General features: G+C 43.5%; 1 protein-coding gene across 1 annotated transcript; it reads left to right on the forward strand.

Moving 5' to 3' along the window:
• Positions 1 to 15,618: 15,618 nt before the first annotated feature.
• SRBD1 (S1 RNA binding domain 1) lies at positions 15,619 to 228,295 on the forward strand. The gene is made up of 22 exons (XM_066595552.1): positions 15,619 to 15,659; positions 24,442 to 24,515; positions 25,919 to 26,057; positions 27,050 to 27,154; positions 29,924 to 30,268; positions 32,482 to 32,648; positions 36,324 to 36,441; positions 36,527 to 36,665; positions 40,229 to 40,325; positions 43,783 to 43,924; positions 60,948 to 61,051; positions 63,287 to 63,394; positions 66,581 to 66,738; positions 69,462 to 69,558; positions 76,827 to 76,934; positions 105,771 to 105,862; positions 131,139 to 131,221; positions 191,142 to 191,248; positions 193,554 to 193,730; positions 197,027 to 197,182; positions 220,920 to 221,104; positions 227,559 to 228,295. The coding sequence occupies exons 2-22, from the start codon at positions 24,442 to 24,444 to the stop codon at positions 227,846 to 227,848; spliced, it is 2,991 nt and encodes a 996-aa protein (XP_066451649.1). The 5' UTR covers positions 15,619 to 15,659; the 3' UTR covers positions 227,849 to 228,295.
• The last annotated feature ends 60,063 nt before the right edge of the window (positions 228,296 to 288,358 follow it).

Here is a 288,358-nt window from a genome sequence, read left to right on the forward strand (position 1 = left end):
TGGACTTTCATGTTTCTAATAGCAGGACATGGACTTCCTCCAGCCCCACTAGGCATAATAACGGAACCTAGGGGCGACGTAGCGACCATCCACTATCACGCCCCTCAGTACCTCACAAGATATATATGTAAATAAAACCAGTGTTGGATAAGACTGTATTGCAAACGCCCTCTAGTGCAGGATTTGGACAGTTTTGCTCCACGGGACAGAACACATTGCTATCAACATGGCAAGAAAAAGGCAATTAAACAAAGAACACAGACAATGATAATCCTTAGAAGTTTAGGTCTGTCCGAGAGAGAAATCGTCAAGAAAGCCAAGGTGGCAGTCAGTACAGTTTCCTATACCATTAAAAAGCATTTAAAACTGGAGCAAATTCTGACAGGCAGAGATCTGGCAGACCAAAGGCCAGTACAAAAATCAGATGACAAGTTTTTGAGAGTCAGCAATTTGCCTGGGCCAAACAGCACCTTCAGTGGGCTATTGAAGAGTGGGAGAAGGTCTTATGGACTGATCAATCAAAATTTGCCATCTTTGGTACATAATGCAGGGTCTTTGTACACCATATAGTAGGTGACAGAATGGTTCCTGAGTGTGTGACACCAACTGTCAAACATGGGGAGGAATCCAGAGTTGGCAACTTGCACAGGGTGACTGGCACACTAGACAAAAAGGGGCTGCCACATCATTTTTATACGCCCTCTGGTATACGCCTAGTTGGTCAGGGGTTCAGATTACAGCAAGACAATGATCCAAAACATCCTTCTATGTTGTGTCAGAACTATTCAAGAGGATAAGAAGAAGCCGACCGGCTTCAAAGAATGGAATGGCCTGCATAGTGTACAGGCTTAAATCCCATTGAGCTTGTTTAGGATGAACTGGACAGAAGGGTGAAAGCAAAGCAACCTCCAAGTGCAGCACATTTGTGGGAGCTTCTGCAACAATGTTGACAAGAAATTTCTGAACAATATCTGAATGCAGTTGTAGAAAGAATGCCTCGTGTAAAGCTGTTATATCAGCTAGAAGGGGCTACTTTGAAGAGTCAAAAATCTAGACTTAATTTGGTGAAAAAAAAGTGAATCCATTATTTTTATTAATTTTAGAGCTCGTTCACATCAGCTTTAGGGAGTTCCATTTTCCTGCTCTGTTCAGGAAACAGGAAAACAGCACCCCTAGCCGAATTCTGCCAATTTATGATGGAATCTAATGGTGCCGAACAGACCCGTATTGACCATAACAGGCTCTGTTTAATTTCTGGCCAGCACTCCAAGATTTACAGGATAAAGTAGTGCTGCTTACTGCGCTATTTCGTCCTGTTTTCTAGTGGAGGTTCCGAACGGAGCCACTGAAGCTGACGTGAATGAACCTTTAACTTGTTTGTTGTTCTATGCTTTTAATTCAAAGTACATTTGGGACATTAAACTGTGTAAATATCAATAAAAACTGGAAAACTTGAGGTGTTCTAAAATTTTTGACCAGTAGTGTATGTCTACATATGCAAATTTCTGGAGGGAACTTATATGACTTGGGCCTTGTACCTCCGATCTTATAAAACCATAGCAATGCCCCTGGATTGGACGATGACCTTATTTGTATTGGGAGAGCTGACCATCCCTTGGCGAGCCTTCGTCCGGCAGCTATTTCATGTCTATGTCTAGCTCTAGCTTCCTATTTCTTCATGCTCTGTTGCTATAGTAAAAGTCTATATAAGAACCAAACAGAAGAATCAGACTTAAGAATACCTCCACTCCGGAAAGTAGATAAGTGGAAAATGTATATGTGACCTATATGCGACCTGCCGTGTCTGCCTGTGGCTACACGGACCTGCCCAGTTGGGTTGCATAGTTTCCTCGGGCCGGGCACCTGCTGTAATTGCTCATCTGTATGGTTCTTTAGCAGACACAGTTGCTCCAGTGTTTACCACTACCTTGTCTGTGTTGCTACTTGTTGCTTCCTTCAAAAAACCACAAGACCAGAGATTCTCGTGGGAAAAAGTGTATCTGCAATTGAATGTATCTAAGAACAAAGTGTGATTGCAGTGACAGCAGTAATGACTGAATACTCGGTAGTAATAAAGCTGCAGAGGAATCCTACAAGCTTCGGGTCTTTTTTTTTTTGTGGTTTAGTTATTTTTATCATCGAGAGGTCGATACGAGTTTTCTACAGAAACGTCCCGTAGTATTCCTATGGAAATTAGACCGGTGACCCCGGAGTGCAGCACAAATCAAGTGACAAGTTTTCCGTAGATCAGTGTGAATCCACATTAGATGGGAAGATCCAGCCCTCTGAGCGACTTCCAACGAGGTCTGGTCATTGGTGCTAGACTAGCCGGGCCACTGCCAACCTTGTGGGGTTTTCTTATGCGGAGAGTATGTCGAGTATGGTGTGATCAGGGAAAAACATCCAGCGAATGGGGATGTAAACAACTCATCGATAAAAGGGGTCAAGGATGTCAAGAATGGATGTGATGAACAGGAGGTGCACAATCAAGTATAATTGCAAATCGTAATTGATTGCTGCTCGCGTGTAGGAAGCAGCGGATCTCCATAGGAAGTAACGGGCGGTATTCGTGGTGCAGATGCCGACTGCAGATTCTGCAGCAAATATCCGCCCGTGTGCAGGAGGCCTAAAAATGGACAGAAAATACTCCCTTGTGAAGACCCTCAAGGAAACAGAAAGGTGAGACTCCAGGGGGCAAAGGAGCACAAAAATTGTATCACTGGGCAGCGGTAATAACATCTCCTGATTGTGGCATCCATATGGTGATAATAGTAATATTACAATCTCCGCATTTCTCCCACTCATGCAACTTGTTCCCTGGTTGCAAATAGATTTTACACAATGTTAATCCAGAGGAAAGCAACCCCCCCCCCCCCCCCCCCCCCCAATGTAGTAGAAGCCAATTTTCCTCATTTTAGGGAAAAAAATTACTACCTGACTTCAATCTGGCTACCGGAATAATCCCCGGATCACCAACTCTTCTGAAGTAATTAAAGGGGTTGTCTCACGAAAGCAAGTGGGGGTATACACTTCTGTATGGCCATATTAATGCACTTTGTAATATACATCGTGCATTAAATATTGGCCATACAGAAGTTATTCACTTACCAGCTCCGTTGCTGGCGTCCTCGTTCCATGGATCCGTCTAATTCTGATGTCTTCCGGCGTTTTTAGACGCGCTTGCGCTGTGCGGTCTTCTGCTTCTAGGCGGTCCGGGCACGAGCGGCGTTCTGGCTCCGCCCCCTTCTATGCGTCATCGCGTAGCTCCGCCCCCATCACGTGTGCCGAATCTAGCCCATCAGAAGGCTGGAATCGGCAATGGAATGCACAGAGCCCATGGTGCACCATGGGAGAAGACCCGCGGTGCACCATGGGAGAAAACCGCAGTGCATCCCTGGGAAAGGACCAGCGGCCATCTTGGGAGAAGATTTTATAAGTTTATCTTTCATCACATTGGTGAGTAGCAAGCGGTTTAAAAACCGCTTTAAAATGCTATTTTATGCCAGGGGGGTGACAGGGGGAATGGGCTAATGTAAAATTTTGATGTTTGCCGCGAGACAACCCCTTTAATGATTATAACATATAATATTGTATCACTCATGAAAGGTGTCCGGGCCCCTCTTGTTCTTCTATAGTGAGTTCTCCATCACCATGTCCTTCGGCAGAGAGTTCCATAGTCTCACTGCTCTTACAGTAAAGAACCCCTTTCTTTCCTCTAAACGTAGAGGGCGCTCCCTTGTTACAGTCACAGTCCTGGGTGTAACTAGATGATGGGAGAGATCTCTGTGGTATCCCCTGACATATTTATACGTGGCATGTCCTGTTTTGGTGCATATTACACACAATAATAGGCCATTGAAGCGAATGAGCTGTCGCAAATAAACAGGAAATCTGCGTATTTGCTTAGCAAATACATGGGCCCTTCTGTGTACTTCTTGTGTGAGCATATACACATTGTATTTGCCTGCACAAAAATCCTGCAGAAGCGGGCGCAATACATACGCAGCGTGTTTAGAGGGAGCCAGTTGGGTCAGATTTACAGCGGAATTTCCGTTCAGACCTCTGCACGGAAATTCCATGGCGTTTACGGTAGCAGCAAAGTGGATGCCATATTGAAAATCTCGTCCACATGCTGCGGAAATAACCCGCACAAGACCTGTATAGAAATTGACAAGCGATGCAGAATTCAGTTCCGCAGCATGTCCATCTTATTGCCCTTTCCGCTTCGGTATTCACCTCTTTAACCCTTTCCAATCCACTGTCTGACCTTTGAAGACATTATGATTTAAGGCTGTACAGCTCTGATGTTGGAAGACGTCCGTCGGGGTTCTCTTACTGTATGTTGCCAGCCTTTCTGCTGTCGGAGCCCATTCAGCGTGTCACCTCATGCAGTACTGGCTTTAGCCAGCATATAGCGCCGTTGTATAAGGGCAGAAAAAGAGTAAGCCCCCTAGGAAAACCAGGATACAAATTGGATTGGAAAGGGTTAAAATAAAGCAGTGCATTCCGCATAGAGATGCAAAATAAAAGCTGCTTCAAATCCGCACCACGGCAGGCTCTCCGCTGCTGATCTGCAGAGAAATGCGCACTGCGAACATTTCACTGCCAAACAGCTCCCATGTGGACCCAACCGTATGCGATCGAAATACGCCTATATCAGTGTGAATGAGCCCTAACCTATATGTGAAGGAAAACAGTAAGTCTTTGGTGCCACCTGCTGGTAAAGATACTGTATTGCACTACATCCAAATAAAAGGGACTCCAGGAAAGCAAAAAAAGCGTACCCGTGTAGTGTTGAAAGATTTTTTTTAAATGTAATATTTTTGCAAAATCAGGTATCCCTGGCCGCCAGATTGTGCGACTTTCTCGCTTCCTTACCTTTTGGAGTGAGGTGTGTTAATAATATTAGCAATACACGGAAAATGACATATTTACTGATGGGGCACGCGCAGCGGGAGCATTTCATTGGAAACAAAATCTAAACAATGAAAACCCCCACATGCAGTATTTGTGCGACCAAGTACGTGAAAATCCGAGCTATTAAAATCTTACACTATGCCGCAAGGTGAACAAAAAAAAAGTATAGAATGTCGTAATTGCTTTTCTTTACCCCATCTGTGAAAAAATGTACGGTATGTACCCCAAATTGGAACTAATAAGAACTACAGCTTGCCCCACAAAGACAAGCCCCCACAGAGCGCAGTCTAGACGTAACCGTACCGACCCACAGCCTAAAGCGCACCTCGATTTTAGTGCACATAAATGTTGAAGAACTGACCCACCCAAAAATGATAAAATTGTATTTTTAAAATTTCTTGGAAGATGGAGATGATAAAACAGAAGTAAAAAATGAAATATCTCTGGCCTTGAAGGGGTTGAAAGGGTTTTCCAACAATATTGATGGGTGAGGGTCTCGTGATCACTGCTAATCAGCTGAATGTAGTGGGTACCGCTGTCACTTCGGTCCATTCAAGGCACTGCGCCGTACATTGTTTAGTGGCTGCGCCTGGTACTGCAGCTTCAAGTGAAAGGGATGGAGCAGCTCATAGGCAACGTGACAAATGAACGTGAGGTCACTGGCCAGAAAAGAGGCGGCAGCGCTTGCTGGAGTGCCACAACCTAGTCAATCAGTTGATTGGCGGGGATCATGAACGACGGACCCCCTTGGTATAACTATTGATGACCCATTCTGAGAATGGGTCATCAACAGTTTAGTGCCAGAAAACCCCTGTAAAGCGATGTTCCCAAGATCACAATGGTAGTTCAGTGACAGCTACATTTGAAAACAATAATTTTAGCCAATAGAAGCATCTCCAAAAAAGTAAATTTTCTGAGAAATCTTTACGACCATTACGACCCCATTTCAAACCTCCACTTACCCGCCATCGCTAGTGAGGATGTTCTCCAGTAGTTCTTCGCTCAGCGGTTGAGCATGCGCAGTTGCGCACTTCCCTCGGCCATTCACCACTATAAAGTTGTAGTTGGCTACAATAAGCGTTTTTTTCTAAATCCTGCAAATTAACTGCACATTTTTCACTATAGAACCGGCCTTATGAAAACACTAAAATTCGCAGCTATTCTAGCGCCATTTTTGCCATGAATACATATGTGGAGTTAACCCTGTCAATGGGCAAAATCCACAAGCAGAATTGCCGACGGGTTTCAGCATGGGTCTGAGTGAAGAAGTAACGTGTCACGTCTTCACGTGGATCGGCACAGAAATGCAGTGGGAATTCTGCTTGTGGATTTTGCCCATTGACAGGGTTAATTCCGCATGTGTATTCATGGCAAAAATGGCGCTAGAATAGCTGGGAGTTTCAGTCACAGCTTTGCGGGCAGATTCCGCGTGAAAAATTCCTTGACGGGATCCAACGTGTGAACATTCCCTCAAAGGCAACAAGGAAATGTGAAATCATTACATTTGCATTTTTAGGGTGGATTCAGACGACCGTATATCGGCTCGGTTTTCACGCCGAGCCGATATACGGTGTCCTCATCTGTGGGGTGGGGGGAGATGGAAGAGCCAGGAGCAGGAACTGAGCTCCCGACCCTTCCCCGCCCCTCGCCACTATTTGCAATGTGAGGGGCGGTATGGGGGTGGAGCTAAGCGCCAGGACTTGGCTCCACCCCTGTCTCGCCCCCTCCTATTGCAAATGGTGGCAAGGGGTGGAGAGGAGGCGGGAGCTCAGTTCCTGCTCCTGGCTCTTTCATCTCCTCCCCCCTGCAGACAAGGACACCGTATATCGGCTTGGTGTGAAAACCGAGCCGATATACGGTGTCCTCATCTGCAGGGGGGGGGGGGAGCCAAGAGCAGGAACTTAGCTCCCGCCCCCTCTCTGCCTCCTCTCGGCCCCCTGCACTATTTGCAATGAAAGGAGGCAGGGTGGGGCTAAGTTCCGAAAATTAGCCCCGTCCCCTCTCCTCCATTGCAAATAGTGCAGAGGGGCGGAGAGGAGGCAGAGAGGGGGCGGGAGCTCAGTTCCCTACTTCTGGCTCTTCCATCCTCCCCCCTCTGCAGATGAGGACACCGTTTATCGGCTCGGCGTGAAAACCCAGCCGATATACGGTTGTCTGAATCCAGCCTAAGGGTGCATTCACACGACCGTATATCGGCTCGGTTTTCACGCCGAGCCGATATACGTTGTCTCTCTCTGCAGGGGGGGGGGGGAGGATGGAAGAGCCAGAAGCAGGAACTGAGCTCCCGCCCCCTCACTGCCTCCTCTCCGCCCCTCTGCACTATTTGCAATGAGAGGAGGCGGAACGGGGGCGCGACTAAGGTCCAAACATTAGCCCCCCCCCCCACCCCCGTCCCACCTCTCCCCATTGCAAATAGTGCAGAGGGGTGGAGAGGAGGCAGAGAGGGGGCGGGAGCTCAGTTCCTGCTCCTGGCTCTTCCATCCCCCCCCTGCATACGAGGACAACGTATATCGGCTCGGCGTGAAAACCGAGCCAATATACGTTCGTGTGAATGCAGCCTCAGGGTGTTTTTTTGGGTCAGTGGCTTTTTTCTTTGCCAAAAATTGGCATCTTGAAGTATGGAATATTTTTCAGGCATTTTTCCAAATGAAATGATAAAGAAATACCTGAAAAGACACACAATGAAAAATGTGTGAATAAGAATAAAAACACTCCTAAAAATACGCCTGTAAACAACACGAAATTCATAGCGTTTTTTTTTACAAGAAAAAAAAACCAATCCACAGCGGAGTGTTTGAGGACTGAAGTAACGGAATACTTTACTATTGTTTTTGTCTTAACCACTTGACGTTTCATTTCCATATTAAGTGAAAGACTAATGGCTCATTCACGCAAATGCATTCGCGCTGCGTATTACGTATGAAAAATTTGTGTGCATGTTAGTTGTGCAGAGAAAAAACCCCTCCGTGTCCTATTTTTGTGTGTATTGCGCATGAAAATTGCGCATATTAAACGAATTAAGCTTAATTGCCCATTGAAATCAATAAGAGCGTGCGTGGTTTAATGCCACACAAATACGCAGGATATGCGCACAAAATAAATACAGTAAGGGGGCGTGATTCTGCGCGTGCACAATTTGCACACAGTACGCAGAGAGTAGAACCTATTGATTTCAATCGGTTCATTCACAACTCCTTTTACATACGCATTTCGCGCGAGTGAAAAGGAACACAGCAATGTGCAAGTAGATGCGCAATTCTGTGGAAAAAGGAACCCATCTGAAATTCATTAACCCCTTTAGTGACGGCCCAATAGCGCCGCTATCTCCCTCCATACAGCGCGGGTGTCAGCTGTTTATTACAGCTGATACCCGCAGGCAATAGCTGCAATCAGCCATATGGCTGATTGTGGCTATTAACCTCTTTTAATGCCGCTGTCATTTAAATCCCCCTAAAGGCGTTCGGGGGTCCCGTACGGCCCCCCCCCCACGGTGAGATCGGGGGAGCCGTGCAGCTGTCAAGGCGGCTGGGGGCCTTTAGCAGACTGCCTATCAAGCCATCCCCGTGGAGTGGCTTGATAGACTGCCTGTCAAAAAACAGTATGATGTAATGCTATAGCATTACGTCATACTGCAGGAGCGATCAAAGCATCGCTGATTGTAGTCCTCTAGGGGGGGGGGCTAAGAGAAAGTGTAAAAATAATAGCAAAAAAGTTTTACTAATTATTAAAAAAAAATAAAAAGTTATAAAAGTTCAAACAAAAAAACCCTTTTGCTTCATTTGCAATAAAAAAAAATAAAAATTATAAACCAAAAATATGTGTTTGGTATCGCTGCATCTGTAAAAGTTCGATCTATCAAAGTAGTGTATCATTTTTCCCGCACGGTGAACGTCGTCCAGAAAAAAAATAAAGAACGCCAGAAATGCACTTTTTTGGTCACCCTATCTCCGAGAAAAAATGTAATAAAAAGCGATCAAAAAGTCAATTGTATGCGAAAATGGTACCAACGGAAACGTCAGGACATACCGCACAAAATGAGCCCTCACACAACTACGTCGCCAAAAAAATAAAAAAGTTATTGCGCGCAGAAAATGGACACAGAAAATAATTTACAAAAATTAAATATCTCAAAAAAAAAATAGAAGTACTACAGCAAAAAAAATACTAAACAAGTTTGGTATCGTAGTAATCGTACTGACCCATAGAATAAAGTTATCAGGTCGTTTTTGTTCCAGTTTGTGCGCCAAAGAAACAGGATGGCGGAATGTCGTTTTTTTTACATTTAACTCCACTTAGAATTTATTTTAAAGTTTTTCAGTACATTATATGGTACATTAAATAGCACCATTGAAAACTACAACTCGTCCCGCAAAAAACAAGCCCTCATACAGCGACGTCGATGGATAAATAAAGGAGCTACGATTTTTTAAAAGGGAGTAGGAAAAAACAAAAATGGGAAAAAGCAAAAATGCTCCGTCACTAAGGGGTTAAGTTAACTAGCCAATTAAAGGGGTTGTCCCGCGCCGAAACGGGTTTTTTTTTTTTTTTAACAGCCCCCCCGTTCGGCGCGAGACAAACCCGATGCAGGGACTTAAAAAAAAAACCGCACAGCACTTACCTGAATCCCCGCGCTCCGGTGACTTCTTACTTACCTTGTGAAGATGGCCGCCAGGATCTTCTCCCTCGGTGGACCGCAGGGCTTCTGTGCGGTCCATTGCCGATTCCAGCCTCCTGATTGGCTGGAATCGGCACGTGACGGGGCGGAGCTACACGGAGCCGCTCTCCGGCACGAGCGGCCCCATTGAGAAAAGAAGACCGGCCTGCGCAAGCGCGTCTAATCCGGCGATTAGACGCTGAAAATTAGACGGCACCATGGAGACGAGGACGCTAGCAACGGAACAGGTAAGTGAATAACTTCTGTATGGCTCATAATTAATGCACGATGTACATTACAAAGTGCATTAATATGGCCATACAGAAGTGTATACCCCCACTTGCTTTCGCGGGACAACCCCTTTAAATCGGGGCGTGTTCGTCTGCTGCGCAAAAGTGGGCACACCCTGCGGGAGCAAAAGGTACAGTAGGATACGCCGATATGAGCGCAAATGAGACTGTTTCACGGAGCAAATACGTTGCGTTAAGTCGTGTGCAATTGCGTATACGCTCGCGTGAAGGAGCCCTAAAATATATGTACGCGGGAAAAAACGGAACGCCTGTTGTGCAAAGAAACACTTTCACTTCTTAGTACATAGCGCTTAACCCCTTCACACCACAGGACGTTAATATACATCCTGGGCACTTAACGCAACAGGATACACACTTACATTCTGGGGATAGCGCGAGATCATAACAGATCCCGCTCTACCCAGCAGGGGGAGCCGGCTGTCACCGATAGCCGGCCTCCTGCTACAACAGCGGGGGTGCATTGGAGCAGCCACCCCCGCTGTTAAGCCCTTCCCTGCCACAATCTAGCATGTAAAGGGCGCACAGAGGGACCGCGCTCCCTCTGTGACGTCATCGGACTCTCACAATGAAATTACAGCCCGATGCGTTGCCATGTCAACAGGTTGCCAGTAGAGATGAGCGAGTATACTCGCTAAAGGCAATTGCTCGAGCGAGCATTGCCTTTAATGAGTATCTCCCTGCTCGAGACTGCAGGTTCGGGTGCCGGTGCGGGGGAGCGGTGAGTAGCGGCTGTCAGCAGGAGGGAGCGGGGGGGAGAGAGGGAGAGAGAGATCTCCCCTCCGTTCTGCTCCGCTCTCCCCCACAACTCCCTGCCCGCCGCCGGAACCCGAACCTTCAGTCTCAAGCGGGCAGGTACTCGCTAAAAGCAATGCTCGCCTTTAGCGAGTATACTCGCTCATCTCTAGTTGCCAGCCAGAGGCGCCCTGCATTGCCAGTGCCTGCTATCGCTAATACAAGCGGTAAGGCATTGCAGAACAGACAATCCTTATCATAGCGATCATAGGTGCCATGGTGGAAGTCCCCCACAGGGACAAAAAAAGTGTAAAAAGAGGATAAAACAATGTAATAAAAATAAAGATGTAAAAAAAAAAGTTAAAAAAACCCTTTTTTGTGCTTTTCCCATATTAGCGTAACATTTTTTTTCTAATTAAAATCCCACATATTTGGTATTGCCGTATCCGTAACGACGCGTACAATAAGCTGAACACGCTTTTTATCCTACACGGCAAAAGGCGTAAAGAAAACCCCTAAAAAACTGAGGCAAAATGCATATTTTTTTCATTTTGCCTCCCAAAAAATGCAATAAAAGTGATCAAAAAAGTCGTATGTACCTAAAAATGGTACCAATAAAAACTACAGCTCGTCTCGCAAAAAAATGAGCCCTCCCAGAGCGCCGTCCAAGGAAAAATAAAAAAGTTACAGGACTTTGAATGCAGCGATATAGAAAAAAATAATAATTTCCAAAAAAGGGATTTAATTAAAATTAAAAAAAAACAACTATAAATGCTAAAAAAAATCTCTTTCATTTTAGCCTTTCACCCCAATAAAATAAAACAAAAAAAAACTGTAAAAAAATATTTTTAAAAAATCGCCCTATATGTTAAAAAAATAATTTTGGTAGCTGAAGGAAAAAAAGTAGGGCAGTAAAACCGCCACTTGGGTAAAATCCCTAAAAAGTGTCAGGTCCTTAAGGGGTTAAGTCCGCGTGCCGCCTGTTTTTCACGTGTGTAAAAAAACAAAAACGCAGGAAGGCGCAGTGGATGTCGCTTTTTTTGTTTCCGTTCTCTAGGAAACATATGTAAAAAAAAAACCCTCAGCGCATGTCCTATCCGTGTTTGCTGCGTTTTTCTTTACGTTCCCGGACTTCCATGGGCGATTTTGCTCCGTAATCAGACATTCAGCCATTTTGTTTTATGCGTTATATCAGTCCGCATATAAGCGGCACGCCTGTACACACCGATTCGCTTTAACGGGTGAGTCTGTACGGCCTGTGTGAGCTGCCCCTTATTACTATAACCATGTAACGCCTGATTAATGTGTTTTATGATTTCCCCCTTAACATATTCCAGTCAGACTTTTCATGGAAAGGAAAATTAACCTTCGCGCCCATTTCCTTGCGCATGCGCACTTGAATAATACATTCGAGAATTGGTTGCGGTAATTTGAACCACTCGGCTCGCTGTAGCCGGGGCGGCAGGAGGAGGCGGAGCTACGAAGAGCGCTGGAATATTGAAGAGCTGCTGCTCAGCGTGCACGTGTCCAGTCTACACTAAGGTCAGCGCTTGTCCACCGGGAGGCTGAGTGTCCGTCGCTGCCTCCCCGGCTTGCAGCGGTCCCAGAGGCTGCTGACCCCAGTGCTACAGCAGGCACTTGGGACACGACTGCTTCTGCGGCTTTCCGGCTGTGCAGAGGCATGCCGGGAAATGTAGTTTTTTTTTTTACTGGCTGTAGCTCACATCTGTATGATCACAAGGCTGGGGTTAGGATGCACTTAGTGTCACGTGTGCTTTAGTGGTGGAAGTGGGCAGCCAGTAATGGGGACGTCTGTGTTTCTGGGTGGTTTTAGGCTATAATAAACTTTCTATAGTAATTCTATCCTTTCTTTGGGTATCCCTGTGTGATGATGAGGATGCGGCCATGTTTCTTCCGTAGTGATGTGTCGGCTATAAAGGACAGCACTGTCATGTGACCTTACCATAAAAGAGAAAATACAACTTAAACACTTAAAGGGATTGTCCTACTTTTTACTAGTGATGATCCATCCTCCGGATCGGTCATAAACAGCTGATTAGCGGTGATCTGCTGTGTAGGACTCCAACGGTTAGCTGTTCAGACCGCAACACAATACGGAGTTGAAGCGCATTGCGCCGACCTGTGTTGTGGCCGGCGCTGGTAAATGCAGGCACAAATCCCTTGAAATCAATGAGGGTTGCACCATGTTGGGGGGCGCCGTGGGTGTCCGCACAGCTGATTGGTGGACTCCAGCTGATCAACTATCCTGAGAATTGGCAATCCAAAAAAACTGCCTAGAAAACCCCTTTAACTTCTCGCCTATCCACAGGATAAGGGCTTAGTCACACGAGCGATATCTTCACACGTGTTTTATGCAATGGATGATATTGAGCCGATATCACACTTGCCCATGTAACTAAGCCCTAGGTGTCCGCTTGTTGGGGCTCAACCACTGGGACCCCATCGATCACGATTATAGGGTCCGCCCACCTATTCCCCCCCCCCCCCCATATAAATGGATCAGCGGTTTGTGCATGTGCGCCGCTGCTGCTCCATTTATGGGACTACAGCAACCCCATAGAGATAAAGGGGGGAGTGATGCACAGATTTCAACCACTCCTCCAGTCATACGGGGAGACAAGGGATCCTTATTACTGCACTTGGTGAGGGTTCCAGCGGTGAGACCCCCACCTATCAGATGCTTATCTCCTATCCTGTGTATATGGGTAACCTTAAAGGGGTATTCCAGGTTTTTAGAAGTGATGACTATCCTCAGGATAGGTAATCGCTGGCTGATCGGCGTCGATCTGCCGCTTAGAATCCCAGCTGATCATCTGGCCCGCTGTCACTCTGCAGCATGGCCAGACATCGTCACGGCTAGTCAGGCCTGGAAGTGTTAGAGAGGCTGTTGAAATCTGTAAGAGCACTGCTCTACTGCACTTCCTGTTACAGACAGGATGGGACGTTTGTCCCGGACCGTAATGAGGTGCAGGAAGTGCAGTCGGAGCGCATCCCACCCATTGATTTCACAATGATAACATTCAGCCTGCTGTACTGAGAGCGGGCTGGACAATCAGCTGATCGGCTGGGTTCCCAAGCGGTGGACCCCTGCCAGTTAACTATTGATGCCCTTTCCTGAAGGTAGGTCTTTACTTGAAAAAGTCTGGAATACCCCTTTAAAGTTTGGGGGGCAACTTTTTTTTAAAGGGATTCCCTGGGACTTTTACCTTTGATGACCTCTCCTACACTACCTGAGAAAAAAAAAACAATCCATACTCACCTAGCAGGCGCCGTTGGGTCCCTGCCGCTGCTCTCCGGAGATCTGTGCAGACTTCCCCTGAACTTGTCATGCCGAGAATGCATCTCTTTCTGGTAGTTGGGATTAAAGACCCCGCCTCCAGCAAGAGATTGCTCTCATTGGCTGAGGTGCTTGGCCAATCACAGCCATTCATTGGCTCAGCCAATCAGAGCAATCTCTTGCTGGAGGTGTGGTCTTCAACGCACATTACCAGCAAAAGATGGTCTTCGGGGATTACAAGTGCCAGGAAGCCTGCGCAGAGTTACGGAAAGCAGGGACAGGGACCCAGCGGCGTCTGCTAGGTGATTATTGCTTTTTTTTCCAGCTTTGTTGGAAAAACGCTGCATTTTTGCAAACGCCTGTGTGAGGAAGGCCTCTGTATATAAGTTATGAGCTTGGTTTTGGTATTATATCTACCCTGTTTCCCCCGAAAATAAGACTTATGTTAATTTTTGCTCCAGAATACTTATTTTTTTACATGTATAGTTGCTTACACACTATTTAACAATCATGCTAGGGCTTATTTTCAGAGAAGGTCTTATTTTCAGGGAAACACTATGTACCGAGGTTGATTGGTGCTGCATTTATGTTATGAGCTTGGTTCTGGTATTATATCTATGGACTGAGGTTGGTTTGTGCTGTATTTATGTTATGATCTTGGTCCTAGTATTACATCCATGTACTGAGTTTGGTTCTGATGCTGTATTTATATTATGAGCTTGGTTCCGGTATTATATCCATGTACTGAGTTTGATTTGTGCTGCATTTATGTTATGAGCTTGGTTCAGGTATTATATCTATGTACTGAGGTTGGTTTGTGCTGTATTTATGTTATACGCTTGGTTACGGTATTATATCCATGTACTGAGGTTCTTTTGTGCTGTATTTATGTTATGTGCTTGGTTCTAGTATCACATCCATGTACTGAGTTTGGTTCTGATGCTGCATTTATGTTATGAGCTTGGTTACGGTATTATATCTATGTACTGAGGTTGGTTTGTGCTGTATTTATGTTATGTGCTTGGTTCCGGTATTATATCCATGTACTGAGGTTGGTTTGTGCTGTATTTATGTTATGTGCTTGGTTCAGGTATTATATCTATGTACTGAGGTTGGTTTGTGCTGTATTTATGTTATACGCTTGGTTCCGGTATTATATCCATGTACTGAGGTTGGTTTGTGCTGTATTTATGTTATGTGCTTGGTTCTAGTATCACATCCATGTACTGAGTTTGGTTCTGATGCTGCATTTATGTTATGAGCTTGGTTACGGTATTATATCTATGTACTGAGGTTGGTTTTGTGATGTATTTATGTTAGGAAATTGGTTCTGGTACTGTATTTATGGTATGAGCTTGGTTCTGGTACAGTACTTATTCACTGAGCTGTTATGGTGTGGGTATGCTGCTGCTCTTCTAACCTTAACCTGAGTATGGGACCCCCCACTATCTTATTTTGGGGTATTTGAAAGTGGATTTTCTAAAGCAAACACAAAAGTCCGGTTCACAACAATAGTGATTTCTCTGACTGCTAATGTCTACAGCTCTGCTTGCTGTCCCTGAATTGCAACCTTCATTGTTAAAGGGATTGTCCAAGAATATACAGTAGAAATATTTCTGACAAACGTTTTATGTGTTATATTGTCACATTGATAAGGTTTCGTTTTACGTACGTCCCTCAATGTGTTTATATGTCCCCACAGGGCGGAGGCGCTGAACGAAGACACTCCCTGAAGAAAGGTGTAAAAGTAAGTGGTACGGAGATACATCTGATTCTATAAGTGGTACGGAGATACATCTGATTCTATAAGTGGTACGGAGATACATCTGATTCTATAAGTGGTACGGAGATACATCTGATTCTATAAGTGGTACGGAGGTGCATCTGATTCTATAAGTGGTACGGAGATGCATCTGATTCTATAAGTGGTACGGAGATGCATCTGATTCTATAAGTGGTACAGAGATACATCTGATTCTATAAGTGGTACAGAGATACATCTGATTCTATAAGTGGTACGGAGATACATCTGATTCTATAAGTGGTACGGAGGTGCATCTGATTCTATAAGTGGTACGGAGATGCATCTGATTCTATAAGTGGTACGGAGATGCATCTGATTCTATAAGTGGTACAGAGATACATCTGATTCTATAAGTGGTACAGAGATACATCTGATTCTATAAGTGGTACGGAGATACATCTGATTCTATAAGTGGTACGGAGGTACATCTGATTCTATAAGTGGTACGGAGGTACATCTGATTCTATAAGTGGTACGGAGGTACATCTGATTCTATAAGTGGTACGGAGGTACATCTGATTCTATAAGTGGTACGGAGATACATCTGATTCTATAAGTGGTACAGAGATACATCTGATTCTATAAGTGGTACAGAGGTACATCTGATTCTATAAGTGGTACGGAGGTACATCTGATTCTATAAGTGGTACGGAGATACATCTGATTCTATAAGTGGTACGGAGGTACATCTGATTCTATAAGTGGTACGGAGATGCATCTGATTCTATAAGTGGCACGGAGGTACATCTGATTCTATAAGTGGTACGGAGGTGCATCTGATTCTATAAGTGGTACGGAGATACATCTGATTCTATAAGTGGTACGGAGATGCATCTGATTCTATAAGTGGTACGGAGGTACATCTGATTCTATAAGTGGTACGGAGATGCATCTGATTCTATAAGTGGTACGGAGATGCATCTGATTCTATAAGTGGTACGGAGATGCATCTGATTCTATAAGTGGTACGGAGGTGCATCTGATTCTATAAGTGGTACGGAGGTGCATCTGATTCTATAAGTGGTACGGAGGTGCATCTGATTCTATAAGTGGTACGGAGGTGCATCTGATTCTATAAGTGGTACGGAGGTGCATCTGATTCTATAAGTGGTACGGAGGTGCATCTGATTCTATAAGTGGTACGGAGATGCATCTGATTCTATAAGTGGTACAGAGATACATCTGATTCTATAAGTGGTACGGAGATGCATCTGATTCTATAAGTGGTACGGAGGTGCATCTGATTCTATAAGTGGTACGGAGGTGCATCTGATTCTATAAGTGGTACGGAGATGCATCTGATTCTATAAGTGGTACAGAGATACATCTGATTCTATAAGTGGTACGGAGATGCATCTGATTCTATAAGTGGTACGGAGATGCATCTGATTCTATAAGTGGTACGGAGATACATCTGATTCTATAAGTGGTACGGAGATACATCTGATTCTATAAGTGGTACGGAGATACATCTGATTCTATAAGTGGTACGGAGGTACATCTGATTCTATAAGTGGTACGGAGATGCATCTGATTCTATAAGTGGTACGGAGATGCATCTGATTCTATAAGTGGTACGGAGATACATCTGATTCTATAAGTGGTACGGAGGTACATCTGATTCTATAAGTGGTACGGAGATGCATCTGATTCTATAAGTGGTACGGAGATGCATCTGATTCTATAAGTGGTACGGAGATACATCTGATTCTATAAGTGGTACGGAGATACATCTGATTCTATAAGTGGTACGGAGGTGCATCTGATTCTATAAGTGGTACGGAGGTGCATCTGATTCTATAAGTGGTACGGAGGTGCATCTGATTCTATAAGTGGTACGGAGGTGCATCTGATTCTATAAGTGGTACGGAGGTACATCTGATTCTATAAGTGGTACGGAGATACATCTGATTCCATAAGTGGTACGGAGATACATCTGATTCTATAAGTGGTACGGAGGTGCATCTGATTCTATAAGTGGTACGGAGGTACATCTGATTCTATTGCCACGCAACTTAGTGTGCAGAACGGAATGATGGCGGGCACCGAGGTGTCTCCTGCCAACGTGGCCCCATTGCCATTCGGGAGTGTAGGGAAGCTGAGAAACTACCTAATGACTTTCATACTGGCTGTCAGCCTTCTGAGAAACAAGTACAGCAGGGATGAGTTCACAATGTTCTGCTTTCAGTTTTTCTGTTTCGTCTTAAGAGCAAATCAACGGATCCTGTAAAATCCCCAGTAATTTCAGTGGGGCCCATTCACACCTGCGTTTAGGCTTTCCTGCACAATTCCGTTCTTCTGTTCCGTTGTCTAAGCAGGAAAGTGGATTAAAAGTCCCTTCCCCCCCATTGCTCTCAGTATTTGTTTTTTTTTTCAATTTTTGGCTGTGCGTTTCCTTCTGTTTCATTTGGTTTCCGTTTTTTTATGGGTACAAACAACGCTGTCTGCAGCACTATTTGGCCTATTTCATAGAAACCTAATGGGAAAGAAAGTTTCTTTTTTTACATCGCAGTCAGTGAGAGATAGAAGGGAATGGAAAGCCTTTTGTTAAGCCTTCTGTTTAAAGGACCACTCCAGCGAAAACATATTATTCCATCCTTGCCCCCTTCACCTGTTTGCCTATCACATTCTGGATTTCTTCTCCGGGCATTGCAACTACTTACATGCAGTGAAGCCTTCCGTCTGATACTTATCAAGCACCATCTTGATAGTGCAAGCTTTTGGTTTCAGTTTCACACCTATCCAATAATGCATCAACACAACGTTGGCTAGAGGCTGTCCCATTTCTGCCTGCTGGGGTAACGGTTTAATTATCATTAATTTAACTTTATCTAAATAAGCTACAGACCATAAGTATTCAGTCAGGAGGATGAGCTGTGATCTCTATTACAACTATGGGATTATTATCAGTAACTGTGATAGGATAGTAGGCAGTTTCTGTGCTAGGTCCATGTAATAGCATCACACAGACAGAGAAACTGACTAGAAACTAGAACCGAGATCACATGACCATCTGAGTTAAGAGGCTGGGAGTTTCAGAAGTAAAGAAATAACTACTGAAGGTAACACTATATATACTGGGGGGAGAGATACATAATGCATGCTCAGAAGGGGAGACCATGTGACTGATTTTTTCAGTCCATGTGCATGTAGGCTTTCTGGACACTCAATGGGGAATGGAAACTATTCCTTCTTTGGCAGGCATGTCTGACCTGAATCAAGTGTGTTATGCAGTTATACAAGCCAGGAGACAGGTAGCCCACATTTCTGGCCTAAACATCTGCCCTGATCCTTGCACCCCGGCTCAGAGATCCTTCCAACCGGCCTAAGCCCTGCGGCCACCTCCACCTGCTCACTGCAAGGGTCCACCTGATCAACAGGAGCTGAAACAACACTAGCTCCGCTGACTTGCCATCCCTTGAACGGCACTGCACTCTCCCCACAGACTCCACCATGACGAACCTCTACTGAGGCCGAATGTTAGGGCAAAAGCCGCCAAAGACTGCCCCATCTGCTCTATCCCACCCCACTCGCCTCATCGCCCAAAATGGCCACTTCATTCCTCTCGTCACTCATCACGCTCGTTTAAATAACCCGCAAAGACTACTTCTGCAAAGACTGCATCTACACTCCACTGCTCTTGGCTATGCCTGTACTTGCTCCATTTTGCACGTGTCTCATTATCATTGTAGTATAAAGAGTTAAATAAAGTGTCGTTTCCCCCCCCCAACTATCCAGTCAAATGAGCTGACGTTCAGGACACTAGAAAAGCTGATCCGACATCCTTTCCCCTTACTAGATAGATATTAGAAGGGTAGATAGATACCAGAGTGATAGATAAAGATATGAGATTAATAGATATGCATTGTGATGTGGAGGTTGTAGTCTGTCAGTCATTTTGTATAGTTTGTAGAAAGAAGGGTTAGATGCCTTTCCGCATATAGAAAAGCTGAGTGCTGTAGGAAGCTTTGAGCAGCAGGCTTCAAAGAGCCTGTCACATCCCCCCAGGGGGTCTCTGATGTCCTATATCCCCTCTGAAGCCAGAGCCAGCAAATGTTTATATTAGGGGACAAGGAAAGGAAACAGGCTTCACACCCCAGTAGCTCTTTCCCTCCCATACTGGTCCAAATGGTCGTAACTGACCTGATAACTTTTGGAGGCAAAGTTAACAAAAGAACGTGTCCTTAAGACAAGGAAAAATGTAATTTAGGAATTATGAAAGATCTGTACATCGCAGCCCGCTGACGGGGATATTTTGTGGAATGTCGCATCTCTGCAAATAAGATGCAGGGACTCCCATATCGGCACGACGCTCAGGAAACGAGAATTGCGTATCTCGGACCAGATGCGTCCAAAACTACTCATGCGTGGGCTCAAAACACACGTAAAATCACAACAGGAAACACTGTGTCATATTGTCATGGTGGGTCACACCCACACGGAGTTATGAAGGAAATATGTATGTCAGGGAATTATGTGTCCCAAGATAAGCCATCTCCCACGGGGGCTGGAAGGAACTAAATGGGAGTTACCACAGTGAGAGTTTAAAAACCGCACACAGACGTGTGATTGGGGTCAGCCCCTTGGAGGTTACTATACGTGGGGTCTGGTCCGATGTTCTGGCGCGACTCCACAACACAGAATGGTAACTCTCTTCTTTTAACCCTTGTTATTTTGCTGTCTGTGATATCACATGTATGTCTCTTCCCATTTATCTGGTAACATCATTTTTGTATTTTTCTGTAAATAAGCACTGCTCTTTTCTTTGAGAATTAAAAGTTAAATTAAATAGTGAGCCTCGTCCATGTTAACCCCAAGACCAGATTCTCCGAAGATTGTATACATAAATCATAGATCGGGTTCCAATTTACTGTAACGAAATTGGTGGTGGCAGCGCTTGTGTATGCATATTGTAGAGCTCTGGAGTGCGTTAGAACGGATCAGGTGGTGATTTGAGCTTCCGCTTCGCATACGTGCAGAAGTCTGAGAACGCTAGATACAACTCAGCCTGTATTCTAACGACTGCCAGCTTGCAATACTGCAGAGTGTTTGAGGACCAGAGGCGGGATCGATAGGCATCGTCCCTGCCCCTCTATCCCCCTGTCCAGTGAGGGACAAATTGTTAATAAGTGCAGGGCCAGGTGGATTGCTGTAGAGTTGTGGCTGTGGCTCATGGTCACTTTTCCGGTGTCTGGAAAGTTGGGTATTAGTCACTCCACAATCTAAGAGCCTTTCCTGCTTCCCCTCACCCTGCTACATGACCATCATCATCATCTGCAAAGACTGCATCTCAACTGCTTCGCTCAGGCTTACGTCTCTGCATTAACTGCTCCTCGCTTCCCTTGCCTCATCACCTGTAATAGCCTGCTCCACATACATCCTGCCTCACCTGTCCATCTGCTCAATCGAGCGAGCTGAGCATCTAGACATGGCCGCTGAACGGGGCAGGAGTCAGGTAGACTCCACCAGCACTAACACCCTGCACCTCAAAAACCTCATCTCTTTTATAGCCTCCATCGCCATCCCCGCTGTGAGCCTTAACGCTCTCTTCATACGTCCACCCCCAATACACTTCATCCACATTAGCCCCCCTCTCCTCGCCAATGCACAGCTCCCACGCACTCCTCACCTTCCTCAAATGCCTCCATTCACTTCACACCCCCAAGAAACACCATTGCCACCCTCACAAATCCCCCAAACACCTGCTCACCCTTTCTAGCCTATTACTTCCGGCTGTAGGGGACATCTCCCCAACCATGGCCCACCCCGTACTGCTTCTAACCAAAATCTCCCCCCTATCATATCAACTCCCACCCCCTGCCTTCTTTAAATGTGCCCTATGGAACCCCCAGTCCGTGTACAATAAACTCCCTACTATCCATGACCTCTTCACCTCCAAACGTGGATACAGCAGTTTAATTCTACCTCCCCCGCTGGATTGTCCTATGATGGCTTGCAGTTCTCCCACACCCCTGGATTGGACGACAGGCGTGGCGGAGGAGTAGGCTTTCTCCTTTCGCCGAAACTGCACCTTTCAAGTCATTCCCCCAATGCCCTTACTCACCTACCCTACGACTCTTCCGCCCACTGTCCCTGCGCGTCGCAACACTCTCGACCTAATTTTTCTCCACCTTTGCTCTGCCTCCTACTTTGCTAACTCCCCCTTCCACTCCCAGATTACAACCTCCTCTTTCTCCATCAGGCACCCTAGCATCTCCCCATACCCTCCCACCTCTAGGAACCTCCAGACTGTCCGCACCAAACAGTTCGCTGAGACCTTACAGTCCTCTCTGTCCCCCATCTCTCTCCTCTCATGCCCCAATCTGGCTGCTGAACACTACCCCACCACCCTCAGATGCGTCCTGGATGGAGCAGCAACCCCCGTGACCCGAACCGTCCACCGCAGACCACGGCAACCTTGGCTCACGCCCCAATCGTGCTTCATCCAGCGGTGCTCCAGGTGTGCTGAATGGCTGTTTATAAAGTCAAAGCAGCCTGCAAACTTCCTCCGCTTCAAATTTATGCTCAAAACTTACAACCTCGCCCTCTACCATGCCAAACAAACTTACTTCACCTCCCTCGTCTCCTCGCTATCCCACAACCCCAAACAACTCCTCATCCCCAAAAAACAGGCCCCCGTGACGGATCTCAGTGCTTGAGAGCTAGCCGTCCATTTCAAAGAAAAAATCGAAAACATCCGAAAAGACCTCTCCGAAAACTGCACAGCAAGCCCCGTTTCGGCACTGAATCCATCACTCACTCATTTTCTGTACTAGTCCCAACGACAGGACGAAGTCTCCAGACTGCTTTCCGCTGCCTGCCCCACCACCTGTGCTAGTGACCCTCTTCCCTCATACCTCCTCTGGTCACTTTTCTCGACCATCATTACTCACCTTACCACTATCTTCAACCTCTCTCTGATCTCTGGCATATTCCTCTCATCATTCAAACACTCCAGCACTTCCTGTCTGCTAAAAAAAAACGAACCTTGACCCGACCGACACAACCAACTACCGACCAATCTCGAACCTTCCCTTCATCTCCAAACTACTAAAACACCTGGTTTATTCCTGCCGCACACGCTTTCTCTCTGATAACTCTCTTTTTGACCCCCTTCAGTCCGTCTTCTGCCCCATACACTCCATCGAGACCGCCCTCACAAAAGTGTCAAACAGCCTGATGACGGCGAAGTCCAGGGGCGACTACTCCCTACTAATCCTCCTCGACCTCTCCGCTGTTTTTGACACTTGATCATGACCTCTTCCTTTCTATGCTTTGCTCTATCAACCTAAAGGACACTACTCTCTCCTGGTTTTCCTCCTACCTCTGTGACCGCTCTTTCAGCGTCTCCTTCACTAGCTCTATCTCCTCTCCACTTCCTCTTGCTGCTTGGGTCCTCCAGGGCTTGGTCCTCAGTCCCCTCCTCTTCTCTATCTGCACAACCCCAATCGGACAATCCATCCGCAAATTCGGCCTACAATACCACCTCTATGCTGACGACACCCAACTATACACCTCCTCTCGTGAGATCTCTGCACTCTTCCTCAAAAACATCACCGACTGTCTTTCTGCTGTCCCTAACACCATGTCCTCCCTTTTTCTCAAACTTAACCTCTCTAAAACTGACCTCCTTGTCTTTCTGCCTTTCAAACGACCTCCCCCCAACATCTCCATTCCAGTGTCTGGCATCCTTCATCCCCCACATCCAATCCCTGGCCAGAACATGCCAGCTGCATCTCAGAAATCTTACTAAAATCCGTCCATTTCTCACCGTGGACATGCTAAAGAAACTCGTTCTTGCCTTCATCCACTCCCGACTCAACTACTGTAACTCGTTGCTCATTGACCTTCCCTGCACCAGACTCTCCCCTCTCTAATCCATACTAAATGTGACAGCTAGACTCATCTTCCTATTCAGCCACTTCTCAGACGCCTGTGCACTATGCAAGTCGCTTCACTGCCTGCCCATTCACTACAGAACTCAATTCAAACTCATCACCCTCACCCACAAACCTCTCCATGGCGCCGCACCACCGTACATCGCTTCCCTCCTGTTCGTACACCACCCAGCCTGCACACTCTGATCAGCCAACACATTCAGATTAAACACCTCTCTAATTTGAACCTCACATGCTTGCCTCCAGGACCTCTCTAGAGCTGCACCAGTCCTCTTGAACGCACTTCCCCAAAACATCTGGACAATCCCTGACGCATGAAACTTCAGACGCGCCTTAAAAACGCACCTCTTCAGGGAGGCATAACAAATCTCCTTATCCAATCTCATATCTATCTATGTCATATCTATCCATCTATGGAAATAGAGCAGCTGTGACAGCATACATAGTGCAGTTAAAATATTATCTTTATTCCTCCAGAGTCCGCATACAACGTTTCAACTCGAAAGAGTCTTTTTCAATTGTATACTTGAAAAAGACTCCTTCAAGTCGAAATGTTGTATGTCATGTCTGTCTATCTATCTATGTCATGTCTGTCTATCTATCTATGTCTGTCTGTCTATCTATCTATGTCATGTCTGTCTATCTATCTATGTCATGTCTGTCTATCTATCTATGTCATGTCTGTCTATCTATCTATGTCTGTCTGTCTATCTATGTCATGTCTGTCTGTCTATCTATGTCATGTCTGTCTGTCTATCTATGTCATGTCTGTCTGTCTATATATGTCATATCTATCTCACACTTATTCTTTCTGATCTGTCTCTTAGATGTCTAGGTTACCCCGGAAGGCAAGGACAACCACCGTGGCCCCTAAGCAGGAGCTGTCCTTTCTGAGTGGGATGTGAGTATGGGATTGAGAAGACATTCATATGAAGCAGCCGCTCCCCCTGATAACTGTAATGTATACTGTACATGCTTATAGCCGGACTCCCAAGATTGACATTTCTCATGTATCCATAGCACAGGGGATAACAGTCTTCTCAGTGGTGTCTCACCGTGGCGGGTGGCGTCCCGGGTCCCCTTCTTCTACTTACTGTGGGTTCGCTGCACTCACCCGCAGTGATATGGATATTATATGGTGGTCGAGCACGCACGGTGCCATTCCATTTATTTCAATGGCGCTGATGGAAATGGCCGAGTACGAGCTCTCAACCAGCTCCAGCGAAGAGGAATGGAGCGGCATCGTTCATGTTTGACCTCCGCTCCATTCATTCTCCTCACTGAGACCACAGTGAGGAGCAGGGAGGGATCTGGGACACCCGCTCTCAGGATCGGTGGAGGTCTCAGAGGTGAAACTCTCCTCAATTAGACATTTATCACCAATCTGCAGAATAAATGATGAAAGTCATTCTTGGGAGTACCCCAATTGGCTTGCTATATAATCAGTAGCTGCTTGTTACGGGCAGTATATATGTAAAAAGGACTTTTTGGCCTCATTCACGCAACCTGTTTCGTGTGTTATGTCTTTTTAAGTACCGTATATTCCGGCGTATAAGGCGACTGGGCGTATAAGACGAACCCCCAACTGTTGCCTTATATGCCAGGAATACGGTTAAAAAAAAAAAAAGAGGCAGTACTCACCTCCCCCCGGCATGCTGCAGCTCTGCTGCAGGCTGTCGCTCCCTCCTCGTCCCCGACAGAGCATTGCTTTCTGGATGCGGGGCTTGAAATCCATTTATCTATTTTTTTTACCATTTATCCCCCCATGACGTCATATAAGACCTCTTATAGCTAGGACATCCATTGGAACCTCAGTTGCAAGGGAAAACATCCCCTCTATAGTGACAGTAGTCAGTAACAAAGCTGATCTGGGTCTGCTTGGACCCTGCAGCTCTGCCGTAGCAGGGGACACCCGGTGGTCTTGTGATCGCCAGGTCGAATAGCGGAAGCAACATTTCTGCTTTCTCTCAGCACTGCATAGTGCTCATTAAGCTCTGTGTAGCCTGTAAAGGAGAAGGCTGAAGTGGTTAGAAATCGCTTTTGCCTTCTCCTCTGGGTCCTTGACTGTGACTTACATTCGAGGAACCAACCGGCTCCTGCTAGATTGCAGGAGCTTTAATCCCACGTCGTATTTTTATCAGCGGCTGGGATTAAAGCCCAGGACCAGGGGCCATAAATTTACTGTGCTTGGTCCTTAAGGGTTTAGGTGTAGCAGAAATCATAATCAGCCTATTCTAACTGTGAAGATGTTTTTACTCCTTCTTTTATGAACGGCGCTGTAATAATCTGTACTGTTTTTATTAGGTCAGATTCAGAAGAAGAATCTAAAGATGAGGATGATTGGATGCCAGAGAAAAAAGCCTCTAAAATAAAATCCACCAAGGCAGCTGGAAGGAAAACCGTAGCAAAACCGAGATCTGTCGCTGTCCCCAAACCAAGAAAGGTGGGTGCTATAAGTGGTGGGTTTCCCCGCAGGTTGAAATAACTTTAAAGTGTATCACATTCCGTACTGATTAATGTTATAATTAGAGATGAGCGAGCGTACTTGGCCACGCCCCTTTTTCGCCCGAGCACCACGATTTTCGAGTACTTCTGTACTCGGGCGAAAAGATTCGGGGGGCGCCGTGGGTGAGTGGGGGGTTGCAGCGGGGAGTGGGGGGGAGAGGGAGAGAGAGAGGGCTCCCCCCTGTTCCCCGCTGCTACCCCCCGCGCCGCCACGCCTCCCCCCGCCCTCCGGCGCCCCCCGAATCTTTTCACCTGAGTACTGAAGTACTCGAAAATCGCAGTGCTCGATCAAGTAATTACTCGAAACGAGTATACTCGCTCATCTCTAGTTATAATACATCTTCATAGCGGCGTGAACTCCTTATACAGAGCCCAAATCTGCTTTACTTTACACAGCCATACTGCTAAATTATGACATTCTGGCTGCTTATAGCCGCCTTTATGGGGAGCTTACTGACATGGATTCATACTGCTCCCATTGAACTCAATAGTAGGTCTGACTGCAGTAAGCTCCACCTAGTGGTGGCTGCAGGCAAAATTTATAGAGAAGTCATGTATTGACATGTAATTAGGTTGTGGGTTGATATCGATGCGAGATCTGGCTGTGTGTGACCAATTCGGGGAAATTCTTGGTCAAAGATATTTATGGTATATCCATTTTGCAGTTCAGCTCTACTACTACGTTAAGAGGAGGGTCAGCCGGAAAGGAGCTGTTGTACATGTGCACGGCTCTCTTTGTTGTATGGGACTTATAGAAATGGCTTTTCCAGCTTCTCCTTCTCTTACTGTTTACTGCTGATGACGTCTTCTCTACCTATCTGACTTTTATGGAATTTTTGTTTGGAAGGTCCTTTAAATTATATCTTATCCGTGTAACAACTTTTAACAAATCTCTCTTTTATTTTATTTTTTTGTTTTAATTGCCTTTAGGTCGCAGCAAAAAAAGCAACGAAAGCATCCAAAGCTGTTCAAGATGCTGAACAAACCACTCAGGATGATGAAGTTGCCATGTCGCAGCCTTCAAGGAGCCAAGAGGTATATTTCTGCTATTTAAAAGGTTCTCCAGAAATAACTATTGATGATCAATCCTCAGGCGTAGGTCAACAATCATCGGGGTCCACTGCTTGGGATCCCCACCAATCAGCTGATTGAAAAGGCCGTTGTGCTGTGGTGAGTACCACATCCGCTTCTCAGTCATGTGATGTCCCGTTCATTGGTTACATGGCTTGAGAGCAGCTCAGTTCCTTTCACTTGAACTGCAGTACCAGGCACAGGCACTATACAATGTACGGTGCTGTGCCTGGTATGGACTAAAGTGACAGAGAGGTGCTTACCTGAGTGTTGCTGTGTCTTCAGTCAGCTGATTGGTGCGGATTCCAAATGGTGGACCTCCACTGATCAACTAGCGATACCTATCCTGAGGACAGGTCATCAATAGTGTAGTCCTAGAAAACCCTTTTAATGTTATTGGCCACAACGTTCATCTGTTGTTCAGGGGGACATCATCCTTCTGGTAATGTAGGGGGTGGGTCATTCCATGTCAACGGGCCTAATTTGGGAGAGGGTCCCTGCTTGACCACCTTCAATTTTGCTGAAATTCTTGATCTAAGCTAACTCACTGAAACTTGGTTCACTTGGTCAACTTTTTGTGTAGAATTTGAACATTTTCCAGGCAGGGCTCCCTAAGCGTTGGTTTGGGGCTAATAAGGCCCAAAGTGGCTGCTAAATCTAGTCGCGACAAAATTGTCCACAAGTTTTTAGGAACCTATAACTCATTAACAAATAGCTTAACCCCTTAAGGGCACGGCCTATTTTGTCGTTGCGGGCGCAACGATTTTTTGGGTATTTTTCAAAGTCAATAATTTTTTTATTTTTCTGTCGAATCGGCCATATGAGCGCTAGTTTCTTTCGCGGCAAACTGTAGTTTTTATTGGTGCCATTTTTGGGTGCATAAGACTATATTATAAAACGTTTATTCATTTTTTTATGATAGACAGGAGAGAAAAGACATAAATTCTGCCATTGTTTTTGGTGAGTTTTTTTTATCCAGTGTTAATTATGCTGCATAAATGAGACAATTCTTTTTTTTTTTTTTTTTTTTTTTTTTGTGGGTTGGTACGATTATAATGATACCAAAATTCATCTTTTTTTTTTTTTTTTTTTTTAAGGTTTTTTCAGGTTTATATTTTTCCATTGACGTAGCTCTGTGAGTGCTTGTTTTTTGCTTAACGAGCAGTAGTTTTTATGTGTACTAATTTGGGGTACATACAGCTTTTTTTATCACTTTTTTATAGCTTTTTTTGGGGAGGCAAAATAAAAAAATAAGCATTTTGCCTCAGTTATTTAGGTTTTATTTTACATACGCTTTTTGCCGTGCGGGTTAGCACAAAAAAGGCCTTTTTTTTTTTTTACACTATTTGTATCCCTATAGGGAACCTGATCCATGGCAATTATGATCGCTATTATAAAGCATTGCAGAACTTTTGTCTTGCAATGCCTTATCGTTGTTATAGTGACCATAGGCACTGGCAATGCAGGATGCCTGTTGCCATGGCAACCCGTTGGACTCTCCGTGATTACATCGCAAGAGTCTGATGGTGTCACAGAAGGAGTGCGCACAAAATCGTGCTCCCACGTAGGTGCACAAACACGTGTAAATGCAGGTCTGTGCAAGCAATGGGCTGCCGGCAACCCCTGCAGTGGTTATAAAAAGGTTATCTAGGACTTAGATATCAATAACCTATCCTTAGGATAGGTGAACAGTATCAGATCAGTGCAGGCCCAATTCCTAGTACACTAGCCCACCTGCTGTGTGATGGGACCATGGCATTCGGTGAAGGCTACAGACCTGCGATGGCGTCCTGTTCATCAGTCACATGGCCCGATTACAGTTTTAGTCCAGTTCAAGTGAAAGGCAATGAGTTGCAATACCAAGTATCGCTGCTATGTAATGTACAGCACTGTGCCCGGGTATACAGGGAATAGGATGTCATAGTTTGAGGAGGAGGCTGCATAACGGGCACAAAAAGTTAAAAAATTAATTATTTTTTTTTTAAATTATAGTTCCTTATTTTTTAAATTGGTATTTTTACACTTAAATAAAGTTCAGGACTGGGTTTCAGACATTTTCAGACATTTTGTATAGTCTCGGATTACAGGATGCATATGGTGACCGTTTAGGTTGGCGGTGGGTAATTTTCCTTTTTTATACATATATTTGTATTCCTTATTTTTCTTTCTTTTTTTTCCATTATTATTATAACTAATTTTTGTTTTAACATCTGTGTCCCCCATGACGTCATGTAAGACCTCTGGGGACATTCACACTGTCTTTTTAAATTTGCAGTTTTCCAATGTAATTGGGGCATCCGTAGGAGCAGCATCCATAGAAATGGGGTAAAACAAACAGTTGTCACTCGAAGGGCTGGTCTGGGTCTGTTGAAGCCCAGCAGCTCTGCCATGCCAGGGGGCACTGCCGTTTCCTCTATTCTCTGCATAGCACTCATTTAGCGCTATGTAGCCAACACAAGAGAAAGCAGAAGCAGTTATAAAACGCTTCTGTCTTCTCCTCCAGGTCCTCGGCTGCCTCTGACAGCTGAACACCCAACCTGCTCCTGCTAAATTGCAGGAGAAAGAGCTGTAATCCTGCGCCATATTTTTACTATGGCTCGAGATTAAAGCCCAGGACCAAGCGCCGTATATTTATAGCGTTCGGTCCTGAGATATACTTGGGATATGAGAGACAGCAGAAGTCTTGCACAAATTCTTAAAAAATAATTTTCGTATTTTTATTATTTCTTACAGACAATATCCTTTGATCCAGCCCTAAAAAAGGAAAAGACGCCAAAATTAAATCCAAAAAGCCCAACCAAGCAGAAGGCCAATCTGAAGCTGCTTCCAGTGAAGACGGAACGGAGGAGCGTTGGCATTGAAGATTTCCCCTCTACTAGCAGCCTGGACAAGGGAGTAAAAGTGAAAGATGAGTTTCCTACCAAGATGGAAGAAGAAGAGCCGGAGGACGACTTTACATTTGGTGGTCCACCGGTTAAGAAGATGAAAATATCTTCCGATCCGGCTGGGAAAGTAGTAAAGTATAAGGGCAAAAGTTCTGGCTCTGACGGCGATGACATGAACTGGAACGTGGTGGAGGTAAGAACAGGTCGGCTGCATGGGTTCTACTAGGGTGACCTTGTAGTTCTCCAGTTGTTGCGGAACTACAACTCCCAGCTTAATCATCTTGGTTGTCATGATGTTTATCATTTCACGGTGAAACAATGAGAGCGCTGCATGCTGCAATATTTTTTTCCGGCATTTATGACCGATTCTTTAACAGAGACTTCTAACAGTGCCTCCAGCACAGCTGTGAACCTTGCCTGGGCTAGGATTAGAAAAAACATAGTTACTTCCTTCCAAAGACATCGCTACCCGTGTGCATAGGCTGTTTCAGGTATTACAGCTGCGCTCCATTCCTATGAATGGAGCTGATCTGTAACTTGACAAACAGCCTTCTGACAGTTAGGCCTCATGTCCACGGAGAAAATCAGGCCCGCTACGGATTCTCCATGGAGAATCCGTAGCGGGTCCCTCCTGCCCGCCTACATGAGGGCTGAAAATAAGAATAAACTTACCCGCAGCGAACCGGGCAGATCTTCTCTTTTTCGCGGCCGGATCTTCTTTCCTTGGCCGACGGATGTGCTCGGCACGCCGGCAGCGTGCCGCGCGCATGCGCCGGGCCGAAGAAAGAAGATCCGGCCGGGAAGAAGAGACTATCTGCCCGGTTCGCTGCGGGTAAGTTTATTCTTATTTTAGGTCTCCCGCGGATCCGGACGGCTTCCATAGGCTTCAATAGAAGCCTGTGGGAGCCGTCCACGCGGGAGACCCGCACCTAAATAGAGCATGTCCATTTTTTTTCATGCTCCATATTTTTTTTTTATTCACTTTTATTGACCATCCGCGGGTATTTATCTACCCGCGGGTGGTCAATGCATCCCTATGGGGTGCGGATCCGCGGGCGGGAGAAGAGTTAAAATCTGCTGCGGATTTTTCCCCGTGGACATGAGGCCTTATAGCGCTGTTTTTTGCAGGAAGGAAGTCTTTTTTTTTTTTTTCTTCTAATCCTGGACAACCCCTTTAAGTGTTGCAAGTGGAGATAAGCAAGCATACTGGCTAGTGACAAATACTCGAGCGAGTATTTTCCTTTTCGAGTACCTGCCTGCTTGTGAGAAAAGATTCTGGTGCCGGCGGGGGCGAGCGCTGTGTTGCGGGAGTGAGCAGGAGGGAACGCGGAGGGGGAGAGATCGGCACCCGAATCTTTTCTCACAGGCGGGCAGGTACTCAAAAAGGACAATACTCGCTTGAGTATTTGTCCTTGGTGAGTATGCTCGTTCATCTCTAGTTGCAAGTATTTATTAAAAAATGGGCTTTAAAAAAACATGGATGCCTTTTCTGTAGTGTCCTATTGCCATAGACTTGCATTGTTAAAAAAATGGATCCATTGGGATCCTGATGGATAGAAGTTGGTCATCAATAGTTGATTGTCAGGCATCCACCACTCGGGATCAGCTGTTCACTGTGCCCGCTATCATTGCAGACGGCTCTGTCCATCGTCCTGCAGCCCATGTTGGTATTGAAGGTACGGCTTCTATTGAATTTAATGCATTATCACACTGGGATGCAGAGATGTCTGCTTTGAGCTCTATCCGCAACTACAACTGATCGTTGGGAATCGCTAGCGAAGAACCTCCACCAATCAACTATTGATGACCTTTCTTGAGGATAAGTCATTAGTTCACAAGGTTCTGGATAACCCCTTTAACCATGATCGAAGCCCCATTGGAAACCTATGGATCCATGAAAGGATCATTTTAAAAAGAATAGAAGCTTTCATCAGGATAGCCAAATGTGATGTGAACTGGCCCTTACAGCCTGCATTATAATTCAGAGCTGCACTCACAATTCTGCTGGTCTCAAAGCTGAAATGTCCCAGCATTCCATGTTTGTCCAGTCTTTGCACCAGGGCCTGTATAATAATCTGATGTAGTAACTGTCCTACTGTATTATGGAAGCGGTTGCACGTATTCCACAGCACTTTGTGGCATCTGCCTTAAAATTATTTCCATTTACAATCAGTAGAATTATGAATACAGCTCTGGGACCATTTTAATGATAGCTAATGCAGTATATTTACAGATGTACTCCTCGTTTTGCCTGGACCATATCTGTATGTAAAATGTTTTCATAGTTTATGAAAATCTTCATAACACTACAGAAGTCTCCATGATGGCGGCTCTGGATCACGTGTTACCTATCTAAGAGGAAGGCTGATTATAATATTTCTTCCTCCTGACTTCTTCTTCCATCAGGTGTTATCAGAGCGAACGAGCGTTGAGCCTTGGGTGTGCTCCAATCTCATCCAGCTCTTCCAGGATGAGAACACCATCCCCTTCATCGCGCGTTACCGGAAGGAACTGATTAACAATCTTGATGCCGATGCCTTGAGGGAAGTACAACAGAGCTTGGCAGAACTACGGTGAGAACATAGCATGTGGACTGTAAGGAGTTTTCACAGTTAAAGCAGATCTGTCACCATACTGTGCTCCTCTATTTACTGGCTGCATATTATACAGACAGACCGGCTGTAGTATAAAGCGAAATGACACACGACATATACCAGCATTTTGTTAAGATGGCCTAAGGCCTCCCTCACACAGGGCGTTTTATACAGCGTTTAGTACTGCCTTTTCAGCCCAGCGCTAAACGCTGTACAACACTCCCATTCATTTCAATGGGGCTGCTCACACAGGGCTGAAAACGCAGCGCCTTCCAACGCTGCACTTTGACAGCGATGCATGTTCTATTTTGGGGCATTTTCAGCCCTGCGTCGCCCATTAAAATGAATTGGCAGCGGTTTTAGCACTGCTGAAAACGCGGCAACACTTGGTGCGTTAACCGCTCGCCGATTTTCGGGGTGAGGGCTTGCAATAGAAGCCCTACCCCGAAAATCAGTCCCAGTTAGATAGAGGAAAAAAAAGAAAGTAATACTCACCTAGCCGCTGCAGTCCGGGCCGCGGCCGCTGGTCTCTGCCGCTGATCTGAGCTTCCCCTGCATTCACAAGTCTATTGCCATAGGCCAGGTTTGAGAACCCCGCCTCCGGCAATAGAGTGCTGTGATTGGTTATCGGCACGCTCGATGCCCAATCACAGCCCTTCATTGACTGTCTCAGCCAATCAGCGCCGGCAAGCTTTGATTGCACTGACAACCAATCACAGCACTCTATTGCTGGAGGCGGGGTTCTCAAACCTGGCCTCCGGCAATAGACTTGGGAGTGCCGAGGAAGCCCGGATCAGCGGCAGAGACCAGCGGCCGCGACCTGGACTGCAGCGGCTAGGTGAGTATTACTTTTTTTTTTCTTTTCAGCATTCTTGGCTGCGTTTTCAGCCAAGCTGAAAACGCAGCCAAAATGCTGGCATAAAGTATGCCAGCGCTGCTGAAAAACGCTGCGTTTCTGCAAACGCCCTGTGTGAGGGAGGCCTAACACGGAATACAGAAGAGTCATAGTCCATTACAGTCCCTCCTTCTCGTTCTCGCCTTACCATTAACTGATCGCAGCTCTGTGTATTCCTATGGACTTGGCGGCCAACAGTGACGAGCGGGGAGCACTCTCCTCGTTTAGTTTTTCTGTACTGTTTGGGCTAATGAAACAGTGAATCTGTCTATAATATACAGCTCTTAATATTCCAGTGCAAGATCTTTTTTAACCCCTTAAGGACCAGGCTATTTTGTACCTTAATGACCAGACACTTTTTAGGGGTTTTCCCCATAGGGCAGTAAAGCTACCACATCTTTTTTTCCTTCAGCTACCAAAATTATTCTTGCTGCATTTTTTTTTAGATCTTTTTCACTGACTTCTTTTACCATTAGCTTTTTTTACCCCCAATAGGGAAAAAAACCCAAAATTATTATTTTTTCTTTAACATTTATAGTTATTTTTTTAAAATTAGTATTTTTATGCTAAAATAAAGTATGGGAATGGGTTCCTCATTTTGTTTCGGACGTTTTGATATATAGTATGTATGGTTTTGAATACAGGGCGCATACAGTGACAGTTTTGGTTGGCGTCCGGTTTGGGTTATTTTCTTTTTTATGTATAGATTTTTATTTTATTCTGTAATTTTGTTTTACTTATTCATCTACTATTTTTTTTTACCTTCTATATTCCACATGAAGCCAATAAGACAATGTCGTTACAATAGTCACTGGCAGAGCTGATCAGGGTCTGCTAGGACCCTGCAGCTCTGCTGTAACAGGGGATTCTGGTGGTCACATGACCGTTGGCTTGCATAGTGGAATAAACACTTTCACTTTTTAGTATATTGGGCTTTTTCTTGTGGGACCTCCTAAAGGGCAAGTATACCGCAATAAACCACCAACTATCCAGGAATTGTAAAGGAACATCACACAGGAGATGTTACCGTGTTTCCCCGAAAATAAGACAGTGTCTTATATTCATTTTTGTTCAAAAAGGTTTAACTTTTTTACATGTATAGCTGCCTGGACAATATTTAAATTGACTTTTTTAATTAACTGTTAGCAGGGCTTAATTTTGGAGTAGGGCTTATATTTCAAGCATCCTCAAAAAGCCTGAAAAATCATTTTGCATCCTCAAAAATTCTGGAATTTCATGCTATGTCTTATTTTCAGGGTATGCCTTATTTTCAGGGAAATGGGGTATGTATGGAGCAGGGTTCAAGCGTGCTTGAGTGCAAATGGACATTATGAGGGGGTTCCTGATTCACAATGAGTAAGGTTTGACCAATTTTTATTAACCCCTTACATTTACGTCCTGCAGCATCGGGGTATGCATCAAGAGCGATCGCAGGCTGATCTCTCTTCATACAATGCGCCTGCTACCTGTTTCTTACAGCGGACACCCAGCGGCAACAACTTCGATAAGCCGCACGGCTCATCTGAGCTGTGTTAATAAGCGCTGCGGAATAAGTTGGCGCTATACAAATAAAGATTATTATTATTAATCCTTTAAATGCCACTGTCAATTATGACAACGGCATTTAAATCCCCCAATCGATGTTTGGGGGTCTGACAGGACCCCCCCCCCCCCCCCCCATTCCTTTGTGGGTTTTATGGCAGCCAGGGGCCTTCTGAAAGGCCCCAGAGCTGTTTTGGCAGAATACCTATCATGCCATGCCCGTGGGGTGGCTTGATAGAATGCCTGCCTGATTGCAGTATGATGTAATGCTGTGGCATTATATGATACTGCAGGAGCGATCAAAATCACACTAGTTGTTGTCCCCTCTGGGGTCAAAAAATAAAGTAAAAATAAGAACAATAAAGTTTTACTAATTATTAAAAAAAAAAAAGTAAAAAAGTTGGGAAAAAAACCTTTTTGCTGTATTTATAATAAAAGAATTTAAATAATAAAATAGAAATACATATTTGGTAAAAGTCTGATATCTCAAAGTAACTCATTTACCCCGCGTGATGAACGTCGTCAGAAATAAAGAACGGCAGAAATGGGCTTTTTTGATCACCCTGTCTCCAAGAAAAAATGCAATAAAAAGTCGTATGTGTTCCACAATGGTACCAACGGAAACTACAGGACGTCCCACAAAAAATGAGCCCTCGAACAACTACATCGACGGACAAATAAAAAAGTTATTGCGCTCAGAAAATGGCAGCAAAAAAATAATTAAAAATAATTAAATATCTTTGAAAAAAATAAAAGTAGTACTGCAAAAAAAAAAATATATATATATATATATGTTTCGTATCTTCGTAATCGCACCGAAAGATGGCGGAATTTTTTTTTTTTCTCCTTCATTTTACTCCACTTAGAATTTTTTAAACGTTTTTCAGTACATTATATGGCACCATTGAAAAATACAACTCATCCTGCAAACAACAAGCGCTCATACAGCGACGTCGATGGATAAATAAAGGGGTTAAAATGTGTTCTTGCTGATTCTTCCAGGCCTCCAGTAAGTGGGACACTCTGCGTAAACGAGAAAGCGGGGTCTGTAGAAACCGCACTTGTCCTGCCCAGCTTCTTCTCTAGCTTCTTCTTCCAGCATAGATAGGCAACAAAGGTTGAGTGCGGCGCTTCCAGCCAAGTGTCTTGTGTCTTTTATTATAAAGTAACTTTTACGTAAAACTAACTTCAGCGATTCTTTATGTCCCTTTAATCAGATCCGTTGCAAAAAAAGCTCATACTCTGGTCGAGAAACTGAAGAAAGAAGGCAAACTGAACTCCAGTTTACATACAGCCATGCTGAACTGCAGGTCCATGGATGAGATAGAGCATGTGGTGAGTATCCGCCCGTATACACACAGTATATAGATATGTGGACAGGACTGCAGATGGATGTAACTCTTCTTTCCTGTCTTCCTAGTACACGCCTTACAAAACTGGAAGCAAAGGCACCAAAGCACAGAGAGCCAGGCAGCTGGGACTGGAAGCTGCCGCCAGAGCCCTGATCGAGACCCCACAACAGCTAAACCTCTTTTCCTATATAAAGCATAAGACAGAAGGTATGCTGGAAGCGAGACCTCCCTTAAAGGGGTTGTGCCAAGGTTACAAGTTATCTCCTATCTATGGGATATGGCATAACTTGCTGATCGTGGGGGTCTCATTGCTCAGAGCCCCAAAGAACTTGAGAACAGGACTCCCGTGTACCTCTCTGCCCCCCGCAGTGATGTCAGAATGAATGGAGCCCTGGCTGAATGTGAGGGGTCAGCTCTCCATGCATTTCAATGGGGTTGAAGGAATTACCCGAGTGGGTGGCACTTGGTTATTTCCGCAGAAAGTGAAGGTGGGGATGCACTAGTGCCTTTGTGAGTCCAGCGCTCCATTCGGTCTCCTCACTGTGGGGGGTGCAGTAAGCCCACAGTGAGGAGGACGGAGGGCACAACCACCATTTGAGAGATCATAGTGGGTCTCAAAGGGATCGGTGATCCTACCAATCAATTTATAGAAGATAACTTGCGAATGTGGTACAACCCCCTTTAAATCACCGTTTTATCGGAATTTGCACTTCTAGATCATCATTATGAGTGGTGCAGACCATGCAGAAATAGGTTCTGATGACATCTGTGTCCATGTATAGTGGAAACCATGACAAAGTATCAAAATCCAACTGGCGCCTGACAGATCGCAGTGGGGTCTGTCAGGTTCTACTGAGGTGTCCATTATCCTACATAGTATGTTAGGTTGGAAAAAGACACGTTCAGCCTATTACCCCCAATGTTGATCCAGAAGAAGATTAAAAAACCCATTGAGGTAGAAGCCAATTTGCCTCATTTAAGGGGAAAAAAATTCCTTCCTGACTCCAATCTAGCAATCGGAATAATCCCCAGGTCACCGACCCTTCTGAAGGAATTCCGTCAAGTATAACCGAATCTGCGACCGCATTATAGGCCAATGGGGCCCATTTAGTGTTGATTGTTGACCTTCAATGAGGATAAGACAAGATGTTCCATCATGTGTTGTTGGTGTCCGTTGTCCAACAGAGTATGTCCCTGCGTCATGGTATCCTTTTATAACGAGCAGCGTAGGTTAGGAACATTTTGAGATAGAATATCCCAAAACCTGCAATTCCTCTGCTGCTGCGCGCCCCTGACAACTCTTCCTGCCTTTGCACATTCCTGGTAGAGCCCGATCATACAGACATAATGTGGATGTAAACCACCTTCCGTATCAATACTGGTAGCCTAAATGCTTTGTACAAGACCACTGCACAGACAGGTAGTGTTGTCATGGGGTACATATACGTGCAAGAAAAAGTAAGTGAACCCTTGGATTTCTGCATGGATTACTGGTATAGTATGGTCTGATGTTCTCTGAGTCACAATTATAGAAAAACACAATCTGACTAATAACACGCAAACAATTGTAGCGCCCATGTGTTTTATTAAGCACATTCAGTAACTCCACAGGGCAGGGAGAAAAAGTAAGTGAACCCTTAAATTTAATAGCCTGTAGATTCCCATTTAGTAGCAATCACCGTACCAAATATTCATGTTAAAGACAAGAACAAGTTATGAGCGCTATTATTTGTGGTAAATATTAAAACAACCACCAGGAAATATGGTACTTCCATTTAATGCAGTGTAATACCACTAGGGGGCAGTGTTATACCATTAAACTACTGAAGTCCTAAATCTTGTAGTTGCAAACGCTATCAGTCAGCTCTCTCAGATATAGCTTGGTTTTACACTATTATTTCTCCTCAATTATGCAGAATAGCTGGACTGTGCCCAGTGCTTGGGATCTGCCCCCCTCACGGCAGAGCCTTCCAGTGTTGAAGGTATTTCCTGATTGCAGTTTACCTTTTTTTTTTATTGGCATATGCAAAAAGACCGCTCTTTTGGTGTATGTCCTGTCAGTGGGGCGCTATTGATGTGTTTTCGTATGCATCAGGGCTTACCATGAATGTGTTCAAATGTACTATGAGCCCCGCCTAGGTTGTTCGGCTCCGCTCGATGTAAATGGGAAACTTTCAAAAAACTTTTGACACATTATAGTGACATGTAAAAAGTTTTGTTTAGCGGCGGTCCAAGTGCCGAGACCACTATCAATCACTGCAACCAAAAATACAGAAGCGGTCAGACGGAGCGCTGTGCCTCTTCAGCTGCGTTAAGGGTGCATACAACGTTTTGGTTGCTTTTTATTATTTTCTTGGAGACTAAATGGCCAAAAAAATGCAAATTCTGGCATTGCATATTTTTTTCTGTGATGGCGTACGCTGTGTGGAATAAATAATGCAATATTTTAATAGACTGGACTTTTATGGATACAGCAATACCAATTTTGGGGTTTAAAAAAATTTTTTTTTTTTTTTTTTAGTTTTTACTGCGACAAATGGGACAAGAGAGTTTCTAAGCTTTGAATGTTTTATATTTAGTAATAACTAAAACATCTTTATTAACCTTATCTTTACTACTTTTTTAGTCCCCAAAGGGAACTTGAACTTGCGATTGTCTGATTTCATGTACAATACAGATGGTCCCCGACTTGCGAACAGGTTCCGTTCCAGGAACCTGTTCGGAAGTCGATTTGTTCGCAAGTCGAACAAATGCTTCTATGGAGCTGGATCGCGGGTGGACCCCGCTCCATACAACGTCGGGTGCCGGCTGTTTCTTACAGCGGGCACCCGGCGGCAGCAGTTCCGACGAGCCGCGCCACTCGTCAGAACTGTTAACACTTTAAATACCGCTGTCAGCGGTATTTAAAGTGTTAACAGTTCTGACGAGTGGCGCGGCTCGTCGGAACTGCTGCCGCCGGGTGCCCGCTGTAAGAAACAGCCTGCACCCGACGTTCAGGGCGCCCGTACAGCGTCCCACGATGATATCGCGGGACGCTGTGTGGTTGCTAGGCAGCCGGGGACCTCCTGAAAGGCCCCAGGGCTGCCTATGCTTAGTGCCCGGCTTGATAGGCGCTCTGCATAGACAGCCCTAGGGCCTTTCAGAAGGCCCCCGGCTGCCTAGCAGCCGCGATCTGACCGGACAGGCTTGATAGAAGCCTGTCCAGTCCCTGCACAGTATGATGTAATGCCATAGCATTACATCATACTGTGCAAAACAGATAGTTCGTATCTAGCGAAATTCGTAACTCGAATGTTCGCAAGTCGGGGACTATCTGTATACTATTCTCATTTGCACAAGGAAAGACTAGAAGCAATGGGATGAAACTGAAAGGGAGGAGACATAGATTAGATTTTAGACAGTGAGGGTGATCAATGAGTGGAACAGATTGCCACAGGAGGTGGTGAGTTCTGCTTCAATGGAAGTGTTCAAACAAAGGCTGGACAAATATCTGTCTGAGATGATTTAGTGAATCTTGCACTGAGCAGGGGGTTGGACCCGATGACCCTGGAGGTCCCTTCCAACTCTACCATTCTATGATCTTTGATCCCCGACTGTGCAGCCCGGTGTCAGATGTGAAAGACATCCATCACCCACCGTGTATGCAGGGAGCTTGGCTTCTGAGCTCGCACCATACAGTATACCTAGATGTCGGCAAGGGGTTAAGAAATCTATATAAATCATGCGTCTTAATGAACATAACGTCATTGTATTCTTTTTTTACATTAAAGGCCTCTCAACACTTCAAGATATTGAGACGGGAGTGCAGCACATCTTGGCAGACATGATCGCCAAAGATAAGGACTCACTGGAACATATCAGAAATCTGTAAGTATTGCCTCGTTCTCGGCCCCCTTGTTTACTGTATATCTACTGCTTATCCTGAAAGAAGCGTTCTCTACTTGAATGTATTATCTTAGATACTGACCCCCGCAGGGACATTTCCATACATACATACATTGAGTCACACACTTCCATACATTGAGTCACATTATTATGGCCACCTCCTACTTCCGATGTCGGCAGTGCGTAGCCCATGACGGAAGTAACGTGTGGTGGGCATGTAAGGTGTGTGGTAGACCGTCTGCTCACTCGCTTTTGTTACGGGTGAAAGTGGTGATTTATCAGAGCCGCTAAAATGGATGATTAATAGGGGGGGGGGGGGGTATTTCTCAAACAGCGCGGTTCACATGCTGCTGTGGTGAAAGTGTATCGTGAGCGGACAAATGGCGAATAGCCGGCGTGAAAACTGCAAAGCACCATGTGCCATTGATATGAGAGGTGAATGTTGGCTATGACTGCGAGCGAGGGCCGACCGATACACTACAGTGGAGCAGCTCCCCATCAATATGAACCAGGGGGTTAACAGACGTATGTATAAAACAACAGTTCAGCAAACCCTACTGCGCATGGGGCTCCGGAGCGATGGTCACCGCACCTACAGTATGCTAACGAGTGCAGCGGGAAAAAAATAGGCTTCAATTTGCACAACAGTATCGTAATTGGACCACCAATGATTGTGGAAGGGTTGCCTTCTCCGATGAGTCAGGTTTTCTGTTTCATCGAACAGACGGACGTTGGTGAGTCAGAGAAACAATAGAGAATAAACAACCTGCAACCATTGTTGGAAGAGCACAAGGTGGTGGTGGTAGCTTTTTTGGTTCAGCGAATATCTTTGTGGCATTCCCTGGGCCCGTCCTCCATGTCGAAGACACTGATCTGGTTATGAATCCATCCTTGAAGATTGGCTATACCTATACATGCTGTTTGTCTTCCCTGGAACAGACTGGATCTTCCAGCAAGTCAATGCGCCATGTCACAAGACTAGAAATGTCCGACAGTGGTTGGAAGAACACAACCAAGACTTCCTCTCCGCCCCCTAATCCCCCAGACTTGAACCCAATTGAGCGTCTGTAGGACCACCTTGATTCTCATGTTCACTCTATGGATCCTCCCCCACGCACCTTACAGCAACTGTGGGATGCCCTGCAGTCGGCTCCAGATTCCTGAGACAACCTACCTGCACCTTACTGAGTGACCCCCAGCCTGTCTAGCTGCTTTCCGTGTGTGTGTGTGTGTATATGTGTATATGTATATATATATATATAATATAAATATCCCCTGTTTCCCCAAAAATAAGACCCTTTCTTATATCAATTTTTCTCCCCAAGAGAGGCACTAGGTCTCATTTTCAGGGGATGTCTTATTATACTTAGTAGGCTCGGTCCACATCCCTGAGCCGCAACATTGATTGGCCAATTCATAAATCCCGCCTCCACAACACGATGGCTGTGATTGATTCTCGAGTGCTGCTCAGCCAATGAAAGCCATTACATTGGTTCATTGAGTGCTGCATTGATTGGTTCTCGAGCGCTGCTTAGCCAATTGGAGCCATCGCTTCCTGGAGGCGGGATTTATAAATCCTGTAACCAGAAAGCGATCTTCTGTGGGCAGCAGGAGGCTGCTGGAGCTCCGGAGAACAGCAGGAGGGACCTGGGCCAAGCCTGCTAGGTAATATATTGCTTTTTTTTAATGTAATGCAGCTATGGCTTATCAGGGTAGGTCTTATTTTCGGGGACACGGGGTATATATAAACACACACACAAACAGGAAGTATTTCTCATATATCTTCGGGGCCGTCATGCTTTGTGGTTTGATACCATATTAGGACGAAGGTGGTAAGAGTAGTGACAAGCACTCTGCACCCAGCCCAGCTTATTGCAGGCTTCTACAGAGCAGTTGCCTCCACTATTATGTATAAAGACGGCCTATCCTCTAATGTTACCAACATGTTTTATTTTACATCTCAGTCGCTCTGTAAAATTTAAGTTTTTTTTTCTAAACACATAAAAAAATGCCCCAAACAATAGTTCGTCAATTGTTGATTGGCTGGGGTCCGCCACTTGGGACCCCGGCTGGTCAACTGACGAAGCGCCTGCTGTCAGCGCTGCTCCACACAGAGTTACAGAGTGGGAGCTCCTGCTCCAACCCCTGTGTAGTGTCCGGCACTTGTAACTGCAGGCTCAGCTGTCATTCACTGTAATGAATGCTGCTCCTGCAATTACAAGCTCTGACCACTACACATAGATCGGAGCCAAGTGCTTCTGCTTCGTTCCTCGTCAATTGGGGTGCTGACAGTCAACCCCTGATCAGCTGAGTGGTGGACCCCAGAAGGTCAACTATTGATAATAGGTCATCAATAATATAATCCTACAAATTCCCTTTGTTAAAGGGCTGCACCACAATTATAAATCAGCACTCCATTCATTTCAAAGGGACTCAGGGAAGTAGGTGAGCGGCTGCCACTTTGCTATCTCCGCAGTCGCGTTGAAAGTGAATGGAGCGCAAGGGCGCTAGTGTGACCTGCGCTCCATTCAGTCTCCTCCTCACTGTGGTAACCCTGCAGTGAGGAGGACCCCAGTTTTCAGGATCAGTGGGGGTTTCAGTGGCGAGACCCCCACTGAGCAGTAAAATATTTCCTATCCACATAGGTAATTGTGGTACAACCCCTTTTAGGCCGGGCTCATACGGCCTGTATACCTAAAGCGCTGCGTGAGTCACGAGCGATTTACCGCTGTGGAGCTGGCGTACTTCCGTGTATGACAGTGATATTGTACTGCGCATGACAATACATTTCACGCACCTTTGCGTAGTAACGCCACGTATACACGCCACCTATAGCCAATGTAATTGTGCATGGGTGGCGTTGATTACGCGCCCATAGAGTACAACGGGCTCTCCCATGCGTAGTATGCCGCAAAATAGAACATCCTGCGTTCTTTTTTTGCGCTCGCGTATTACACAAATGTGGCAACATATCTAATTGCCTGCGAATTACCGCGTATCACACGTGTGTACAGCGCAGGCGTAATACGCGGTGATCTTGGCGGCCTGGCGTAAGGCTAGGGAGAGACCCGATGGCTTCTTAATGTTCTGTTATTTCCAGCGTTCTATCTTATATGCATTGTATGCTGCAGCAGATTTCTTTCTGATCTCCTCCTTGTCCTCCTTCCTCGGATGAAGCCTGCGTCTGCTTCTTGGAGGAGCCCGAGGCCTAAACTTGGATTATTTTGCTTGGCTGGCAATGTTTTCTAGCCCTCCATCCCGCAGACCGGGGTCGGTAGGGCAGGATTCTATATGAAGTTTAGGATCTGACATGCCTGCTCTGATTTCCATCTAGCTACACCGTCCGGGACGCGAGCGCATTGCTGGCAGGACTGCGACCGCGACACTAAATGTATCCCTCCCAATTGTCTCATCCAGCTATTGTTTTATGTACTTCTAGCTGCAAACAAAACTACGTCACCCTCCATTCCACACTGGCTAAAGCAACAGGAAAGGAGAAGGAAGGAAACCCCAAAGACGTCGACAAATTCCATTTATATCACAACTTCACCTACAGTATAGATAGAGTTCAGCATCATCAGGTAAAGCCTTTGTCTGTATGTTCACACAGTCTCAGACCCGTCGCCTCTCCTGACTTGTCCCTTTTAGTAAATACTTGTATTCCCCATGAAAGAACAATTCTGCTCGATCTATTGTCAGGATGAGTGACCATTCCTCTGTTGTTCCTCCTGGAAATTTAGGAGTAAAATGATAACTGGGTGTTAGCAGGTGACGGCATATTCCTACAGCTTGTACAATCGGTGCTGGCATTGTTACTGTGTAGGGATACACCCCTTTGACAAAGGGAATGGTAATTCCCAATTGTCAGTTTATCTGACCATTTATAGGAGGAGGAATGGAGGAACGGCACAACGCAGAATTTTAAGGAAAGATGCGCCAGAAATGTTATTTTATGAGGACTGTAAGTATTTACTAAGACGGATGTGTTAGAAGAGCTGATGGATGTGCTTTAAACTAGCTGTGACACAATATACTTTCATTACATATCCACTACATATCATTGCTGAAGAGCCAATTGATTGCAAGAATGGAGTTCTTATAGCATTCTCTATTATAGTTGTTTAAATTCACAGCCGCCATCTTGTCTTCCCTCCTTCGGCTGGTAGTGGCCGCGGTATACGCTCTCTCCATGTCTAGAATAGCTGTCTGGTTCTGGCTTTCTGTCGGTCTCTGCCGCCTGAGGGGCGCATACACGCTTATGCTCGCACTCTTAAAGGGCCAGCATGCACACTGCTGTTCTGTCCTCTACCAATGGAGCACCTCTAGCTATATCAGGCACCTTTTCCTGGTTAGTGACCCTGGCTATACCCTGACCTCAGCCTATTATATTGATCATTCTGTTGTTTGCTGCTTTCTTCGACTCCTGACCTCTTTACACCGTGCTTATTCTACTCTGTGTTTCCTGACCTCTGGATTGGTCATTGTTCTGAAATTACGCTGATTGCTGAGATCCAAATCTCCCTGACTTCGCCTCTGTTCACACGCTCAGGTACAGCACCTTGGTCTACTTTAGCGTCAGATGCCACATAACTGGGACCACTTCCATTGTAATGGCCTAGGGACCCCACAGCGAAGTCCACATCCCGACAGGTGGGGTTAAAGGGTGAAGCCAGTGGTTCTTAAGGTGTCGCCTCCAGATTTGGTCCAACCTTAAACCAGTCTGTGTGCGCCACAGCAAGTCCACATCCACTCATCCTGACAAGAGTAAACCATGGAAACATTCAAGTGACTTTGTATTTGCTTCCAGCTAGTCAGTTCGGAAAGGTAAAGCCAACTGCTAGGCCCCCGCCGATCGTGAGAATGGGGATGTCGTGTTACCACACTCGACTTGAGGGGTGGTTGCTCATGTCCACTGCCACTCCATCCAGCTCTATTGGGCTGCCGAAAACAGCTATGTACAGAGCTTGACTTTCTCCGACAGTTCCTTAGAGTTGAATGGAGTCGCAGCAGGCATGTGACCACCGCTCCATTCAAATAGGGGGGGGGGGCATTCCGGTTTTTGGGGGTCCTAGCTGTCAGTTCCCCATCAATCAGATACTTCACCTCTATTCTATGCACCATACATAGGTTTTAACTTGGCACAACCCCTTTAAAGCAATTGTCTCATTTTGATAACCTATTTCCATGTGTAGGATTAGGGTTTATGAATGTTTTGGAGGGGAAGTCTCTGCTTCGGACTCCCCTCTATGAGCCAGAAAGGAAAGCTGTTGAGAAGCAGTGGCTCGTGTTCTGTTGGACCCAGTCTCTCCATGTATTGCATGGATAGTCTATTAAGAAGGTTTCAGATTAGGAGATTATTTATTTGAAAACCTACCTAATTTTTTTTTTAGATACCCTTTTCAGAAAAGGTTGCTGTGTGTACATGAGGAATAATACTCTCTATGACCATTCTATGACTTTTATCCTGCAATTTATACCAGTTACCTGTCTACAAGCTGCATCTCTAATTTTCAGTTGTCCCTGAGCTGGTGGGTGGAGACTCGTTGTTATGATGTGTCCTATAGCACACCCTCATAATTAACAGCATCATGGAGGACACTGTACAGCAGTACTGAGCAGTGTATATGGGATTCTAGTAGCTGTGGGAAGAAAATCACTTACTTTTAGCTTAGGTGGCCACGTCTGTGTGAGTCTCTTGTCTTCCCCCTTCTCCCTTTTCTATGGGCAGCATGAGTCATCAGCCTTCTCCACTTCCTGTTGTTTGTCTTATTACCACTGTTACTAGAGATGGACTTCATTTGATAACAAGCAGGGAAGAGCAAATTAAAAGAAAGGGAGACTCCTAGTGACCAAAACTTTAAAGGGATTTTTCAGCACAAAGAAAAGAAATGTCATTTTAGGTCAATAAAGGGGTTTGTACTTTTGCTCATTATCACACTGGCTATCATATTCAGCTTCTTGAAAGTCAGTGACCATTTATATGAAAGTAGATGAGGGGCAATATCCGAGACAGACAAGAGTGATGCAAGCAGCTCCTAGACAATCCCTTTAAGGAAGATCCGCTGGCATTAAAACTACTCTCAGATATCTAGTAATCACATTGCTAGTAAAAAGAGATATCTGGATCTACCTGGTGACCTCACAGCAGTCACAACTGTCACAGCGCTGTGACTTCTGGGTATTGTGCTGGTTTGAGGTGATGTCACCCGGATCACTTGATGCATCGGGCGGCGCATGCTTATTGTCATGCAGCGCTGGATACCAAGGAAGTGGCACCTCCCTTCAGTTCCAGCAGTGATTGGCTGGCTGGGTTGTCTTTCCACACAGTCAGCCTATCAATTCTTGCCTATGGGGTATTTAAATCGACTCTTTTGCGTAAAGGACACAGCCTATACATCCGGTGTGCTGACCATCTCGTTGTGCCAGTGTGTTCTGTGTCGTAGTGCTCATCGGACCTATGTTAAATAGTTTGGTTAGAATTCAGTTTAACACTTTGTTACCCTACATTCTTTGTGGATTAGTGTTTAGTTCTAGGGGTTGCCATTGTGCCTAGGACTGGTTCTTGGTTTCTCTCCAGTAGTTGGAGTCACCCACTTGGGAGGCTAGTCTGGTTCGGTAAGGTCTGTTTAACTAAGTAATCAACTTTACAGTGCATCTTAGCATTTTGCCAAAAGCCCTTTGTTAAGGTCTTTTTACACACAAAGATAATCTTTCAAACGGCCGAAAGATTGAAAGATTTAGCGATGTAATTGCATAAAGTGTTAATGGCTTTAAATATCTATATTTGCATGTAAAAGGACCCTTCATCACTATCGTCTCTCCAGCTGAAAGATGGGTTTTATGCTCACCTAAAAATCACCGTTCAGCCGAAGAGTGAAAGATGGGAGCATTTAGACACAACGATTATTGCTCAAACGATGGCTTTTAAGCGAATGCTGAGTGATAATTGTTGCATGTACATGAGCCTTTATTGTGCAGTCTTTTGAAAGATGAGCGAAATTCATTCAAATAATAGAGGCACTAAGGAAAACTGCAAAGAAACTCCACCATACCCTGCAGAAGGATGACCGTCTGAAAGCCATATTCCCGGACCCTCCCCTTCTGTGTTACAGGCAACCTCCTAACTTGAGGAACTTTATAATCAGCAGTGCATTACCCTCTGACACACAAAAAGGAACTTATCCCTGTAATGTAAGGAGCTGCAAGACCTGCTCACATGTACTGACTGCGGACAGGATACGGATCCCCAACACACAGCAGGACTATAAGATCCCAGGGACATTCACATGTTCCATGTCCAATGTTGTGTACCTGATCCTGTGCAGTAAATGCCCTGTTGGGGGTCTTTATGTTGGAGAAACAGGACAGAAACTGAAAGCCAGGATGAGATCTCATCGCCATACAATTGAACACAGAAAAAGAGAATTACCTGTGGCCGAGCACTTCTCTAACCATGGACATGACATAGGAGATATGAGAGTTTTGATATTGAAGGGTGGTTTCAAGTCACAAAACCACAGAAGAATTTGGGAATCTAAATTGATAACAACCTTTGACACGCTGAATACTGGGTTAAATTATTCCCCAGGATTTATGCGTGAATGGGAAGTGTGAGACTTGATTGCACAGATAAGACCCCCATCAACAGTAATTCAGGGACCATAAACTTTCACTCCCTTATCAGTGTTTAGCTAAAATGTCAGTGTACCTCTTGTAGCATTTCTAGCCTGCCTGACCTTTCCCTCCCCCCCAACAGTAATTTAGGGACCATAAAACTTTCACTCTGCTATCAGTGCCTAGACAAAAAAAAGTTTGTTTGCTGTTGGAGAATTCCTTTTAAGTGCGAACCAATCACATCCATATCTGTGCCTTGTCATAAGTATGTATGTTATAAGTGTGTATAAATATCCATGCCTCTTCAGATCCAATCCATAAGCCTGAAGAAGAACCCTGCGTTGGTTCGCAAGCTCGCTATTATTACATCATGTATTTTTGTTAGCCATTAAAAGGTATCCTACCTAAAAGATTATGTGGTTTCTCTTGCTGAGAACGATCACATTTTATCCATTCAAATGGAATGTATTTGCTCAGTCTTTCAGCAGCTGATGATGGATTTCGTGCAGGCTAAAATCCATCGTTCAAACGAAAAGCGCACGATCCCCGCGTTTACATGTAACGATTATCGCTCATTTTCGTCCGTTTGAACGAATTGTGAGTGATAATCGTTGCCTGCAATAAGGCCTTTCGACCATTTTGATCTGGATTAGCGGGCCCTTGGTTTGACCTCCAAAGTTGTCCTAACTAGTCGTATAAGATGTCGCAACGACTAGGTGGAAGCTATAACAACGCTCCCCAATGTATATAAATCTAGCTGTGTAGAATAATACAGCTTTCCCTGTATATAATGCACCGGCCTGGACTCCCTCCCCATCCTCAGGCCATTCATACTGCCCATTACACTATGGTGACTGCATAGCCACATGCTGTGCAGTAAAGGATCGCTGTGATACTTGATATTTTGGTTTTCTTGTTCTCCTACTACTCTAGACTATTGCTGATCCAGCCTTGCCCTTTTCAGACTTGTACGTGGATCAATATCCTAACCTTTAGAGTGTATTGAAGATTCCAGTACAGTCTGAGAGCACATTACTGCCCTCACGCCTGTCCCCGGGGCAATGACTAATAACACGAAATTTTAGCTTCTGGAATTCTCGTTGAGATCAAGGCGCGTTTATGAAGTCATTGATTTATAGCTGCCAAAAGACCTCTGTATGGGAACGCAGGACCGCTCACCTTTACCGCTATCGCATAAAGATATGTCACCGTCCCGATTCGGCTTGTCATTACTATAGAAAATAGTCCATATAAAAAAAAATGTCAACTTCAAAATCAGAAGCGAAAAATGAATTACGTGTTTTTTTTTTACCCAGCTCGCTTTAATGGAATTCTAGTCTCTTTTTCCACAGAGGGATTTAAAGGAATATTCCCATCTTAACCCTTTGCAATCCAATTTTGGATTCAGGGTTTCCTAGGGAGCTTTCTCTTTCTGCCATTATACAATGGCGCCACCTGCTGGCTAGAGCCAGTGCTGCGGTACGGGATATGCTTGAGAGGCCCCCGACAACAGAGCGGCCAGTAATGTGCAGTAAGAATACCCTGCCGGACGTCTTCCAACATCGGAGCTGTACAGCCTTCAATCAGAATGTCTTCAGACGTCAGACAGTGGATTGGAAAGGGTTAAAGGAAATGTATTACCAATTAAAACCAGATAGTGAAATATTTTCCATTTATCTAATTGTAGGTAGTGTTTTTTTGTATTTTCTGTACATGGCTATGGGGGTGGCCGCCTTTTCTGTGCTGCAGTTGACAGCATTCAGAAATTTGCTTGACAGACGCCACATGGACCACAGAGCCATTAGACTGTAGAGGACTCCTTGAATTCTTTGGGAGAGTGTTGTAGGCATGCTCTGCAACTTCTGCAGGGAGGGGGAGGTGGTGAGCCATGACCATTAGCTATTCTGAATTGTGGATCCTGTGTTATCAGTGAACTACTGTCAGAATGGTGGGCTAGAAGTATGCAGTCATAGACGGAGCATGTGATCTTTATAAGCGCTGGGCTATAATCAGAGGCAATGTACATGGGGTTTGGGGGCCAGAAATTGATGTTGGCTGGACGTGCTAGAAGTAAACAAATGGGCGTGCTCTAGGAGAACTGGGACTGGGTCCTAGAAGCAGAGAAAGCAAAAAAAGGAGTCCGGTATTCTTTTGGACAAAAATGTTTGTTTCATGGGGAGAACATTGAAGTCAATGGAAGCCGCCTGATCCGCGGCACACCTGCAGCTGTCACTGTGGACGTGCCGCGGGAGAGCGGGAGATTTAAATTGTACTGCGCATGCCTCCGGCGTGTCCGGACGCATCGGCCGTGCTGAAAAAACAAGATCCAGCTGGCACGGAGGAGACCCACGCTGGATCTGTCCACATCTGTGGGCACGGTTGGATACTGCTGCGAGGTTCATCAGATGGAATCCGTGCGTGCAAGTGGACATGATGCCTTAGGCCGCATGCACAGGTGCGGGTTGGATTCCGCATGCAGAATCCGGCCCTGGCAGCAGCGGCGTCTGTGCGTACCTGCTTTCGGTTCGCTTTACCGGTACTGCGGATGGCTGCATGGCTCGCTGTCGGACATGCACAGTACAAATTTATATATATTTTTTTTTTTAAACGCCTGCTTTTTTTCCGCGGAATCGGCGGCCTATTGTGGATAGGCCGGGGGTCGGTCGGCTCCCATTGTTTTCAGTGGAAGCTGTCCGTGTTGCCACTGTAGAAAATTTTTCCTCCACGAGCGGAAACTGCAATTGGTTTCCACTTGTGTGCATGAAAAATTAATTGCATGCTATGGAGGGTATTTGCTGCGGATCCCGGAGGCGGACGTCCGCTCTGGACTCGGCAGCAAAAATCCGCCCGTGTGCATGCACCCTTATAAGAACTAAAAATATGCCCGAAATGTATCCACATATGCCATTCCGAGAAAAAGTAAGTGAACCCCTTGATTTCAATGACCTGGATTTCTGCATTGCTTTACTACTAATAAAATGTGGTCTCATTGTTATTTACTGTAAGTCGCAATTCTAGACATACACAATGTAACTAAACTAGTAACACATCGATCGTTGTACCAGTCATGTCTTTCATTGAACACACTAAACAAACATCTAGTCTGCAAGGAGAAAAAGTAAGTGAATCCCTGAATTTAATAACCTGTATACCCTCTTTAGTGGCGATCGCCTCCACCAAACATTTCCTGTAGCTTCCAATAGGATTTACACCATGTTGAGAAAATATTTTGAATTGTTCCTTGTGTTCAGGTTCATCAGTATTTCTAGGATGCCTTGTGCAGGTCATATTTTGATTTTGAGTTTAATGTCGGGACTCGGCCATTCCAATACACAAATCTTCTTACTTCTCAAGCATTCCTTAGTTGATTTACTGGTGTGATTTTTGTCTCGTTGCATCTACGTTGTATATTGTATACAGTATGTATGTGTATACAATATATATAATTTTTTTTTTTTCTTTTCGGTTCATAAACATTGACCATAAACCTTCCTTTTAATATGCCAGAATGTCCAGACATTAAAAGGAAGATTTAAATCGCAGCCTCCTGTCCGGCATTGACAGATGAGGCCTTTGGGACATAGCGGCTGTCTCTTCTAGACATTGAAATGGCCTCCGAATTCCTTGTGCTTTATATCTGACCCTGTCTTAATACTCGGTTGCCTTCTCTGTCCTCACTTCTCTCTTCGCTGGCATAGTCAAGTGTTTCTGGTGTCAAGACCCATCATCTTTCAAGTAGGTGCCAAGTTGCTTGGCTTAAAGCATTAGGTTTGGTTGCAGTGGCAAACATTTTAGTCTGAGACCGGCACAAAAGAGAGCTTTCTAATTACACTTCAAAATGTATTTTTTTTTTCTTCTTTCGACCTCACTATATTACATTTCACCTTTTTTTTTCTGGGAAGGCTGCCAACCGAAATACATTTAATGTGCAGGTGTTAATAGTATTGACTCATTAGTTTGTGGTATTAGCTTATAGTAAGGAGTTGTTTTTCTCAGACTGCTCACCTCAGACATGACCTCAGTATTAGAGATCTTGATTAGATTTAATTCGAAGGAACAACATGATTCACATTCTATCGGCAGATCTTTTCCTTACGCTGCAAATAAATCATTACCCTACAGAAAAAAAATGCATTTTAATTGAAATTCGATTTTTTTTTTTTTTTTTTTTTATTTAAAAAAAAATTTTTAGTATAGTTTTTTCTTCTCGTTAGTGATATTTTTTTCATGTGCTGTTAATCCGTTTATATTATTTTCATATCATCATAAATTTTTAAGTACTTTTTTTGTATTATTTAGACAGTATAAAATAATCACGAAGGGCCGTTAGTGACTTGTGTTTGTAGTTACTGTATTTATACTGCTCTAATATGACAGTAATACCGTATGTTCTTCCAGAAGTACAGAATGATTCATCTAGGACTTATTTTCTCTGGTGAAATCGAAGAAAATAATAGGAAATAATAAAGTTGAACATATTTGTTCAGAGGGCAAAAATAAAAATAAATTTAGCCCTTTCAAGAGATTTTTTTTCAGTTTTTTTACAATCTTTTTTCCTTTTTTAGCTTTTCCAGCCCCGTTTTCCAAGAGTCTCTCTTTATTTTTCCACAACCATACAGACGTTGTATGAAGGATTGCTCATTTTATATTTTTAATGGTTCTATTTATTGTACAGCGAAATTAATTTGAAGTGGGGTGAAATAATAAAAAAAAAAAGCAATTGTTTTTGCTACATTCGCTGATTTTATTCTGCAGGTCAGTACGGTTACTATATATATATTTCTTTACAAAAAAAATTGTTTTTGATCCCCAAATTCTGTGCCCTACAACTTTGTTCTTTTTCTGTTGATTAGGCTGTGTGATCGCTTGTTTTTTGCAAGCTAAGCTGTACTTTTTATTGCTACTATTTTGAGATACATGCAACTTTTTTTTTTTAATCAAGGTATTTTTTATTAGTTTTCAATAAGGAGATACATGCAACTTTTTGATCATTTCTTATTACATTTTTTTTAGGCGGTAAGGTGCCCAATAAATGCAATTCTGGTATGCTGATTATTTCTTTTAAATGACAGCATTCATTATATGCGCTAAATAGTGTGACCTTTTAATAGTTCAGACTTTTACAAACCTAGCAATACCAATTGTTTTTTTTTTTTAGAAGTTTTATTTAAAAAAAAAGCAGAAAAGGGGTTTGAATATATATATTAGTTTTTAAAGATTTTTCCTTTTTTCTCAGTCCAACTATGTGATTTGAACTTTTGATCATTTGATCTCTTGTTGCATGTGCTGCAATACTTCTGTATTGCAGTATATTGTACTTATAATTGAAACATATTAATTCCTGGACAGGGCTTAATTTTAGGGCCTAATAGGCCACCATACATGGAAGCCCTAGGAGCCTTCACTAGGCCCCGGGCTGCCATTGCAACCCATTGGCACCCTGACATACCTAGAGCATGCCGCAAATTTGGCAAAAATGCCTTGGACCCAAAAATGCAGCTCATGTGAAGAAAAATGGCATTGCAAAAAAATGCAATGTTTGTAGTGCATTTCCTAATTCCCAATGGACTTACTGCTGGCATCTGGATGCAACCTTGTGTTGTAGAAAAACAAAATTCCAGCAAAAAGGGCATAAAAACTGCTGCAGTTTTTTATTTATTTTTGCAATAAAAACTATGTACGTTACCAGTTATAAGATCTCATTTGCTTGGTGTCCTACTTTCCCTGGTTTCATTTGATAGCTTAGGCCAAATGAGAGGCGCCTGTTAGTGTTAGGATCTGTCTGTAAGCATAGTCACCCGGAGGTTGTGGATGGGCCCCCATACTTTGATCCAAATATGTGCTAAGAAGCTTCTTATCTTCATGTGGTTAGTATATACAACACTTAGGCCATTTTCACACGGCCGAGAAATTTGCGCGATATTTCTGCCTTGCGAGACACACAAATCTCGCACGAATATGAACCCCATTCTTTTGAATGGGGTCATACATGTGGGCGATGCAAGAGACAAATCGTGGCATGTTCTATTATAAGGTGTGCTCTCGCAATGCCCGCGGCGGAGAATCGCTACTTCCCCAAAGTGGTGCGAGCTGTTTTTTGTGTATGAGTGTTGATGCCACCTGTTTCTGCTTCTGTATTGTCACCGAGCACAGATGATGTCCTTCCCGGCATCGGCAGATGTCAGTGTATGGATTAATATGGTTTTGGCGGTCTTTGATAGCTGACACCTGACTACATCTGTGGGGATCGCTCCAATCTTGGCCATCTAACCATTTAGATGCCGCTGTCAGTACTGCCCGGCCTGTGGCCTAATAGAATGAATTAAAAAAATATATTTAAGAGTTAGGAAAAAAACTTTTCTCAGTCTTTGCTTTATAAAAAAAATTGGTATCACCTGTTCTGTAAAAGTCCAGTTTACTAAAATATTACATTCTATATCCTGCATCAGAAATGTGCATTTTTTTAGTTAAACTGTCTCCAAGAAAAAATTGAACAGTGATCAAAAAATCGCCATGTATCCCGAAAATGTTACCCACAGAAACTACAGCCGGCCTTGCAAAAATGGAGCCTTCCTACAGCTCCACTGATGTCAAAATACAAAAAGTTATTGGGGTCAGATGATGACGACGGGGAGCAAAAAACAAAAAAAAAAAAGATATTTTATTTTTTTAAGCTGTACAACATAAAAACTACCTACATCTGATATTGTTGTATTTGTACTGACCTGCAGCATAAAGGTGACATGTTGATTTTAATTCACAATGACACCGTGAATACTGAAAAAACGGGAACCCTCCTAAAAAAAATAGCGATATTTTTTTTTTGTTTTCATTGCACCCAACTTCAATTTTTTTTTCAACTTTTCCAATACCTTTTATATGTTACATCAAATGGGTACTGCTGAAAAATCAAGCTTGTCCCACAAAGAAAAAAATCACTCCTCATGTAGCTGTGTCACCAGAAAGGCAAAAAAAAAAAAATCACAATTTTTGTAAACTGGGGGTGAAAAAATAAAAACTGAAAAAGAGCTGCAGCAAGAAGGGGTTAAAACACAGAGGAGTTTCATTTTTGATGAAATTGATGACTGCAGTCATCACATTTTCCGCCATGTTCTCTAGCCCGTGTTTCCTTGTACATCTTCACCACCTTCAGAAGATATGCCTGAAAATTTTGATGTAATGTTTTTATTTTTTTCTGGTTGTATACAGATTTTGATTTAAAAAAAACAAAAAAAAAAAAAACGTGATTTACAGAAAGGCAACAAAATAACATACAAATGTAAGACTTTTGAGCAAAAATTTTAACATAAAAAAAACCAAAACTGAACTGTTCCCTGTGTATACAGGCGCACATATATACATAAATATCAGATTTCTAGTCTTTTCATGAAAATGTTTGACTTGGAAATGTCGTTGCCGTGCGCTCTAGAATTTCAGCAGAGATTCTCGGCCCTAACTTTCTCGCTCAGTGATATGTCAGGCTTAGTATGTCACTCGCACTGGAAAGTTGAGGAATATAAATTGTTACTATGTCCCGAGGAGGTTTAAAATGTTGCATTTAACATATGTGACATGTCTGAGTCGGCCAGTGATTGAATTAAACATCTTGATTGACAGACCGTGGTTGGCCGTGACAGTGCTCAGGGCCGATGTGTACAGCCGCACAGTCACCAACAGGGGCAGCGAGCGCTGGATACTTGCTTTTATTTTCTTTGCTGACTGTAATCACTTATACCAATCTGTTCTCAATCATTACTGGGGTTTTTTTTTTTTTTACGTAAGTGAGAAGTTCGGGAAATTTAATGCAGATTTTTCATAGGTAGATGATTATATTTTGTTTATACTTTATTATCTGTAAAAAAAAAAAAATAGTCTGATCACATTTTTTAATAATTGACTTCAGGTTACATCTTTAAAAAAAATTATATACATTTGCATGTATGTAAACCCAGGATAGAATCACTAGCTTTTTGCTTTAAAAGTTCTATGCTTAATTTTTATCTCCCTATTTTCCATATCTGTCTGTCTCACGTATTCCTTATCTATCCGTGCATCTATAACTGTTTGTCTTCATATTGATCTTTTCCATCTCTCGCATATCTATCTATCTCGCGTATCCATCTCGCGTATCCATCTCGCGTATCCATCTCGCGTATCCATCTCGCGTATCCATCTCGCGTATCCATCTCGCGTATCTCTCTCTCGTATCTATCTATCTATCTATCTATCTCCTATCTATCTATCTATCTATCTCCTATCTATCTATCTATCTCATATCTATCTATCTATCTATTTCATATCTATCTATCTATCTCATATCTATCTATCTCATATCTATCTATCTCATATCTATCTATCTATCTCATATCTATCTATCTCATATCTATCTATCTATCTCATATCTATCTATCTCATATCTATCTATCTATCTATCTATCTATCTATCTCATATCTATCTATCTCATATCTATCTATCTCATATATATCTATCTATCTCATATCTATCTATCTATCTATCTATCTATCTATCTCATATCTATCTATCTCATATCTATCTCATATCTATCTATCTCATATCTATCTCATATCTATCTATCTCATATCTATCTATCTCATATCTATCTATCTCATATCTATCTATCTCATATCTATCTATCTCATATATATCTATCTATCTCATATATATCTATCTATCTCATATATATCTATCTATCTCATATATATCTATCTATCTCATATATATCTATCTATCTCATATATATCTATCTATCTCATATATATCTATCTATCTCATATATATCTATCTATCTCATATATATCTATCTATCTCATATATATCTATCTATCTCATATATATCTATCTATCTCATATATATCTATCTATCTCATATATATCTATCTATCTCATATATATCTATCTATCTCATATATATCTATCTATCTCATATCTATCTATCTCATATCTATCTATCTCATATCTATCTATCTCATATCTATCTATCTCATATCTATCTATCTCATATCTATCTATCTCATATCTATCTATCTCATATCTATCTATCTCATATCTATCTATCCCATATCTGTCTAGCCCATATCTGTCTAGCCCATATCTGTCTAGCCCATATCTGTCTAGCCCATATCTGTCTAGCCCATATCTGTCTAGCCCATATCTGTCTAGCCCATATCTGTCTAGCCCATATCTGTCTAGCCCATATCTGTCTAGCCCATATCTGTCTAGCCCATATCTATCTGTCTAGCCCATATCTATCTGTCTAGCCCATATCTATCTGTCTAGCCCATATCTATCTGTCTAGCCCATATCTATCTGTCTAGCCCATATCTATCTGTCTAGCCCATATCTATCTGTCTAGCCCATATCTATCTGTCTAGCCCATATCTATCTGTCTAGCCCGTATCTATCTGTCTAGCCCGTATCTATCTGTCTAGCCCGTATCTATCTATCTAGCCCGTATCTATCTATCTAGCCCGTATCTATCTATCTAGCCCGTATCTATCTATCTAGCCCGCATCTATCTATCTAGCCCGCATCTATCTATCTAGCCCGCATCTATCTATCTAGCCCGCATCTATCTATCTAGCCCGCATCTATCTATCTAGCCCGCATCTATCTATCTAGCCCGCATCTATCTATCTAGCCCGCATCTATCTATCTAGCCCGCATCTATCTATCTAGCCCGCATCTATCTATCTAGCCCGCATCTATCTATCTAGCCCGCATCTATCTATCTAGCCCGCATCTATCTATCTAGCCCGCATCTATCTATCTAGCCCGCATCTATCTATCTAGCCCGTATCTATCTATCTCTCTCGTATCTATCTATCTATCTCGTACCTATCTATCTCTCTCGTACCTATCTATCTCTCTCGTATCTATCTATCTCTCTCGTATCTATCTATCTCTCTCGTATCTATCTATCTGTCTCGTATCTATCTATCTCTCTCGTATCTATCTATCTCTCTCGTATCTATCTATCTCTCTCGTATCTATCTATCTATCTCCTTACTAGAAAATACTGTTGATTATTCTTCGTGTCACATGTTTTGTCCCCTGTGAATTTCTATATATTTAGTGTAAACACGAGAACATTTCTAAATGAAAGCAGCACTTTAAAATGTGTTTATGTTTTAAACCGGATTATAAATATCGTGTGTTTTGCGGCGCTGCGGCGTTAAGCCTCGGTAAGGGCCTTCCTCCGGCGAGGGGTTTTGCGCCTACATATTTCATGCGTCCAGCACACAAGGACCTTTTCACGTTCTGTAGTTTGTAGATGTTTATCCCTAATTGGTGAGAAATCTTATTGATGGCCTCGTGCTTGAAGCCCGATTACCTCACATTCAGTTGTTAATATTTTTAGACGGCATTTATGACAGCTGCCAAAAAAATCATCTCCTCGTTTAGAGAGATTTGTTTTCGCAAGGAAATGTCACAAAAAAATTCCAGTGTCTGAATATTCTTACAGAACCGTTATTGTATAAAGCTAATAAACAAATCCACCGGGGAGGAAAATAGAAATAAATGAGCTCAAAATAGGACAAATCTAGCAGTTATATCATGTCCTCAACTTAATGGGGTCTCAGGAGCTAAAATAAAAAACTAGTAATTAAGGAAATATGGGACAATCGCCTCATTATGCCCCCCCCCCCCCCGCGCCCAGCACACGAGTCCCATTCCTCTCTGTTCTCACCGTGGAATAAGCCGTAATTCCTGAAACTAACACTCAGCCAATCATGGGCTTCAGCGGTCACATGTCATTCATTGAAGCATGTGATTGGCTGAGCGCTGATGTGCACCCTGATCACCGCAGCTTCTTCTGCAATCAGAGAGGTGGGGAGCGGTTCCTGCGCTGGATAAGGGGACACTTACGTGGGTTAGCATGTCATATTTCTTTTTTTTTTTTCCATTCCTTGACGCCAATTTTTTTATTTTTTTTTTAAATCCCTGAAAACCCCTTTAAGCGCTAAACATTTAACCCTTTCCAATCCCCTGTCTTACGTCTAAAGACATTCTGATTAAAGGCTGTACAGCTCCAATGTCAGAAGACATCCAGCAGGGTATTCTTACTGTTGATTACTGGCCGCTCTGTTGTCAGGGGCCTCTTCAGCATGTCACATACCGCAGTACTGGCTCTAGCCAGCAGATGGCGCCATTGTATAATGGCAGAAAGAGAAAGCCCCCTAGGAAACCCTGAATCCAAAATTGGATTGCAAAGGGTTAATGTCTATAATCAGCTAATGTGTCAGTCTCTTAAACATATTTGGAAAATGCGACGTATGAATTTAGAATCGTTTGAAATAACAGTATTGGAGCATCTTGACTTACTTAGGACTGCGGGGGACATTCATTAAAGCTTTTACACCAACTTCTGGCGTAAAAGTCACACATTTCTGAGCATATGGGGATTTGCGCAAAAATTTGCAATTCATCCTTCTCCATTTTGTAAAAGAAAAAAAGTGGGTGAGGTTTTTTTAGGAAAGGACGTGGCTGGCCCAGACCAACACATTTATGACAGAGGCTGGCATAAATGATACCAGAAATGTACGCCAGGCCGGACCTGTCATACATTTCAGTGTAGGAGCACAGAGGTGCTGAGATGTGCCTTTATATATGAAGAGGCGTGCACCTTTACGTGTATTCGGTGCATACTGCACTGGGGCTAATATGATTACATTTGGCATTTAAAATACTGGTCTTTAATGAATTTGTTAGTCCTCTCTTGTTCCTCCTGGAAGCCTATGACCATGGTCACATAGTAGAATGACAGTACGGAATCTTTGTGGTTCCCTTTGGGAATCCGCTCAGTAGTTCATGTCGTACAGCTTTGAAATCTACGTAATGAAGAAAAAAAAAAGAATTGACACGTCAAACCTTAATCTGGGTTTCTGCATCATGCAGTTGCTATTTGGCTAAACCCGTGTGCGGATCTGCAGCATTTCAAAATACAAATCTGCAGCAGAAAAAGTGAGTGCTGATTTTTTATTTTTTTTGGCCTCTTCAAGATCTAGTGACTGGGATTTACCATTCCCTTCGTCAAGTAGATATGTCCCTTCACAATATGACAGTCTCATCCTTTTACTTAAAAGGGGTAAAGTTTCTCCTTAGGGTGAGCACCTAGAAAATGTGAGCAGACTTATAAGGCCATGCATGCTCCTCTGGCAAATTTATGCAAATAAGGAATACGGAGCAATACCTCTACAGCGCCACCTATTGGAAGGCAGGAATCTTGCAAGTCAATGTCGAACCTTGCAATAATGGCTGAGAATATAAGCCAAAGCCAGAGTCTTCTCCATAGGCCTCTCACCCAGCAACCTACTGCACACTGATGAGGGGCAAAATCCCAGAAACAATCTGTCTGTACATGGTTATTGTAACCTTCTAGAGAAGACTCCTATTTGGTTTATATTCCCAGTCTTTGCAACAAGGCCCGTTAAAAGGCCGACTATAGACTTGCAGGAATACTACTTTCTAATAGGTGGCGCTGTAGAGGCATTGGTCCATTTTCCCATTTCCAGACTCTGTAGGGACATAGCCCTTTCTTGTAACTCCCGGTTGGCAATTTATTTATAAATTTCCAGGAGGAGTAACAGAGGGACAGCTCAGAGCAGAGTGCTGCAGAATTGTAATTTCATGGGGGATACAAGACACGTCAGGAGAGCGAGAGGTCATCTGTAATACTAGTTTGTGACGCTAAGACTTTTATTATGTTACTATTTATATTTCGTTACAGTCCATGATAACAATAATTTGTATTATTATCGTCATTTGCATATTTTATTATGGTCATTAATAATATTATTGCGGCGGATCATTTTAAAATGTTCATTACAAATATGAATTCGACACAAACGCTCTCTCAAAATGTCAAAAAAAGAAAAAAAAAGAAGCAAGTGCTTCTCCGGCTGTTGACTTGATAAGTTTATCTGGGTATTCGTGTGTCATCTGTCTCTGCCATTTATGTTTGTGCTCAGATTCTGGCCATTAACCGTGGGGAAAATCAGAAAGTCCTGACAGTAAAGGTCAACGTTCCTGACAGGGTGAAGGATGCGTTCTGTAGGTGGTGTGTCAATGAAAGGTCTGTATACATTCTTACTTCTCTCCAGCTTCTGCAGCTTCTTCCGTGTCCAAGCCTATTATGCCCAGCGTGCGATAATATTACTTGTTGGACTATAAAGGGGTTGCGGACGTTAATGAATTTTGTTACTTGTCATTCGTGGAGATGTTCTACTTGTTAGGATCTGAGGGAAGACAATTCTCGGCAGCTTGAAGATGTTAAAATTATTAAAAGCTCCCATTTAAATTGTATTTTAGACATGTTGGTAATGAAAAAAAGGGCAGATTTTCTTTTTTTGGGGTATAGACAGATATACTAATATAAATATATATATATATATAAATTTTTTTTTTAATCACTTTTTTTGTGTTCTTGTAGGGGACTTGAACCTAGGATCTTAGGATTGCTCCAATAATACTCTGCAGTACTTCTGTACTGCAGTATATATTATTTGAGTGATCGTGAGATCGAAGGTTCAAGTCCCCTACAGGGGTATAAAAAAGGTAGAAGAAAAAAATTTACATAAAAAATATTCCACAGAAGTACTGCAGTGTATTATTAAAGCTATCGTGAGTTAGCAGGTTCAAGTCCACTATAGGGACATAAAAAAGGTGAAAAATAAAGGTTATAAAAAAAAAAAAGGAAATTAAAAAAAAAAGTGTAAAGACAGATGGATTTTTTTTTTTAGCTACCTTTAGAGATGAGCGAGCACGCTCGGTTAAGGCAGTTACTGGAGCGAGCATTGCTCTTCTCGAGTAACTGCATACTCGCCCGTGAAAATTCGGCGGGGTTGGCAGAGGGGGGGGAGGGAGTGGGTGGGAACGTTGGGGAGAGTGAGAGAGATCTCTCTCTTCCCACCGCTCAAACCCGCCGTGCTTGCTAATCTCTAGCTACATTTTAAATATTTTTTCTTGATCGCTCAGATAATATACTGCAGCACAGAAGTACCGGTAATGCACTATCTGAGTGATCATGAGATAGCTAGTTTTTAGTTCCCTACGAGGGCATAAAAAAATTTGTGAAAAAAATAAAAAATAGTACATTTAAAAAAAGTGTGTAGAGAAATGGATTTAAAGAATAAAATTTCACCACTTGAACCTGTGATCGCTCAATCACTCAGATAATACAGTGCGCATTATCTGAGCAATCATGAAGTTGTAGGTTCAAGTCGCATACAGGGACATTAAAAGAAAAAAAAAAAGTATGTAAAAAATATCTATCATAGGGATTTGTGCAAGGAACTTTGCATGCATGAATCAGTATTACGTGATTCTACCTTTGAAGGGGTTATCCAGGACTTAAATATTGATGACCTCTACTTTAGATAGGTCATGAATATTATATCGTTGGTGGTTCAGCTCCTGACGCCTTCACTGATCTGCTGTTTGAGGGAACCACGGTGTTCAGGCAAGCACTGAGGCCTCTTCATTGTATACCATGCGCAATGCCATATAGCGGCTGTGCTTTGTACTGTCTTGCAGCTCATTCTTGTTCATTAGAATGGGACTGATCACTATAAAGGTCATACGACTGATAAACATGATGTCGCGGGCTTAATAAGAGGGACTGAGCGCTGTAGCCCCTTTAAACAGCTGATTGGTAGGGGTGCCACCACTCTGATATTGATGACCTATCCTAAGAAGAGATCAGCAATATTCAAGTCCCAGAAAACCTCTTTAGGTGTTTTTTTTTAATTTTTATTACATGTATTTATATTCCTTTTATGGGAAATGTGAAACCCTACTTCTACAGCGCCATCCATTGGAAGGCAGCATTCCTGCAAGTCAATGTCAGACTTTTTAGACAAGCCTTATAGCAATGACTGGGAATTGTAAGCAAAGCCAGAGTAACCATGCACAGACAGCTGTTTCTGGGTTTTTGCCCCTCATCAGTGTGCATACCATGGTATTCTGGCTTGGCTTACAATTCCCAGTCATTGTTATAAGGCTTGTCTAAGAAGTCTGACATTGACTTGCAGGAATGCTGCCATCCAATAGGTGGTGCTGTAGAGGTATTGTTCCATCTTCCCTATTTGCATATTCCTAGAGGAGCATGAATGGCCTTCTAGATGCTCTCCTTAAGGAGAAACCATACCCTTCCTGACCCTGGGGTATATGAGTGACTCTTGGCATGGCTGACCTAGGTGTCCAGCTCCAGACCTAATACCATTGTACTCCATAGCAAACAGGACAAATAATCAGTATTATTATAGTAATCAGTCATAATTAATATTCATCCTTTCATGTGTCTTTGAAGGTGGAGACCAAAGCAATTTGCGAGACCTGAACTCATGAAAATTCTGCACAACTCTGTAGAGGACTCCTACAAGCGTCTCATTTATCCTCTTCTCTGTAGAGAGTACCGGTATGTCAGTCTGTACAGCCAGAAAAATAATCATGTCTGCCTTCTGTAAGTACAGTAAAAGTCCTTTAACCCATTAGGGAGCAAGTGCCGTAAATATACGACGATTGGTCCTAGACGATTAATCCCAGATGTCAGTAAAAATATGGCGCAGGAGCGGGTCGGGTGCACAGCTGTCGGAGCCTGGCGAGGACCCTTCTCTTTTGCAGGCTACATAGGGCTCAGTGAGCGTTATGTAGAGAAGCGGCAGTGCCGTTTCTGGTATTGGACCCCCCTGAAATGATAGAGTGGGAGGGGCTTAGATGGGTGTGTGTCCCCCAGGCCCATCAGATTTACTATAATTTACACCAGTCTTAAATTACAGCTGAAATCTTCGGCAGCTCGTAGCTGGCATAGATTTCAGTCTGACCCATGGATTGGCCAGTCATGCACCAGGTTTATTAGGAGATACTAAACTTGGCACACTTCAGTCCAGATCTGTCTTCATTTAGACCAGTGTATAAAATGTCGGTCTAAGTTATTTCCTCCCAATGTGTCTGCCTACAATCAGAGGTACTGTATGATAATATGATGCTGAATTAAAGCCACCTTCCAGTTTCAGGGCAAGATTCTGTTCCGGAACTAGAGGAAGCGGGAGGAGGAGGAGGAGAGGGGGGGGGGGTATTGCCCGCAAATGTTATTGCTGTGCCTCTGGTCCGCTGGTTCTGGCTCTCCTTTTCAACTGTCCCAAGATGACCACAGCCATTGTCTTAACTATAGTACCTAATGCACACTATGCACTTGTCTCTGATTGGCCAGTGCTGATCATGTGAGCATTAGTATTCTAAAACTACAAATGCACCGTGAGAATTCGGTAGTCTAAAGTTTGCATCGGCCATCTTGGACAGCCAAAAACAGGACGTGGAACTGGTGGATCGGAGAGATGGCAGAGAAAAACAACTGGTAATATACCCCCTCCAGTCCCGCGACAGAATTTAGTCCTAAAGCCGAAAGGTTGCTTGAACTTTCTTGAACTATTTCTAGTTGACATGCAGTTGCATGTCAGTATATATAAGCCTCGTGTGGCACAGAGTGTTAAGGCAGCAGAAATGCAGTCCTAAACTCTTGCTCGCGACCTGAAGGTTGCGAGTTCAATCCCCGCTTGGTTCAGGTAGCTGGCTTAAGGTTGACTCAGCCTTCCATCCGTCTGAGGTTAGTATAATGAGTACCCAGCTTGGTAGGGGGTAATAAATAAATTACCTGGAAGTGCTGTGAAATAAGTTGGCGCTATACAAATAACAAGTCCCCTTTCCCCCTTTTTTAGCTTTGTGTGCTAGTTTTCACATTGTGTATAATAATTAGGCCCCACAGAGTGCTACAGTCACCATAATATGGATATGTTATATATATCATAATAAAATAAAATGAGCCCTTATATGTAAATGTTAAGCTCAAACATGACTATTCTGTGTGCTTGGTTGGGAGGTATGAATTACAATATGAGCCTGTATTCACAACCTACACACCTAAAGAGCACCTACTGGGCTTAGCCTTTAAAACAAAATACGAATGAGGTGACTAGGTAAAGGTTTGTGCATGAAAAATCAATAGACGCATATTTTATTAAGTCTATGCAAGAAAAATGAAGCCTGTATCTATTATTTTTTTGCATTGAGTCTTCCTTCTTACGCAAGAAAGTCTTTGCTCTGCTCTCTGACATTCAAGTTTCTGTCCGGGGGGGGGGGGGGGGGGGGGTATTCCCAGCACTGATCAGCTGGTCTCTCCTATGAATGTGCACAAGCTCAGCTCCCCTCCCCTTTCCTCTTTCAGAGGCTGTGTAGCATAACCACACCCACTCAGTACTACACAGCTACCTCTCTGTCTATGACATTTTCTTTCTGAGTAGCTGTTGTCTTTTCCCTGGAGTGAATTCCTCTGTAATAGTAGCTTTCTCTGCTCTCTGTGCTCCTTCTCTCCAACATCCCCTCACACTGTCATACAGTGTCTGTAATAGCTCAGTGGGGGAGGCCGTGAATGCACCTTCACAACCAGGGAGTACAAAGGTGTGCATAGCCTTTAACCCTTTCCTTTGCAGAGTGCAATGTGAGGTACCCCATACTCTCTTTTTTTTTTTTATATAGGCACCATAATTGTGCGGCCTTAAATGGCAAGACACTATTTAAAAGTGCTAGATAAGGTTGCATATGCATAACATCAGCTAAAGCAAACAAGGATATGGATATATATATATTAGGAATATTTCTCCGTACATCGCATTTACCTTTGTGGCATTTACCTGGTAAATACTTCACATTTCATATTTTGTTTCCTCCGCGTGTGTTTTTTGACCAAATATTCTCCTTTTACCCCCTAAAACTCTGCCATGTGGTGTTATAAGAGCTTTCAGTGAACACGCCGTACCAGGACGCACTTTCCACACTCTCTCGTGCCAGTGAAATAGTTTATTATTTAGTGACAGGTGGGGAAATATTCACATAGATTTGTGGAATTACTGGCCTGTTATTTCATTACATTTCTTCACCCCGCCTTCTACAAGTCATATTGTCTTTCACGTCTGAAAACCTGAGATTGTTGCACTTGGCAGCGGCCGGCATGTTTTTGTAAGATTTTTATGCAGATAAGATTATGAAGTTTATACTGAAATATCTTGGCGTTTAGTCTGTCGGATCCTGCCATATTAGTGTCGTTTTCTGTGTCAATACTGGCGTTATAGGATACAGGCTGGATTTTTGGGCTGAAGTGATAATGTGCAATTTGCAGCTGTAATGGCTTCAGGAAAAAGAATTAAAGGGGCAACTTTGGTATTTAGTTAGTTTTTTTAAAAATTTTTTAATATGGCTGTAAGGGCTCATTTACGCGGGCGTTATGCAATTTTAGTCCGTGAAAAACGGACACATTTCACGGCGCGTGCAAAGTTTAACTTGACACTTAAAGGATAGCTCATCAATAGTAAAAGTCCCACAAAACCCCTTTACTGAGTTAAGCACAACAGTTTATTTGCTTTTTCAATGCGTTTATGAAGGTAAGATAACTTGTTGCAGGAAGTTGTCAGAGTTAGATTAAACTTTCTACACCTGCGCCTGTATACAGAATACTTCTCTACTGACTCTGGACTCTCGATGTTACCAGTATCTGTGAGTTGTGAGTATATAGTAGCAGTCAGCTTACATGTATGTTGTATTCCCACAGTTCAAAACTAACTTCAGATGCAGAGAAGGAATCCATCATGATGTTTGGGAGAAACCTGCGACAACTGCTGCTGGCGAATCCAGTCCGAGGGCGAATTATAATGGGTGTTGATCCGGGGTATAAGCATGGCTGTAAACTGGCCATCATCTCCGCCACCAGTAAGTCCCAATACTCTGCTCTACACTGTAGGTTTTCCATATAGCAAATTTATGATTAAATGAGTCAAAAACAATTCCAGTAACTATCAGTCTTCAGGGGAATATGGGGCGTGAGTAATACGGTCACTAGTGATGAGCGAACTTTTGAAAAGTTTAATTTGGTCTGTTCACCGAATTTTGGCAAAAAGTTCAGTGCGGAACAAGATGAAACTTCACCAATACCCCTAAAACTGGTGTTTAAAACTGTCTTAGGCCGGGTTCACACGGCAGTATAAGGTTGTGTGAGTTACGCAGGGTTTTACCACTGTGGAGCCGCCGGTGACCTGGCCTATCGCAACCTACGGCAGTGAAATTGTACCGCGCATGATCGCATATCTCACGCAGGCTGTCGTGTGCAGGCTTCCTGTTTTTTTTCTTTTTGTTTAAATTTACCGTGTTGTCGCTTTGCAATGGCGTGAATATATGCCGCCCATACGCAATTGCATTGCTTATCGGCGGCATTGATTACGTGCCCATTAAGAACAATGGCTCTCTCGTGCGTAATATGCCGCAGAAGAGAGCATGCTGCATTCTTTTTTTTATTTGCCTATTATACTATTCCTACGTGCAACTGTGAGCAGAACTGCGTAAGGCAATGTGTATGCGAATTACTGCATAGCACACACGGTAATATTACGCTCGTGTAAGCCTGGCCTATGGGACATAAGGACAATGTAGGTCACTCTTAGGTCACCTTTGAGTGTTTCTAAGCTGTTGAAAGCAAAGTTCTTTTTTTTTTCTTCTTCTTCTCTTCCTTCTTTATTTTCTTCTTCTATTTCTTTTTCTTTCTTCTTTTTCGTTCTTTTCAAAAGATGATAGAAAAAGGAAAAATAAGAATTTTGGTTGGTTCTTCCAAGACGAACAGCCCGAGGTTCAGGTTCGCTCCATACCAAACTTTTGGCACAGTTTGACCCGATACAGGGTTCCACTGTTCCAGTTTGCTCAACACTAATGACCACCACTAGCGCTCACACAGGGGTTGTCACCCATTTTTCTTAAAGCTGGTTATTCCCTTTAATCAAAATCCACTGCACCTGCTAGACTGCCCTACTGATGGTAGATATTTGGGGTAAGAAGTATGAGATTCAAGACTAAATGTTATCCCCTATCCACAGGAAAGGGGATAACTAGCTGATTGGTAGAGGTCCAATTGCTGATAACTCCCAACGTTTACAAGAACAGAAGTCTTGAATGTGCCCGAATGAATGAAGCGGCATCTGAGTATATGCTCTGCTGCTCCATTCATTCCTGTTGGACTGCCGGAGATAGTCAACTGCTTGAAGTCGTCAATCTCCAAAAGTACCATTGAAGTGAATGGAGTGGCGGTGTGCATGCTCAGCTGCATTTGTGGACATTCAGGCCCACCGTTCTTCTGATTGGTGGGGGACCTAGTACTCTGATATGCACCAATTAGGTAGTTATTCCCCTATTCTGGTAATAGTGGATAACTGTTATTCTTGGCTCACCTCCTTTAACCACTCAAGTGACGCATGTTTTCGTTATTTACAGTCCCTTTTTTATTAGCAATTTAAATTGTATGATTTTTTTCTGTACTTGGGAGTGTAATGTTTTTAAAAATATTTAGTGCAGTTTAGGAGATCTGATGCAATGGGATGCAGGCAATCCCAGCAGTGATTTTTGGGGAAAGGCTTGAAATATAAGCCCTTCCCTGAAAATCATCCCTATCTGGTGTTAAAAATAAAAATATATATATACTCACCTCTCTGCCGCTGTCGGGGTCTGGTGGGTCTTGCAGCTTGGCTCCCCGGCATCCCCAGCTAGCTTGGGTAGAAAAAAATATATATACTCACCTTTCCTCACCCGAAAATCCTCCCTAGCTTGTGTTAAAAATAAAAAAATATATATACTCACCTGTCCACTGCTGTCAGGGCCTGGCGGGTCATTGAATTCTATGAGTGGACCGAGCGCTGCCTGTGATTGGCTGAGCGCTGTGACCAATCACAGGCAGCGCTCAGCTGTCACTTAAGGAATGGCTGAGGGCTGCCTGTGGTTGGCTGAGCGCTCAGCCAATCAGAGACAGCGCTTTCAGCCGGCGTGGATGTTTAAATCCCCGTTGGCTGAAAGATCTTCAGTACAGAGCTGGCGAGACCCGCCAGACCCCGACAGCAGCGGACAGGTGAGTATATATGCTCTTTTATTTTTTTTCTAGACTTTTGGGATGATTTTTGGGGAAGGGCTTATATTTCAAGCCCCCCCCCTTCCCCTCCCTGAAAATCATCACCGCGGTGTGTCCCCTCCTCAGTGAACACAGTGTTCAGCGATGAGGGGACTGCAGCGGGGATGAAGGAATCCTCTACCACTGCTGTTACAGCAGTGGCAGCGGATAACAATCATTGCCCATTGATTTCAATGGGGCCCGAGCCGCTCTTGTGCGTCGTCAGGCATTCCTGACGACGGAGTCCAGCAAGGGGTTCCATTAAAATTCCCTAATTCTTCACTGCAGAACCCTTACAATAAAGTCCGCCTTTAGAAGTAGCAGTCTGTTGTATAAAGGGAGCGATTCTGACTGATGTTCTGTTAAGACATTGTTCAGAACACAATCCAGCCATATACTAGGAGCTCCTGTTCCCTCTCCAGTATACAGCATAGTTTGTTAGAACTGGAGGGACACTTTAATCCTCACTGAATGGCATCTAAAGTCTCTTATATATATTTTTTTCCAGATCAGATTCTCCATACAGATGTTGTGTATTTGCACACAGGACCCGGCCGCGGCATGCAAGAGGCTGAAAAAATTAGAAAACTTTTGCTGAATTTCAAGTAAGCATGCATGTTACCCTTCTGTTGTCCTGCTGAAGTCCTGGTTGGACACGGAACTGAAGCATGCTTTGTATGCAGTTGATGGGTTCTGCCTCTAAATGAGTCATTTAAGTCAAAAACCCATGCTACAAAGATTTAATATGGTCGCATTTCTTCCTTCTTAAAGGGGTATTTTATATTCCATCATAGCAAGCTATCCACAGGACGGGGGATGACTTGCTGGTCAGTGGAGGTCTACGTTCTAGAACTCCCACCAATTCGGAGATTTCAGCCCCACGCATCGCAAAGTACTAGCAGCGGAAACTGCATGCTTGCCTCCGCGCCAATGGGACCGCCGAAAGTAGCTGAGCTCTTGAACTTGGCAGTTTATGGCGGTGTCATTAAAATGACATAGGCACCAGCAGGACCCCCCCTTTCCTGGGATCAGTGGGAGTCCAAGCAGTTGGATCTCCACCGATCTTTAAGTAATCTTCTATCCTATGGATATGTTTTGGTTGAGTTCATGGCAAAAACGCTGCCTGTGGCCTCATGGGATCAATGTTCAACCATTTTTTTCAATTCTGTTTTTGGTATCGCTACAGATTGTGGTCAAGCATTAGACATCGCTTTTCTATTCCTGATGGAAGCGCCTTTCCTCGACATGTAAATGATGTATTGGTAACTTCTATTATTGTGCATTTGCAAGGGATGGACGACTTGGATTCCAAAACAATTGGCATCCTTTATATCATTATAGGGGTTGTCTAAGGTTAGTAAAACATGGCGTCTTTCTTCCAAAAACAGTGCTACACCTTTCTACTGGCTGTGTGGGGCATTGCAGTCCAACCTAATTCATTTCAGTGGAGTTGAGCTGCAACAGCGGATACAACCCATGGACAGGTGTGCTGCTGTTTTTGGAAGAAAATAGCTATGTTTTTACTATTCTGGACAAGTCCTTTAGGTTTCTTGTTGAAAATGGAAGATTAAAATGAATCGCTGCCCCCAAAGCTTAAATGTTTTTGGTTTTTTTAAAATGCTTTTGGGGTGTTATCAGCATAAATCTGATGAACTATCTCGGTTGGCAATATGTGGTGCATTTTCTGTCAATGGGTACAGCCAGCTGAAAGGATTTCCTGTATTGTGTACACTGAATTGCCCCTTTTTATTACAGATCCCCATCTACTATGTCTCCCCCAAAATAAGACCCTGTCTTATATTATTTTTTGCCCCAAAAGAGGCACAGGGTCTTATTTTCGGGAGATATCTCATACTTAAAAAGCAGACGCCGTCCGGGTCCTTCCCGCTGGTCTCCGGAGCTCTGGTGCACTTGCTTCAGTCCTCAGCAGTCGGCAGGACATCGCTTCCTGGTAATGGAGTTCGTAAACCCCGCCTCCAGGAAGTGATGACTCTGATTGGCTGAGCCGCGGCACTCGGAAACCAATCACAGCCACCGCTTCCTGGAGGCGGGGTTCATTAACTCCGTTATCAGCAAGTGATGTCCCGTCGGCTGCTGAGAACTGTAGCAAGAGCACCAGAGCTCTGGAGACCAGCCGGAAGGACCCGGACGGCGCCTGCTAGGTAAGTATTCCTTTTTTTTTTTTCCAAATGTGTAGCTAGGGTTTATTTTTGGGTAGGGCTTATATTTCAAGCTCCCTTCCCCCAGGCAGGGCTTATTTTCAGGGTATGTCCTCCTTTTGGGGAAACGCAGTAGTACCGTGTTGGGCCTCCTTTGGCCTTCAGAACCACAGCAGTGTGTTGTGTCATAGATTCCACTAGGTGTTGAAATTATTTTTCAAGGATATTGGCTAGAGATGAGCGAGTAGTGCCTTAGCCGAGTATCTCCCCGCTCGTCTCTAAAGATTCGGGGGCCGGCGCGGGTGACAGGTGAGTCGCAGCGGGGAGTGGGGGGGAGAGAGGGAGAGAGAGAGATCTCCCCTGATGCTCCCCGCCCCCCGCCGGCCCCCGAATCTTTAGAGATGAGCGGGGAGATACTCGGCTAAGGCACTACTCGCTCGAGTAATGTGCCTTAGCGAGTATACTCGCTCATCTCTAATATTGGCCCTTGTGGACAGGAAGCTTCCTGTAGTTTTGCACAGATTAGATGGCGGCGTTAAACAGTGGGCAGGAAAGCTTCATCGATTCATGCCGCTTGTGCCAAATTCTGACTCCCATCAGCACGGTGCACCAGAAATCTGGATTCATCTGACCCATTGAGGTTTTCTACTGCTCGATGATCCTAATTTTTCGATCTTTTGTCCACTGGAGTCCCAACATTCCCTTTCTCTTAGACTGCAATGGCGCAGGAACTGGTCGTCAGCTCTTCTAGCCTATCCGCGCTAAGGAACCGCAAGTTGTGCCTATGTTAATTGGAGCACCAGTGTATTCAGCTGCAGTTTGCTTGGCTATGCAACACCTCTTTGTAAGAACAATTCTTGACATCCTCTTCTGACCTCTTTCTTCAATGCATTACGTATGTCCCTGTATGTCCTCGATTATACCCTTCTCTGTATACTCTATACACCACCACATTAGTCAACCCACCAGGTTGGCAGTGAAATCCTGGCTTTGGCTAGTCCATCACTGATGACCCGGCCTCGTTGGAAGTCGCTCAGATCGCTGGCTTTTCCCATCTAATGTGGATTCGCACTGGTCAATGAAAAACTCGTCACTTGATTTTGTTTAATCTGTTTATTGGTTTTCAGTTAGATCACCAGAATAACACGCCGGCGTAAGGAATACGGCAGTCAAACATAACAATGATATGAACGCAAATCGGCAATTGATTTTATGCAGCACTCCAATTGTGAAAGGGTCGGTGTCTCTAATATAGAGGCCTTTCATTGTCTATGGAAGCCATTGTCACCGTAGACCCCTGGAGAAGTAATCTCAGCGATCATCTTCGGATAGCGATTGCCGCATGACGCTTAAAAAGAGTAATTATTCTCAGTAGGTGATTGATTTTTCCCTCTGAGTATGAGGCTCATATCTTCATTCACCAGCAAAAGACATTGCAACAATTACATGGCGGGCGAGAAGTGGCAATGAGCGTCTGAGCACGTCGCCTGTCTGATAATTAGAAATAGGTTAATTCGCAGGGCAATACATAATAGATCGCACAGTAATAATTAAATCTGAGCTAATTATCATGTTTTCAGGGCAATACCTATCAAAGGAAAAGTTGTTGGAGGGATAATTGGAGAGAGGCTAATTGATCAATTATATGTTAATTACATTGACCCGTCGTTTTGTGGGCTGCAATCCTGGGTAATTGTGTTTGCCGAATACGATCATGAAAGCTAGGTCAACGTGTAAAGATGAAGAACGCACTTAATGATTTCGCATCGCCGTTTGTTTATGAAGGTGAAAGTTTTATGCGTTTATATAGACTTTGTTTCTCAAAGAGCAGAACTTTAGTGTTGTCACGCGTGAAGCAAGGTGAGTCGGGAAGGGTTTGGATGACTACTGGGAAATGTGCGATATGGAAATATGACTTAAAGGGGTTGTCCGTTTTTAACGTGAACCTCTGATTTTGGGACCACGTTTTGTCCTAGGATCAAAGGGTGGAGAGTAGAGATGAGCTAGTATACTCGCTAAGGCACATTACTCGAGCGAGTAGTGCCTTAGCCGAATATCTCCCCGCTCGTCTCTAAAGATTCGGGGGCCGGCGCTGGTGACAGGTGAGTTGCGGGGGGAGAGAGGGAGAGAGAGATCTCCCCTCCGTTCCTCCGCGCTCTCCCCCCGCTGGCCCCCGAATCTTTAGAGACGATCGGGGAGATACTCGGCTAAGGCACTACTCGCTCGAGTAATGTGCCTTAGCGAGTATACTCGCTCATCTCTAGTGGAGAGCTATCTTACCTGTACTTTGTCTTCTCTTCCCGGCGCTTTCATTTTTCAGTCATCTTTTAGACTACCAGAGCATTTACGGTGTATTGGTAGTTATCGGGCGACCAATGCACTGCAGCTGCTATGTGATTGGCCAACACTGCTCACATGATCATTACTAGCCAAGCACAGAGCATTTCACAGTAACTATTATATCGCAAAAAAATGGTATCATGGCTGCCCAAAAACGAAGCACCGAGCCAGCGGAATGAAGAGGCCAGGAAGAGAAAATAAAGTACATGTGAGATACCCCTCTGTCCTCCAGTTCCGAAGTAGCATTTTTATCCAAAACTGGAGGGTCATTTTCACAATCCCCATTTGTTAGAAGGTTCTTGCGATAAGATGATCACAGGGTATCTGGTTATGGAGACCTCATCAGTCAGCTCTAATTTGTAGTACAATCTGCCTAGAAAATGCAGTAGCAGGTATTTGATTTCCCTGCAGCGCTGTCGCAGGAGACATTAGGAATTACACAATTTCATTGAACTGTTCACCTAATGCACAGATGTGCTAGTCCTCCAGACAGAGAGATGCTCTTTGTAGCTGCTTTCCACTCTAGCTAACTGGTGAAGGTCTCGAACAAGGGCATGCCACCAATGGAGGTAGAACATGCAACTGCTATGGAGCTTACAGGGTAAGGGGGCCTGGAGCCAAATGGTTCTGCTCCACTCGTTGAACCTGTATTCTCCCACTAATGAACCACCAGTAAACAGTAAAAATCTTCTTACATACTCACACAGTCACCGACCAGAATGCTCAGTCCATCGACCGACTCCTCACCCTCGTACAGTCAGCGTACAATGTGCAGGAGTCAGGGGAGGAGTCAGAAGGGGCACAGAGAGCTTCAGCTACCGTCAGTGTTACTGTGTGAGTATGTTTGTGACTGACAGTTAAAGTTTCAGCAGATGGGATCAGTCAGCGTTGCTAAGTGACAGCCACAGACAGTCTTACTAAGTGGGGGCCACAGGGTGGCACTTTTACTATGGGGGAAATTGGTGTAGCTGTAGGATGGGAAGAGTGTGCAGAGATCAGTTGTGATCTACAGAACTGAGCTGATGTATCTAAGCCTGCCCTGTTATTAAAGTTGTCTAATAGAACATATATATATAATTTTTTTCTTTCTGGGCAGGGGAAGGGCCTAATTTCGAATATTGATATGGGGCGTCGTGAGTTCTATGCATGCCTCTGAAAGTGTCTACAGCTAATTTCACATTTACGCTGGACGCTCCATTCGCACTATACATAGCTATTTTAATGGTTAGAACGCTACACACCACACATAGAACTCATCGGTCAACGAGGACCGTCAGGTGCCATTTGGATCCATCGTGTGATTGGTCCGCCACTGGACCATGGCTTAAAAACATAAATGTAAGATACTTCTCTTACAGATTCGGTGGGATCTCCGCACCTCCCATTCGTGTCGCTTACTGATATCATCACAGTTTGTTCATGTAACAGCCATCCCGACATAACCAGGACAGCCAACCATTTGGCACTGCTTTTACATGTGACAGCCAGGACTGTCACCCCTAGAGTCCCAATTCGGAAACCTGCTTGACATGGAAGTAAGGACTCTTGAAGCACACTTTCTTCCAGAGAGCCCTAAGAGTTACCTTGCATAACTGCAGGGTACGCCTCGTCAGAACTGAAAGTATGGATATAGGAGATTCATTGAAGGAGATCCCTCCGCCTCGCATCTATTCGGCTGTTTCAAAATAGCTTCTTTGTCCTTGTAAAAATGAATTCTGCAGATAATGTCCCTGGGATGGGGGGGGATCGGTGGATTTGGGACCCAGAGTAATGTGTATTCTGTCCATTACAATAGACTTATCTGGCGAACACTTAGGTCAAGTACAAAAAAATGACTGAGGCTAGTCCTCAAGTAGAGAGTTGCTGACGTCTTCACGAAGGCTATAAAACAAAGGTTATTCCTTCAATGGAGATTCTCAATATATGTGATTATATGTCAGATGTTTGAATAGCTTGTTCTTTTATAGCTTGTCTGTAGGTATCAAGGGTTTCCAAAGGGTTTTCTTGTGCCTCTTCTAGGTCCACAACCCTATGACCAATCTGCTATAGGTCTTTTCGCAAGTCTGCTATGACTCTCTTATGGGTAGTCTCCAAGTTATGGGATAGGTCAGAGTTAGTAGGAATGGTCCTTACATGGGCCTTCCCAGTCCTCATTGGAGTTTTGTGCTCCCATGTCTACTGTTGAGGACATCTGGCCTCCTCCATTAGACAGTGGGCCGGACAGTCAGCTGATGGACGAGGATCCCGAGCGGTAGAGCACCGTCCATCAACTTCTAATGGCCCATCTAGAGGATAGATCATCAATGGAAAAGAAACCAGACAACTCCTTTATGGGATTTAAAAAAAAAAATTTATAAAACACTAACCTATAGATATCACAAAATAGTACATTTACAAACTACAAATTGTCCATGTTGAGGCTTTTCTACAAAAAATACAGAATGTATTCATTCAGGAATGTTGCAAAGTCAGGTAATTTCGTATAGTTCTAAAGGGCAAAAATGGCCTAGTTCTTAACCCTTTCTAATCCACTGTCTGACGTCTAAAGACATTCTGATTAAAGGCTGTACAGCTCTGATATCGGAAGACGTCCGGCAGGGTATTCTTAGTGTATATTACTGGCCACTCTGTTGTCGGGGCCCTCTCCAGCATGTCCAATAACGCAGTACTGGCTCTAGCCAGCAGATGGCGCCATTGTATTATGGCAGAAAGAAAAAGCCTCCTAGGAAATCCTGAATCCAAAATTGGATTGCAAAGGGTTAAGGGCTTATAGTAACCCTCTGGGACCCCCTGTGGACAGCCCTGGTATAATCCTAGCAGTTGTGTCTGATACCAATGCTGTTGTGTCTTATACCAATGATGCATACTAGTACACAGTGTACATCATGCAGTTGGAGAAGCTGGTGCGGCCATCTTTGTTTCTCCAGGACCAGAGGCTCGCTTTACTATAATAATTGGTTTAAATATAAATGACCTCTATCATGGCACTTTAAACAAGGGCACCTATACAGGAATAAACTAGTTGGTACTTTGACTGGCATCCAGCTGGAAAGGACATTTGGGAAGACCATTGTGAGAAGAGCTGTGTGTGTGTCAGCTGTTCTCAATGTATCAATATTATAGAGAATGCCCTCAATGTTGAGATCCGAGAACCGCTACAATGTCTAATGTCCATTTCAGCTGGATGCCACCCACCACATACAGCCCACCCCACATTCTTATAGGTGCCCTTTTTCAGTGACTCTTAAAATACCCAATGACCGAGATACCCTAAGAGTAAAAATCCCGTCTTGTATCATCTTTAATGCATTCATCAGTGATGGATTATGACGTCAGGCATTAATCACTTTCATTGTCTTTTTTACCCCTTCCAGCTGTTATACAATCGCTATCGGAAATGGAACCGCATGCCGGGAAACAGAAAGATATTTTGCTGATCTCATTCAGAGGAAGTTTTTTGCACCCCTCAATGTTGTGTATTGGTAAGTCCTGTCTGTTTATTTCTTTCGGTGTTCAGTAATAGTAAGGCCGGTTTCACATCTGCGTTGGAGCGTCTGGTTGGCGGTTCCATCACACATCCGGCACCAAATACCAAAAGAAAAAGCGCTGGTAAAATGCTGTGCGGTTGAGCGGAAACCGAACGGACCTCATTATAGTCAATGCGGACCATTCAGCACTGTTCGCTTCCGTCATAAGACAAAGCTATTTGGCTAGGGGGATTCCCCTTTTCTGCTCCGCGAACCCCCGCCACAAATTTGAAAGCAGCCTAGTACAGGAGTCATGCCAGAAATACACTAAGTTGCTATTCAGCTGGCACCAGAACTGTGATGAAACTTGTGTTATTTTGTAACAACTTTAATTTTCACTGAAATACTATTGATGACCCGCCCTCAGGATAGGTCATGAATAGTTGATCAGCCGGATTCCGCCGCTTAGCATCCTGACCGATCAGCTGTGCGGGCGCATGCTGTCAGTGCCGCAATAATAGAGGTGGGAGCGGAAGCCTCTGTGTAGTGGCCGGCACTTGTAACCGAAGGTATGGCTCTCATTGAAATCAATGGGAGCCGTGCTTGCAGTTACAAGCGTTGGCCACTACATGGGAGGTCGGCGCAGAGGCTTTTCGCTCCGACCTCTGTGTATTTGGAGCGGAAGCCTCCACGCCAACCTTCCATATAGTGGTGCTTGTACCTGCAGGTACGGCTCCCATTGAGTTCAATGAGAGCCGTACCTGAAGTTACAAGTGTTGGCCACTACATGGAGATCGGCGTGGAGGCTTCCGCTCTGACCTCTGTTATTGCGGCGCTGACAGCTTGCGCTCGCACAGCTGATCGGTCGGGGTCCCGAACGACAGACCCCGGCCGATCAACTATTGATGACCTATCCTAATGACAGATCATCAATAGTATTTTATTGAAAAACCCCTTTAAAGGAATCTTGTCAACAGGGGTCATCCTTGTAAACTATTGCCAGCATGTTATAGAAATCATAAAGAAAGCATTAAAAGCATGTATTTATTATGGGCCATTAACCCTGCGCACCTTTTGAAATTAAATGGGTATTCCGGGCATTTACTGTGGATGACCCATTCTCAGGACAGTTCATTAATAGTTGATCGGCGGGGGATTGAAATCAATGGGAGCAAAACCTTGCTATTACACTTCCAGCTCTGACCATCGATGCGGATGTCCAGCTCTACTGCCCTGGCTGTTGGCCGGAGGATCAGCTGATCAGTGAGGGTCCCGAGCGGAAAAACTCTGTAATTAACTATTGATGACCTATCCTATTTACTATTATCAAATAGTAAATGCTTGGAATAACCCTTTAACGCTATGGTTACTTTGGCCGTGATGCTGGCCTTGAAGCCATAGTATAGTCCAGCGATGGAATAGAACTCAATGTAGTTGAGTTGCAACTTGCAAGTTACCATGACCTGCAGATAGCAAAAATTTCAACCTCACTGGATTGTTTGAGATCTGCGGGTTGGGCCACCTAACCGGTGTTGCGGCCAAAGTATCCGTGTATCACTGTATGCTGGTTAGATCTGAACAGTCCGGTAAGCATGCCCCGACAATGTCAGTTGCCCAGAGTATTCCCGGTAATCCGGTCCATTTCCCTTTGATTCACATGGATGATGTCCTCTATTTAGGGGCCTTGTATTGCTCAGAGTGTTAAGGCAGCAGTATCCATTCCTAAGCTCTCGCTCACGACCTGAAGGTTGCAGGTTCAATCCTAGCTGGAAGGTTAGCCTTCCATCCTTCTGAGGTCGGTAAAATGAGTACCCAGCTCGTTGGGAGGTAATAAATAAATTACCTGAAAGCACTGTGGAATAACTTGGCGCTATACAAATATCAAGTCCCCCTTTCCACCCTCTATATCATCTGCCGGCCACTGAATATGCCAATATTTCAAAGGTTAGAGCTGTGCCCTTTTGTAGGCAGAGTCATCCCACTACTCTGACCAGGGCATCACCCTAGGAGGCGTCATCCGCATCAATCAAAGGGTCTGCGATCTAGAGAAGACGCTGGGTGCCTGGCACAATCCAAGCATGCCAATGGGCTGTTCGGCTATAATTGCCATTTGGCACAGGAGCTTTAAACATTTAATGGGGTTGTACCACAATTGCAAGTTATCCCCTATTGTTCACTTGCTGATCGGTGGGAGTTTTTACAGATGTGAGCCCCACCAATCTCAAGAACAGGGTTTCCATGTCCCCCCTGGATTCCTCACTGTGGGGTCACTAAACAGCAAGTGGGTAGGGGATAACCTGCAATTGTGCTACAACTTGTATGCAGGGCTAATGGCCCAATATGGCTACATGTTTCGAACACGTTCTTCATGACTAATAACATGCTGACAATGGTTTACATGGGTGAGACCTGATGACAAGTTCAATTTAAAGGAGTCATCTGGATTAGAAAAACTATTTTCATATAACTTAGTAGGGAATTCTTGGTTAGGGAGGGTGTCCATATGAACCACATCCATAAGAGCCCCAGGGACAGGAAAAAACGCCCCCATAGTGTGACAGTAGTCACTGTCAGGGCTGGTCAGGGGTCTGCTAAGACCCTGCAGCTCTCCCATGCCGGCGATCATGTGATCTCCGGAACCTGTGCAGAAAACGGCAGTGCCGCTTTCTGCATCCTCTACACTGCTCTCGCTGAGGTTAAAAAGCGCTTCTGCCTCCTCCTCTGGGTCCTTGGCTGTGTCTGAGAGCCTGCTGGATTGCAGGAGCTTTAATCCTGTATTAATTATTGGCCAAGATTAAAGCCCAGGATCAAGCTTTGTTTATTTATGGCACTTGGTCTTTAATGGGTTAATAGGTCTAATGGTTTCCAGTTGGGATGACCCCGCTGGCGTTTGGCTCTGGATGGAATTGAAGGCTGTGATTGAATTCTCAGTCATTTCTGCAGCTCTATTTGCTTTTCATTCTCATGCAATTTGATTTACCGTACTTCATGCCAGAACAAACACCTGTAGATTTTCCCTTCGTCTTTTCTGCGTGTCGTGATTTATTATTCCAGTTTGCCGCTAAGTCGTTCCAGAACATGTGTCCCAGGAGCTGGCTCTCATTGGTCGCTTCCTATTCCAGTAGTCACACCATATGTCAGAGAAAACGGTGCAGATTGTGTCCCAAGTTAGGGAAAGAAAACAGTCCGTGAGTCGTCATCTTCTGTTACATTTCTTTTTTGTCATCTCATAGTTAAGTGACAACCAACATGTCCGCCAGTACAGCTTCTATGGTGGTGTTGGTTAGCTAAGACCCTGGCATGACAAACCTGCCTAGATACATGGGGTGGACAGAAATATGGAAACACCATACGGAATGCAGGAGATTTTAATCACTAGCACTGAGCTGTTTTTTTGACTCCTGCTTTCCTGAGAGTTTTCCCGCCAAATTTATGTTTACTTCAGCTCTTGCCCTGCTCTATGTGGTTTTGGGAAGCAGCTGTTAACAGCAGATGAGGGGCTCAGACCCCTAGACAATGGAACCTTGTTGCTCAGGCAGATGTTCATGTTGCATCTGTGTCATATTACCTCCACTTAAATTACATGGGATTATAAATCATATTTTAATAAGACCTATAGAGACTGATTATAAGGCATGCATTCGTTTGGTGTTTCCATATTTTTGTCCACCTTTTGTATGTCATCTGTTACCCACTGTTCTGTCTCTATGTAATTTGATTTTCTGCTTGGCACTCTAGAAAAATTGAGTAACGGCCTCTCTAGTGCCGATTCCGTTAAAGCAAACTTCCAGGGCCGGAAAAAATGTTGTCCCTCGTCATGCAGCTTGTGGAAACCTACCCTAGAATGGGAAGGGGATGGAACCTAACGCCTCACTGTTCGGTTCTGTTTGGCTGAATGATAAGCCTGACCGGAATGAAGAGCGTGGTGGTAGCTTCGCCCGTGACCCCACCCTGCATTCTTCCGTCCTATGACCGTTTTTCAAAAGCTGCACAGGCGGTGGCCATTTTGTTAAATTCCTATACAACCCCTTTAAAGTGAAACTGGGCATATGTTCATAATTTGTAAGCTATACCTGTTAGGGTCACTAACGGGTTAAAGGGTTTGGTGATTTTTTTTTTTTTTTATTCATGATGTATCTCTCTCCCCAGTATATATAAGTGACTAGTATTATCTTGGTTAGTTATTTCTTTATGTCTGAAACTTCCAGCCTCTTTTTCCTCAGATGGTCATGTGATCTCCGTTCTGACCAGCTCAGATCTACTTGGGGTTATGATGTCTGATACTAGTCAGTTTCTCAGTTTGTTTAATGCTGTTACATGCACCTACAACAGAAACTGCCTAGACGGGAACACAGACGCTCCTGTCACAGTTACTGATGATGATCAGGCAGTTCCTGTCACACAGATATAATAGTGGAAATTACAGCTTATCCTCCTGACTATACTTATGGTCTGTAGCTTATATGAGTGAAAATACAAGGTAGGCATAATTAAACTGTCCCCCCAGCAGCTACAAATGGTGTAGTCTCAGATAATTCTGTGTTGATGCATCTTCGGATAGATGTGAAACTGAAAGTAAAAAGTCTCAGCCTGAAGATGGTGCTTGATAAGTATCAGACAGGGGGCTGCACTGCATGGAAGTGGCTGCAATACACAGAGGAAACCTCCAAAGTGTGACAGGTAATCAGGGGAAGAGGGCAGGGGTGGAAAAATGTGTTTTCGCCAGAGTGGCCTTTTAAGGACTGTCTGCTGTAGCATGTGTTTTAGGGAACTGGACCACCTGCCATATATACTAAAGCCCATGCAATAGTACATTTATGGTGCAGGTTTTAGCCGGCTTGCAGAGCATTCAGCCAGCCAAATGTCAGGTCCCTTGTTGTCAGTGACTGTCGGGGGACACTGGAGAGAAAACGGAAGCCTATTTTCTGTTGCTCCCAGCCAGCCTTTACCAGCAGATAGCAGTACTGCTCCATGCAAGTGAATGGGACTGTAGCATGGTTCCCCGCATGGTGGGTGGGCTATGGGGTCAAAATGTTGGAAAAAATGATGGAGTTATAGTCCATAAAGGGGTTGTAGTCCTTAAAGGGGTTCTACCATAGGAGTTATAGTCCTTAAAGGGGTTGTACCATAATCGACTTTTAAGACCTACCAATAGGAAAGGTCTAATCAGTGGAAATTGGACTAATCCCGTGAACGAGAGTCCCGTGTCTCCCTCTTCCAGCAGTCCCATTGAAGATGAATGGGGCGGCACTGCATGTGTTTGACCTCCACTGCATTCAGTCTCCTCCTCTCTGCAGGGGGTGCACAATCAGGAGGAGAGGGGGACTTTGACATTCTTGCGATCTGTGTGGATCACACTCAGCAACAAGACCCTCACAAATCGGACTATATGCTATAGCAGTGGTGGCGAACCTATGGCATGCGTGCCAGAGGAGGCACTCAGAGAACTTCCTGCTGGCACGCACCGCCATCGGCTGCTCACCACGTTAGAGAGCAGCAGCCGCGGTTCCCCTGTCGGTATTCACTCAGCAGCGCTGATCCCGGCGCACACTGCGACGTCAATATGCAGACCGGGATTCTCCTCCCTCTCTCCTGACGTCTCCTACTTGGTTCCGCGAGAGCAGGGGGTAGGAGACGTCTGGCAGCACACTGACTATAAAGGAAAGTTCCAGCAGCACATGAAAGTAGCCCCACTCCTGTGGTTGGATCCTTCAAGTTAATGCAGCAGCCACGTACGGACTAGACCAGCTCCGTGTCGCATGTCATAAATCTGAAAAGATGTGGCAGCATTCATGGGTGTATGAAAAATAGTACAAACTTTTATTCTCCCATGATAAAAAACACGACATTTCGATCCAACAATCGGATCTTCGTCAAGCGGTTTTTATCATGGGAGAATAAAAGTTTGTATTATTTTTCATACACCTGTGAATGCTGCCACATCTTTTCAGATTTATGGCAGCACACTGACGCCAGTGTGCACATGGGATCAGTGCCTGCAGCAGCAGAGGAGGAGGGAGTAAGTAAATGGGTCTCGGGGGTAGAGGGGGCTCTATTACTACTGGAGCCACTGTGGGGTGTCACTATTACTGCTGGGGGCCGCTGTGAGATGTCACTATTACTACTGGAGCCCACTGTGGGGTGTCACTATTACTACTGGAGCCACTGTAGGTTGTCACTATTACTGCTGGGGGCCGCTGTGGGGTGTCACTATTACTACTGGAGCCCACTGTGGGGTGACACTATTACTGCTGGGGCCGCTGTGGGATTTCACTATTACTACTGAGCGGATGTGGGATGTCACTATTACTACTGGGCTGATGTGGGATGTCACTATTACCACTAGGGCCACTGTGGGGTGTCACTATTACTACTGGAGCCACTGTGGGGTGTCACTATTACTGCTGGGGGCCGCTGTGGGATGTCACTGTTACTACTGGAGCCCGCTGTGGGGTGTCACTATTACCACTAGGGCCACTGTTGGGTGTCACTATTACTACTGGAGCCACTGTGGGGTGTCACTATTACTACTGGGGTCACTGTAGAATGTCACTATTACTACTGGGGCCCCTGTGGGATGTCACTATTACTACTGGGGCCCCTGTGGGATGTCACTATTACCACTAGGGCCACTGTTGGGTGTCACTATTACTACTGGAGCCACTGTGGGGTGTCACTATTACTGCTGGGGGCCGCTGTGGGACGTCACTGTTACTTCTGGAGCCCGCTGAGGGGGTGTCACTAATACCACTGGGGCCACTGTGGGTGTCACTATTACTACTAGGGCTGCTGTAGGGTGCCTCTATTACTGCAGGGGCCACTGTGAAGTGTCACTATTACCACTGGGGCCACTGTGGGGTGTCACTCTAACCGCTGAAGCTGCTCTGGGGGGGTCACTATAACCGCTGAAGCTGCTCTGAGGGGTCACTATTACTACCGGGGCCACGCTGGGGGCTCACGATCACTGCCGGGGTATGTTTACATGAGGCAGAAATGCGGCAGAATATCCTCAGCGGAAATTTCCGTGGCGCATTTCACAGCATTTCTGCATCCAGAAGCAGTCAAAATCTGCACCCGGTCTATTTTGAATCATCCCTGTCCTTTGTTGACAAAGGCCATTGTAGCCGAAATGCGTTCCGCGTGGACCTGTGAGCTGTATGCTTTTTATTCAATAAAGAGCGTAATTTTTTAACGGTTGCAGCTCCTACTTTATTCGTAAAAATCACAAGTCGTGATAAGCCCCGCCCCCTGACGTGATGGCGCTTTGCGATAAATAAGTGGGTGCTGGGTTGCAGTTTGGGCACTCGGTCTCTAAAAGCTTCGCCATCACTATCGTATAGTGATAAAAATCTATTGTGGTACAACCCCTTTAACTAGCGCAACATCTCCACCATTCCGACCTCACAGCCATCTGCCATGACCTTATAGGATGAGAATATCCCTTTAAGAACTCGAAAACTTTTTTTTTTTTTTTTAGGGTGACGGGCTCTTTAATTTTATCCACCACCATAGGACAATACAGAGATAATGCGAATATCTCTTTAAGAACTCGAGAACTTTCATGAAGTTTTTTTTTTGTTTTTTTTAAACGCGCCACTCTCTTTAATTTTATGCGCCGTCGCAGGACGATAGGAGACATGCGGGATAATGATGGTGACTCCACGCCGGGCTGTTACTGCTAGCTAGAATGCAGCGCTGTATCTTCATACAAAACTGACTCGCTGCCGAAAGTTTTATTAGACTTTTTTTTTTTTTTTCGTCTTCTCACCTGAATCCCCCCCTGACACAACCTGTTTCCACATCCTGTCAATACACGAAGCGCAGGGAGGGGGGACGCAGCCACAGGTAACTGTCACCTTTAGGCCCGAGAGGTGTCAAACTGGCTTTTCTCTCCTCTCGTCGGCGTTCATTTCTCCCCAGGACGAATGTGCAGGGAGGCGCTGGGCTCCGGTAACAGACTATGGCACCGGCTTGATGTAACAGGTTGTGAGGTTTGCTCTTTTCAGACGTGCGGCCTCAGCGCAGAGCCCTGCGTGGCTGTGACATGAGCGCACCCCGCCTGCCTCCTAGCATCACTCGTGACGCTAAGGTTCTTTGACACCTGCCATTTGAACCTTTTTCCTACTGAAAAATGTCATCCTTTTCCGACAAGCCAAAGACAGATATCTGATTGTCGTCTTCCAGAAAGGATGTTCTCGGGGCATGTGCTTTACAGACAAGAGTCGGCGCGCCTCGCCGCCGCACGCGGACGCACGATATACCTGCTCCGCCACACCAGCAGCTTCTCCTGGTGTCTGACAATTTGGGCTTCCCAGTGACTGTCGGCTTCACCTGTCACCCAACACGCAGCGTCAACCTATATTAAGACGGGCAGATATACAGAGGGTGACAGGTGTTGGCGAGTGCGTTCCGGGCGACCGGAGAGTTCTAGAAGACATGCTTCTTATAGGTTTTTCGAGAAATTCAAAACTTTTTTTTTTTTTGTCTCTTTTAAAAAGCGTTTTTCCCCCCTTAAATAAAATATATTAAAATACCAGGAATCTACCTGGAGGGGTAAGAAGTCCTCCTGCGGGATGCCTTTCAATAACGTATTCAACCTTATCTTAAGGGATCGCGATATCGGCGCGAGAAAATCCCCCGCAAAATCGTGACTTCACCCCCCCCCTTACCAAATTTTTTCTTTTGAGCGATTTTGCCGCAATTTTTTTTAGCACGCATCTTAATAGGAGCTTTTAATGTTAAAAACGCATCGCACGAAAATCGCAAGTGCGTTGCGATGAAAAGGAGGCTACATAGGGAAATATGGGGGATTAAAAAACGCAGAAAGATACGCAGAAAGATAGGGTATGGTGCGTTTTTTTTTGTTTGTTTGTTTGTTTTTTTGTTTATTTATTTATATTTTTATTTTTTTCTCGCAACATCGCAGGAGTGAAAACATTGCAGATGGGAATGAAACCATTAAAAATGATTGGTTTCATAATTCTGCGTTTTCACGCACTCTCGCATCACAAGAAAATCGCGCAATTTTATTGCCAGACTCTAAGGCCTCCTTCCCACGAGCGTGACGGGCTCCGCAGCGTAATATTACGCAGTGAAGCCCGTCACGGCGCCCCCCAGAGCCCCTATACTTACCTGCGGGAGATAGCGTGAAATCGCTTCCCCGCCCACCACCGCCGCGTCACCGCTCGTCACCACTCGTCACCGCCCACCGCTCTCGCGTCACCAGCCGTGTCACGTGCACGGCCGGCCGTGTCACGTGACGCGGCCGGACCGCGTCATTTGGCGTCATATGACGCTCGGCGGTGGGCGGGAAAGCGTTTTTTCACGCTATCTCCCGCTGGTTACAGCGGGAGATAGCGTGAATGGACGGCTTCCATTGACTGCAATGGAAGCCGTCAGTGCGTACAGCCCGTCCTCACCCGCAGAAAATAGAGCATGCTGCGGGTGAGGACGGGAGAAATCGCGGTGCGTAATTCCGCGGTGGAATTACGCATCGTGAGCATTGAGCTATTAGGTTCAATAGAACCTAATAGCTGCGTGCAACGCAGCGGATTTTCGCCGCGAATTACGCGGCGGAAATCCGTTCGTGGGAAGGAGGCCTTAGGGTCTTTAAAGGTATATTCTTGTGGGCGATGTTCCCGTGCGAGCTCCCTCCCGTTCCAAAACTCGCGCAGAATGGGTTCATTTGCATAAGCGCTATAGCCCGATTTTGAAAAATCGCTGCATGTCCGTTTTTTTTTTCGCGATTTTTATTCAAGAAGCGATTATTATTTTCGCCCATTCGCGACGTTTTCACTCGTGCGATGTTGCGTGGGGAAAAAAATCGTTGCACGCCCCATCTTTCTACGTTTCACTCTCTTTTATCGCCCCTGTTTTCCTCTGAAGACTTCGTTTTATCGCACGCGATGCGTTTTTTAACATTAGAAAGCCCTAATGTCTTTCCCACGAGCAAATCGCAAGCGACAGCGATTATTTTTGTGAGAAAAAGCAGCGCTGATGCTTGGACATCTCATGAGTCAAATCGTGATATTGCCGCGATTCTCTCGTAGCGATACCGCGATCGCCTGTGTTAAACTAGCCTCAGGCGTATTTATGTGTGCGCAAATTTTTTGGCGTGCCATAGGCAGAGAATGGAGCTCATTGATTTCAACGGGTTCATTCTTATTTATTTTTTTTACACATGCGCAAAAAAATCGCAGCGCGCTCTACTTTTGTGCAGAACAAGATGCGCAATACGCTGTGTAATTCCGCAAGAAGAACTGATTAGACTAAATAGCCATTTAAATCGGGACGTGCTTGCGTCCCGCACGTAGAACCCTGCCCGAGTGTGCAAAAACGACAGTAAAATACGCCAATATGCACGCAAAAAAGACTCGCTCATAATGTACATACATTGTGCGGAGTCATGGACAATTGCGCATTCATCCGTGTGAAGCTCGCCCGATAGCGATATGGATGGAACTCGTGCGTCTTAATTACACATCGATTTCATGGTGAGTATTCGCGTGAGCGCTTTTTCATTTTTTTGCTCGCAGTGATGCGGCGGGATTGAAAAATCGTTGCATGTCGTATTTTCAGGAGATTCCTCGTAAGGAATTGGCCATTATTTCCTATTGGATTTTTTTTTTTTAAATCGCATCGCACTCAAACGCCCTGCGATTAGCCTGTGAGTGCCGCGCAATTTTTACCTTTGAAACCATCGGAAGCACTTACCATCTTTTCAACACAAGGACGTAGGTGCAGCGCATTTTTTGATCAAAAACGCACCGCGCTTGCATCCAGAATCGCAATTTACAAACGCGATATCGGTCTGAGTTTCTCGAACTGATATCTCACTTACCCGTGTGAATGCGCCCCCGCACGGCGCAATCATCCAGTGCCTATGCTCAATAATTGTGAGGTGTAAACACGCGCCGCGACCGCCTGATCAGCGTTAAAGCGTTAGATTCTCACTGCTTGGATCTCCCATGCGGACCTAAAAATCGTTTCAGTGATAAATGGTGATTCATTTGGACCTGAGAGTCATTGTCTGTTTGCGCAAATCATCTAAACGGGCAGCGGAACGATTTCTTGATTTAGAAAGTTGTGGTGGAGGCGTACCTAGAAATAACTTCAGAAGGACGGAACACGATATATAAAGCTTACTACATCTGCGGCGACGGTTCCGTTTTTCCGCTCCATTTTGCGAAGCAGTGAAGTGGAATCCCCCGGCCTAACAGATCTGTCTTATGACGGCATCGAACAGCGCCAAAGCAACCCCATTGACTATAATGGGGCCTGTCCAGTTTCCGCTCAGCTGCCCGGCTTTTTACCGGAATACAACGCGTTTCATGCACGGGTTGCTTCTTCTGAAGAGATACATGAGTCCTGAGAATAAACCAATAAGACCTCATGCACATGAGCGTATTTTGTGCGCGTACTCCATATTTTTTACGGTCTGAATACGGACCCATTGAATTAAATGAGGGTATTCAGACGTGTGTTTCGCATCGTGGCCTATTTTTATCCATATATAGCCTATTGACCAAAAAGAGCCCCTGAAAGTCTGTGGGAGCATAAAAAAATTGCAGTGGATACGGATGTCCCGTGCAAATTCATACCATTTTATTACGCATGTTGCCAAGAGACCAGAGGAATAAAAAGCCACAAAAATGAACAGGAGTGACAGTATATGGGTGCCAACAATCACAAAAATGCAGTTTTGTTCCTCCATCACTAACGCAACGTTTCGACCCATGAGTAGGCATTTCATTGTAAACGAGGCACAGCGCCGTACATTATTTGATGGCTGTACCAGATATTGCAGCTCAGTTGCATTCCTTTGAGTGAAACTGAACTGCAAAAAAGCCATGTGACCGATTTTTAATCTATCATCACAAGTCAAGGAAAAGACCACAATGCTCATCCAACTTCAAACGGCTGGTTGGCAAGATGATGGGAGTCAGCCTCCCGCCAGTCTAATATTGATGACCTATTCTAAGGCTAAGATAATTTCCAAGTCCTTTAAGACCCCTTTAATGTCCTAATCGCAGGGTAGGTCATCCTTGTGTAATTTGTGCTTCTCAGGACCCCAACGTCGGCAGAATGAAGTGGCCCCTTTATTTTGGTCATCCATGGGGACCCTGGATAGTGATGTGGGCAGATCTCATACATGCACAGATAGCCCAGCTCTGTCGTAGACAGAGTCGATTTAATCGTCTGCGCACGCGCTGGTCAATATTCTCGTAACTCTTACACGAGATTCAGATGAGCCTGTAGGAGACGCCATCCACATCACTCAATCAATGAGGGGCTGGAATATTGAGCGCACTGCCACAAGTAGAGAAAGTCCGGGCCCACCTACCGGACTGTTAACATACAGTATGGGATACATTGACGTCAATTTCCCTGCTGACCTGTTCTGTTAAATGTTGCTACTTCTGTAAACTGTCATTTCCCCAAAATAAGCTGTGTCAGAGTCGTCCGGCAGCCACTTGTGGGAAGACCCCCGAGGCAGGTGGGTTAGGAGACTCTTCCTGATTAAGGGGCTCATAAATCCCGCCTCCAGGAAGCGCCGGCTCTGATTGGTTCTTGAGCACCTCGGCTTAGCCAATCACTGCAGCGCTCAATGAACCAATCAAAGCCATCGCACTCTGTCCTCTTCCACCATTCCCTGACACTGTCATACAGCCTTTTGATTGGGGCCACATGCACACGGGCGGGTCTGATTCCGTACGCAGTAGCCCGCAGCAGAATCCGACCCTGTGCCCGGCTGGCATCTGCACTTACCTGTATTTTCTTCTTCTTTTCTGTACTGCGGATGGTCCGCACGGCTCGCCGTCGGACATGCGCAGTACAGATTTTTTTTTTTTTAAATGCTGCTTTTCCCACGGAATCCGCACAATGGCTTACATTGAAGTCCATTGCGGACGGGCCGCGGGTCGGACGGCTTCTATTGACTTCCATGGAAGCTGTCCGTGCAGAATCTGCAGGAAAATAGATTTTTAATGAAAACTAATTACAAAAAGCCTTCATTTCCACAAATACATTGATTAAAGAAAAGCACCAAAAAGTGCAAATCTGTACATAGCCTTTAAGTCACTTGTCCCCTGTTACCAGGCGGAGCTTTTTAGGAGTCTTACCCAGAATCCTCCTCTTTGTACTTTGACATGGTTGTCTTTCAGATACTTGACCTTCTCTTAAAGAGAAGTGGTTACATCCTCACAGCGCCGAAACTAAGTTATGGGTGATGAGGTGCGCTAAAACGCGCAGGGAAAAAAAATCAGACCATGCCCCCCCCATTTTTATCTCAAAAACGCCTCGCATCGCTTTGGGGGCTGTCAGCCTCGGTGGAGGATTGCGTTTTCAATGGGGAAACCCCTAGCGATGCTGCCGCGGGCCCTATTGAATACAGTGAGCGATGCGATGGCACACAAGATAGGACGTGCCGCAATTTGTTTCCCGCATCACATTGCGGTAAAAAAAATAAAATCGCTCCTGTGTTTAAATCCATTCCAAAAACTGGAGCTTATATTCATGTGAGATTTGTGCGTCTCGCAACACACAAATCTCACACGATTTTCTGACCTGTCATGACATAGTTTTTGCCGTTCTGGTGGTGTTCGGGGTAGTGGCCACTAGGTGGTGCTAGTGTTACACTCCTAGTCTTTTCCGTCCTGATTTGGCCGTATGGCGTCTTCACTAAAATGTAGCTGCCATCTCCTGATTGTTTAGAAGTGCTGTGATAAATTACACGGAGAGTCGTCCTGCAAGTGCGTCTAGCGAGGAATTCACTACGGCTCCTTTAAACTAAAGTAGACGCGCGGAGACTTTTTGCATTGTTTTTCGCCGGATTGCCTCACACACACGCGGATGTGTCTTGGCTTTAAGAAATAAAATCGGAACAAGTTTCTGCCTAAAGGAATTTGTACAAATCGCAATGTCGCAGTTCACCGCTCATCCGTGGATTTATAAGATCTGCCGTAATATTATAGGAAAGACAACGGCGCAATTCTCGTTCATTTAAAGTCAAAATGGATTGCAGTTTGCGCGATTTATTATCCGACATTTATCTCGTTTCTTCCTTCTACACGATAAATCCGTTCATCCTACAACAAAGGGACCTGAGATGCCAGATTATAAAATATTCTGGATTATCGGATGGTCCTAGCGAAGTATATGGTATAAATCTCGCTACATGCTGTAAAAGGCTACGGGTCTGTTCACACTGGGTGCATATTATACATTGCAAAGTATACGTCTTAGTGGTCCGCTGATGGCGTTCCACAGTGGCGCATTTTTTTAAGGGTCCAATCGCACAGGCGTATTAGATTCTGTATCGCGTCTGTATTTTTTCGGACAGCATACAACACTGGGAATCAAATGCGCGTTTTTTTGCTGACCGCTCATGTAAAAAAAAAAAAAGAAAAACCTCAGCATGTCCTATTTTCAACAATATTTACAGACTAAAATCACCCGTTAACGTCTATGGGAACGGAAAAACTCGCCAAATACGCAGTTGCGTATGTATCCACCGCGTTTTTATGCTTGTTGCCATGTTACTTCAGACAGTCCTCCTTGCGTTTTTTTTTATGAATGTGTGAAAACGCATTGAATACGCATGCAATCGTACAAAAAAATGTGCGCACGTGCGTGAAAAACACAACCACACAGACTCACGGCGAAAATGGAGTTTTTTGCACCGTCCAAAGTTCCTTACACCCATGTGAATGAGCCCTTAAGGTTTGCACATTTAATAAGCCCCCCCCCCCCCCCAAAAAAAAAGACAACAGAAAAAGAAAAACTTATTTTCGTCCAAATTATTTTATTATTTAATAATAGTGGGCATTAGCGGAAATTATTTACGGAACCGCTGCAGTCGAAACGACTTGTAGAATAAAGATGGCACATCCTTTATTCTGCGGATTGCATAGAGGAAAATCAATAAATCAAAAACAAAAACAGATTTGCTGTATTTTTTTTTCCTAGCATTTTTTTTGCTTTCTACAAAAAAAAAAAAAATTAAAAATGGTTACCTAATTAATGATCTGTATCCCAGCATAGAGCTGATGGCAACTTCAACCTGAGCCACAGAAAGCAAGTCCTCTTGCTGCTGCATGCGCGAAAAAGTAATCTCTCTTGGAACTGTCAGCAAAAAACTTTTTTTTTTTTCCATAAATCATGCTTTTTTTTTGCACAAAAGTATTTTTTTAAAAAAAAAGCTCTATTAGATGTTGCAAAAATCGCAATTTTGCTGAGCGTGTTTTTTCATGATAGACGATGGGAATTTCTAATGTTAAAAACGCCTCGCACGAAAATCGCAAGCTCATGCGTTGCGCTGTGATAAAGAGGAGGCTCCATAGGGAAACATGGGAGATTTAAAAAAAGCAAAACGCAGAAAGAGAAGGCAAATGCTACAATTATTTTATCCCACATCACATGAGTAATTCCATCGTAAACGGGAATGAAACCATTAAAAATGATTAGTTTCATAATTCTGCATTTCCACTCACTCTCGCGCAATTCGCTCAGAAGTGTGAAGGCGGCCGGAGACTCTTGCCATTTTTGTCTGTTTTTTAAACTGCCCGACAAGTGAGCGAGACGGCGCTGATTTTCATGAAACTGAACCACAAACGAGAAGCGCACGATTCTCCTTCTGTCGTTGGCTGCCTTTCAACTGAACGATTATTGTCGAGTTTCGCTCCTTTGAACGATTTTCTAAACACAAAGTTATCACATTGTGTTAAGTCAAGTTAACCTCGGCTGCAGCTGTATATATTTAATATCATCGCATCTGTATTGTAGAATAAAGTTACCCTATATACTCGAGTATAAGCCTAGTTTTTCAGCAGATTTTTTAATGCTAAAAAGCCCCCATCGGCTTATACTCAAGTGAGGTATAAAAGAACAATAAAAGACCCTGCAATACTCACCTTCCAGCCTGTGTCTGTGTCCACGGCACGAGGGTCTCCTCGGTGGTGCGGCAAGCTACTTGAGAATTCTCCCTGCTGTCATTTCCATGCTCAGCTTTGAATTCCCCCACCGTCAGCGCTGTGTAGGTAAGCACTGTGATTGGATCGAGCGCCAGCCAGTTATAGCCGGCGCTCGATCATTCACTGCCATTCAGTGGATGACATCACTGAACTGCTGTGATTGGCTGACGCTCTATCCAATCACAGCGCTTACTTACACAGCGGGGAGAGCATCACGCCGGGGAAACAGACGCCGGCTGGAAGGTAAGTATTGCATTTTTTTTTTACCTAGTATATACTCTAGTATAGCTCGGCTTATTCTCGAGTCAATATGTTTTACCAGTTTTTTGTGGTAAAACTTATTGACTCGGCTTATACTCCGGTCGGCTAATGCTCGAGTATGTACAGTAACTTTATTTTTGCCATGCGATTAAAATGATATAAAAATTAATCACAAAAAAGGCGGAATTATGTATAATTGTTTAATCAATAAAAGTTAAGAAAAGAGTTTTCTGAGTTGAAGAAAAAATATACCGCAGGCAGGCAATGGTTAAAAATAACAAACTAAGTTAAATTCACTGGTATGATCCCCCACAAGTCCACCACCTTGCTCCCTTCCGGTCTGCCTGTACATTGGCTGCAGCAGTGACGCTCCGTGTACACGAGCGCTGCAGCCAATCACTGGCCTCGCTGGTATATGGCTTAACACTGCTGAGGTCAGTGAACCGGCTGCAGGTGTAATTGTGTATATGGGATGTTACCGCTGCGGTGAGGATGAAGTGGTGGCGGTGGTAAATAAAGAAGCCTTCGCGCGGCTACACCGATGGGAGATATGGGAAAATAAAAACGTTATGGTTCTTGGGATGCGGCAAAAAAAGGTCCCTAAAGCCCAAGATAGGCCGATCCTTGAAGGGAATTTCCGAAACTTAGACAAAAAAAGTTGAGAGGCTTAGAATTCTGTAAGAGACAGAAAAAGACATACTCACCTACTCCAACGCGGGAGCCCTGGTGCCTCTTGCCTGGCACCCAGAAGACATACGCTGGCTCTCATGTGCATGTGACCGCTCAGTAATCACAGACTTTAGTGATGATTCTTCATGGTCATGCTTTCGTTGGAGAGAAGGGGCTTCTTTGCTGCCTCTTCTTGACACCAGGCCGGCCTCTAAAAGCCCTTACCTCACTGTGCCCACTGACATCTGCATGCTGCCACTCCTGTGGGGTTGCTCTTCATCCAAGGGAGTGGGCTTGCTCATAATTTTACCTAAAAACACTGCCATTAATAAAGAATGGCTAAAGGCACAACGATTTCAAAAAATGGTGGTGATGGTGCGATATAAGAAGATTTTATTATATGAGAAGTATAACCAACAGAAAAACACGTTTCAAGGAAAAACCTCTTCTTCAGTAAATGCTGGGCCATAATAAGCTACAGCACATAAAACAATGTAGAAGTTAAAAATATTGATAAAATGCAATCGAAGTAGATAATTAGAGGAAAGGTAAGAAGAAAACACTAAATATAATATGTCTTTTAATTATATTTTGTGTTTTCTTCTTACCTTTCCTCTAATTTTCTACATTGTTTTATGTGCTGTAGCTTATTATGGCCCAGCATTTACTGAAGAAGAGGTTTTTCCTTGAAACGTGTTTTTCTGTTGGTTATACTTCTCATATAATAAAATCATCTTATATCGTACCATCACCACCATTTTTGTCGGTCGTTGCGCCTTGAGACATTTTTCTTTCACTTCCACTGTCTTGCACAGGTCTACGTCTGGCCTACAGCATCTCCCACGTACACTTGTACCACTATTCGCCAACAAACTTTGTATATCCACCTATGGAGTCGCTCCACCACTCTCCTTTCACCCATTAACCTATTAAAGGGGTTGTCCCACGCCGAAACGGGTTTTTTTTTTTTTCAACCTACCCCCCCCCGTTCAGCGCGAGACAACCCCGATGCAGGGACTTAAAAAAAAAACAGCACAGCGCTTACCTGAATCCCCGCACTCCGGTGACTTCTATACTTACCGGTTGAAGATGGCCGCCGGGATCTTCTTCCTCCGTGGACCGCAGCTCTTCTGTGCGGTCCATTGCCGATTCCAGCCTCCTGATTGGCTGGAATCGGCACGTGACGGGGCGGAGCTACACGGAGCCCCATTGAGAAGATAAGAAGACCCGGACTGCGCAAGCGCGTCTAATTTGGCCATTAGACGGCGAAAATTAGACGGCAACCATGGAGACGAGGACGCTAGCAACGGAGCAGGTAAGTGAAAAACTTTTTATAACTTCTGTATGGCTCATAATTAATGCACAATGTACATTACAAAGTGCATTATTATGGCCATACAGAAGTGTATAGACCCACTTGCACTGTAAATTTAAGGCACTTGGTCCTGGGCTTTAAACCGAGCCGATAGTAAAAATACGGTGGTGGTTTAAAGCCCCCTGCTTCTGCAATAAGAAGCATATCGGGTTGCCAGCTGTTAGTCACAGCTGATAACCCAAGGAGAAGGTAGGAGGGTTTTTTAACCCTGCCTGCCTTATTCTTTCCAGAGTACACAGCGCTCAATGAACACTATGTACTAAAAAGTGGAAGTATAACTTCCATTACACGAACCAGCAGTCACGTGACCGCCGGGATTCCCCTGCTACAGCAGAGCTACAGGGTCGTAGCAGACCCTGATCAGCTATACCAGTGACTGTTGTCACTACAGGGCATGTTTTTCCCTGTAACCAGGGCTCCTATGGATGCCCCAGCCCCAGTGGGAAGGTGCCAAATAAAAAAAAAACATGTGAATGTCCCCCAGAGGTCTTATATGACGTCATGGGGGACATAAATGGTAAAAAAAAAACATAATTACATAAATAAGTAAAAAAAAAATTACAGAATAAAATAAAAATATATACATAAAAAAGAAAATAACCCAATTATTACATATCAAAACATCCAAAATCAAATGAGGAAGCCATTCCCATACTTTATTTTAGCGTAAATATACTAATTAAAAAAAAAATAACTATAAATGTTTAAAGATATATATATATATATTTTTTTTTTAGCTTTTTACCCCCCCAATAAAACTAAAAAAACAGGGAAAAAAAGTCAGTGAAAAACATATTAAAAAAATTGCCACATATGTCATAGGGAAAAAAAGCGCAGCAAAAATAATTTTAAGAGCTGAAGGAAAAAAAATAGGAAAGTTAAACCACCACATGGGTAAAATCCCTAAAAAGTGTCTGGTCCTTTAGGTGCAAAGCAGCCTGGTCCTTAAGGGGTTAATAAAGAACGATATCCGTACATTCCCCAAGAGCAACGTCTCCCAACCGTACAGGAGCAATCTGGTGATTAACAATGCTTTTTCCACATGATGGGCACCATGTCACAGGGCAAAAGTGATAACTAAGTGGGTCGGGGAACAAAACATTGACATTTTGGGTTTATGACCAAGAAAATCCACAGATCTCAATCCCATTGGGAACCAGTGGTCAATCCTCAAAATACATGTGGACAAACAGAAGCACAGACATTGTGATAAACACCAAGCACTGATTAGACAAGAATGGGTTGTCATCAGTCAGGGTTGTCATCAGCCAGAAGCTGATATCCAGCATGCCAGGGAGAATTGCAGAAGTCTTGACAGATAAGGCCACTCTTAGACAGCCCGCGCTAATTGATTTAAATGGGGCTTTGCAGACCAGTGCTCGAACGCGTCGTTTCTAAGTCTGCGTTTTTGGAGCGCTGTCTGCTCTATTTTCACGTGTTTTAGCACTTTTTTAACACACCTCATGACCCATCGCTGTCAAACTATTGTTCAAAAATGCCACTCGAAATCGCAGTGAAATGCTGCATTTTTGAGCGCGGCATTTCGTGAACACGTTTGAGAGCAGCCAACATCGTATATATTGAGTCTTTGCCAAAACCTGATGTATTTTTTAATAAAAGTTTAAAAACTTTTGAAATGCTTAGAATCGTACTTCAGTAACCACATGAACATCTGACTAAAATTTCTAAAAACACTGAAACTCTTTGCCACGAGTCAACATTAACAGGCATCCCGGAATGGGTCCATCTATTCATCAAGGAGAGGTATTGCGCAACATTTGAAGGGTTTCTTATACCTGTATGACTTTTCACACCTCTATATTTTCACTGTTTGTCCAAGATATGTCTACTATTACAATATGGCACTCTAGTGGTATCCATGGTGCAGTGTAGTGCTGAACTGTATATCTGACACTTGGTCACCGTGATTTAGTAATGTGAGGCTCCAGTGTAACACTATATTTGCATAAATGTGGGGTCGCACCTTGAGGGGTTCAATTCTGTTACATTCTTATTTGGTTTCTAGATCTTTAAGTTCCAGTGAAAATATGGAGATATTCTGGGGTTGGAACGCGTCGGTAGGGGAGTTTTGAGTTTGTTATCTGGATATAATGCGGTCGTTGCAATTATTCTGGTATTAAGTAAATAACGTACATCTATTTTTATACAATATTTTGGTCGTTTGGAGTGCCAATCCTGGAGCGACGGAGATATTTATCTTCTTTTGTGTTGGGTGTCCACTAGTTGGACTAGATATTTTTTTCTTCCTGGCCCTTAATATTGTATATTCCTCCCTTTCCCCTCCTTTTAATTAGGGTGAGGTAGGATTAGGTTCCTGGGTGGGGTCTGATTACAAGTAGTCTGATTACAAGTAGTCAGGGTTTTCCAGTTTCATGACACAACTGGGGGAAAGCTCTCGTGAAGCCCAGCTGCTGATGCGCCTCATGATTAAAGGAAAGGACTGCACTGTACCAAAGCTCACATACTAGCAACATGGGATGTGCATGGCATGAGTCTAGGGAAATTAGACATTGTGAAACGCAAAATGACAAGGCTTGACAATGATATTCTTGGAATTAGCGAATTGCACTGGAGATTAATCGTAATGGATATTTTCAGTCGGATGGCTTCACATTGCACTAAGTCGGACACAAGGAAATCAAGAGGAATGGAGTAGCCTTTATTACAAACAAGTGCACCCCAAAGGCAGTAGAAAGTTTTAGAACAATCGCCGACCGTATCATTGCTATCCGGATATGTGGTAAGCCAGTGAACATCTCAATCTTACCGGTCTATGCCCCAACGACGGTTGCTGATGAGGAAAACATTTGAAGATTTTTATGCCGACGTCCAGAAAACTCTACACGAAGTGCCAAAGAAGGATATCATTTACATTATGGGCGACTTCAATTCCAAAGTCTTCAGCCGACCAGAAGCAACCGTCACAGGAAGATTCAGGCTTGGTGAAAGAAATGAAGCTGATGATCGCCTGGTACAGTTCTGCCAAGAAAATTGGCTCAGGATAGCAAACACATGGTTTATGCAACCCAAACGCCGACTGTGTACGTGTATATCCCCCAATGGCCTCCATTGAAATTAGATTGATTCCATCCTGTGTAACCATCGTTGGCAAAGTTCAGCCATTGCAATTAAAACCTTTCCTGGCGCCGACTGCGGCACTGAGCATGAACTCCGTGCAGCTAAGATCGAGATCAAATTCTGTTGTGTTAAGAAAGGCGCTCCATTGAGAAAATTCAACACCTCTAAAATCCCCCAATCATACACTATTGAGGTAGCAAACCAATTCAAACTGATTGACACATCAAAAAAGCATCCAGAGGAACGATGGCCCGATATACAGTCCACCGTTATCAAAACAGCCAGTAAGCATCTTGCCTATAAGAAAAAGGAAAAAACGCTATTGGTTGTCCGAGCAAACCATCAGAATAGCCGATAAAAGAAGAGCAGCAAAGGAGGCCGACAACAAAGACGAAATTCGGAAACTAAATGCCAATTTTCAGAGAGCAGCAAGGAAAGAATAAAGAAATGGACTGGAATGAGCATTGCAAACAACTTGAAGCAGAAGGCATAAAAGGCCATATGCGAGGCCTATTCTCACAGGTCAAGATGGCCCGAAAACCTTTCTTGGCACGCAACGGCACAATCAAAGGCAAAAATGAGAAGGAACTGAATGACCAACAGTATCAAGAATAGGTGGAGGGACACAGAGGAACTATATGCCTGCAACCACATACCTGGACCATCGCATGAGGTGGAGCATGTGGAGTGGGAGCCTCCATTATGGAGTCAGAAGTGGTTATGGCAATAAAACAACTAGAGAAAAATAAAGTGCCAGGCATAGATAACATACCGGCAGAGCTAGTGCTGCCAGTACCAGTGAAATCCATCACTGCGCTGTGCCAGGCAGTATGGGCATCCACACAATGGCCACAGGACTGGAAAAGATCTGTCTTCCCTATACCAAAGAAAGACGACTCCAAGAATTGCTCCAACTACCGAACAATAGCCCTCATTCTGCATGCAAGCAAGGGTTCTTCTCTAAATTATACAAGAAAGACTGAGATCAGTAATCCAAGTAGTACTGTCTGATGCGTAGGCAGGATTCTGGCGAGGTTGCGGCACCCGCCACCATATTGCAAACCTGTGAGAATACCAAAAGAATATCTACATGTGCTTCATCGACCACATCAAGGCCTTTGACTGTGTCGATCATGACAAGCTATGGCAGACCCTACAAAAGCTGGGCATATCGGCACATCTAGTCAAGCTAATAAAATCACCTTATACCAATCCAGATGCCACTGTGAGAACACAGTATGGGGACACAGATTGGTTTGGGATCGGCAAAGGCGTCTGACAGGGCTGCATCCTCTCACCCTTCAAGCTTGATAAAGACCCATTGCAGGTTGAAACGTCGCTGTTTGCTGATGTACCATGGGGGAATAAAGGTTTTTAACTACTTTGATTCCTGCACCATTGATGCTGCCTCTACTACGAATTTACTGGATTTTTTATTTGTTCTATTGAGGCGAGCATCTGTATTTCATATTTACTCCACCAGTGCATGGTATTTTTGGTGAGTGCTACTGTCTTGCTTAGGTTTTTAGCTGACTGAACGGCTAACAACAACCATATATACACATAGGGGTCAGTTAGATGACTGAGTGCTGCTTGTGATTGGCTGTGCGCTGTGACCAATCACAAGCAGCGCTCAGCTGTCATTCAATGATTGGCTGAGCGCTCAGCCAATCAGGCACAGCCCTTTCAGGGGGCGTGGATTTTAAATCCCCACCTGCTAAAAGCACTACAGTACAGGGCAGAAAGCCGAGAGGCTAGACCCACCGAGCCCCGACAGCGCCAGAGAGGTGAGTGTGTATATATATATTTTTTAGTTTTTTTCACACAAGCTAGGGATGATTTTTCAGGGAAGGGCTTCTATTTAAAGCTCTTCCTCGAAAAATCACTGCAGTGGTTGCCTGTATCCCATTGCTCTCAATGGGGCCGCCGGCAGCAGCAGCAGCCCCATTGAAAGCAATGTATGATCATCGCGGTCTTCTGCCACAGCAATGACAGGGGATTCTTTACTCCCCGTGGGGAGTGCCATCATCCCTGAACACTGTGACAGTGCTGTCGCAGTGTTCAGTTATGAGGGGACTTCCCGCGGGAATATTGACATGCAGCACAGACCTATGCAGTGCACATATGCCCTATCTTTTGCAGGTGCGCAAATTTGCATGCCTGTAAAACACGGACATGTGAACACAGCATAGGAAAACAATGGTTCTAATAGATACGTGGTTTTGTGCACACATAACAAAGCTCATGTGAACGAGGCCTCAGTATATACACACACAGATCAGTTAGATTCTCCTCAGTATATACACATAGAGGTAAGGTAGATTCTCCTCAGTATATACACATAGAAGTCAGTTAGATTCTCTTCAGTATATACACATAGAGGTGAGGTAGATTCTCCTCAGTATATACATATAGAGGTGAGGTAGATTCTCTTCAGTATATACACATAGAGGTGAGGTAGATTCTCCTCAGTATATACATATAGAGGTGAGGTAGATTCTCCTCAGTATATACACATAGAAGTCAGTTAGATTCTCCTCAGTATATACATATAGAGGTGAGGTAGATTCTCCTCAGTATATACACATAGAAGTCTGTTAGATTCTCTTCAGTATATACACATAGAGGTGAGGTAGATTCTCCTCAGTATATACATATAGAGGTGAGGTAGATTCTCTTCAGTATATACACATAGAGGTGAGGTAGATTCTCCTCAGTATATACATATAGAGGTGAGGTAGATTCTCCTCAGTATATACACATAGAAGTCAGTTAGATTCTCTTCAGTATATACATACAGAGGTCTGTTAGATTGTCCTTAGTCTGTACACATGGAGGTCAGTTAGATTCTTCTCAGTATATACAAATAGAAGTCAGTTAGGTTCTCCTCAGTATATACACAAAGAGGTCAGTTAGATTCTCCTCAGTGTATACACATAGAGGTCAGTTAGATTCTTCTCAGTATATACACATATAGGTGAGGTAGATTCTCCTCAGTGTACAAATCATTTCCCTAGGCTTTATGGTTTCTGAGAAAAGAACTATGTCATGTAACGCGGATTTCCACCGTTTTTCACACTTAGAATTTAATATTGAAGTTGCGACCTCTTCACTTTTCCTATTTTCAACCTCATGAATGGTTGTGCCAAATTTTCACGTTTGTGCCACCCAGATGCGTGTTGTTAGTTACATTATGTAGGAAGTCACTTACTTTTGCACTTAGAATTGAGTAATCAAGTTGGAATCCTTTACTTTTCTATTTAGGATCTAAAGAATGGTTGTGCCAAATCTCAATTTTGTACAACACCCGGAAGTTAGAGGATTAGATACATTACATAGGGGTTCACTAACATAGGGGTGCACTTAGCATTGAATAATTGAGTTGTGACCCCTTTGTTTTTTTTATTTAAGACCTAAATAATGGTCGTGCCAAATTTCACGTTTGTATGATAACGGGAAGTTAGGGAATTAGTGGCGAATCAGTCAGTCAGTGATGGTTTTTTGCCTTTTAAATACATGTATATAGATATGTACTATGACTTGTTCACCATAGCTGTGCTGTACAACTCCTTCTCCTGCTGGCCACATGTGGGATCATAGGCTCACCAGTAGAGGATTAAAAAGAAAAAAATTGTTAAATCTTGTTATTTGTATAGCGCCAACTTATTCCGCAGCGCTTTCAGGTAATTTATTTATTACCCCCCAGCAAGCTGGGTACTCATTTTACCGACCTCGGAAAGTGGAAGGCTGAGTCAGCCTTGAGCCGGCTACCTGAACCAAGCGGGGATTAAACCTGCAACCTTCAGGTCGTGAGTGAGGGCTTAGGACTGCATACTGCTGCCTTAACACTCTGGTCCCATACATGTTCTATTGGCGATAAATCTGGCGACTGTCAGCCATGGAAGTGTGGCCATATTGTGAGAGCATTCCTGTTGACCCCCTTGTGTTTGCAGCAAAGCGTGATCCTACTGGAAAATGCCTCTTGGAAGACCTGTCATGAGAGGCAACAGGATGTCCTGAACATATCGCTGAGCTTTCATTGTCCCTCGTACCACTACTAGCGGTGACCAACTGTCATATGCGATGGCCCCCCAGACCATCACACCAGCAGTGGGGGCAATGTGCCACTCCGTAGTAGAGGCGGAATTGATGTTCTCACCCTGAGGTCTCCAGGCACAAATAGGCCCGTCGTTAGTTCCCAAACTAAACCTGAATTAATCGCTTAAGACAACCTGGTTCCACTCTGTAGCAGTCCAGATTTGTCGTTCATGACACCAGTGCAAACAGAGACGATGGTGGGTGTCAAAGGCTATACATATAATCGGCACCACGAGACCAAGTGTCCTTCTGCCAAGTGCCTGGAAATGGCTCCTACTGATGGCGCCATCTATCTCTGGATGGCGGATAACGCTGCTCATGATTGTCGAATGATCAGGCGATCCTCTATACTGGTGATTGAAGACGTCCTAAGCCTGGTTGCCTTGTCTGCATGCCCTCACACATCCATTGGCCTCAACACCTCCTAATAGTCTGGTCAGAACAGCCCAGGTGGGGGCAATTTGTCCCTACAACCATACAGCTTCTCACCTTCCAATAATGCGCCCCTCTCAAACTGTTAACCCTTATGTCCGCACCCAGGTACCCACTAGCCTCTTAATCATGATTTTTCTTTTGTTTGTGCAAAGATTTCTTCAAGCGGCTTTAGATCTTCACGATTTGACCTGTTTTTTTTAATGGAAATATCGTTTTACCAGAATTTTTAAAGCATGTGATCATTTTTTAAAAATGGAGTTGAATATAACGCTACATTTTGTTGTCGTTACGGCTTGTTCGTCGCACACGTGTTTACTACAATTCGCACGAGATTTTCTTGGTTTTTTTGGCATTTTCTGATAGTTTGTTGATAGCAAACGTGGCAAGAACCAACCACAACTTTTCGACTAGTTCGATCTAACTGTGACTGAGAAGTCGAAGGCACTGAAACCGTGGAAATCGATCGACCAAGAACGCTCTTAACTGCCAATTTGGTTTCATAATTTTTGATAACTTGCTGATTTTCAGAACGATCTTCCATTATTGGTCCTGCAAGCTCTTCACTCAACTGTCTCAAGAAAAGCCGCCTTTGGTTCGTTTTCTTTGGAATCATTTTGTTGTTTTCGTAATAAATAATGTACGCGGCTGAACTCGCAATGTCGAAAGTGTTGTAAAAAAAAAGCTAATGGCCATCTATTAGTCCGCCGATATGTGGTATATCTGCCTGACATTCGGTCCATAGTGTCCACACCAGCTTTGTTTTTATTATAATTCTTCCATGGTTTCCTAACCTCACTTGAACAGACACGCACAACAGAACGCATTCGGACTCCTAATGAAATAGAATTTGTAATGCATTGTATTCAGATTTGAATAAATATACATATATATAGTAGAACCTTAACTAACTTCATTAATCTGTCCGGAAGCAATGGGCTTTAGTAGAAATCAATGTTAGCTGAGGACATTATTTCCATAGGAATTAATGTAAATCCAAGTAATTGGTTCTAGACATTCCAAAAAACACACCAAACCCCATTTAATAGAGAATAACTCTGGTCTTTAATACCAAAAACAATAACAATACTGAGTGAATATAAAACACAATTGTAAAGAATAAATTAACATTGCAGGGACATCATTATAGCAGTATGTATCACTGGATTATCTGTGGTTTGACATAGGACTGCAGGGACATAATTAGCAGTATGTATCACTGTGTTATCTGTGCTTTGACATAGGACTGCAGGGACATCATTAGCAGTATGTATCACTGTGTTATCTGTGCTTTGACATAGGACTGCAGGGACATCATTATAGCAGTACGTATCACTGGGTTATCTGTGGTTTGACATAGGACTGCATGGACATCATTAGCAGTATGTATCTCTGTGTTATCGGTGCTTTGACATAGAACTGCAGTATTTATTTGCAAAGGTTTCTTTACTTTACCGTACTCATCTGTACAGTACTTACATTTTGCAGTACAACAAAAGAAATACGTCAGCCGCACTCAAAAAGCCCTGTGCAAGAAGCACTGTGGCTGGGAAAAAAGACGAATCACGTCACAATGCGTGTAAGCAATGCCAAGCCGACCTCAAGGTTGCAGATCATCAACCAAAAAGTATACCAATATATCAAAAAAGAGGAGGCAGCATAAACGGTGCTTCAAAAGATAAAAAATGTATCCTTTATTGTTCCTTTTTTTTTAAAAATGGAACAATAAAGGATACATTTTTTATCTTTTGAAGCACCGTTTATGCTGCCTCCTCTTTTTTGATATATTGGTATACATTTTGTAGTACAGTGGGGATTCAGGAGGCAGGCAGCATTCAGCCGGCACTTTGGGGATTCAGCTGCTGTACTGTGTCAGGAGGCAGCAGACACAGCAACGTTCAGCCGGCAGTGTGGAGAGAGGGGGGGGGGGGGGGGGAGGAGTAGGCGTGCGCTGATGCAGGAGGAGCAGGAAGTGACCGGCATCAGCTGCGCACCGGCTCACTGTGTGGCGCCCAGGGTCATGGAGCAGTTGGCACCCTTATCTGAGGAATGCAACTTTATTTGAGGGACCGCCGCTGCCCTGAAACATAGACTTAAGTTGAAAACAGCTTTACTTAAGAGCGATGCTACTCAAGGGTTTACTGTAATAATATCATAATGAAAAAACAATGATTTTAAAAGCTCGTTTCAGTAAAAACGGGAGAAAACTATTACAATAAATACCTGTATTTCTGTCAGAGGACATGTGTTTTCACACGAAAATTCGAAATACAATCAACCGTCGTTACAGTCCTCTCTGAGCGAGAATGTATACACGACCCCCGAATAGTGCTTACTATTATGCAGAGCGCAGCCTACAATTTTAGTTTTGTGTTTTGTTTATACTATGTAACTGGTAATGTACTTTTATTGAGTCATAAATATGATTTTATACCAATCAAGCTAGTATTTTGTCTGGCTATGCTATATATATATATATATGTATACTATGCAGCATATCACTGCATTGCATCACAACCAATCATGACATTTTGTAAACAAATGTGTCATTGCATGCAGTGCATGCATCTTTTTGTTTTTGCAAGTCTGGAGCTACCTGGAAATCTGAAGTATACTTTCTGTTTTCTTTTTTGCTGCAGACACTCAGAGAAACGGTATTCCCATTGGTTTTCCCGTGACCTTGAGATGTTGCATGTAAATACGTGCATGCTGCATAGGATATAAAGGCCAGCTAAAATACTGCCTCATTTGGTACAAAACCATAGTTACGACTTACTAAAAGCACATTACCAGTTACATGTGACCTCATCAATGCAAAACTAGTATTACATTCTCAGGAGCAAAAAAATGTTGGTTACCTAGTGTTGGGAATTACAGCAGCCTATACACTTGATCTATGCTACAGAAGCTATGGTAACTAATGCATCATTTCCCTTAATTTTACAGCATCACTAATGAAGCAGGAGCATCTATATACAGCGTAAGTCCAGAAGCTGCCAAGGAGATGCCAGGTCTAGACCCTAATCTACGAAGTGCAGGTAAGTTTGCTTCCAAGTTGTTGACTTCTGTTAGGTTGATTTGATGCATGGACATGTGTTTGTATAGGCTTGAGGTAGGGCTTAATAGGCAACCGTTACAGGCATAATACATTGCTGAATACAGAAGAATTGCAATGTAATTTACGATTTTGATATGAGATATCGCCAGGAGGGACTTAAAAAACCCTCGTGATATAGAGAGATTGACAAAGTGTCCCCCAACTATCCATATCCATTTGCCATTCAGGGCCCTGGAAAAGCTGAGTGGACTGAATATGAATTCCCCACTTCCTCCCATGCATCTGCCCAGGTCTTTGATGTACAAGAGGCCAGGAAATCCTTTATTCCAATGGCAATAAAAATAGCTAGTGACAGAGGAATGCTAATTGACCCCCTGCCGCTGTGGGTTGACACCATAGATATTTCCCATAGACATCCTAGCTGCAAAATTCACATGGGAAGGACATCTTTTAATAAAGGATATTTTGTCGTGTGTAGGTCCTAGCCCAATATGAAATATGTTTTCAGAATTGGGCGGCCCAGCTGAATAAAACACCTACACATGTTTCAGTACGGGCCCCAGAAAACCCTCAATCTGCGTATTCCTGTACCTGGTTGTAATTTCCGGGACATGTTTGATGAATAGATAAAATCATGGCTACCGGTATATTCCCGATCGGAGAGCCTCCCTAAGAGATATGGGGAATTATGACTTTTCCACAAGTGATGCATGGCTCTCCCCCAACCCTCCTGAATGAGCTCAGAGGGGGCGGGGGAAGGTGTGTACTTAGGGGTCCTTTATAATTTGGGGCTCCACAGATGCAAATTGTCAGATCCTCGGAGATACGCCCAGTGTAAGGGCTTTCCCATTGCTTCCAGGAACTTCGCCAATCTGACCCTTGGGCCGTGTATCCCAAATCTGGTATCTTTCCTTTCTGTTATTCCTGTTTATTTTTAAATAGTATTTTGTTGTGTATACCTGTATACCCTTACACTCCTGTGTAACAACCTTCTTGTATATATTTTGTAGTCGATCCATGAGTATTCAGGGATAGAGGCAGGATTAATAGGTCTCACTCCCCCTCTCTCTCTGTGGCAACTCCGTAGATTTTTAAAGGGTTTTTACGTTTTTTTGAAAGTAGTAAAATACAAAAAATATATATCAATTTAGTGTCGCCATAATCCTAGTGACCTGCAGGATAAAGGTAAGGTATGCCTTTTACTGCTCAGTGGTCGCCTAAAGAAAATTGTGTATTTATTCCATTCAGATTCCTAAGATTGTGAGCTTCAATAGGAGGAAATTAAAAATACCACCCCCCCCCCCCCCCCCAATAAAAAGCAAACAACAAAAAACTCCCCCTCATACGGCTATTTTATGTTTAATCTGTTTATTGATTTTCAGCAATATAAGTAACCGTGTACCTGTGAGCATATATTTTTGTATGTATTGAATATTACATGGAGACGTGCACCACTGTATTCGTGGGTGAGGGTCTGTATTAGCAATGCTAAGACTACATTTTCACATAGACCAATGGAGTCCTGTAGGGTGGTGCCCGCTGTTCGTGTCCCAAAGGCATAGATGGGTGAATGTTATTGTGACCTTCGTCGGATATTCTGCTGCCTGAGCCTTTTTTTTTCGACGGGCACCTCTGGAAACAAATCAGCCCTTACTGATTTGTTGAGCCTTCGTAGCCTAATTTTGTATCCTGGTTCTTGTAGTGCCCCAGGCATCTTGACCATAACATTGTTTTAACCAAAAATCATTATCTATAATTGGAAATCATGACTGACAGACCAGTCCTTTGGAAAATATGGTAGTCTATTAAAAAAGAGGAAGAGCGAGAAAGAAGAAGAAAGGTAGGGATGCGGGTACTGGTAGGGGTTTAGGTGGATAGACGGGGGCAGGGGGTCCTTCTGCATCTGGATCTCGTCAAGGGCCACATAAAATGACGTGGCAGGCAAATTTGACCGCCTTGCCTTGAGGTTGACACATGTGCTAGATGTACCGGATGCCCCTTGGTAACAGCTACAAGCTTATTCTTGACTTTGTCCAAGCGTCGATCTGCAAGTAACTACGAAACGTGATTGTTGCAATCAGCATCTCTTCTTAAGGCCTCGTTTACACAGGCGACAAAGTCGTGCGATTTTGTCGCGTTGCTACAAATCGCATGGATGTGAAGCCCATGCTTTCCTATGGGTTAATTCACATGTGCGATGCTTTGTAGCATGTGACATCCCGACACGAAAACCTCGCCGGTCCCGCCATATTCACGCGACTTGTGAGGTTTTGTAGCCCATGTTTCCCTATGAAGCATTCCTCTCTGTTGCATCGCATGAAAACACGTTTTTTTGTGCGGTGCGATGTAACTTTGACAGTAGGAAATTCTAATGTAAAAGCAATAACCTAAGCACTAGCTGCAGGAAAAAAATAAATAAAATATACATCACCTTAGAAACGCTGTCATCTCCGGCATGTCTTCTCCCCATCACTATTCTCCTTCATCTCTTCTGGCCAAGGATTGAAAAATCCTCGCCTCCTGGAAGCGCTGCCTCTGATTGGCTGACGCTTAGTCAATCACAGCCAGCATTCGATGAACCAATCGCAGCCATTCATCGGGCGCTGGCTCTGATTGGCTAAGTGTCAGCCAATCACAGACAGCTTTTCCAAGAGGCGGGGATTTTTCAATCCCCGGCCAGAAGAGATGAAAAACAGTGCCTGGTACCAGGAAGAAGATGCAGCGGAGCCCAGGACAGCACTTCTAAGGTGATGTATACTTTAAAAAAAAAATACATTACTGCAGCTACGACTTATTTTCAGAGTAGGGCTTATATTTCAAGCACCCCTCGAAAATCTTTGAATGTGGTGCTACAAAGTCGCACGACTTGTAGCGTTACAAAATCGTGGTATCACCACGAGAAACCACAACAATATTGTACGGACCAGCACAGACCTAAAGTCAAGGTGTAGGTCTCCACCTCCACCTTGTCCTCTTCCATCTAGTTGTTTCTTATTTATGTCCATATCTAGGAAAGCTTGGCAACAGTCTATGTAGCCTTCATCACAGCTCTCACAGGGGTTTTCATCCAGGTCTTAAATTGCAAATCTAGTGGCACATTGCCATCTCATGCCTGACACTCTGCAGTCTGAGGAATCCCTGGGAAAGCCATAATGGCCGCCACACTAGTTGTCACCCAGCATTCTCTGCAAGAGAAGAAGACTTGTAAAGAGGAGGATTTTTCATCAAGGTATTTTGTTTTCTCAGGACCAATTATGTTTTAACTGTTTTTTAGCTTTTTTTATGACCTGTAACTATTCATTTTAGTGGTTTGTTGTGAATAATTTACTTAGTTTTTTTTATTTATTATAGTTTGAGACAATAGTAACGAAGTTATGCTTTTTTAATGACTCGGTCTTTTTTCTCTAGCAAACCTATAGCGTAACAGCGAGGCAGACTTTGTAGCACAATTATCTAATTTTCCTTTTACTATACTTTAACATGTATGATTTCGGGTAAGACTAGTTTCACACTACATTTTATGAAAATGGCATTGGCTTCGCAAAACACAGTGTGAAAACCAGCCTAATTGGGCCAAGTCTAGCGCCACATGTTGATGTATTTACTGTAGGGCTTTTTTTAGGCTTGTTTTTTCTTTTCGCTGTCTCTATTATTTTATACTAATAGAAAGCTCAGGAAATTATTCAATAGAATTAGGAATATTACCGTGATTCCCCGATAATAAGCCCTATTCTGATCTTCGGGAGGGGGGTGCAGCTTGACAGAGCATTTCTTCCTGGTAGCAGGGCTTGAATACCCTACCTCAGCCAATCAGATGTCATTCAATGAATGGCTGTGATTGGTTGATCAAGCGCCTGCTCTGATTGACTGACGTGGCACTCGATGAACCAATCAGAGCAACCGCTCGCTGGAGGTAGGGTTTTCAAGTCCCCCTACCAGGGAAAAAAGCTCTGTCTGCGTTCAGGAGTACACGGAAGCCTGCAGCAGCGCCGCAGCCCAGCGCAAGGGGCCTGAACGCCATATACTAGATGAATATTATTAGACACCCCCTGAAAATAAGACACTGTGCCTCTTTTGGGGCAAAACTTAATATACGACAGTGTTTTATTTTTGGGGAAACAACGGTAGTTTTAATATAAAGGTGTCAGCTATTTCCAACACAGAAAGTCCTCAGGGTAAACCAACGGGGAGGTCCCTTTGCATGTTGTCCCCTTGGCCTGCGTTATAAGACTAGTGGGATTTTCAGAAGCCTCCGCAAGATTTTATTTAGTCTTAGAGCATCTAATTAAAATATTTCCCGGTAAACAACAATTTAATGAAGTTTGTTATACATGGAAACGTAGTCTGGAACCTCAGTTTATTGAGAGTTGTCTAAAACAGAGTGTTTTTTTTTGTTGTCCATAGCAAACAAATTTGGACGCACCTGACTGTAATCTAAATCTATTTGGCTTAATCCCAACTCTGTGCTGGTACTAATCATCATATGGAGATTCCCCACAACCCTGTGAACTCATTGGTCAAGCAGCGGGCTTCGAAGGGTATACCCCTTCCCTATCCCTCCAATGGCCAATTGTCATGGGAATTAACTGGTCCTTTGATTAATTGATTGTTCAGCTGAACAGATTATATGTTGAGAAGCAGATTTCTCACCCAATTCCTGATATGAAGCAAACTCAGACTACAGAGAACGCCTTCCTGAAATGTTGTGGTGAGCAATGTACGGGGCATATTCAGCTTTCTCTGGAGTGGCTCAGTTACCGCCTTCCCCCAAAATGACATTTTTGTTCCAATTTTACTTTAATTTGTATTGGAATTACAGCGTTAGGAAAAATGTTATAAATCTACATCTTAGGGTGACTACCCACTACAGTTTTTTTTTTACTGCGAAATTCGCAGTGTTTTTTTTTTCTGCAGGGGTCTATGGGACTTGTAATGTTAAAATCGCGATCGCGCAAAATCGCAATTTACTGCAAAATCGCGATTTTGCTCCATCGCGATTTTAACTTTACAAGTCCCATAGACCCCTGCAGAAAAAAAAACGATGAAAATTTTGCAGTGAAAAAAACTGTAGTGGGTAGTCACCCTTACGATGAAGAGAATGACCCCTCGCGCATCTTCCTATGCCCAATGGTATCTGGGATCTGAATTATCAAAAATTACGGTTCCCAGAGACCTTTGGAAAATTGAGGCCCTATACTTCTCCACCCTATGACCTGATGGGTCTGATGATGTAGTTTTTTTTCTATACATTCTAGTAACAAACAAAGTTTCATAAAAATAGTAGATGGTTGGGTGTTACCCCTTTGGTGATTTGCCCTGGAATGACCCATATACATTAGATATATTATATGGTTTCCCACCATAACATGTTACTGCTAGGGCTTTGTCGGGTCTTGTTAGAGCCAGCCACTGTCTCTTCGTAGACATGATCATTCATATGCCCAATGGAGACAATGGCACTATCACTGCCCGTCTCTAATACATAGTAATCCTTGTGCTTTGTGAATGCAGTATGGAATCAGAAGACAAAAGCAGTAAAAACTTGGGTGCGGGACACATGATGTGTGGTCGGTCCTTTCTTTGAGGCAGCTGGCTTAAATGTGTGCTGTAAGGCCTCATGTCTACTAGCTAAATTTAATTGTGGATTCCGCTGCGGAATCCGCATTCAATTTTGCCCATAGGGAATCATTGGCCATCCGCAGTCAATTCAATTGAATTTTGCACCCGCGGATGGCATTTTAATTGATTTGCGTTTTTCACGCGCGGCAAAAAAAACGCGACATGCTCTATTTTAGGCCTCATATCCACTCAAAAAATACAATCCACGCAGAATCTGCCGCGGATTCCGCGTGGATTTGCTTTAAATGGCATTTTTTGCATGCAGATATCCGCACACATTGCTATCAGTGTGATAGCAATGTTGCTGATCCGCGCGGATTCCGCGGCAAATGGAGCATGCCGCGTTTTTTTCTCCCGCGCATGAAAAACGCAATTCTTTTAAAATGCCATCCGCGGGTGCAATTTAATGGACCCGCGGATGGCAATGATTCCCTATGGGCAAAATCTGCTGCGGATTCCGCAATTCCATTTACCCAGTGGACATGAGGCCTTAGTGCGGATTACGTTTAGATCGGCCACATTGCTATCACAGTGTCATCTATAGGTGCGGATATCCGCATGGAAAAAAAAAACCATTTAAAGCAAATCCGCGCGGAATCTGCTGCGGAAATCCGCAGCAGATTCTGCGCGAATTGTATTTTTTTAGTGGACATGGAGCCTTAATCTGCAATTGTCTGGGCTTAAACGGGTTGTCCAGTTGTACACTATTGATAGCCTGTGGCGGGACGAGGGACCCTCGCCGATCAGCTATTCTATAGCCTGTGCAGTCATGCACCGAGTTGATTTCTGCAGGGAGAAGATAGCTGTGTTCCCACTGTAGTGGCCAGGTTTGGTATTACAGGCCTGGAAATGAATGGGAACTTGACTTATAATACCAAGCCTGGCCACTGCAGTGGGAATGGCACTGTCTGCTTCCTGCAGAAATCCTATGGACCTTATCCTGACTTCTGGCGGTCCTTGGTCTTGTGATTGCTGTTATGCAAAGGATAATGGTGATCAAGTAAAAGTTTTAAAAAAAGTTAAAGTTTCACCTCCTGTCACGGATCCGATCCATGAGGGGAGGTGAAATTACTTAACTAAGGCCTCCGGCGATGTCCCCTGACGAAATCCTTATCCGCGGACCTCTCCCCAGTTTGGGCGCGTATGCCTGTGGCCAAAATGGCGAATGCAAGCGCAGAAGCTGGGGAGGTCCCTGGAAATTTTAAAATCTCCTTGCTCTTTGCTACTAACGATAGTCGAGAACATGGAGCAGTGAACGAGGGCCATGGTGAGCAGTCCCCAATCACGTGATCGCCGTTATCCAGTGGATAATGGCGATCACATAAAGGTTAAAAGACAGTTTGAAGTTTGATGCTCTGTTCGGTTTGGGCTCCGTTGTGCATATAGACAGAAGATTAGGGCCACAATGGGTATGTTTCTGAACACAGGACAGATGGGGGTATCCATTTTGGGATGAAAGTCTTCATTCATATGTGTGCTGTAAAAAAACAAATCATATTTTTTTCCTTCTGCTTTGCTTAGATTCATTCAAAACTGTGGAGTCAAAATACGCAGTAGACCCCTAGATGAATTTTGTTAAGGGATCTGGTTTTCAAAATGGGGTCATTTGTGGTGGTTCTCCACTGTTTTGGCCACTCAAGGGCTCTACAAGTGTGCTATGGGGCCTAAATCCTCTTCAAGCAAAATGTCTGTTCTGAAAGCCACTGGTTGCTCCTTTCATTTTGGGCCCCGTTGTGCATAATATTAGGGCCACAACAGGTATGTTTATGAACACAGGACAAACAGGGGTATCCATTTTAGGGTGCAAATCCTCATTTTCATGTGCACTATAGAAAAAAAAACTATCTTTAAAATTACATATTTGCAAAAATATAAAAATGTTATTTGTTCTCTTCTAAATTGCATTAACTCCTAAAAAAAACTTTTGGGGTCAAAATACTCCTGACACCCCCTCAGTGAATACATTAAGATGTGTATTTTGTAAAATGGGGTCATTTGTGGGGGTTTCTGTCATTCTGACACCTATGAGCCTTTGCAATCTGGGCTCGGTGTAGGAAAACAAAGTCTTTCTCAAAATGTTGATAATTAATGTTAAATTTGTACGTCTTCTAAATGGTTAATAAAACTAAAGTTTTTCAAATGTGCATCCAGAATAAAGTAAACAGATGGAAATTGGAAATATATATTTCATCAAAAATTTGGACAGTATGTTTGCACATATTTGAGAAATTGCAGTTGAAAATGTGAAAAAAAAAAGTTTTCAAAATGTTCCTAATTTTAACACTTTTTAAAGGGGTTGTCCCGCGAAACAAAGTGGGTCTATACACTTCTGTATGGCCATATTAATGCACTTTGTAATGTACATTGTGCATTAATTATGAGCCATACAGAAGTTATCAGAAATTTTTCACTTACCTGTTCCGTTGCTAGCGTCCTCGTTTCCATGGAGCCGTCTAATTTTCAGCGTCTAATCGCCAAATTAGACGCGCTTGCGCAGTCCGGGTCTTCTTCTTTTCGCAATGGGGCTCCGTGTAGCTCCGTGTAGCTCCGCCCCGTCACGTGCCGATTCCAGCCAATCAGGAGGCTGGAATCGGCAATGGACCGCACAGAAGCCCTGCGGTCCACTGAGGGAGAAGATCCCAGCGGCCATCTTCAGCAGGTAAGTAAGAAGTCACCGGAGCGCGGGGATTCAGGAAAGCACTGTCCGGTGTTCTTCTTTAACCCCTGCATCGGGGTTGTCTCGCGCCGAACGGGGGGCTGTTGGAAAAAAAAAAAAAAAACCGTTTCGGCGCGGGACAACCCCTTTAATAAATATACACAAATTCTATCGGTCTATTTTTACAATCTAAATGAAGTACAATATGTGGCGAAAAAACAATGTCAGAATCGCTTGGATATGCAAAACCTTTACGGAGTTATTCTATGTTAAAGAGACACATGTCAGAGTTCCAAAATTTGGCCTGGTCATTAAGGCGCACAGAGGCTTGGTCACTAAGGGGTTAGCACAAAATTCCCTTGTAGGGTATATGAAAATGGGTTTACTAAGTGGACAATCCCTTTAAATGGTTAAGATGCTAAAGCTGTTATTTCTAGTTGAAAACACATATTTTTACCACTTTGTACATGAAAACCTTAACATAGAGGTGTACCTGCTTGTTCAGAAGGGCCACGTTGCTCAAGGACATGAAATGTGGTGACATCAGGCAGTATAGTGTCTTGTGATGCTCTCTTGCGTGATAATTGTATGTGTGGAATCTAGTACCTTCATGTCATCCGTTGGAAAAGAGCAGCGGTGCCCTTCAGCTGGTAAAGGAAATGCCAAGATTATATGTGAAGGTAGCGACAGAATGATCTCCAGTTATTGCTTCATCATGTGGTTATGGGTGATCTTAATAACCCTCCATATCATCTATGTGGTCAGGGGTCATTGATGCCTGTCTCTCCAGGGCAAAGTTGCCCTTTAACCCCTTAAGGATGCCGCCAGTTTTTATTTTATTTTCATTTTTTGTATCTTCTCCCCGCTTTTAAAAACTCATGACTTTTATTCATCCATTGACATAGCTGAGTTTTTTTTGTTTGTTTATTTTTTTTGGCGGGACAAGATTTTTAATGTACTGAAAACTTTTAAAGAAATTTCTAAGTAGAAAAAAACCAAAACAATTGCGCCAGCTTCAGGGAGGTCTTGTTTTTAGAGCGTGCAACCTTCGCAAAAATTACATGATAGCTTTATATAATGGGTCTGTACAATTGCGCCGATACCAAATTTCTTTTAGTTTTTTGGGGTTTTTTTGCAGTATTACTTTAAAAAAAATACAATATCTTTTTTTTTTTTTTTTTTTTCTTGTCACCATCTTTTGACCGACATAACTTTTTAAATGTTTTCGTTGATCTAGCCGATGAAGGCTTGTCTTTGTGGGACCACCTGTGGTTTCTGTTGGTACCGTTTTGGAAAACACACGACTTTTTGATCACTTTTAATTAACTTTTTTCTCGGAGACCAAAAAAAGGGCAATTCCAGCGTTGTGTTTTTTTGTTTTTTTTTTCTGACAATGTTCACCGAGTGGGATAAATAATAGTTACTTTGTGAGATTGGACTTTTATGGAAGGATACGGGAATACCAAATTTGTTTTTTTCTTTTTTTTTTGTTTTGATTTTTTAATTAGAACTATGGGAAAAGTTGGGGTTAAACTTTTATTATCACGTATTTTTTACAATAGTAATTTTTTTTTATACCTTTTTTTAAAAAAAAAAATTTCCTAAGGAGACTTGAACTTGATCATCTTTACCCTCACTCATACTATGTATGGTATTTCTGCTGGCATTGTTTTAAGACATGCCTGGGCCATGGCACCCGGACAGTAACCCACGATCCGATGGGACCATTTAAATACCGCTGTCAGAATTCACAGCTGCATTTAAAATCTTTTCATGATCGAAAGTATAGCGTGACGGACGGCTTCCATTGACTACAATAGAAGCTGGCCGTGCGTATTCCCGCGGCAAATAGAGCATGCTGCGTTTTCTTTCACACTGCGGAATTGAACATTGAGCTATTAGGTTCAATAGAACCTAATGGCTGCGGAACAACGCCGCGGATTTCCAGAAATCCGGCCGTGGGCATTAGCTGCGTATTTTTCATACGCAAATCTGTGGCTGAAAATCCGTATCCTGTCTGTTCCGTATTAACATACCGTAAAAGTTTTTTGTATTTGAGGACTAACGAGTAAATTTGCCCCGTCGTGTGTTTCGATGTGTTCCGCACCTTGTAACACAGGTTCTCGCTGTCATTATACGCAATATACAGGTTTGCTAGATAAGAGTTAAATGTTGAAGGACTGGCAGGATCTAAGTAACACTTTCAATTAAAAGCACTCATAAAGTGTATTTTTGTATCAGGTTCGCATGCTGAAAATAGAAAACAGCCCTTTGTAAGTCACTTAACCACTGACAGGCCAGGGTTGTTGTTTTCTTTCGGAGTCATTTTGGAAGTGGGATCAATTTTTCCAGTAATTACATACATGAAGCAAATAAACGGCGTAAGATTTCCTTCACGCTCTCATACAATACACCCGTTATACCGGCCAGCGCTGCACAAGGCTGCCAAACCTGTTAAATGTTTGCCCTGGCGAGCTATCAGAGGGAGAAAACAAGTCATCTCAATGCTGCCTCGTTAGGTTTCTGTCTTTACGTTCAGAATGTATTTTATCCTGGCAGCCGTACACTCTGATGGTACTAAACCATTCAGACACGCCATACTCTTGGACCTGACAGACCGGGGTGATGAAACGTAGGAGGCGACATTCTGACGGCCATCATCTTTTTTTTCTTTTTTTTATTGTGGTTGTTTTTAATTTTTTTTCAGATACTTCTATAAAAATAAACCTTTATGAGTTTATTATAAAGGGGAATTTAGGAAAAAAAGGTCTTCGAGGTTTCAGGGAGCGTCTCATATAAGTGTCTGTTTTCATGGGTAATGGTGAAAGGGAATACAAATATAGCCGTATTTCAGATTTGGGGTCAAATACTTTGTGGAGTCACACAAAAAATTGTGCACGTTGAAGGCGAATTCTCAAGAAATCGAATAAAACGTTTTTGGACATTCTGGGATTTACAAATGTGTCTGAGAAGCCAACATCCAGATCTTCTTCTCCTAACCCTAAGGCCTCATGTCCACGGGGAAAATCAGGCCCGCGCGGATTCTCCATGCAGAATCCCGCAGCAGGTCCCTCCTTTCTTGCGGACATGAGGCTAAAAAGATTAAACGTACCTGTCCGGACGCTGCGGATCTGCCCTCTGTCGCGGCCGAATCTTCGTTCTTCGGCCCAGCAGATGTGCTTGGCACGCCGGCAGCGTGCCATGCGCATGCGCCGGGCACTCCATTTTCTTTTTGAGCTCCCGCGCCGGAGAGCAGGAATTCAGGTACGGGTGTTCCGCGTATCCAGACGGTTTCCATAGGCTTCAATAGAAGCCTGTGGGAGCCGTCCCCGCGGGAGACCCGCACTAAAAGTGGAGCATGCCGCGGGTGTTTTCCCGCAGACGCAATCCGCGCCTCAGGGGAAAATGACATTAACTACCTGCTGGGGTCCAATGCATACCTATGGGGAGCAGATCACGCTGCGGGAAAAACGCTGCGGATTTTAAATCACATTTTCCCCGTGGAAAAGTGAGGCTTAAAGTGAGGCTTAAAGTGAGGCTTTTCCTGTATCTTCTGATGTATTTTGAGCTGCTAGTTGCATTTCTTATAGTAACATTGTTTGGTAGCAAAAAGACTTAGGTCAATCTAGTTCAGCCTAGTATCCTGCACTGTTGATCCAGAAGAAGGCAACCCCCAGCCTCCCCCTTTCCTTCCCCCAATCATAAGGTAGAAGCCTTTTTTCTTCATTTTAGGGAAAAAAATTCTTTCCCTCTCCAAATCTAACAATCGCAGCAGCTCCTCCATTAACCTAGTGACGGTGACATGTAATATAACTGCACTCAAGAAAGGCTTCCAGGCCTCTTTTGAACTGTTTTGGACATCTCTTGAAACTAGAGAACCCAATACAGAAATTCCAAAACTATGAGTTGACCTAATACAGTGCTGTGGGTCCTGCATTTGAGTCTTTAAATTGGAACCTCAACTAGTCCCAATGACATGTGATAAGCTACATAACAGTGGAGTTGTATCATTAAGTGTTTTGCCTAAAAATTGAAAATCTCCAAATGTCATGTTGGAGAATCTAGGAAGATTCATCATTAAAGGGGATGTCCAAGGTATTTAAAAAAAAAAAAGTTCCCCATGCCAGAAATTAATAAACACGCTTATACTCCTCTTTCCTGGGTTCCTGCATCTCCCGCTTCAGGTCTCTCCTGTGACATGATGTTTACAGGCTGCAACAGCCTGTTTATGGGATATTGCAGGTCGCTGCAGCCAATCGCAGACCTCAGCACTCAAGTACTGAGGTCTGTGATTGGCTGCAGCAGCCTGTGGCATCTCGTACACTGGCTGGCTATAGCCTGTAAACACAGACTAGACACAGAGGACCGAGCTGCATCAAGGGAGATGCGAGAGGAGGGAATATAGGGTTGGTTGCCATTTGCTGGCAAGGGGAACCTATTTGTTTTTTTGTTTTTCTTTTTTTAAATCAGCTCTGACAACCCCTCTAAGAGCCCATTTAAATAGGCAGAAATTGGCCTGCTGTAACAAGCGCCAATTGACGAAGCACATCGTTCAGTACTCATTCACTGCCGTTCACACATGGCAGAAGAATGGTTTTATGATGACGGACGGTCGTTAATACAATTGTTTGTCCTCGTACATCTATCGCTGAGTGACTGCCCATCTGTCCATTCACATGGCAGCCAACCAGCAAACCTATTAATGCTTACATAAACAAGGAGATCAGTTGGCAAATGAGCGTTATCAGGTGAATCGAAAGTTTGCGCAAACATTAGTTCCCGACAATCGGCCCTTGTAAAGTTGGTGAAAACTCCGGTCATGGTGGTCAAATTGGTTGTCACTAGAGATGAGCGAGGATACGCGCTGAGGCACATTACTCGAGTGAGTAGTGCCTTAGCCGAGTATCTCCCCGCTCGTCCCTAAAGATTCGGGGGACGGTGGGGGGCGGGGAGCGGCGGGGGAGAGCGGGGAGGAACGGAGGGGAGATCTCTCTCTCTCCCTCGCTCCCCCCCCCGCAACTCATCTGTCACCCGCGCCGGTCCCCGACTCTTTAGAGACGAGCGGGGAGATACTCGGCTAAGGCACTACTCGCTCGAGTAATGTGCCTTAGCGAGTATACTCACTCATCTCTAGTTGTCACACAGTGGGAAGTTGCCATTTCAGCCTCTCCCTTGCATTGTCGCTGACTCGGACCCGTGGTGTAATTACTTTTGTGTTTTTGTAACGAGAAGTACAAAATGTTCGTCTGGAAGCCTTGAAGATGGCTACTGCATATACGGTACATTTGTGTGAACGTCTGTACAGCTTTTCTCATGAAGCCCTTAAATTGCAGTGATGCATTCGGCATTACTTACTAATGATGTTCAGAATGTAAATGTTTGTTTTTTTTGTAAAAAGCTGAAAGTTGAATGAATTTCCATTTTTGAAGCCAGACTTCCAGCACTTTAACCCTTTCCAATCCACTGCCTGAAGACATTATGATTTAAGGCTGTACAGCTCTGATGTTGGAAGACGTCCGTCGTGGTTCTCTTACTGTATATTGCCAGCCTCTCTGCTGTCGGAGCATATCCAACGTGGCACCTCATATATGACACGCCAGCATATAGCGCCGTTGTGTAACTGCAGAAAAAGAGTAAGCGCCCCTAGGAAAACCAGGATATAAGATGTATCCTTGTGAATTGTATTCAAATGCTGGCAGCAGTGATATTCAGGTAAACACGACTAAAATACATATATTCTGCAGTTACTAATTTGTTGGTGCCCTTTCAAGACCAAATAAACAGTGTGTTAGTCCTGTGGTTATGGAGACATTTCAGGGTCTGGTGGCCTTAGGTGCACTTCATAAAGTGATTAAACAGAAGTACATTTTTTTTACCACATTTTATATCAGCAGCACCAGAAGATATAACTCATATCCCGTGAACGACTTCGGGGGTTAAACTTGAGGCTCAGCGAGTTGAGTTCACTTTCACCTGGAGTTTGAGTTCAGCTAAGATTTCCTTCACTTTCTCCACAGGTCAATATCAGTTTCTCCGATTTCAGTATATCTTACATGTAACTGCTTGTGACTTCCAGGACTGTAATGTATCCGAACACTGGGGGAAGATATTACACATATAAGCATATGCGGGATTTAATGTGTCATACGGCTGGGTGTGGAGGTTATGCGTCTCGTGTCACGCTTGTTCTATCCCATTTACTTTGTTGAGCTTTGTCATTGTAGCGTCTACACAGCATAGCGTTCCATCAGTGATCACTTGCAGAACAGGGACCGCTGGTTATGGCAGCCTGTATTCTGCCTATAGTCAACGTGGGGGTTAGCGCTGTTGTCTTGCTGCTTTTGGAGTCCTAGGTTTCGAATCCGACCAAGGGCAGCAGCTGCATGGAGTTTGTATGTTCTCCGATTTGGGTGGGTTTCCTCTTGGTGATCCATATAACCATACTAATAGGGTATTGTGAACCCAAATGCGGACGGGGACCAATCTGAGTGTTGACAATCACCGTGCAGCGCTGCGGAATATCTTGGAACTAAATAAATTAAAAGTTTCTTCTGGGGATTTTAAAAAAGCGGTTAAGGGCAGGAAATGAGCTAAAATAATAAATAAAAAAAGCAGAATTCGCCCTTCAACCCCTTCAAATTAAGAAATGCTCTTTTTCCCCCTAGTTTTCGTTTTTTCATCAACTGCCTTCCAAGAGCCATAACATTTTTACTTCTGTATGAGGGCTTGTTTTTGGCAGGACAAGCTGTAGTATTTAACCCCTTCATGACATGGCCTATTTTGGGCTTAAGGACGCAACGATTTTTGGCGGATTTTCATCTCCATTTCTCAAAAGCCATAACTTTTTTACTTTTCCGTCGACGCGGCCGTATGAGGACTTGTTTTTTGCGTGGCGAACTGTAGTTTTTTATGGTGCCATTTTTGGGTACATAGACTATATTGTAAAACTTTTATTATTTTTTTTATGATAGCAGGGAGAGAAAACGCATCAATTCTGCCATAGATTTTTTTTTTTTACAGCGTTAATTATTCAGCATAAATGACAAATACATTTTTTTCCGCGGGTCGGTACGGTTACAACGATACCAAAATTCTTATATTGTTTTTTAGGTTTTTCCACTTTTCTGCAATAAAACCCCCTTTTTTTGGAAATCTTTTTTTTTCTATATCGCTGCATTCAAAGTCCTGTAACTTTTTAATTTTTCTATGTACGGAGCTCTGTTAGGCCTTAGTCAGACGGGCGTTTTTTCAAGCGATTTGCGGATCGCATGACGGATGCGCATCCGCAAATCGCGTGACCGGTGCGCGCAAGTCGCCCGCAAATCGCCCGAAAATCTGCTCCTAGCCGCGTTTCATTAGAAACGGGCCGGAGCTGTCCAGCGCATTGCATTCAATGGAGACGGCAATAGAGCCGTCTCCATTTAAAGCAATGCGCTGCGGGCGAGCCCGGGATGAATTGTCGGTAAGGGCTTAAATATATAAGCCCTTCCCTGCAATGCATCCTAAAATGTGTTAAAATAAAAAAAAAATTGTATACTCACCTTCTGCCGGGAGCCGGAGCTCCGAGCGGCCGTCCTGCTTCCGTGGGTGTGAAGGGGGTGTGAGTCAGACCTGCCCCCTGATTGGCTCAGCGCTGAGCCAATCAGAGGCATGCCTCACTCACACCCATTCATGAATTCATGAATGGATGTGAGTCAGACCTGCCCCTGATTGGCTCAGCGCTGAGAGGCAGCAGTCACTCACCCATTCATGAATGGGTGTGTGAGTGTTTTCAGCCTCTGATTGGTCAGGGCTGTGACCAATCAGAGGCAGATCATTCAGCAGGCGGGGATTTTAAAGCCCCGCCGGCTGAATAGTGCCGAGAAGCAGTTCAGGAGAACTGACAGTGGCCGCGGCTGGACTCCGGCTGCAGCGGAAAGGTGAGTATACAATTTTTTTTTATTTTAACACATTTTAGGATGAATTGCAGGGAAGGGTTTATATATTTAACCCCTTCCCGACAATTCACCCCGCGCACGCCGGCAGCCCATTGCTTTCAATGGAGCGGGTGTATTGCCGCTCCATTGAATTCAATGGGCAAACATCGTTCTTCTCTGCCACAGCTGTTACAGCTGTGGCAGAGAAGAATGATTTGTCTTCTATATGTTCTCAATGGGGTCGGCGCTGCTGCCGCCAGCCCCATTGAGCGCATGTAGAGAAGAGAACAGGAATCGCAGATCGCAGATAGGTGCGATCTGCGATTTTTTTTGTTCTATAATTTATCGGACGAGCGCATAAAAAGCGCTCATGTGTCCGATACCATTGCAAAGCAATGGTTTTAAAAAATCACCGAACGCATGCGCAAATCGCGGCTAAAAACGCCCGTCTGACTAAGGCCTCAGGGCTTATTTTTGTGAGACGAGCTGTAGTTTTTATTGGTGCCATTTTGGGGAATATACGCATATATTAGCATATTCAACTTCTTGTACACGTCGTTACGGACGTGTCGATACCAAATATGTGCAATTTTCTTATTTTTTACCTGTTTATATGCTAATATGAGAAAAAGTATAAAAAAAAAGGGGGGGGGGTGTTACATTTTTCTTTTTTTTACATTTTTATTATTTTTTTTACACCATCTATGTCCCTCTGGGGGACTTAAAGGGGTTGTCCCGCGAAAGCAAGTGGGGTTATACACTTCTGTATGGCCATATTAATGCACTTTGTAATATACATCGTGCATTAATTATGAGCCATACAGAAGTTATTCACTTACCTGTTCCGTTGCTAGCGTCCTCGTCTCCATGGTGCCGTCTAATTTCAGCGTCTAATCTCCCGATTAGACGCGCATGCGCAGTCCGGTCTTCTCCCTTCTGAATGGGGCCGCTCATGCCGGAGAGCTGCTCCTCGTAGCTCCGCCCCGTCACGTGTGCCGATTCCAGCCAATCAGGAGGCTGGAATCGGCAATGGAACGCACAGAGCCCACGGTGCACCATGGGAGAAGACCTGCGGTCCACCGTGGGTGAAGATCCCAGCGGCCATCTTCGCAAGGTAAGTAAGAAGTCACAGGAGCGCGGGGATTCGGGTAAGTACTATCCGTTTTTGTTTTTTTTTTAAACCCTGCATCGGGTTTATCTCTCGCCGAACGGGGGGGCTATTGAAAAAAAAAAACCGTTTCGGCGCGGGACAACCCCTTTAAAGCACAGCACTGATGATCGCTGTGATAAGGCATGGCAGGAGTTCTGTCCTGCCATGCCTTATCGCTTATACAGCGATCATAGGCTCTGGCAACACAGGACGCCGGTATTATATCACGAGAGCCCGGCAACTTCATAGAGGGAGCGCACTCCCTCTGTGAACTCTTCTACATAGATCGCGGCAGGGAAGGGGTTAAAAGCGGGGGTGGGCGCATCTCCGATGCACCCCTGCTGCTGACAGCCGGCTCCCGCTGCGGGATAGCGAGATATCTGTCATGATCTCGCGCTATTCCTATGACGTAAGGGTACGTCATTTTGCGGGAAGTACCTCGCTCCCATGACGTACCCTTACGTCATGGGGAGGGAAGGGGTTAATGGTATTATTTAATGTATCATATAATGTAATGAAAGACTTTCAAAAATGTTAAGTAGGGCGAAATGAGAAAATGCAATTGCACCATTTTTTGGGAGGTTTAATTTTTTTTGGGCACTTATAGTGCAGCAATTCTGTGGATAAGTACAGTTACAATCATATCAAAATGATCAAAAACAGTGTTTTACTGCTCTTAAAAAGTAAGAAAACTTTGTTTTAAACAAAAATTGTGTTGCCATATTCTAAGAATAATAGTGAGAAAAGAGATGAGCGAGCACTCTCAGTAAAGGCAGATACTCGAGCGAGCATTGCTCTTCTCGAGTATCTGCCTACTCGTCCGAGCAAATGCGTGGGGAAGAGTGATCTCTCTCTTTCTCTCTCCCCCTCTCTGCCCCCCCGCATTTGCTCGGACGAGTAGGCAGATACTCGAGAAGAGCAATGCTCGCTCATCTCTACATGAGATTTTTTGTGTGTTCATACTTTTATGAAGATGGTGATAACCATGTGGTTTTTTTTTGTTGTTTAGCTTTTTATGGGAAAAGGACTATTTTGTAAACTTTAATATGTTTGCTTTTTTAAGGTTTTAAAAATTTTATTAAAACATGTTTTTATAGTCTCCATAGGGGACTTGCACTTGCAATTACTTGATTGATTGTGCGATTTGCTGCAATACCACAGCATTGCACTACATAGCAATTTTTAATGTTGCCTATTAAGCCCTGTCACAAGCAGGACTTAATAGACATACATGCATGGAAGCTTTTGGAGCCTTCATTAGGCTCCAGGCTGCCATGTGAACCCATTGGCACCCGATTATTGTGTCAGGGAAAGGGCTGATGGAGCTCAGACATTTAACTACAGATGTATTTTTCTTTAGCTTGACTATTAATGTTAAGGGATATCACAGTGTGCCATGCTATCACGTTGGTTTATTTACACCTTAAATTGCTCTACAATGGGTCTTATGTTAAGATAAGAGAACAATAGATTTTAATGTGTTAAGATAAGGTAACTGTCTCTGCCATAATATCGCAGTCAAGGTAAAATTTTCTGCATCTGTAATTAACAAAAATGATCAAAAACAGCTGATAGACGCTGGGTCCGAAATGGACTTGACTCCTGAGCCTGTTCCATACGCGTTTTGCAATCGCATGACATATAGGTTTGTAATGCGGTTGGGAAAGGGTCAACAATTTCCCCAATTTAGCTGCCCCAGATCCCAAAAGCTCCTAGAGCGGTCACATGCCTGTCATGAACGCGTGATTACTGAAGCCAGTAATCAGCTGCTGTGGTCATGTGAATGGCTTGTGATCACTGCGGGAAAGTCCAAATCGGTGTGGCTAGAACCAGGACACCACTGTGAATTTCTGTCCAATCCATAGGACCAGTGGGGACAGGGGCCCGGTATGAGTGACAGTGTCTGTACAGCACTTCAGAATATATGGATGCTTTATAAATTAAAGGTGTTTTCTGAGAGTTTTCAAAAAGTAGCTAAGGGCAGGGAATGGGCTGAAATAAAAACGAAGCAGTAGTCCCCCATTAAATGGATCCACAATCCATCACCGTTGCCTCGGTCCCAAAACTTCCTGCACTGGTTATGTGCCATCTATACATACATGACTGCTGAAACCAGTAATTGGCTGCATCGGTCACATGAATGATGAATGTCACATGACCACTGCAGGACTGGAGCAGCAGGGACAAGGGTGGCTGGCATTCCCAGACCTTAGCTGCTTTTTGAAACCTCCCAGCAAGCTCCTCTTATATTAATACACAGATAGATGTATAAAAGAGAACAGCGCCCCCAAATGAAAAAAAGACATATGGATGTACAGAAACAGACTCGCGTATTGCAGTGAGGTCACCCCAGCACCTGTGGGGTGCACCACAACACCTGACAGTTTGGATCGCCTTCTGCGTATAACCTTAGTGGGTGGCAGATGATCCTCCTCCAATATGGGCAGCGCCAATTGCAGCCATCCAATCCAGTCCTAATGGTCTCAAACTTTAGCTTCTTTTTGAAAACTCCCAGAAAGCTCCTTTAATATAATAATGGTAGTAGACCTATTTTTTGTGTAATGGTCTCTGCTCACATCCAGCAGAGAATATAGCATTGATGCATACTCTGAAATCATAAATAGCCATACTACTAATGGGAGTATACTGTATTAGGGTTATACGTCTCCCTTATACACAAGCAAGCATAAGTTCCCTTATGTAAATTCTACCTACTATATGAAAAAAAAAACATCATCGCAGACTTAGTCATTGGTTTTCAACCTTTCGTAAGCCAAATTCTGCCTTTGCCCATATTCGATGGACCATGGAGGACTTTACCACTTACAGAAGTGATGGGATTTTAATTCTAACTCAAAGCAGTTGATATGGGGGTGGGGGTATCATTAGATGCGGTGCACAGCTCTATCTTGAGAGTGATTTATGTAATGAATTTTTAAGGCACTTTTTTGTAAAACAAAAAGTTTTCTACGACCTTCTCTGAAGATTTCTGCCGAACGAGGAAAATTTTTGTTTTGATTCGGCTTACAGGGTTAAAGAGCTTAGCCTTGTATGAGCTGGAAGCGCTCACATTACTCCGCTCTCCTTCCAAACATGCTAATTTAACGTAATCTGAAATCATGTAGCACACACTAAATAACTTAATCTAACATCATCTTACATCTGGTAAAGTTTAGAACAATTCATATGTTCCCCCCCTATATTCACAATGCATTGAAACGCTACGGACCGAACGGCAGTGGGCTTACACAATAAAACTGCTTGTTGCCTACACAATAGGAGGAAAGTGTAAAAGTTCCTGGGTTTTGCTTATTTATTGATTTTTCCAAATCTTCTACGAAGCTCTTAGTTTTGGATTAGAACCGATACGGCACATAGGGATTTCTTTAATGGAACACTTTATTAATCATCGATTCCAATACGTGACAAGACTCTTATTTATTTGAATTGGACCTCGTATGGAACAGCCTAGGTTACAGGAACTATGCAAAATTAATTTAGGGGTATGGGTTGTTTCTTTTATGAGCGCCGTTGCCTTTTGTGGCACCTTAAATTCCTTGTTCACATCTTTCGCTGTATGGCTACACATTCCGCCATGTGTTCCAAGATGAGTTTTGGATTTCATTGCTGAGATTTTGATTAACAAAACATTATAACCAAGTGTTGTGTTTCAATCATCACATCCAAAAAGAAGAAAAAGTAGTCTAAAGAGGACAATAAGCTCAATTTTTCAGCCGCTTGATGAAACATGACAAATACTGTGCGCTCATCGCGAGCCATTGACATTAGCCGTATAATACTCTTCATTATGAACATGTAACCACTTCAGATGATCCAGAGCGGGGCCCAACACTATAACACACAGCTACAGCCATATTCTAACGGCAAACAAGCTTTCTTTGCTAAGATCAAAGTTGATTTTGGCATAAAAGAGAGACGTAGGAACCACATTTTATTGTGATCAATGCCCCTTCCATATACACTATCCTACCAAAAGTAATTGGACACCAGAGCAAGAATCAAAGTAGTATTCATTTGGCCCTAATGATGTCAGGTTCTCTCTGTCGGATATTTTCTAGCAGTGTTTAATACACTTCAGCTGGTATTTCCCTCCATCCATCCTGCAAACGTCTGGAAAACGATTGTCGAAGAAAAGGAACACTGTACATATTTCCTGACCTAATGTTTCAATTTGTCCCAAAAATGTTCATTAGGATTCAGGTCTGGATCCTGTCATACATATCCTGAAACCAATGTAAAACAGCATTGGATATGTGACCAGGTGCGTTGACTTTTTTGAAGTATTGCTGACCATTTCTTCCGTTTCACTACATTGTCAGTAGAACATCTATGGTCTAGAATATCAAGGTACACCTACATATTCATGCTTTTTGCCACTACAACCAACTGACTGAGACCATGCGACGTAAAACACCCCCAGACCATAATGGAACCTCCGCCGTACTTACCTGTTGGCACAACACACTTAGGTAGAAGGCGTTTCTCAGACATCCTCCACAACCAGGTGTCTCCATCTGATTTGGAGGAGTAGTATAATTTGTCACTCCATAGAACGTTCTTCCATTGCTCAACTGTCCAATGAGGACGCTCCTTGTACCATTGTAGACGGCCCGATGCATCTTTTCTGAGAGAACTCGTCAGGCGTTTGCACAATATATGGAGAGAAATACCAGCTGAAGTGTTATTAGATGTTATTAGAATGTATGCCACAAAGAATATGCAATGTCCTTAAGGCCAAAGGAGCCTCACTACGTATTAACATGTGTAAATTAATGCTTCTGACTCTTGCTGCGATGTCCAATAACCTTTGGTAGGATAGCCTATAAGCAGGCAGCCTAGGGTAACCTGAAAGACCCCAGGGCTCTCACGCCATATTACCTAAAAAAAAACCAAAATAACAAAACACCAGAACTGTACTTTTTCAAGCAGCATAGAAACCTAGAGATTGATGGCAAAACCACCACATGGTCCATCCAGTCTGCCATTACTTTATTTATTTTTCCAACATCTACCACTCTTTCTCTCTTCTCTCAGTAAATTAATATTTTCTGACAATGCTTCTGATTTTTCCTGGAATTATGTTGAAATCTAAACCAACCTGTAGAGTTGGTACATGGACTGCGCTATACATCGCTCATACAGTGTGTATCCATTAGCATTCTATGCTTTGGCTCAGAGGTTCCATGTTCTCCTCTACCTTCGTGATAGATTACACAATGGAATATGTTTTGATTTCCCCATAATAAAAAAAAGCATTATGTAAATTTTGCAAAACCCAATCATGTGCCATTCAACAAACATACTCCTAAGATTGGACGATCATTGTGGGAGTCTGTGAGTACTGGGTACAACTCTGTTCTCTTATGCAACAGATCCTTGTTAACAACTAGGGTAATAACTGTATAGGCCAGATTTCTTTTGGACAAAAGCTATATATTTTATGCATATTTTCGGTGTAGATACCCTACAGGTGTTTGAAAATACTATAGGCCCTGACCGTTATTAACCCCTAGGAAAAGAAAGTACTGGATGATCGGTCTTCCCGAGTAACTCATTACTAGTCCCAGCAAATGCAGGGGGGGGGGGGGAGAGAGATCTCCCCCCCCCCCCCGTCCCCCCCGCATTTGCTCAAATGAGTAATGAGTTACTCGAGAAGACCGTGCTCGCTCATCTCTATTAATGACCTAACCAGGTACACCAATTTAAGTAGAAACACTGTAATCTCCAAAAGATATTTTTATTAATTTACATACACAGAACTTCTTCAAATTTTATCATCTGTTTTATGTGTAGGTCTGTGGATACCCGATGGGCTCTTGTTTCTCTTTGCTTTTAGCTAATATTTACATGGCTGTATGGGAGAAGCGCTTTATATTTTCTGATTTTTCTGTTCATGTGAAAGGCATCTGCTGGTACGGCAGATATATTAATGATCTGTTAAGGCCCATTTACACAGAGCGATGATCGCTCCAACGACAGTTTGAGTGACCGTTTTGAGCAAACATCTTTGCATAACCCTAAGTAGCTAACTAGCTACTTAAGAGTTAATGCAGGAGGAGCAGGATACTGCCATGATAGCTCCAAGAACAAAGCAGCTGTTTTTTATATGCAAACAGCTTAATGGTTCTTGGAACTTTCAGCTGGTGTCCCGCTGAGAACTGCCAGCTGGATACCAGCTGAAAGAATACAATCAGTGCCGCCCACTGAGAAAATCAGCAAGCGGCGCTGATGACAGTCATCGGTGATTTCTACCGTAGCTTACTAGAAATCACTGATGAACGAACAGTGCACGATGGCAGCACATTTAGACACAACGATTATCATCTTTTGAGCGAATTTTGAGCGATGATCGTTGTGTCTAAATGGGCCTTTACTTATTTATGGGGTGATTGATCTGCCATGTCTGCAATCGTCTCCCACATGAATGATACTATGAATCTTAAATACACATTCAATATGTTACCTGTATCAATTCCCTTTTTAGACTTCTTGTCGATAGCCGATGCAATTATGGCCATTGATTCAACTCCGTTGTCTCATAACAAAAAGTTACAGTCCTTCCTTGTTGCATTCTACTAGTTGTAATCTTCTACTGGGGATTAGGAATCTACCTAAGGGGAAGTATTGCTGTTAAATCGTACTCGGAAAAGCACTACTCGCTCGAGTAATTTGCTTTATCCGAGTATCGCTGTGCTCGTCCCTGAAGATTCGGGTGCCGCTGCGGCTGACAGGTGAGTCGCAGCGGGGAGCAGGGGAGAGCGGGCGGGAGAGAGGGAGAGAAAGATCTCCCCTCCGTTCCTCCCCGCTCTCCCCTGCAGCTCCCCGCTCCGTGCCGGCACCCGAATCTTTAGACCCGAGCACAGCGATACTCGGATAAAGCAAATTACTCGAGCGAGTAGTGCTTTTCCGAGTACGCTCGCTCATCTCTAGAAATGAACTATGACTAGGAGCCAAGTGTCTTAGGTTCGAAGCGCGTCCCTGACGTTCCGTGTTTTTTATCGTCTATGCTTCTTCATGCTGCTTTTAAGAAGTATGGAATAAAATAATATATTTTTACATTAACTCTGAGTTTTGGAAGATCTGCCCTTTTTTTCCTACGGATTTGAGTCCATGACTGGAATGGACTTTCCTTAGCAACATCTAAGATCTAATAGAGATCTGGATGCAGTAAGCTGATCCTATTTTTTTTCGTATAAGTGCATAGTATTATTACCACGTTCGGTTTAGTTACATCTGGTGGATTTCTCTCTAGACATATCTAAATAGGGATACTTTCATTATGACCACCCTGTATACACATGTGGAATAAGCCAAGTACAAATGTAGCAAAGTTTAACCCAACTTGTTGCAGGAAGCTAACCCAGTTATCGTATCTTCACACAAGAAAAGCCATTGTAAAGGGAAGTAAACTGCGACAAATAACCTTAAAGTGTCAAGTTAAAGTTTGCTACATGTGAAGGGTGGACTTTCCCATACTTTATCACCAGTACACTTTCAAGAATATTGGATTATCAGAATTTTAAATGTATTTTCATATGTTTCTTCCTTAGTAACTATGCCGTTAACTTTTCTTGCTTTGCATAGAAAGCTAATAATCACAAATGAGGGCAGATTTATCCATGTGGTACATCTTTAAAACTGACTTAAGAAGGTTTCTTTAGCTTTTTAAAATCTGGCAGAGAAGAGGAGTGTCTTACAAGACTGAAACACTTACACCAGGATGGAATGGTTCAGAGTTCGTGACGGGAGGCGGGTATCGCCCCGAAGAGTTGCAAACTTGTCTGATTGAGATATAACTTTGAGGCGTTCTAACCTCAGACATCACAAGCCGGTTTTATCACACTACAAGTTTTGTGCATAAAACAACATTTCGTATGTCTATTCTGTCTTTCAGTTTCCATAGCAAGACGCGTACAAGATCCATTAGCTGAGCTTGTGAAAATTGAGCCCAAACACATCGGCGTTGGAATGTACCAGGTAAGGTCGCGACGGCATTTCAGCTCTGTAATCCATCATTTGATTTTGGGCAGCTGCGTTGTTTGTTTTTTTTGTTTTGTTTTTTAATATATTTTTATATTTTCCAGAATTTATTTAATTATTCATTTTTTTAAATCAGTTTAGTTTTTATATTATTTTATAAAATGTAAACATACAAAAAAAATCTGTACTTTACAAAACGTAACGAGACGTGCACAGACTAATTAATAGTCTGCGAAAGAGACAAGTCTGAGATTTGTAACTGGATCCGGCCACGTCTCCAAGTTCAAAGACCTTTATATTTATCCTCATCACTCATCATCGGAGCCTTTATCTCTCTTCGTGTTTGACTTACGGAATGCACTTTTTTTATTTTTACCATCACAACTCGCGGTATATGAAAGGAGATTTATTTGGAATAAATGTGTTAATAATTTGATCTATTTTATATGATCTTTGCAAAGCCTAATTTTGAATCTTGTCAATGAGAAATGATAATTTTAGTCATTTATTCACATATTAAATAATAAAATCACCTGTTTAAGAGTATACATAAAAGGAGACCCATCCCTGCACTCATTCCCATAAAAACAGAGCTTTATTCAAATGGATACATATCACTGAAAAGCAGTCTGGAACAGAACCTTTACTTTAAATATTAAAACTAACCAAGGCCTCATGTCCATGGGGAAAATCAGACCCGCTATGGATTCTCCATGTATAATCCGTAGCGGGTCCCTCCTGCCCCGCGGACATGAGCTCTGAAAATCAGAATAAACTTACCCGCAGTGGACCGGGCAGCTCTTTTCTTCTTCACGGCCGGGTCTTCTTTCTTCGGCCCGGCGGATGTGCCCGGCGCATGCGTGCGGCACGCTGCCGGCGTGCAGAGCACGTCCGCCGGCCGAAGAAAGAAGACCCGGCCGTGAAGAAGAGAAGAGCTGCCCGGTCCGCTGCGGGTAAGTTATTCTTATTTTAGGTCTCCCGCGGATCCGGACGGCTTCCATAGGCCTCAATAGAAGCCTGCGGGAGCTGTCTGCGCGGGAGACCCGCACGAAAATGGAGCATGTCGCGTTTTTTTTCATGCTCCATTTTTTAAAATTCCCTTTTATTGACCATCCACGGGATCTGCATGCGGGTGATCCGCTGCGGATTTTAATTCATATTTTGCCCGTGGACATGAGGCCTAAGATGTCCCTATCAAATATGTACCTATGCGTAAACCGAGCTATTGCCTTAAAAAGGGCAACCCCATACCAGAGCATATCCCTAAGGAACACTTAGGGATAGGCTCTAGAGATGAGCAAGCGTACTCGTTAAGGCAAAATACTCGAGCGAGTATTGCCATTTTTGAGTACATGCCCGCTCCTGCCAAAAGATTCGGGAGCCGGCGGGGGAGAGCGGGGAGGAACGGGGGGAGAGATCTCTCTCTTCCCCATGCTCACTCCCGCAACTCACCACTCACCCCCGCCGGCCCCCGAATCTTTTCTCACGAGCGGGCATGTACTTGAAAATGGCAATACGAGTATTTTGCCTTAACGAGTACGGTCACTCATCTGTAATAGACTCCTTAACTCGAAAATAGTCGATGGGTTTAGAAACACTTGAGCCCTTATTTATAGCTAAAATCATTAGCAGGACACACTTAACCCCTTGAGTGGCGGGTTTCCTACCACCCTGTTAGACCCACCAGGGCAGGTTTTTTAAAATGGTCTAATCATTGAATTTCAACTAATTTTGCAGTTGCGTCTCAAGAGCCATAACTTTTTCATTTTTCCATTGACATGGCCATATAAGGGCTTGTTTTTTGCGGGACAAGTTGTGATTTTTTTAAACAGGGGGGAGGAAAAAAAGAAATGGGGAAAAAAGAAAAAAAGGGGCCATGTCATTAAGGGGTTAAATAATGTATTAACTTCCTTCTCTGGGTCATTACGACGCATGGATACCACATGTGTGATTTTATTTTTGATTTTTTTACAAAGTAAAGGGAGACAAGTGTTTTTATAATTTTTTAAAATTATTTTATGACTTTTTTTTATTTTTTTTGGACCCTTTAGGGGACTTCCACAGGGACCCATCAGGACCCCCTGATCACATTCCGGGGGTCCGATGGTGACAGCCCTTTACATGCTGCAGTGACAGCCCTTTACATGCTGCAGTCACATAGACTGCAGCATGTGAAGGGTTAACACAACAGAGATCAGAGGTTTTCTCTGATCTCTGCTGTAAGAGCTGGTGCCTGGCTGTCCTCTGACAGCCAAGCACCAGCTCTCCCTGCCACAGAGACCATCGGCTTGCTTCTGACAAGCCGATGGTCTCTATGGCAACCTGTAAACAAAGCAGGAGACTTAGAAGCAGGAGATTGCCGGCATATCAGCAATATCTTCTGCTGGTTTTTCAAAGCCCTTGCTTTGTTCTCTGTGGGTCTGTGCAGGCAGAGCACACTGCCACAGCTTGTGGCATTGTGCTCTGCAGCTCCCATAGTGATACATAGCCCGGAAATCTTCCGGGCTATATCACTATCGGCAGTGGAGCTCGTCACGGAAAATTTCCGGGCGTGCCACTCAAGGGGTTAAAGGTAATGTATCGCCAATATTTCTTTTTTAACTAATTAAAACAGGATAGTGAAACATACTCCATTTTTCTATTCTGTTTTTATCTTCTTATTGTAAAAGTTTTATGATCTATATAGTGTATATATGACAATGGGGGCGACTATCTTGCCTGAACATTTACAGATGCTTTACAGCAGAACTCATGGGCCATTCACACATTGAACTGTCAAGGGATCCTTTTGACTTCTGTGGGACAGTGTTGTGGGCATGCTCTGTGACATGTGCAGGGAGGGGAGGAGGTGAGCTGCGAGCATAACCTATTGCGTAATCCTGTCTGTGATGATGATGTGATGACGGCTGAAGTTTGCTGTACAGAACAGGGAGTATCAGACTATTATTAGGCTCAGTGGTCAGTGTGAAAACTACAAGATCTGTTAAAACATAGACCACAACATTGAACCTTTAAAAAAAAAACAAAAAAAACTTTAAAAACGTGTTTAATATTAAAAAGTTGCGTTATACAATAGATCAACGGCCCATTCTCTTTCAATATTTGTAAATGACAAAAATATCAAATGGAAAAGGAGAATCAGAGAAGTAAAATATCTCATAAACACAAGGTACAAATTAGTAATTTTGAAGAATCCAATCAAGACATATTTGACATATATGTAAAGTGTAAAAAAAAACTGTGAAGAAGAAAAGGAAAGAGAATAGAGATGAGCGAGTAAACTCGCTAAGGCACATAACTCAAGCGAGTAGTGCCATAGCCGAGTATCTCCCCGCTCGTCTCTAAAGATTCGGGGGCCGGCGGGGAGGGGGGGGCAGGGAGCGGCGTGGGAGAGCGGGGAGGAACAGAGGGGAGATCTCTCTCTCCCCCCCCCCGCTCCCCGCCGCAACTCACCTGTCACCCGCGCCGGCCCCCGAATCTTTAGAGACGAGCGGGGAGATACTTGGCTAAGGCACTACTCGCTTGAGTAATGTGCCTTAGCGAGTTTACTCGCTCATCTCTAAAAGAGAAGCATCAAAAACACAACTGCAAAAAAAAGGAGGGGGGGGGGGTATACCAGACATACAACTAATGATGGTAGATTAACCAGTGCCGAACCAGGTGCACAGCCGAGTGGTGCAGAGCAGGTTTTGGTATGTTTTATTTGTAAAGTGTGTGTTTATATAGATATATAATCTTTTGAGGAATCGGATCCATCGCAGACTCTGCGTGTCTCTGGGATTCATTGCAGTCTGTGTACATTTCGTAGTCGGTATCTGGTTTCATCGAAGTATAGACATATGATATTGTGGTGATGGTCATTAATGCTAATTGATTAATGGCCGCACACTTGCATGTAATACCGCACAGTTGTTAGCATATTTATACGATGATATGCATACCAGTCATTTGGGGCATTAAATAGCAGACTTGTTCAGCGGGGTTATTAATTTTGTTAACTTTTATATTCAAGCTTTCTGAGCCCTTGATGAATGTTACTCTGTCAAGAAGGCCTAGTGAGGACTTGATTTTACAGGGCATCGTAGAAAGCCCTCGGCGGTCGTGTGGTTTTGCAGACCGGCACATGTTCTGTTCCTCCTAATGAACCTGTGAAGCAATAAATTACTGCTGGGCAAGGATGACTTTCGAACGGGGATCAGAAGCCTGTTTTATAAGATGCGGTCACCGGTTTAATCTTCGTTTGCTTCTTAAACAAATGTGTAGTATAAAAGTTTCGGCTGGTTAGTCATTTTTAAAGATGTTAGGGATTGTTACAGGCTGTTTCCGTATTTGCAACCATTTTTATTACTCCGGTGCATAGGAATAAAACTAGTAATTATTAGGAAATTATAGTACCGGTGTTTCTGGTGGCACAATAGCTGTGCTACATGGTACATCCATTATGATCCCCACACATCACACACACAGCTCTACGACATGCATCCTGAATCACACACATCACACACAGCTGTGGTACATCCGTGCTGATTTCCAGACATCACAAGCTCAGCAGACTCCTGGATAGAGGGATCAGCCCCGGTCATGTGATCACATGATGGTGACGTCATCACAGGTCTTGGTGTCTGCTGTCGGCTTATCCAGTATACAGTACTTTCTACCAAACTGCACAATAGCTCTTCCCACAGCAGTGATGTCACCACAGGTCCTTCAGCTCACCGGATCTCTGTGGTGGCGGTAGGTCAGTGTCTTCTGTCAGGACCGCTGAGTTGCATCTGAGATAATGACGGGTTAGTTGTATTCTCATTTTGTCCTCCCCTTCTAAGAGCCCTAACCTCGTCGTTCTTCTATCGGTCAGGCTCTGTGTTTTATAGATGTTGTAGGACCTGTGATGACGTCACCAAGGGCCGGAGCAGGAGAAGCACCCACACACAAACATGCATACTCACGGTCAAGTGGTCGTTAGTAGTTTGATAAGACTTTGCAAACTGTCTTGACTAATAATAGCCCCTTTAACAATGTACGATCTTCGCTGGATCGTGGGAATCTGAATGCTGATTTTCAGTGTAAACGCTGCCAGTAACTGAATAGTGAATGATAATTTGTTCACTTATTGTTCGTCATTCCGTTTAATTAGGCATAAAAATCAAAGGACGGTCTGATCTGCCTCTATAAACAGGCTGTCATTAATCTATGAACGACTGCATGTTTACTGTGAATGGGGGCGGACGGACGAGATCTCTGTTGCGCTCAGCCTCCATTTACTGAGTGCCTAAGTTTGTATCATGAAGGATTGGATGTATCGTCAACCTCTTTTACTTGCACCTCAGTTGCTGCTCTACACCACGTATGTATTTGGGACTGTACCTTTGGGATCTTGAAGTCCGGATCCTGCTTTAAAGAGTGCAACATTGTTTTTCTTTCCTCTCCCAGGAGGAATTGGCCTGTGGTGCCGCTGTTATAACTTTGTCCATTCACTGAGTGATCATCATTCCTATGTTAAAGCACAGCAGCAATTATCACTGAGATGACTGTCAGTTACTTCAGCGGAAAATCCACAGCAAACTCGGCAAAGGATGTGGATTTTGCCACAGATTTCACTTATTACAATGCAAATTCAGCAAAAGGTTGATGACCTACATATTTAAAATCTTTAGCGTGTATCACTTCCATTGCAGATTCTGCATGGATTTTTTCTCCTGCACCATGTGATGAGGTTTGTTAGAATGTCTTCCGCATGGCTCGTACTATAAATGCTGTGGATGTTCCATGTGGAACCGTAGCATAAAAAATCTGCAACATTTACACCCGCTATGCACATACTCTAAGGCCTCATGCACATGGGCGATTTTTTTTGCTGCAGAATCCGGAGCGGGCGTTCGCCTCCGTATTCCACAGCAATAACCTGCCATACAAGTATTTACTATAACAGACAGGTCAGGAGTGGTGACAGGTCCTCTTCAAATTGGAGAGCTTTTTACATGTGCAAATTAGGAATCAAAGTAAGTCTATATTCTCCTGTAAATCGTAGCAACAATCAGCTTCTATTGTATTATTTGTGGTTTAGAAATAAGAGACACAATTTGGCATGAACTATTCAGAACTACACTTTGTTTAAAAAAAAAAGCGTTTAGGAATTGTGATGTAGTTCCATCTCAGGCGGATATACAAATGATTAGAGTAGTGGAGTGATTAGATGAACGGTCTTGTCACTGGAGGCCCTAAAAGTGTTTCCCCACTTGGCCTATAAAAGGCTCTCAGAGGCTCCTTGTGTGTAGTTGACCTCTTCTTCCGCTTGTGTAGAGCTTGTTGACCACTAGATGCCTCTACGACGTAGAGAAGAGATTTCACCCCGTTAACAGAGTTTGAGAGGGGCGCATTATTAACAAATTGCCCACCACCTGAGCCATTCTGACCAGATTGTTAGGACCAGTGGATGCGTGAGGGCACACAAAACGATCAGGCTCAGGGCGGCCTTGTCAGACCACTAGTAGAGAAGATCATCTGATCGTCTGACAAGCCTGAGCAGCTCCAACTGTTTTGTTGTTCACTACCCAGATATAGGTAGCGCCATCATTACAGCCCCTGTGCCTGTGGGAACCATTTCCAGGCACTTGGTCTCGCAGAGGTGAGGGTATCATCAATGTTGGATCCTGTGTTATCTGCCTCCAGTTTAGGGCCCGTTCACACTGTCATGTGGTCATCTGTGAAATGTACAGATTTTTACTCCCAAAAAACAGATGAAATCGTAGCCCTTGACGGACCCACAGGCTATAGAGGGTTAAAAATAGTCAGACAATACATGCGTTTGACTACATATAGCAAGGCACACGTTTCTCTTTGGTGCTTTTTTTTTTTTTGTGAGATTGAAAAGCGTCGCCTACTTCACTTTTCTGTCCTACAAAAAAAAAAAGAAAGAAACATATACATTTTTTTTAAACATTGCAGTCAGAGGCAAACCTATGGAAACATACGGCTGTCTGTTTCCACGCGCTTAATGTATACGTTTTTTGGAGTACAAGGAAAGAAGTGTTGAACTGTGAAAGTTTATTAAGAAGAAAAAACTTTGCAGTGAAAACATTAAATTTTTTTTAATAAAGAAAAGGAACAAGACAGATGTAAGCGGATCAAAACGTATACCACGCATACCATTTTAAAAAGCATGCATCTTTAGGCAAGGTTTCTTGCATACAAGAAATGTACGTGAAAATGCCGGCATGGATGGGCTCTTAGAGGTGTAAGATGAGTGCTGAGAAGTGATCTCTGTAGAACAGGAAGCACCAGCCTCTTGTGAAGCCCGGTGGACAAAGTGAAAACTGCAGGATTTCAGGAAGTTTTAGCTGCATGCACCTACTGTAACATGGAGGCCTTAAAATGACAGGCCTGGTTAAACGAGCGGCTGTATTATCAAAAAATGAAATAAGTGATGATTGTTGGCAGGCATAACATTTTTATCATTCACTCGATGAATATGATTACACTAGACATTATAGGATCCTCTGTAGAGATGAGCGTGTATACTCGCAAAGGCACATTACTTGAGCGAGTAGTGCCTTAGCCAAGTATCTCCCCGCTCGTCTCTTAAGATTCAGGGGGCGGCGGGGGAGAGCGGGGAGGAACGGAGGGGAGATCTCTCTCTCCCTCTCTCCCCCCCGCTCCCCGCCGCAACTCACCTGTCACCCGCGCCGGCCCCCGAATCTTTAGAGACGAGCGGGGAGATACTCGGCTAAGGCACTACTCGCTCGAGTAATGTGCCTTAGTGAGTATACTCGCTCATCTTTAATCGTCTGTTTTAACCTAATGATCATTGATTCAATTATTCCACAGTGTCAAAAGGCCAAAAGGTATGACTAAAGGCTGATTTAGACACAGCGATTTTTGTTAACAATTATCGCTCAAAAGACTGCTTTGAGCGTTTTTTGTTTTTTTTAAATCTCTAACTGCACTGACATCATGCGGTTTTCTTTAAGGAATTGCTGAAAGAGAACGATTAGCCTGATCAGAAATTCACAGCGGGATACAGCTGATACTATTGTTTTAGCTGTATCCAGCTCCCTAAAGACAGGCGGGCTATGAAGAACAGAGCAGTCCGGATGTGTTCTGCATACCCCGCTTGGAGCGCTCAGCTGTATAACGGCCGGGCGCTCCAACCAGTGAACAGCTGGATGCAGAAGACAAGCAACACCGCTAGTCTTCTGCATCCCCTGCTCAGAGCACTCAGCTGTATAACTGCTGGGCCCTTCGAGCAGAGAACAGATGGAAGCAGAACACAAGCGGCCCCGCTTTTCTTCTGCATACCCCGCTTGGAGCGTTCAGCTGTATAACAGCTGGGCGCTCCAAGTAGAGAACAGCTGGATGCAGAACACAAGTGGCCCCGCTTGTCATCTGCATCCCTCGTTTGGAGCGCTAAGTGATCGCTCAGCCTTTGAGCGATCACCTTGCGCTGTAAATGCACACAATGATTATTTCTCAAAAGTCACTAGAAAAAGACATCTTCTGAGTGATAATTGTTGTGTCTAAACCCGGCTTAAATAGATTGCTTGTCGGTATAGCAATAAAAATTTGCTAATTTGCAACCTCATACCCCGTGTGCAAAAAAATTATATAATAAATGCTATGCACCCCAAAATAGTACCAATAAAAGCTACAACTCATCCTAGAAAAAAACAAGCCTCATATGTCTATGTCAATGAAAAAATGAAGTTTTGAATGCAGGAAAAGGACATTTTTTTTACCCTATAAAACATGTTTTTATTGTGTAAAAGTACTAAATCTTCAAAAAACAAAAACACATTTGGCACTATCGCTAATGTATACCAAATCCTAGAATAAAGCCAACATGTTATTTTCACCACGCAGTAAAAGAAAGCCAAATAACAAAGGCAGAATTCCTGTTTTGTTTGCATCACATACAGTTAAAAATGGGGCCAAAAGAAAGAATTCCTACAGCTAAATTAATGGGAAAATGAAATAAAAAATGCCATGAATCTTAGAATAGGAGGCTATTACAGGCTGAACTACATGGGCATTGTCTTCATTCAGCCTGACATACTATAAAAAAGCTTCCTGTTCATTCAAGTCCACGGACACCTTTTTGGGGACATTTTTTAAAAATGTAAATGCATATATTTTGTACTCGCAAACATTTTTGCAATATAGTTTAGAAAAAAAATGTCTCCCTTTGTCTTTCTCAGCTTCTACATATCGGTCTATACGGACGCTGCCGTTTAAGGCCTCGTGCACGAATAGCCGCCCAAAAAGATTGCGTGTGGAAAAATCGCGTGAACGAAGCTAAAGGCGCGATCTACATCCACGCATAATTTGCTTGTTCACACGATCCATGGTGCGTGCTGCGTGTTAATCCAGCTCCCATAGGAGTCAATGGGAACTCCTGCGCAAAACTCACCAAGTACAGGTCAGGTCTCGCAGCACGCACCTTAGATGCGGGCATTGTAGCCACGCATGTCCTATATTTTGCCGGTGTGAGTATTTTGTGCGTCTAAAAATTGTTCATATCTCACAGTGAATGCAGTAAAAAAGAAATACATAGCGCCGGAATTGCAGTTTTTAACCCCTTCATGACCAACGACGAACCGGTACGTCATGGAGCGTCGGGGTATGTAAAAGTTTAAATCACCCCCTTTTGCCATTTCTATTATTAAAAAATCGAAATAATAAATTAAAATTAAAAATATGTATTTGATATCGCCGCGTCCGTAAAAGTCCGATCTATCAAAGTAGCGCATTATTTTTCCCGCACGGTAAACGTCGTCCGAAAAAAAAAATAACGCCAGAAATGCACTTTTTCAGTCACCCTATCTCCCAGAAAAAAACGCAATAAAAAGCGATCAAAAAGTCGTATGTATTCCAGATTGGTACTATTGGAAACTACAGAACATCTCGCAAAAATTGAGCCCTTGCTGAACTACGTCGACGGAAAAATAAAAAAGTTATCGCGCGCACAAGATGACGGCAGAAAATAATTGAAAAAAATTAAATGTCTTTGAAAAAAAAAAGAGTAGTACAGTAAAAAAAAAACCTACACAAGTTTGGTATCGTAGTAATCGTACTGACCCATAGAATAAAGTTATGTCGTTTTTGTTGCTGTTTGTGCGGCGTCGAAACAAGACGCACTGAAAGATGGCAAAATGTCGTGGTTTTTTTTTTCATTTTACTCCACTTAGAATTTTTTTAAAGTTTCTCAGTACATTATATGGTACTTTAAATAGCACTATTAAAAAATACAACTGGTCCCGCAAAAAACAAGCCCTCATACAGCGACGGCGATGGATAAAGAAAGGAGTTTCGATTTTTTTAAAGGGGAGAGGAAAAAACAAAAATGGAAAAAGAAAAAGGGGCCGCGTCATTAAGGGGTTAAATACTCTGTCACTTAAAAAAAAATTGAATAAAGTGATCAAAAAGTATGTAACCCCGAATGATACCAGTAAAAACTACCACTTGCCCTGCGAAAGGCAAGACCTCACACGGTCTAATGGATTGGAAAAACGTTATGGGTGTCAGAATATGGCGACAAAGGAAAAGTTTTTGTTAACAAACATTTTTTTCCTTTTTTGTTTGTTTTTAGAAAAAAATTCTATCAATTTAGTAACACCGTACTATTACTGACTAGCAGCATAAACTGGTCGTGTCATCTATACCGTACTGTGATTGCCGCACTTTGACACCTCACCCTCCTCCCCAAAAAATGGTGAAATTGCATTTTGTTTTTTGTTTTTTTTCATTTCACCCCATTTGAAAATGTCTAAAAGTGTTTCGGTACGGGGTGCTGTTCTGTTTATTTATATGCTGCATGAAATAGAGTCATCAGAAATGCCACTGGTCACACAAAAAGAACTCCGAAAAATTAAAGACTATGTCTTTTTGGAAGGCAGGGACAAAAGAAACAAAAATGAAAATCTCTGGCCTTGAAAGGATTCTGGAGTTAAACTGACAGCAATCTTGAGGATATTTTTTTCTCTAAGACTCCCAACAATATACATAAAAATAAAGAACATACAGTAACAAGTGCTTTTACTTCTGATTATGAGCCCCATTATAAGCAAAGGGATTTGTTATCCACCATATGTTCATTTCATACCGCACAATATTGAGGATTTGGGTCTATTGCCCTGGAATCTATAAGAAATCATGCAATGTTATTTTTAAAGGCCTTTTATATCTTACGCATTTTCTTCTTCTCGTTTCTTCCTGGTAGTAATGTCTGCTCTGTAAACCTGAAAATAGTCCAAGTCAAGGATCTTGCCAGAATGTGAAGCGGTGTGTGTCTCCTTCTTAAATCCAGGAAATGGATTGTAGATTGCATTACAGTCTGTCTATTCCATAGGCCGACTGCTATATGTAATGCTTTTTGTGAAATAACAAGGAGCGTGAAGGATCGTTCACTTGAGTAAAAGTGCAGAATTGTAGTGCTGTTAGATAAGAAAAAAAATGTGTGGTCCCGTGTTAGCCAGTAGAGCAAAATGTGACAGTTCTCAGCAAGAGAAACCAAGTAATCTTGTAGATATGACACCTTTTAATGGCTAGCAAAAATACATAACGTTATTGCGAGCTTTCGGACCTACTTGGGGTTCTTCCTCAGACTTATTAAAATAGATCCAAAGAAGTATCTCTCTCTATCTATCTATCTCATATCTATCTATCTCATATCTATCTATCTATCTATCTCATATCTATCTATCTATCTATCTATCTCATATCTATCTATCTATCTCATATCTATCTATCTATCTCATATCTATCTATCTATCTATCTATCTATCTATCTCATATCTATCTATCTATCTCATATCTATCTATCTCATATCTATCTATCTCATATCTATGTATCTCACATCTATCTATCTATCTCACATCTATCTATCTATCTCACATCTATCTATCTATCTCACATCTATCTATCTATCTCACATCTATCTATCTATCTCACATCTATCTATCTATCTCACATCTATCTATCTATCTATCTCACATCTATCTATCTATCTATCTCACATCTATCTATCTCTCTATCTAGCTATCTCATATCTATCTATCTATCTCATATCTATCGGATATCTATCTCATATCTATCTATCTATCTCATATCTATCTATCTATCTCATATCTATCTATCTATCTCATATCTATCAATCTCATATCTATCTATCAATCTCATATCTATCTATCAATCTCATATCTATCTATCTCATATCTATCAATCTCATATCTATCTATTTATCTATCTCCTATCTATCTATCTATCTATCTATCTATCTATCGATCGATCTCCTATCTATCTATCTATCTATCTATCTCCTATCTATCTATCTCCTATCTATCGATCTCCTATCTATCTATCTATCTATCTCATATCTATCTATCTCTCATTTATCCATGCCTGAAAGCGCTGCGGAATAAGTTGGCGCTATACAAATAAAGATTATTATATATTATTATTATCTCTCTATCTGTAAAAAATGCACAGACATGGTGTGATTAATCTGCACCTAAAACAATAACAGAACAGGATTAGTAATTCATTCTAGAGAGAGCCACATGAGAAATCTAAAGCAGAAATAAAACACAGGCCTGGTGACTCTCTAACACCAATTCAGAGACCATAAAACTTTCACATCCCGTATCAGTGGACTAATTATTTACTCCTCTACTCCTCCTGTTCTGGTATTGTTTCAAGTGCAAATTAATCACGCCATATCTGTGATATATATGAAACAATACTAGAACAGGACGAGTAGAGGAGTAAATACTTAATATAGATAGACAGTGTCACTAGTCTGACGTGGGACTGAAGTCTCATACTGTAGCCACTTACAGGAAGGTAGCATAGTCCAGGAGGGTCTGGTTCACAAGAACCCGATGCAGTACAGATGGTTGAAGCAATAATGTAGTTAGGAGGTATAGCCGAGGTCTGGTACACGAGATAGCAATCTTCTCTCGTAAGGAGCAGGTGTAGGAGAGGAGCAGGTTTACTGGATGAGGGCTCAGAGCACAATAAACATGCACTAAGGGGAATGGCAGGGCCAGGCTTTTATAGAGAGGCTAATCAAGAGCAGGGCGGAACTAGGACATAAGCTGGGTTAGCAGGATCTGGGAACAAGGCAACAGGTATGCAGGGAACTGGCCAAAGGGCTGATGGCTCAATAAGAAGGCCGCCTACTTTAATGCAGAAGGTTCCCGCTTTGAGTCCTGACAGATAGATAGATATCAATTATTTTGCATACTTTTTGGATCTATTTTACTAAGCCTGAGGAAGGACCGTAAGTAGGTTCGAAAGCTTGCTATAATGTGTTTTTTCTTGGCCATTATAAGGTATGGTGTCTACGAGATTCCTTTGTTTCTCTTACTGAGAACTGTCACATAGAGTTAGAATTATCCATAGCCAACACCAGTAATGTAAATCAGAGGGAAATTATTTATGTTGAATATGGGTTTCCCAACATAGAGTGTTGTCCAGCAAATTACATTTTTTATAACGTTAGGGAATGCTAATAAAGAGCATATACTTACAAATGTGGCCACCCTGCAATATCTTAATAGAATACTTGTAAAAATACAATATACTGCAATACTAAAGTATTGCACTATATTGTGTAAACGATCATATGATTGCCAGTACAAGTCTCTTATAGGGACTGAAAAAAAAAAGTAAAAATGAGTTGAATAAAGATTTTTTAAATTATTGCAAAAAAAACCCTTTTCCCATTTTTAGCATAAAAAACAAACAAATGTATGTGGTGTCAACGCATCCATAAAAGTCTGATCTGTTAAAATATTGTATTTTTTATCCCATATGCTGAGCAGCATAAAAAATACACAATGCCAAAATCATGCTTTGTAACCCCGTATCGAAGAAAAAAATTATTAAAAGAGATCATAAAGGCATATGTACTCCAAATTTGTTTCAATAGAAACTACAGATTGTGCCACAAAAAGCAAGCCTTCACACAACGATGGAAAAACAAAAAAGGTATTAAAATCATATAAATGGTAGAGTTAGAAGGGACCTCCGGGGTCATCGGGTCCAACCCCCTGCTCAATGCAGGATTCACTAAATCATCCCAGACAGTCCAGCCTTTGTTTGAACACTTCCATCGAAGGACAACTCACCACCTCCGGTGCTAACCTGTTCCACTCATTTGGTCAGAAAATGGCGACAGAAAGCAATTAAAAAATATATATATTTTTTAAAAGTAGTACGACCAAAAAAAACAAACAAACTACATTTGTCATTGCTCTAATCTGTTCTGCCCTTGCCTGGTTCCCTGCTGCCGCAGTGAGCCAGCGATGATGTCACAGTCTACAGAAACATGTCAGCGCCTGCAGCCAATCAGTGACTCGCTATGGGTAGTGATAAGTTTCAGTGGTCACATGTCCCATCTTTGGCACATCATAGCCGCTACAGCTGAAAGTAAAGACTAAGTGGGAAAGCGGGCACCAACCGAACGAGGGCAGCGTAGGATCGGGTGAGGTGAGTAGGGCTCTTCATTTTTTTCCCCCACTATTTTGACCCGGCTTGCAAAATTTTTGGATAATCCCTTTAAGATTTGGATGAGAGACACTAAAAAAAAAATACAGATGATGTAGGGTATGTAGAAAACTTTCCAGGAAAGTGAAGCCAATAAATAAAAAAATCACGTAAATGACGGAAGACTCTTTAATTTCTTATGACATTTGCATGTTTTCTTAGTAGTAGTCACATTTTTGGACTCTGAATATATCTCTCCGGGTGATCAGGAACCCAGGATTTTCCTTTCCTTTGAGCAATTTGTAATAGTGTAAATTTGGCTACAAACTACGGGTTTTCAGTGACGATAGAACATATTGTTTTGAGAAATGGGATTCATATTTTATTAGATAATGATTAATATCGGTGACCTTTCCCTGCATCTGCTTTCTAAACACCCAATCTTCTATGTCAGTCATTGTCTAGGGTTTCATCTTTGCCCTTCTTTCCATGACATAGCGGGATTTCTATGAAATCAATGTAATAGCTACTCCAAGCACAAATTAAAAGTCTCTTAATCCAGACTTACGTTGTTTGCTTTCACAACTGTAAGTCATAAGTAATTAATTTTCTTTGGAAAATTAGTTGGGTTACCATTCCCAGTAGCATCATTTGTTGACACAAGGTTATAGATAGGTTAATATTTTTCTTCTGCGCATTGGCCTCAACTTCGCGAGACCTTAAATCAAAACAAATAGACACGAGTTCAACGGCAAATAATTCCCTCTTATTCCCGATGAATGTTGTCTTTATTTTGGCCATCCAAAAAATATGATTTCTCGTGTGACGTGTAAACCCGAGGATTGAACTTCCAACCCGCGAGGAAATTATTTTTTGTTTTCTATTATGATAGAAGAGGTCGTAGAAAGCTGTCAGTCAAGGCTTTAATACAAGCTTCCCTCGTGTTTGTTATTCTTGCCGTTGGAAGGTCTATGAGTCCTTTGTTTTATGGTTTAGAGGAGAACTTTGGGCGTCGTGTCACTTGCCCGTCATCTCCTGCTGAAATGCGTTGGGTTAAAGGGAAAGCTTTACACATTATGGAAAGATTATGTTCTGCAAGTCACCTGCAATCACCTCATTAGGTGCCTAGGTCCTACATGGTCTCCAAACACAAATTGACTTCTATAAAGCATAGGGTAAAGGCATATCGGATGTATATGTGCAGTCCACTGTAAGAAATATCTTAAAAGGTGTTGTCAGAGTTCCTTTTTTGAAGCTCTGAGTCCTGTGATTAGTTGTAGTAGCTTGTGGTACTCACTGATAGACTACCTCTGCAGCCTATAAACAGACCCACCACAGAGTATAGACCATTGATTCCCAACCGGGGTGTTGCGGGTCCCATCTAGCCGGCCTTAAAACGGTTTTCCAGGCAGCCCACCCCCACCCGGGATAGACTGGGTCGTAGTGGAAACTCTCATCTGACCCCTGTGTAGTGGCCGTCACTCGTAATTACAGGCACAGCTCTTGGTGAGATCAAACCCCTTCAGACCCAATGTCCACGGGCAGACTTGAATTGCTGAGGATCCCATAGAGAAACATGGGCGCCCGCAGCTGAATTAAAGCATGGGGATTTGTTTTGCAGACCTTTGCTCCATTTCAGTGCATGTCTCCGAACGGACTGCTTTCATTGAAGTCAATGGAAGCTGTTTGATCTGCAGGCCGTCCGCAATTGACATTGTGGACGGGTCACGGATTCCGTAGGAAGGCAGGAGTTTAAACAAACAAACTCTACTGCACATGTGCGGCGGTGCATCGGCCAACGCTTCCGAACACATCCGCAGTGATGCCCCGGACAGGTACGCACGGTCCTCGGCCGCATGCAGGGTCTGGTTCCACTGCGGGCTCCCGCATACGGAATCTGACCTGCCCGTGGACATGAGGCCTTAGCTTGGAGTGGATTTGCCATGGAATTTCCGTACGGATATTCGGTTACATTTACAGTAGAAGCAAAGTGGATGTGATTTTAAAAATCTCATCCACAAACTGCTGGAAAAATCAGCACAAAACCCGTGCAGAAATTGACATGAGGTGCAAAATTTAATTCTGTAGCATTTCAAATTTGTCGCAGTTTCCGCTGTGGAATTTACTTTCTCAATGAGGGGATGAGTTCCGCACAAAAATACATGATGGAACCCACACCTAATAGCACAGGTTTTCATACAGACTTCCCGTTACTGATATGTTGCTGCTGAATTGCCCACTGCGTACATGGCGCAGCAAATCGGCCTTGTGTGGCACCCAGCTTTAGGGTATGTTTGCACCATCGGTGTGCATATTGACTCAAAATCAGCTTCCAGACACAGATTTCGCCATGGTGATCCACCAAGTGAACAAAGCCTTGTAGTTTACTAGCGGGTAAAAATCAGTCCTGGTCATGGGATGGACACAAAGGTGCAAAACAAATCTCTTATAACTGCTGCAATAAGCGATTTGCCTATGTCATCATCACATGACCAAACTGGGAGGGAACAATTAAGGTTCCCTTTGGCTGCAGCGGGGCATGAATGCTGAACGACAGGTGGAGCTTCCAGGACTGAACTGGAAAGGGAGAATGAACTAGCAGACTGGAGCAGCCGGTTCAAAAGTTGAGTGAGCCTTTTTATTTCTAATATGCTCTCATCTGCTACCTGGCCAATTTTCATAAATCTCAAAAAGCCTCTTTAAAGGGGATGTCGAGTTAGAATTTAACTTTTTAATCGGGTCAAAAGAGTTAAAACAGTAAAATAAAGAGTACTTACAGATCTAGCAGCACTAATTTTGCTGTGTCAGTGCACTAGTCTATTAATGAGCTACGCTGATTCTGAAGTACCGCTGCCAGAAAGTCAGGTGACCGTTCTACTGGCATCAGCGCTAACATCCTGGTGCCATGATGCCCGGAGTTTCGACCAGTGAGACTACAGCCTCTCATTGGCAGGCAACGGTCAACTGACTTACGCTGTCAACAGAAATCCAAGCCTGCTCGGACGAGAATGCAGTTACTCGAGAAGAGTGATGCTCGCTCGAGTAACTGCCTTATCCGAGCAGGCTCGCTCATCTCTAGTCTTAACTAGAGATGAGCGAACGTACTCGGATAAGCACTACTCGTCCGAGTAATGTGCTTTATCCGAGTATCGCTGTACTCGTCTTGAAAGATTCGGGGAGCGCCGCGGAGCGGGGAGCTGCAGGGGAGAGCCGGGAGGAACGGAGGGGAGATCTTTCTCTCCTTCTCTCCCGCCCGCTCTCCCCTGCTCCCCGCCGCAACTCACCTGTCAGCAGCGGCTCTCCCCGAATCTTTCAAGACGAGCACAGCGATACTTGGATAAAGCACATTACTCGGACGAGTAGTGCTTATCCGAGTACGTTCGCTCATCTCTAGTCTTAACCCTTTTGGCTCCTATTTTAAAAAGTTAAATCCTAAATGGACAAGTCTTTTAAAGTCAGAAACCACAAACCAGGTTCTTGCTATGGAGGTAACTAGAGATGAGCGAGTATACTCGCTAAGGCACATTACTCGAGCGAGTAGTGCCTTAGCACAGTATCTCCCCGCTCGTCTCTAAAGATTCGGCGGCCGGCGCGGGTGACAGGTGAGTTGCGGCAAGGAGGAGGGGGGGGGAGAGGGAGAGAGAGATCTCCCCTCCGTTCCTCCCCGCTCTCACCCGCCGCCCCCCGCCGGCCCCCGAATCTTTAGAGACGAGCGGGGAGATACTCGGCTAAGGTACTACTCGCTCGAGTAATGTGCCTTAGCGAGTATACTCGCTCATCTCTAGAGGTAACTTCTCCTTAAAGAAAGTTATCTTGATAGAAATGTAGCAGAATGTAACTCAACACTGATAACTTGCTGCAGCAAGTTGTTCTGACACAACAAAAGCCATTGAAAAGCTATTGAAAATGTGAGAAAATGTTCCGTACCACAGTTTAATTAACGCATTGAGTGTCAAGTTAGCATTTGCTACATCTGTGGCACGCTTTACCTGTAGTCTGGAGATTAAAATGACAGAATATCCTCCCATAATGCATCTGGTAATCGCTGTATGCTTTTATATTAGTGTTTTTTAGGTGACCTAAATATTCTCTGTATCTCAGACATTTATCTTTAGGTCTATGAACTATTTTATCTGGTAATTTAATCTCTCGCTTGCCCCTCACTTCGCTGGAGGTTTACTTTTACATTTAATTACTATAGTGCAAACTGATGTTTTATTGGGGTTCTCTTACAGGTTTATTAGAGTCAATGCATGGCCCAGGTCAATTAATCAGGGTTTTTTTGTTGCTGTTGTTGAGGGATTTAGAAACCTCAATTACTGCTCTTTTATTTCACATTCTCTTACGTTTTTTTTTTTTTACTTGCATGATACGAGGCGTATTCAAGTTTTAAGGACTTCTAATGTTTTTTCTTAAAAAGCTGAAAGTATTGCCATTTGTCAACATAACCTCCCGCTTGGCTGGGACATTTTTTTTACAATGTTGACACCATGATTGCATGGCTGCTGCAAACTTTTTTTTTTATGGTGGAGGAGTGGCACAACTGAAAAACGTGCGATCATGCAGAGGGTCCTTCAATGTTGCAAAAAGCCAACAATTGCTAGGTGGAAGGTCATGAGTAGGGAGCATGAGGAACTGCTCCAAAGTTGTTGTCATAAAGAAACCCCTAAATAGGGGCTTCCTGGTGAGCAGGAGCGTTGTGTTGATAGATTCGCGGCACCCACCCAGAGGAAACTTTTTCAGGTCTTCATGCAGGATGGTGTGCACAGATCCCATGGAAATGCCGATTTTGTTAAAATTAGAGATGAGCGAGCATGCTCGGTAAGGTCAGTTACTTGAGCGAGCATCACTCTTTGCGAGGGTTAGAAACACTATCTTTTCTCCTTGGGGAGAGCAACTGGAAACTAGGTAAGGAGACTCAAATGGCCAAGCACGCTCCTCTGGGTAATATGCAAATAAGGGAGATGGAATAAATCCTCCACAGTGCCACCTAGTGAAAGGCAGCATTCCTTCAAGCCAAAGTCAGACTTTTTATACAAGCCTTGTTACAATATCCGTGAATTACAAGAAAAGCCAGACTCCATGTACATACAGCTGTTTCAGGGTTTTTGCCCTTCATTAGTGTACAGTAGGAGTCTCCTTACCTAATTTATAGTTGCTCTCCCTAAGGAGAAAAGATAGTGTTTCTAACCCCCTTATTTTCACTCTTCTCGAGTAACTGCCTTCTCGTCCGAGCGTGCTCGGGGGGGGGTGAGCGAGGGGGAGAGAGAGAGCTCTTACCGAGCATGCTCGCTCATCTCTACTGACAGTCTCTTCCACGGTCAATTGACTCTCCTCCCTAACCACTTGCTCCACTTGCACAGTCATGTTGTCGGACCAGCTTGCGCATGGCTGAGTCCCCTTTGGTTCATTCTCACATGATCAGATTTCTTAGCACTGTCGCACCCACAAACGCACATTTTTCTCACCCTTGACACTTTCACCACCTGTTTCGCACAACTGACGCCGAATGTCGATGGGTATCATTCCACACAAGGGAAGAAAATGGATCGCCCTAAAACTTTCAAATTATGACTATAGTTTACATACTATTCACCATGTGCAACTAGACCCATTGCCGCTCTTATGTAGCTGTAACTTTAGGACATAATGGCCATTTCTTCCCCTGTGTACAACAGATATACCACACAACTGGCACATCTGTTAAACCTGCATCTTACGCTCGTTCACCACATACTGCAAAGCCCACTGCCACCTGCCAAAGAGAGGAACAGAAGGTCGGATAGAAAATCCACGCGGGGGAATGATTTGTCTGTCTATAACCCCTATCCTTTTGCCTCAGCCGCTGCAGTCTCCTAGCTAGCAGCCACTTTTTATCTGCTGTCAGGTCCTCTCTACGGTGGTGGCTGGACCATGACAAGTAGAGGGAGGGTGCCTTGTGTGACGGGAGGCTAGCATAAGCTTTATATACTGTGTGCGTCCTGTGTGGAGCTGAGTTAGGAGGAGGCCACAGTGCAGAGGCTGCCGTCGGAGCTGAGCTACCTGAGAGGAGTTAAGGAAGGTCTGGCCTGAATCAGCGGGTATGAGGACCCTACCACACTGTTTACTGAAGATCATCATCTCCAAGACCAAACCCCACTCCACGATCACTGAGTGTGAAGGGAGTAGAGGCTGCAGATGTGATTATGCATGGTGGTCCAAAGGTTTGGAGACACCTGAATCAATGGAAAACTGTGATTGGGAACGCCATCCTGTGTGTGGCATGTTGCTAAGGGGAAGGGGGCAAATCTCCAATACATCAGCCATTTTGAATGCCGCCATCTTGGTACCCAGTCGATATTTTAAAATGGGAAGGGAAGCCTTGTGACATATATATCTGAAAGACCATTCGATGAGGAATCCAAATCTGCCCTTAAATGTCATGTACATTTGATCTTTCCAAAGTTATTAACAATGTTTCCATTATGTGGCACACGACTATCAACTACAGGATATGCTTGATGTGCTCCCCGTTGTTTTGAATCATCAAGCTATCCCTTTCTCCAATTCAACATGCACTGAGAGCAACACCTCAACAGTAATACTTGCATAGGCATACGGAATCTGATGTTGCATGTACGCCACACTCTTGACATCACCCCCCAGGTAGACGTCCAAAGGGGTGAGATCCGGCAAGCGCAGGGGCCACTTCACTGGGCCACAACACCGAATCCACTTCCCTGGAAACTGCTGATCCAAAAACTTGCAGACATCACGTCCAAAATATAGAGAGGGTATCATTCTGCTGGGAATGTACCACCTGCGTTGCCCAATGGCGGGATCACCTCGTCACGTAACAATCATAGATATTTGACAGCAGTAAGGTTACCGTTGATGAAGAATGTGTCTACTAACTTCATACCCCACACATCGCACCACACCATAACTCTCTGTGCGCCAACCATCTTTGAGGGATCTGTCCAGTGTGGCTGTGTTTTGAACCAGTAGCAAATGTTTTGTTTGTTCACCTCCCTGTAAATGAGGCTGTAACTGGATCTTGTATGGGTGCCATTTCTGCGTAGCCAGTATCCTCCTGATGGTGGTTTGACTCTCTCTGCTCTCCTGTGACAGACGACAGTTGGTACAATATGGGCTCTTGCAGAAGGATGCTAGGACGGCCATTGTTGTTGCCTTGCCTGTGGCAGTTTTGTTATGTCCTCTTGTTGGCAAATCCAACACATAATCTGTTTGGCGAAATTTGGCAAACAAATTGCCAACTGTACCATAGAGGATGGGTGACCTGTTAGGGTGCTGATTGTTGAAATACATTGCAATGACCCAGGTACAACGCTCCCCGGAGATCAGCACAATATCTACCCTCTCCTTGCATGTTAATCTCGCAGCCATATCTGTGTCTGTAGCAAAGAGAAATTTGATAATAACTTTTGCCATGAATAAACGTTTGTCCATCCCATTTAAGCACAGATTTGGATTCTTCATCAAATTCTCTATCAGATACATATGTCCCATTGGAAAATTATCGACATGGTTCCAAGATGTCAGCTTTCAAAATGTCTGATGTTTTGGACAGCGCCCCTCACAAATCCCTCACAAATTTGCCCCCTTTTCCTTAACAACATACCACACACAATGGCATGTATAGTAGTGGCGCAGTACTGGATGGATGCTATTATATGGCATAGAGGATGCTGGGCTGTTTGTCGTGAGGAATGTTGGACTGTGTGTAACTGCATGGCATGAAGGGTGTGAGACTAGGTGCAACTGTACAGCATTGGGATGTGGGACTGGATGTACCTCTATGTCGTGGGGGATGCGGGCTGGGTGTACCTCTATGGCGTGGGGTATATTGGGCTAGGTGTACCTCTGTGGTGTGTGGTATATCGAGCTAGGTGTACCTCTGTGGCGTGGGGTATATCGAGCTAGGTGTACCTCTGTGGTGTGTGGTATATCGAGCTAGGTGTACCTCTGTGGTGTGTGGTATATCGAGCTAGGTGTACCTCTATGGCGTGGGGTATATTGGGCTAGGTGTACCTCTGTGGTGTGTGGTATATCGGGCTAGGTGTACCTCTGTGGTGTGGGGTATATCGAGCTAGGTGTACCTCTGTGGCCTGGGGAATGCAGGCTGGTTGTACCTTTGTGGTGTGGGGTATATCTGGCTAGGTGTACCTCTGTGGCGTGGGGTATATCTGGCTAGGTGTACCTCTGTGGCATGGGGTATATCGAGCTAGGTATGCCTCTGTGGCGTGGGGAATGCAGGCTGGTTGTACCTTTGTGGTGTGGGGTATATCTGGCTAGGTGTACCTCTGTGGCGTGGGGTATATCTGGCTAGGTGTACCTCTGTGGCGTGGGGTATATCTGGCTAGGTGTACCTCTGTGGTGTGGGGTATATCTGGCTAGGTGTACCTCTGTGGCGTGGGGTATATCTGGCTAGGTGTACCTCTGTGGCGTGGGGTATATCTGGCTAGGTGTACCTCTGTGGCGTGGGGTATATCTGGCTAGGTATGCCTCTGTGGCGTGGGGAATGCAGGCTGGTTGTACCTCTATGGTGTGGGATTTATCAGGCTGGTTGTACCTCTATGGTGTGGGATTTATCAGGCTGGTTGTACCTCTATGGTGTGGGATTTATCAGGCTGGTTGTACCTCTATGGTGTGGGATTTATCAGGCTGGTTGTACCTCTATGGTGTGGGATTTATCAGGCTGGTTGTACCTCTATGGTGTGGGATTTATCAGGCTGGTTGTACCTCTATGGTGTGGGATTTATCAGGCTGGTTGTACCTCTATGGTGTGGGATTTATCAGGCTGGTTGTACCTCTATGGTGTGGGATTTATCAGGCTAGGTGTACCTCTATGGTGTGGGGTATATCGGGCTAGGTGTACCTTTGGCGTGGGAGATGTTGGGCTGGGTGTAACTGCACGGAGTGGAGTTTTCAGGACTTGGTGAACTCTATGGCGTGGGGGATGTGGGCTGGGTAGAACTGTATGGCAGGGCACTTCACACAGTAAGTTATTTTTCTTTTTTTTTTATTTGGCTCCTAAAAATTTTATTTGACCCTTAAACTCTTCAGGTTCGGAGCCAGTGACTCCTAGGTAATTTTTTTAGCCTGGAGCCCTGGGGGTTGCATGATTTTCCAATTTTCCTAAAATGATCCTGAGTTGTCAGAGAGGCAACATATTGTATAGCAGACAGAGCCGCCTAAGCCTGCTCTATTATGTGTAGCTACGTGTACTGAAATACCGCCTGCACAAGCTGGAAGAAGAAAAATAAACACGGATTGTAATAATACATCGTCGATGCAGCTACCGCTGTTGAGTTGGCCTTTAGCTGGGTTTTTGTAGTTTATAATATTTTACTTTTGCCAGATATGAACTAATAAAACAGTCTCGCTGTTCGTCGACGGAGGTTTAAGGTAATCGTACAGTTCAAAAAGTGTTTTGCCACCTTCTGACCTGCGTTGTGTGGAGGCATTACAAGGAGGTCACGACCCTTTTATTTTAAGGGTCACAGCGTCGTATATTATATGTGCTCCACTTGCCCTTAAAATGAATCAAGTGTGTGTCAGCTTCTATACAGGGAAAGCGTTACTTATTTCGGCACATGCGCTTGTCACATTAACACAATACAGGCCATTGCTTGTGCAGAACCAGATGTCGCTGAGTATAACAAGGCCCCTTGCACAAAACGGATGCCACCTAAGTACAGGCAGAGGGGAATTTTTTTTTTTTATGGCAATTTTCTTCTAGGGTAATTTTTTTTACTCAAAACTGTTCATCCAAGTGTAGGAAAAAAACTCTAAAAACTTTCGAACATCACATCCATAATGTGGGGCTGTAGGGGTGGGGGAGAACCCTGGGAATGTGCCGTCTTTGTGATGAAGCATGTGCCTACTATATTCGTACTGCACCACACCATAACTTTCTGTGCGCCAACCATCTTTGAGAGATATGTCCAGTGCGTGTTTGTTTTGGACCAGAAGCAAAGGTTTTGTTTGTTGACCTTCCCATTCACATAGAAGTTTGCTTCATCACTGAACAGTACTGTTTCTGTAAAATGTGGGTCCTGTTGCAATGATACCCGCCTCACCCGATCCCTTGTTGCATCGTTGCCCAGTCCCCCACTGGTCTTCACTTCCGGCTGCAGCAGGCCCAATGTCCATGTGCGGATCTGACTTGCGGGTCACCTACAAATCAAGCCACCCATAAGGAAACATGGGCGTCCGCAAATTAAATTAGGCATGCGGATTTGGTTTGTGGAACTTTTGGTCTGGAAAAAAAATTTCAGCATTCTCCATTTCAGTGCGGATCCCGCACGGACGTCTTCCATTGAAGTCAATGGACGCCATCCGATCCGCGGCCCGTCCTTAATTGAATTGCAGACGGGACACATTTCTGCACACATCTACAGTGAAGGAAATAGAAGGACGGGTAAGAAGATGGCCCACAGTGTCATCCGCTGTGGGCATGGTCGGATTCCACTACGGGCTCCTGCATGCGAAAACCGATCCGCCCATGGACATGAGGCCTAAGAGAAAGAAGCGAGTGCTGGGATTTATTTGAAGCAGCGGTAATGACGTCCCAACACGGGAACCCGTGATCGCTGCAACTATCCGCTCTTATTCTGCAGCAAATCCATATTGAAATCTGGATGTCAGACATATAGATTTTAGTGCTTTTGCACGGATAAACCTATGAAAGTAGCGTAACAAGAAACAGATAAAGTACCCCACAGAAAGTATGTTTGCAGAATCGGACTACACGGGGTTTACATGAACACCTTTACTCCAGGAGGTCCAAGTATAAGGTGATACACAGTAGCTTACCCTGTTTCTCTGAAAATAAGACGCGTCTTATATTAATTTTTGCTCCCAATTATGCGCTATGTCTTATTTTCAGGGGGTGTCTTATTTCGCCACGGCAAATCCACCTGTGGCCGCTAATCCCTCAATTGGCCAGCTTTGTGGACGAAATTTCTCAGAAATCTCGTCCACATGGGACAGCAAATCTGTCAAGGCAAAGCTGGGAGAAGCCGGTGTTGTGGTGCGGATTCACCGGCCATAGAAACAGAAAAGCGTGCAGCCAGGTCGCTTCAAAACAAGCGGCTGAGTGCCATGGGTTTTGAAGCAGCGCTTTCCCGGCGGAAATCTCGCTGTTTATCGCTGTGGCCAAACTGCGAGATTTCCGCTGGAAATACGCTCTGTGAGAACCCAGCCTTAAGAATCACACACAGGTTGCCTGACTCACACACAGAGCCATAAAAAAAAGGGCTGTAAAGTAACGTACCTGTCTGCAGACAGAAGTTCCTGTACCACTTGTAAGCACGGATGGTATTGCAGCTTCCGGCCACCAGGGGGAGCTCTGCAGATCTACCTATACATCTGGAGGTAGGAGACAACTGGGATGGCAGCAGGGGACAGGCCTCTTGACTTGCCTGCACACTTTACTATGCCTTACTATCGGGGGGTGCCTTATATTTGGGACTTCTGCAAATTTTGGGGGGTGTCTTATTTTCGGGGAAACACGGTACTATTCCGAAGAGCAGAGCAAAGGGTTTTGATTAGATTTGAATAGAAACCAGTGGCAGGATTCATTAAACTTTTTTATGCCGTCTGCCAAAAATCGTACTGCTGCAAATTAATCACCGTTTTGTAAATACCATTAACTGATTCCGAAGAAATTTGTCTAGAAAAAAACAAAACAATTTCAGACAGCAACATCAAAGTAGAAAAAAAAAAGATGGCTATTGGGATGCTCTGGGGCAAAAACACTAAAATGTTGTTTTCTGCAAATCCAAAAGTAGCCTCATTCAAGGGTTTTAAAAAACAAATTAGTATTGTCAATAACCAATGGTATATCTGCGGATGCAATAGGCGGAATGTCCTGTAATCGCTGTGGCAAAGGATTGGCCAAGACTCTGAAGACTTCAACTCATTGGAAAGACAGACATTTTTTTTGGTTTGTTTCAGTTTTGTTACGCTAAAAGTGTGAAAGCGTTTTTTTTTTTTTTAACCTTTTACTTTTTTATAGTCATTAAGAAATCTTTATTTTTTATTTTTATTTTTTTTAATTCCCACTGCAGGACTCGAGCTTGTGATCATCCAATTGCTTATACAATATGCTGTATATATTGCAGTTTATTGTACTTTTAGCTATAGCCTATTAAGCCCTGGAAGCCCTAGTAGAAAGAATTGAGTGGCAGTCCTGGGAGCCTTCAGAAGGTAGTCACTGGAAGGCACTTCTGCAATTTCATCATGAGGGCGAGAGGGAGGACAGAGGGATCTATCAAGCCATTTCAATGCTGCAGTTGGCGCTGACCATAATCCTGGCCAAAGTGACCGGGTATCAGTTACAATTTACAGCTGTCACCGGGCACATATGGAGCGGGCTCGCCCCTTACAAACGCCATACATAACCACCGTGCTTACGTACATGTACAGCGGATGTCACAAAGGGGATAAAGGGCTTGTTTCAGTTAAAACGTCTCCTTTAATAATGCGACCATCATGGTGATCAGTTGATTCCTATGGGTTCTCTGGCATCCGCCAGCAAACAGATGATGTTACTTGGGTAGCCGCACAACATCATTTTAGGCAAATATCAATCCATTCGATGATGCAAGGATGGCTGGAGTCTGCCAAAACGGGAGCCGATCTTTCTCCCTGTTTCGGCACATAGAGAGAAGTCTACTCTACAGCGTCCATATGCTGAGAAGAGTCGCCCTTATAAAACATCGATGGCCTATGATTGGTGGAAGTCTGACTATATGCACCCCTGCTGATCAATTAATGATGGCCTGTCCTAAGCCTACTAATTTTTAAGTCTTGGAGAACCTCTTTAATACCCATCTAGAATCTTGGAAATTAAAACCGTGTAGCGTTTCATCTGGAACATGCTCACGAGGACTTAGCTATAATGGCAGAAAAACCGTGCTAACAAGTGCCCATTTGGACGTACATCCAGCTAGGCAGAGGCCACCAAGAAGTCTATTATAACTGACACTTATTCTGTCGAGTTTTTCTTTCTGAATCCTAAAGTCAGTTTAAGTACATAGACAAAGCCAAGTGAATACCAGTTTCCCCTGAACGGGGGCTATTTTTTCAGGGAATCTAATACAAACCAGATGTCCTGCGGAGACCCAGAGTTTTCCCTCTGCCAAGCATCTCATCAGAGGTCAGGGTTCTGGGCTCGAGGCCCTGCTCGAATTCTTTCACAAATTGCTATTCAGTGAGGTTTTTAATCCTAATGGAAAGAATAATGTGCTTGTAAAATCTGCAGTTATTAAAAACACAGCATAGGTACCGCGGACATCAAGTCACCGCATATTTCATTTCAATAAACAGAGATTGCCGACGAGCGCACCGAGGTTCCCCGCCACACTGTGATGGTGTCAACTGGGGCATTATCACTTCGGTAACTCCCTTTGAGGTCACTCGGAGTGTGCGCTCGCCCCCTGTGATTGACAAGCGATCCTATTGTGTCTGGATTCATCATTTACTACATCACACATTAGAGCTGGCTCGAATTTAACATACTTTTCCACCTAAAATGTTTAGACTTTTTTCATTCGGTTTCCCGGACACTTAGGCGACATGGCTGTCATTACAAATCTTATAGATCCCATGTTTTTCTGACTTCTGAATGCAATTCAACAAAGTCAAGGGTTGTATTACTGCATACACAGCAGCTACTATTTTGCCATTCTGAAGAATAGGGAATCGGGGTAAGCTGTATCAGACGCCATATTTGTTGGCACACAACTTTCAAAGTAGCAGATATAACGAAGAGACTACTGAAAGGAATTATTAACAGATAGACCCTTTATTATAATTGCCATCGGGACCCCCAAGAACTCCAGCTGTTAAACCCTTTCCAATCCAATTTGTATCCTGGTTTTCCTAGGGGGCTTACTCTTTTTCTGCCGTTATACAACGGCGCTGTATGCTGGCTAAAGCCAGTACTGCATGAGGTGACACGTTGGGTAGACTCCGACAGCAGAAAGGCTGGCAATATACAGTAAGAGAACCTTGACAGTCGTCTTTTAACATCGGAGCTGTACAGCCTTAAATCATAATGTCTTCAGACGTCAGACAGTGGATTGGAAAGGGTTAATAAGGGCAACTTATTTACCCTTCAATAGCGACTACAGGGGGAATGTAGTATTACATACGGCCGTTCTGATGTAATGCATGGATCGCCCCAGAGCAAAAGCCTTTTTTTATTAATAAGGGCGCTCCACTGCGGCTCATAGAAGGGGCCCTAAGACGGAAACCTCCTTTAGGGTAATTTCTTACGGCAGAATTTTGGCATAGAATCTGCGCCGATTCCGCCGTAAATCCTTGGCACGTATGCATCCCAATAGGAATTTGTGCCATAGTCTATAAAGCGCGGCTTTTTTTCTGCACTCAAATTCCTGATTTGTGTGCAGAAAAAAAAGTGACGTCACTCCTGGATGTGGATTCTACACCTTATCCGCGACTGGATTTTCTCACGCGGATTTGCCCATTGAAAAAGGCTAAATCCATTTGCAGAACTGTGGCCATACATTTGCATAGCTGCAACAGAAATGCACAGGTCAGCGGCAGATTTTTGACGTGGTTTTTGGAGGCAATATCCATGCCAAAAAATTTATATTGGATTTCACTGTGTGAACACACCCTTATGATGTCATGCCCATTAGGACAGCCCCTTAAAAGGGGTATTCCCATCTCAGACTGCCATCTGTCTCCCTTTGTTCCAAAGTAGTGAATGGAGCTGTGGTCATGTGTTCCATTTACACAGGGAACTCGGAGTATGCAGATGTCAGGATTTGCTGGAGCTCCCAGCAGTTTGACCCCCAGCAATCAAACGTTTATCCGCCATCCTGCAAACAAGCGATAAATGTCATTTGTAGGAAAAATCCTTTTAAGCAAAAAAAAATAACCCCAGTCAGCATAAAATTGACCATGCTACTCTTCTGTAGCAAGTTACGATGTTCAGTAGATGTCTGCCCAGTTAAAGCGATCTGCGATAGATTACTTCTGTCTTAACATAACGTCAAGGTTAAGAGGGACCTGAATGCCTCCCTTGATTGCAACAATATTACAAGTTATAGTCAATGATTACTTCACAAGGGTCAGTGATCCAAGGATTTACTCTGATTGCCAGACTTGGAGTTGGGAAAGAATTTGGCTTCTACCTCATGTTTTTTTTTTGCCTTCCTCTGGATCAACATTGATTGCAGGGTAATAGACTGAACTGGATGGACATATGTCTTTTTTCCAGCCTTACATTATATGTTACTTTTACTACAGTAGATGAGTTGGACTTTAACCCTTTACAGTTTAAGGCCTCGGTCAGACGGGCGATTTTAGGTGCGATCTGCGCATGTGATCGCCGTTTTTTTAGAACCATTGCTTTGCAATGGTATCGGACACATGAGCGCTTTTTATGCGCTCGTCCGATTTATTATAGAACAGAAATCGCAGATCGCGCCTATCTGCGATTCCTGTTCTTCTCTATTCGCGCTCAATGGGGCCGGCAGCAGCAGCGCCGACCCCATTGAGAACATATACTAGACAAATCATTCTCCTCTGCCACAGCTGTAACAGCTGTGGCAGAGAAGAATGATGTTTGCCCATTGAATTCAATGGAGCCGCCAATACAGCCGGCTCCATTGAAAGCAATGGGCTGCCGGTGATCGCAGGATGAATGACAGCTGAGAGCTGCCCCTGATTGGTCCCTGCGCTGAGCCAATCAGAGGCAGCACTCACTCACCCATTCATGAATGGGTGAGTGAGAGCTGCCTCTGATTGGTGAGCGCTGTGACCAATCAGAGGAAGCTCGTTCAGCAGGTGGGGATTTTAAATCCCCGACTGTTGAATACTACTCACAGCAGTTCAGGAGAACTGCCGGCCGGCGGCGGCTGAACTCCGTCTGCCGGGACAAGGTGAGTATATATATTTTTTTACTTTTTACATAGTTTTGAATGATTTTCAGGGAAGGGCTTATATTTTTAGGCCCTTCCCGAAAATTCATCCTGAGATCGCCCGCAGCCCATTGCTTTCAATGGAGCCGGCTGTATTGCCGGCTCCATTGAATTCAATGCGCTGGACAGCGCTGCGCTGCTCCGGCCCGTTTTTAATGAAACGCGACTAGGAGCAGATTTTTCGGGCGATTTTTCGGCCCCGGTCACGCGATTTGCGGATGTGCATCCGTCATGCGATCCGCAAATCGCGGGAAAAAACGCCCGTGTGACCGAGGCCTAAGGGTTAAAGTCCAGTTGTAAATTATTTATGGCCTGTCATCAGGGTAGGTCAACAATAGTAGATTGACAATGTCTACTGTCCAGGACCCCCACGATCAGCTGTACTTGTGCCCTGAGTTGATTTTTGCAGGAAGCAAACCGCTCCATTCTTACTACAGTGGCCAAGCTTGGTATAACAGGCCAAGTTCCCTTTCATTTCAGTGCCTGCAATACCAAGTCTGACCACTGCAGTAAGAACAGAGCTGTCTGGTTCCTGCGGAAATCAGCTCAGTGCATGAGTGTGGCAGTGTGCAGACAGCTGATCATCAGATATCCTGGGCGGCAGACACCTATCAATGTACTATTGATCGTCTGTCCGGAGGATAGGCCATAAATAGTTTACAACTGGACAACCCCTTTAAAATAGATCTGTCTTTTTTAAGAATTGAAGATTTCTAAACATCACACAAAGCGTGAACAGGGTTTAGATGGCTTTTCTAGCTTTGAAAATGTAATTTTATATTTGATCTGAAATCCTTTAAAAGCCATTTCCTGCCCCCGGTCCCAATGATTTCCTGTGTAATGTGCTAATGCTAGGTATACATTGGGGCACAGGAAATTTAAAGGGAGGGATTTTTGGGTCATAAGTCTGATGAAACAGATCTTACAATTTCACTAGTTAGGAGGAAGCAGGTTTATTATATTGTAGCTTTTACCAATGTCAAACACCGCAGATCTCCAACCACAATTTGTAAAACTGTTGGGGAATTTATGATGACCTATGTAATGTGAAGCAAAATGTCAATGACACAATGGTAATTGATGCGTACCGACACAATGCAACTTGTATACACGATGCAATTACTTACAGATCTCTGCTTCTCTCTGTAATGAGGTAATTCATTACTCCAAATACTAGAAACATGTATAATACAGAAAATATTAGTCCTGTCAAGTTATTAAAAAGTATGGCGAAGGGGTCAGCTCAACATACCCTTTTTAAATTGAAGCCGGCCCAGCAGTTTGATGCCACTGGCCATAAGAACATAGGAAAGGTAATAGAGTATTAAATGTCAGACATTCTAATGAGTGGCTGACCATGTACAGTTGTAGCTAAGTTCAACTTCACTGGGATAACTTGCTGTGACCAGTTGACTTTTCTTAAAGGGGTTAACCATGGGATAGGTGAAAAAGTCTGATGGGTGAAGGTCTTGCCATTGAGATCCCCATTGATCCTGAGAATTGGAGACCAATGTTCCCGGTTTATTGCATCCCCTGCAGTGAGTAGGAGATTGAATGAAGCAGTAGTCGCACGTGTGTAGCCCCACTACATTCATTTTCAGTGGTAGTGCTGGAGATAGCCAATCACTTGTATTCAGCTGATTCTGTCAACCCCATGTAAATGATTGGTGAGGTGCCACGCGTGCATGACCACCACTTCATTCATCTGATGTTACTGTGCGTGCGTGTAGTGATGAGAAGAGGGGTCACGGGACCCTCGTTCTTGGGACCAGTGAGTGCCTCGGGGGGTATGACATCCTCCGATCAGACTTTTATCATCTATGGAGAGGTGATCATATTTAATTCTGGTAGTTTCGGAACAAAATTCTGACCCATTAGCACAGTGAATGGGTGGTATATTACATGTACTTGTTCTCCATCCAAGATGGCAGACTACCTAATCCCCATAGGGCATTTGTTGTGTTAGAATAGGTAAAGGTAAAGTCTCCTGGTGTAAGCACTGAGTCATGATTGACTCCTAGGACGACATCACATCGTGACGTTTTCTTGGCAGACTGTTTTTGTGGCGGGGGGGGGGGGGGGGGTGCCATTGCCTTCCCCAAACTGGGTACTCATTTTACCGACCTCGGAAGGATGGAAAGCTGAGTCAACCTTGAGCCAGCTACTTGAACCATGTGGGGATTGAACCTACATATCTGCTACCCTAACACTCTGCGCCACCCTATTGCACTATAAATGCCCTCTGATTGGCCAATGCTGCTCACATGATTAGCAACACCTAATCAAAGAGCAGTGCACAGTGTGCATTAGCTAGTCCAAAATCCAGATGGATGGCTCAAAACTGGGAGCAGAAATAGCGGATCAGATGGACGGCAGAGAAGAACAAGTGCAGGTAATATATCCCCAAACAGAATTTTGTCCTTCAATAGCTTCAATGCAACAAAAGCTATTAAAAAGCAATTGAAAAGGCAAATAAACTGTGGCAAACAGAGGGTCGGCGGTGGCACACACATGAGGGTTATGACAACAGTCTTGCGCACTTGCTCGGTGTTTCTGTAACTACCAAAGACTTAGCGGAAAGTTTTAATAGGTAAGTTGTTAGAGCTGTTGGCCCAAAAAGAACATTTATCACCTATCAATAGGATAAGTGATAAATCTGTGATATGAGAGGTTCTAACTAGAGTTGAGCGAACGTACTCTGCCGAGCTTGATGCTCGTTCGAGTATTAGCGTACTCGATGGTGCTCGTTACTCGAACGAGCAGCAAATTGTGTTCGACCCCGCCCCAGCTTTTGGCTCCTCCCCGCTGTGACATGCCTGTTTTGGCCCCTCCCTGCCGTGACACAGCGCGCGTCATTTGAAAATTTTTGGTCTGGCCAGAAGGGGAAGGGGAAGAGAGAGAGACAGAGAGACACGAACCAAGAAAAAGAAAAAAAAAAAGGCTTGGGACCCTGCGTTCCACATACAAAAATGCTCGAGTCTCCCATTGTAGTCAATGGGGTTCGTTACTCGAGTAGAGCTCTTGAATTTTACGAAAAGCTTGACTCGAATAACGCGGACCCGAGCATTTGGGTGCTCGCTCATCTCTAGTTCTAACCACTAGTTCCTCCACAATCACTCAAACATGGGTCCAGGTCACCCATTCCAGAAAACTCTAAGTAGACCTCTAGTCACACAAATGTATCACCGTTTCATTCACCGTCTAAGGAACTGACAGAGATGTTTGGGCGCTGAACTTGGCCATCCCCATCAGTCTCTTCGATGAATGAATTGGCCGCGCACATATGTGACCACTGCTCCATTCAAGCTCCCCCGGAATGGAAGCTCAAGACCATTTTAGTGATTGTGGTTAAATTGGGCACCTGTTCAATCTTACATTTATCACCTATCTTGGGGATAGGCAACAAATGTTTTGCGTTGGCTCACCCCTCTAAAATGCTGTACTCCCCCACCACCCCCCCCCCCCCCCCCGCCTTTTTTTTAGGTAGCTCTGTTTACTGTTATTTTTTATTCGGAATGACATTTTTTTTTTTACTACACTTATGTAACCCGGCGAGCTTTTTATGAGTTCGTTAATAAGGACCCTAATTGTAGGCGACTAGTAAAATGCAGGAATAAATCAGCCATTTTATTTGTCTGTATTTGGTAGCTGCCGATTTATGAGAGGCTTCTTGTAAGGCGCCTGCCAAAACGGCATGACTTTAAGAAAGGATTTCTTGTTCTTTTGCTCAAAAGTTCTGAAATTGACTTTAACATTACACATTTGATCTGGAGATCCCTTGAGTACTCGCTTACTTTTGCCTAATTTTTAATGATTTCATCTGTCTCCATGTTTTATATACACTATACGCTCGCAATTGATTAGACCAGAAGGTTTACTGTTTTTTTGCAGAACGTAAACCGGCATGCCAAGCGGTCCTGATTATGCTGCATGTAAAACCATTGAAATCTCACGTATTCTGCCCATTCTGAAGTGGAATTGAGGAAAACCTGATGCTGATTATGTCAGGCTACCTGATTTGCGGTTGAAGTTGCAGTCATAGAACTTAGGAGAGGTTGGAGTGAGTTATTTTGTGGATAGGGATACTTAAAGGGGTTTACCAGAATTGCAAGTTATCCCCTATCCACGGAATAGGGAATGAATTGATGATCGATGGGGCTCTCACCGATTTGGCCCCCAGACAGAGGCGTAACTTGAAGCTCCCGGGCCCCGATGCAAAACTTGTAACAGGGCCCCCAACTATAATGCTTTACTCATAGTACTGGGCTCCCTATATGGAGAAAAGAGGCCTTATGGGCCCTTTAAGGCTCCCGGGCCCTGGTGCAGCCGCATCCCCTGCATCCTCTATAGTTACGCCCCTGCCCCCAGACGATCTTGAGAATAGGGGTCTCGTGTCCTCTATCCTCTTGATTGTGGGGTTACTGCAACCCCCATAATGAGGAAGAGATTGAATGGAGCACTGGTCACGCAAGCGCACTAGCACTCCATTCACTTTCATTGGGACTGCGGAGATAGCCGAGCAACACCCGTTCAGGTACTTCAGTCATACCCATTGAAATGACTGGAGTTTTAAAGTAAGGCTCCATTCCATCTAACATCACTATGGGGGCAGAAGTGAACCCCGCAGTGAAAGGCAGACCGCAACACAGGGATTCCATTCTCAAGATCGTGAGGTTCTCATCGGTGAGACCCCCACGATCAACAAGTTAACCCCTATTCTGTGGATGGGAGATGACTTCTAATCTTGGTACAACGCTTTTAAAGTGGATTTCCACCCAAAATGTAAAATTGGCTATTTGTTACTAAATTTAGAGTAAAAAAGTTAGAGCAGTAGTAAAGGTTTGCGATTATTTTTTCCTATGGAGATATTGGCACTTTCCTGTTTTGTGGTGGTGGTCACTTTTGCTAAAGTCATTGTCAAAATATTGTCACTTTTGTATCCGCTTTTCAAAAACTAAGCAGCCATTTCAGTTTTACCATACGGTTGTTTACACTTAGAAGATGGGATTAATATTCATACCGGTCTCTAGGTTGTTAAATGGATGGGAGAGTTGGTCACACATAGGCACCTCTGCTCCATTCATTTCAGTTGGACTACAGGAGACAGCCAAGAACTCCAACTTGCCTAAATTCAGCAGTCCCATTGAAATGAATGGAGCAACAGCATCCATGTATGCTTGACCAACACTCTGTTCATTCGAGGACTGCTGGTACCCTGTTCTCATGTTCAGTGGGGGGGGGGGGGGGGACTGGCCTTCCTGATAAGATAGTTAACACCTATCCTGTAGATAGGGAATACATCTTTTGGTAGAATAGCCCCTTTAGTGATACGTTTGCAGCCGCCTACTACTTCCCACCAGTATTTAGCAGTTAATCATTGGAACTGTCCTATAGACATACATTAAGAAGATTTTGTTGTTTTGATGGTCCTAACTTTTGTCATGTGTTGGCTACCAAAATATTGTTGTGCTTTTTTTGTGACCTCTTTAAAAAGTATTTTTTATTATTTTTCTTTTTTTTTTATACGGAGTATTGTATGTATATAACTAGTAAGACAAATGTTTTATTTTTCGACTTTTTTCTTCTCTGTTCTTTAAAGTTGCAAATTTAAATTAATATTTGTTTCCTATTTTGTTTCTGTAATTTTGATACATAATTTGCGTAGTCTTAGGTGAATGGAATAGCTATGATGGCGGTCTGGGTTGGCGTGTGCGTTTTATTTTTTTTTTCTTCTAAATTTGTAATTCAGAATTTTATTTTTTTTACTTACGTTTTTAGATTTTTTGGTGACTTAAGATGTTCCCCAATAGGTCATATAAGACCTCTAGGGAACATTAACACTAATTGTTCTTAATTTTCTTTTGAAGTTTTCTACTGTAACTGGAGCATTGATAGGACATTATTATGCTAGTTCATCTGAGTCTAGTAAGACCCAGCAGCTATGCAATGTTGGGAACAACCTGCAATCATAAGATCGACAGGTCCAGTTAACCACATGGCACTCATTGAACACTATGCATGATGGAAAGATAAGAAAGAAGCAGTTATCCACGCCTCTCTCTCGTCCTCGGGGTCCTTGGCGGTCGTTCTTGACAGCCAGGCATTCGATCTGTTCCTGTTAGACTGCAGGAGTTCTAAAGCAGATGCTCTGAAAGACACCACCTTAGATTTAGGACCTGCGCCACCTGCCATCAAACAGGGGTTGACCAGAATTTAAGTTGACCGTAGGCTTGCTGAGCAGTTGTTTGTCCTATTGTTTTTCCCACCATAAATGTACACGCTGAGTTGGCCTAAGGGCATACGGTTATTTTAATAAGAAAAGGAGCCTGGCAACTCCTGTGATCGAAAATGTGGAAATCCAACATTTTTCTACACCTCTTTCCTCCAACATATGTTGAAGAACGGTCATTAGGACTCAATTTGCATGAAATTGTTGAAACCATTGGGCGTGGTTGATTTTTCTCCCAAGTGTTTGGTCAGATTTGGTGTTTTTACTAATTATTTTCCCACAATGACGTTTTATACGTCTGACAAACGTTCTTCCAAATATCCCACGATTCCCCCAATCACCCAAGATCTAAATGTCTTCACCTCGCCTTCAGCCAGAATGGAGAGATTGACCGTCACCCTTCTAATCGGCTCGGGTTTTATTGCCACTTGTTTCAGCCTGAATCACTTATCAGTTTGCAAAATGTTATTTCAAGTACCTATTTGCAATTTCGTCTTGTTTTGTCATTGAAGTTGGGAAAAAAATGGCCGTCTAATATTTCACAAATGTAAAAAGATCCCGTTCAAACATCATTTGTGTTTCCACTTTCAGGGGGGAAAAAAAAAATCTATTTTTCAAACCTGCAGCTGGTTATGTCTGCAGGAGTTCCCACTTATGGCCGGCTTTGATTGACATCTTGAAATGGCAGCTTTTCATGAATAGCTGTTAACTTGTAGAATTCACTTATGGCTCTCAGACAGACTTACTTTGTTCTACTGTTGGGGGCTGTCCAATATAAACAGGACCTTGCATCTGAATTTAATAATGCTGTAAAGTCCACCGAGAAAACTTTTTTTTTTTCTTACACTTAAACTTCTGATGCGTTTTTGAACCTGATCTAACAGAGATTTAACCTAACATGCTTACTGCGTGATAATTACTTTAATTGCCGCGGCCGCACTTGTGATACCTTCCTGTATATATCGGTTCTGGTCAATCTATGTAGGGATGACTGCTTGTAGCCTTACTATACTTAGAGTTTATTTTACATTACCCGGCCTGGCAGAAAGATGTCAACAACTTACTTCAATGCTACGTCTATTCCGTATTGCTTTAACGTTTGACGTAAACAATGGGTGAAATGTAGCGTTTATGATAATGAATGCAAAGGATGAATGGAGATTTCACCAATAGCTGCCAATTAACCCTTTGCAATCCAATTTTGGATTCAGGGTTTCCTAGGGGGCTTTCTTTTTCTGCCATTATACAATGGCGCCATCTGCTGGCTAGAGCCAGTACTGTGGTATGAGACATGCTGGAGAGGCCCCCGACAACAGAGCGGCCAATAATCTACAGTAAGAATACCGTGACGGATGTCTTCCGACATCAGAGCTGTACAGCCTTCAATCAGAATGTCTTCAGACGTCAGACAGTGGATTGGAAAGGGTTAAGTCATTGTCTTTATTACTAGAGCAGTGTAAGCTGTAATTTGGCAGCTGCTTCGGAAATAAATCCACTTTCTATTGTTTTAACGTAAGTCTCTATTAACCCTTTCCAATCCACTGTCTGACGTCGAAAAACATTAGGATTTAGGCTATACAGCTCCGATGTTGGAAGACGTCCGTCGGGGTTCTCTTACTGTATATTGCCAGCCTCTCTGCTGTTGGAGCTTATCCAACGTGTCACCTCATGCAGTACTGGCTTTAGCCAGCAGATAGCGCCGTTGTATAATGGCAGAAAAAGAGTAAGCCCCCTAGGAAAACCAGGATACAAATTGGATTGGAAAGGGTTAAATTATATTTACAAACTACATTCCTGATTGCAGAAGTATACAACTATATATCATCAACATCCGTTATATGGAAGTGCTGTAATTTTAGACAGTGTGAAAGTTAAGGGCGCACTTTGCTATTGATGGTCTATCCCAAGAATATGCCATCAGGATCAAAGCCCCAGAAAACATCTTTAATGGCAAATAGAATATATATAGTTGTGAATTTATCGCAACATACACCAAATGGACACTTTTTTAGAGACACCCTTGTCGCACTTCCTCTTCCATTCAGAATCGCAACAATTCGTCATAGCGTGCATCCACAGGTTGCAGAGAACCCAGGGTGTGCCTAGAATACATTCCCCACAGCATTACTCCACCTTCACAAGTCTGAGTGGTTGACATTAGAGATGAGCGAGCACGCTCGTTTAAGGCAGATGCTCGAGCGAGCATCGGTCTTCTCGAGTAACTCATTACTCGTCCGAGCAAATGTGGGGGGGGCGGCAGGGGGGAGAGAGAGGGAGATCTCTCTCACTCTCCCCCCCGCATTTGCTCGGACGAGTAATGAGTTACTCGAGAAGACCGTCAATCGCTTGATGCTTTTGCCTTAAACGAGCGTGCTCGCTCATCTCCAGTTGACCTCTTACAGGAAGGGTTCATCAATCCATGCTGCTTTTACCAAATTCAGATACCATCAACATTTACCATCTGATCTTCCCATGTAGACATCTGGGTTTATCTGGCCATGCAGAGTTTTTCCACTTTACAGTGATCCAGTTTTTGTGCTCTTTTGCTCCTTGAAGGCTCGCTTTTCTTAGACAGCAATGGCATTCAAACTGCTGTTACAGCCCATTTGTTCTAAGGAATGATGAATTATGCATTCGGACGCATTAGTTGGGGCACCAGAATTGTATTTGGCTGCAATTTGCTTGACTGTGTTTGTCAAAACAATTCCTGACATCCTCCTTTGACTCCTTTCATCTACGATTTTTTTCCATCCACAGGATCCCTTTTTACTGTATGTTTTTACTCGATCACACCTCAATATATTCGGATTCTCGGTGTACTCTCCAGTGTCTCCACCCCTTTATATGAGGTGACCCCACAAAGCTGGCATGAAATCATGGCCTCAGTCTAATACCGATGATCCGGCCTGCTTAGAATTCACTCAGATTGCTGGATTTCCCCATTATAATATAGATTCACAATGAAACTGATCTGCAGACAACTTGCTCACTTGATTTTTTGCTGCTCTCCGGGATCACAGGTCTAATTTCCATACAGGCAAGCTCTAATTGTGAAAGAGTCGTTAGCTCTAATAAAGTGGTCCTTCAGTGTATGTAGTGACTAGCTAAACTGATACAACTTTTTGATAAATGTGAGCCTATGTCTTAACATCAGCACACAATGTTAGACCAAACAAATTACATAAATGAGTTTGAAAATTACGGTTGACACTCACATATCCCAAAAGAAACATTTCATATATCTATAGGATTAGTGACAAGTATCTGATCAGTGAGGGTCCAATGGCTGGGACCCCTACCAACCACAAGAAAGGGGGTGCCAAGCATCCCAGAATAAATGGAACAACCCTTTTAAAGCAGTGTTCCCTAACCAGTGTCTCGAAAACCGTATGCAGTTCTTGGTACCCCATTCTTGTGGGTCCTCAGCTTTTGGTTGGTCCAGATATCATCATTATTCACCTGTGGCACCAAGAAGGTCATAACTTTACTAGAACTTGGTGCCAGAGTACTGGGTAGTGATCTCCAATCTGTGGCCTCAGGGTAATAGCACTTTGTTATATCTTTAATAGGCTTTTTGCTTATTGCACATTCAGTGTAGCTCTACAGCAGCTGTCATATTTAGATATGACCTACATCTACCTTACAGGGGTTTTTCCAATTAAAGACACTTATCCCCTATCCATTTCCAGGATAGGGGACCAAGCCCGACACATCAGAATGCTCCATGGAAATGGAGTGGTGGTGTGCATGCTTGACTGCCACTATATTCACATCTATGGGGCAGGTAAAGGTCGATGCATTTGGCAATCTCCCTCCATCCCATGTAAGTGAATGGAGCAGCATTTGAGCATGAGCACCACAGCTCCATTTACGTGGGGCATTTGGGTGCTCCAACTTCGGGATCGCCGGGGTCCAAGCAGTCAAACCACCAGCAATCAGAAATGTATCCTCTATTGCTGAGGGCCCGATTGCTGGGACCACCACTAATCAAGAGAATGAAGCTCCTGTGTTCCACAAATGAATGGAGTGGGGACCATGCTTACACTATACCACTCCATTCATCTCTTTGGGACTCCTGAGGAGAAGCTTGGCAATCCCCAGCAAAGACAAATGGAGCAGCAGCAAGCATGCAGGACCAGCACTCCATTCCAACAGAGGTCATGGGACTCCATCCTTGTGATCAGTGGAGATCCCAGAGGTTAGACCCATATTGATATTAAAGCTGTATGCAGTAAACGCCTTATTTCCCCCCTAGTGGTGAGAGCTGGCAGCAAGCATTTTATCATTTAACTGTTCGGCTGGGTGAAGGGAAGCATAAGAACTAGAACACTGTATGGGAAAAACAGAGATCCGATTGATTTTAAAGGGGTTTTCTGGGTGTAAAGTATCGAAGTATTGATCGTGAGGATAGGTCTTCAATAGTAGATTGATGGGGTCCATTGTCGGGGAACCTGTCGATCACCTGTTCGCTGGGCCTGTGTACCTGTGCACTGAGCTGATTTCTGCAAGATGTTGACAGCTCTGTTCCCACTACAGTGGTCAGGCTTGGTATTGCAGGTCCAGCTCACATTGAAGTGAATGGATACTTGGCTTGCAATACCAAGTCTGGTTACTGCGGTGGAAATGGAGTTGTCTGCTTCCTGAAAAAATCAGCTGATTATATGGGCACACCAACCCAACAAACAACTTATCAGCAGGGATCCCAGGTGGCAGACACCCACCAATCGATTATTCATGGCCTGTTCTGCAGATAGGCCATCAATATTTTACCACTGGACATCCCCTTTTAACCCCTTAGGGACAAGGCTGTTTTTTGGTCCTAAAGGACCAGACACTTTTTAGGGATTTTACCCATGTGGTATTTTCACAGCCCTATTTTTTTTCCTTTAGCTACCAAAATTATCTTTTTTTATATATTATATTTTCTGACTTTTCCAGTTTTTTTTAGTTCTATTGGGGTAAAAAGCTAAAAAAAAAATGTAATTTATAGTTGTGTTTTTTTTTTATAAATTTGTATATTTATGCTAAAATAAAGTACGGGAATGGGTTTCTCGTTTTGTTTTGGACGTTTTGCTATGTAACATGTATAGTTTTAGATTACAGGGAGCATACGGCGATGGTTTTGGTTGGCGTTGGTAGTGGGTCATTTTCTTTTTAATATATACTTTTATTTTATTCTGTAATTTTTATTTTTTTTTACTAAATTTTATAACTAATTTTTTTTACCATCTATGGTGTCATATAAGACCTGTGGGGGTTATTTTTTTAATATATCACACTTTTACACTGTAGCTGGGGCATCCATAAGAGCCCCAGTAACAGGGGAAAAACATTCCCCTATAGTGGCACCAGTCACTAATAGAGCTGCTCAGGGTCTGCTTGGACCCTGCAGCTCTGCTCTAACAGAGGCACTCGGCGGTCAGGTGATCACTGGGTTGCATAATGGAAGTAATACTTTCACTTTCCACTTTCACTTTTTAGTCCATAGCTCTCATTGAGCGTTATGTACCCAGGAAAGGAATAGGCAGAAGTGGTTAAAAATCGCTTTTCCCTTCTACTCTGGGTCTTCAGCTGTGTCTGACAGCTGAGGACCCTTCCTGCTCCTGCTTGATTGTAGGAGCAGATGTAGGAGCAGAGGCTTTAATCCCGTGCCGTACATCTGCTATCAACAGGAAATTAAGGGTTAAAATATCTTAAGAAATTGATTAGCATGAAATGTTAGATCTAAAAATGACATAACAATCCACTTTAACTCTGCTAGTCCATTATATGCAGCACGTATGTGTTCTGTCGGTGGATCCTATCAATGTAATGTATAGGGGGCTATCAGATTCACTTGGGCATCTCCCTATGAGGGATAACTTCATCTGCTATATAAGACTCTACTGATACCGTATTATGTTTCTGTGAACGTATATACTAGTGGGTTGTCTCTGCCTACTTACTTAAAGTTTTCTTGTATCAAATCAAGTATGGCTAGTATTACTGCATTTCATATCTAGAGTTTGGCTCTGTGAAGCCAGTTTAATACTTAAGAACTTGTATTATGTGTTAAGAAATTTTGTTTCTGAAGGAATTTACAGCAATTTGATCCCTTGTCTGTAAATCTTTTATCCAGAAGAGCTTAAAAGCAGAACAAAAGTAGAAAAAGTGAGATGTTTTTGCTATTTGCTGATGTTCATATAGTCTGCCAGCTGATATACCCGGCTTTGCCCGAGTTAATTTGGTACTGGTGTTTATCTATTGTTCACATGGAAAATCTTATGGAGTCGTGGTTACTTTAGAGATACCGAGGAAAAAAATGTGTTCACCATTTTGCATGGTTCTTTGCGTTACCCAGGAAACACCACGTGGAGGTAACCATGCGACGTTTCCTTTATATAAAATGACATCGGGAAGTGAGAGAATTAGATTTCATACGTAAAATGTGGACGCTAATTCTTTTGCGCTTAGAATTGAATAATTGAGTTGGGACCCATTAACTTTTCCTATTTATGACATAATCAATGCTTATGCCAAATTGCATTTTTCTACGACATCGGGAACTGAGAGAATTAGATTCCGTATGTAAAATTTGGACGCTAATTCTTTTGCGCTTGAATTGAATAATCAAGTTGGGACCCATCAACTTTTCCTATGTATGACATAATCAATGCTCGTGCCAAATTTCATATTTCTATTACAGTGAATTAGATTCCGTACGTAAAATTTGGACGCTAGTTCTTTTGCGCTAGAATTAAATAATCGAGTTGGGACCTCTTTACTTTTCCTATTTTGGACATAATCAATGCTCTTACCAAATTTCATGTTTCTACGACATCGGGGAAGTTGGAGAACTTTTGGCGAGTCAGTCAGTCAGTGAGTCAGTCAGTGAGGGCTTTCGTCTTCATATATATAGATTAGAAGAATGGTGTCTTCTGCAAATGCAATTACAACCTTTCTGAGACCTTGTGCCCCTCGTTCTGTTGAGCACACCATATGAACGCCAGTAAGCGGGCAGGAAAGGCAATTTTTCAACTGTATTACAAATTGGTCTTGCAAGTGTGAAAGTTAAGCCAAATTCTATAAGTAGGGCATTATAAAACTTGTTGACATTATATTATAGACTTGATAGTTGTACATTGTGGAAGTCATATTTTCTTTGTGGAAGTCTTGTAAAGGGGGAAGGGGTATAATTTATTGCTGTGTAATGATAGTATGATGTTTTCTTTTTAATGGTACTGTCTAGAGATGAGCGAGCATACTTGCTAAGGCAAACTACTCGAACGAGTAGTGCCCTATGCGAGTACCTGGCCGCTCGTCTCAAAAGAGTTGGGTGCTGGCGGGGGAGAGCGGTGAGTTGCGGGAGTGAGCAGGGGGGAGAGATTCATTTTTACATTCCTTTATATGTCCATATTGTATCCTTATATATTTCTATACATAAGAGACAAATATAGTGACACTACACTGAGTTTCAAAAGTCAATATGGACAAAATATTCCATATGTCGTGGTGCCGAACGCAACAAGGAAGTGGGTCGTCATCCCTGGGCCATGTGACCCTGTCCTCGTTACATGCACCCTGTCATTGGCACTGGACGCCAACCTGTGAATATGCCCCTGTAGTGTATTTGCTGATTGGTTAGCAAGGGGGTATTGTCCCTAGCTGGCCAATAAGTCATGGCGGAAGTGTATGTATTTCAGACCAGCCTCTGCATGGGTGCTGATTATGGTCCTGCCTTTGGTAAGCCAGCAGACTCCTGACAGTTAAGTACCTGTGGCTATACAAACTTCGTTTGGGGCTTATTCATTATTGCCTAGTTCTGCTATTTACATTGCTTTTTCCATCTGCTAAAAATATCCTCCCTATCCTCAATCCTAGGACAGGCTAGGTATCTAGGCCACCCCTATTGGCGCAGTCACCCCGCTTTTAGGTAGAGTCTGCCGTGACAAAGTTGGTTAAGGATAGATTTTCCTTTCCCATATTTCTATTAGAATTCTTTGCCCTATTTTGTGTTCCCCATGTATTGGTATTAATATATATACCTATATTTGTCCCCGGTGGACAATATTAATGTCTTCATCTGACGTTTCCATTACACCCATGTGGAGGGTTGGGGGCGCTATTCTTGTGTACTGCACAAACGTAACACCACGCTATATGTCCATATTTAGATCTGATCATGTGAGCATGGGCATAGGTATCGAGAATGTAGAGCTTTCAGTCTCTTGTGGGACCTGGAGATTGAGGGATCTCAAAAGGTCACTCTGTCCCAGATAAAGCCAACTATTACTATAAATTACATATTATGCTTGGGGGCCACTTTTAGAGATTTTGCATTGGGCTCAAAAGCTTCAAGTTGTATCTCTACATATGAATCTTAAGGGTATATCTACCCAACTTGAATGACTCTTCAAGGCTATGTATACCTTTGCACTTTTTATGTGTTTTTCTGTAGTTTGTTTTCATTAAAAAAGGATTTTGATTGTTTGGTTTCTATGATTGTACTATTTTCCAAGGTGCTGCAGACTGGAGAATTGAAATCTTAGCAATTTTTTTTTCAGTCAGCGTAAACTGTGAATGACTCCCCAATGTTGAACTTCCATTCACTGCCTTTTCATTGAGCTGTTACAGAGAGCTATATAACAATACAGGAAATGGTGGAGGAGATCAGAAGGATAGAGAACAGAGAAAACTACTGTTACAGAGGGCTGTAATTCAAGAGGGAACGGACCAGAGGCTATTCAGAGAGAGCATGAGATAGACGGAGAGATAGCTGTGTAGTATTGAGCAGCTGTGGTTATTCTACACCGCTTCTGAAAGGAGAGAGGGAGCTAAACTTGTTATCAACATGCTGATCATTGCTGGGAACATCCCTGAGCCAGATATTTGATTGTAGAAGAGCCTACAAACCAAGTATGAAGCTTTCTAAATGCATAAGAAGGAAAACTTAATGCAAAAAAAAAAAAAAGATAAGAAGACCCCTTTTTCTATCTGCAGAGACTTAGTAAGATATATGCGTATTGATTTTCATGCACAAAGGTTTCCATAGCCTTTCAGTTTATTTTGCAATGATTGGCGATTGCGCTAATTAAATAACATTCAAATAGCTGTGTTATCTTATCCATGGCCAGCATGACTTTCTTCTTTATATCTTCTCTTTAGTATTGCTTGAGCGCTATGTGAAGCTTATACAGATCTATCAAAATACCAGAAGATTTCCCCTTCTCTTACATCTGATCCCTCAAGTCTAACTAAACCGATAACCCGCTCTCCTCCTTCACTGATTCTATACAGTAATGTTTCTTTAATACTATATTATCAATTGGCGGTATACTCCATGTGTCGTTAGCTTAAGTCTACCACTCTTTATGAAAAATACCTTGCAAATTTCGTGTTGATAGTACTTCAAAAGCAGCCCCCCCCCTCCCCCCGATAGTGCAGACTTTTTACTTTTTTTTTAGAGATTCATTGGTGTTGACTTTTTTTTACTTTTTTAGCAGGTTTAATACATCACAGCTGTGACTACAGCCTTGTGAAATAACATCCGCTGAAAATGTTATGCCCACTGTTTTTCTGATTTATAAAATACAAGAGATCACTCTTCGGAGGGGAAGAGCAGCCCATACCTGGTATAATAACCCTTTGAAGTGTTTTACTACATTCTAGCCGAATACATTTCCTCACATTTTCGACGCTGAATTTCCAGATGTGGCCGAGCTCGCCATTCTACCTTAAATCCAGGGGGTTGGTGCAGCCAACAGATACGACCACCATTTGGCTTCCTTTCTACAACCATAAACTGTTTATTGTTATGATTCTTTAAAATATATTTTATATATATTACACCGCCTTTTAACGCAACAGTATAACGTTTCATAGACCATTGTGTACATTAAAGTCCCCGCAGTGTTTGACTTCTGTTGCTTGAAAAATGCGCCCAATATAAATATTATATCAACATTATTATGCCGACACGGTTCTGTTACATAGATACAGAAGAAGAATGCAGGCATTGAGCTTTTGTAGTAGTAGGGTTTCATTACTGTGATAATAACGACACTGATATAATATATACATTTACTATATTAGAGCAGTCGTTTATACGCTGGCAACCAGTTCTGACTTACCAGTTAAGTAGCAGTAGTATATTATACCGCGATTGTTGTATTATATGAAATTAAACAGCACGAGCCGAGAACGGATTAGAAATTGTACCGACTTTAGTCCGTCTCCCAGATGGCCTCACAATCATCAAGGTCAATTTCTCAGGAAGCCAGTAAGAAGGATGGCTGGTTAGCAGACAACATTCCCCCTTGAATGCCAACGGTCCTAAAATAACTGAAAAAGAAGCTGTACTTACCCATCAACTGCCATGGGCATCCAATGGTGCAGCCCCACCATGCTCCCGGTGCTTGTTGTGGAAGATCATGTCATAGGATATTGCCCGACCGCTATTCAGACTCAGGGCCAAGAGAACGGATGGTGGCGCTGCCGCCTCTGATCCACTGCAGCAATCGGGTGTCACGGGTGACGTCATCTTCCGAAACAAACTTGGGAGAGCAGCGGGGCTGCAGCGATGGATTGCCACGGCAGAGGATCAGTAAGTGCAGCTCCTTTTGTTACTTTTGCACAGCTGGAGCTATGAGCAGAATGTTGGCCGGTAATTGGACAACTCTTTAACCTAAGCAAAATGTTTGACAAAAGTGTACACTCAAATTCATGCAACTTGAGACTCGCACATTCACTAGACCCAATAGAGTACATACGTTTAATGAGTCGGTGTTCTGTCACAATTTGCGCCGCAAAATGGGCATATACGTCTTGCACCACATTAATGCGGTTTAGACACTTTTTGCACCTCACTAGACAGTAAGGGATAGTTCAGAGGAAAGAGGGTGTGGCCTAGCTGGAGGGGGTGTGATTTAAATAGTTTATGTTTCAAAAGATTTTGCCTAAATCAATTATATAGGCAAATCTAAACTTTGCAATATATCTGATCCGAGAAAAATGCTTATTTTTCCACTTATTAAGCTGTTTTTCTCCTCCCCCCTCCTAAACTGCTCAATCACTCTGAAATACTGCTAAAATCCATTTTGGTAGATAATACTAGCTAACGGCTTACTGGTTAGATCACATGCTGCTGATAGAAGTCTATTGAGAGGAAGGAGGAGCTGAGAGACCTAACTAATGTGTTTTACTGTCTCAAAGCTATTGGAATCACATCTACAGTGCTGACTACTGCTTTGTAATGCCTTCCATGCAGCTGCTGCTTCTCTGTATATAAGGCTGGTTCACACGGGGTGTAATTGCCGCAGAATTTCCATGCAGACTTTCTGCACAGAAATTCCGCCCACGGCTTTTTATCCTGGGATTGGCCAGCAAAGTGTACGAGATTTGCGGCCAAGCCGCGCTGAAATTGACATGCTGCGTGGAATTCAAAGACGCGGCATGTCAATTCTTTCCCCAATTCCGTAGCGGCCTCTCTCCTCTCTATGGGGAGAGATGGCTGCAGTGGAATACAGGCGGAAACCAGATCTCCTCTCCTATGTATATGCTAGTCTCCAGTCTCACCAGCTCAGGGAAAGCTGACAATTAGAGACTGCAAAGGCGAAAACTGGTGCTAAATGCAGGATACATGTCATATCAAGGTCAACAAGTGTTATTCCTTATATACACACCTGAAATAACTGGTATAGTGTAAAGGTATGCTTTTGAATGTTAAGATATCCACCAAATTGTTGGTGCAAAGTAAGTCTCTCTCTCTCTCTCTCTCCTAATTCTCTCTCTCTCTCTCTCTCTCCTAATTCTCTCTCTCTCTCTCCTAATTCTCTCTCTCTCTCTCTCTCTCCTAATTCTCTCTCTCTCTCTCTCTCTCCTAATTCTCTCTCTCTCTCTCTCTCTCTCTCCTAATTCTCTCTCTCTCTCTCCTAATTTTCTCTCTCTCTCTCCTAATTCTCTAACTTCCCAGTGTCGTACAAACATGAAATTTGTCAGGAGGATTCTTTAGGTCCTAAGTAGGAAAAGTAAAGGGGTCACAACGCGATTATTCAATGCTTAGTGCAAAAGTATTGGCACCCCTACGTAATGTAACTTCCCGATATCGTTCAAACCTAAAATTTGGCACAACCATTCTTTAGGTCCTAAATAGAAAAAGTAAAGGGGGTCACAACTTGATTATTTAATGCTAAGTGCAAAAGTATTGGCACCCCTATGTAATGTAAACTTCCCGGTGTCGTACAAACATGAAATTTCGCACGACTATTAGGACTTTAGGACCCGTCAATAAAATATGGGTATGTGAGATTTCCAAATCATTGCACTCTTTTTTTCCTTACATTTATTTACATTTTATAAAGCGTCCCAACTTTTTGGGGATATGGGATTGTAGTACCATTTAATATAATATATACTGTACTGGAAAGCTTGAAGAAACTTCTAAGCGGGGTTAATATGGGGGAAAAATGTTTTGGGGCAACTTCATGGGCTATTCACACAATGGAGAATAGGGGGCCAACTGACTTTTATGGGAGACTACTCTAGACATGTTCTGTGACTAGAGATGAGCGAACGTACTCGGTAAGGGCGATTTCGCAATCAAGCACCGCGATTTTCGAGTACTTCACTACTCGGGTGAAAAGTACTCGGGTGCGCCGGGGGTGAGCGGGGGGTTGCAGAGGGGAGTGGGGGGGAGAGGGAGAGGGAGAGGGCTCCCCCCTGTTCCCCGCTGCTACCCCCCGCTCTGCCGCGCCCCCCCCCCCCCCTGCCCCCCGGCGCACCCGAGTACTTTTCACCCGAGTAGTGAAGTACTCGAAAATCGCGGTGCTTGATTGCGAAATCGCCCTTACTGAGTACGTTCGCTCATCTCTATCTGTGACCTGTAGAGGTCATCTTGCAGGGAGGAGGGAGCAGATAGTGACTGCTGATCACCTATTGTGAATGGTGGATCCTGTGGTATCTATATATAGGTGTTACCTTTCATTACAATCCTACCTGTGATGTTAGCAGGATGACTGCTGCAAAGCTTTCTTTACACATGAGAAAGCTTCAGTCTATTGTTAGGCTCTAAGGTCAGTGTGAGAAATGCAGGATTTTTAATTTTTTTGTGTTTAGATTGCGGCTAAAAATTTAAACAAAATCACCAAAAATTCCTACAAAATATGTTTAACACCTTCCCTTTAATTTAGAAGTATCACATTTGCTGGCTCTTCATTTCAGCTCAGCAGTCTTTATAATGAACAGTATTGATAAGCAAACTTTTGAAAAGTTCAATTTGGCTGAATTTTATTTTTTTTTTTTAAGTTCTTTCCGGTCTGATTTAGTTTGAACGGAACCCGAATTTCAACAATCCTAAAACTGGTTTATAAAACTGTCTTAAAAGAAGGGGAAGAAAGAAGAGGACTATGAGGAAGGGGAATAAGTAGTTCCCATCTTCTTCTTCCTCCTCCTCTGCTTCTTTCGCTTCTTCTTTTTTTTCTTTCTTCCTCTCCCTCTTCATCGTCTTTTTGTGGGTTCGGCTAAGATGAACCTCGGGAGGTTCGGTTTTGCGTTGAACGGAACTTTTAACAAAGTTCGACCCACACCAGGGTTTGACTATTTAGTTTCACTCAACACTAAGGAACAAGTCCTCAGGTAGACCGTCGGGATAGCCTTCCCTGGAAGGTCCATAGTTGACCTATAACATCACATCAGCAGAATGGATGTTGTCTAGCAGACCACATTATTGGTTCCTGAGCCTAGAGGAGCTTTTGCATACTGAAGGAGCCTTTGCATAACCTCAGAAACTGTACCCGGAGTTGACATCTCTTGAGTAGTGAAGACCTTGGAAGACACATTCATCTGCACATAGTACAAGTTTAGAGAAACATGATTATAATTGGAAGAACGCATTAAACAATCCTTTTCTTTCCCCAGTATGATAGACTTCCCAAGAACACGGATGTGATCTCTACTGATTACTAGAAGTCATTGAGTGCTGCCAGTAATAAATTACATAAAGATATGCAGCTGGCAGATGTGTGTTACCGGCATTTCAGCACAAATAGAATTAAACTCTTCCAATGCATGCCGTCTTCTGTCTGGTCGCTGTATTTCATGGGTCACTTACCATGTGCCATTGTTGATTAGTGCTTTGAACTGCCACATGCCAATCTCAATGAAGAGGATATTTTATATTGCACAGGAGAAGAAATGTCCTTTATTTAACATTGCATGTGCTTTTCATGAACATCTCCTTGCGGTCCCTCCGCTTTCTTCTGGCCAGTCTTCCTGTAGCCTAGAGCTATTGCTATTGATAAAGGAATCGGAGAACAGTTAAAAAGCATTTGTGTCACTTTTAAGCGGCCTGTATGTTGTATCTTGTCACATTTCTACAAGAACTACTGAAAAAGTTACTTTTACTTGACATTGTTAAAATACAATTTTTATCAGAAATTTAGTAATATGTGGTTATTTTTGAAAAATGAGGGTTTTACTATTATTTGCCAAAAATCTAGCCATGATCTTTAGAGTGCAACATGAAGAATGGCCTTTTAAATTCTAATTCTACATCCTAGGGCTCGTTCACATCAACGTTGGGGATTTCCCTTTTCCTGCTCCAAAAATGTATATTTTTATTTGAATTACAGAAAAAGGGTTAAATTTTAGTATCCTTTGTTTTTACAGCAATTAAAACATTTCACTTAATTTTATTTATTTATTTATTTTTTTTAAACATTTTAGCTGATTTAAACTTGTAACCGTTTGATTGCTTATACTATATACTGCAATACTTCTGTATTGCATTGTATGGTATTCCAGTCAGCATTGTATTAAGACATGCTGCAGGTGTTTGGGATCGCTGATCAGGGTATTTAAATGCTGTTGTCAGAATTTGCTGTGGTATTTAAAAGTTTAACAGCCGCGATTGTGGTGAGCCTTGGTCATAGGTGTTGAGACCGTCTGTCCGCTGTCAAAAACAGCCGACATTGGCAATGAAGAATGCACTGTATTAACCCCACATATCTAGGATGTACAGTGTATGCCCTAGTGTGCTTAAGAGTTAAAGGAATGTAAAAAAAATAAAAACATTAACTCTGGGTTTGCGCCATTTTTGGAAAAATGTACCAAAAACTGCATAAGGACTGCAATGCGTAAATAGGCCCTCAGGGGAGAGATGGAAGAAAGTTTCACTCCAGGATCAGACTACACACAGTTTGTAGTCTGTCACCATGGAAAAATATAGAACTAATCTAGTATTTAATTTAATGCACTCCGTTACAAACCAGCACGTCCCCCCGGACCCTATCCTGGCTCTCTGCTTCTTAAAAACAGATAAATTATCCCCTTTCTATTCAGCCATCACCTCACACATTATCCTAGCGGCACGCCTAGCAATAGCTAAACATTGGAAATCAAAAGAAGCTCCCTCTATATCAGAGGTTAGAAATTCGGTGGAACTCACCTTCCACCTAGAGGAAGCCTACTCACGTAGATTTGTCTCCCAACACCCCCGTACATCCTTTTGGGCAACTTGGCTGGACTACACAACCAAGAACCCCTCATAGAGAGGATGGGAATCAAGCAATAAATGAAAAGGAGGCCCTATCCTAAACACAGCTCTCAAACCCCGAACTCACTCTAGAACGTAATGACTGGTTAATAGAACCCTAAAACAATCACCCCCTTAAACATGGAAATGAACCTCTGTTGTGTTTTTTTTTTTTTTGTTTTTTTGTTGTTGTTATGTCCTTATAATAACATATGTTTTTGTTTATGTTCATGTTTAAACCTCAATTCGGCTATGATTACTACTCACCTATTAAGGTGCCTCCTTAAAACTGTAAAATGTTGTTTATTTTGAAAAAATGTCAATAAAAATTCAATTATTAAAAAAAAAATATATATATATATAGAACTACATGGGAGCTGTGTATACAATATCATAAGAAAGTTACAAAGGTTATAAAACAAATAGTAAATTGTCCCACCTTGCTTTATGTGCTGCAGCTCTGCTCCTGTCGGCAGGTATACTCACACGCCTTCACATTGCCATCCGGCTGCTTTGGCTTTAGTTAAACACATAAATTCCATATACAGGAGTCTGGCTTTTGTGAGATAGTTCCTGCTTTATTCAAATAAACTTGTGCTCATAACAGACAAACAGAGTACGCGTTTCGGTACTTTGTTTTATTTTAGTTGTAAGCACTAAAGAAAATTTGTTGCACAGGTAGGTACTAGAGATGAGCGAGCATACTCGCTAAGGGCAATTACTCGAGCGAGCATTGTCCTGAGCGAGTACCTACTCGCTCAGAAGAAAAGATTCAAGTGCCGGCGCGGGTGAGCGGTGAGTTGCGGGAGTGAGCAGGGGGAAGCGGGGAGAGAGATCTCCCCACCGTTCCTCCCCGCCGCTCCCCGCCGGCACCCAAATCTTTTCTTCCGAGCGGGCAGGTACTCGCTAAGGACAATGCTCACTCGAGTAATTGCCCTTAGCGAGTATGCTCGCTCATCTCTAGTAGGTACCCATTAAAATCTACAATGGACTCATAGTCAGTTCTCCAAGGTGCACCAACCTCTCCAAGGTGCACCAACCTGAGGACTTCATTGACTTTCATTCCTCATCCTAGGCTATTTTATTTAAATTTTAGGTGCCCCCATATTGTGGGGTACTGAGAATCAGGGCGCTCTCCAAATTATGTTTCCCCCGTATTATTTCCATAGAGTTGCGTTTACCTCCTACCTCAGGTTCATGTATTTCCATGTGCATTACAGGAAAATCTTTACCAGGTATTTATATTCTGTAGGAACCTAGTCTGTGCCAAAGTACAGTCTGGGAATTAGAGGACTATGAATTAAGTCCAAATTTTTTCATAAGGTATAGACATATTTTTAATGAAAGGGCAGGTTGCCAGTTATTTGCCTTTTTAATCATGCCAGTTTTCACTGCGCAGTTGTTGAAATGCTTAAACAGACTATCGGGTAGACAGGAAAAAAAAGGGCCGTCTTCACGCTTCGCTTGGTCATAAACATTGGCATTGCTGATATTAGCGTCTTTTGTTGAGTGATGTGTGAACTGTTGTCGGGAAGACGTGGAGACACAGACACAGCTAGAAGGTTGTTTTCAGGTGTTGCAAGGATACATCGATGATGGAGATGGCTTGATCAAAGGAAGTTTTGGTGCCAGATGTCAAGTGAAGGAAATGCATGAATGTATACATCAGAGCTGCAGTACTTCATAAATGTGGGACTAGTCGCCAACACAGCAGTAGGGTTTTGGTAGACTATGGATTTACAGTGTTAACTGGCAGATTGAACGGGGCAGCTGCTGTTTTGGAGTAATTCATCCATCTGCTATGAAATGACTTAAGGTGGCTTAACACGAGACGACTATCGTCCAAATAGTTACTCAATAGTGCATATGCAAGCGACAGTTGTTTCGGGGAAACATGGCCACCAACTGGGTAATGACCAAGAATTTAGTAACATAGTATGTAAGGCCGAATGAAGACAATGTCCATCTAGTCCAGCCTGTTTATCCTCCTGTGTTGTTGATCCAGAGAAAGGGGGAAAAAAACAAGAGCAGAAGCCAATTAGCCCTTTTGGGGGAAAAATTCCTTCCCGACTCCCTAATGGTAGCCAGACTAATCCCTGGATCAACCCCTAATAGTTCCTACCTGCCTGTATACCCGGATTAAAAATTGACCTAATATTTATATCCTGTAATATCCTTCCGCTCCAGAAAGACATCAAGTCCCCTTTTAAACTCCTCTATGGATTTTGCTATCACCACATCCTCAGGCAGAGAGTTCCACAGTCTAACTGCTCTTACAGTAAAGAACCCTTTTCTGTCTTAGCGATGAAACCTGCTTTCTTCTAGACGTAGCGGATGCCCTCTTGTTACAGTCGCAGTCCTGGGTATAAACAGATCATGGGAGAGATCCTTGTATTGTCCGCTCATGTATTTTTACATAGTTATTTGATCGCCCCTTAGACCTCTTTTTTCCAGGATAAATAATCCCAATTTGGATAGCCTCTCTGGGTATTCCAGTCCTGTCATCCCATGTATTAGTTTAGTTGCCCTTCTTTGAACCCCCTCAAGCACTGCTACATCTTTCCTGAGCACCGGTGACCAGAACTGTACACAGTATTCCATGTGAGGCCTGACAAGTGCCTTATATAGTGGGAGGATAATGTTCTTGTCCCTCACCCCTATACCTCTTTTAATGCACCCCCAGACATTATTAGCCTTTGCAGCAGCTGACTGGCATTGGTTACTCCAGTTTGGTCTACAATCCACTAGTACCCCCAGGTCCCTTTCCATATCACTTTTCCCTAGCCGTACCCCATTTCATTTGTTCACTACTAGCTAGTCCTTTCATTTCTGATCATCTAAAAATACTCACTGGTTGATTAATTATCATCTGGTGTACACAGGTAATCAATGTCTTTCAACAATTAGCCAACAACTTTGCAGGGAGGTGTGCCCTTGTTGGGCATTCACCTTCCACCAAACACTGATTGACTTCTGCCTTATTTTGAACATTTTACCCTCCCATTGATGCTCATTGGTTCCTGAAAACACATCAATACGCCAGAGTGATCCTCGACTCAACAGTCCCTGCTGGTCTTCGAAAGAAGAAGACTCACTGCTACGGTCTCTGTCTGGTTTTGGTCTTCGAAGATAGATACACTTCCTGTTCCAGTCTCTTACTGTACGGCTTATAACAGATCACTTGGTGCTGCAGCCTCTCACAGTAGCAGTTGTTAGTAAAATAGTATGTTAGGCTGAAAGAAGATAATGTCCATCTAGTTCAGCCTGTTTCCACCCCCACCCGCTCTTCCTTGTTGATCGAGAGGAAGGCAAAAAAAGAAGATGAGGTAGAAGCCAATTGGACTATTGTGGGGGGAAAATTTCCATCCGAACTCCATAATGGCAGTCAGAATTATCCCTGGATCAACGTTTGAAAGTTCCTACCGGACTTGAAGACCCGGATTGACAACCCCGCTGGTTATTTAATGTCTATATCCTGTAATATCATAGACTGCTCAGATGTATTTATGTGCATTCAGTGGACTTGGCAACAAATGAGTGTTTTGTTGGAGATGGTCTTGTCGCCGAACAATTTTTGAGCCATGTAAATACTCGCAATTTATTAAGCAATTGTAAAATTGAACAAGTGAACAACAATTTGCCAACCGTCATTTGTACACTTTAGCGGATATTTCAAGTGATCATGCTGGTAATAGTTGTCCCATGTAAAGCCACCCTTACTTCAGATTCAGTTAATTGTAGGAAAAAAGTTCCATCAACATTGTGTGGGCACATAGTGGTCAAAAATGGGCATCATTTTATCTCTTGGAACATTCAGTCTGTCAATGATCTATCCGAGAAGTAAAGAACGAGTTCCATTTTTCAACGCTTATTATTCTTGCATTGCTCTAAAATGAAGCTATTTTGGAAAAATATGAGTAAAAGCATTCAACCTTTTCAGGTTCGCAGTTCCAATTCAGATCTCTTTGTCTCTAGAATCACAGACCTTAAACCCGATCCTGCATTCATCTTACTCCTCTTCGTACCCGTACTAGAGACAAACACATATTCGAGTTCATAACTATGACGGTCAGCCTGAATGTCATATTGCTCAATATGATTCTAAAAGAAAAGCTGCAAAATTGGCTTTATTAATCCCCAGTGTGACTGTTTAATATTGATAGAGACAAAAGAATGAATTAACCTTTTTTATTTAACATTAATCCAGCAAGAAAGGCACGTTTCGAGGCACAAGCCTCTTCCTCAGTAAATGCTGCAGGGAACACTATAGGGGTGACAAATGCTCGTATCTGTAAGTCTCATCAGGAGCTTGTTAGCGCAATGTAGCGGTATATGTATTTTTTTCAGTTCCAAATTAAGGGTTAATACAAAGTACAAAGAATCACAGGTCACACATCCTGATCTGTGTAAATGGCAAATGATTCTGTTTATTTGTCAAACAGACACAGAATTTATAGTCCTTTAAGACAAATACATTGAAGTCAGGTGACCAAAAGTCACTTGATTGAACATATGCATAACTTGTTACACCTCTTAGCACTTGTAGTGAGGGCGGTCTTTTGGTCACCCGCTGTTTGCCAGGTCTCTGAGGTCCTTAATTTGTAATCTACAGTCCAGCAGCACAGCTTACAACCACCATACAGCTCTAATGGCCCCTTTTTATATCAGGGCTGCATCCTTCCAGAAAGTTCTCAGTGAGCATGCTCCGTACTTACTCTCTCCTTCTTCGGTTTAGGATCTTTTAACCCTTTCCAATCTACTGTCTGATCTGTGAAGACATTATGATTTAAGGCTGTACAGCTCCGATGTTGGAAGACATCCGTCAAGGTTCTCTTACTGTATATTGCCAGCCTCTCTGCTGTCAGAGCCTATCCAACGTGTCGCCTCATGCAGTACTAGCTTTAGCCAGCATATAGCACCGTTGTGTAACGGCAGAAAAAGAGTAAGCCCCCTAGGAAAACCAGGATACAAATTGGATTGGAAAGGGTTAAAGGAGATGTCTCGAGGAAGCAGTTAATTTTTTTTTTTGCCCAGTCCCCCCCATTAAACACACATTACTAAGCCCCCCTGTAAATGACATTTCTAGCTGGTTCGTACTTACCGTTCCAGCGTTTCAGCAAGTTATAAAAGTTTCCTCAAGATGGCCGCCGGCTCTTTCCCCGTCGCTCGCTGCAGCCCGACGTGCGCGCTCCCGAGACGCCGCCAGCTGTGTCTCCATGGCAACCGGACGCATCGCAGCCGCCGACCAGACGCCCCGCAGCCGCCGACCAGACAGCAGGTAACCGGCGCTAGCCCCCGGCTCCCCAGCGCTAGTTCCCCCGGCGCAGCGACAGCCCCCCCGGCCTAGCGACAGCCCCCCCCATCGCAGCGACAGCCCCCCCCGGCCTAGCGCTAGCTCCCCCGGCGCAGCGACAGCCCCCCCGGCCTAGCGACAGCCCCCCCCATCGCAGCGACAGCCCCCCCGGCCTAGCGCTAGCTCCCCCGGCCTAGCGCTAGCTCCCCCGGCCTAGCGACAGCCCCCCCCATCGCAGCGACAGCCCCCCCGGCCTAGCGCTAGCTCCCCCGGCGCAGCGGCAGCCCCCCCGGCGCAGCGGCAGCCCCCCCCCGACCCATCACTTACCTGGGAGGCTTCTCGGGGCGGCTGGGCTGGTCTTCTCCGCTGGGCAGCTCCAGTTTCTGCACCTTCCTCTAACAGAGGATGGTGCAGAATGGCCGCTTCAGCGCGCTCCCGAGCAGTGACAGCTCGTCTGCGCATGCGCAGAAGAGCTGTAGCGGGGAGCACACTGAAGCGGCTCGTGCTGAATGGAGAAGACCGGACTGCGCAAGCGCGTCTAAAAAAGCAAGCTGCCAGCGAATTTAGACGGAACCATGGAGACGAGGACGCTAGCAACGGAGCAGGTAAGTGGAATAACTTCTGTATGGCTCATATTTAATGCACAATGTACATTACAAAGTGCATTAATATGGCCATACGGAAGTGTATAACCCCACTTGGTTTCGCGAGACCACCCCTTTAATAGATGACCTCTCTACAGAAACTCGAAGCACAGCACATGGGAGGCAATATCCGGGTTGAGTTTTTTTTACACTGGCCTCTAGAGACCACTACAACCCCCTTCTTTATTTCAACCTAACTCTTTAGGGAAGTCTCTTATGCGTGAGTACCTTCCTTACACCTTCATCTCACTCCACAGTTGTTAAGGCAATGAATACTCGGCATTCCCTCCGGCATTTACTGAGGAAGAGACTTGTGCCCCAAAACGTGTCTTTCTTGCTGGATTAAAGGGATTATCAGAGTTAGGGAACCCCCAATTACAGCACTCAGCGATCCTGGCTGCTGCAGCAGGTTTACAGGAAGTGACAGCAGCCTGTAAATGGAGACCAGAGCCGCCGGCGAGGAACATGTGGGGAGCATAGAGAGGTAAGTAAGCACAGATTTGTTATTTTATACCATAGGGATGCAGTGAAGGGGGCTTCCTTAACTTGAACAAAGCCTTTTAAGAGGCCGAACAACCAATTAAAGGGATATTCTGGGCATTTACTATTGATGACCTTTCCTCAGGATAGATAGATCTTATTTAGGGGGTCCTTGCTGATCAGCTGATCCTTGGGCCCGATGTTTGTTCAGCCGAGCCAGAATTGTAATAGAAGGCTTCGCTCCTGTTGATTTCAATGAGAGCCAAGTCTTCCATCACACTTCTGGCTCCGACCCTGTCGATCAACTATTGATGAGCCATCCTGAGGAGATGCTTTCTTTTATATCTGCTAGCATTGTAAGACCCCTCTCACACGACCATATGTAAAAACATTGCGTTTTCTATGTAGCACTTTACCGCGCAATAGAATATTATAATATTATATTACACGATTACATTATTGCTTTATGAAGAGTAGAACATTTCACTTTGAATCACCGGAATACCCCTTCAACATCACGTCTATGAGCAAAGTTTGGAGCTCTCTGTTGATTGCTATAAAGATATAATAAGCAGAATGTATCATCAAAAAAAATGACGAAATGTTTGAACCACGTTTTTACGTCAAACCTTTTTGTTTTTTTCATTTTCTATGTCATTTTTATATTTAAAAATAATCCTAAAACCCTGCAGTTTTTACTCTGACCACACAGACTCCAGTCTTGAGGACAAAACAAAACTTTTTAGCTTTCATCTCAGAATCATCACAGGCAGTATTATAATGAAAGGTGATACGTATACACAGATTAGACCGGATCAACCATTCACAATAGCCGATGGTCACAGCTCCCCTCCTCCCCTCCCTGCACAATGACCTATGCATGTGTCACAGAGCATGCCTACGAGAAGTCAATGAGTCCTCTTAAGAGTATAGGCTTCTATGTCCACCATGTGACTCTTGTAAAGTATACTTTTGCAGCAAAGGCAAGTTGGCCACCGCAATAGTCATGTAGAGAAAAAAAATGGAATAAAAAAAAAAAAGTACAATTAGAAAATAAAAACATGTTAGAAAAAAAGAATACGTTTCACGCTCTGTATGTCAAAATCTAGGTGACTTTTAGGAAATGGAGTTGAAAAGTTGGGACCTATTTAATTGTAATAACAATATGGCGGTCACCGGTGGACTCTCACTTATTATCTGCACAGCAGAAATCGTAATTTTTATGGCCGGAATTACAGTTCAGTAGCTAAGAGGTTAATGGTGCAAGTTCATTGTCCGTATGGAGCCAAGTCTATTACGTCAAAACTTTTCTTGTCTTGCAGCATGATGTCTCGCAGGTGCTGCTGAAAGGCACCCTGGACAGCGTGGTGGAGGAGTGCGTCAGCTTCGTAGGGGTGGATATCAACATCTGCTCCGAAATACTGTTGAGGTAAACACAGCTTTAGACATTGCTTCACCATTACCGTCCCAGTGAGCTTTCCTGCATGGGATGAGTATTACAGTGACCTCCATCGTTGCCGCCACCTGCTTCGGGGACTCTAGTAGTGAGCCGGCACAATGATGCACATTGTGTTCTGCCGGCTGTCGGTGGAATGATGTTTGTCTTCCTACAATGTACATAATGTTAAGTAAGTAAACCACTGAGACTTTGTTAGGTTTTGTCAATGAATTGACATTTCTCTATGCCTCATTGATTATGCACAAAGCAGCATTGCCTCCCTGTGCGGTTGTATATGGAGACGGTAAGTGGTGACGAGATTAAAGAAGTCTGCCTGGTCTATATATGTCTCCTTTAGTCTATGTTACCTAAAGTATGTGGATGCCTTTATCAGTAGCATGTCTTATTAGCATGTCACGTGTCCTAAACCATGCCGCATATGATGTAGAGCCTTGGAGGTGGCAGTTATAGTTAGTGACGGGAACTGCGCACTATTGGATATACGGGTTATACCGCTGCACGCAAGCCGTCCGTCACAAAGCGTAATGCATCAACCCGTCTACAATGGTGCAAGGAGCGTCCTTATTGGACAGTTCCGTTCTATGGAGTGATAAATCACACTACTCCATCTTCACATCAGATGGACGTACCTGGGTGTGGAGGATGATGGGGGATGCCTTATACCTGAGTGTGTTGTATCAACAGTTAAGTACGGTGGAGGTTCCGTTATGGTCTGGGGATGTTCCCCATGGCATGGTCTCGGTCCGTTGGTTGTAGTGACAAGAACCATGAACACGGAGGTGTACCCTGACATTCTAGACAATAATGTGCTGCCGACAATGTGGTAATACTCTGGGAATGGTCGGCCATACTTCCAACAAGACAACGCACCTTGTCACACATCCAACGCTGGTTTACATTGGTTTGAGGAAATGGATGTTCCATGTTTGGACCGGATGCACAGAGTCCGACCTGAACCCTAATGAACATCTTTATATGAACTGGAGCATCAGGTTAGGAAATATGAACAACGTCCATCTTCTTTGAGAGAACTCGCCACATGTTTGCAGGATGAATGGAGGGAAATGCCAACTGAAGTGTATCAGATGTTAGTAGCAAGTATGCCACGGAGAGTATCTAATGTCAGTAAGGCCAAAAGAGCCCCACTAAGTATAAAAAGAAACCTGTCAGCAGTTTTTATCAACGTAAATCAATAACGGCGGTAGATTAATATAACATCTATCCTTCCAACAATATTTTTGCGGTGACCGTGGCCGTAGGCATACCTGAGAATTTGAACTTGTCCCACACAGCATGTAAATCAGGCAGAGTAGTCCGGTGAGCGATCAAGATCGTTTCTGCTAGCTGCATGTAAAGTCGAAAAGCCCGCCCCCTAGCCGCCTCCGGTAGATGACGTTGTAAGCGGTCATTGGTTCACATTGATAAAATATGCTGAAAGGTTTCCTTTAACATATGGAAATAAATACTACTTGTGATTCTTGCTCAGGTTTACAATTACTTTTGGCAGGGCAGTGTATATCTACATATTCTATCCTCTTAGACTTGGGTCAGTTTATTTTTTTCCCAAAACTTGATTATCTATCTACATTGAATGACCAGTGTATTAGAGACACCCATCTAGTAGCACATTGAACCTCCTTTGGCCTTCTAAACCACTTCAGTTCATCATGGCGTAGATTGATCACTGCTCAGTAATTGAAATATTTTGCCCACTGGACTCTCGCCTATCCGTTACCTTTAGACAGCAGTTGCACTGTAACTGGCTGTTATAGCCCATCCGTGCTAAGGAACGATGAGTTGTGCATTCTTGCACATACATTGGAGCACCAGCATTGTAGTTAGCTTGGTTATATACCTCCTGTTTATCAAAACAATTCTTGACATCCTCCTCTGACCCCTTTTGGTAATGGGTTATTTGCATCTACAGCATCCCGTTGTTTTTTCTTGATCACACCATTTTCGGTATACTCTTGACACTGTTGTCTGCGGAAATCCTACAAGGTTGGTAGTGAAATCCTGGCCCCGGCTAGTCTAACACTAATGACCAGACCTCGTGGGAAGTTACTCAGATTTTCCCATCTAATGTGGATTCACACTGATCCGTGGAAAACCTGTCACTTGACTTTTTGCTGCTCTCCAGGGTCACGAGTCTAATTCCAACACACAGAAGCTCCGATTGTGAATACACCAGTGTCTCTAACCCAGTGTATTTCATATCTATCATCTTAATATGATGATCAGGTTTTCTTTATTAATTAATTTCTCCTTATTTTAGACATATCGCCGGGTTGAATTCTGTTAGGGCCAAAAACGTAATTGAATGGAGAGAGAAGAATGGACCTTTTATTAACAGAGAGCAGCTGAAGAGCGTCAAGGGGCTGGGTCCAAAGACCTTCCAGCAATGTGCCGGCTTCATTAGACTTAATCAGGAGTACGTCAAGAACCTGCACAGGTAGGTTTCCTTTTTCCCCCATCGTGGGGAAGACATTTAACTCGACTCCAGCCATCACCGCAATACAAATAGTGTATCACTTACAGAGAGATTAACATAGCGCACCTCCCATCTGAGAGCGTGTAAATGTATTGACCCCCCACCGAGGGCGTCTTATATGCAGAAACTCGGGGCTTGCAGTATAATCGGCAGGTCTACAGCTTTAGGCTGGATTCTCACGAACGTAAATCGGCTCGGTTTTCACTCCCAGCCGATATACGTCGTCTCTCTCTGCAGAAAGGGGGGGAGCCTGGAAGAGCCAAGAGCAGGAACTGAGCTCCCGCCCCCTCTCTGCCTCCTCTCCACCCCTCTGCACTATTTGCAATGGGGAGAGGTGGGGCGGGGCTAATTCTTGGGACTTAGCCCCACCCCCTTCCCACCTCCTTTCATTGCAAATAGTGCAGAGGGGCAGAGAGGGGGCAGGAGCTCAGTTCCTGCTCCTGGCTCTTCCAGGCTCCCCCCCCCTGTAGATGAGGACAACGTATATCGGCTCGGCGAGCCGATATACGTTCATGTGAATGCACCCTTACAATGTGGTTTTGTGTATTGTGCTAGGTGAGTCCCCAAACATTCAGTATGTGTATTTTTTATATTTATAGTCTTATTAAGTTGTGCCACAGGCAGAGCCTAATAGGCTACTGTAAAATAAAAATTGGATATAGTGCAATACTGAAGTATTGCAGTGTGTGGAAATCATCAAACTACCGTATTGTAAGTTCAAGTCCTCCTTGGGGACTACAAAAATGTTAAAGTAAATTAAATTGAAGTTTTTCCCGTTTCTCATGTTAAAAAAATGTAAAAAATAAATTAAACATAATTGGTATCGCCCCATCCGTAAAAGTCCAGGCTATTAAAATATATAATTATTTGTCCCGCACTCTGAATTTCATAAGAAAAAAATGCTTAATGCCAAAATTGGGTTTTTGGGCCTGCCATGTTTTTAAAAAAATTAATAAAAAGTAATGAGAAAAAACGGATATACCCCAAAATTGTAGTAATAAAAACTACAATTACCCTAACAGAAGATTATTATTAGTAAACCACATTTATAATGACCCGTAGAATAAAGTTAACATGTCAGTTTGGCTGCAGCATGAACACCGCGAAAACAAAACCCCAAAAAACATTGGTGCAATTGTGTTTTTTTCTATTTCACCTCATGTACATTTTTTTAAAATACATTATATTGTAAATAGAGCTATTAAAAATACAACTTGTTCCTCAAACAACAAGCCTTCATAGAGCCGAGTTGATTGAAAAAATATAAAATTTGTAGCGCCTAAAAAAAGTGAGGATGAAAAAAAGAAAATGTGAGAAATTTCAGATCAATTTAAAGGGGTATCGTGGCTCTTTTCAACTAATGACCTATCCTCTGGATAGACCATCAGTAGTCGATGTATGGAGGTCCACCGCTCGAGACTCTTGTCCATCAGCGGATTCTTTGGCCCACTATCCAGTGCAGTGGGCCGGACATTGTCATCAGCAGCCTGGGCATGAAGTGGGAGCGCCGCACTGCTATTCCACTTCTTGCTCTTGTTTTTCAATGGGAGTTAAGCCAGCACTCCCACCCACATACACACACTTTCAATATTTGGGTCTGCTGCACACCCATTTGCTTGCTAGCATTGAAGAGACCTACACAGGTACACTTCATCCAGCAGCATAGGGAATGGGATCAAGCCAGGCTAGGCCCCTTCTCTCTGAGACGCTATTGCACATGTCAAAGTGGCTTTATTTTGTTACTCTTTAGTAACAAATAATAGGCATTTATTCCTTATAATATATTGATGGGGATCTACAATCCAGGAGCCCTGCTGATCGGCTGTTCACTGAGCCAATGCGCTCATTCACTAAGTAGATATTTGCAGGAAGCAGACAGCTCTGTTCCCACTACAGTGGCCAGGTTTGGTATTACAAGCAAAGTTCCCATTCACTTCAATGCTTGTAGTACCACACCTAGCCACTGCTATGGAAATGGAGCTGTTTGTTTTCCTGCAGAAATCGGCTTAGTGACCTAGCAGACCAGCCCAGCTGAACTGCAGGGCTCCTGGGTGGCTGGATCCCCAGCAATCAATTATTATTGGCCTATACTTGAGGATAGGTGATGAAATACTGTACAACTGGACAACACCTTTAAAAACATATTGAAACATAATTTTACCAGTCTGTTTTTGTTTTGTGATTGTACATTTTTTTATGCTGCATTCTTTGATTATGCGGGTAGCTATCTTGCCCAAGCTTCTGCTCCAGGAATTCACCAGCAGGCACTTGGACGTTAGAAACCTCAATCCTAAAAAAGCTACTAACTTCCATGGGAGAGTGTTGTGGGCATGCTCCATGAGCTATGCAGGGAGGGGGAGGAGGTGAGACAACTCAGTCATCTAACCGCAGTGGTGTGATACTGTGTTATTCTCCTGTAGCTTTAGTTATGTGATAGTTCTTTGTAATCTTGCCTATTATGATAATGAGATGTCTGCTGAACAAGCGCCCAATGTATGCATCACTTGCTGAAAAGTGACATAGGAAAATAAAATTAAAAAACACATTTTTTAAACTTATTTGAATGGCCATCGCACTTTAAGACAACTTGTGTTAATACGATAGTGAATTTGATAACCAGCAAAAGTGCGAATTACTTTATTCACCTAAAATTACATTTTTGTGCTGAAAATCCCTCTAAAGTGCTGGCCGCTAGGAGTTTCCCTTCCTTCTAATTTACCTTCCACTGCCTGTTGTCAGGTGAAATCTGTCTGTAGTAACAGAGATAAGACAGTGAACAGGAAGTGAAGGAGAGTGATGACTGATACTGCTTCTAGAAGTCTATACATAGCAGAGGGGAGGAAGGGGGAGAATCCCACAGACATTCTCCCAGAACAAAATGAAAATTAGAAATACAGCCTGCGGAGGTAAAGAGTGACGATGCATTCAGAATATAAGCTGTGCAGTAGCCAGAAATAGTGTTATTCCTCATGTATGCGCACATATCAGCTTATTCTAAAAAGTCACCTGAAAGTGTGGGTACACAGTAATATAAAATTGGATTTCAACAATGGATCATTTTCTGATGTCAATTCTTTTGAAGTTGTCCATTTTTTCAAATTAAAAGTCATTTTTAAGGAATATCTCGGATATTTAAAGGAAAAGTGATTGTTCTACAGTCTGGTGATGCCGACATATAGCGCAATAATTCTAAAAGGCTCAGTAGAACGATGAGGAGTCAGACATTAAATCATGGAACAATTGTTTCACTGTCTTAGGGACCAATCAGGAGGTCAGGGATCAAACATGTCGGTTACCCAAGCCACTGTATCCAAACAAGGCAAGAAGACAGCAAAATCTGCGCCTGCCGCTGCCAAGCCAAACCCCTTGGATCAAACGTGCATTCATCCCGAGTCCTACGACATAGCCATGAGGTAAGTCAAGTCACATTAAGGTGAGACCTGCTCACCACATCGCCAACTTAATTTCAGCGTCTGCAAACGTTTCCTGCACTTTACTTCTCTGCAGTTTTCATTTTTCCCAAAGTATAACTTCAGACGCATGACAAAGCTGATGCCCTAAGCCGTAAAACATTACATTACACTGGAAATTATTTCCATCTTCTAATCGGGATGTATATTGTTATAACAGAGACGTTACATAAATCTCCAAACTGCAGGGCAAAACGTCTACTGGGAGCCCTGTGAAATTCTTCATGTTAATGCATAGTGTGTCACGGACTGGTATGTATACTGACACCTAGTCATACGTTTCTCCTTAGGGAGAGCACCCAGTAGATGGGAGAAGGCATGCATGCTCCTCTGGGAAATATGCAAATGAAGGGACGGAGCAATGGCTCTCTAGCGACACCTATTAGAACGAAGCGCTCCTGCAAGTCAGTGTGTGACCATTTAAGGGTGGTTTCATATCTTTGTCTGTCCTTCAGGCTTTGTTTTCAGTTTGTTTGTTTTTTTTTTAAAATACAAAAACAGAAGCAAACCGGACCCATAGGCCGCCTGCAGACGGGCGGAAATTCCGCGGCGGGATTTCCCGCGGAATTTCCGCCCTTGGAAGCTGCCATAGGATTGCGTTAGCAAACGCAATCCTAGGCAGACAGCTGCAGTTTGTCTGCGCGAAATCTCACTCGGCAAACAAACCGCAGCATGTTCTATTTCTCTGCAGGCGCTTGGGTCGGGTCCCGCGGCGAGAATTCTCGCTGCCGGATCCGACCCAGCCGTCTGCAGGCGGCCATAGAGAGCAATACATTTTTTGCTCTCAGTTTGGGTTTGGTTTGATTACGTTACGTTTCCTTTTAGTTTTTCTGAATGGAAAAAAAAGTGCAGCTTGTAGCGTTATTGTTCCCGTCCAAAAAAAATGGAAAGCACCTTTCCATTTTGTTTTTTTGCATTAAAGTCAATGACAGGGAAGCAAACCGAAGGGTTTCTGTCCGCCTTCAGTGTTGAATGGATCCTTTTTATCAGTACACTGCAAAGTAAAACAGTAGGTGACCACAGAGCGAGGGAAGAGAAGTGAAGCCCAGGTAGAGGAGGGAGAAGCCCAGCCACCCCCCACCAGCCAGGAGTGGGTACTGTGTGCATTAGGCTGGCTTGGAGGAAGAGCTCTGGCAGACTTACTAAAGTGGAGTGTGCAATGATCTGCATATCCAAAAATCCGCTACTCTACCCCCCCAAAAAAGGTATTTCCATGCATGTATCAGTCCTGCTTCAGTTTGTATTCAGTTCACATTCACTTGAAAACTGATTAGCTTTAAAAGGGCTCCAAGTGCAGGCGTGAAACCATCCCAGCAAGCCTTATATTGACTGGGAATATAAGCCAGAGACTTCTGCAGGAGGAAAAGAGTGCTTTCACATTTGTGCTGGGAATTCCGCTTTCCTGCTCTGTTCAGGAAGCAGGAAAAGGGGAATCCCCCGAGGCCAAATGTCTCCATCTGTGGAGAGAACGGAATACCGCTGGGCAGACGCCATGGACTGTGATCTGCCCGCTTTATGCCAGCTGCCCGGTTTTGGGACAGAAGAAAAAGCGGCAAGAGGTTCGGGCGCAGGTGGTAAACCGGCCAAAGATAACCATATATTACAAAGTAAGACCAAAGATCAACGTTACTGCGTTGTACATGTGGTGGCTGATAGTCGCCTATTGACCACTCTCCTATCAGACATACAGGATAATGATAGGATAAAGTTTCCACAAATAGTGGCTTGATAAACGCAGTCACCAGTTGGGTGGCAAGCCAGAATTCATTCACGGGTCGCTAGTCACTTCGTTTCTGCTCGCCTAAAAGTAGTTGCTGGCTGATTAAATATCATCTGGCATAAATAGGCAGTCATGGTCTTTCAACGATTAGCCACCAACTTTGCAGAGAGGGGTTCACTTGTTGGGCATGCGCCACCCACCAAGCACTAATTGGCTCCCACCGTTTTTGGAGCATCATGCCCTCCCACTTAATGCTCATTGGTTCCTGAAAACACGTAAATACGTGTTAGTGATCCTTGACTGAATAGTCCTTGCTTGTCTTCGAGAGAACACTCCGTCTCCGGCTGGTTTGGCCTTCGATGGAACACTCGTACTGCGGCCCCTCATCGAAGAACAGCAGCTGCAGCGCCGACTGTTCAGTCATACCGTCGAGAGACCGCAGCAGCAAGTGTTCACTCCAAGACCGCTCACGTGTGTTTAGGTGCAGTCAGTGGACTTGGCAACCAATGAGCGTGTGTCGGGAAGGGGTCGAACATTCCATATACACGCCCACCAAGTAACCTCACACCCCCTAACTAGTCGACCAATGATATTTCAGCCTGTGTAACCGCACCAATAATTCGTTCAATGATCGCACTTTGGCAACTTTTTCTACTGACTATTCAAGTGATAGTAATCCCATGTAAAGCCACATGTACTGTTGGACAGTTTTGATAAATGAGGCCCATTGCTTCAGGCAATATTCTTATTGCACAGTAGTATGTGTTAGCGGTAAATTCACTAACTCAGAATTCATTATTTGCTAGCTGAAGTTTTCTAAAGTGGAATACAAACTGAAATATGGGCCCACTTAGATGACAAACCGTATAAACTATATGATATATTATTGTGAGATATATATATATATATATATATAGCACCAACCTATTCTGCTGTGCTGCATTCACATACACAGGGCTGAACTCACAATGTCCTAATTCACCCTTAGTGCTCACTTGCATGTGCGTATATGGCCCACATATTACATGCACGTATTACATGCACAATATGCGGTGCTAAAAGCCCATTGATTTTTATTGGACCACTCGTGTTTTTTTCACGCATGTCGAAAAAACTGCAGCATGTCCAATTTAGGCTATGGGGATTTAACATATGCAGCAAACACCCATGTTATATGCTCATGTGAGTGAGCCCTTAGAGTGTGGGAAGAAACCAAAGTATCGGAAGGAAGCACGCACATGCACAGGGGGAACATGCAAACTCCATACAGATGGTAAATGGGTCTGATTCAAATCCAAGATACTGATAGTAGAAGGCAACAGCATTCAAGTGACTCTCCGGTCTTGGAGAAGCAAAGATGGCCACACCACTTCTCTGACTAGCTAATGCACATTGACTAATGATGCATACGAAAGCATGTAAGTAAAGACACTACATGCTGCTCTGATTGGCTAGTGCTGTCCACATGAGCAGTGCTAGCCAGTAGAGATGAGCGAGCATACTCGCTAAGGCAATTACTCGAGTGCGTATTATCCTTAGCGAGTACCTGCCCGCTCGGAAGAAAAGATTCGGGTGCTGTTGCGGGAGTGAGCGAGGGGGAGAGAGGGAGAGAGAGATCTCCCCTCTATTTCCCCCCGCTCTCCCCCGCCGGTCCCCGAATCTTTTCTTCCGAGCGGGCAGGTACTCGCTAAGGACAATACTCGCTCGAGTAATTGCCCTTAGCGAGTATGCTCGCTCATCTCTACTAGCCAGTCAAATTAGCATGTAATGTCTTAGACTACCAATATGTACTGATGTACAGCGTGCCTCAGGTAGTCAGAGAAGTGGTGAGACCATCTTTGTTTCTCCAGGACCGGAGGGGTGCTTTACCATTTCTGCATTTGCGGGACTGACCAACTTTTACTTAATGTGTATGGATAGCCTTAAGTCTTCCTGTTCAATGGAGGTCCCAAATGTCAAACCCCCATGATCATAGCCAGGTAATATGCCTTAATATTCTATATGTTAATACTGCTTTAATGAATTAGTGGAATAGAATTAAATATGTGTCCGGTGACATCTTATCATGCACTCTAGAGTTACATTAGAGAGAAGCGTTGCCGGTAGAGTTGGACGCTATCTTCAACATGGGATTTTACGAATACTTAGATTCAAACAATTAGGCTTCATTTGTAGTGCTACATGATCCTTGCTAATGTGATATTTGATATTAGCAAAAAGCAGCCGCATGACAAACGGGCCCTGACGAGATGGCCAAAGATAAGAGTATCATTAAAGGGTTTTCCTCCAGGACTTAAACATTGATGGCCTATCCTTAGAATACTCTGCCAATGTGCGATCAGTGAAGGATTCATGGCAACCTTCTGATGATCGCCAAGGCAAATGGTCTTCAGCAATGCAGCCCATTCAATGCTTATCCAAACACAACAGCCCATCTGATGCCCAGGCAGAACCTAAAGTACAGATGAGCCTCTGGCGTTGATGAGCAATGATGGGCTAGCTGGCTTGGTGAGCCATTGTTGTGCTTATTAGCAGTGATCAAAGGGTCATAGTAACATAGTATGTTAGGCTGCATGAAGACATCTAGTTCAGCCTGTTTCAACACCCCCTTGTTGGTCCAGAAGAAGGCAAAAAAAAAACCAAGCAGCCATTTAGAGGAAAAAATTCCTTCCTGACTCCATAATGGCAGCCAGCGTAATCCCTGGATCTACATTTGAGATCATCAACCTACTGGTCATCTGATGTCTATATCCTGTAATATAGCGTTCTAGAAAGACTGCCATCGATCAAGCATTGAAAAGGGGACCCAGAACCCGCAGATCAGCACAAAAAAAAGCTGAAAATATAACTGCTCCCTGGACAAAACTTTGTCCCAAAACCAGAGGGTTGCCTTAAAGGGTTCTTCTCATCCGATAAATGTATGACATATCTACAGGAAGATATGCCATAAATGTCTGATGAATGCAAGTTCTACCTCTGGGACCTGCACCTATCCCCAGAACAGGGAGTCCTGTCTCATCTCCGCAGACACTGGTGGTCTAGATTGCAGAAACAGCCAAACGGACTATGCTACACTGTTTCCAAAACTCCTATTCACTTTAAAGGGCATGGCTCTCACTGTTACGACCACTAGTCACAGCAGAGCCTCGATCGATCACTCTAGCGGGATTGCAAGCACGGAGTCGTTAGAATAGCAGTGGATTTGTACCCAGCTTTTCCAGGCTTCTGCACGCATGCATAACGAAATTTTAAATCACCCCTAATCCTGTCTAACACCTCCAACACTCTACAATACCCATACACACTCACTGCCACCACCAGTTTTGTTTCTCAAGTAAGCTGGAACCCGGACTAGGAATTATTAACCCCGTAGTGACGAAGCCTGTTTAAGCCTTAATGACCAGGCCAAATTTTGCAAATCTGACACGTGTCACTTTAGCATGGAAAAAGACCAGAAAGGTTTTGCATATCCAAGCGATTCTGACATTGTTTTTTCGCCACATATTGTACTTCATTTAGGTGGAAAAAAAAGACCGATAGAATTTGTGTTTATTTATTAAAAGCGCCAAAATTGGGAAAATTCTGAAGAAATCTTCATTTTTTCACATTTCCAACTGCAATATCTCAAATATGTGCAAACATAATATAGAAATTTTTGCTAAGATTTATATTTCCATCCGTTTACTTGATTTTGGGCGCACATTGGAAAAACTTTTGTTTGTTTTTTAACCATTTAGGAGACGTACAAATGTAACATTACTTTTCAGCATTTTGAGGAACACTTTGTTTTCCTACACCAATCCAAGATTGGAAAGGCTCATAGGAGTCAAAATGACAGATACCCCCACAAGTGACCCCATTTTAAAAACTACACCCTTTAACGTATTCACTGAGGGGTGTCATGAGTATTTTAACCCCACAGTTTTTTTTCAGGAGTCAATGCAATTTAGAAGAGAAAAACAAAAATTTCATATTTTTGCAAATATGTCATTTTAAAGACAGGACTTTTTTCTATAGTACACATGAAAATTAGGATTTGCACCCCAGAATGGATACCCCTGTTTGTCCCGTGCTCAGAAACATACCCATTGTGGCCCTAATCTTACGTTTGGATGCACAATGGGGCCCAAAATGAAAGGAGCAATCGGTGGCTTTCGGAACAGAAATTTTGCTTGAAGGAGATTTAGGCCCCATTGCCCACTTGTAGAGCCATTGAGTGACCAAAACTATGGAGAACCCCCACAAGTGACCCCATTTTGAAAAGTAGACCCCTTAACGAATTTATCTAGGGGTATGATGACTTTTTTGACTTCACAGTTTTTGACTGAATCTAAGCCAAGCCGAAGGAAAAAAATTACAATTTTCATTTTTTTGGTAATTCTGTCATTTTAAAAGCAGTTTTTTTGTACAGCACATATATGAATGAAGACTTGCACCCCAAAATGGATACCCCTGGTTCTCCCGTGCTCAGAAACATACCCATTGTGGCCCTAATCATATGTCTGGATGCACAATGGGGCCCAAAATGAAAGGAGCAAGCGGTGGCTTTCGGAACAGAAATTTTGCTTGAAGGAGATTTAGTCCCCATTGCCCACTTGTAGAGCCCTTGAGTGACCAAAACGATGGAAACCCCCACAAGATACCCCATTTTGAAAAGTAGACCCCTTAACGAATTTATCTAGGGGTACGATGACTTTTTTGACTTCGGCTTGGCTTAGATTCATTCAAAAACTGTGAAGTAAAAAAATTACGATTTTCATTTTTTTGGTAATTCTGTCATTTCAAAAGCTGTTTTTTTTGTACCGCACATATATGAATGAAGACTTGCACCCTAAAATGGATACCCCTGTTTGTCCTATGCTCAGAAACATACCCATTGTGGCCCTAGTATTACGTCTATATGCACAATGGGGCCCAAAATGAAAGGAGCAACCGGTGGCTTTCGGAACAGAAATTTTGCTTGAAGGAGATTTAGTCCCCATTGCCCACTTGTAGAGCCATTGAGTGACCAAAACGATGGAGAACCCCCACAAGTGACCCTATTTTGAAAAGTAGACCCCCTAACGAATTTATCTAGGGGTATGATGACTTTTTTGACTTCACAGTTTTTGAATGAATCTAAGCCAAGCAGAAGGAAAAAATTATGATTTTCATTTTTTTGGCAATTCTGTCAATTTAAAAACTGATTTTTTTGGAAAGTGTACATAGGAATGAAGACGTTCACCCCAAAATGGATACCCCCATTTGTCCCGTGTTCAGAAACATACCCATTGTGGCCCTAATCTACTTAAAGGAAACATAGCTAGGCCTATAATGGAAGGAGCACCCGTTGGATTTCAGGGTACAACGGAATAAATTCCAGTCCCCATTGCCCACATGTAGAGCCATTGAGCGTCCAAAACGATAGAGGACCCCCACAAGTGACCCCATTTTAAAAACTAGACCCCTTAGCAAATTCATCTAGGGGTGTACTGCATATTTTGACCCCAAAGAATTTGAATGAATCTAAGCAAAGCAAAAGGAAAAAATTACGATTTTCATTTGTTTGGCAATTTTGTCAATTTAAAAACTGTTTTTTTTGTACAGTGTACATAGGAATGAAGACTTTCACCCCAAAATGGATACCCCTGTTTGTCCCGTGTTCAGAAACATACCCATTGTGGCCCTAATCTACTTACAGGACACATGGCTAGGCCCATAATGGAGGGAAAGCCCGCTGGATTTCAGGGCAGAACTGAATAAATTCAAGGCCCCATTGCCCACTTATACGGAAAAAAATTTGACTTCCTAAAAATAATCCCCCCCCCCCACCCGACATCCCCATTTTTTGGCATTCCCTAAATATTAGATAAAGGTAATAATATAAACTGCGTTTTATGTCTGAAGACAGGGGTAATTACGGAGGCTGGTTGGATTGGGCACATGGGGCAAGAAAACCGTGTATCCCCCCTCCTCTCATGTATTTTGGGGGGTATTTCGTAACCGCAGCGGCGGGGATGAGGTGTAGAAAGTGGTGCTGTGAGGCTTTGTAATCTTCCTGCGGTGCGGCGGTCTCACAGAGAAGGCGCTCAACAAGCTGCTCCTGGAACTGCAGGAAGACAAACGTTCCCGGGGCTTCTTGTAAATTACGGATTACAGGTAGCGGTCTGAATAACGCCGGGCTCACGTAGCCGTAGGCGTAATCCGCTTGCCGAGGCCCGCAGCGGATTCCAGCTGTGAGCCCGGCTGTGACCCTGCGTACGGTTGCGTAATGTACTGCGCATAACTGCCTACTCACACAGGCGTTTTTTTGTTTGCATTTCCCGCGCCGTCGCTTAGAGATGACTCGGGTACCCGCAGCCCATACACAATGTGTTTGCATATGGGGTGCGAGTATATCCGCGGTCATAGAGCACAAAGGGCTCTAGGTCGCAGATATTCGTGGTAAAATATAGCATGCTGTGTTCTGTTTCTGCGAGTGGATTACGTAATTCCGACCCGCTAATTGGGGGGAATTGTGTAATCCAATGCATGCGATTGATCCATGGATTACCGCTGATCAAGCGCATGCAGAACCCATAATTCCTCTCCGGTCATGTGTGACCGGCCTAATGTTAGTTCGCTACTTTATCACGTGACCGGGGACCGCTCAACGAGGCCGCCGGTCACTGCTCCAAGCACTCAGCAACCGTTGGTCGCTGGGAGCAAGGAGATTTAAAATTTCCTGGGCTCCCCGACTCCTGTGAATGTGTCCGGCATTTTGCCGGCGGGCGCATGCGCAGCAGCCGGAAGGTTCCATGGAGGATAATCGCATCTGGATTCAAATGCGGAAGCCTCCGAGAAGATGTTTCATCTTCCCCAACCGATCGCATCGGTGAGGGGAAATGAAACTGCCACTTTTTAAAGAACTTTTACGTGATCGCCATTATGCATTGGATAACGGCGATCACGTGACCAGTAACCGCATACCGCGGCTCCCCGTGACATCTCCAGGCTCTTGGCTACCTTTTGTAGCCAGCAGCAGGGAAATTTTATATTTCTTGGGCAATATTTCACTTTTGCGCATGCGTCCGCCATCATGCTGACGGGCGCATGCGCCGAAGCTGGGGTAAGGTCCACGGATCAACATCCCATCAGGGAACAAATCCGGGACCTTGGGTACGTAATTTCATCCCCCCTTACGGATGCGATCCATAAGGGGAGATGAAACTTTAACTTTTTAAACTTTTTTCTACTTTTAACTTTTTTTTTTTTTTTTTTTACTTTTTAACTTTATATAATCACCGTTATCTGATGGATAACGGTGATCATATGACTGGAAACCACATACAGTGGTCCCCAGTCATATCTCCCTGCACTCGGCTATCTGACAGTCGGGTGCAGGGAGATTTTGAATTTGCCGGGCTCGCCGGCTTCTGCGCATGCGCGCCGCATCGGCACATCGCAGAAGCCAGCGGGGGGTCCCGACACTAGCCGGAGGACATCGGCGGACCTGAGGTGAGTATTTTCACCTCCCCTCATGGATCCGATCCATGAGGGGAGGTGAAACTTTTCTTTTTTTACACTTTTTTTCACTTTTCCGCGATCGTCGTTATCCATTGTATAACGGCGATCGCGGTACCGGGGACCGCTCACCGCAGTCCCCGCTGACATCTCCTGCCTCCCAGCTACCTACAGGAGCCGGGAGCCAGGAGATTTTAAATCTCCCGCGCCGCCGGGCCTTCTGCGCATGCGGCTGACGTAATGCCGCCTGGCGCGCATGCGCAGAAGGACGGCTACGGCGCCTGGAGCATCGGGACAGCGGGGAGTCGTGCGGCGGACCTCGGTGAGTACTTTCAGCTGCTCCGATGGATCCGATCCATCAGAGCAGCTGAATCTTTAACTTTTATTGCACTTTTATTAACTTTTTTGTGATCGGCGCTATCCATTGCATAGCGCCGATCGCAATGCCGGGGGGGGGCTCCGAACAGCCCGGGATGACAGCTCCATGCTGTCAGCTACCTGCGGACACCGACAGCATGGAGCTGTCACGTCCACAGCCCGAGGGGCATTATTTTCTGCAGGACACATGTTTTTACGTCCTCAGAGAATAAAGCCCACTTCGGGAGGACGTAAAAACACTATGAGCTGGTCGTTAAGGGGTTAATACAATCTTCGGTGATATGGTTCTCTTAAAGCGTTCAAGAAAGGCTAGTAAAGTTTAAATCTTTATTCTACAAAGGAGCTAGCAGTGCTTAGAGGAAACTATGCAAAAGATGATTTACATAAAAGATAAGGAGCATACGAGTGCATGCAAACGGAATAAAAACAAAAAGTACAAAATAAGAGAAAATACCAGTCCACGTTGCTTCCGATAGTCCTAATATGCAAGGGGTCACACCATGAATCTGACACTTGGGTAACGAACCCACTTAGTTTTTAAAGCCTCCACAGAACCAAACTCCTGCCAACCCTCTTCTGACATCATCAAGGGCGGGTTGCGCATATGCGTGGGTCATCTGTAGGAAACCCTGATTTGATATTTTGATCATATTTTCCTGGCAGGCGCTCCAATTGGGAAGATATGGCCGTCATATTTAATATCAGGAATTTATCTGTCCACAGATACTATGCGTGATAGGGGACAGATGATCGACTACGCCTACAGGCAACTCTGGGGATCGCACAGAGACCTTGCCAGGTCCACAGTGTCCTCCCAGTTCTGAAAATGTACCTGACGCCGAGCTGGGGCCTTTAGGTGACCCATAATTCCCAATATAAAATTGTCCTTTGATATGGACACTAGCTGAGCACAGAGCTGGAATGTCTATGAGAAATAGCAGAGGTTTAAAACCTCACTGGCATGGGGTAATTAACACCCCCTTGTCACTGGCTTAAGGCCCATTTAGACACAACGATTATCGTTCAAAATTAGCTCAAAGGCCATCTTTCGAGTGATAATCGTTGGGTGTAAATGGGCCCATCTTTCAGTTTTCTGCTGAGCGATGATTTTCAGTTCTGCTTTCAGAACAGCTGATAAGCAGGACTGCACGCTGTGCTCTGCCCGGGGAGTGCTGATTACAGCTAATTGCATTGTCTCAGCTTTTCTCAGCTGTCAGTCCCCCAGCAGATCAAAGGGAATGTAATCAACGAACAGCAGGTGGTGTGTTCCCTGAATACAGTTCCCAGTGGCTCACACACCACTAATTGGTACTAAGAGGCATTAGTACCAAGTAGTAGTTTATGCAAAATGATCACTCAGAAGCCATCTTTTGAGTGATAATCTTTGCAGTGTAAATGCACCTTAAAGGAGATGTCCCGCGCCGAAACGGGTTTTTTTTTTTTTAACCCCCCCCCCCGTTCGGCGCGAGACAACCCCGATGCAGGGGTTAAAAAAACCACCCGCACAGCGCTTACCTGAATCCCGGCGGTCCGGTGACTTCAATACTTACCGCTGAAGATGGCCGCCGGGATCTTCTACCTTCGTGGACCGCAGCTCTTCTGTGCGGTCCACTGCCGATTCCAGCCTCCTGATTGGCTGGAATCGGCACGTGACGGGGCGGAGCTACACGGAGCCGCTCTCTGGCACGAGCGGCTCCATAGAAGAAAGCTGAAGACCCGGACTGCGCAAGCGCGGCTAATTTGGCCATCGGAGGCCAAAAATTAGTCGGCTCCATGGAGACGAGGACGCTAGCAACGGAGCAGGTAAGTATAAAACTTTTTATAACTTCTGTATGGCTCATAATTAATGCACAATGTATATGACAAAGTGCATTATTATGGCCATACAGAAGTGTATAGACCCACTTGCTGCCTCGGGACATCTCCTTTAACTTTCTTGCCATCAGGATCAAGGCCTTCCTGAGGCCAAATGTACATCAGAGACCTCTGCAAATGTGAGGGAGGGGTAGATAATATACAGGAATTAAACCCAACTCTTCCCTAGTCCAGAACGGTGGAAAGTTGAAGAGAAAAGCGGGTTGACACTTTACCAGTACCATTATACCACAACCTCCAGCCCTGATCGCTGATACGGACCTCCAGTCCCGCTGCACTGACAGTGGATTGGACGATCAGCTGATCGAGGGAGATCTCAAGCAACGGATCCTTGACGATCTGCTATTGATGGCCTATCCTGGGGAGAGGTTAGGAATACTGTAAAGTGACAAATACCCTTTAATGGAAGCAGCATAGAAGAGCCAGACCAGCTCATAGCTGAGATGGAATACCCCTTTAACTATGTAAAGACCTAATTGTACACTGTAGTTCAGGTGTCTATAGTGTTTTTGTTTTGTCTCCATAATAGATATAACTGGTATATATTACCTCTTAATTAAAGCACCAGATATGCCGGTGATGTCGCAGCCTTCCCTCCTGCGTCTTTCAGCGTGTCTCTTTTAATTCTCCATGCTGATGGCTCATACATATTTTACACCACATAACAGCATATAATGATTTTTTGTTTTGTTTTGCATCAGCTAGTGTTGCAGCACCATTAATCTTGGGGTATTGGAACAGAATGTAATGGGGTATCACATTGCTGTAGCGTAACACATGATACTATTTGCTCTCGAGTCGTGTTACTTGAGCATGCCTTTGCCGTGTAGAGGGCAACCACACAAGGCTGTCTACTGTTAACCCTTTAGCATCCTTTCACAAGTCTGGACGCAAAAGAAATAATAAAGACATGATTTGACTAAAGGATCGACTATTATCATTTCAGGATAGGATCCATTTAGTGCTGTGATCACTTTACAGGGAGAAAGTATATTTTACAGCTCATTAATTATAGATACAAAGTTATACATTTTCATATTTCGGTACTCATTGCTCTTAAAGGGGTTGTACCAAGATTACATGTTTTCCTTTATCCTGTGGATAGGGAATAACTTGCTGATCGGTGGGGGTCTCGCCATGATCTTTAGAAAGGGGATCCTGTGTTCCCCTCTGATTGTCACTGCTGGGGTCACTTCTTACCCCACGGAGAGAATGGAGCGCTGGCCAAACATGAGCGGGTGGCGCTTCATTCATTTCAATGAGGCTGATGGAAATAACTGAGTTCTTGTCACTCGGCTATCTCCGAAGTCCCATTGAAAGTCCAGTTTCATCCTCACTGCATGGAGTGCGATAACACCATAGTGAGAAGCTTGAGGGACACGGGACCCCGTTCTCGAGATCAGCAGGGGTCTTAGTGGTGAAACCCCACTGCTCAGCAAGCTATTGCTTATCCCATGGCTAGGGATTACTTGTAATCTTGGTACAACCCCTTTAAAGCGACCCCTCTGATATTAGGACAAAACTCTTAGAGGGGTTGGTGATATATTACCTGTACTTGTTCTTATCTGCCATCCATCCAATCCACCGGCTAAAGTCCCAGTTTTTGGCCGAATGGCCACTGCAGTTTTCTATCTAGCTAATGTACTGTACGTGCGCATTACTCAGTGATTGGCCGGTGCTGATCACGTGAGCAGCACTGACCAGTCAGAGAGCAGGTATAGTGCATTGGTAGTCTGAAGATTGCATCATCCTTCTTGGATGGCTGAAAATGGGATCTGAAACCAGTAGATTGGATGGACAGCAGAGAAGAACAAGTACAGGTAATACACCACCCTCCCCCTCAGGCCTTGGGATGGGATTTTGTCCCGAAACTGGAGGATCACATTAAAGGGGTTGTCAAGAAGTAGAAAAACATGTCTGCTTAGTTGCAGAAACAGCGCAACGTGTGTCCACAGGCGGTATTGCAGCTCCATTGCATTGAAGTGAATAGTACTGGGCTGCAATTCCTGCAGACAGGTGTGGCACTGTTTTTGAAATAAAGCAGCCATATTTTTTTTTTCTAAGAATGACAACCCCTTTAAAGCACAGCCTTGTTTTATGATAGAGTCTCCTCCAGTTTGCTTTGTTTATTTTCCCCATTCTCCCAGACAGTGTAACACCCATTTATAGTGACCTTCTCAGTCAGTTTGTTCAAGGCAAAGTTTGTTGAAAGCATCTACCCAAGTTTTACTTATCAGATCCCTCCCATTGTAGAGATTCACAGGCGTCTTCATATAGCTGCCTACTGGGACATGGCTGCCAATTCTGGTCCTAAGCTTCACAGGACCCCCAACAGGAAATCAATCTGTGGAAAACAAGGTCACGGGTTCCCCACATCATTGTAAAAAATTCAGCTGTGATTTTTTTTCTTACTATGGTCAAAAGGCTCCTGTAATCCTGTCATTTTGCCGCTACTCGTGCATGACCAAATGTTGGTACATAACTCCATTCATAGAGCTGCTGCACTGACTATACATAGTCACATTGTACCCCCAGTAGTTAAAGGAGTTGTCCACTTTGGATACACCCTTTAGGTTAAGTAGCTCCTCATGTTACTTACTGATCACTGGAAATTGTTCTAAAACTGTGGCTTCCAGAAATTAGTTATTATTTCTGGGAATATCACTCAGGGGGCTTTTCTTTATTTATTCCATATGTCCTAATAATGCATATGAAGAAGTATTTTGCAAAAAGGACAATTTCTCTGATTAGACAGCCAAGTGTAGGGGAAGGTAAGCATATGAACCTAATTCTTTTTACTAAGAAGCCGCTTGTCTCCTTCCCTATGCTAAGCCACTCTTTACCTCCTCCTCTCCTATGCTAAAATACTCCTAGTCTCATCCTTCCCTATATTAAACTACCCCTTGCCTCTTCCTCTTCTATGCTAAACTACCCCTTGTCTCCTCCTCTGTTATGCTAAACAACCCATTGTCTCCTCCTATTCTATGCTAAACTGCTCTTTGTCTCCCCCTTCCCTATATTAAACTACACATATCCTTCTGACACATTTTCCATCCATGCCCCCTCACATTATTGCCTGTCACACTCAATACATTTCTTCTGTATATAGCTATCATTTCCATATAGTGTAGCCTCCTGTCTCATGCTTATCAGGCACCATCTTGATGTTGCTTTCACATCAATCCCATGATGCATCAGCACAGCATTGCATGATCTGTTACAGCCTGTACTACCTCTACAACACTGCCATTACCATCTGTATTCTATATTCTAAATAAGCTATAGAGCGTAAGTTTACAGTCCGGAGGATGAGCTGTGATCTCCTCTATTATAACTGTGGGACAGGAGCTGTGTGACCATCATTAGTAACTGTTACAGGAGTGACTGTGCCCTCTCCTAAATAGTTTCTGCAGTAGGTCCATGTAGTAGCATTACATATTTTGAGAAATTGACTAGTTTCGGACATCATAACCCCAAGTAAATCTGAGCTGGTCAGAATTGAGATCACATGACCATGTGATGAAAAAGAGGCCGGGAGGTTCAGACAGTAAGAAATAACTAACCAAGAACAGGGATTGATGGTTTTCACCTCTCAGGTCTGAGGACGGGCAGTTTAGTCACCGGCCATTAGTCAGACATTTACAAGTCTGTGGTTGCAGTTATACTGCCAGAGTATGTCAATGTGAAGAAGATGCTGTATGTACAGTAGAAGTGTTAATGCTTCATCTGTTACTATTTAGCCTTGTGAGTAAGTACATAGGATCATTTAGCTGCCTCCAGCTGATCGCCGTGCAGCCTGCAGGAGCTTAAGGGGGATTCGGATCTTCTATTGTGTCATAATTCGTGTCTTTCCCATTTTCTAGGATGACGGCTCCTATAGAGGACCTGACTCATGCAGGGATTGTGCTGTTTTGTTTCGAATGAGGAGTCAGATTTTCAGTGACGGAAATCTCGAAAGCTGCCCATACATTTATATAAAGCGTTTTTAATGGAGAAAAAAAATTATGAACTGCTACCAGAGAAGTGTGACTGCAGCTTATCTCCTACGGGAACTTGCTGAAATCTACAGCTTACAGACTGGGCTATAGTTATAGAACATTGTCTAGTATCAAAGCTTTCAGACTGGGCTATACTTGTAGAACATGGTCTAGTATCCAAGCTTACAGACTGGGCTATAGTTGTAGAACATGGTCTAGTATCCAAGCTTACAGATTGGGCTATAGTTGTAGAACATGATCTAGTATCCAAGCTTACAGACTGGCCTATAGTTATTGAACATGGTCTAGTATCAAAGCTTTCAGACTGGGCTATAGTTGTAGAACATGGTCTAGTATCCAAGCTTACAGACTGGGCTATTGTAATAGAATATGGTCTAGTATCCAACCTTACAGACTGGGCTATAGCTGTAGAACATGATCTAGTATCCAAGCTTACAGACTGGGCTATAGTTATTGAACATGGTCTAGTATCCAAGCTTATAGACTGGGTTATAGTTGTAGAACATGGTCTAGTATCCAAGCTTACAGACCGGGCTATAGTTGTAGAATATGGTCTAGTATCCAAGCTTACAGACTGGGCTATAGTTGTAGAACATGATCTAGTATCCAAGCTTACAGACTGGGCTATAGTTATTGAACATGGTCTAGTATCCAAGCTTATAGACTGGGTTATAGTTGTAGAACATGGTCTAGTATCCAAGCTTACAGACCGGGCTATAGTTGTAGAATATGGTCTAGTATCCAAGCTTATAGACTGGGTTATAGTTGTAGAACATGGTCTAGTATCCAAGCTTACAGACCGGGCTATAGTTGTAGAATATGGTCTAGTATCCAAGCTTTCAGACTGGGCTATAGTTGTAGAACATGATCTAGTATCCAAGCTTACAGACTGGGCTATAGTTATTGAACATGGTCTAGTATCCAAGCTTATAGACTGGGTTATAGTTGTAGAACATGGTCTAGTATCCAAGCTAACAGACCGGGCTATAGTTGTAGAATATGGTCTAGTATCCAAGCTTACAGACTGGGCTATAGTTGTAGAACATGGTCTAGTATCCAAGCTTACAGACCGGGCTATAGTTGTAGAATATGGTCTAGTATCCAAGTTTACAGACTGGACTATAGTTGTAGAATATGGTCTAGTATCCAAGCTTACAGACCGGGCTATAGTTGTAGAACATGGTCTAGTATCTAAGCTTACAGACCGGGCTATAGTTGTTGAACATGGTCTAGTATCCAAGCTTACAGACCGGGCTATAGTTGTAGAATATGGTCTAGTATCCAAGCTTACAGAATGGGCTATAGTTGTAGAACATGGTCTGATATCTAAGCTTACAGACCAGGCTATAGATGTTGAATATGGTCTAGTATCCAAGCTTACACACTGGGCTATAGTTGTAGAACATGGTCTAGTATCCAAGCTTACAGACTGGGCTATAGTTGTAGAACATGGTCTAGTATCCAAGCTTACAGACTGGGCTATAGTTGTAGAACATGGTCTAGTATCCAAGCTTACAGACCAGGCTATAGTTGTTGAATATGGTCTAGTATCCAAGCTTACAGACCGGGCTATAGTTGTAGAACATGGTCTATTATCCAAGCTTACACACTGGGCTATGGTTGTAGAACATGGTCTATTATCCAAGCTTACAGACCGGGCTATAGTTGTAGAACATGGTCTATTATCCAAGCTTACAGACTGGGCTATAGTTGTAGAACATGGTCTAGTATCCAAGCTTACAGACTGGGCTATAGTTGTAGAACATGGTCTAGTATCCAAGCTTACAGACCAGGCTATAGTTGTTGAATATGGTCTAGTATCCAAGCTTACAGACCGGGCTATAGTTGTAGAATATGGTCTATTATCCAAGCTTACACACTGGGCTATGGTTGTAGAACATGGTCTATTATCCAAGCTTACAGACCGGGCTATAGTTGTAGAACATGGTCTATTATCCAAGCTTACAGACCGGGCTATAGTTGTAGAACATGGTCTAGTATCCAAGCTTACAGACCGGGCTATAGTTGTAGAACATGGTCTAGTATCCAAGCTTACAGACCGCACTAAAGTTATCGGCTTACATTTTTTATGATGTGCGAAGAAATCACTGTTGGGTTAGGTTTCTACTTTAAAGCGTTCGTCCTATGATTAAATATTTCATTTCTTTGCTAGATCACATAAAATATTATAAGGCTCATGTGTCTAGATATTGCTGTTACATGCTTGTTATGGCGCCCCCTTCTGTTCTTTTATTCCATCTTAGAAGGTCTACCTAATGTGTCCAGTGCCAGGGAGAATTTTCTTCTAGTACTGATTCTTATTGGCTGTAATCACTCTGCCGAGGAGTATTCGGTCAATGAAACCGAGCTGCTGAGCATGTAAGACCCCCAACACTGAACCCATTAGAGGAGGATGTTCTGAGAGGGAATCAAAAGAACAGCATAGGGCGCTATAGTAAGTATTTAGCAGTAATATCTACACACAGGAATGTTTTTGAAAATAATTCTAATTTTTAAAAAGTCTTATGTACGGTGTGATTTGACCGAGAAACATCTCTCTTTATTTAATGCTTATATCTCTAGGACTACCCCAAACTTCCAGTTGGTAGCCATAATGAGCACAGGCTTTTTAGAAGCAAATGGGTGGGATACTCTGGTTAGGCAAAGGATATGGCGCAAAGAAGAAAGCTGAGACCTTGAACTTGCAATATGGTCTTTACTAGTATCAGAAACTTGCCGGTTGACCACACAGACAACCGTCCAGATGGCTTACAACTGTGGTGGCATAGGTGTCTGCTCTAGTGTTCATAATGCTCTCTTATTAGACTAAGGCCACTTACGCGGATGCAAATAACTCTGGCCTTTTATTTCCTACACCCTCTGCTCTTGTACCACCGGATCTTGGCAATCTTGGGCATATTCCTCTGTCTTACCAAGGAGCCTTGTACCTGTAGCTACCTCAATGCCTACACACACCCAGGCGAAAACGTAACCCCGAAATATCGACTCTTTATCAACAGCACATGGGTGATAAGATGTTTTACATTAACTACATCCCCAAGCCACCATGCCATCTTGGTTTCTCTTTATTTTACATCCAGGCCCGGCCTCTTCCAATGCCTTATGTTACCACCATGCAACATAAACACTAATAAAGTGTACATTTGCCATACATTTCTATAATCCTTAACCATTTCACCACAATTACTCCGCTAAAAACATGGCATGATGGTGTCATATCACCCACTAGGTTAATGTTTCTAGGACATCCGATAGAAAAACTTGACCGGCTAAAGCCATTTTACCTTAAATCATAACTTGCTCACCTTGAAGTGCTCTGAACTCATCATTTAACTTTCTTCTTAGTAATGACTTTTAAAAATAGAGCCAATCAATACAATGCATTATCACTAAAGCATAACATTGTGTATTGATCGCTCTGTCGTCTTCAGCTTTATCCCGGGCATCTTCAAGCCACGCTTGAGCAGAAGTTGGATATTAAATATCCATCCCGATGAAGTCCTTCAAAGTCTAGAAGCAAGTACGCTTTGGCAGTCTTACATCCTGTTATAGATGGGCCAGTTCTGTCGTTAGCCGTTCTGCAATTGATAGCTCAGTCTTACGCTGGTTAAAATATGACCCTGTTTGAAGGTGGATAATCACGTTAAGTCATCGTTTTGTATGGCATGTAAAAAGAAAAGCAAGATTGGATGTTCAAAGGCTTTACCTCCAGTGTTTTCTTTCTCCTGATGTATAAGCTACTACAAGGATGTTTCATTCATGTTTTCCTGGAGGTGACCGGATTAACAGTCTTCCGGTAATTTGGTTACAGCTCTTACATCTCCCCATGTTCTGTATGTGACTCAAAGATGATTTTAGAAATTAGGATTCTCATTTTTCATCATCTTTAGTTGTGGTCGGGCCGGAGAGTCATCTTTCGTAAGACTTGCAGTAAAAAGTATGACTTGCCATGAAATCATTTATGTTCACATATGTTTTTGCTTGATGTTGAAGTTAAGGGTATATAATGATGTTGTAGGATTCTTCATGTATAGAATGTACTACGTAGGGTTGGGTTTACACAGGGCACAGCGGAAGTCCCGGGGCGCACGATTTTTTTTTTTTTTTTTTTGTAGAAGGCGGAAATTGGAGTGTAACCCAAATATTACGCCTAAAGAATATTTGAGTTACTCTCCAATTGTATACCATTGTACTTGACTAAATAAGAGCGCCATAAAGTCCCTATATATTAGAGCCTTAAAAGGAATCTATATAGTGGTAAGAAAAAGTGATCGGTCTTAAAGGAGTTGTACCAAGATTACTAGTTCACATTACTAGGATAGGGGATAGCTTGCTGATTGGTGAGGGTCTCGCCTATGAGGCTCCTGATGATCTCAAGAATAGGACTCTGGTGTCCCCCTTAGTCTGTCACTGTGTGGATTGCTTCTTCACCCGCAGTCACGCCAGAATGAATGGAGCGCTGGCCAAGCATGCATGGTCGATGCTTCATTCATTTCAATAGGGCTGACGGGAAGTACCGTACGTTCAGATGTCTCCACAGACCTATTGAAAGTGAATGGAGCATCAGCGTGCGCTCACTCATTCTCTTTCTCACTACGGGGAGTGAAGTAACCTAGTAACATAGTTCGTAAGGCCGAATGAAGACAATGTCCATCTAGTCCAGCCTGTTATCCTCCTGTGTTGTTGATCCAGAGGAAGGCAAAAAACCCTAAAGAGGCAGGAGCCAATTAGCCCTTTTGGGGGGAAAATTCCTTCCCGACTCCCTAATGGCAATCAGACTAATCCCTGGATCAACCCCTAATATTTCCTACCTGCCTGTATACCCGGAATAACAATTAACCTAAGATTTATATCCTGTAATATCCTTCCTCTCCAGAAAGACATCAAGTCCCCTTTTAAAAGACTCTAGTAAGGGGGACACGGGATCCCCTGTTCCCGAGATCCATGTGGGTCTCAACTATGAGACCCCTACTGATCAGCACGTTATTGCCTATCCTGTGGATAGGGGATAACTTCTAATCTTGGTACAACCCCTTCTAATGGGGCATGCAATTCTAGGGAGAGTAGCAAAGATCTTAAATTTTTTTCCATCTGTAGATGATTTGTCTAGCCGTGTATTGATGTAGATCTAAGTTTTTAGCAATGCTTTTGTAGCCTTTTCCAGCTTCATGCATAAACATGTCTTCTGAAAGTTGTTTACATCGATGCCTGGTTCACACTAACCAGTCTTTCTTGAGAAGAACAGATTTGTCAGGAACCAGGCTTTATGTGCCTTTACTTAACTCCTTAGCGCCGCAGGATATATGTATACATCCTGGGTGTGTAGGGTTTGTATGGAGCAGGATCTGGAAGCGAACCCGCTCCATACACAATCGGTGTAAATTGTCTTTGACAGCTGATACTAAATGGCAACAGTCGCGATTAATCAGCATTCATGCCAATTTCGCCTGTTAACCCTTTAAATGTCACTGTCAATGCTGACACTGCCATTTAAATGTCCTGATTGGCATTCGGGGGTCCTGAATAGCCCCCTCTTTATGATAAGATCTGAAGGCCCCGGGGCTGCCATGTTTTTCTACCTACTAAAGGGGTTTTCCAGGGTTAGAAAAAGCTGTTTGCTTTTGTGTGTCGTATTCCAGCTCCGCTCAATTAAAGCGCGTGTGAGCTGAACTGTAATAACAGACACAACTAATGGACAAGGGGGGCACTGTGTTTGAAAGAAAGCAGTAATCTTTTTCTAGCCCTGGACAACTCCTATAAGACGGGCCTGTGGTCTGTCTAAACAGAATGCCTGCAGAAATACCATATGCTGCAATACTTCAGTGTAAGCCATCAAACAATCATAAGTTCAATAGGGGACTTTAAAAAAAACAAAAAAACTTTGCTCATATATATATATATATATATATAGCGCTGCGGAATATGTTGGCGCTATACAAATAAAGTACCCCGCACAGTGCAGTTACAAGCGCCGGCCACTACATGGGAGGTTGGCGTGTAGACTTCCACTCCAAGTGCACAGAGATCGGAGCGGAAACCTCCGTGCCAACCTCCCATGTAGCGGCCGGCGCTTGAAATTGCAGGCACATCTCCCATTGATTCACTGAGAGCCATTTCTGCAGTTACAAGCGCCGGCCACTACATGGGAGGTCGGCGCGGAGAGTTCCGTTTCGACCTCTGTGTTATTGCAGCGCTGACAGCATGTGCCTGCTCAGTGATCGGTTGAGGTCCCGAGCGGCAGACCCTGGCTGATCAACTATTGATGATCGATTAAGAGAATAGGTCATAAATAGTAATTAATTGGAAAACCCCTTTAAAAGTGGTACAGCAAAAAAAAAAAAAGAATTTCGTATCGCCCTAATCGTACTGACCTGCACCCGCAGTGTGGATGCTGTAAAAACAAGAACACCTTAGACAGGCAGGTCATCGTTGAGAATCGCTCACTTCTCGCTCAGCGCGTCACATTCCTATGATGTCTTTTATACAGGCTGAGACTGAGCAACAAACGAAAAGTGAATGGAAAGTACACGACGGCTCACGTTTAGGCTTTCACGACTATTGCAGACTTTCATTCATTTGAATACATTTTGAGTGACAGTCGTTACGTGTAATGGGCCATGACAGTTCTCTACAGCACAGCTGGCCTTAGGTTGGATGGTGCGCTGCCCCTTTAACTCTTAAAGTCCATTTGTAAAGCATTCATGGGCTGTTGTTAGGGTAAGCCTTCATAGTAGATCAGCGTGCTTCTGCTACCTGTGATCCTAGCTGATCAGCTGTTTGCTGGGTCGGTCTTTTCATGCATTCAGTTGATGTGTGCAGGAAGTAGACAGCTCCGTTCCCACTGCAGTGGCCCGGCTTGGTATTACAAGCAAAGTTGCCATTTATTTCAGTGCCTGTATTACCAGTGAGAATGCAGTTGTCTGCTTCCTGCAGAAATCAGCTCAGTATATAAGTGCATTTGCCTAGCAAACAGCTGATCGGCAAGGCTCTTGGGTGACAGACCCCTATTGATCTACTATTAATGGTCTATCCTGCAGATAGGCTAACAATGGTTTACAATTGGACAAGCCCTTCAACCTCAGTTCTCTCTCCCCCATTATGGTGTACCAGTTAGTACCACACAAAATATAATATACCGTGTATAAATAATGATGCATACAGTGCCCAAATAAAATGGACATAACATGCAAAATAATATTGCCACTTGGTTGACTTAAAGGGGTTGTCCCGCGAAAGCAAGTGGGGTTCAGCACTTCTGTATGGCCATATTAATGCACTTTGTAATGTACATTGTGCATTAATTATGAGCCATACAGAAGTTATTCACTTACCTGTTCCGTTGCTAGCGTCCTCGTCTCCATGGTGCCGTCTAATTTTTAGCGTCTAATCTCCCGATTAGACGCGCTTGCGCAGTCCGGTCTTCTCCCTTCTGAATGGGGCCGCTCGTGCTGGAGAGCTGCTCCTCGTAGCTCCGCCCCGTCACGTGTGCCGATTCCAGCCAATCAGGAGGCTGGAATCGGCAATGGAACGCACAGAGCCCACGGTGCACCATGGGAGAAGACCTGCGGTCCACCGTGGGTGAAGATCCTGGCGGCCATCTTCGCAAGGTAAGTAAGAAGACACCGGAGCGCGGGGATTCGGGTAAGCACTATGCGTTTTGTTTTTTTTAAACCCCTGCATCGGGTTTGTCTCGCGCCGAACGGGGGGGCTATTGAAAAAAAACAAAACCCGTTTCGGCGCGGGACAACCCCTTTAATAAAATTGCCCAGTCAATAGACTTGGGAAAGAACTTGCATCGTATGCAGCTGACTTTCCATGGGTCTGGCCATCAAGTGTGAGATGGGGGTGCCAGTGTTACAAATTATACACTTCCCATATAATAACCCTACAACTTAATATGCCTAGTATAAAATTAGACTATGATGAGGGCGGAGGAATTGTGGTACCCCAATGGTTGAGAACCCAGCAAATTCTACTGGTTTAGAACGGATCTCTTGTTGAGTTGGAGCACATTACTTGTCCCTTCTTTTATTATTACCTTGTTGGCATTACTACATAGAGGAGGTATAGATTCCAATCAAACTGTATTTACTGGGTTTTACATGTTTTCTGTACAATGTGACCCCTTAATCTTAATTTGCCCTTTATTTGTATCTTCCTAGATGACTTGATATATGTATTGATCTTGTATATTTATCGATTACAGGTTTCTGGCTCTTGTAAGTGGAAGTACCGATGACATAGGGACAGAGAAAATACAAAAGCAAATTAATGGGTACGTCCAACAGGAAGGAAATGATAGAGTAGCCGAAAAAGTTAAAACAACAGTACTCACCTTGCAACTCATCATTGATGGTCTCTGCCAGCCTGAAGGTTACGACATGCGTACAGGTAAAGAAATCATTATACATTCGCTCTATGTAAGGGTTGTAACTTAACTCCCATATACACATTAAACATTGGCCGTCCAAATTTGCCAATTTCAGTAGGACTGGATGACTCTCATGTCTATAGGGGCCTCCTGACTTTTTCCCAATAGATTATGTTGGGGTCTTCCTTTGTCCTTATTTGCTGTCCACTGCCTGTTGCCGTATGAAGTCCATCTCTAGTAATAGAGACACTGAGACAGAACACAGGAAGGGCGGGTGAGTGATGTCTTTTGCTACCGATTGAAGTCTGTGGGGAGTGGAGGGGAGAGGAGTAGGCTGCTACAGAGGGAGAGAGAAACCGACAGACTTACAAAGTCGTGCCTGCAGCAAATAGTAAGTGAATTACAGCTACTGAAATCACATCCACACTGCTCAGCACTGCCATATAATGTCATCACTGAGGACATTATTTATATGTGTGCTGCACAGAGAGCAGAATCTGCTGTTTTCTCTGTGCAGTTTGTAGAAGACATTATAACAGCAGTCTCCTTCGACAAGCCCAGAGAGAACTGAAAATTAGAGATACAGACTACAGAGGGGAAAACCGGTGATACATACAAGATATAAGTCAAATAGTTGCAATCAAAATTATTAAAGGCCTAATAAGTCTGCTCACGCCTTTTAGGTAGTCTCCCTAAGGAGAAATTATACCTTTCCAGACTCACACCTGTAGGCCTCTCACTAGCCAAGTCAGAAACCTGCTGCACACTGATGAAGGTCAATCACCTTAGTCTTTGTGTGCATGGTTATCTTTTCTTTCAGGAGAAGATTCTGGCTCTGGCCCATAATTCCCAGTCATTATTACAAGACTTGTTAGAAGATCTGACATTTGATATTGACTTGCAGGAATGCTGCCTTCCAATAAGTGGGGCTGTAGAGGCATTTTTCCATCTTCCTATTTTCAAATTCACCTCAAATGCCATTTCTATGGACTACTGCAGTCTCAAAATGATTCAACCCCTATAGAGAATCCCTCATAAGAGCACGAATTTGCCAATGAGGTGTTGACTCAAGCACACCTGATGCAACTAATCAAGGGCTTCATTAATTGAATCAGGTGTGCTTGAGATAAAACGTAAAATTTCTGGACTGGCTAGGGCTTTGTTGACTGTGACATTTGATTGTATGTTAGAAATATGGCTGACGTTACCTTTACACAGGACGACTGTCGGGCTCATAAGTCATCCCATGCACTACTGCCCGACTAGGAGCAGTAGTCGTTGAAGTGAATAGAGGCAGAGCAGGCGGGATTGTACCAATCCACTTACCTCAATTCACTGTAAACGGGAGTCACTTTAACATTAGGCAGCTCCTGTTTACACATGGTTAATAGTTGCTTGGTTTTTAGTTCTTCTAAAAACCAAGTGACTCAAACAGGTGAGCGATTTCTCGCTCAGTGCCCTGTTAGTAGCTGTGTGTACATGTGGACACTGCAGCTTATTCAGAAACAGTCATCTGAAAGTGCAGGTACACTTTAACAATGTTGGACCGACAGGTAGTTCATGGAGAATTTGACTTGTCGCCTTCTGTCATAGCTCCCTGACAAATAGGTATGCTCCGATTGGCTGAGTGTGTATGTTTACTGCCATAGGTAGAGTGCAATAAGTGGTCATCAGATAATTTTGATACCGCTTATTTCACAAGTCAAGAATTGTGAATGTTGGATTTTAAGCAGGCTCGATCATGTCCACACTCACTACATTGTCGGTGGATCCTGCATCATACAAGTCTAAGAATAAAATTCATAGTCCGAATGGTTTACATACTTTACCATCACACAGACTAGAATACTCTTTTGCGTGGCCTCTACTTGCAACATCGCTCATGTACTACAAAGGTTGGTGGATTTTAACCCAACCCCAGAACAGTCACATTACGGCCTTAGTCACACGGGCGTTTTTTCACGCGATTTGCGCATCGCATGACGGATGCGCATGCGCAAATCGCGTGACCGGCGCCGAAAAATCGGCCCAAAAATCGCCCGAAAATCTGCTCCTAGCCGCGTTTCATTAGAAACGGGCCAGAGCTGTCCAGCGCATTGCATTCAATGGAGACGGCAATACAGCGGCTCCATTGAATGCAAGCGCTGCGGGCGAGTGTGGGATGAATTGTCGGGAAGGGGTTAAATATATAACCCCTTTCCTGCAATGCATCCTGAAAAGTGAAAAAATAAAAAAAATGTATGTACTTACCTGCTCCCGGCGGCTGGAGATCCCGGCGGCCCTGCAGTGGGTGTGAAGGGGGTGTGACTCAGGCTTGCCCCTGATTGGCTCAGCGCTAAGCCAATCAGAAGCAAGTCTCAGTCACACCCATTCATGAATTCATGAATGGGTGTGACTGAGATCAGCCTCTGATTGGCTCAGGCTGAGCCAATCAGGGGCAAGCCTGAGTCACACCCCCTTCACACCCACTGCAGGGCCGCCGCGGGGATCTCAGGCTGCCGGGAGCAGGTGAGTACATCCTTTTTTTTAATTTTTTCACTTTTCAGGATGCATTGCAGGAAAGGGGTTATATATTTAACCCCTTCCCGACAATTAACCCCGCGCACGCCGGCAGCCCATTGCTTTCAATGGAGCGGCTGTATTGCCGCTCCATTGAATTCAATGGGCAAACATCGTTCTTCTCTGCCACAGCTGTTCCAGCTGTGGCAGAGAAGAATGATTTGTCTTCTATATGTTCTCATTGGGGTCGGCGCTGCTGCCGCCGGCCCCATTGAGCGCATATAGAGAAGAGAACAGGAATCGCAGATCGCAGATAGGTGCGATCTGCGATTTCTGTTCTCTAATTTATCGGACGAGCGCATAAAAAGCGCTCATGTGTCCGATACCATTGCAAAGCAATGGTTTTTAAAAATCGCCGGACGCATGCGCATGCGCAAATCGCGGCAATAAACGCCCGTGTGACTGAGCCCTAAGTTTGGAAAAACCCTTCGGAAAATGTTGCTTTTTTTAATGGTAGATTTTCATTTTATGTCTCATGTTCATACATTTGGCACAGAACTTAGTCGGCTGAAGTGTATTTTTATCCCCTAAGTGACATAACTAGAGATGAGCGAGTGTACTCGGTTCGGGTGTTTTTGCACTCGAGCACCGCTTTTTCCGAGTAACTGACTACTCGGACGAAAAGATTCGGGGGCGGCAGGGGGCGGTGTGGTGGAGCGGGGGGTAGCAGTGGGGAACAGGGGGGAGCTTTCTCTCCCCCCTCCTCCCCTCTGCAACCCCCCCGAATCTTTTCGTCCGAGTAGTCAGTTACTCAGAAAAAGCGGTGCTCGAGTGCAAAAACACCCGAACCGAGTACGCTCGCTCATCTCTAGACATAACTAATTTTAGCCTTAACAACCAGTAAATCATTTCCATTTTCATGTTGGGGTGATTATACCTTTTTTTGTTATTTTTTCGTCAATGTAGCTAAATGAGACCTTGTATTTTTTGTAGTTTTAGGCCTCGTGCACCGGCATCTTTTCACCGCATATTACGCGTGCGATGCACGACCACGTGGTGAATTTAATCAATGGACTTTCGTTGATCTATGCACATGAGCGTGCAGAAACTGTGTGTAGATATACACCAGAAAATAGATCGCAGCATGCTATATTTCATTTTTTCACTCTTTGTCTCCGAAAAAGACCCCCATATATGACAATGGGAGAGCACGTATGCTCTCTGAATGATGGGGGGGGGGTGATAATATGAAGAAAAGTCTATGTAAACCCCCATCCCTCGATGAGGAGGAAAAGACAAGAGAATTACAAATCTTCTGTGCGCACCCTCCCCCGCTTTACAAAAACAAGCTGAGATTACAGCTCTATTTCCAACCCCACTTCAGATGATTGTAGCTCGAGTTCTGTAAGTGATACCGACATGTTTTTGGTGTCATTTTAAAGAAAATAATCTTGGCTTGTCGGTGGCTATGATAAAACCCGAGCTGCAGCTGCTTGAAGTAGAAAAAGCTTTGTTCAAGCAAAGCTGTAACATCCTTTTCCTACAGAACGAACACAGCTCGGCCTAAACCGTAGGGGGCTGAGCTCCTGGCCTAATCCTATCTATCCTTGGTCTGGACTCTATTTCCTTCCTCCCGTGAATACAAGCATTTCAAAGTTGCATTTTAAAAATTTGATAATATCCTATATACAGTATTTGTCTTTTAGTTGTACAGAGAGACCTACTAAATCCAATTTTTCTTTGGCGACTTCAACTACAACATGGCCTTACACTGAAATAATAATCCCTATTTTAAGGTTGGTCGCAGGACACCGTATCCTCTCCATCTCCAAGGTCTACAAAGATTTTGATTGAAGAGATCACTGAAAACTCTATTTGTCTTTCCCGATCGGGCTCATAAATCACCCATTTATCAGATCCAGCATCAACCGTCCCAAGAAATAACATTTAGCCCTTGAAGTCAGCCCTGTCATGAGCTAACCACAGTCTTCCATGGGTCTCCGGTGGCTTTATTTAATAAGTGTGCATTTCTTGATTCACAATTTATATGGCATGTAATTTATTTTCAGATTTGAATTCATTTCCTGAATATGCGGTCGCCTGACCACAAAAATGAGTCGTTTCACAGTAGAGCTTTCCTTCTTACTCACTTATTATTTGCCTTTCTTTATAGATGTTCCCTAGATGATTCAAATGATTTTTTTTATATGTCTATAGAATTTATGACGATTATTTTGCCGGCGTTAATGTTCGATTTCTACTGAAGGGAAATTATTTGGCTGAGGAGAAATGATTTGTTGTAATGTAGCGTCTTATAATGTGTTTCCGTTTGAATGTAATCTTAAGAAGAATGACCCTCAGTCTGGGAATAGCGACGTCAGTCCGCTGTATCAGCTCTCGGGAGCACTCGTTGGTTTCCAGTGGACCACATGTCACAGCCAGCCTTAGTACAATGCTGAATCGAGTGTCTAGTTTGAGTCTTAGACTACAGGCTATGATCGTGTTATTCTTATCAGTAGTATTTAGATTATATTTATGGGGGGTAGTATGGGGGCTCACAGTTGGGACTGTTATTTTGGTCAAGTCTAACAAGGCAACATCTGCATGGAGTTGCATGTTGTCGCAGTACTTCACTCGCAATCCAAAAAACATACCAATAGGTTTTCTATAAAATTGTCCCTAGTATGTGTAGTTTTTAACCCCTTAATGACCAGAGTGTTTCAATCCTAAAGGACAAGACACTGTTTAGTGATTTTATGCATGGGGTGGTTTTTACTCATGAAGGACCAAGCCCCATAACTATATGTCACTTGGTCTTGGGCTATAATCCCATGCCATACTAAAAAAAAAAAAAAAGAATTCCAAAAAATTGCTGTGTCATTAATTACTAAACTTGGTTGTATACTTATAGTGACCTTCTGGTTTCGGGGCAAAGTTCTGCCCTGGGACCGGATAGGAGAAGGGTATATTCCCTGTAGATTTTTTTCTCTTCGGGCCCTCTAATCTGCTGGTTATGGGACCCATTTTTGGTCATCCAAGATGGCCGCTGTAATTTTTTAACTACCTAATGTACACTGTGGACTGCACTCTGATTGGCCAGCACTAATCACATAAGCAGCCCTGGTCAATCTAGCATTACCAATACACTGAGGGAATTAGGTAGTCTGAAGATTGCATCAGCCACCTTGGACGGCTAAAAAATATACCTGGGCCACCAGAGAAGAACAACTGCAGGTAACATAACCTGGGACAGAATATTGTCCTGAACAGAACCTGTTAAAGTGACCTAATAGATTAAAGGGTATTTACAGACAGGTGCTTTCTGTTAATATTACTGTGATTCCAAAGTGCGACATTCAGATTACTTTACAAATACACTGGGGGCAATTCCAGGCCCAATTACCCTTGGTCCTGCTGGTGAACGCCACGCAATGCCTCACCCGTGGCATGTATCGATGGGGCAACTTTAAATGACAACACTGAAGGCACCATTGAAAATTCACATCCCAGCACATGTGTGGTACTTGGTCTGCTATAAAGCAGAGGGGAGGGTATTGCTGGGTAGCATTTACCAGTAAGACCTGGTCTACCACTTTTATTCTTTCTTGTTCAAAATTGGTCTCCATTTCTGCAGGATTCATTAGTGGTTCCGTTGAGGGCTTCCATCGTGCTTTACGTCTAAATTCCCTGGATGGAACCATCGGCCATCGCTGAGGAAACCTACTGAAATGGAAACCAATAGGGCTCGTTTTCAGCCGCTTTCTGTTCGTTTCCGACATTGAGGTCTAGGTAGCCATTTATGCCCAGACAGAATTAAATAAAATAAAACAGGATGTGAACATAGCCTAAGCCATATTCCATTAATTTGTTATGCTGATTGAAGGTTCCTTGAAGACCTGAACATGTCTCTCAGCTACTACTACAGATATTAAAGCTATTGAGATGATTATACATGGAATTTTTCTTCTTTTTTAGAATTTGACAAGACCGATTTCAAGACCAATATTGTATGCCTCGAAGATCTGAAGGTGGGGACCATTCTAACCGGGAAGGTGGAGAACGCCACATTGTTTGGTGTTTTTGTTGACATCGGTGTTGGTAAAGCCGGGTTAATTCCAATGCGATATATAACAGAAGATAAACTTTCCAAGGAGAAGAGACGTAGAAGTCTTGGACTTGGACCCGGGGAGAGGGTGGAAGTTAAAGTTCTCAGCATTGACATTAGACAGTCAAGGATTTCTCTGGATCTTTTACGCGTTTTATAATTTTTTTTTCGATGCGCTAAGCTTCTGTTAGGCGAAATTTTGCTCTCCTGACATGTAAAGTGCCTCTATGATTTAGGATTTGGAGCTGAAATGCCAGTCAGGAATAAACTCTGGCAGGATACTTTGTTATTTTTGTAACGCCAAGTTATTTCCTCTCACATCACCGTCTGAAATGTCCTCTCCTTGTTTTATATGTTCCGCAATATATAGCAGAAATACTAAGACAGGGAGGCCTTTAACCGGGGTTGTTGCATGTATTTTCTGTTTTTCCTTTTATTTTTTTATTTCATACTAATCCGGTTGTTCTCTGTAGGGATGAGTAAATATAAAATAATAATTCGCCTTTGCTGATCTTCCCAACAAAACACATTTACAGGAGACCCACCTGAAAACTGTGTAAAGGACTCCTGGGTGTCCATTAAAAAGAGAAAATGTGTTTTTACTGTATGTGTCGTGGTATTTTATAATAGTGTAATGGAGTGTATTGTGGTTTTTCTTCCGTACGTGCACCATTCCCTTCTATTGGAGTACCCGCGGTAATCTAATATCTCGCTCCCTGCTGAACTCAATGAGACTTTGAGTAGAGTCACCTCACCCTTCACAACAGGTGCCACTCACATTTACCTTTATTCTACCAGGTAGGATGTCGAGATTGATTTTATGACAGCTTCATTCCACATGAGTTCTCCCTGGCAACTGTAGATGGTGGATGGTTGCCAAATTATTTCAGTCGTGCAGCCTCAGGTTTTGGGTCTGTAAATTCAAGTAATTGCATCTTATAGGAATTAGGTATTTTAATAAATTGACAGATGCAGAATGTACAACTGGGAAAAGGTTTTTTTAAACTTTGAAATGTGTAATAATTAGAAAGTATTCATTTTACTTATTTTTACTTTTTTTTTTTAGACCCGTCATGGACTTGAACTTACAATCATGCGATCACTTATACAGTATAATGCAATACTATAGTATTGCATTATACTGTATTTTAACAGGCTTACTACTAAAGACCTAACACAGGCACATCTTATTAGACTACACAATCCTGACAGTTCAGGGGGGCATTAGAAGGCCCCAAGCTGCCATGACACCCGGATGGCATCCCATGATCTCATCAGGACAGGACATTTAAATGCCAATGAAATCGTTCAGATCATTTAAATCCTAAGCGTTTGGGATATTTAAATGCCATTGTCAGAATAAGGTACTTACCAGCCACAATCGGTGTTGTCTCCAATTGCGGCTGTTGTTGGTGGGTGTCGGTTGTCAAAGACAGCCGATATCCGCTGTTAATGTAGTTGGCTCGGCCACCAAGCCCACTTTATATATAGCATATACTGTGGACGTCCATAAACATTCTAACTGGATGGGGCATATGCAGTTAAAGGGGTTGTCCCGCGGCAGCAAGTGGGTCTATACACTTCTGTATGGCCATATTAATGCACTTTGTAATGTACATTGTGCATTAATTATGAGCCATACAGAAGTTATAAGAAGTTTTTCACTTACCTGCTCCGTTGCTGGCGTCCTCGTCTCCATGGTTGCCGTTTAATTTTCGCCGTCTAATGGCCAAATTAGACGCGCTTGCGCAGTCCGGGTCTTCTTATCTTCTCAATGGGGCTCCGTGTAGCTCCGCCCCATCACGTGCCGATTCCAGCCAATCAGGAGGCTGGAATCGGCAATGGACCGCACAGAAGCCCTGCGGTCCACGGAGGGAGAAGATGCCGGCGGCCATCTTCACCGGGTAAGTAAGAAGTCACCGGAGTGCGGGGATTCAGATAAGCACTGTCCGGTGATCTTTTTTAACCCCTGCATCGGGGTTGTCTCGGGACAACCCCTTTAAGGCGTTTATGGGTGACGAGAAGACTGTGTAGTCTTTGTTTACACTGTGTAACCATCAGACCGTATTGGTAAAATTGCCCTATATGAATTTGGTATTGCTGTAATCATATAAATTTAATATGTCATTTTTGAATCACATGTACGCCGGAAAAACAAGCCCCCCCTCATACACAAATAAAAAATGGTGCAATTGCATTTTTTTCCATTTTACCCAACTTGGAATTTTTTTTTTACATTCCTTAGTACAATATATTGTATATTAAATGCTACTACCAAAAGATGCAACTTGTGCCGCAAAAAAACAGCCATCAGACAGCGACGCTGATTGTAATCTTTAAAAAAAAAAGGAAGAAAATTGTCCATGCCCTCAAGGGGTTAAACCTTACGGGGGTCCGGGAAGCTGAGATCTAAGCTACTGGTTGCAGGGTCCATTATGGAGAGCCTCTTTGGGTGTCCCTGAACCTGTCTCAATTTTTTAATTAAAAGGGCTTTGCGGATGAAGAATTAAACAATATGGGCATTTGACCCTGCAAAGCCACCGTAGAGTTAGGGAGAGGAAACCACCCATGGCTACGTGAATAATTGGGCTGTATTTCTATGAATATTTGACAAGCACCATTTTTTTACCTGTTTTTGCCTTATTTGTAAAATATACATTCTCGTCTTTACCACGCCTATAGAGCCGTATTATTAATTATGACTGCAGTCGGCAGTTTTTATGACTCTCTTGTGAACATTTAAAAGAACACGTTTCCCGTGTGCTTTGAAGTATAGCAGCCAAATGCTGAAAGACACTGAATGGCTACATGAGGCATTTACCTCTACATGCATGAGCACACCAAAGTGAACATATGCTTTAACATGAATGAACGTTAAACACAATTTGTGTGACCTAAATCAGTCCAATATTCTTTCTTAATATGTTTTTACAGGGATCAGATCTCCCTTTTAACTGATACGCAGCTCCAAATCCTCTGCATTTACATAGCGTTAAATGATAAAATTCTGGCAGACCTTCGCCACCACTAGAGGGCACTTAGGAGCTTACTGCATACTCTGTATACATTGAACTCAATAGTAAAACAGTATGCAACAAACTGCTAAGCTCCCCCTGGTGGAGCCCGTGGGCATACACAATTGTATCATTTTATAATTTTGTGAATCCTGGTGATTTGAAGCTCTTTAGCAGAAAAACGGAGCTTCAACTGTCATACAGATATGTTTATTCCTTCCCACTGCAGCCCCCTCTTTTTTTATTTTTTTATTTTTACATCCCGACTTTCAAAAAATCATAACTTTTTAATTTTTTCGGCGACATACCTACATGAATGCTTGCTTTTTGCAGAACGAGTTGTATTTTTCAATAGTATCATTAAACGTGCAATATAATTTTTTAGGAAACTTATAAAACATTTTTAAGTGTGGTGAAATGAAAAAAAATGTCATTGTGCCATTTTTGGGGGAAGGAGGGGTTGATTTCACGGGATTCAAGGTACAGTAAAAATGATATCTTATCTTTTTTTCTGTACAGTTACGGCGATACCAAATTTATATACTTTTTTATTCATTACTACATAAATAAAAATACCTTTAAAAAAAATTACTTTGTCTCATCCCTGGACCTGAATAATTTTTTTACTTTTCCTTTGATACAGTTGTGTGAGGGCTGCGTGGAATATGTGCTTGAAGGAGATCTTTCACTAGGACCAGGCATAAAGCCTCCGGCACACTATTGTCTTTGGGTCTGTGTGCTTTCAAGTAAAGCACACGGACCCCTTGTAGCCTTTAGGACTATGTATACGGCCGTCCGCATGAAAAAACTCATTGCATCTCCTGTTCTTATCCATATGAAAAAAAAGGTTTGGTCCGGTGTTAGCCAGTAGAGTAAAATGTGATTGTTCCCAGTAAGAGAAAACAAGTAATCTTGTAGATATAATACCTTTTAAAGGGGTTGTCTCGCGGCAGCAAGTGGGGTTATACACTTCTGTATGGCCATATTAATGCACTTTGTAATATACATCGTGCATTAAATATGAGCCATACAGAAGTTATTCACTTACCTGCTCCGTTGCTGGCGTCCCCGTCTCCATGGCTCTGTCTAAATTCGCTGGCGGCTTGCTTTTTTAGACGCGCTTGCGCAGTCCGGTCTTCTGCTCTGAGCACGAGCCGCTTCAGTGTGCTCGCCGCTACAGCTCTTCTGCGCATGCGCAGACGAGCTGTATCTTCTCGGGAGCGCGCTGGAGTGGCCATTCTGCTACCATCCTCTCTTAGAGGAAGGTGCAGAGCCGCCCAGCAGAGCCGCCCAGCCCAGCCGCCCAGGTAAGTGATGGGTGACGGACTGACGGGGGTGACGCGTGACGGACTGCCGTTGCGGCCCTGGAGCCTACCGCTGTGGCCCCCGGGCCTACCGCTGTGGCCCCGGGGCCTACCGCTGTGGCCCCGGGGCCTACCGCTGTGGCCCTGGGGCCTACCGCTGGGCCCCGGGGCCTACCGCTGTGAGCCCCGGGGCCTACCGCTGTGGCCCCGGGGCCTACCGCTGGGCCCCGGGGCCTACCGCTGTGAGCCCCGGGGCCTACCGCTGTGGGCCCCGGGGCCTACCGCTGTGGGGCCCGGGGCCTACCGCTGTGGGGCCCGGGGCCTAGCGCTGGGGAGCCGGGGCTAGCGCGGGGAAGCCGGGGCTAGCGCGGGGGAGCCGGGGCCTAGCGCGGGGGAGCTGGGGCCTAGCGCGGGGGAGCTGGGGCCTAGCGCGGGGGAGCCGGGGCCTAGCGCGGGGGAGCCGGGGCCTAGCGCCGGTTACCTGCTGCCTGGCAGTGGGTGACTGGTCGGCCGCGTTCAATCCCAGGGTCCGGTCGGCGGCTGCGTGGCGTCTGGTTGTCAGGGAGACACAGCTGGTAGCATCTCGGGAGCGCGCACGTCGGGCTACAGTAAGCGACGGGAAAAGAGCCGGCGGCCATCTTCGGGAAACTTTTTATAAGTTGCTGGAACTGTAAGTACAAACCAGCTAGAAAAGTCATTTACATGGGTGATTAGTAATGTATGCTTAATAAGGGGGACTGGGCAAAAAAAAAAATTTCACTGCTTCCTCGAGACAACCCCTTTAATGGCTAACAAAAATACATGATGTTACAGCGAGCTTTCGGGTGGTTCTGTTATCCGCCCTTCATCAGGCTGAAATGAAACACAAATATAACATACAAATGCAGAGGGGAGGGGGGCACTGCTCTTGATCAAAATATATGTTCACACACCGAAATTTAAGACTTAAACTAACACCAATCTGAGCAAAGACATAGATGCTTAATCAATCCACTGAGCTGAGGAATGTGACAGTTTTATGATGTCTCTTATCTCTACTTGGCCTGCAATATGTAAGATGGGAATACTAGCTCTGTAGCACCACCTGTTGGATGGCAACATTCTTACAATCAATTTCTGAAATTTTTTGAGAAAAACAAACAACAGACAATGGTTGGGAAGAGGACACCCCTCTTGACTTCCCACAGACCTTTCATATTCTCCAATTATGCAAGAATCCCGGGCTGAGGTTCATTCCATTCTTGAGAGTATCAAACATGGCTATAAATTTATACTCCCATGTCATGTCATTATCCATGTCATGGCCTAAAAGGGAGTTTCCTCATCTAGAGATGTTACTGCATGAGCTCCTGGTAAAAACTTTCCACCAGCAATAATAGTTATCAATATTCCATACCTGCCAACTCTCCCACATTTCTGTGCTTTCTTAGCTTCCAGACAACACTACAGGCACAAGCCTTCTTAGCATTCCCGAATATTTACTACCTTAACAACTGCAGAGTTGATCAAGGTGCGACGGGGTGAGAGGTCAGCAAAGACAGCATCTTGGAATGACTGGGAGGAGCTGAGGTTTATGTATGACCAGCTGGAAGACTGTGACGCTTGTGAGGTTGTCAGTCATTTGATCCTTACGACTTATGAGAGGATTGCTGTCTTGTCTAGGTATATCTGCTTGAAAGTTTCAAAAGGAGGATCAGCACACTGGATAACTTTTAGTCAGGAAATTCTTCTTTTATTCCCCAGTATAAGAGCATAAAAAGACTGCGACGTTTCGACCTCACATACTAGGTCTTTATCAAGCATGCTTGATAAAGACCTAGTATGTGAGGTCGAAACGTCGCAGTCTTTTTATGCTCTTATACTGGGGAATAAAAGAAGAATTTCCTGACTAAAAGTTATCCAGTGTGCTGATCCTCCTTTTGAAACTTTCCTGCTTGGTCTGAGGATCTAGAAGTCCGGATCCATTGCTGAGGAACGTGCACCAAGAGTATATCCACATTTTCTTCACTAACAAGGTCGTGCTGCACTCCACTTTTTTCTGTTTGATTAGGTATATCTGCTTGTCAGACAATGGATATTTTAAAGGGGTAGTCTGAGCACAGACTCATATTTTAATATCTAATATACATCATCACAATAAGTCATTTTGTAATAGGTTTGTTGTACCCGGTTTCGCTACTTTCTTCAGTTTCTACCTGGAATGTGACTCTCCACCTGAAAAATATCTCTACTTCCTCTGACATCTTGTCCGCGTTTGCTACTTCCTCCCGTGTCCATAGCCTCCAACATCCTGTGAGCAGTGCATGATGGGAGGACAGTGGTGAAAGTATTGCGCTGTATTGCTCATGTCCAGTTCCGAGTGCCGGACAGTCCTGTTTGCCTGCTGCAGCAGGCTTTCTCTGGAGGATGGTTGGTGCTGGTAAGTTGTAGGACCTGCAAGCTGTGGGCGGAGCTACAGCGCTAGCCAGTAAACAAATTATGCATGCTGGGAGTTGTAGGTAACAATCTGTTGTGTTTATTGTGGAAGTGATGCATATAAACACAGCGGCAGAAAGCCGGCTGCATCGGACGAAGATGAGGGTCCAGAGCGGTAGATAAAAGGTACAAGTCGCCACTATTTAGCTGTTCCTCCTAGACTTCAGCATTTTCAGAATTTCCATTTTGTGCCTGGAAAACCCCTTTAAGAATTCTTTATGCTCTCTGGATCACGTTTATGTTACTAGTGTCAACTTGACTATCTGTCACCTACTGGGTCACCTGAGAATGTGACCAAACAACTGTGTTTAGGGAGTAATCTGCGATAGGGAAAATACCATGATTCTCAGATGAGAAGTCGTTCAATAGTTCCTTTGTTTCGGCTCACTTAAAAATAGTTGCTGGATGAATAATTATCGTGTGGTGTAAACATGTACTTATTGTCTGTCAACGACCAGCCACCAACTTTGGAGAGAGGCATGTGCCTCCTAATGAATGCTGATTGGCTTCCGCCTTTTTCTTTGGACATTTAGCCCTCCCATTTAGCTCTCATTGGTTCATGAAAACATATAATTATGTGTGAGTGATCCTCAACTAAACACTCACTGATGGTTGAGGTGGGGTGTATACACCTCAACTTCACCGGTGCATGTGCCTGAAGACTCATTTGGAGGGCCGCATAGCGCTTTTGCGAGCTTTAAATGCTAACACTAGTATCCTTATACTAGGTGGCGGTTAGCAGAAGAGGCCAGGTTTCTGCAGTGACGCGCTGACTTGGAGGTATGATGGCACCGCCTTTTTGACTGGAGGTGGTGTATTGGCATACTGAATGTGAAAACAACAAAGTGAGAATTTTGGTTAATGCTACAATATTTCCCCAAAAATAAGACACTGTCTTATATTAATTTTTGCCTCAAAGGAGGCACAGTGTCTTATTTTCGGGGCTGTCTTATACATACCCAGCCGCCGGCGTCTGTGTCCCTCACACTGGTCCCCACGCTGCGACAGTCCTCAGCACTGACAGGATTCTCTTCTCCTGGTAACTGGGCTTTGAATACCCCGCCTCTGGTAAGCGCTGTGATTGGTTCATGAAGCGCCTCTGATTGGCTGGTGCTCGATCCAATCACAGTGCACACCAGAAGCAGGTATTCAAAGCCCAGTTACCAAGAGATAAGAATCCTGTCAGCGCTGAGAACTGCCACAGCATGGGGACTAGCACGAGGGACGCAGACACCGGTGGTGAGGTGAGTATAAGCAATAAGGTAAAAAGAGCAATAATTATCTAGCTGCCGGCATCTGTGTCCCTCGCGCTGGTCCCCACGCTGCTGCAGTTCTCAGTGCTGACAGGATTCTCTTCTGGTGATGGGGCTTTGAATACCCCGCCCTCCGGTAAGCACTGTGATTGGATCGACCGCCAGCCAATCAGAGCCAGTGATTGATGAACAAATCACTGTAATTCACTGAATGGCTGTGAATGATCCAGCATTGGCTTTAATTGGCTGGCGCTCGATCAAATCACATCGCTCTCTTACCAGAAGCGGGGTATTCAAAGCCCCGTCACCAGAAGAGAATCCTATCAGCACTAAGGGCTGCAGCCTGCCACAGCGCCGGAGACCATTGCGTGGGACAGAGATGCCAGCAGCTAGGTAGTATTGCTTTTTTTTTACCTAGTGTAACTAGGGCTTATTTTCATGCGGGGGAAAGGGGGGGTTCTATATCAAGCCCCCCACCAAAATTAGGGGCAGGGCTTATTATCAGGGTAGGGCTTATTTTCAGGTAAAACAATAAATGGCTTATTTTCTGCAGAACCGTGTGTGGCCTGCTTGCATAATGCCCTACTAAGGTGTAGCAGCAGAGTTTAAACTAATTTTCTGGTGACAGGTTCCCTTTAAACAGCAGCGATTAGGAATTTCTCTGGTTTTTGCCATCGGAATGCTGATGGCCGTGTAAATTGCTGACTTCTGATGAAGAGCATTCTTGGCTTGGTGTGGCACATGTTCATTAATTAGGGATTTCGACCTGCTTAACGAGTTGCTTGTAAAGACTTGCTAATTACCTCCATATACCTCACACTAATGTCCTGAAGCACAGCAACAGAATTTGGTGCACCGGAGGTGACAACAACGTGATTATATTGATATAGCTAGATCTATCATTCATTCTATCAGTCATAAAGACTAAGTCGTCCTTAAGTATCTACCCTTAGATTCCAGTCTTTAACAAGAAAGTGAATTATATATTTAGTTATTCAACTTACAGGTTTCGGTTTCTGCCACATATTGCTTTGTGTAATCATCTCCCCCAGCAGGTTTATACAATTGTGCTCTCCCTAATGGCCCTCCCATCTGCAAGAACTGATTGACAAGCCCGTTCGGGAAGTATAGTTGCCAGACTCCAATAAAGAAGGGTCTTGGGAAAATCTTAAGGTAATTATCGATGGGCAACAATCCACTAATCAGACAATTTGCAAAATGAATCCCATATTCCCTTACTATATTAGTTTTCTTTCTTGTTTTTGTTTATAGGGCACATTTACAACTCCAGTAACCTCCCGTCTCCCCACAGTCCAATTAAACCTCTCAAAGGGTAATACATTAAAGGGAAGGAATATTGGAAGTGGCTTGTAATTAGTTTTGCTCTTGTTGTTGCCACATTCGTTTGCCGGTTGAGTTTTATACTTTGATAATAAAAGCAAAAAGAAAAGTATAAAGGGTAATGGAGTGTTTTACTGTTACAAGGTAGAACATGAGTACGGTGTGTGCAGGGCGTTCTGTTGGTTCCAAGGCCTTCTGAGTCTTTTATTTGAGGGTTAACAAGGTTCTAGCTTCCCCCGTTTGGCGACCGGAGCTGGGCTCTGTCGCACGACACAAACTACTTTGACACAACACAATGTCATTGCCTGAAGCACATCACGGAGGAATAGATTCTGTTGCCTTCTGCTCCATTCATTGCAACAATTGCAATCTGCTTTGGCAATTTTCAGCCGATTCCTGTTATATAATAGATGCAGTCGCAATCAAAAATTTTTACTGTTTGTTATGTTTACAATTGTTATAAGGCTAAAAAATTTCAATTAAAAATACAGGTAAAGAAAAAATTATTTAACCTACATTGCAAATTAGGTTTATTAATAATAATAATAATAATAATCTTTATTTGTATAGCACCAACTTTATTCCATAGTGCTTTCAGGCATGGAGAAATGCAAAACAATACAACAATTACAATATGAGATACATTGGGTTAGACACAAATGGGTTGAGGGTGGTACAGGAGGTGCAAGGGGTAGGGAACACAGGCAATAGGAAATTTCATGTGCAGATCAGATTTGGTATGCTTCCCTGAAGAGGTGCGTTTTTAAGGCACGTCTGAAATTTCGTGCATCGGGAATTGTCCGGATGCCTAGGGGTAGAGCATTCCAGAGGATGGGTGCTGCTCTGGTGAAGTCCTGTAGGCGAGCATGAGAGGTTCGTATTACAGGGGTGTTTAGTCTGAGTGTGTTAGCCGATCGGAGTGAGCGGGCTGGGTGGTGTACTGACAGGAGGGAGGCGATGTATGGTGGCGCAGCGCCATGCAGAGCTTTGTGAGTGAGGCAGAGGAGTTTAAATTTAGTTCTGCAGTGGATGGGCAGCCAATGCAGCGACTGGCATAATGCAGAGGCATCTGAGTAACGAATGGATAGAAAAATAAGTCTAGCTGCTGCATTTAGTATGGATTGGAGTGGAGCGAGTCTAGTGCGGGGGAGGCCGATGAGTAGCGAGTTGTAATAGTCAAGCTGGGAGTGGATGAGGGCGACCACGAGCGTTTTTAGCGTGTCCGTGGTTAGGAACGGACGTATTTTAGCAATATTTCTGAGGTGCATGTGGCATGTTTGGGCCAGAGATTTGATATGGGGGGTAAAGGAAAGGTCATAGTCCAGTGTGACCCCAAGGCAGCGGGCATGCCGTCTGGGGGTTATGATGGTGCCAGACACTGGAATGGAGATGTTGAGGGGAGGTCGGTTAGAAGGTGGAAAGACAAGGAGGTCAGTTTTAGAGAGGTTTAGTTTGAGAAAAAGGGAGGACATAGTGTTAGAGACAGTGGACAGACAGTCGGTGATATTTTGGAGGAATGGTCCAGAGATCTCACGAGAGGAGGTGTATAGTTAGGTGTCGTCAGCATAGAGATGGTATCGGAGCCCAAATTTGTGGATAGTTTGTCCAATTGGGGCAGTATAGATAGAGAAGAGCCACATTTACAAACTTTCAGCTGTTTGCAAAAAAAAAGAACAATTTAAATAACACAACTAATATAACAAGTGGTTCCTTCAAATTTAACACAAAATGACACTTTTAATGTCCAATGCAGTCTCGGAATTATCCAAACCCCTGCATGGAATTCCTCATAAGAGCACACATTGGCACATGATGTGTTATCTCAAACATACCTGATGTAACTAAGGGCTTCACTTGTTGCTTCAGGTGTGTTTGAGATAAAACACATCAAATGCCTGGACTGTGACATTTGATTGCATGTTAGAAATATGGCTAGAAAAGAACTGGTCCAAAAGGTTAAGAGCAGGTATCATGGCCTTCCACAAGCAAGGAAAAGGATAGAAAAGGTCCTGAATTTTCCTAGAGCTACAGCTAGAAATGTAGTTCTTAAGTTCAAAGTTAAGGAAACACCAGCTACACTACCTGGAACTGGCAGAAAGATGACACTATCACCGGCTGCGATCTCCGGCCCCTTCCACGTTCATTCACTGACCCCAACAGTCATCCCATGTAAAAGTACCATAAAGAAACCCTATTCAAAGATGTGGATAAGGTAAAAACTGCATGCAGATGTTTCTCTCCATCAGATTTGATTCCTGGACGCCAATTCTGCAAGGTAACATTTGCCAACCAATGAACCACCCTTCTGTATCACCTGACCATGTTGTATAATCACTACTACTGATGGTTTGACTTTGAAGGAGGAAATTTATTTATATGGTGGTCATAATCCAAAGTGCACTGGAGTTTAATGCGCCAAATTTAATAGGAGGTGCATTTCTAGTCATCCTAAGTGCCAAAAGGTCCAATCTATGAGAGTTATAGGTTGGTGTAGATTTGTGCTAAAATTTATGCCAGTTACTGGTGTAGGTTGTGGTAACTTTGTTGGGCCACGGGTGACCCCATTCATTGCACCAAGCCTGCCCACTTACAAAAAAAAATGTTGAAGACGGCAGAAAAAAATACTAAAGTACCATATGTGCAGAAATATGCAACTTTTTACATCAGAATTCTTGCTGATGACTCTGAATTAATTGACCTCAACGTATTTAATCAGTTTGCAGAAGTGGCACATACAAACATGGCAAGAACATATAAACTTCACGTAGATGTTGCCTTTGACCAATTTCAAACCTAAGAACCCTGAGTTGGAAGCTTACAGTGTTAACCCCCGAGGCCCCCTGCTGTCCAATACTTGGTGTACTTGTTTGGGACATTCATGCCTCCATACATTAAAATTAGCAGGTGCCAAATACACGAATTTCAACATTGTCAGAATTATTGCAATCATTGCAAGGGACGACATGTAGGGTGCATGTGATGCCACAATTTTATACAACTCATAATTGACCAAACTTTTAAGGAGCTGCTGTTTTGTTAGGTAACGATTAACTCTCTAGTGTAAAATGTGTGACTCGAGCTACTCAACTTGGCTTCAAGGACCCCTTACAACACAAGGGTATGAGATACTGGAGTTAACTTTGGTCACAACCAGTACTTTCAGATGTATTGTGTAACATTGCCATTCAGAGAAGAATAAACTGTCCAGCAAAGGTGCGCCGCAACCAGGCTTTGTGCTGTCTACTGGAAAAATGCAGTGATTGGTGTGCTGACAATACCTGAATGACAGGTGGGAAGAACCAGGAAACACACAGGAATAATACACAGAATATATATAGAAGTTACCTAATTCTACTACCACTGATGACACCTGACACAAAGGATTACTGTATCCTCCTCCTACAAAGGCCACTGGACCCTCAAGACCATACAATAGAAATCCAGGATGCTGCCCTTTTGGTAGTAGCCATTCAGAAAATAGCAGATCAGGGAGCAAGAATCACTCTGCCAGCACTTGTGCCTTTGTGAACTGCTTTTTCCAGGTCGTCATCCCACGGCCCCATTACAATGGAGGTTGCCCTCTGACCTCGGTAGGGGCAGGAAGAGTCCTTAAAAGCACCTCCCTTTCCACCATGCTTCAGTGTCTTCCTGTCCCTACGGTGACCAGATGAAGCAAGCTCCAGGGAAACAGCAGAAGTTTTCACTGGCACGCTGTGCGAAGATCCCCTGGAGGGTAGAGGTTGGGATGGCACACCCTAGCAGTCCCTGCATCCCCTGACTGCGCCGCCTGGAAGCCGTAAGCCGCCGCAGCAGCGCAGGTCCTCCTTTGTGGGTCTGCATCTTCAGGCTGCAGCTGCCGCGATCTGATAGTTCCTCCTGGCAGGGGAACGGCAGCGGGGCCTCCCTGGGCTTCCGGGTTCCTGGGCGCGCATACGTTGACATCATCCGACGTGGTGACGTCATGCGCTCGACGTAGGGAGCGTGGCTACCAGCACAGACCCGGAAATGGCACCAAATTTGAAAAGTTTCTCCATAAAAGCAGGCTCTACTCCACAGAAGTTATCCTGCTGACTGCCAAAAGTGCCAAAAGCATGTCTACACATGACAGCTCAGCACGAGAGGGAGAAAAAGTGACCCTACAAACTGTGAGTAGGCTATATGCCAAAAAATGGAACATGCAAATTTGTCATTTATGCCGAATTGGATGCATATATGTTCCCTTTTTTTTTCTCCACTCTCCCCCCTTTTTTTGCATGGGTTAGATGGATAAAGAAGGTCCGAAGGCTAAAGCGGACCCCAGGAAAAAAATCCCAAAAATGTGTCCTCTGTAGTAAGAGGCTTGAGGAAAATTATAAAAAACCCCTATGTGAGGAGTGTACGGGGAAGATACTAGCGGAGGAAAGAGCAGCATTTAAAACCGACCTCATGGCCTCTATGGCATCCCTCTCTCATCCTAAACCTGGTCCTTCACGGGCCCCTAAAAGGCCAAGACAAACGGAGTCGGCGAGCTCTATTTCTGGCGAATCCCTGGAACTCCTGTCAGAGGGAGAACTAGAAGAACCACCATCATTGGTTGAAGACAAGAAAAAATATTATTTTCCTCGGACAACATTGGGCACCTCATCAAAGCAGTGAGGGAAACCATGCAAATTGAAGAGGATCACCCGCCTAGGACAGTCCAGGACGAGATGTTTGGGGGCCTCCGGTCAAGACGGAAGACCATGTTTCCAGTCAATCAGACCCTGCAACAAGTTATTGCAGACGAGTGGTAGGAACCTGAGAAGAGACTATCGGTCTCAAGAGAAATCAGGAACCGGCTTGCGTTTGCTCCCGAAGATGTCCGCCTGTATAGAGAGACCCCAAAGGTCGATATACAGATTGCAAAGGTGGCCAAAAAACCCTTCTACCCTTTGAGGACGCATCGCAACTCTCGGATCCAATGGATAAGAAAATCGATGGTCTGATGAGGAAGACCTGGGAAGCGACGTCCTTTACCATCGAAGCTAACGTGGTGGCAACATCCGTAGCCAGGTCCATGGTCTTATGGCTGAACAGGCTGGAAACATCTATTAAAGACCGGGCTCCTATGGAAGAGTTAGCCAGCTGTCTCCCTCTTCTAAAAATTGCCACCGCCTTTCTAGCAGACTCATCGGCAGAGACCGTTAGATACGGCGCAAAAAAGTCCTCAGTAACTCCGCAAGAAGGGCGTTATGGCTAAAAACATGGGCAGCAGATGTAACATCCAAGAACAAACTCTGCGCCATTCCGTTCCAAGGGGAATACATGTTCGGGCCCGTCTTGGACAAAATACTTGAAAAGGTCGGAGACGAGCAAGACCCTTCCAGACAGAAAGCCCTACAGGAAACCATCTTTTCCAAGGAGGACACGGCAGTCACCTCCTGAAATCAAAGGAAAAGGGAAGACGGGAAGATGGTCGTACCTCAAGGGAGGCCGAGGTAAGGAAGCTCAACCCACTTCTGATTCAACAGGCGGTAGACTAGCACTTTACCTGAGCTAGTGGCAGGGGATAACATCTAACCCCTGGGTACTTCAGATAATTGAAGCCGGGTACCAAATTGAATTTCACTCTCTACCTCCTAGGAGATTCCTCCTAACCTCCCCCCGGTCCCCGCAAGAACAGGGAAACCCGCTAAAGGGCATCCAAGAGCTTAAGGGGGTCATTATGCAGGTTCCCAAGCACGAGAGGGGTGAAGGATTTTATTTTCCCCTTTTTTTGATAAAAAAACGAACGGCTCTATCAGAACCATCTTCAATCTCAAAGCCTTAAATAAATTCATTTCTTACAAGAAATTTAAGATGGAAACTGTGAGGTCCATCGTATCACTAATAGATCCCGATAGCGTCATGTGCACTATAGATCTTAAAGACGCATACTATCATGTCCCAATAGCCGCAGTTCACGACAAATACCTGCGGTTCGCCCTGCGGGAGGATGACGCAATCTATCACTATCCGTTTACAGCTCTACCCTTCGGGATCTCGACTGCCCCTTGAGTCTTCACAAAGATAGTGATAGAGATGATAGGTTATTTCAGGTGAAACCAGATTCTCATTTTTCCATATTTGGATGACTTTTTGTTGGTGTCAACAGAAGCCATACGCGCAGACCTGTCCATAGTCCTATCTACCCTGAATGATTTAGGGTGGATAATAAACTAACAAAAATCCGATTTGACCCTAGGTACACGGAAGGTATACTTGGGCGTACTACTAGACTCCCACATCCAAGAATCTCGGCTTCCACTATTGAGAAGGGAAGACCTTATTCAAGCCGTAACCTCCCTGTGCTGGGCTACTATGGTGTCCATAAGAGAATCAATGAAAGTACTGGGCCTTCTGACAGCCTGCTTACAAATAATTCCATGGGCACAAGCCCATACCCGACAACTACAAAGGTTAATCCTTGCCAGGTGGGACAAACGGCAGACCTCCCTAGACAAGAAGGTAAGCCTGTCCGTCCAAGTTAAAGAATCCCTACGCTGGTGGACCCTGCACAGGAACCTGAGTGAGGGTAGCTCCTGGTCACAGGAACCCGCCATATCTGTCACAACAGATGCTAGCAAAACAGGATGGGGAGCGCAAGTAGCTGATTTAACCCTACAGGGAACTTGGGACTCCCAAGTAGCAACACGCTCGTCCAATTATAGAGAACTAAGAGCAATATGGGAGACCCTTCATGTGGCAGAACCCCACTTAAGAGGAAGGCATGTAAAAATCTTAACCGATAATATGACAGCCCTGTAATTTGTTCGTCACCAGAGAGGAACGCGACACCCACACCTCCAACAACTGACGGCAAAGATACTTTGCTGGAAGGAATCCACCGTGCTGTCCCTTTCAGCTATTCATCTAAAATGGTCCACAAATGTCATTGCTGATTTCCTCAGCAGACAGAGCGTCCTTCCGGGAGAATGGGGTCTGAACCAGCAAGTCTTCAACCAACTAACATGCCAGTGGGGAGAACCACAGATAGATCTGTTTGCCACGAGGGGAAATACAACATGCCGGGACTTCTATTCGCTCAACCCAAGAGACAACCTGTGTGGAGTAGATGCCCTGTCTCAAAGCTGGGACATGGACTTAGCTTATGCATTTCCCCCCTTCCCACTGATCCCGCACACTCTCAGAAAGATTCAGGCCAGCCGGGCGTCAGTAATCTTAGTTGCCCCCATGTGGGACAAGAGACCCTGGTATGCCCTACTAAAGGCTTTAACGATCCGGGGCCCACTTCGACTACCGGCCATAGAAGATCTCCTCCAGGACCCTCTAACATACTCGGGGGTCAAAAGATTGAAACTAGCGGCCTGGATGCTGAAGGCATGATACTTCGAGGGAAGGGACTTTCCCACAAAGTAATTACTACTTTGACCAAAAGTCATAAGCCCGTAACTACAGCCATCTACGACAGGATATGGAGAAAGTTCTCAGAATTCTGTAAACTAGATCCGAGCAGAATTCCAGAGATCGATATACCCACAATCCTGGAATTCCTACAGGCGGGCCTAGAGAAAGGCCTTAGCCCAAGAACTTTTAGGGTTCAGGCAGCGGCATTAGGATCATACCTAGATTTCCCCTTGGCGGAACACTGCTGGGTTCGTAGGTTCCTTAAAGTGGCAGACAGGCTTCGGCCCTTTATTAGGGAAAGCTTCCCTACTTGGGACCTAAATCTAGCCCTAAATAGTTTCTGCCAACCACTCTTTGAACCTCTCTCCCAACTCTCCCTAAGACTACTTACGCTAAAAGTTGCTTTTTTAGTCGCCATAACTTTGGCCCGGAGAGTAGGAGAACTACAAGCCTTATGTTGTGTCAAACCACATATGTTAGTACAGGATGACAGAATTACGTGATGACTCCTGGATAAGGGACTACCGGTAAGTAATCCGTATCTTTCAGCATTTGTACCTTCAAGAACTGCTTTTCCAACACTTGTGCCTTTGAGAACAACTCGTTCAGCATTTGCACCTTTGGAAACTGCTTTTACATCACTTGCACCTACAAGAACTGCTCTTCCAGCATTTGTACCTTCCAAAACCTCTCTTCCAGCACTTGTACCTTCAAGAACTGCTCTTCCAGCACTTGCAGATCCAAGAACCTCTCTTCCAGCACTTGCACCTTCAGGAACTGCTCTTCCTGCACTTTCACCTCGGAAACTGCTCTTCCAGCCCTTGCACCTTTAGAAACTGCTCTTCCAGCACTCACACCTTTGGAAACTGGTCTTCCAGCACTTGCACCTTTTAAGAACCACTATTCTGGTACTTGCACCTCAGAAACTGCTCTGCCAACACTTGGAACCTTCAAGAACTACTTTTCCAGCATTTGCGCCTTTGAGAACTGTTCTTCCAGCACTTGCACCTTCAGGAACCGATCTTTCAGCACTTGCTCCTTGGGAACTGCTCTTCCAGCACTTGCACCTTCAGGAACCGCTCTTCCAGCACTTGCTCCTTGGGAACTTCTCTTCCAGCACTTGCACCTTCAGGAACTGCTCTTCCAGCACTTGCACCTTCAGGAACTGCTCTTCCAGCACTTGCACCTTCAGGAACTGCTCTTCCAGCACTTGCACCTTCAGGAACCGCTCTACCCACACTTTCACCTCAGGACTGCTCTTCCAGCCCTTGCACCTTTCGAAACTGCTCTTCCAGCACTTGCACCTTTAAGAGCCACTATTCTGGTACTTGCACCCAAGGAACTGCTCTGTCAACACTTCTACCTTCGGGAACTAGTTTTCCAGCATTTGCACCTTTGAGAACTGCTCTTCTAGCACTTGCACCTTCGGGAACCGCTCTTTCAGCACTTGCACCTTGGGAACTGCTCTTCCAGCATTTGCACCTTCAGGAACTGCTCTTCCAGCATGTGCACCTTCAGAAATCACTCTTCCAGCACTTGCACCTTTGGGAAATGCTCGTCCAACACTTACACCTTTGGGAACCGCTCTTCCAGCACTTGCACCTTCAGGAACCGCTCTTCCAGCACTTGCACCCTTGGGAAATGCTCTTCCAGCACTTGCACCTCCAAGAACCTCTCCTCGCACTTGCATCTTCTGGAACCACTATTCCGGTACTTGCATCTCAGGAACTGCTCTTCCAACACTTGTGCCTTTGAGAACTACTTTTCCAGTATTTGCGCCTTTGAGAACTGCTCTTTCAGCGCTTACATCTTTGGTAACTGCTCTTTCAGCACTTGCACCTTTTGGAACCGCTCTTTCAGCACTTTGACATTTGGGAACCGCTCTTTCAGCACTTCCACGTTTGGGAACCGCTCTTCCAGTACTTGCACCTTCAGAAACCTCTTTTCCAGCACTTGCACCTTCAGGAAACTCTCTTCCAGCACTTGCACCTTGGGAACCTCTCTTCCAGCACTTGCACCTTCAGGAACTACTTTTCCAGTATTTGCGCCTTTGAGAACTGCTTTTTCAGCGCTCGCACCTTCGGGAGCCACTCTTCCAGCACTTGCACCTTTGGGAACCACTCTTTCAGCACTTCGACCTTTGGGAAACGCTCTTTCAGCACTTGCACCTTTGGGAACCGCTCTTCCAGGACTTGCACCTTCTGGAACTGCTCTTCCAGCACTTGCAGCTTCAGGAACCTCTATTCCAGCACTTGCACCTCCAAGAACCTCTCTTCCAGCACTTGCACCTCCAAGAACCTCTCTTCCAGCACTTGTACTTTCTGTAACCACCCTTCCAGCACATGCAACTTTCGGATCACATCAAGCAGATCTTGCATTAGGTCAACTGTCAGTTACATGAAATCCATGTGAATTGTATGGGCCAGTTATTTTGTTGCACTGCCATTAGGGGAGGAATAGCCTGTCCAGCAAACACGTGTCCACAACCAAGCTTTGCACTGACTACTAGAAAAACACACTGATGTGCTGGCAGTACCTGATTGACAGGAGATAAGCACCTGGAATCGCACACAGGAATACTACACAGAATACAGAAGTTCCCTAACGTTTCTGCTGGGATCATGGTTTTAGTGTAGTCCGTATATAGGTACATCACATATGGACTATAATAAAACCCAGTAACCCTCAGGTGCTCTTTAAACTCTTAAGACATTTCCTCGTAGACATTCTTCCCTCTGACTTGACATGAGCGGTGTCTGTATAAGCCATTACTCAGTACCTTGAAATATTTTATCTGTGGATTGAACTTGGAGTCGTGTCAACGTCTTGTTAAAATATCTGCATTTCAGCAGCTTGCTAGTTATCTGCCACCATCCATTAAATCCCAGTTATAAATCCCAGTTACGACCAGTATATGACTGACTGGCAAGTCTGTTCTTTTCTTCCATATTTATTAATATAGCACACATCCAATTGATAAAAGCTTATTACAGCTGACAGCCCTTAAGTGATCTAACTTGCAAATATTAAAATGAACCCCCTCGCCATTGCATATTGCCATGGAAAGCCTACTGTACCTAGAAGAACAATCATCTTGTGCCATCATCACTGTCCCCGGGGATCAGAAATGGCATATTTCTTTCTTAATGATTAACCCCTGATTCACATAATTGATCTTGCTCTTTAGTAGTCATTGATGGAGTTCAGTAGAGATACATAAATTAAGTAGATGCTTCTTGAGGCAAGACGTTCCAAAGGAGAAGACATCACTGGAGGCTTCTGGGACATTCCCTTGAGATGCGGAATTCGGGCTATAAGCGTATTTCTATTAGTATTTGTAATGTAAACAGGCGGCTGATGCCCGGAGCCAGGGAATAACTGATGAGGAGTAGATTCCATTGGGTGTAGATTTTATTAGCCGAATTCATAATAAAACAAAAATAAATTAAAGGAAAAACACCATGACGGGCGGATAATGGGATAATTAGACCCGCTGCAGGGAATGCACCTACCTAGATCATGTAAGAGGAGTGAACCACCTATATTAACATAAATAGAAAGGATGAGATGATGAGCATTGTGTATATCATTAACTTAAGCTCTATTCTATGCTTTTTTAAGGGAGGCATTGTTAATTCTTGCAAAATCAGAACAAAGAAGGAAAGTGCAGATATAGTAGTGATGGGTTTGACATTTACTGCCTCTGTCATTTTACACGTGACTTAAAGTGTTTTACCACCTTGTTTTTTTTTTAGGTCCAACATTCTGTGCCAATTATTTCTAATATATTTTTAGAGCATGGTACACAATTCTCTAGATAGAGAGTTAAATGATAAATTCTGGCTGCCTCCAGTCACCACTAGAGGGAGCTCACTGCAGACTATTTTCCTATTGAGATCAATGTGTAAATTGTATGCAGTGTGCTGGTGACTGTTGGCCATCTGAATTTCTTATTAAACTGTCTTTGTAGAGTACTTGGAGCTATGTATTTGAAAAATGGAGCTCTGAACCCTATGGAGATATTTTAAGAAAATCATCAGCTCGAAATTTTAGATCTTGGATCATTCCATGTCAACTGGCCCAATTTGGAAGAGGGTCCCTGCTTGACCACCTTCAATTTTGCTGACATTTTTACAGACTTTTTATACACCACCTGTATGAAGTTCTGCAAACTTTCAGCTTTAGAGCCATTTGCACAAAAGTCCCTCTTCCCTTGCAGGTCATTTTTAAATAATATCCAAGTTTGTGTTGCCGCTGTTCTTGATCTAACTCACTTGGTTCACTTGGTCAACTTTCTGTGTAGAATTTTACAGGCAGGGCTCCCTAAACGTTGGTTTGGTGGATAATAAGGCCCAAAGTGGAAGGTAAATATTGTTTTGTGTCAAAATTGTCGTCAAGTTTAGGAACCTATAACTTATTAACAAATAGCTTAAATAAACTGGAATTTAACCAGTGAGTAGTATAAGTGCACACCAAAACTCTGTTACACTGATTCCTTTTTGCTTGCACAATTACAGCTGTGGCAGAGAAGAACAATGTTCTCCCATTGAATTCAACGGAGTCGGCAATACAGCTGGCTCTATTGAAAGCAATGGGCTGCCGGCAAGCGCTGTATTAATTTTCGGGGAAGGGCTTTAAATATAAGCCCTTTCCTGAAAACCATCCTTAAAAAGTGTAAAAAAAATAAATAAATCAATATTCACCTCTCTGCAGCTGCCGGGTCGAAAAAACGCCCGTGTGACTGAGCCCTAAGAATTCTAGAATTGAAGAAGCTAAAGAAAATCAAGAGGAACGATTTAAGAATGGTTGTACAGCTACTGGAACAAGACAAAAGCACCATTTGGTGCCAGTCAATGACAAAGTAATTGGGTCTATATAGATGCGGATCGCAAATGCAGCTGTAAATCATGCGAGAAAATGCCCGTGTGACTGAGCCCTTAAACCGTTACTAGCTGACATTCACATAAATTTCTAGCTCATCAGTATGTAATATGTGCATACAATAATAAACTTAACACATCTCGTCGAACTTGATCGCACTAATTTAACTTAATTTTTTTTCCCTTAAGACACCAACACGAAACGCCAAGAACAGATAGATTAAAACCTGCGCTAATGACACAAAGCTGGATAAAATTAGGAGCGTCCTATTTGAGTTACATGTGTTTAAAAAATGGTAACTAGAGATGAGCGAGCATACTTGCTAAGGACAATTACTCGATCGAGCATTGCCCTTAGCGAGTACCTGCCCGCTCGAGAGAAAAGGTTCGGCTGCCGGCGGAGAGCGAGGAGCTGCGGGATAGAGCGGGGAGGAACGGAGGGGAGATCTCTCTCTCTCCCCCTGCTCCCCCCTGCTCACTGCCGCAACTCACCTGTCACCTGCACCGGCAGCCGAACCTTTCCTCCCAAACGGGGAGATACTCGCTAAGGACAATGCTCGATCGAGTAATTGTCCTTAGCGAGTATGCTCGCTCATCTCTAATGGTAACATTTCAAGAATGAATTTTTTTTTTACCAATTCCAATGGGGTATAAAACAGTAAGTATACAAGCAAAAACGAAGGCAGTTTAACAAAGTTTTGGTAGGCACTAGTACTAATCACTGGCTTATTTAAGCTATTTGTTAATAGCTTATAGGTTCCTACACTTGTGGATACCATTGTCGCAACAACATTTAGCAGCCACTTTGGGCCTTTTTAGCCACCAAACCAATGCTTTTCGAATTCTACACAAAAAGTTGACCAAGTGCACCAAGTTTCAGTGAGTTAGCTTATTTAGATCAAGAACAATGGCAACATTGGATATTTTTTCAAAACGACCTGCGAGGGAAGAGTGACTTTTATGCAAATGGTTCTAGTACCTCAACCAAGCTGAAACTGTGCAGAACTTCATACAGGTGGTGTATGAACATTCTGTAAAAATTTCAACAAAATTGAAGGTGGTCGAGCTGGGACAATTAGGCCACTTGACATGGAATGACCCTCTTTTTAGAACTTTCAGGGACCCCCACCTAATAGTATATTGGATCTTTTTGTCCTTCAAAACCGAAGCACTAGAGTTCTCTATGTATTGAAGGTGTGCTGCTTGATTATTGGCCCATGTGGACAGGAAGCTTCTTGTAGTTGCCACAAATCATGTGGAGGTACTACCGGTAACATACTCTAAGCTGCTGACAGGAAGGGTCAGCTGCTTGTGCCAAATTCTGACCTTCCCATCAGCACAGTGCAACAAAAACTGGGTTCATCTAACCAGGAGATGTTTTTCCACTGATTGGTGATCCAGTTTTTGCTCTCTTTTACCTCTTTGTTTCTCTCAGATAGCAATGGCACTTGAACTGGTCATTTGCTGTTACACCCCATGTGTGCTAAAGGACAGTGAGTTGCGCATTCGGCCACATTAAATGGAGCATCAGTGTTGTATTGAGCTGCAATTTGCTTGACTGTGTAGTGTTTGTTTGTCAGAACGATTCTTGACATCCTCCTTCGACTCCTTTCATCAACGAGTTGTTTACATCCACAGGATCCCGTTTTGCTGGATGTTTTTTCTTGATCACACTATTGTTTATATACTCTTAACACTGTTATATAAAGAAAACCATAAGGCTAGCAGTGAAATCCTGGCCCAGGCTAGTTTAGTATCAATGGCCAGGCCTTGTTGGAAGTTGTTAAGATCATTCAATTTTCCTATGAACACTGAAACTGATTCACAAAAAACTTGTCACTTGATTTTATGCTACACTTCGGGGTCACGGGTCTAACTTTCATACAGAGTTTTTAAGATGTAACTGAGCTTTCCAAAAACATATGACATGTCATAGGGACATGTCAAAAGCTTTTAGGACTGGGGTCCAGGTGCTAAGACCACCACTGATCACTAGAACGAAGCAGCAGAAGCACATTCAGGTACATCCATCTGATTTGGAGATGGAGCTGTATGATTCGTCACTCTATAGAACATTCTTCCATTGCTCAACTATCCAATGACGATGCTCCTTGCACCATTGCAAAACCGGATGTTGCATCTCCTTTGTGAGAACTCGCCAGATGCTTGCAGGATGAATGGAGGGAAATACCAGCTGAAGTGTATCAGATGTTAGTAGAAAGTATGCGACGGAGAGTATCCGAGGGCCAAAGGAGCCCAACTAAATACTAACATACATAAATACTACTTTTAATTCTTGCTCAGGTGTCCAATTACTTTGGGCAGGATAGTGTACAATCTCTGTGTGCTGTAGAAGAATCACCAATAATAGTAGTTTCATCATTTATTTCTATGATACATTTTAAGTCCTGCTAAAAGAAAATATTTAGACAAGGGGTAGTTATTATTTTACATGGAAATTCCCGGTAGTTGATTGCAGTCGGGCCTTGTCAGGATAAATTACATTTCACCACTTATTCTATAATAATTGTAAGTGGTACAAATGCCGAACCTCCGGGGAGGGCCGACTGTCAGAAGGCTTCCTTCTCTTATTTAATACTATTAATATAATCTCATTATCAAGCACTGAGAAATTACATGTGAGTTGGGAGGAGCGGCTCTAACACCATCTCCTCAGTACTGATTGATGGCTAATGATTTGCTAACTTGCCATAAATGATTGATGGCCCAATACTTGTGTTCCAGCTGCTGTACAGATGCATATTTGCATGCAGCACTAAAGATGTTAACATCTCAATTATCTCTCCTGGTGAGGAAGCCTAATGCCTGGTGAATAACTCATATTTGATTAGTTAAAGGAATTAAAGGAACATTCCTAGAAAACTGATCCATTGTGTTATGCCAGGTGTAAGGGGGCAGTGCATGACTCAACGAACACCAAAAACAGAAGTTGTGCTCCATGGCTTCAGGTTCTGCAGGAGTATAACATAATGCATCCATTTTCATGGAGTGTTCTTTTAAAAGGGCTTTGCCAAGTTGCCAACTTATTTCCTATCCACGGGGAAGAGGACAAGTGTTGTATTGGTGGTGGGTCTGACCGCTGGAACCTCCACTGATTATAAGAACTGGGATCCCGTGTCCACTGCTGCTCCATCAACTCTGCTGGAGATAGCCTAGTGCTAAATTCGGCTTCTCTTTGGAGGTACTACAGAGATTAATGGAATGGCAGTGCACATGTTTGACCACCGTTCCATTCATTGTTCCATCTTCCTTATTTGCATATTACCCAGAGGAGCATGGATGGCCTTACAAGTCTCCTCACTCACCTTCTTGGTGCTCTCCTTAAGGAGTGATGATACTTCTCCCAACCCACGTCAGAGGCCTCTAACTATCCTACTGTATTCATATGAGGGACATGGAACTCCAGTTCTTGCGATCATTTGGTGTCCCAGTCGTTGGACTCACCATTAGAGATGAGCAAACGTACGCGGTTCGGGTGTTTTTGCACTTGAGCACCGCTTTTTCCGAGTAACTGACTACTCGGACGAAAAAATTCGGGGGGTTGCAGAGGGGAGGGGGGGGGAGAGAGCTCCCCCCTGTTCCCCACTGCTACCCTCCGCTCCACCACGGCGCCCCCTGAATCTTTTCGTCTGAGTAGTCCGTTACTCGGAAAAAGCGGTGCTCAAGTGCAAAAACACCTGAACCGAGTACGCTCGCTCATCTCTACTCACCACCAATCCAACGCTTATTCAAAATTTGGTTTAAATCTTGGCACAGCCCCTTTAAAGTGTAAGTGTTATTTATTGATTTTTTTCTTTTTTTTTTTATGCACGGAATAGGCAATTTTAAGCATTTTGGCAATCAGTCTATGCTGTACACTTTTCCTTCAAAAGCCCTCTTCTGCTTTACTGTCAGAGATGAATGTGACAGTCCGGGTGCATTCACACAGGTGAGAAAATCGTGTGAGTATGGCGCATTGCAAGATACACAAAATTTGCATGAAAATACAACCCATTGTTTGTAATGGGTGTATTTAGACGGGCGATCTGTTTTCTCTCGCAGCAATGTTTTGAGACAGAAATGTTGCATCAGTTCCATTTTTGAGTAAGTCTCATATGAGAATAGAACAAGCAGATCTGCGGTCTCCTGCACATTGTACAGCACACGGAGAAGGTTGGGTGCAGCTCACTATTGCCTGTGTGAATGCACCCTAAGGGCTCAATCAGACAAGCGTTTATAGGAACAATTATAAGTATAAATATCATTATTCGTGTTCTAAAACAAGAATGTACAAAATTTCTAAAGAGCAACAAGTTAGTACATCCATAAATGTCATAAAAAGCCATTGTAAAACTTTATGATAATTGTTCATATAATGATTTTAATTGTTTATATGCAGATTGGTATTTCTTCCAAGAATAGTGCTTAACATATAGGAATAGCATGCATATAATTATGGTATGCTAATTCAGGAAGAAGAACACTGAGCTTGTCTCACATGTTTCTAATGTTTTTATTTATATGGGTGTTTAAAGTAACATAGTTTGTAAGGCTGAATGAAGACAATGTCCATCTAGTCCAGCCTGTTTATCCTTCTGTGTTGTTGATCCAGAGGAAGGCAAAAAACCCCAAGAGCAGAAGCTAATTAGCCCTTTTGGGGAAAAAATTCCTTCCCGACTCCCTAATGGCAATCAGACTGTTCCCTGGATCAACCCCTAATAGTTCCTACCTGCCTGTATACCCGGATTAACAATTAACCTAAGATTTATATCCTGTAATATCCTTCCTCTCCAGAAAGACATCAAGTCCCCTTTTAAACTCCTCTATGGATTTTGCCATCACCACTTCCTCAGGCAGAGAGTTCCACAGTCTAACTGCTCTTACAGTAAAGAACCCCTTTCTATGTTGGTGAGGAAACCTGCTTTCCTCTAAACGTAACGGATGCCCTCAGTCTTCTATGTAACATAGAGTGACCAAGGTCGGACGCCGACCGAAACGCATCCCTGGTTTTATCAATAATGCTGTGACACTATTAATAAAGGTGAAGTTTTTTCATATCTCCGAAAGGTGAACCTTTTTTCTTGGATTACTTCATGTGAATGCCATGAGGGACTACACAACTCATCACAGAGGTTTGACATACAGCCGAACTATCAAGACGGAGTGCATAAAAAGGAGGAGGTGAGCACATATATTTTTTGTCCTCAGCAATAGTAAATATGGTGCTGGTCACTCAAAGCTTATATTGAGCCTATACAAGTTGAGATAGGATTCTACTCATGTCTATAAAAAAAAGTTGTAGTAGTTCGATAGGGAAGGTACAAAATAAGTCTGGCAATTTTGGCAGTAGAAGCATATTGAAGGTAGCGATTCCCCCTATTCATGATATCTCGAATATTCCAAACCCAGTAATGATCTGCCAGTAGAGCGGGGCTGCTACGGTGAGGCAGTGTTTCTGCTGAGTTTCACGAGCGGCACTTAATCCTTCATTAGAACACTGGATGGGATTTGGGGGATAAAAGAAAAGAATCAGTTTTACAAGTTTTATGGATATTAAAAAGTGACACTTTTTCCCACCACTTTCACGACTTGGGGGTTCTGTGTGATGTCTACAACACGGCTGCTGTCGGCTTTGAAGTTAAGTATTACTTTTAATGATAATGCTGCTCAGTAAAATGGCAAATGCACACATTTATCAGAATTATTTACAGTGTGCTTGAAAGTTTCGCTGATGATGGTACACCAGTATGTATTGTGGGGGCTCCAATGCATCCCAAAACTTCATCATAAGGCCATACATCACATTTGATCAAAGTTTAATCACATAATATACACATGTATGACTTTTTTCTATATACTTGGTCTTGTGGATGGCAGTTACACTAACTTCCCAAACGTAACTGCACATTTCATAAAGAATCAAAAGTTGTAATTATTTAATACGTCAATATTTAGTGGGGCTCCTTTAGTCCTAAAGGATACTCTGAGGCATACTTTCTAGTAACGTCTCATACACTTCAGCTAGTATTTCCCTCCATTCATCCTGCAAATGTCCGTTGAGTTCTTTTAAAGGGAACCTGTCACCTCCCCACAGCACAAGTCTATCGGAGAGCATGCACACAGCACAGTGAAAAGATTTGCAGTGCTGCCACGATCTTCAGAGAGGGACTCCGCAGGAGCGGTGAGTATTAAAAAACATTACACCACCTGGCTCCCTGTCACATCCCCTAACAACACTGCAACTTAAAGACACACAAACAAAACAACCAGGGACTCAGAATAAGATGCTATGTAAATAGAGAGACGTAATGGAGGGGATCTTACCTGCTGGAGGTGACCAAACCCAAATGGGTAGGCCACCACACCCGAAGTCCTCGCATTTCTAATAGGTAATGCAGGTGGATACTCCTTCAGAAAGACATCCACTGAGGGAGAGCGTGACAAGGAGGGTCCAAGAAACACAAGAAAAGGAAATATACACAGAGGTAGTGAAGAGAAACACTCTAAGGCTCAAAAACTTAATCCTGCTGTGTTCACAATCCAAAAATATAAATTCACAATCCAAAAACATAAAATGACTTACTTCAGGGGAGGGTCTATGGGAACTCCAGACCCCCCTATCAATCCAAGGTGACTGGAAGAAATAGGTCCACTTCAGATGTTGGCGATGAAGGCAAATTTTAATCCAAAGTAAAATGAAATAACAAACAAAAACAAAGTAAGTAATCCAGGAAGTAATAATAATACTAATCTTTATTTGTATAGCGCCAACATATTGCGCAGCGCTTTCATAGACAGGGGGAATACAGAAAGACAAAAGTGCAAAAAATTACAGAACCACGGTTACAATCATAATCAGTTGGTGGAAACAATAGGGGTGCGGGTCCTGCTCCAACGAGCTTACATACTACAAGTAATGGGGTGATGCAGAAGGTAAAGGGCTGTAGATCTGCATAGTATGGCGCGGTGGAGAGTGAGGGATGCTATATACAGACAATGGTCAGACATTTAGCTATGCGACGGCAGGATCAGTATGACTACAGGAGCAGTTTATGACGGCTAGCAAGGATTGCAGTCAGTAGGTCAGGGAGCATGTTATCAGGCGGAGTACAGAGGAGTTTGTTTAGAGAATGCGGTATGCCTCCCTGAAAAGGTGCGTTTTTAGAGCACGCCTGAAGTTTTTCGAGTCCTGGATTGCCCGGGTATCCTTTGGTAGTGCATTCCAGAGGACTGGTGCTGCTCTGGAGAAGTCTTGGAGTCTTGGAAGTAATGCTGGCTGTGTATTTATGTGCTCCCCGCAGGTGTTCCACAATGACCCATGTGGATGGAGTAAAGAGAACGCTAGTTCCTGTGTACCACGGGGTGTATGATGCACCGTGGGAACAGGGAAAACTACTGATACATTTCAGGCAACATGACAAAATATTCCATAAAGAGAAAACACATATTTTTCATAATCACAGGAAACACAAAATAAGACTAAATGAAACCTAGAATTACAAAGTAGCTGAAAACGAAAGAATAGGGGAACATATCATGAAACTAGAATCTTACACAATGTATGTAAGAAAATATATGATAAACCCCTAAAAATGGGGGACGTATAATACTGAACCTCTTAGCTCTACTCTTGTTTTTGGCAAAATGTATATGTAAGAACTACTGACCACAGAAATATTAGGAAGCTCATACAAAGATACATGTATATGAACATGATAGCATTTTGGGGAAAACAGAGGAGCTTTTCTGTTGTGCAAAGCTTTTGGGGTCCTCATACCTGCTCATGATCCTGAGAAAGGCAGCTGCACCATTCTGCCACAGACACAAGAAGGATACTAGTTGGGCATCAATGTCCTACATAATGCAAAATCTTAGGGCACATAGTCAAATATCTCAACATGCATTGTTTGGCATATTATGACTAGAGATGAGCGAGTATACTCGCTAAGGCACATTACTCGAGCGAGTAGTGCCTTATCCGAGTATCTCCCCGCTCGTCTTTAAAGATTCGGGGGCCGGCGGCGGGCAGGTAGCAGTGGGGGAGAGCGGGGAGGAACAGAGGGGAGATCTCTCTCTCCCTCTCTCCCCCCCGCTCTCCCCCTGCTCCCCGCCGCAACTCACCTGTCACCCGCGCCGGTCCCCGAATCTTTAGAGACGAGCGGGGAGATACTTGGCTAAGGCACTACTCGCTCGAGTAATGTGCCTTAGCAAGTATACTCGCTCATCTCTAATTATGACCAGTAGCTCTGGAGCCATATGAGGCTCACCATGGGAGTCCTATGCATATGTGCTAGCAATTTACATTATTGCAGATATATCCTAAGGCCGCCTGCAGACAGGCGGAAATTCCGCGGCGGGATTTCCCGCGGAATTTCCGCCCGTGGATGCTGCCATAGGATTGCGTTAGCCTGGCAGCCGGCACATCAAACAGCCGGAGCCGCGGAAGCAGGTGAGTACGCGCTGCTCTCTGCAGGGGCTCGGAATTCTTGCAGCCGGATGCCTGCAGGCGGCCTAACTACCAAACAGTGCCAATTTGGATGGCAAAATGTGATTTTTCCCAACAAGAGAAACCAAGTAATCTTGTAGATATGAAACCTTTTTTAATGGCTAACAGAAATACATGATGTTCTAGCGGGCTTTCCAGCCTCTCAGGGTTCTTCCTCAGGCAAATTTGGATGGTGTAACTGGTGTTAAATTTCACACTTTAACATGTGTTAGTAAATGTTTGCAACTTCACAATATCTTGTTTATCCATGTTTAGGCTACAGTTACACAACATATTTGGGCTCACCGTGTCACGTGGTCAAGGATCGCACTATGGCCGTGGTACATGACATCCTAAACCAAGTGACTGAGTTGTGATTTGCAAGCTGCCACAATCCGACAAAGCAAGACCTCCATCAGGTAAGGCTGTCTTCCACTTGTCAGGCTGTGGTTACTGCAACTTGTGGTTTGCAACACAACCAGATTCACTTATATTAAGGTGAAATATACCAGTGCCGTAGTGTGAACGTAGGTGGTCATTGAACTTGTGTCATGGCTGTAGTTGCTGTGTAGCTGTTATAATGTCCAGGGATAGGCCAGTACCAGAAGGGAAGGGGCTGCAACAGGACACCTCTTTTGGGCTTACCTCCATTTCCAAATGCTTTTTCATAAAGTCCCAACTGCAGTGGTTACGAATATGATGGACGTACAGAGAAGAGGTTATTGGCCTTGTGGGGTGCAGAGTGTTAAGGCAGCAGAATGCAGTCCTAAGCTCTGACTCACAACCTGAAGGTTGCAGGTTCAATCCCCGCAAGACTCAGGTAGCTGGCTCATGGCTGACTCAACTTTCTAAAGTTGGTAAAATTAGTACCCAGCTTACTGGGGGGGGGGGGGGGGGGGTAATAAATAAAATTACCTGAAAGTGCTGCAGAATAAGTTGGCGCTATACAAATAACAAGCCCCCCCCCCATCCTTCTCTTTATGCAACTCCCGAATTCTTTCTCCAACTCAACTTTAATAAACTGTAACACAGCGTTATCTCTGGCATGTTCAGGATACAATGGTTTGGTTGCATCAAGTTATAGCATTGCAGAACGGAAAGAGTGTGTTCTCTTGCCCACAGCAGGGGCAGTGTCTTCCTGATCAGAATAGACGAAGACTGGAGGTCCTGAGGCTCTCTATTCTAACTATATTAGGTAACTACAGATCCAAAGCAAGTCTGCTCCTCCTCAGAGCAGCCTACAGAGCAGAGTATCTGCGCACTTCTGAGTCCCTGTTTGAGCTCTAGGCATGCCCCAGTTCTGCCACACTCACCGTATAAAACATTTAGTCACACAAGTCTTTTCTTCTTAATTAAACAATAAATTAACTTAAATCCTCAGATTTCCACAAGGATGCAGTGGGACCCCACTACACTGCCCTAGCTTAAAAATTTCCTCCATTCGTGAGTTCAACATGGCTCCTGACCCTCACTCAAAATTGAACGCAGCTCACAAGGTAGAAGACGCTGAGGACCTCTATTATAGAGCATAAAAAGTTGCTCAGGTTTTCATGGAGTCTGTTGGTATATATGATTTGGAAGATGCTCCTTGAGGTCTGAATATTGCTTAAATTTCAAAAGCAAAGTGCCAAGAACATCATGAACCTCAAGGGCTCGAACATCTAGACCAGTTATGCATCTCTTCAATAAATAAATAAAGGTTTGGGGGGGGGGGGAAATCCTCACAATTGGTCACCAATAGTTAATCGCCGGGGACCCACCATTGAGGATCGGTGCAGCAAACCCGAATATGGTCATTGAGGGCTTAACTCCCATTGAAATTAATAGGAGCTGAAGCCTCCTTTTACACTTTCCCGTCCAACCCCGGTGTTGGAGGCTGAAGTGCCAGAAGATTACTATCTGCCATTAATTTCTATGGGAATGAAACCAGCTATGCCACTTCTGCTCCCATCCTTGTTGACGAAAGTCCATCCTTGCTACACTGACACAGGCCAGATGATTGGCTTATCATCAGGGATCCCAAGCGGTGGGTCCCTGGCGATTAACTATTGATGACCTATCTTGAGGATGGGTCATGATGAATAGTTTTTATCCGGAAATCCCTGTTAATGCAATTAGAAGCATAACTTGAAGCATCTGGGCCCCCCACCAAGCCATTTATAACACCGGTGTCTTCTTAAGTGACAGAGTAGCCTTTGGGTTTCCTTTGGACCCCACATATGACCACTACCTCCGCACCCCCTATAGCTACTTAATGTTTTTCCCTTATATAAAACACCCTGATTTGTGCTCTTACATTGTAAAACCAGATTGATTTCCCATAAGCTGTGGATCTGATGAACAATTGTTGAGGCTTCTGTGGAGTTGGCAGGATTCACGTACGGCTTTTCTAAGTCGATTCTTTCTCGACCATATGTGTATGATCATGTTCTGAACTCCCCTTTTAAACATGTGCATAAGAAGCCAACAATGACATTTTTCTTATTGCTACTAACCAGGAAATGAAATTGGAAAAAAAAAAATCTGTATAATTTCAGTGTGCAGGTCTATAGGGATACCTTATGGCGGTTTTAATTTTTTGCTTATAAAATAGTTGGCTCCCCGGTATCCCAACATATGGCTTATCAATCATATTTCACGTTTTAAAACTATGGACGTTTATTGCCTTTGCAGTGACCAGATCTCATTTTAGTCCTGTAATTAGTTCTGTACGGGGGAGATATCGCTTTATATTAATATAAATAATGGTTTCCTATTATGTATTTATTTCAATAGAAATTCGGCTTAATGAGAATTATTCCCATATGGACAGGAGGAAGGTTTGACAAATCACTGTTTATATTTCATTCTAACCTCTTAGACGTTTTCCTTCAGTCATCCTATATTTCTTTTTAATTAAACACATCGTCAAGAAATAAAAATAATTACGAGCAAAACCTTATATTAATGATTGAATTATGTTTAATATCTAAAAATATTTGACCAACAGTTAAAATACCGAATATAAAAAAAATATAAAAATCTATAGATCTCTATGGAGTGCATGCTGTATGTACACTGGCAAGTCCTACTATGAAAGGCGTCACCCGTTATATTGTAAATAAAGTTTATTGAAACAAGACCTCAATCTGTTCCTACTTTGTAATATTATCTCCTCACTGATTCAATCCCCAAAAGGAAATTTCACGACTACATGGACGACAATGTTTGTCGATGGAGTATATTACAAGCTGTGGTAGGAGGGCATGGAAAGCTTGTCTCAATAAACTTTATTTACAATAAACAGGACAACCCTTTTAATGTTTTAAAGAAAAACAAAAGAAAACCCTGAATATGTTTCCCAAGTTTTTTACAGCAGCGACGAAGAACGGTGCAAAGGACGCGAACGCCGGCTGCTAGGTAAGTATTATAAGGCCCCCAGAAAATAAGACACTGTCAGGCAAAAATTAATATAAGAAGGTGTTTTATTTTTGGGGAAACACGGTATTATACTGTTCAACTTTATTTCTTCATTCTTAAACAAATATTATAAATGTCGGTTACTCCGTCTGCTGCATCGTGTCCTAAATCCTACACGATGCAATAGGTGATCTCATCTCGCCTGTGATGCATAGATTGCATTCCACAATGCCACATTCCTTGTTATAGCTACTTAAACCAGAGGGGTGTTGTGTCTCTTACACAACGCATCGTAAAATCTCACAATTCTGCTGCAATGCCACTGTATGGGCGAATATAAACCAAACGTTGGCACAGTGGTTAGGACTGTTGAATTGCAGCACTGGGGTGACTAATAGCAACATCTGCATGGAGTTTTTATGTTCTTTCTGTGTTTGTATGGGTTCCCTTTTGTTTCCTCCTACGCTCTAAAAAACATACTAGTTGGGTTATATGGAACTTCAATTCAGAAGACCAATATGTAAGGAGTGTCTAGTGGTTTCAGTGGTGGCTTCCCATCTGTACTTCCATAACAGCTCTCTACTCCACAATACCTCAGATCCCACAGTGGACAATCCGTAAGCTGTTCTTTAGGCATCTACTACAGTCTCACTCCACTCTCTTCCTTGTGCTAAATATTGGGGTTTATTTACTAATACTGTCTAAAAGCTGGAATGATGAATGTGTTGCATTTTAATAACATCTAGTCTACGTTTATACCACCTATTAGTTGGCTTAGTTTACGCCAAGAATTGCACCAACATTTTGGAAAAGTTAGAAAAACTGCCTGAAAGTGTCTAAAAACATTTTAAATGTGGCACAAAAGTGTAAGACCGTGTTCTGGCATAATTTTCCCCTTAAAACTGTTGTATTTTGAATAGTAAATAAGCTCCATCGCCTTATATGCAGTGTATGCGCCATCCAGAGTGAGAGCCGGCTGCAACAGCAAGGATCAGAGAGAACACCGATCCACCTGTTGACTTACATTGATAGTGACGTGTACGAAGATAAAAGAGGGAGGGCGCTCCCTCTCTTAAATCACTGGGCCTACACCATTCAATCGTGGAGGGATGATGGGTTGCTATGCAGTCCATTGGCTCAACCCCAGTCAATTAGCTCCGGGTCAGCCATGGTTTCTAATGGGAATGAGTTGAGCAATCATCAGATCACAGGTTCAAGTCCCCTACAGGAACATACAGAAAACTAAAAAAAAATGATGATAATAAAAAAAACTTTTTTGCACACTTTTCCCTTAAATAAAAAAATATATGTTTAGTATTGTCAGAACTGTATCAACTCATACAATAAACTGAACATACTTTTTATCCTGCATGGCGAACGCTATAAAAAAAGCAAAAAAAAAAAAAAAACACAAAATGCTTTTTTGTCCATTTTGCTTCCCAAAAACACAATGAGATATCTAAAGTCATATGTATCCCAAAATAGTACCAATAAAAACTGCAACTGGTCATGCCAAAAATAACCCCTTATAAGGCTCCATGGAAAAAAAGTTACGTGTCTTTGGTGGCCGCCAGGGACGTAACTATAGGGGATGCAGAGGATGCGGCTGCACCTGGGTCCAGGAGCCTTAGGGGGCCCATAAGGCCTCTCTTCTCCATATAGAGAGCCCAGTACTATAAATAAAGCATTATAGTTGGGGGGCCCTGTTACCGGTTTCGCATTGGGGCCCAGGAGCTTCAAGTTACGCCTCTGGTTGCCGCAATACAAACAAAAAATTACTTTCCAAAAGAGGGGTTTTATTATGCAAAAGTGGAAAAACCTAGAAATATACAGTTTATATAATTTTTGTTGGGTTGCATTTATACCAGCCAGCTTTAAAAAGTAATCGCATCAATTATACCGCATAATCAACGCTGTAAAAAAATACACCCAATGGCAGAATTGATGTTTCCCTCCCTTGCCCCGCCCCCTAAAATGAATAAACATTCTACAATACATTATATGAACCCTAAACTGGTGATAATAAACACTTCAGCTCGTCACGCAACAAACAAGCCCTCATGTGGTTATGTCAAAGGAAAAGTAACTAAGGTATGGCTCTTGAAAAATGGACATGCAAATCCCCAAAAATTGTCACATCCTTAGGACCAAACCAGTCTGAGTCATTAGGGCTTTAAAGCCATAGGCGCACATATCTTCTGCATAGTAAGGTAGAGGATAATGTCTACCCCTTTACAGATGTGGCTGATGACAATATCTGTGCAGCACTCCGTAATATGTTGGTGCTATTAAAATAAAATACGTTTTTAAAAAAGTTGCTGGAATGACTTATGGAAGTTTATGGTAACGCTCCACGCAGAAGAGGAGGATTCTGACATCCTCACTCCTATATAGAAACTCTGATCATACACATATGATTTTTGAATTAACATTAAACCCGGAACAGCTCAGATCTTAACTTTCTTCCTTAAAGCAAATAAAGAAACTAACATGGAATTTCTGAAATTTTCAATAAAAGATGTCATTATTTGAAGCAAGTCGTCCCCTTGTTGTTGATTCTAGCTGTACAACCAGTAAAGTATTGAACTGTTCTTTTTCAATGGTTGTAAACTGTTGATGGCCTATCCTCAGAATAAGTCTTCAATAGTGGACTGGTGGGGGTCAGTCGGACCTCCACAGATCAGCTTGTAGTAGCCTGGAAAATAGGCACTACAATAGCACTGATTCGTTATGGGGACCGGTAATATAATAACCAGCCCTAGGGTTTCATCTGAGTCAATTTACACAAAGGATGCAGGTAACCTAGCAACCAGTTAGGACGTTTTTTTATCCAGCTGCACAAGATAGAAAAAATGCATAGAGACTTAGATGAGGCAGGTAGCCTACCAACCAGATAGGCTGTGATTTGCTGCAGACAAACTGGTCAGGTGACAGAGATTATAAATAGCCAGACAACAGTCGCATGAGCCAGAAAGAGAGAGAGAACCTGAGTGAGCCAATGAGAGAGAGTAAGAGGGAGTGAGTGAGACGAGAGTAAGAGGGAGTGAGTGAGACGCACCAGGCAAAGCAAGTGCCAGAGAGAGAGCACCAGAAAAAAAGAAGTGCCCGACAGTAGAAAAGAAAGTGCCAGACAGGAGAGAGAAGTGAAAAGAGACAGAGAGATAACCCGTGACAGAGAGAGAAACAGGAGAAAAATCTGAGAAACCGTGAGTAACTGAGGGGGAGCGACAGCTTTGACAGTGAATAGAGGGAAAATAAAAGAAATGTAAATATGAAGAGAAGGAGATAAAGAAATAATTTAAAATCCCCGCCTGCTGAAAGAGCTGATTATGATTGGCTAAGGCGCCTTAGCCAATCACAATCAGCTCCTTCAGCAGGTGGGAATTTTAAATCCCCGCCTGCTGATAGATAAGTACAGCAGTGCAGAGTCGGGGACAGCGTAAGGAGTCGCGGCTGAGCCCTGGCAGCTCAGGGGCGTTCAGGGAAGGGCTTTAAAGATAAGCTCTTCCCTGAAAAGCCATTTTAAAATAGTGTTAAAAAATAAATAAATAGAACCCCTGGTTAGAATACATTAACATCCCCAACTTATATCATTATTTGAGAACATACGTGGAAGACTGAATGATGGAGCCTAAACTCATCTAAGCGGGAGAGGGGAGGGGGAAGAAAAAAGGGGAAAGGGAAAGGAAAAGAAAGGAGAGCAGGGGAAAGGGAATAAATAAATAAGAATTTTTGCTTTAAATTATGTGAGATATATAATAACCTGATACTACATTATTATAAGCAATACATATATATACCTTATTTCTGTTTTGTTTTGTTATGTTATTATATTACTAAGGCTATAAAGAGATAGAAATTATGGTGGCTCTGTTCAACAACGCAAAGATTGGACTATATCCCCCTGCGAGGGGTTAATGCGGCAGAGTGTTGCCATCCCTACTTTGTTAATTCAATAAAAACCGTTAAAACATAAAAAATAAATAAATACTCACCTGCCTTCAGCAGCCGGGGCTCAGCCGCAACTTCTGCCGCTGTCCCCGACTCTGTAGTTTTGAGCTATCAGCAGCCGGGGATTTAAAATCCCTGCCTGCTGGTAGCTCTGATTGTGATTGGCTGAGCGCTTCAACCAATCACAATCAGAGCTACCAGCAGGCGGGGATTTTAAATCCCCGCATGTTGATAGATCAGCAGCGCTACAGAGCCGGCGACAGCGCCAGAAGTAGCCGCTGAGCCCCGGCAACCGTCAATGGATTTCAGGGAAGGGCTTCATAAGCCTTCCCTGAAAAGCCATTTAAAATAGTGTAAAAAAAAAATACTTAGGGTGCGGGCAGACGAGCGTAGGCGTATTTACGTTCGCAAGAGCGCAACGTATAATCGCCCGAGCGATCGTTTTTCACCGATCACGACCAGAGCTAGAAAGCGTATTTTCGTTTGTTCCTACTTTGCAAACGGTCTTTTCGGCGATCGAATATGCGTTGGCGCGTATTTCGGTCGCATATGTTCCGTTTTTTTTCGAATTGCCGTTTTTACGCGCCGTAAAATCGCCCATGTGAACGAATACATTCGAAACCATTGCCTCAGATGGTCACGTATATACGTTTGGTCGCAAAAAACGCGCCGTTTATGCGCTCGTCTGCCCGCACCCTTACCTGTAGTTCTGAGCTAAAAGTAGAATAATAAAATTAGCGCTCACCATAGCGCTTTGTGGCGTCACGATAGTGCTTTGGGCTGGCACGACAGTCATTTCTGGCAACACGGCAAGCTGTTTTCCGAGCCGTGCACTGAGCTGATTCATTCCGTTCACTCTGCAGTGGCCAGGCTTGGTATTGTAGGCAAAGTTCCCGTTCATTTCAATGGGAACTTGGCATGCAATAGCAAGCCTGGCCACTACAATAAAAATGGAGCTGTTTGCTTCCTGCAGAATTCAGTTTAATACATGATTGCGAACAGCTGATCAGCAGGGGGCTTGGGCAATGGACCCCAGCTAATCCACTACTAATCAATAGTTTAGAACCGGAGAACCCCTTTAAAGTCTTTGCTGTTTTTGTAGCTATAAAACTGTCAGGATTGCAAGCAGTCAACCCTTCAATAGATAGATATTGTAAAAAGATATATGTGATAGATAGATAGATAGATAGATAGATAGATAGATAGATAGAAACATGATAGATAGATAGATAGAAGATACATGATAGATAGATACTTAGATAGATAGATACATATTAGATAGATAGATAGAAGATACATATTAGATAGATAGATATGAGATAGATAGATAGATATGAGATAGATAGATAGATATGAGATAGATAGATAGATAGATAGATAGATAGATAGATAGATAGATAGATAGATAGACGGATGGTTGCAAAGCCATACATGCCCCTTAAAGCTGGATTAGCAGGAATTCGGCACAGTGAGTTCCAGGTTAAAGTACTGTATACATAGCTATGTCAGATCAGAAAAAACTGTAAGTGAAACGACACCCTATATGTAATTTGTAAGGATTGTGTTCCATATGGCAACACCAGACGTCTCCATTTTTGATGGAACGCGGCCCCCGCTCCTAATTCCTCATAGGAAAGTCTCTGAAACAAGACCCTTTCCTTACTTACACACTATATAAAGGGGCCTCCATCAAGTTATACTGAGCCAGTCTTCTTAGCTTGGCAAATCTAATCTCCATGTATCAGGGGACCCGATCTCTCAAACATGTCCATCCAATTTAGAGTTTCTTCTAATTTAGGAGCAGATGAAATGTCCTCATTCACAATGCAAACCTGTGGAGGCTTCTGAGCTTATCTACTAATCACCGGAGACACAACTTAGATTTCTCAGGTTCTGAATGTTGAAATAAGTTGCACATGTGCCACATGCCAAACATACAAAAAAACACGACTCGGCGACTGGTGTTTGCTTAGGATTTACTGGGAGTGACTTCAATGATAATTTGTTTAAATGTCACAATGAAAATGCGTTTTCATTCCAACTTTTATTCCACTTGATAGTTGAGTTTTACGCGGCGCTGAAGAAATATTTACATCTTCACAATCTTGGCAGAAGGTAAATAATAGAAGCTAAGACTAGAATGTCTGCTGTAATTTGATTGGCTGACGGAAACATCAAAGTTTTTCTCTTTTTTTTTTTTGTTCCCAAAGTTGACAACTGACAGATTCAACCTTCAGACTGTGCAGGAATCAGGTTGACTTATATGTCTGATCTATGTCAGAATATGGCAGAACCAAGAGGCATATCGACAAGATCCGAGATGTATGGAATTATGCAGGGCCCAGAATAGGTTCTATGTAACCTGGTAGACTCTAGGTGTATCCTATTCTCATAGTAGAGACATCTGAAGGGGCCTTTCAGGATTAGAATTAGATTAGATTAGAAATAAGGATTAATTAGATTAGAATTAAGAGGTATATACACCGTATATAAGGGATATACCTTAGATAAAAATGCATCAGTTTTGCTAATAATCGTGATTAAATATCTCCTACTGTTTGGTGTCTACAGCTTCTATGGAGACTTCTCTGTCGCCATGGTTACAGACTACAAAAACTCTATGTAGTCTGATCCTTCAGTCAATTATCTGCTATCTCTTGCAAATAGATGACCAATGCTTTAGCAAAAAGTGAAGGACAGAGAGAAGGGATGATGGTTGTCAAATCAGATTACACGGGCTTCTTTGTAGTTTTTAAGGGACATTTAACCCCTTCATGACATGGCCTATTTTGGGCTTAAGGACGCAACAATTTTTGGCGGATTTTCTTCCCCGCTTATCAAAAGTCATAACTTTTTTATTTTTCCGTCGACGCGGCCGTATAAGGGCTTATTTTTTGCGTGGCGAACTGTAGTTTTTATTGGTGCCACTTTTGGGTACATAGACTATATTTTTCTTTTTCTAATGATAGCAGGGAGAGAAAATGCATCAATTTTGCCATAGATTTTTTTATTTTTTTTTTACACCGTTAATCATGCAGCATAAATGAGACATTCCATTTTTTCTGCGGACCGGTATGGTTACAACGATACCAAAATTCTTACATTTTTTTTAGGTTTTCCCACTTTTCTGCAATAAAAACCCTTTTTCTGGGTAATCTTTTTTTTTTTTCTAAATTGCTGCATTCAAAGTCCTGTAACTTTTTTATTTTTTGATGTACAGCAATCTATGAGGGCTTATTTTTTGCGAGACGAGCTGTAGATTTTATTGGTACCATTTTGGAGTACATACGGCTTTTTTGATCACTTTTATTGCGTTTTTAGTGAGGCAAAATGCTAAAAATTAGCATTTTGCCTCAGTTTTTTAGCGTTTTTTTTAGCGTTTTTTTCCGTGCACAGTCAAAAGCATGTGCAACTTATTGTACGCGTCGTTACGGACGCGACAATAACAAATATGTGGGATTTTATTTTTTTTTTACCTTTTTTTATGTTAATCTGAGAAAAAGCATTAAAGAATGTTTTTTTTTACTCTTTTTTTACATTTTTTTTAAATTCTTTTTTTAATCTTTGTTTTTTTTACACTGTTTGTGTCCCTCTGAGGGACTTTAATCACTGCCCTGATGATCGCTGTCATAAGGCATGGCAGAGCTACTGCTCTGCCATGCCTTAACGCTTATACAGCGATCTCAGGCATAGGCAATACAGGACGCCAGTGTCTGGTGTCCTGTTGCCATGGTGACAGGCCGGTCTCTCGCGATGACATCGCGAGTTCCGGCCGGAGACACAGAGGGAGCCGCGCTCCCTCTGTGAACTCTTTCCCTGCCGCAATCTACTTAGATCGCGGCAGGGAAGGGGTTAACAGCGGGGGGCGCATCTCCGATGCCCCCCCGCTGTTGCAGCGGGACGCCGGCTGTGACTGACAGCCGGCTCCCGCTGCGGGATAGCGCGGGATCATATGTGATCCCGCGCTATCTCCAGGACGTAAGTTTACGTCCTGTGCGGGAAGTACCAGGCTGCCAGGACGTAAACTTACGCCCTGGAGCGGGAAGGGGTTAAACGGCCCATCAAATCATTCAGATTCCAGTGATAAGCGAGAATCTGAATGGTTGTTGTAACGTGTGTAGCAACCCGGGGATCATTCACTCTTACATCACAGGTAGACACCAATGGGTTAAACTCCAAATGTCTATTTATTTTCAACTTCTGAGCAGTATCAGCTTCCTTCAGCACAGCACTTTATGCAAGTAAATCAACTTAAATGTCCTTTTACTTCAAGGTTTTGATAAACAGTCCAGCTGTGGTTCTCACCCACTCTCCAGGGCAGCTTCATACAGTTGTCTTCAGGACTCTCTCTGTTTTCCCTCAGGAAGGCTTCACCCCAAGCTTCCTGAGGCACACGAACAGTCTCTTTCCAGCATCCAGGTCTCTCTCCAGACCTCTTGTTTCCAGGGCCAGAGCTCCCTAAGCGTCCCGCCAGGGCAACGTCTCTCCGCCTGGTCACAGCGTCTCTCTCTGCTTGCAACAGGAGTCAGGTTGACCAGAAGTCTGGTCGCAACACAAGTCTGGTTCTCCCAGACACACACACCCCCGCCTTAGTTTCACCTGTCCCTTTACATAGCTTGCTGGTTCAGGTGGAAGATCTGGCCTGGAGTATTATTGGACCGATCTACATCACAGAAGCTAACAACCTCTGCGACATACATCTTCCATTCCATACCATACCTGTGGGGTGTTTTTCCTCTTGTCTCAGGCACCAGACTGACTGTTGCCCCCTACAGGCCACTCTCTGCAGTGTGCCCTTACACGTGTAAAAGCATGCACAGACAAAATGAAGAACAATGATTCATTCGTCTTTTAGTTTATGCATGCCTAAAAACCAAAACATGAATTGGCCCGTGTATGTAGGCAGCAATTCATCTATGACCCGGAATGATCCCAGGCCCACAAGTCCTCCATTCCTAATGATTGTTCCTAAGTAAAAGCACAGATGCACTAATTGCTGGGGTGACCTGTTGGGCATCGGCACCCGACAGGTCGTCCCATGTAAAAGGACTCTATTTTAAAAGTTGATGCACAGTTCTGTACAGGAACTGTAGATCCAAAAATCAGTTTTTAATGAATAGTTCTCTTTATTTTGACCAACCGCTATAACAGTTGTCACACAGATAACTGAGCCTACTGTGAACAATCCCCTTTTCTTGATAATATACTAATTGCAAGCTGTCCTGCTGCTGCGATCCCTACTGATCAGCTTTAATCAGAGAAAAAAATTGAAGCAAGTATTTAATTGCCCTGCAGTGCCTCCACAGGTGCAATTGAGTATTACGCACTTCTCATTTAAATAATCAGCTTGTCAGTGAAATGAATGCACATGTTATATCCTTTAAACAAGAGAGATTTCTTTGTTACTGCTTACTACTCTGGCTAATAGAGAAGGCTCTTGAAGGAGCTGCAATTGAAGTTAATTCCGATTATGACTATTAAGCATTTAAATGCTGCTGTCAATTCCGACAATGGCATTGAAATGTCCCAAGCGGTCCACTAAACAATGAGATCACAGATTGCTATTTGAGTGAATGCTCCTAAGGCTGCCATGAATGATTGCTTATTAGGACATGCTTCTGGTTTGTCTTAATAGAATGCTTGTCCGAATACAGTATGATCTTTGAACAAATTATTAATAATTTAATTTCCTTCTATGACAGAATTACCGACTGCACTGATCAGGGAAATGCAGTGGATATAGTATATCTTGACTTTAGTAAAGCATTTGACAAAGTATCTCATACTATACTTATTGAAAAAATGACCAAATATGGGATTGACAAGGCAACTGTTAGGTGGATTCACAACTGGCTGAGTGATCGTACTCAAAGAGTGATCATAAATGGCTGCACATCCAAGTGGAAGAATGTATCAAATGGGGTACCACAAGGCTCTGTCCTAGGCCCAGTGTTGTTCAACATTTTTATAAATGATCTGGAGGAGGGAATTGATGGGAAACTGATCAAATTTGCTGATGACACAAAGCTAGGAGGATAGCTAACACTAGGGAAGAGAGAGAGTATTCAAAAAGATCTAGAAAAGCTTGCACAGTGGGCAGCGACTAACATCTGGGCAAGAAAAATGAAAATACAGAATGGGAGAAATTGGGCTAAGCAGCAGCACATGTGAAAAAGACTTGGGTATACTAATAGATCACAGACTGAACATGAGTCAACAGTGTGATGCGGCAGCCAAAAAGGCAAACAAAATTCTGGGATGTATTAAGAGAAGCATAGACTCTAGATCACATGAGGTAATTATCCCCTCTACTCTTCCTTAGTCAGACTTCATCTGGAATACTGTGTCCAGTTCTGGGCACCCCACTTTAAAAAAGACATAGACAAACTGGAGCAAGTTCAGAGAAGAGTTACCAAGATGGTGAGCGGTCTGCAAATCATATCCTATGAGGAACGGTTAAAGGATATGGGAATTTTTAACTTGCAAAAAATAAGGCTAAGAGAAGACTTAATAGCTGTCTACAAATATCTGAAGGGCTGTCACAGTGCAGAGGGATCAGCCCTATTCTCATCTGCACAAGACTAGAAGCAACGGGATGAAACTGAAAGGGAAGAGACACAGATTAGGTATTAGAAAGGCCTTTCTGACAGTGAGGGTGATCAATGAGTGGAACAGGTTACCACGGGAGGTGGTGAGTTCTCCTTCAATTGAAGTGTTCAAACAGAGGCTGAACAAATATCTGTCTGGGATGATTTAGTGAATCCTGTACTGAGCAGGGGGTTGGACCCGATGACCCTGGTGGTCTCTTCAAACTCTACCATTCTATGATTCTATAATGCATTATTACAGCATTGCATTTAACTACATAAGTAATCAAAAATAAGTAAAATAAAGTTTTTTTTAATTATTACGAAATATAAAAAAATGTAACTACCCTCTTCCCCTTTTCGCAGTCATCACATCAAAATAAAAAAAAATATTACAAATTGGTACTGCTGCGCCTATAAAAGTTCAATGTATTAAACATTCAAATTAATAATTGTGCATGGTGAGCACATCAGCAAAAAAAAAGCAATGCCAGAATTGCGCCTTTTTTGGTCAAAAGAAAAAATTGAATAAAAAGCAATCAAAACGTCATATTTACTCAAAGTGGTACCAATAATAACTACAGGTCACACTGTTGCATTTGATGGAAAAATAAAAAAGTTCTGGTGGTCCAAAGATGGCAGCAGAAAATATATACTGTATATACTCGAGTATAAGCCTAGTTTTTCTGCACACTTTTTCGTGCTGAAAAAGCCCCCCGCGGCTTATACTCGAGTGAGGCAAAGCTTGAAAAAAACCCTCCATACTCACCTCCCAGTGGAAGTCTGTGTCTCCGGCGGCGGTGGAGCAGGCTGCTTGAATTCTCTCTGCTGTCATCCCCCGCCGTCCTCTTTGCTCGGCTCTGTCATCCCCCACTGTCAGTGCTGTGTAAGTAAGAGCTGTGATTGGATCGAGCGTCAGCCAATCACAGCCAGCGCTCAATCATTCACAGCCAATCAAGCTGATTTAGAATTCTCCCCACTGTCATCTCCCTGCTCAGCTTTCGCTCAATCCAATCACAGCGCTTACTTACACAGCACTGACAGAGCCAAGCAGAGAGGATAGTGGGGGATCACAGCGGGGAGAATTCAAGCAGCTTGTCGCACAGACACAGACGCCGACTGGGAGGTGAGTATGGAGGGTTTTTTTTACCTAGTATATACTCGAGTATAGCTCGGCTTATACTCGAGTCAGTAAGTTTTCTCAGTTTTTTGTGGTGAAACATATTGTCTCGGCTTATACTCGGGTCGGCTAATACTGGAGTATATACGGTATATATCTTTAAAGATATTTTCTTTTTTTAAGTAGTAATACATAAAAAACTATATAAATTTGGTATCACCATAATCATACTGATATACAGAATGAAAACAACATGATTTTTATTGCCTTAAAAAACGACACCATCCGAAAAATGGCGCTATTGCTTTTTTTCCCTCATTTCACCTGCTTAAGAATTTTAAAGTTTTTCCAATACATATTAAATAGTACCATTGAAAAATGCAACGCATCTCACAAAAACCAAGACTTCATCCGTCACTGGAAATTTAAAAAGTTATAACTTTTTGAAAGTAGAGAAGAACAATGAAAATGAAAGAAAAACAAAAAGAGCCGCAGCAGGAAGGGACCAAAATCATATAAAATAACAGATATCTCAACTTTTATCTTCGTCCATCTTGGCCTTATGGATCCAATAATAACCAGGTTTGTGTCAGGGTTGTACAAACATTACGTTCCATTATGTGAAACAGCGAAGAGACGAGTAGACTAGAGACGTTAAATATATTTTTTGAGTAGTTTTTCCCAAAACAACTGTATTATTCGCCCTCCATAAATAGTGTGTAATGCTATTACCAAGAGCTAGTTGGAAAAATATTCGACATCACATGGGAACAGTTGGGGACCGCCACCATTCATGAGGTGCAAATCCCAGTGATTTGTAATCTCTAGACATCTAAGGACTCGTATTTTGCGTAAAGTCTGCTTCCATAGGAGACCACACCGCTCAGCGTCAGACAGAAGGGATAAAATCTAAGGTCTAATTAGATATAAAAAATTACAATAAAGTTGGTTCTAATTATACCAGCTTCTCACTTGGTGGCAATTTTTGTTTATGTGACAGTGACATAAATAGGCAATTACGGGGTCGAGGAGAAAAATGCTGCAATGGAACAAGACTTTCTCTTCTAAATATTTGCTAAAGTGCTAAAAATCTCATAATTTTCTGTTTATTTGCAATAAAGCCGAGGATGAAATCATTTCAATAGGACAGCATCACGGTGGGGGAAAACTCGGGCCAGAAAACCTGTTTGCTTTACTGAGGAAGTCTTTGAAGCCGCCTATAAAAATGCAGCTGGTATTAGAATAAGGCTCCGAACCTCAGAGTTCCACGTTTATGTCTTTCATGTTGACGTGTGATGAAATGCATTACAGGACTATATAGTGATCCAAGAAAGATTTAATGTAATTATTAACCTATGGAAGGGAATGTGTTCACCCAGAAGACTACATCTACTATAAAGAAACTTTGTAGACCAGGTGTAGAAAGCATCCGTGTCTCTTGATGTAGGTGGGCTGACATTTCGTACGCTGGTCAACCGTAGGGTCATCGAAGAGCTTCAGAAATCAATCGGATACAAGGCTGAATAAACTGGGTTTAATGGGAATCTGTCACCAGGAGACAATTACCAAACAGCCCGTGAAAAAGAGGGATCATCTGATACTCTCTGGAATCTTGTAAAGCAGATACTTTCAAAAGAGTCTCGAGCGAGTCACAAAATCCCTCTCTAATTGGAGGGTCCACTAAGGAAAGAACAGCTACCGTTTATGCTCTTCGGAATTAGGACTTCACAATCAACCCTTTGAGGATTGTTTACCTGTTATACCCACTAATTAAAGATTCCCTTTAAAGGGGTAGCCCGAAGCAGTGCCGGCCTTAGGGGAGATGACTCCCTGTGTGAAATGTTTTTGGCTCCCCCCACCCCATCATGAGAAAAAAAAGTATTCCATCCTCGGCTTTATTGCAAATAAACCGAAAATTATGAGATTTTGTAGGACGTTAGCAAATATTTGGAAGAACAAGTCTTGTTCCATTGCAGCATACTTCTCCTCTGCCGTAATTGCCTATTTATGGCACTGTCATAAAAACAAAAATTGCCACCAAGTGAGAAGCTGGTATAATTAGAACCAACTTTATTGTAACTTCTTTTAATTTGTCCTTAGATTTTATCCCTTACGTCTGACGCTGAGCGGTGTGGTCTCCTTTGGGAGCAGACTTCACATAAAATACGAGACCGTAGATGTCTAGAGATTACAAATTGCTGGCATTTGCACCTCATGAATGGTCCCTGTATTCCACTTGGGCAGAAAGCAGCAAGAGAGGAGTACTCGCACGAGAACGGCTCAGTGAATAAATATGGTGCCAGAGCCAAGCTCATAACATAAATAACATGAATCAACCACAGTACATATATACAATACCAGAACCAAACTCCTAACATAAACTCCTTACAGAACCAACTTTAGTACATATATAAAATATGAGAACCAAGCTCATAGCATAAATATAGCAACAGAACCAAGCTCATAACATACATACAATATCAGAACCAAGCTCATAACAGAAATACAGCATGAATCAACCAAAGTACATATATACAATACCAGAACCAAACTCTAACATAAATGCAGAACCAACTTTAATACATAGATAAAATTTGTGAACCAAGCACATAACATGCATACAATATCAGAACCAAGCTCATGACATAAATACAGCATCAGAATCAAGATGAGAATATAAGTACAGCCCCAGAACCAAGTCCATAACAGAAACACAGTAGCAGAACTAAATGATTGTGTTGTGTGGGAATTAATAGGTTGACAGTAGTGCCTCGGAACATCAGAGGGGAGCAGAGTTAGGAGGAGGATGATTTGTGTAGCTCCGCAAGACCCTGCCGCACACAGGAGGAGGATCATCTGGCCAGGCAAATCTATGGGGTGCAATTGCCCCTAGCCTACATCCACCTAGTGCCCCCCCTACATACTGGTGACGGACATGCTGCACAACCACATGCATGTACCTATGGCCATCTGCACACAAACGGGTCGGATTCTGCCGGAGCTCACAGCGGAATCCGACCCTGTGTCTGACTGGCAACTCCGCGTATCTGACTTCTCTTTTTCTATACTGTAGATGGCTGTGGAGAGCCGCTGTCAGATATGCGCAGTACAGATTTTTTTTAATGTTTATTTTTCCCATGCTGTCACTAGGCGATGATGCGGGTACCCGCGACTAATCCGCAACATTAATTACAGACAGGCCGCAGGTTGAATGGCTTACATTGACTCCAATGGAAGCCATCTGTGCAGACACCGCACAAAAATAGAGCATGCTGTGACTTTTCCTCTGCTCACGGAAATCGCAATTGGTTTCCGCAAGTGTACAGGAGGAAGCGATTTTCCATGCTTTGAATGATATTATCTGCAGATCCGCGGTGCAGACACCGACTATGGATTCCGCAGTGCAAATCCATTGGTGTACAGGTGGCCCTAAGCTGGCCATGAACCGTAGACATCAGCTTAAGGGCGTAACTATAGATGATGCAGGGGATGCGGTTTGCCTGGGCCCAAGAGCCTTAGGGGGCCCATAAGGCCTCTCTTCTACATAGAGGGAGCCCAGCACTATGAATAAAGCATTATAGTTGGGGGCCCTGTTACAGGTTTTGCATGGGGGCCCAGAAGCTTCAAGTTACGCCTCTGCATCAGCTGATCCCGTATCCACAGGATAGGGCAGAAGGGCCTGCTTGGTAGGGATCTGAACACTGGAACCTCATGTGATCATGTGAATGGAGGCCCTATTGTGCCTGTACTGGGGTCCCTAAAGTTGAACGACCATTGATCAGAAACCTATTCCCTATTCTGCGGATAGTTTGATATCTTGGAATGAACCCTTTAAAGTCAGATACACAAATTATTCTCTTTGGCTTCACTTTCAGGACATTCCTGCTTTCGTTGCTTCGTACTCTGTGAATGGAGGCTGAAGCCGGATACACTTCACTGGGACACACATGGAGATAATACAGGGTGGGCCACGGAAAAGTAGCCCTCTCCGATCCTGGCACCCCGCTCTTTGAAGAAGGCCGTAGCCCTTTCACTTTTCATAAGAAATGAAAGCTGCCCTGTCCTTGGTTATTATGGGCAACAAAGACAGATTTTCTTTTAAGATCACTTTCATGAATCTCCCCCATGGTGTCCTTCCTGCAGCAGCGAATAGTTATTATGGAAGACTATGTGCAAAGTGAATCAATTGGCGCTAATCTGGGTTTGTTGCAAACATGAAGAAATAGAGGCCTCTCTGTTCGTCCAGATGTCTGAAGTTGTCAGTGACATTTAGCAGCGGATTACAAATAGCCCTCGAAAATCAACTCAAAGACTGTTCCAGCAAGTTGATGCTTCATGAATGATGTGTCGGCGAGTGCTGAAATGCCTGAACCTAAAAGCATATCATAGAAAGTGTGCCTAAACTGAAATAGTCTGACAAAGTGAAATGCGTGAATTACTGTACATGGTTGCTGATAACGATTGCTAGAGGACTTTGGACCCATTGCTGATGGACGGAGCGTGGTTTCATTTATCAGGTTGCATGAATTCACACCATGTGACATACTGGTCTACCGAAAATTCCCACCTGACTCACGAAACACCATTGCACCACCGGAAAATAGGCATTTGGTACCCATTGTCAGGAACACCAACAGTGGGCCCAACTTCTTTGAATCAACTGTGAATACTATAGTTTATCTGGAAATGTTTGAACAGTTTTATGACTAACTAAGATCAGAAAAAAGAATGTACTGCTTTTTCCAACATGCCACAAATCCCGTGACTCATTGGCACCGATTTATGGACTATTTATGGAGAAATGCGGTCCTAAGCTCTTGCTCATGACCTGAGGGTTGTAGGTTCAATCCCCGCTTGGGTCAGGTAGCCAGCTCAACCCTTCCATCCTTCCGAGGTTGGTGAAATGAGTACCCAGCTGGGGGGGGTAAAAAATGACTGGGAAAACCACCCTGCAAAAACAGTCTGCCAAAAAACTGTCATGAAGTGACGTCACCCTAAGAGTCAGTCATGACTCGGTGCTTGGACCAAGGGAATTTACTTTTACTTACTTATGGAACAGTGAACTATGAGCAAGGAGTTATGGCTATCGCATTCCCCGTACTTGCCCACATGCAATTTTTATCTGTGGGGAAATTTAAAGCTTAAAGTGTATGTCAATAATTTGTATGCCCTGGATGAACTCAAGGAAAACATCACAAACACTATCCACAGCATCATCACTAAAGAGCTGCAGGCACTATCAGCCAACATGTTGCAGGGTGCCCACAGGTGCATTGAAGTGAATGAGCAGCACTTCCAGTATCTATTGTAACATGTGGGTAAATATCAATAAAGCTTTGAAAAAAGAACTGTCCACATACTCATTCTTCCTGTCGTACTATTGTTGGAGGTAGGCTACTTTTCCTTGGCCCACCCTGTACTATCTGTGCTTACATCTTTTACGGTGTATTCACACAAAAGAGTTTCTCACGCAAATTCCTTCCGATTGCAATATGGACGGAAGTCACATGGGAAAATAACCCATTGATTTCAGTGGGTTAATTTACGTGAGCGATTTTTCGCTCGTGACAATAGTTTGAGATCAAAAAATCACTGCGTGTCTTACTTTTGGGATTTTCTTTTTTTTTAGAATTGCCCATTATGTCCTATGGGATTTTAAAAAAATCATTTTGCACTGACATGTAAATGCAATGCAGTTGACCACGGCGCACACAGTACCTCAAACATCCTCAATCAGAACTGCATGTTTGATTCTGTTTTTAACTTTAGTGTTTTTGTTTCTTGTTTTTAGATGGACTTTTTCACTGAAGCAGGAGAATCTACTAGATAGTTTAGATATAGAATTTTCACAGTTTAGGATTCTATGCAGCTTAAAACGTAAATTTTAATATATATCCACTCAAAACTTAAAATAGACTTAAGAAAGTCTATAAATAGGACACACAAACATAAAAAAGTCACAAAAAATTCCTCATAGCCCTATTATATGAGTAGAAACAAGGGCTGGAGGGAAAGGAAGAAAGAGGGCAAGAGGGAGAGGCCAAGAACAATGCCTCCATGCAAAAAGCCCTCTATACCAGGACAGGTATCCTTAATCAAGAAAGCCAGACCAAAAAGCGCTTGGCTCACATCAATATAAAAGGGTCCTGTAGGACAATTATATGTCCCTGTGACTTTAAATCCTGGAAAATATTCAATTTTCTGCCACAAGATTGGATAAACCAGTAATATATGCCAATCAAAGAGGCGATCGTTATCACGACCAGCAAATCTAAAGGAGATCGTTATCACGACCCGGTTCTATAAAACGGTTCGACGCGTTTCCACCAGTAAGCCTGGTTTCGTCAGGAACCAAAAAGAAACTGCCAGCAGCCACATCAGTAAGCTGCTGCAAAAAGGAACTAAGATTTCTGATCCACGTATAACTATAGCTGGGTGAGTGATAGCCGATACTATCTAGCTGCAGCTATTCTAGCATAGCATTCACACCCCATCCCGGCCCCAAGGTAAGAGCAGAAAATAACAAAAAGAGTAGCAGCACCAGCCCTTATGGTAGGCTGGCGGCTAATGGCTGGTGCTGCTACTCTTTTTGTTATTTTCTGCTCTTACCTTGGGGCCGGGATCTCAGGCAGTGGCAACACAGGACGCCAGTGTCTGGCGTCCTGTTGCCATGGCAACAGGCCGGGCTCTCTGCGATTATATTGCGAGAGCCTGGCAACTTCACAGAGGGAGCGCGCTCCCTCTGTGAACCCTTCCCATGCCGCGATCTAAATAGATCGTGGCAGGGAAGGGGTCAAAAGCGGGGGCGCATCTCTGATGCACCCCCGCTGTTGCAGCGGGAGGCCGGCTGTGACTGACAGCCGGCTCCCGCTGCGGGATAGTGCGAGATCATATGTGATCTCGCGCTATCCCTATGACGTAAGGGTACGTCATTTTGCGGGAAGTACCCGCTCCTATGACGTACCCTTCCGTCATGGGGATGGAAGGGGTTAAAGGCATCAAATCTATGCTAGATTTATTAAAGGGCTACATTTGGTTGTAGCTGAGCCCTATCAGTGTTGAGAGCAACGGCACTGGAACTGGTCATCTGTGGTTATAGGCCAACCAAGGAATGACGAGTTGTGCATTTGGACTCATTAGTTGGAGAACCAACTTTCTATTTGACTACAATTGCTACCGACTTTGTACCACTTGTCCGTCTGAATGATTCTTAACATCCTCCCTCTTATTGCAAATTGTTTGTGCCCATAAGATCCCACCTTTTCTTTGATCACAGCATTCTTGGTATACTCTCCACACCGCAACACAAGAAAACCCCACCAGGTTAGCAATGTATGAAATCCTGGCTCTGGCTAGTATAGTACTGATGACCAAGCCTTCGTTGAAAGTCACTCAAATCGCTTAATTTTCCCATTTTAATGTGGATTCACACTGAAACTGATCCACTGAGAACTTGCTAACTTGATTTTTGGTTCGGGGCATTTTTCGTGGCACTCTTTGGACCCGCTCATCCATGTGGAAGGCACTCTGAACCGATTTGGTTATGAAACCAGCCTTGTAGATCATGGGCACCCATACATGATGTTTGGTGATGGGATCTTTCAGCAAGATAATGCAACATTACATGATTAGACATGTCCGACAGTGGTTGGAAGAGCACAACCAAGACTTCCAAGTACTTTTCTGGCCCCTAATTCCCTAGACTTGAACCCAATTGAGCAACTATGGGACCACCTTGATCATTGCATTTGTTCTATGGATCCCTATGTAACCTCCTGCAGTCAGCATGGCTACAGATACCTGAGACTACCTACTACCACCTTATTGAGTCACTCCAAGCCCGTCTAGCTGCTGTCCATGCGGCACACGGCTGTTACTCTAGATAGTAGTTGGTGGTCATTTTTTAATGGATTGATAACTTATTCTTTATTTTGGTCTACCTGAGACATGGGATGCAACATCTGGATCCTTTATGTTTACCTACAAGATTACTTCACTTAAACATTTCCATAAACTTACATGGAGATTAAAACATTTTCTTCCAAATTGTCTGTTTTGCTAAAAAAAATGTAATAAAAATAAAGAATCGTTATTTCTATCCACAAAGTAAAAGTGAAAACCCATCCATGCCTCATAATAGGAAACAGTAGCGTGGGTGAAAATGTGCGCCGAGCGAGCTGGAATGGTAAACAATGAGGCATATGTGCAACGTCAAGACTGACCCTTGTGGCTTTAGTAGCACATTAAATAAAGCCTGAGCTACTGGCTGGCAGTATGGTCAGTGTCAGCATACTTTATACCATCAGGCCGACTCTTTGGTCTAGAATTAAAACAGAACTCGAAATGTTTATACACTAGATATTGTTAAATGTGTATATTTCCTATGGCTCCTGAGGACACACCGAAATTTCTATCATTCATGGACCATACTGTTTGAAGGATCTCCCAACAATGAGCTGATCATATGGTTGCGCTACTGGAGCCCCTATGGATCAGCTGTAATGCGATCACTTGGCATCAAGTGTTCAGTTCCCTTGCAGCGCCACCATAGGTGGAAAACGTTCAGTGTGCAATAAAAAAAACATATTATCTAAATTTTAGGGTCAGTATTAGAGATGAGCGAGTATACTCGCTAAGGCACATTACTCGAGCGAGTAGTGCCTTAGCCGAGGATCTCCCCGCTCGTCTCTAAAGATTCGGGGACCGGCGCGGGTGACAGGTGAGTTGCGGCGGGGAGCGGGGGGGAGAGAGAGATCTCCCTTCTGTTCCTCCCCAATCTCCCCCGCCACCCCCCGCCTCCCCCCGAATCTTTAGAGACAAGCGTGGAGATACTTGGCTAAGGCACTACTCGCTCGAGTAATGTGCCTTAGCGAGTATACTCGCTCATCTCTAGTCAGTATGTTTACAGCGATACCAAATTTCTATAGTTGTTTTATGTAGATTTATAGTAAGCATTTTGGGGCACATATGACATTTTTACTGCTTTTATTAAATTTTTTTCTCGTAGACAAGGTGACCAAACTAACAACATTTTGGTCTTGTGCATTTTATTTCATACGCCATGTGGAATTAATAATAATGTGATATGTTAATAAATTGTGTTTTTACAAAAAAAGTGATACCAATTTTAACATTTTTTTTATTTTTTTACATTTTTGATGCAATGACTGGAAAAAGGGTTTTTTAAAAAAATTCTTAATGCTTTTTAGTAATATTAGAAAATCTTTATTTCACTTCTTTTAACTTTTTTTTGTCCCAATAGGACTTGTGTAAACTTAATCACTTCTACATGATACCGTAATATTACTGTATTGCGGTATAATGTATAAGTGATTAAAACAGTATACTGTATTCCAATAGGCACCTTATCAAGACGTGCTTTTGGCAGTCATTCACAGCATCTCTAGGGGCCTTCAGACACCCAGACGGCACCCTGAGATCTCATTGCAGGGTGGAGGGGGGGGAGCAGGACAGTTCAGGATATGATAATCCCGATCACTACATTTTTGGCGCCTGTTGGAAATGGGTTAAAGACTACCATGTAAGTCATATGTGACTGCTAATTGTTTATAATGGTTTACAACCTGCATGCTATTTAGTTTCTTACAGCCAATTCAGAAATCTAAATTAGCTATACATCAGTCAGTCGCGGACAGATCGCACAATGTAGTCTTAATCAGACAATTCCACATATCAAAGACTGAAGGTATGCCATAGAAGCATTCACCTTATGAAGGTCTCAGGTACTGCTACCATATACCTGTTGCGTCCAACCGGACATGCATTATCCAAAACAAATGAAAAGGCAAGCCTGTATAAAAGAAACATAAAACTACAGGAAAACCTCTCCCTTTAAACCCCTTACCCGGGAGGGGGCCCTGCCTACTCGGCGGGCCGATCGCTCCAATAGGTGCGGACCCGCGCGCGTGCCTGGGCCGCTGACAAGTCCCTATCAGGGAGCCCTAGAACCAACAGAAAGGGAAACAGAAAACAAAACAAAACATAAATAGGAACTTAGCTAGCACGGAGGAGCTTCAGCCCGGATGTGTTCCTCAGCAGCTATCCAGCGGCAACTGAAGCATTGACCAGCCCAGGAGTCAATACTAGCACTGCTTAAATAGGAGCAGGGCTATTCAGCACGATGTGAGGACTGACATCACTCTTGCAGCCACCACACCCCTCAGCTCCAGGAGAGGTAGGAATACTGCTAAACCCTGGTCTGGCCTGAAAGCAAGGTGGGAACCTCCGAACGGCTGCAACAATACTGACCACAGATGACGCAGTCATTATAGCAGATTACCTACCATTCTTGCCAACATTTTTATCATTTATTCATTAAGCAGTGACTTGACTATTAGCCCAAGGTGCTCTTCTTACCCCTATGCTCTTATATAAGAGGTAAGTTTTGGCCTTGCAGAAATCCAGGTTACATTGTTACTTCAATTGGAAAAAAAGATAGAAGTCCATCTAGTTTAACCCTATGGGTCTATTTGTTTGTCTGGGAGCCTATGCTCTTAATCTATGATACTTGCCATGTCAGCAGAGGGCACTCCTAAGGTTCATACCTTTGGGTATACATAGATGTAGTTTGTGTAGGGTCTACTTGGTTTAGACTTTAAAATTCACTGATCTAAAGGAGGACAAAGCACAAATTCCCTGGAAAATTGTTGTCCACTTCAATTATTTACCATTCACTGCTAAATTAATGATGGTTCCTAATGCCCCTAACTCCTAATTGGTCATAATATAAGCCTCCAGCCCTTTTTTTGAATGCTGCTATATTATTTGACATTACTAGCTTTTGAGGTAGGGCATTGCATAGTCTGATTACATTAAGAGTGGCTATAATACATTAAATCTACCGTAGAATAATGTTGACTAAACCTACCAATTTTAGTAGGACCATGTGTATGGATGTGCCCTGACTGTCCTGGGATGACAGAAAGAAGAGTCAGGAATGTTGAAGTTCAACATGTCCAATTCTTTGTTCTCAAAGGAGATAAGTTGCCTCCAGAGGTGTCTGGTGGAGACCTAAGGTGCTTTCACACAGGCTAATTATCAAGCCCAAACTTTGCTACAAATGCGTGTTCGCCCATCAATTGGGATTTGTAAAAGGATGAATAATCATTAGCCAACAACTGAGTAAGCATACAAATGTTCCCTGGTCGACTGCACATCTAGTGTAAACGAGCATTTATGTAGCCAATCAATGACAGCTGTATTGGGATGAACGATTATGTTAACAATCAGTCGTCCCCATACAGCAGATAATTTTCCCTTGTATGCAGAGGGACCTAGCGCTAACTGACATGTTCATTGTTGGTCAGTGGTCATTAGCATGGGCAAATTATCTGCCCGTGTAAAAGGACCCTTTTTTCTCTTTCTCCAAACAAAACACATGCAGCATAGGACAAACGGCTAACCACTCAACAAACATCCCTGCACGCATAAGCAGATTTAATTGCTGTACTAAATACAAGGAATTAGTTCATGCATTTGGCCAATGAACTTAAGCCGCGAGCCCAACGTCAAGAGTCCCCGTGTCTCGCGGTCCCTACTCTAACGAGACAACATGAACCAGAACCCTGCCTGCAAGCAGGGTTCCCTGTAGTGCAACAGATCCCAGCAGCACAACCTGGCAGAACCCTTTTCAGTACTGATGTTTGACTTGCCTTGCAGTTGATCTCTTACTCCCCAAAAACTTACCCCAATTAGGAAGTCATGGTGTCTCCCATGGTTAGTATTCTCCAGAGCCTGTTGAATATAGTGATATAATAAATTTCCCTATTCTCTATATGACTATATGTTCTGTCTGGATCCTGTAATATCTAGCAGGGAGAATACTTATTTCTACAAATGGAGGAAAACAGAATTTGTTGTAGGAAGTTGGTTGTCTTGCTCCAGAGTTCGAAGAAGAGGAGAACCCTTGGTGTTTCCATGCAGTATGACCCATGCTTTATAAGATTTGGAGGAGACGGATCCTAACTGAGGCAAGGACTGTAAATTCAGTTTCACTTTAATACACAGCTCATATTTCCACCTTTCTTACTACTTTCTTCTGTTTAATCACTGAAGTGTGAACACAACTATTTAGAAACCGTGACATTTCCGGGCCGATGAAGCATGACTACTTGGCATAAAAAACATTTTCTGTAAATTTCAAGTGTAAAAAAGCAAATAAGTCTGAAGACCTCATCACATCATATTTTCACACATACACCTCTGTATCACAAGTGCTGACGAGCGCCAGCTCATGCTCACATCAAACATGGTGATGTGTTACCAAGTACATGGGCCAGAATGGGAAACATGACATGTTTACAGTGTGTTCTAGGCGGCTGGTTAGTTTACCTGGGCTTTGAACTTCTGTTTCGACTTGTGCAATTCACTGAGATTATGACTTTCATCATAACTTCTTATCAGATATGGAAGTTGGTTATGTAGTTATCATATGCGTGGTAGAAGGAAGCTTTAGCAATGCTCAAACAAGCAAAAGTAATCACTGATTATTACTTATCTTTCCATGGTTCTTGCAAATAAGTTTCATCATGCAACTGCCTGAAATGGTAGAAGAACCTCAACTTTGAGAGAAGGATGAGAGGGGGGGATGAGGGGAGGAGAGTGGGGGGACAAGGGGAGGGTGTAGAATGGGAGCTCTGCTCTGCTACCCGCTCCCTTAGTTCTTCTGCGTGCAGCTGGGCACACTCAGCTCTGCTACGCGAAGCTAGACACACAGCTCTGCTACACACAGCTGGACACACTCAGCTCTGCTACATGCAGCTGGACACACTCAGCTCTGCTACGTGCAGCTGGACACACTCAGCTCTGCTACACGCAGCTGGACACACTCAGCTCTGCTACATGCAGCTGGAGACACTTGGCTCTTCTACACGCAGCTGAACACTCTTAGCTCCACTACGTGCGGCTGGATAGACTCAGCTTTGCTTTGTGCAGCTGGACACACTCACCCCTGCTACACGCAGCTGGACACACTCAGCTCTGCTACGTGCAGCTGGACACACTCAGCTCTGCTACGTGCAGCTGGACACACTTAGCATTTCTACACACAGCTGGACTCACTCAGCTCTGCTACTTGCAGCTGGACACACTCAGCTCTGCTACGTGCAGCTGGACACACTCAGCTTTGCTATGCGCAGGTATATGCTCAGCTCTTCAATGCGCAGGTATACACTCAGCTCTGCTACACGTAGGCATATAGTGGTCTATAGCTCTGCGACTGCATTCTCTCTTTGTAGTAGATGCAATCTATAGAGTATACCAGTGATACAAGATATTATCGCACAATGCACGAATATACTGGGGGCTCCACATTAACATATACTATAGTAAGTGGTGTAATAAACCAACATGTAATATACACTAATTGACAGTTGTCATGTCCCCAAAACGTGGAAGACCAAGCTGTGTTCAAGCCAAATCCCCACTCGACAGTTCTTAAAACATTAACAACCATTTCTCAAAACATTTTATGTTCGCATAGCGAACATCGAGTCAATCTAGTATTACTAATTAGAGCAACAGAGGGGTCATTTATTTATTGGGGCTACAGTGGTGCTCCTATCACTAATTGGGGCCACAGTCCGGGTCCTATTACTGAGAGCCACAATAAGGACCCTATAACTAATTAGGCCACAATGGGCATACCGCACCGTGGTCACGACAGAAAGCGTGTCAAAATCTGCCCAACGGGTGCAGATATTGACGCAGGTTTTGTTGCAGATATGCAGCAGGTGTCACTCTTTCAGTTCATTTTCCATTGTCTTCATGGTGAAGACTTTGGTGCAAAATATTTGTTGCGGACATTCTGCAACATTTTCCGCTGTATAGGAACATGCTCTAAGGAGGACCGGTCTGCTCTCCTGACTGGTTTTCCTGTTTTAATGGATAGTTATCTTCCCCATGACTTTCCAACTCTAGAGCTCCTTTCTTAGATCTCTGCTTTATGTTGTTCTTTGGTTATAACCAGTTGTTGGTGGTGGGGGGGGTGTCCCTACATAGGCTGACATTGTCCAATCAGTGCTAACAGTCCCTGATTGGGCAGGGACCCTGTTCATATGAATGGAACTGATTTTCAGTTGCAGAAAATCCTGCAATAAACCTGCTGTAAGTGAATATACCATAACTCATAGAGTCACTTTACAGCATTGGTCAATTGTCATGTAACGACAGTTGTAACGTATATAATGCATGGCTTCCTCTAGAGCTGTTAGCTCTAACAGAAAGGTGTAGTAATCTGCCCCTTCCTCTCATTAGGGCCCTTTGCACTCAGGCCTCGGTCACACGTGCGTTTTTTCGTGGCCGACGATTCGCTGAAAAATCTGCACCTAGCAGCGTTTTCAGCGAAAGGGCCGAGCGCTGCCCGCTATCCTCTGCCACAGCTGTGGCAGAAGAGAACGATGTTCGCCCATTGAATTCAATGGAGCCGGCAATACAGCCGGCTCCATTGAAAGCAATGGGCTGCCGGCAAGCACTGTATGAATTTTCGGGGAAGGGCTTAAAATATAAGCCCTTGCCTGAAAACCAAAAAAAATAAAAAAATTTATACTCACCTTTTTCCTGCAGCCTGAGTTCAGCCGCGTCCGGCCGGCAATTCTCCTGAACTGCTTTGTGTGGTATTCAGCAGGCGGGGATTTAAAATCCCCGCCTGCTGAATGGTCTGCCTCTGATTGGTCACAGCCCTCAGCCAATCAGAGCCAACTCTCACTCACCCATTCATGAATTCATGAATGGGTGAGTGAGTGCTACCTCTGATTGGCTGAGCACTCAGCCAACTCACATTTCAATGCACCTTGTATCATATATGATAATGTTGTGTGGCAGGATATGAACTTGGCTCCAGTCTGTCCATGCCTTGTGTGAAGACTTTAATTTTGTCACTTTCTGTTTCACTTTCAAGTTACCCATAATTCCTTTAGTAAATTATCCATAATTTCTATAATAAACGGATGGATTTCCCGCTGGATGTGTGGATCATCTTGTGAAGCGCAGTACATCGTCTCGTTACTTTCTAGTGTGAAGTAGCCTGGCGCTATGAACAAAGACGTCTACAGTTCAAGAAGAGAATGAACTCTAGAGACTTAGACTGTGGTCTACATGAGGGACAGAGGCGTCACCTTGGCTTCTATCACCCTCTGCCGCTGTCATCAGTGAGTTCCTAATATCATGAGTGTGTTACTGTGTTGATATGTGCTTCATATCTGCATTTCTTGTAAGGTCCAGTTGTTGTTCTACTGTATGTCCTGGGAATATCTGAGCACTCAGAGACACTATTAGTCCCCAGGAAAGGTAGCTGCTAAAGATGAAGCTTGGCGTTGTTACAAGATAGATATAGCAGTTGGCATTTTCATTAAACATTATTATTCTCGGTCACATAAAAGAACTTTTACATGTTATTTTTTATGCATTGGTATATCTATGTATGGTGCATGTAATAGGGATTATCTCAGCCTTTTGGTAGACTTGCTTCAGTCCCTTA

Source organism: Eleutherodactylus coqui, chromosome 3, assembly GCF_035609145.1.
Source record: "Eleutherodactylus coqui strain aEleCoq1 chromosome 3, aEleCoq1.hap1, whole genome shotgun sequence".
In the NCBI taxonomy this organism is placed as follows: Eukaryota; Metazoa; Chordata; class Amphibia; order Anura; family Eleutherodactylidae; genus Eleutherodactylus; species Eleutherodactylus coqui.

Coding starts and splice junctions, on each gene's coding strand:
- SRBD1 (XM_066595552.1), top strand. CDS start 24,442: ATGTCTAGGTTACCCCGGAAGGCAAGGACAACCACCGTGGCCCCTAAG. Junction 36,666..40,228: donor TATAAAGCATAAGACAGAAG/GTATGCTGGAAG, acceptor TTTACATTAAAG/GCCTCTCAACACTTCAAGAT. Junction 131,222..191,141: donor TCGGCGTTGGAATGTACCAG/GTAAGGTCGCGA, acceptor CTTGTCTTGCAG/CATGATGTCTCGCAGGTGCT.